Source organism: Lissotriton vulgaris, chromosome 11 (genome assembly GCF_964263255.1).
Source record: "Lissotriton vulgaris chromosome 11, aLisVul1.2, whole genome shotgun sequence".
NCBI classification, from domain to species: Eukaryota; Metazoa; Chordata; class Amphibia; order Caudata; family Salamandridae; genus Lissotriton; species Lissotriton vulgaris.
Genome location: NC_141699.1, coordinates 838756412 through 839044769, shown reverse-complemented (window position 1 = coordinate 839044769; position 288358 = coordinate 838756412).

Below are 288358 nucleotides of genomic sequence, written 5' to 3'. Positions count from 1 at the left end.
TGCAAGAACTAAGGTGTCTAACAGTTGCGGAATCGGTGGAGGTACATTTTATAATTAAAGTACGACAGGGCCAGTTACAATAAAATTATCTAGATATACATTTGCGGGCAAGTACCATGGGTGACGTTAATTTGAACTTTCAATAGTACAGTAATCAATAACACATCAGAACTTAATATCAATAGGGATGTCCAAATGTTCAATCAGTACTCGGCCCCGCCCGCCATGTGCTTCAAAACTGCATACGTATCTCGTGATATCAAGGTTGGGCAACCAGTACACAACAAGGAGTTACGAGTCCCATTTATACCGGCGCCATTTTGGGCAAGGCCGGGCAGGTCCAGGAAGTCAAAATGTCTCCACCAACCAGCGGTCGGACCAGAACCCCTTTTGGCAGTCCAAAAAGGTTCCGTTAAATGACAACAGAAGAGATAGGCAACAAGAACAATCAGTCAAAAGAGGGGATGCTTTCGTGAATGGGGCCCATGCCCTAGCAGGCAAGCGTACGAGTTCCAAGGTGTCCCAGGGCCATTTTAGTGGACCAGGCCCAAATCCAAAGAGCCGGCCACCATTTTGAGAGTCCTGTTGCAGCCGGCTATCGCTGCACCGCAAGAGTGGGCGCAATTCAGCTGGATGGCGGGTGAGTCACTGTACCGCAAGAGCGGGCGGAACTCAGCTGGATGGCGGGCGAGACGCTGTACCGCAAGAGCTGGCGGAACTCAGCTGGACGGCGAGTGAAACGCTAAAAGGCGCCCCACTGCAGATGAGGTGCCTCCACCTGGGGAGGCGGGAGAGGCCCGTTTGCGCCGCCTCCCCCCCCCCGGGCACCCCACGCCGTCTTTCGGCGCAGCATTGTAGGATGGCCACACCAGTGCGGCAACTTGCTGGACACCACCTCGGTGCCATCCGGATCTCGGCGCGTTGTGCTGCCTTCGACCTACTGTAGCAGCAAGTGCGGGCGCAACTCAGCTGGACGGCGAGGGAAACGCTAAGAGGCGCCCCACTGCAGATGAGGTGCCTCCACCTGGGGAGGCGGGAGAGGCCCGTTTGCGCCGCCTCCCTCCTCCCCCGGGCACCCCACGCCGTCTTTCAGCGCAGCATTGTAGGATGGCCACACCAGTGCGGCAACTTGCTGGACACCACCTCGGTGCCATCCGGATCTCGGCGCGTTGTGCTGCCTTTGGCCTACTGTAGCAGCAAGTGCGGGCGCAACTCAGCTGGACGGCGAGTGAAACGGTAAGGGGCGCCCCACTGCAGATGAGGTGCCTCCACCTGGGGAGGCGGGAGAGGCCCGTTCGCACCGCCTTCCCCCCCCCCCCCCCCGGGGCACCCCACGCCGTCTTTCGGCGCAGCATTGTAGGGTGGCCACACCAGTGCGGCAACTTGCTGGACACCACCTCGGTGCCATCCGGATCTCGGCGCGTTGTGGTGCCTTCGGCCTATTCGCACATCGGTCCGCTACTGACGCCGCCTCACAGGCCAACGGATTTTGTAGGCTTTTTATAGCCCAAAGCCGCAGAACAGGTCATGTGACTTGTTTATAAAACTTTTCATTGGTTCATTTTACTTTTGGTTTCCTAATGATGGAAGACTTGATCATATGACCTAAAAATAACACTTTTCATTGGATTGAAACATTTTTTTTTCCCAAATGATGAAAACCCCACCTTTTTTTTTCTCACTCGGCAGTCCAAAAAGGTTCCGTTAGATGACAACAGAGGGGACAGGCAACAAGAACCATCAGTCAAAAGAGGGGAAGGCAAGTTCTTCCCTACCGGGTCACGTTGGGGCTCCACCGGAAGTCATAGAATTGGTAGTCTACAGTGTTTCTGGATGTTTCAGACTGAAGCTGGCGTCAGCATGAGAGCACCACCATCTCGTAGCTCCGTCGTGGCCATTCCGCAAGCAATCATGGCAGCCGCTCCCCACCGGAAGCCTGCGGGAGTCGGGGGCCCCGATGACTTTTGTAGAATCTTCAAGGCTGAGGGGACGGTTTCGGGAATGGGGCCCAAGCCCTAGCAGGCAAATGTCCGAGTTCAAATGTGGCCCAGGGCCATTTTAGTGGACCAGGCCCAAATCCGAAGAGCCGGCCGCCATTTTAAGAGTCCTGTGGAAGCCGCCTATCGCTGCACCGCAAGACTGGGCGCAATTCAGCTGGATGGTGGGCGAGACGCTGTAGCCGCAAGAGCGGGCGCAACTCAGCTGAATGGCGGATGACGCACAGTGCCGCAAAAGTGGGCGGTAAACAGCTGAATGGCGACTGAAACGCTAAAGGGCGCCCCACTGCAGCAGAGGAGCCTCCACCTGGGGAGGCGGGGGAGGCCCGTTCGCGCCGCTTCCCCCCCGGGGCGCCCCACGCCGTTTTTCGGCGCAGCATTGTAGAATGGCCAGACCAGTGCGGCAACTTACTGGACACCTCCTGGGTGCCGTCCGGATCTCGGCGCGTTGTGCTGCCTTCGGCCTATTCGCACAACGGACCGCTACTGACGCCACCTCACAGGCCGACGGATTTTGCCGACTAAAAGACAGACCAAAGCAGCCCATTGTTGCTTTGAGATGGATGTTGCAGCAGGCTGCCATGTAAATAGTTGTTTAATTTTTTTTTTTTAAACTTGTTTACTTTGTTGGAGCGTTGTATATATTTATAAGTTATTAAAGTGTTATAATCCTACTACTTTGTTGGAGTGCTATATATTTTTAATGTGACACATAATTGTGAAGACTTTGATGTACAAAAAGGCATCCCTGGAATCTTCTGCTTCAGGCTCGGTCCCACACACCCTTGCAGTGAGAATCCCCTCCCCAATCACAATACAGGATCGTTATCAGATAGTAGGAACATAGGGGGTCAGGATACATCTCCCGTACCCCCTTATACCCATTTCTCACAATGTTTTTCCTCCATCTTGTAGTTTAATTAAAACGAAACACAAAATGGCGAATTCCCATTTCGCGACCCGGTTCGCGAACCGGGAAGCGCTTCTACGGCAAAAAATCTAATTTTTTTTATTTGCCCCACGGGACCCTTTAATAACCCCAACATCATTCCTAGGGGGTCAAGAGGGGTCTACCTTGCCCCCTTTCATTAAATTCCCCCTTCGTTTTTCTCCTCCTCTTGTCTCTCCATCCTACCAAGAGACAAGATGGTGGCCGCTCCGGACTGTTTAGAATGTTGACAGATACCTGAGAGCCAATCAGCTTCGCTTCGCAAAGTTCCGTTACGTGTCAAGTTCGCGAACCGGAGCGCTACCCGGGACGCTGTCACAGATATATCTGTTTTTTAAAACGTTAATTTCTCAAAATCCACTGGAGCACATATATTGAGACCTAGCAAAGGCACATCGGGCTAACAGTCCCTACAATTTTGCCAAGTTTTGTGCAAATCCATTCAGCCGTTCGAGCTAAAAGTGAGGCCAAATGCCCTATAGAAAAATGAATGGGAAAAATGCGTTTTGGGACCCCCCTTTTTTCTCAGCCCCCCCTTGACGAAACCCCCCCAAATTTTAAGGGGATGCTCAAAAACAAAATGTGCCATTTTCCTGAAAATTTCAGCCGATTCCGTCCACAAACGCCAAAGTTATTAGACATAGAATTTTCAAAAGTCCCATAGAGAAAAAATCCTAACTATATATACCTACTGGCGACCGCCAGTAGGTAATATATATATATATATATATATATATATATATATATATATATATATATATATATATAACCTACTGGCGGTCGCCAGTAGATAGTTATAGTTAGGATTTTTTTCAATGTTAAATCTCAAAATTCTATTTGGAATAACTTTGGCACCAGTTGACGAATCTGCCTGAAAATCTCCTCAAAATGGCCTCGTCGAGCTCCGGTCCTTCCCTGAAAGTTTGGCGGGGATTCGTCAAGCGGGGGCCGAGATAAAAGGGGGGTCCCAAAACGCATTTTCCCCATGATAATTTCCATAGGGCGGTCGATTTCACTTTTAGCCCGAACGGCTGAATGGATTTCCACCAAATTTGGCAAAATTGTAGGGACTGGTAGCCCGATGTGCCTTTGCTATGTCTCAAGATATGTGCTCCAGTGGATTTTGAGTAATTTAGGTTAAAAAAAATATATATATCTATAGGCGCGCTCCGGTGCGCGCACCGGGGAGCGCACCAGGCGTGACACGCGACTTGCGCGCGGAAAGCTGATTGGCTCACGGGTGTCTGTAAACATTCGAAACAGTCCGGAGCGGCCGCCATCTTGTGTCTCGGTAGGATCGAGACACAAGAGGTGACATAAAAAAAATGAGAAATGACTATAAGGGGGCAGGGTAGACCCCCTCCTGACCCCCTAGGTTTAATGTGGGGGCTAAAATAGGGTCCCGCGGGGCATTTTAAAAAAATATTTTTTTTCGATTTGCGCGGGGGGAGCGCCCGGTACGCGCACCGGGAAGCGCACCGGGGAGCGAAGCACGGGGAAAATCCAGGACCTTATTTATGAAGGCCTTGCGACAGTTTTGCGCCGCCTGTGCGTCACTTTTTGTGACGCACCAGCGGTGTAAAAAAATGCGCCTCGTTGCGCTATATTTAAAAAGTGACGCATCTAGGTAGATGGGTCACTTTTTAAAACCCTGCGCCACATTATACCTGCGTCAGGTATAATGTATGCAGAGGGGGCGTTCCCCCGCAAAAAGCTTGGTAATAGCGACGCAGTGAAATCTATGAGATTTCACTGCGTCACTTTTAGGATGCTGTTGCGTCAAAATCTTGCGCCTGCCTCACAGCAGGTGTAAGACTGATGCAAGATCTTTCACATGGTGCTTTCCCCATGTGAAAGGACGCATTACTGGAGTTGCGTCACTTTTGTGATGCACTCCAGCAAAGCGTCACTTTTGTGTTTACAGATACATCAGAAATACTGACGTATCTGTAACTCCTTGCGACATGATTCGTCATACATTAAATATGACACATCTGGAATGTCGTATGGAGTGCGCACAGAAAAGTGACGCATCGCACCAGCGGTGTAAAAAAATGCGCCTCGTTGCGCTATATTTAAAAAGTGACGCATCTAGGTAGATGGGTCACTTTTTAAAACCCTGCGCCACATTATACCTGCGTCAGGTATAATGTATGCAGAGGGGGCGTTCCACCCCGAAAAAAGCTTGGTAATAGCGACGCAGTGAAATCCATGAGATTTCATTGCGTCACTTTTAGGATGCTGTTGCGTCAAAATCTTGCGCCTGCCTCACAGCAGGTGTAAGACTGACGCAAGACCTTTCACATGGTGCTTTCCCCATGTGAAAGGACGCATCACTGGAGTTGCGTCACTTTTGTGACGCACTCCAGCAATGCGTCACTTTTGTGTTTACAGATACGTCAGAAATACTGACGTATCTGTAACTCCTTGCGACATGATTCGTCATACATTAAATATGACAAATCTGGAATGTCGTAAGGAGTGCGCACAGAAAAGTGACGCATCGCACCAGCGGTGTACAAAAATGCACATCGTTGCGCTATATTTAAAAAGTGACGCATCCAGGTAGATGGGTCACTTTTTAAAACCCTGCACCACAATATACCTGCGTCAGGTATAATGTATGCAGAGGGGGCGTTCCCCCGCAAAAAGCTTGGTAATAGCGACGCAGTGAAATCCATGAGATTTCACTGCGTCACTTTTAGGATGCTGTTGCGTCAAAATCTTGCGTCTGCCTCACAGCAGGTGTAAGACTGACGCAAGACCTTTCACATGGTGCTTTACCCATGGAAAGAACGCATTACTGGAGTTGCGTCACTTTTGTGAAGCACTCCAGCAATGCGTCACTTTTGTGTTTACAAATCCGTCAGAAATACTGATGTATCTGTAACTCCTTGCGACATGATTCGTCATACATTAAATTTGACCCATCTGGAATGTCGTAAGGAGTGTGCACAGAAAAGTGACGCATCGCACCAGCTGTGTAAAAAAATGCGCCTCGTTGCGCTATATTTAAAAAGTGACACATCTAGGTAGATGGGTCACTTTTTAAAACCCTGCGCCACATTATACTTGCGTCAGGTATAATGTATGCAGAGGGGGCGCTCCCCCGCAAAAAGCTTGGTAATAGCGACGCAGTGAAATCTAAAAGATTTCACTGCGTCACTTTTAGGATGCTGTTGCGTCAAAATCTTGCGCCTGCCTCACAGCAGGTGTAAGACTGACGCAAGACCATTCACAGGGTGCTTTCCCCATGTGTAAGGACGCATTACTGGAGTTGCGTCACTTTTGTGACGCACTCCAGCAATGCGTTACTTTTGTGTTTATAGATACGTCAGAAATACTGACGTATCTGTAATTCCTTGCGACATGATTCGTCATACATTAAATATGACACATCTGGAATGTTGTAAGGAGTGCGCACAGAAAAGTGATGCATCGCACCAGCGGTGTAAAAAAATGCGCCTCGTTGCGCTATATTTAAAAAGTGATGCATCTAGGTAGATGGGTCACTTTTTAAAACCCTGCGCCACATTATACCTGCGTCAGGTATATGACAAGCGTGGAGAATCACTACGCGCGCACTTAGGACCCGGCCTCTCCGGACCCCGCCCGCTCCTGGTCTCTGGTGGTTGGTCGGACGGACGGCCCAATCGGCGTCCGGCCGACCCATTTCCGCTCCGGCGATATCACGTGACCCGAGGGTCAGGGGGTGGAGACTCTGGGCCTATTTAGGGTCAACTCCCTGTGACTGGGGTCTCTGTTCCCGCTATCACTCCTGGATTCCTGACTGCTCACGCCGCACCTGGCCATTCTCGTGATCCGTGCCGGCTTTCCGAAACTCTAAGAAGCAGAAGGATCGAGCATCGTTCGTGTAGCCAGGTAAGGGGTCGAGTGCCTCGGGGGGCCTCGTTGGCAGCCATGAGTCACGGTGGGTGCTGGGAAGGGATTGGAGTGTCGCTGCCTTAAGGGGCTTACGGCTGTGTGCGAGGGTCCTCGGGGTGCGGGTTCCTGCCGGGTTGCGCGTGCGGTGCTTAGGGGTGCTGGAACAGGGAACTTGGGGCGCGTTAGGTGCTAGAACAAGGTAGTGCGAAACTCAATATAGTTAGCATGGCGCCAAAAAAGGGAGGTCAAAAGCAAAAGGATTCTGAACCTGAATTAGCGCAGATTATGAAATTGCTGCTAAAGAAGTTGAGCAAGGAGGCTCCCGATAGCGGGGATGAGAGCGATTCTTCCAGGGGGAGCAGCCCGAGATAGTGGAGCGGCCGCGCAGGGGGATGCCACCGAAGGCCGCTTGTCCGCCATTAAAGAAGGCCAAGGCGCAGCCTAGACGGAAAGGGTAGGCCTAGCCCTGCCAGGGGGAAACAGGACGAGGGATCAGTAGGTCCCGTCCCCACTACCCCGTTAGATGCAGAGCAGGTTTTCCCTTCGGCTCCCATTCCAGATGTGTCCACACCAGTAGACCCAGTGGGTTCAGTTTTGTCTGAGATTAGGGAGGCGCTGAAGGCGTTGGCCCCGGGAGGAGCCGTACCATTAGTCACGGTCCCTCCTTCCCCACTCCCACCGCAGCCGGTGGCCGCAGTGGCGGCCGTGGTCGATCAGTTGGATAGCTTGCTGGCGTCAGTTTCCACACTAGTGGGCCAATTATCACCCCCGGAAAAAGTAGTAGAGAGAGTGAGCGCTGGGGCGGCGGCACCGTGGGTGCCCCCGTAGGCCACAGAACAGGGCGCATTGCAGGATATTCAGAGGCAGTTGGCGCTCTTAGTCGAGTCGCGCAAAGCGTTGCCTAGTGTAGCAATTGGAGCTCAGCCCCCCACGACAGCGATAACGGAGCCACCTACAGGAGGTAAGCCTGGTGACGCTACACTGAGGAACAGCGGGGCGGGAACTAGTCAAGGGAACGTGTTGTCTCAGTCAGGGGTGTTAGCTACGCATGTGAGTATGGAAATGCGAGAGAAGATTTGGAAAGGGGCCTACGTAGATATATTCTCTCTTATCAGGCCGAAGAGACGGGAGGAGGATTACAAGGACAGGGATGGGAAAGAACACTCCTTCCGAGAACGGAGACCTAGGATAGAGGAGACAATAACCAAGTGGTTGTTCGGCTTCCACGTCTATGTCACAGTGTTGTTGGAAAAAAGGCCAGAGTTGGCGGTTCCGCTGGTGTTTTATACTAATAAGGTTGTAAAGGCTCACGCCACTCATGGCGGTTCAGATTGGCTGACATACAATAGGGAGTTTCGCTGGGCGAAGGAAGAAAACCCCTCCATTTGTTGGGATCAGGTTGAGGTCAATGCCTGGTTGGAGAGTGTGAGCACTAGGGAACACCCGGCTAGGCAGCCCTTTCGGACTTCCCAGGGAGGGCCGGGCGAGAAGAAAGGTACATGCTGGGCATTCAATGGTAAAGGGTGCACATGGCCCCCCGGGCAGTGCAAGTTCAAGCACGCATGCGCCTACTGCGGTCACCAGTCCCATCCTGAATCAATTTGCAATAAGAAAACCAAAGAACGGGGGGGTAATGCCCCTAAGGATATCAAGCCTCCCCAAGTCTAATCTGCCTACTCCTGTTGACATTAAGAAACTGATCTTTTGGTTGGACAGGTATCCAGATAGGGCAGCGGCTAGGATGTTGTTTGAAGGTTTTTCCGGTGGTTTCTGTATCCCAGCATCGCATGTCCCCCCTATTACTCAGTGTAGGAACCAAGTTTCAGCAAGAACCCATCCCTCAGTAGTGGCCACAAAAGTGGAGAAAGAGCGGGCCTTAGGCCGAGTAGCAGGCCCGTTCCCGGCTCCTCCATGGGAGAACTTTGTTTGCTTCCCTTTGGGAGTGGTGCCCAAGAAGGAGCCGGGACAGTTCAGAATGATCCATAACTTATCGCCACCAAAGGGTGCATCGGTAAACGATGCCATCGACCCGGCAGTGTGCTCAGTGACGTACTCGTCCTTTGATTCCGCGGTTCAGAAAGTGAGGAAGCTAGGCCGAGGGGCGTTGCTAGCAAAAACCAACATCGAGTCAGCATTCCGCTTGTTACCAGTACACCCCGAGGATTACCATCTGTTAGGCTTTCAGGTCCAACAGCAATTTTATTACGACAGATGTATGCCTATGGGTTGTGCGGTCTCCTGCAAGTATTTTGAGACCTTTAGCTCCATGCTTCAATGGGTGTTTTCGCAAAAGTCAGGATGTACGGATGTGGTGCATTACTTAGATGATTTCATGGTGATGGGTCCTGCATCGTCGGATGCCTGCGCGTTGGCCCTAAGCCAGCTGGTGGCGATGCTGAAGGAATTTGGGGTGCCGCTGGCACCGAGCAAGACAGTCGGCCCGGACACGTGCATGTCCTTCCTGGGCATTGAAATTGACACAGTAGCAGGGGAATGTAGATTGCCAATGGATAAAGTAAAGGCCTTTTCCCAAGCCATTGAAGTAGCGTTGGCATGTCCAAAGGTGACGTTGCATCAGTTACAAGTGCTCGTGGGGCAGCTAAACTTTGCTTTGCGTATAATTCCCATGGGACGCCCTTTCTCGAGGTCTATAGGCAGAGCAATGGTGGGTCTTACCCAGAAACATCACCGGGTGAGGTTAAAAGCAGGGGTGAAGGAGGACCTCAAGGTGTGGTGTGACTTCCTGGCAGATTTCAACGGGCGGGTAGTGTGGCCCGCGGCGCCGGTGTCCAGTGAGGATCTAGGATTATACACCGATTCAGCTGGTAGTGTTGGTTTTGGGGCAATCTTGGGCCCTGCCTGGTGTGGGGCGGTCTGGCCAGCGGAGTGGCACTTAGCAGGTTTGACTAAGAATTTAGCCTTTCTAGAGCTCTTTCCCATCTGGGTTGCAGTTACGGTTTGGGCGGAGCGCTTCAGGGACAGGGTCGTGACCTTCTGGTCGGATAACATGGCAGTTGTTCAGGTTATCAATCGGCAAGGGGCGACTTGCCCACACGTGCTGAGGTTGCTGAAATTGTTGGTGTTGGCATGCTTGAAATTGAATTTGACCTTTAAAGCTGCGCATATACCTGGAGTTGATAACCATGCTGCTGACGCTTTGTCTCGTTCCAAGTTGCAGGACTTCCGGAGGTTCCACCCGCAGGCGGAAGAGCGCATGACGACGTTCCCTACGTCACTGTGGAAAATTGGAGCCCCGCTTTAGCGGGGCTGGTAGGTGCCGCTCTGTGTGACCGGACCAAACGTGCTTATCAGTCACAGTTTAATGTTTATAGATCATTTGTGGAACGAGCCGGGGGGGGGTAGGATCTTCTCACCTGAAACAATGTATGCCTTCCTACAGGTTCTGCGGGATCAGGGCAAATCAATGTTGTATGCTTCTTCGCTAAAATGGCGGGGGAGCGGGACCCTGGGGCTTCATTCTTGATCAGGAAGGCCTTAGTGGGTTGGGCCCGATTGGCGGGACTGTCGTAGGCCTATGGATCTCCCGACCTTGATCGATATTCTGGGGGTACTGCCTGTCATTTGCCAGTCACCGTTCGAGGGAATCATGTTGAGGGCGGCATTTTGTCTAGCTTTTTACGGGGCCTTTCGCCTGGGTGAGATAGTTGGAGCTTCCAAGGTAGACCATGAGGGAGGGTTGCAGTTCAAAGATATCTCCCTGTCCTCGGGGGGCTTAGTACTGTGGTTGGGACGTTCCAAGACAGACCAGGCAGGAAAGGGGGTCACCATCCGTTTGCTGCCAGCTCCTGGGATGGAATATGCAAACAAAACAGGTGATGGACCGAATGTGGATCAATGTCACACACTCACCCTAGTCCGAAGATCTGGGCCCAAATCCATCGCTCCTGGGATAGCAGCCTGCCCCGTATCCCGCATGCAGGCGTACTTGGCCCAACGCCCAGTAGGAAGGGGGTCGGCTCTCTTCGTCCATGAAAACAGGGATTGCCTGTCTTAGTATCAATTTAAAGCAGTATTTGGGTTGGCCTTGGGGAACCTGGGGCTGGGAGCAGCAGGCTATTCATCTCATTCCTTTAGGATTGGCGCTGCTACTCTGGCGGCCGGGGCCGGTCTCACCCCCAACGTGGTAAAAGGTGTGGGTCGATGGATCTCGGACTGCTATAAGCGATATGTGAGGCCTGAATTGTTGTAAAAACATGTGTGTACACTGTCTAACGGCCTCATCTCTCTCCTTTCTGATTAGTATGCCCGATTCTGTGGTATGGGTACTCGGGCACTCTTTTGTGCGTCGCGCGGCGGTGCGCTTGCAGCGAAGAGAGGTGGTGAAACCAGCCGCATTGGGCGAGACCGAATTCGTATGGCACGGCTTTGGAGGAATGCGTATCCGACACTTGAGGCGGATCGTTGAGGAGCTCAAGGCACGAGAGCACAAATCGCCGGATTGGATTATTCTACATTTGGGTGGCAACGACATGGTCGACAGAGGGCGCTTGGCTGTCAAGGAAGCCCTACTAGCAGAGTTTGCCTGGCTGGGGCATGAGTTCCCCTCGACAAAAATAGTCTGGTCTGGCATGATATCTCGCAGGGCATAGGGCCCAGGAGTGCGTCCTAGATCTTTGAACGTCTCGGTGAGGCGATTGAACGGCGAACTAGCAAGGTTGTGCTCAGTGAAGGGCCGCTTGCGCTACCTCCAGCACCGGATGATTTCCGGAGAAGCAATGTACCACCAGGGTGGGGTGCATTTGTCGGACTATGGAACTGATACTTTTATCTGAGAACTTTGGTCATTTATTCTGAACGCAGGTGGGGAGGGTGGCAGACCTGGGGGCCTTAGCCACCCTTGTGGCGGAGAAGAGACCTGCGATCAGTAAATAGTGGCTAAACAAGATGGATGGGAGCCCGCTTGCCGGGCTCCATAGGCCAGCTCTGAGGGGGGATATGGCAAGCTCTCCACTGGGAGGAAGTGACCACAGGCTGGGGAGGCTAGGGCGACAGATTTCGAGCCTCCCGGGCGACCCTGGGCAGCCTGGTGGTCGAGAGGTGGGCCCCGGTAATGGCGGACAAGGATAGAAGGGCGGGACCCACCCCTCTAAGGGGCAGGTGCAGGGCACTTGGCGTAGGAGACCCAGTTGCGAGATGCGAACCAGATGGTGTTCCTCCCTTAGGGTTGGGAAGGTGATGGAGCTGATATGAGTTATGTTATAACTTGTGATTTTAGATATGCATGTTATTGCTTGTCATGTTTATACAATGTGGTGAATAAACATGGCCTTTTTAACCCCACCTGAATCTCTGGTGATTTCAAATGTGGGGATCTTGCATGTCTAGGGTAGTTGGGCGGCAGGGGCATATCTGGAGGGTACGGGTCCTAATGTATGCAGAGGGGGCGTTCCCCCTCAAAAAGCTTGGTAATAGCGACGCAGTGAAATCTATTGTTGCGTGCTTATCTAGGTTCCTGATCGATACTGTGACCTTATGCCCCTATTCGGCTATAAAGCCATTTATTCCCTATATTGGCATAACCGTTCAAGTGCGATTTTCTGTAAAGTCATCTCTGGCCTCACACGAACAGAGCCACATTCCAGCATGACTCTCTGCTACTTCCTTTGCGACCAATTAGTGCAATGACAGAGCAGCAGTCACTATCTGATATTCCTAGATAACACTCCGAGTTCTTCAACAAGATAAAAACTTAGCAAACCTGGAAATCCCCGCTTGCTATGTTTTGATTAGTAATGGAACTCTAATGAGCAACTGATAACTGTCACTTCCTAGTGACATCTTTAATTGACGTCTTATGTCCAGCAAACTTGCGTCAAACCCGGCACCTGTCAGGTATAAATATTACCAACGTTGCCTTAAGCAATGTGCGTTGCCTGTTGCTGATGCCAGCTGCCTGCATGACCCCGTGTTGGTAACAACTAGCACTCTGTCGCTGCAGCCTGCTATCCTGTGGTGGTGAAGCTACTGATTACCATTATCGCCGCTACAGCGTGAACTGTGGTTCAGTACGCTTGAGGAGCCGTGCAGCCGTCCTCTGCGAAGACATCCATCCCAGCTGCCCGCGGACGCTGTCACCCCTCCTTCCTCCCGACGCGCTGAGAGAAGCTGCTGCCTTTCTCGTGCAGAGAAATCCAGTCCCGGCGCTTCCGGTTTACCCTCGCAGGTGACTGGGATATCGAGAGAGACCCCTGAAGGAGATACCAATCCTCCATCATTCTATTCAGAGGTATGGTGTTGACTAAACCCTTAGACGAGAATTCTTGAAACAAACCTTGGCAAAACCAACTTAACTTAAGCTACTTACTTACTCCCCTTCTCACGTGTTAGGCCTAGGTCAGGCACACTGGGGTAGGCTTAGTTAGAAGCACCAGTTGAGTATGTTAGCCTAATGTATATATGACTGTATAAATGTTTTATTACTTTTAAACCATTGTATGGCTAAGAAACCATATCAATGCTTTTACAGTTCTATTTCGCTATTCTTATCTTACTGTACGTACTTTTTATAATAACAGTTATTGCAATTGTGGCAATACATTTCTCTTGTATGAGAAGAAAGACTGTTCAATAAATGTTAACCTTTATTGATACACGCCCGTCTCTCTATTCTCTACATACTGTGAAAGTAAACTGCACTAGACTGACTGAGTGAAATCTATGTCTATTGTTTCACACGACCCTAGAGATCGACTCTTGATCTGAGGAGCAAAGTTGTCATGTTGCACGGTTGTTGGAAAGCTGAATCCCTTCTTGTCTGTGCCAAGGAAGCTGATCACTTCCTATGCAGAGAAGAAAGTTTCCAGTGACCTCTGAGCTAGCTGGTAACACAACCCAATTAAGTTTAGCATAGTCAGTGGAGACCTGGAATATCCGCAGTTCCACGTCGATACTACTGTTTATCTTATTCCAATGCGCAGGGCCTAGTGGGAAACTAGGAACTACACTACATGGCGCCCTAACGTTTGGTAAGGCGATAAACTAACGCAAGACTTATAGAGTAACTCAGTCGTGCATATTTCACACCCCTTTCTCCCGTAAATACTCCAATAGACGTCTGGAGTGGGTGAAAGGTTAAAATCCGCCCGACCTTAGTAGGAAGAGATTCCTATGTAAAGCTCTGGTTTATTCAACGTTGAAGGATACAGTGTTCCAAAATATTGTGCATCTAATCTTTGTCTCCTTGGAGACCTACTCTGCAAAGCCTGCATTTTTAAAATGCCAGACAATGAAGAAGCAGTTAGACTGGCTTCCATACTAATAGAGGAAGACACAAGTCTCCTACAGGCAGACCCGGATGCTATTATCATCCCGGTCCACTTAAGAAGATCTATAACTTTAAAACTTATAGAAAACGGACTGCCACCTCAAGGTGGTACAGTAATTTTCGTGATAGAGGCTCACGAGTATCGGCAGACAGAGGTATTCTATTCATGGATAAACTTTCCAGCGGTAAACGCTATAACAAAAGAGTTTCACTATTACAAAATAGAGGAACCTCCGGATGAGTACGCCCCTTTCGAGGAGGTTGAAATTCCACTTAAATTTCAAGAGCACCTGCTCTGGTTTAATGGCGCCCTAAAACACAATGATCACATAACCAGGCTCGGTCCACTAGGTAGACCAGGAGCCACGTGGCCGGTTCTAGCCAGCTACACACCACATCCGGACATTGTAAAAATGTCTAGAGAAGAGCTGTTAGAACAGCTAAACACATTAATAAAAATACATAGGCAATTAGTCCAATATGTAATACGGACTGCAACAGTCCAGCCAGCTGTTAATTCACACCAGCTGACCCCTCATCAGGGGAACACAAATAAAATTACACCACAGAACATACAGTCATGTCTTGGTAAAACACCCGTAAAACGGGAACAAATTCCTTTCTGGTTAGCCCAGAAAATCACTCAAATAGAGGCAGTATTTCCTGATACTACCCCTATTGAGAAACACAGAATCTTGACCATCTGCCTTCCTATGGGAATCGTACCACACGTGGAGGACTGCGACACTTGGGGTGCAGTCTTTGCTTCCATTTACACAAAAACACACGGTGTTCCGTCTATGGCGGTAATACCAGAAGTGCTAAAACAGATTCAAAATGAATTCGGTCCAGAGCCCGCTTTAAATCTAGGTATGAAATTACTGAAAGACTTCAAGCAGGTCACGGCTATATTATTAGCCAACATTAAAGGAGAAGCAGCATCTGTGGCGATCCGCCAGAAGTTGAAGGAAACAGATATAAAAGATCCTGTTGAGCTTGCAAAAATCATAGAAAAGTGCTATGAAGAATTAGGTAGAGACAGCTTGGGTGGGAAACCAGTTAAGCCCCAGCTGCTCGAAAATCCTGAAAAATTATTTATTAAAAATAATTTAAACACTCCTAAGAAGAGCTGGGATGGAAATAAACAATCCACTCCCAAGGAAAAAGTATTCCAGTCCAGAGGAAGGTCTCCTCGACGGAGGGAAAGAACTCCGACTCGAGAACGCCAGTCTCCCCAACGGGAGCCCTCTGAGAAAAGATATAACCTTAGAAATAGGGATAATCTAAAAAAACCTGATAGATATCAAAGTATTGATACACGTCCCTCTCGATCTCTTCCACAGAATTCGGAAAGAAGAGGACGGTCAGACCCAGGAGAGCACACCAAGTCCAAAGACAAGGAACCTGCTCAAAATAAGAAATCTCAATTTCCTAAAAAGAAGGTAGCCAGTATTAGAGTAATCAACCATGCCGAGAATACTGAGGACACAGTTGAAAAACGGAGAGTGGGCATTGACAATGTTGGACAGTGCAGCAGAAATCAGTATAGCGCGGAAGACCTTGATGAGTCATCTGGAGACAGTGGACACGAATGAATACATTCAGGTTGAAACTGCCGACGCCAGACTTAGCGAGCCCCACAAAATATACGAAATAACATTGCGTATAGAGGGTGATAAGACTAGGAAAATTAAGGGTCTATTTTGGGATAAGCTCTCAAAAGGCTATGATATTCTGTTAGCTGAAAAAGATTGGCCCCCGGAGTTTGTCAGGGAGTGCCCTCGTGGCGAAGAAGTAATTATGCCTGCCTTCTCGAATCACATACCGATTCACAAAAAATACACATATGCAAGGAAATGGGCAGTGGCCCAGGCACCTGCATTATATAAAAATCACGTAGGATGGGATGAGGATTCACCGCCTCACAAAATCCAACTAAAAAGTGAACCAACTGCCCAACGGCAGTATCCCATAAAGCAAGAAGCTAAAAAACAAGTCAGGGAGATCTTAGATCAACTTGAGTACCAGGGGGTGATTGAAACATGCACCTCTCAAATGAACAATCCTTTGTTTCCTGTCTCCAAGCTAGACAATTCATATCGTCTAGTTTTGGACTACAGACATCTTAATACATGTTGCAAAACTTTTGCAGTGCAAAACTCGCATAGTGCAGCCCTAATGAATAATATAGTTAGGAAAAAATATAAAACGACATTAGACATTTCTAATGGTTTCTTTTGTCAAAACATTGCACCAGAAAGCAGATATTTGACCGCTTTCTCCGCATTTGGGTCGCAGAAAAAATTCTGTCGACTCCCACAGGGGTTCAAGAACAGCCCAGGACTATTCTCAGCTAGGGTAACAGAGTTACTACAAATCTATGATGATGAAGCATTGTCTTACGTAGATGATATTTATCTCACAGACGATGACTTGGATACTCACTTGAAAAGAGTGAACACCATTATACTTGGGTTCGCAGCAGAGGGTTACAAATTCAACTTTAAAAAGTCTCGAATTGCCCATCTGACAGTACTATTTTTAGGGTACGAATTATCAAGTGAAGGGAAAAGCGTAGCGGACAACTTCTTAGAGAAGTGCGCTGTACTCCAAGCTCCAAAAACGCTGAAGAATTTTCAATCAATACTAGGTTTTCTGAATTTCGGAAGAACTTACATCCTAAATTACGCAGAGAGGGTTAAACCTCTCTACGAACTGATAAAACCTGATTTAAAACAAATCAATTGGACTCAAAAACACACAGAAATTTTGAGATCACTGCAAACAGACATGTTAGCAAAAACTAAATTAGATACACGTGACAACACACGTGATCTCGTAATCCGAGTCATCCCAGGAAGATGCGGATTCACGTACCTAACCTCTAATGAGGGAGAAAAGGTACCTATTTCAATTAAATCTCACTTGTACACACAAGCAGAAAAAACATTCAGTCACACAGAAAGAACTGTGAACGCAGTGCAAATCGCATTAGCAAATGAAAGAGAACTAGCACACGGCAAAAGGATTAATATCCTTACAGCGGAATCCGCCTTCGAGGCGCTATTCAGCCCAGTAAACCTGCCTACAGTGTCACTGGATCCGAAATGGATACAGTGCATAGATTCTCTAGGAGCGGAAGACGTAAAATACTATTTCGCCCCGCAATACGAAGAACTGAATGATTTAGAATATGAAGAAGAATATCCTCTGCCATTCGAAATCCTGCCTCTCCCACAATACGCCTGTATAATCTATACAGATAGCTTTGTACAGCATTTCAACGTAGAGAGAAAATCCTACGATGCAGCATGTGCGATTATTAAAGGTCGTTGGCTGTGCGGTAAATTCAGACCGAAAGTAACAAAAACTGAATCAGTAAGAAACTGTTCGGTTGAGAGAACTGAAATCAGATCTTTAAAGATGGCGCTAGAAAATGCAGAACGCGAATTCCCCACACTTATAGTGTGCGATTCTCATTTTTGCGTCAATTCTTTCAACAATAAACTGCAGAGTTGGATCGAAAACGACTACAAAGATGACACAGGTGCCACAATAAAGCATAAAAAGCTCTGGAACGAGGTAGCTCTTTTACACAAAGAACTACAAAAGACTCACGTGATTCACGCACAGAGTCTTCAACGTGATGGCGTTCACGTTGCAGGGAATTCATTGGCTAATACAGCCACCGCGGAAGCAACTAAACCGGCTTCCGTAGCCACAAAAAAGCGTACAGATAAGTATATAGACGGGGAAACCATGCTGGCAGTAAAAACGACCGTAAAAGGCGACTGTGCAGCACTACCCGTAAACTATCCACTCAATTATGCATACATAATCGATGCAAACTCCGTTCCTTTTGCTCGAATCCCTGGAGTGGGGGATAGAGTAATTCCAAACATGAACAGGAGAATATTTTTAATAGCAGACGCACACATGGGTTTGGGTCTTAGGCACAGAAAGATCAAGGAATCACTGACTGAATTACAATCAGTATTCTGGTGGCCGGGAATGAATGTGGAACACCAAATATATGCAAACAACTGTGAAAACTGCAATAGGGATCGCAGTAGCGAACCTTGCTACCGGCTACCAATCAGAAAGAGCGTAACGCTGCCTACACCCCGTCCTGCGTCCTATTAATAGTTAAGACGAAATACACTTAAATAATGTGGCCCCAGCGCTCGGCTGACGCTAGAACGGTTATAAAAGATTTGCGAGTCCATATCGGCATATACGCAATTACCACGTTCCATTCTGACCAGGGTCCTGCTTTCAGCTCTCGAGCTTATAAGGAGGCCATGGCTAGCATGGGAATTGGGTTGTGGTGTTCTTGTCAGTCATACAATAGTGTGATAGAAAGAAAAAACCGGGGCATAAAGCAATCTATAACAGCGAAGGTATTAGGTTCAGGCGCTGGGTGGGTCAAACATTTAATAAGTGTCCAGACTAGTCTTAACAACATGCCAAGAAATTCTCTAAAAGGTTTCAGCCCATACGAACTAATGTTCGGAATTAGAATGAACGTTCAGGACCTCGATAGTCAGATGTCAGTGGTACAAGAAGAAACAAAGCAGTTTGATGTAAAAGACCGTTTGGCTGTTTTACAGGAACTGAATGAAACAAGAAAATCATTAAGCAACATAAAGTTAAAGCAACAGCCAAGTACCACTGACGAGGCACCACCCGCAACAGCCCCAGCAAGGCCTGTCTGGATTCCAAAGATTGGGGATCTAGTCAGAGAAAAGATCGCGGTGAAGAAGGAATTTGGGCCTTCTTACAGAAAAGCAGTACCTGTCTTGGCAGTCACCGGAACAAGATCAGTTGTGCTACCGCCCCTTGCTGGTAAAAAGGAGAACAGAGTCGTGTCCATCGATCTGGTAAAACCACAAGCATGTGGCCTATAATCAACAGTAGGCCCAGTGGACTCCCAAGAAACAACAGAATACCCAAACTTGCAACAATCCAAGAGGTTCAAACTGAAAGACTCATCACATTCGATCAGCCTGCAGTGCACAATGAAGGACTATGCAATAATGCGATGGAACTCGTGCCTCTTGAAACACAGATTGAAACAGTTCGTCAAGAAACAACACCAGTCTACAATGATGTGGCATCAGAAAGTGCTACCGAGAAACAGATTGAAAGAATTGACAGAACTGCCTCAGGTTATTTCATCAACTTCGACAACTTCTCTGAAGATGAAAATGAGCCCGAAGTGATGCCAGAAACAAAAAAGTATTTTAAAGAAAAAGCAACAGAACTCTTTCATCAACTGAAGGAAATCTACCTTATTTCCCCTTGGCTAGAGTTCTGGTTTGGTCTAGGTGTATTTTTCCTCCTGCTTTGGCTCATCATGGTACTGTGCTTGGGAAAATTAATTGAAGGAAAATATATTACAATGGACACAGCAAGTCAGAACATCAACCTAGTCCTGAAACCACACAGATCATCCCACGTGAAGAAAAGAGAACTGTCAGCAGTAAATGTCACAGCAATTCCAATACCTGGTGGGGTAGTATGGGAGAAAACAGACTATGAGATCTATGGTCCGGTAGAAATCCTGAAGTATCCTCATCAACTAAAGGTTTCCTTAAGTGACTTTGTTACACCTAGTACATTCTCTGATGATTGGGACTTTAACAGTATTAATGACATGATGTCTGATTTAGTAATGTCAGCTAGATTCACAGATCATGATTATTTACAAGGTTCATCTAGTTATGAGCAGTTATTCTGTTATACCCACTATGGGGATCATTACTTGCATAAATCTGCACAGCCTAGAAATGTTTTTATGTATAACCAATGGGAACATTGTTCTACACCACCTAAAAGCAGTTCTAAAGCATTTTTTGAGAAATTCAAATACTTTTCAGGTTTTAACACAAGTGATGCAGAAACGTTTTATTATAAACTGTTAGATAAAACAGGAATGAAAACGATGCTGACAAATTCTAAATTGATATATTCAGAAGCATTTTATGACAAAATTATGACATTTGGTTTTGATTATTGGAAAAATAATATTGAAACGAAAACGATTTGGGGTACAAAAGATTGGCAGGTGCAAGGCATTGAAGCACTATTTAGAACCTGCATGATACCAGAACAAATGTTATTTTTAAATGACACTGTACACCAAACATCTTGTCTTGGCCTAGCTAAGAACAAAGACCTTAAAACACCGTCTATACCAAAGCCAATAGCTGAGAATGCAACTGCAGATAATGAGTTAGACGTGTCACAAATTTTACATTTCAACAGAACACATCCTGATTGGAAAAAATGGTTAATCTGGCCTACAGACACAAATAGCTGTCAAGATAGATTCCTGAACAAAACACAGGGTTTAAAAATGACCAGATTAGACTCGAGATACTCCCAGAGACAACATCCAGGGATTATAACAACATACAGTGTAGGGAAACTCTGCCTAGAATGGCTAGCTACATCCACACTGGCTGAAATTAAGCAACACTTGTCTTTATTAAAAGATGGTGCTGATTTGCGCGATTTCATTCTTGGACCACGCAAACAGCGTCAAAAGCGTTTCATAGCGACCAGCATCTATGCTGCTTACAACGAGGCTTGGAAAGTAAAGCAAATTGAAACTGCTGAAAAGATACGAGAAATTGACCGTATTAATTTGGAGAAATCACTTTCTGTGGTAGACAATGGGTTAATGACTCTGTCTTCCAGAATATATTCTTTGGACAATATTGTATCCTCTGCCTTTGATGTGATAGACAGAGATTTGCTAATGTTACAACATGGCCAGTCTCAATTACGCTCTATTATAGAACTAGGCTGGACGCTGCAAAATCTTCGTTCAGGCTATGTGCCTTGGCGTTTGATAAACACAACGTCATTATTCTCCATTTTTAACCTTACTGATAAACAGATCAGTTTGGCACAGGAAGGAGCAGACTATACAATCTTGAGCATCGAGAAACTCGAGCGATTACCATTGACAATGTCAGAGAGTCCTGTCATTGAATGGATAATACACGGAATTATCACAATTCCGATAACAACTTTCCGATTTCATAAATGCCTTGAGTACATACCTGCTGGCCAATATGAACAATTGGGTAAAGGATATGTTAAATCCGAATGGAAATTACCATACACTCATTCTTGCTATAGTGACAGCGACAAAAATGTATTTCTTAGTGGTGACAACTGTAAACATTCACTAAGCGGTATACTTTTGTGTCAGGGTATTAATTTACACGGAGCATGTGATGGAAATTCAAACAACCTTTCATGCCACCAGCTAGTCACACCTGCAACTCAGATAGAGCCCTTCTTTATGCAACTCGCAAACGGGAGTTACATTCTTAGAACGGATCACAGGTGCTGTGGCCTCGCGCCCGGAAAAAGTTATCTAGTACAAGTAACGTCCATGGTCAAATGTTGTATGCAAGCATTGTTTCCGAGCGGGCCTCCAGACATAGTGACTCCCCTCTGGCCTCGTCTGAATCTCTATTCTATACGAATTGATACATTAAGCAAAATGAAATCTGTGCTTTTACAGACAACAGTGCCTATAACGTCATCTAAAGAGACGTATGATCTTCTAGTCGCAAAGACGGCTACTGAGGTTCATGACCTTTTATCAACAAATTGCCCCGTGCATTTCGTACAAATGCTAGACCAACTCCTTAACATGTCTAGTGCCACAAGCATCCCAGGCATATTTAAGACAGTCTTTACGGGACTGCTAACACCCTTCCAGGCAATTTTGGGAATCTTTCCTAATTTTGTGCACTCCATCTTTGGTGGTATTCCACTATTTTTGGGACTCATCGCAGGGATTCTATTTTTGACCCTCCTGCTGCGTTATGGCAAGCCTCGGCTCAGACATAGCTCCCATGGGAATGGAAGAGACAATCCTAGCAATGCGCTACAGGGACAGGATAACTAACGTCCTCGGATTGGCCAGGCTGAGAGATCTAAACATGACCTGGTTCCTTTCATTCAGACCGATATGGCAAAATTGCATTTTACCTGTGCTACGGTGTATGCTTTGCGGCGAGGAATGCGTGTTGGACATCTGTCTTTCACTTCCATCAGCAGTACCAATGGACGTCGATACTTTGCTAAGTCCAATAACGGCTCACGCATTGTGTTGTCCCCAGCGGCTACCAATCCTGATGACGGCATTCGTGGAGACTCCTGTACTACAGCCAAGTGGTAACAGTGGAGCGAGTGACAAAAGCAACATCATCCAGGTACAACGTCCTGTGAGCAGTCCTGTCTTCGATGACAGCAATCATTCTCACACCTGCCAAGTTTCAGCGCTATCTAATTTGGTTGAACTATCACCTGATTTTGTAGACCAATTCTTTGCGAGCCTGTCTGATACGATGTTCTCACCCATAGAGAAACAATAACTTTTTGAGAAGCTTTTCCGACACACAGCGTTCCCATGAACTCTGAATTCGGCCTTCAGTTTTGATCAACAAAAAACTGCCAGGAGCTTTGGTAAACTGATTTTTCTTTGAATTGGACAATTTTTCAAATATTGACCTTTTCTTTTTTGGCACGAACAATTCTTTGCTTAACGTAAAAACTATTCTTAGAGAACAGAAGCTTCACACTTCTATTTTTCTAAACACATCTAGAGACATAACAACATAACACCAGCCTCTAGCACACATGTGATTACAATGCATTTTTATGTGATGATTTATCTCGCATTTCTTCTGTCAGAGATACTTCATGTGTAATTCTTTTTGCATAAATCGTTCATTGATTTCATATGCAATAATTTTTTGAATGATTACTATGCTTTAAAAAACGTACAGTACCTAAATTCCATGTATTTCAAGTACGCCTATTTCGAATGCATTTATGTATTTTGGGGTGGGCAATGTTACACATACACCTAATTGCTTAGTTTTAGTAATTTTGATGGACATGTATACGTGGAGTGGGTGTTGCGTGCTTATCTAGGTTCCTGATCGATACTGTGACCTTATGCCCCTATTCGGCTATAAAGCCATTTATTCCCTATATTGGCATAACCGTTCAAGTGCGATTTTCTGTAAAGTCATCTCTGGCCTCACACGAACAGAGCCACATTCCAGCATGACTCTCTGCTACTTCCTTTGCGACCAATTAGTGCAATGACAGAGCAGCAGTCACTATCTGATATTCCTAGATAACACTCCGAGTTCTTCAACAAGATAAAAACTTAGCAAACCTGGAAATCCCCGCTTGCTATGTTTTGATTAGTAATGGAACTCTAATGAGCAACTGATAACTGTCACTTCCTAGTGACATCTTTAATTGACGTCTTATGTCCAGCAAACTTGCGTCAAACCCGGCACCTGTCAGGTATAAATATTACCAACGTTGCCTTAAGCAATGTGCGTTGCCTGTTGCTGATGCCAGCTGCCTGCATGACCCCGTGTTGGTAACAACTAGCACTCTGTCGCTGCAGCCTGCTATCCTGTGGTGGTGAAGCTACTGATTACCATTATCGCCGCTACAGCGCGAACTGTGGTTCAGTACGCTTGAGGAGCCGTGCAGCCGTCCTCTGCGAAGACATCCAGCCCAGCTGCCCGCGGACGCTGTCACCCCTCCTTCCTCCCGACGCGCTGAGAGAAGCCGCTGCCTTTCTCGTGCAGAGAAATCCAGTCCCGGCGCTTCCGGTTTACCCTCGCAGGTGACTGGGATATCGAGAGAGACCCCTGAAGGAGATACCAATCCTCCATCATTCTATTCAGAGGTATGGTGTTGACTAAACCCGTAGACGAGAATTCTTGAAACAAACCTTGGCAAAACCAACTTAACTTAAGCTACTTACTTACTCCCCTTCTCACGTGTTAGGCCTAGGTCAGGCACACTGGGGTAGGCTTAGTTAGAAGCACCAGTTGAGTATGTTAGCCTAATGTATATATGACTGTATAAATGTTTTATTACTTTTAAACCATTGTATGGCTAAGAAACCATATCAATGCTTTTACAGTTCTATTTCGCTATTCTTATCTTACTGTACGTACTTTTTATAATAACAGTTATTGCAATTGTGGCAATACATTTCTCTTGTATGAGAAGAAAGACTGTTCAATAAATGTTAACCTTTATTGATACACGCCCGTCTCTCTATTCTCTACATACTGTGAAAGTAAACTGCACTAGACTGACTGAGTGAAATCTATGTCTATTGTTTCACACGACCCTAGAGATCGACTCTTGATCTGAGGAGCAAAGTTGTCATGTTGCACGGTTGTTGGAAAGCTGAATCCCTTCTTGTCTGTGCCAAGGAAGCTGATCACTTCCTATGCAGAGAAGAAAGTTTCCAGTGACCTCTGAGCTAGTTGGTAACACAACCCAATTAAGTTTAGCATAGTCAGTGGAGACCTGGAATATCCGCAGTTCCACGTCGATACTACTGTTTATGTTATTCCAATGCGCAGGGCCTAGTGGGAAACTAGGAACTACACTACACTATGAGATTTCACTGCGTCACTTTTAAGATGCTGTTGTGTCAAAATCTTGCGTCTGCCTCACAGCAAGTGTAAGACTGATGCAAGACCTTTCACATGGTGCTTTCCCCATGTGAAAGGACGCATTACTGGAGTTGCGTCACTTTTGTGACGCACGCCAGCAATGCGTCACTTTTGTGTTTAAAGATACGTCAGAAATACTGACGTATCTGTAACTCCTTGCGACATGATTCATCATACATTAAATATGACACATCTGGAATGTCGTAAGGAGTGCGCACAGAAAAGTGACGCATCGCACCAGCGGTGTAAAAAAATGCGCCTCGTTGCGCTATATCTAAAAAGTGACGCATCTAGGTAGATGGGTCACTTTTTAAAACCCTGCGCCACATTATACCTGCGTCAGGGATAATGTATGCAGAGGGGGCGTTCCCCCGCAAAAAGCTTGGTAATAGTGACGCAGTGAAATCTATGAGATTTCACTGCGTCACTTTTAGGATGCTGTTGCGTCAAAATCTTGCGCCTGCCTCACAGCAGGTGTAAGACTGACGCAAGACCTTTCACATGGTGCTTTCCCCATGTGAAAGGACGCATTACTGGAGTTGCGTCACTTTTGTGACGCACTCCAGCAATAAGTCACTTTTGTGTTTACAGATATGTCAGAAATACTGACGTATCTGTAACTCCTTGCGACATGATTCGTCATACATTAAATATGACACATCTGGAATGTCGTAAGGAGTGCGCACAGAAAAGTGACGCATCGCACGAGCGGTGTAAAAAAATGCACCTCGTTGCGCTATATTTAAAAAGTGACGCATCTAGGTAGATGGGTCACTTTTTAAAACCCTGCGCCACATTATACATGCGTCAGGTATAATGTATGCAGAGGGGGCGTTCCCCCGCAAAAAGCTTCGTAATAGCGACGCAGTGAAATCTATGAGATTTCACTGCGTCACTTTTAGGATGCTGTTGCGTCAAAATCTTGCGCCTGCCTCACAGCAGGTGTAAGACTGACGCAAGACCTTTCACATGGTGCTTTCCCTATGTGAAAGGACGCATTACTGGAGTTACGTTACTTTTGTGACGCAATAAACAAATCCGTCACTTTTGTGTTTACAGATACGTCAGAAATACTGACGTATCTGTAACTCCTTGTGACATGATTCGTCATACATTAAATATGACACATCTGGAATGTCGTAAGTAGTGCGCACAGAAAAGTGACGCATCGCTGTTTTCACGCAGCGATGCGTCACTTTTCAGAAATGAGGCCTCCAGTTTATTCACTGTGTCACCTCTACGACCCTTTCTTGCGTCAATACGTCCCTTTTGCATACATTACACCTGACGTAGGAATAATGTGACGCAGGGGTTTACAAAGTGATGTATTTACCCAGATACGCCACTTTGTAAATATGAATAAATAAGGTGCATTTTTAATTGGACTGATGCTTCACAAAAAGTGATGCTTTGGTGGCGTTAAAGTGACGCATGGCTTCATAAATGAGGCCTTCTGCCTTCAACTCCAGCAATGCATCTTTTCTTATCCTTCCACACCCCTGTTCCTTTTCAACATTTTCTTTGAATATCAACATTCCCCATATTCACTCTTCTTCTCCTTACTTTCTTTCCTAACACTCACCTTCTTTCAGTCCTCCTACTTCACTTCCTATCTCCTCTCATACCTTTCTGTTCTTTCTTACTCATTCTCCTTTCCATTATCAATGCACTCTATTTCACTTACTCTTTTTTTTAAGAATAGAGCTCTTTGATGAGAATTGGAGGTAGTTCTGAAAAGAACTTTTTGTTTTCTTCTTTTTCTAAACAGGAACAAAAACAGGGAATGGAAACTGCTCAACAGGAGCAAAAAAACAAAAAAAATTAGGGGTGGGAAGGGCAGCAATGGTTTTCTAATGCTCGAACCATGAGCTGTACACTTTGTTCTCCAAAGGTAAGCAGTTGATTGCAGTATCTGCATCTGAGGGCACCATGGTTAAAAGCAGGTTGAATGTTCGGAACCAGCTCTTGTGATCTCCCCCTCCCAGAAGAAGTTGCTCCTCCGGTTGATGTAGAGGCCCCATCACTGGGAACCTCTTGTGCCAGAGCCCTGACACTTTCCCGGGCAAAATTCTGGGGGTGCTTCCTCTCCACATGTCGGGTCATCGTGTAGTTTCCAAATGAGTACTTTTTTAAAGGGTTACCCCGCGACAGCACTTCTTTGCAGATCCTGCACTCCACTTTTGGAGCATTCACCTTTTTTTGGTTAGGTGGGATTTTAAAAAATTTCCAAATAAAATGTTCCTTAACTTTTCATTGAGGAGGCTCTTCATTGATGAATTCTGGTTCTTCATCAATGCTGGATTGTCTGGCAGCCATGGTAAAACCAAGAAATATCCAGGAGCAAAAAGGCAGGTCTTGCACTCACAAAAGTGAAAGAAGAAGTGAAGGAAATGGGTGGGGATTTCATTCTTTGTAAAAAAACTGTTAGCAACCAATGAAAAGTGTTATTTTAAGGTCACATGACTTGACGCGCTGACGCTGCGCGCTCCAGAGTGCTTCCGGGTGCGCACACGCGGCGCGAACGTAGGCGCTTCCGGGGCGCATACGCGGCGCGAACGTAGGCGCTTCCGGGGCGCATACGCGGCGCAAACATAGGCACTTCCGGGGGCGTACACGCGGCGCGAACGTAGGCGCTTCCGAGGGCGCTTACGTTGCGCGCCGAAGTGACGTCATCATACTTTTACGGAAATGCATAATCATTTTCCTTATAAAAAAAAAACTGCTTTTATTTGTATGGTACGAAATGTTTTGCATTATTATTAACTTTTCATTCATATTTTTTTCACGAACGAAAGTAGCGCTCTGGGTGCGCTTTCCGGAGAGCTTACCGGTGAGCTTACCGGAAAGCTTACCGGAGAGCTTACAGGAGCGCGCACCCAGAGCGCCCCAGGAAAAAATGATATAAAAAAAACTCAAACATTAATACTTATACAAAACAGCAAATTGTAAAAAAAAAACATAGGTTAGAAACTCGATATAGAAAGGAATTAGCATTTAAAAAACCTATGAAATTCACTGGAAAAACCATAGGTTTTACACCAGTTATAGTTAGCTGGAAATTTTATTGACATAAAACCATTGAAATTCCAAGGTTATAGTTAGTTGGGCTCACTATAACTTGCGCGCCTGCAATGCACTGCTGATGACGTCACATATTGCATCACTCATGACATGGTCAGTGACATCACTCATGACATCACTGATGACACCATCCTTGTGACAGAGTGAGAGACCTCCTTTCAGTGTAATGTAAGCCTTGAAACACATATTCAAGAATAGTATTTAACATTTTCAAAAAAGTGGAGATACCCATACCAGTTACAACAAACAATTCAGTAATTCTACCATCTATATACACATCCACTCATTCACAAACAGTTCTATATAGTCACTCATACATATACTCACTCATTATATGTAGTGATACACCTATACATCCTGTTACACACCGACAGTCATCCAAAAGTTACTCACACACATATTCACACATGCAAAAAAACTAATGAACATTCATTTATTTGCATATACAGCTATACACACACTACCACTTTACTTCTAAGAATACTTACACATACTTACTCTCTTAAACAATCACTTATATAAACACATACTAATTTAAACAGGAACTCTTATAATCTCTCACTCTCACATATACTCAGTTTTATAAATCAATACTCACATATACTAGATTAAAACATATGTCGTTACTGAAAAAGACAATAGTGAGACAGTCGTTTACTCACTAACATACACATATACACACTCATACATCCATACAGTCCTGTACATATGCTATCTTCAAAACACATACAAACAGTGGGTCAGTCACCAACCCATACAGCCACTTATACACAAAGTGAAACACTGTTACATACATTTCAATATATATGTTACTTGCTAATATATGTATTCACTAAGATACACTTAATAAGGCAGTTAACCAATCAATTCTTTTAAAAAAAAACATCCATATACACACTTATTTAACCATTTATTCTTCCATCGTACTTTACAAATACATATAAAAAAAAATTTATTGAGGGCATGTTTGAATTTTTAAGAATATCTTGAGTTGAATCTGTGGAAAATGTATTAAAAAATGTTATTAAATACTATTACCAAACAGTAAATCAATAACAGTAAGCAAACAATTGAATGGAAGGATTTTGCAACATACTTGATGGTAGAAAATAGCAATGGAATGGAATGCTTCTACATATGACCTGTGCTCTGTTATATGGTAATCTCAACTAATTTTGAGACTCTATTTCTATTTAGAGATTGTTCCAGAACAGACATTGTTGATGTTATTGTTATTGACTTAAAATTGCCAAGCACACATGAAGGCATATTTACTAGACCCTTGCACCAGGGGGAAGTGACTTAAAATTGCTAAGCACACATGAGGGCGTATTTACAAGGCCCTTGCACCAGGGGGAAGTGACTTGAAATGGCCAAGCACACTTGGGGGCGTATTTACAAGGCCCTTGCACCAGGGGGAAGTGACTTAAAATTGCCAAGCACACATGGGGGCGTATTTACAAGGCCCTTGCACCAGGGGGAAGTGACTTGAAATGGCCAAGCACACATGGGAGCGTATTTACAAGGCCCTTGCACCAGGGGAAAGTGACTTGAAATGGTCAAGCACACATGACGGCGTATTTACAAGGAACTTGCACCAGGGGAAAATGACTTAAAATTGCCAAGCACACATGGAGGCGTATTTAGAAGGCCCTTGCACCACTTATGCATCGCTTTTAACATTCACACTGTGGAGCACCATGGGGCAAAAACAGCACAGATGCATTATGCATCTATTCCACAAAAGCGACGCATTGCAGGAGTCACATCACAAGTAAATAAATTCTTATAAATGTAGAAAGCATTCCTTTTCCTTAAAAACGATTTTCTGATCATAATTTGAAAACACAGCACAGCTCCTATGTACAAGCACACCTTGTCAGTACTAATACTTCACATTATCTACAATTACAATGTGTAAAAGAATGCTAAATCTTCTTGGAAAACATAATGCAAACACTTGACACAAAACAACATTTTAAATGCACAGCTGGCTTCCTTATTTTCTCCAAAAAGCATACTAGTCTCTACCAAATTAGTCTCCCAGATTCATGGGAGAAGTGACTTAAAATTGTCTAGCACACATAGGGGCGTATTTACAAGGCACATGCACCAGGGGAAAATGACGGCCAAGCACACATGAGGGCGTATTACAAGGCCCTTGCACCAGGGGGTAGTGACTTGAAATGGCCAAGCACACATGGGGGCGTATTTACAAGGCCCTTGCACCAGGGGGAATTGACTTGAAATGGCCAAGCACACATGGGGGCGTATTTACAAAGCCCTTGCACCAGGGGGAAGTGATTTGAAATGTGCAAGCACACATGACGGCGTATTTACAAGGAACTTGAACCAGGGGTAAGTGATTTAAAAATGCCAAGCACACATGAGGGCATATTTAGAAGGCCCTTGCACCAGGGGTAAGTGACTTTAAATGGCCATGCACACACAGGGGTGTATTTACAAGGCCCTTGCACCACTTATGCATCGCTTTTAACATTTACAATGTGGAGCACCATGGGGCAAAAACAGCACAGATGCATCATGCATCTATTCAACAAAAGCGACGCATTGCAGGAGTCACATCGCAAGTAAATAAATTCTTATAAATTTAAAAAGCATTCCTTTTCCTTAAAAACGATTTTCTGATCATAATTTGAAAACACAGCACAGCTCCTATGTAGAAGCACACCTTGTCAGTACTAATACTTCACATTATCTACAATTACAATTTGTAAAAGAATGCAAAATCTTCTTGGAAAACATAATGCAAACACTTGACACAAAACAACATTTTAAATGCACAGCTGGCTTCCTTATTTTCTCCAAAAAGCATACTAGTCTCTTTCTAAAATAAAGGAACCATATCTCACCTTACCAAATGCTTTTTGAATTTCAAAACAGTCTCAGAGGCCCTTGCACCAGGAGGAAGTGACTTGAAATGGCCAAGCACACATGGGGGCGTATTTACAAGGCCCTTGCACCAGGGGGAAGTGATTTGAAATGTGCAAGCACACATGACGGTGCATTTACAAGGAACTTGCACCAGGGGTAAGTGATTTAAAATTGCCAAGCACACATGAGGGCATATTTAGAAGGCCCTTGCACCAGGGGTAAGTGACTTAAAATGGCCATGCACACATAGGGGTGTATTTACAAGGCCCTTGCACCACTTATGCATCACTTTTAACATTTACAATGTGGAGCACCATGGGGCAAAAACAGCACAGATGCATCATGCATCTATTCCACAAAAGCGACGCATTGCTGGAGTCACATCGCAAGTAAATAAATCCTTATAAATTTAAAAAGCATTCCTTTTCCTTAAAAACGATTTTCTGATCATAATTTGAAAACACAGCACAGCTCCTATGTACAACCACACTTTGTCAGTACTAATACTTCACATTATCTGCAATTACAATTTGTAAAAGAATGCAAAATCTTCTTGGAAAACATAATGCAAACACTTGACACAAAACATCATTTTAAATGCACAGCTGGCTTCCTTATTTTCTCCAAAAAGCATACTAGTCTCTTTCTAAAATAAAGGAACCATATCTCACCTTAGCAAATGCTTTTTGAATTTGAAAACAGTCTCAGAAACACACCAATTTTTCTTTAGCAGAGCAAAAGGTATGCACTCCAGAGGCTGCAACCAAGAAAGGCACAGAAATGCTGATATTCATCACACATATATCTCATGTCACACAATCAAAACTCTTCCCTCACTTTTTTCAAATCAACATTCTTCCCCCCTCTGCCCTTTCTGCCCTTCTTCCGTAGCAACTACCTCCTGACAGACCTCTCATGTTTACATGTTCACACAACAATGTTTCAAATGAACTCTGAACTCTCAGTACACCTGCTAATCTACTGCAATCTTTCTTAAAATCATTTTTTTTAACCATTCAAATGACATCTTTCAAAGAACACATCCATGCACCCTAACTTTCTGTTTTCAGCAATGGAAATCCACCAATCACTGCTAATGAACCATTAGCACTGAAGCTCCACAGTTTTTTTCTTTACAAACTCTTACTGTTTCAACTGCCATTTCATTCCCACACTTCATCTGACTGCAGCAGAACCTCCTCTCACCAAGTTTTCTGTCTGGATTCTTAGACATAGCTACATCCTCTGGGCTCACAGGTATGCTGATAACAGAAATTTACACAACCTCAATTTACAAAATGTGGAAATCAAATGGATTGGGCAAAGAGGATTGAGATGTCACCAATTGATACCATTGGTGAAAACCTTTTTGCATTTGCCAAACCCTAACCTCATAATAGTGCACTGTGGAGGAAATGATTTGGGCACTTTGACTGGGGTAGGTCTGGGAATGCTCTTAAAGGACACCTTTGAGCAATTGATGGCACTTTTTCCTCAAACTGCCTTGGTATATTCCAATATATGCCAAAGACAGAAATGGAGGTGGTCCAATCAATTTTGTCCACAAATTGAGAAAGCGAGGAAGCATGAAAATAAGTCTGTTTCAGCTTATATGAGAGACCATGGAATGGGCGCCATCTACAACAATAACTTGCGTTACTACATGCAAGATATCTACAGAGGGGATGGTGTGCACTTCTCAGATGAGGGAAACAGAGTTTTCATACAAAATTTAAGACTGTGTATTGGTACCTACTTACAAGTACCTAGAACTTACACAGAACACAAAAGCTCTTTTCAGAGCTACCTTAACTTTAATTACTTTTTTAAAATTTCAAATGTACCTTTTTTCACAAATTTTCACCTATGTTCGCTTCCCGGTTTGCTACCCGGTTTGCGTACCGGCAGCTAACCACGCGAAAAATTCTAATTTTTTTTTATTCCAACATATATGAGACTCCTTAGCTACCCTCAGAAAACCTAGAGGGGCAGGATACTTCTCCCTTGCCCCCTTATACCCATTTCCCACATTGTTTTTCCTCCATCTTGTGATTAAATTCCACCGAAACACAAAATGACGAACTCCCGTTACGCTACGAGAGGTCTACCTTGCCCCCTTTCATTAAATTCCCCCTTCGTTTTTCTCCTCCTCTTGTCTCCCGATCCTACTGAGAGACAAGATGGTGGCCGGTCCGGACTGTTTAGAATGTTGACAGACACCGGAGAGCCAATCAGCTTCACTTCGCGAAGTTCCGTTACGCGTCAGGTACGCGAACCGGGGCGCTAACCGGAGCTCTGTCACAGATATATCTGTTTTTTAAAACGTTAATTTCTCAAAATCCACAGGAGTACATATATTGAGACATAGCAAAGGCACGTCGGGCAAACCATATCTACAATTTTGCCAAGTTTTGTGTAAATCCATTCAGCCGTTCGAGCTAAAAGTGAGTCCGACCGCCCTATGGAAAACTCAATGTTAAAAACATGTTTTGGGACCCCCCTTTTTTCTCGGCCCCCACTTCACGAAACCCTCCCAAACTTTTAGGGGACGCTCAGAAACAAAATGTGCCATTTTCCTGAAAATTTCAGCCAATTCCGTCCACAAACGCCAAAGTTATTCCACATAGAATTTTCAGAAATCCCATAGGAAAAAAATCCTAACTATATATACCTACTGGCGACCGCCAGTAGGTAATATATATATATATATATATCAACACTGTAAAAGCAATCCTGGCTCAAACATATAGACAGCACTTGCGGGAATTCTTTGTAAATTTGTTTTTAATTCAGGTGCAGGAACCCTCTCCCCCTTGCTGACAGATGCGTTTCGGCGTTACCGTCTTCCTCGGTGTCAGCTGTTTGTAAACATTCCACCATTTTTAAAGTGCACAGTGCAGTTTAAGAAAGTTCATAAACAGCGAAGATGGCCATATACCTTGATGACTGTCTTAAGGGCCGAATCTGTTTTCAGGATGTGCTAATTTTTCTTAAAGATACGCATAAGTTCCAGAGTCTTCGAACTATAGCCGGTAATCATTCTGACAGGCTGTACAGTGTTAGATACAGTAGCATTTCTACACTTAGGGGCTAAAAGGTCGGACCGTTTTAGCACATCTGCTCTTTGGGTAGCTGATTGTAGAACCTGCTTAGAATAGCCTCTTGCTTCGAATCTCACTAAGGCTTCCTTGCTGGCAGCATTATACTCCTCCTGGGAGGTGCAATTCCGTTTCAGCCGCAGAAGTTATCCGTATGGAATGTTATTAGTCTTACTTCTGGGGTGAAAGCTGCAAGCATGTAAAACGAAATTGCCCGTTTGCGATATATACAGGTCATGATTTTGTCACCCGTTGTATATACCTCAAGATCTAAATAACAGACACTGTTGTCACTGATATGTCCTGTTAATTTTAGGTTGAAATCATTCTCATTAAGGAAAACCACATACTCCTCAGCCGAGGTGCGGCTCCCACACCACACAATAAACAAATCGTCGATATAGCGTGCACATAGTACTACTCTATCGAACCAATGTTGTGGCGTGTCCCTCCAGGCCACGTGCTTCTCCCACCAGCCCACGAAGAGGTTCACGTAGCTGGTGGCGAAGCACGTGCCTATCGCTGTCCCACGCTGTTGCTTGTACAGCTGGGTATAGAAAGATAAAGATGTTATTTTTTAGGCAGAATTTTACCATTTCTAAAAGCATGACGTTGTGTTGTTGAAATCTCACAGGACGCTTGTCCAAGAACCATTTGACCACTAAAATCCCTTGCTGATGGTCTATGCAGGTATATAGACTTGTGATGTCTAAGGTGATATATATATATATATATTCACTGAAAAAACCATAGGTTATAGACCATATATAGTTAGGGATTAGCATTTACAAAACCTTAATTTACTCGCACAAAACCATAGAAATTTGCATATATAGTTAGTTGCAATAACTATATATCGCGCACCCGCAATACACTGCTGATGATGTCACATATTACATCATTCATGACATGGTCAGTGACATCACTGATGACTTCACTGATGACATCTCAAATGACATCACTGATGACATCACTGATGACATCATCCAGTGACTGTATGTTTCTGTAAAGTAAAATTATATCTTACATATTGAAGAAGGAGTGGATGTATAAGTGTCTGGATGAAGGATTTAGTAGGTGCATGACTGACTGTATGAGTGAGTGATTAAATGTGTCTCACTGAGTGCATGGGTTAGTGACTAAACTGTCTTAATTTCTGCATTATTATGTCTGTTGTTATGTAAACTGCTGCATGTGTTGATCAGTAGCTATATGAGTAACTATATGGGTTATTGATTGGTTGCCCAGGTATTTGTATGGGAGACTGAGTATGTGTGTGGGTGACTGGGAGGTGTATGACTCTGTGCATAGATGTGTGAGCAGTTGATTCACTAGATGTATGGGTTCAAAAGTGCAAGTAGAAACAGCTGTATGGGCAGTTGACTGTGTGCATGAGTGTATTGATGAATGAATGGATATCTCAGTGCTACATGTCAAAGTAAGTATATATGTAAAACACAGTACATGTGAGAGTTGACATATATAAATAACTTTGCATAAGAGCCAGTGAATGTGTAAGTGGCTGTATGGATCATTGTGAACTTGTATCAGAGATTGTATAAGAGAGTAAATATGTGTTAGTATATGTTTTAATAAGTAAGGTGTGTATAACTGTATAGTTGAGGGAATGGAGGTGTAATTGATTCTTTGCATGACTGACTAGGTGTGTGAGTAACTCCATGGATGAGTGACAGTCTGTGAGTGTCTGTTTACACTGATTGTATCTAAGGTTATATTAGAGTCTGAAGAGGTTCATCGTTTTATCACATGAATGATATCATCAATGATGTGATCAGTAATGTCAAATGAGATGTTATCAGTGATGTCATCAATGATGTCATTTGAGATGTCATCAGTGATGTTATCAGTGATGCCATTTGAGTTGTCATCAGTGATGTCAATTGAGATGACATCAGTGATGTCATCAGTGATGTCAACAGTGATGTCATCAGCGAAGTCATTTGAGATGTCATCAGTGATGTCATCAGTGATGTCATTTGAGTTGTCATCAGTGATGTCATCAGTGATGTCATTTGAGATGTCATCAGTGAAGTCATCAGTGATGTCACTGACCATGTCATGAATGATGTAATATGTGACATCATCAGCAGTGTATTGCGGGTGTGCGATATATAGTTATTGCAACTAACTATATATGCGAATTTCTATGGTTTTGTGCGAGTAAATTAAGGTTTTGTAAATGCTAATCCCTAACTATATATGGTCTATAACCTATGGTTTTTTCAGTGAATATATATATGTATATAACATTTCTGTGGCAAAATGAAACCCCTCATTTTGTTCCTTTGCAAATTAAATGTTTTAAGTGTTAACACTTTATTCCAATCAAGATGACTTCAGGTGTGCCATACTTTTATCATAAGTAAGACTGTTAGCGCTCTAGTTGTTCTTTAGAACACTCTGGGACATTCTGTCACTGGGCTATAGTTGAGCTACATCTGGCTGATATTTTGGGCTACATTTGGTTTTTTTTGTCTCTGGTGGCCATCTTTGGGCTACATTGGGCTACATTTGGGCTCTAACATATATATAGCCCAATGTAGCCCAATATATATTTTTCAAAGTTAATTTACGTAAAAACCACTGGAGCATATATCTTGAGACATAGCAAAGGCACATCGGGCTACCAGTCCCTACAATTTTGCCAAGTTTTGTGGAAATCCATTCAGCCGTTCGAGCTAAAAGTGAGTCCAACCGCCCTATGGAAAACTCAATGTTAAAAACACGTTTTGGGACCCCCCTTTTTTCTCGGCCCCCGCTTGACGAAACCCCCCCCCAACTTTCAGGGGACGCTCAGAAACAAAATGTGCCATTTTCCTGAAAATTTCAGCCAATTCCGTCCATCAACGCCAACGTTATTCAACATAGAAATTTCAGAAATTCCTATTAAAAAAAATCCTAACTATATATACCTACTGGCGACCGCCAGTAGGTAATATATATGGAGAAGGACTACACTGTGTAACACACCTATCAACATTTATACTACTGCATGAAACTGGTTGGGCACACTTATGTTTCACTGGTAACACCTTTCTTAGTGTCATATGATTTGAATAAGAGTCTGTATTTAGCAACATTTTGCTTTCTGATTCTTAGTGCTGCTTACCAAGTATATTTTTATTACTTAGAGGAGGACATTTTGCATTGTTTCTTGTTTTGTACTATGCAGAGAATATGCAGCTGGCTTTTCCACTTCCCTTAAAAATATATATGTCTCCCCTAAGGAAGGCCTATAAAGCCCTATGGCAGGTACCTGTGTATTATTAAGTATGCCTTATCCGTTTCATGTGTATTTGCAGCAAATCTTCGAAATTGTCCTTTTGCTGTGGAGACGTTAGTAACCCCATTGGCTTTCACAGGGTTACCAGCTGGCACCACAGCATGGCTAACTCGTGAATGGGAATACCTAACTGGGCACTGAACCCAACCTCATTCCCAGATAGAATTTATTGTCACAATTAAAGTTCTGCAACTTTTGCACCATGCTCTAGGTAGTCCAGTGGTCTCACTAAGGCCCTGATACACCGACAGCTTTCTGCCCACCTGGAGAGACATGAACAACCCAGACTTTGGAACAAAGGCAGAATGAGGTTACCACCTATCTCAGGAATGCCAAATGGGGTGTCAGTCCAAAAGGCGAGCTTCAGAGGGGAAGCTGCCTTTGAGGGGCAAATGTCGATAACACTTCTGGGCAGGCTGCTTTTTGTTTAGGTAGACAATTAGGGTACAGGGACAGAGATGGAAATCCGGTGCCCAACCCCATTTTTTCATGGGCGTGTGGTCCTCAGAAAGGCACACCTCTAGGTTGGGCTACCAAGCTCCTGATGACTGAAAAAGGGGTTCAGACATAGCCAGATGCCACCTATTGCAGGAAACACGTGACCAGAAGGGAGAGCACCTGGTAGCCCATTGGCTTGTGACATCGTGGTCCCCTCAGGATACTTTTCTGGAATACATATGGCACCCTGCCCCTCAGATCACTTCTGATTTGGAGAAAGAACCAAAGAGGCACTGCCCTGTTGCCCATGACACTGCACGACGAGAGGCTGCATCGTTGGAAGGGCTGCACCGGCAGCACTTTGAGCTTGTGAAGTTTAGAATGTGCCTGTGGATCATGGTGTGGGTAAAAGTTGATTCCCAGCCCCAGATCAAAGTAGTGCCTCCAAGTATTAGTTGAATGATCCTCTGGAACCAGCTCCAGGGACCTGAGAGCTAAGGAAGCTAAAATAGGCAAAGCCACTTCAAAGTAGTAGCCTCTGACCGCCTCTGAAGTAGCTAAAAGTTGCACCCAAGTCTGCTGAAACCAGGGGAACTATCTAAGTCCGGATTCATTGCACAAGAGAGACAGTAGCCCCCACCAAATTATCCCCTTCTGCCTACTGTACCACAAGAACAGTAGACAAGCCGCAGCTGGCCTACTGTCTCAAAGAGAACATCATGGGACCCTGAGTACCATGGCCTAAGTCTCCCCACCTTACTCGTAGACCGTGGAGTCACTTTCAACTCATCCCTGTCGACAGCACAGCATCAGGACCATCTTTAAGCATCTTTTCTGCCTGCATCCCCAGAATCAGGGGAACTCCATTGCAGTCTACGGAGGTAATTCTCTAAAGGCTGGAACTGAATTGAAAAGGCATGTGGTGGCCAAGTAACTGTCCAAAGTATCCTTACTGGCCCCCTGGACCTCCATCCTGTCATATTTGGTCGTTCAAGCCATGTCAGAGTAGGCAAACTAACGCTTTCAAACTTTTCAAAGGTTTACCAACATTTGTTGACCAATGCTTGTTTGCAGTTACATTTAAAAGTGATAGAAGCTTCTAAAATCAATATCTTCAGAACCTTCTGGGGGAATGTGCTCATCAGGGTGTCTAAAAATATATCCTATTTTTATAAATATATGTCTGATTTATTTTGTTTTGTCTGCCTTTCATATTTTGTTGTTTGGTGCTGTTAAATGCTTTACACTAAGGTCCCTTCTATGAGTATGGTGGTCCACAGGACCACTGTACTCACTGTGGCAGTCCAACTACTGCCACCACTGTGGGTCCACCTGCAGTATTGAGAATGTGAAGGTCAGACCACCACAGGACCGCCACGTCCGCTTGGGTTCAAGGATCCCAAAGTGGTCGCACAGCGGAAGGGGGCAGCAATATGCTGGCAGTGTTGCTTCGGCACCACCGCACATATTAAGAGTTGCCTATCCACCGGCCCTTTAATGGCAGTGAGCCTGCCATGAAAAGGGTGGTGGAAAGGCAACTACGTGGGCCCCCTGCCTCTCCTGGGGGTGCATGTAGGGGGGTACATTTTGTGCCATCCTGGAATTGCACCCCAGGGCAGTGTCCACTATGATTAGTGCACTGCGATCCGTGACAAAATTAGAATAGTACGCGCTACAACCTGGAGTTTAGTTGAAGGTTGATTAGTTTTGAAGTTCTGGTGTGCTCCTGGGGCAACGTTCCCTGGTCAAAGGAATTCAATGTAATACAAATAGCTGCACATCAACAATGTGGATGTGTCCCCCAGGGGGACACATCCACATCGTTGATGTGCAGCTATTTGTATTTACACTACGATTAGTACACCAATGTGTTTCCAAAGTACAAATGCATTTGGTAAAAGTTATTACACAAATTGCGACAACATTTTTAGTACATGAGGCCCTTTCTGCATAGTCCCAAACCACTAAGCCATGTTAGTGAATCAGCGAGCCCAGGATGTGAGTATTGTATGCATAAGCTGTGAAAGGAGTAGTAAGAGAGAGCGGGGAAGATAATCGGGTGCATCCAAGGAGGGTGAGAAAGAAGGTGAGGTTATAGAAAATAGGAAAAGACCCTAGGTCCACTGCTCTGAGAGGGAAAAGGCATAGATAAATGAAGTGGAAGAGAGAGGGAAGGAGGAGAGTTCGGGAGGACATGAGAAAATGGAGGTGGAAGATAGAATCTGATTGAACTGGTACAGGTCCGGCAGAAGTGGTGAACGTTATATATATGCTGTTTTATACCGTGCTCAATTACTACCGGAGTATCCTGGCGCGAATAGACAGCTGGGGAACCCGTCCTGACTTTCCCTGTGAGATGGCCCCTACTGGGTATCTCCAAGGAGAAACCAGGCATCCCCGGCGTATGTGGGGGGCCGTTGTGGAGATGAGGAAAGCTAATGCCCAGAGTTGCCGAGTGTGATCCCTGGTTAGAGTAGGCACCGAGGTGAGAATTATCGAGTCCGCTGACTCTGGTCCACGACCCTGCCGTGTCGGGAATTGAACCCTGGTCCCGGGCCGTCCTCTGCTCCCGGGTCTGCCGCCTCTAACCAGTGAGCCACACCACTCCACAGTGCCCCCCCCACCTGTTTGTTTTAGTCTCTTAGCTCTCCTAACCTATAAAGAATGCTCAGTCACTCTAAGCCCCCACTGCTCTCAGCAGTGAGCACCTCCAATTGGTAGATGCTCCAAAGTAATTTGCACCCAAGCAGATGATGCTGTATCTCTCTTTGGGAAGGGACCTGAAAGGGAAACGTATGTCTCATCGTGTCACCTTTATCAGTTCTTGATTGATGACTTCCGTTGGCATTTCTGTGAACTCAGGAAGTTCATTCTTTCAGAGCACGAAATGTGCTTCCTTTCTGTCATTGACAAACGATGTTTGTAAGAGCAACAGGTGTCTCCCTCTCTCAAGTTGTCATGCCCCATTGATATGCTATGAACGTTTCCCCAACCACTTGGACCATCTCTTCATCCAGATGTGCTGAGTATGGCATTTTTCTTCTTCTCTTTGTGTCTCCCCATGCCACTCTAGCACTGCAATCAGCTCCTGGGTTCTTGGAGTAGGCAACTTAACTTATGGTGCAGCGGGTGATCTCTGTAACCTGCCAGACTTTACACTCATTCAAGGTTCCCTGACGCTGTGCTCCAAACCCCTGTCAGCGAACAATCTGACACGTCAGACCCTTCATCTGCTGATCATCGTCACTTGTCTTTTTTCAAATTAAGGTTTTCACTGGTGTCGATGTGCACTTCGTGAATATATAAGAAAGGGACCCCCTGAGACTAGTAAGAAGTTCCTAGGTCAGGGCACAATATTTAAACAAATAACAATCCAAGGCAACTATGGGGTCCTGAAGGATATTAGGTACAATGGCACGAGAAAATATATTGGTCGTGTTTTGAGCTTGATCCCACACTCCTCACTCTACCTTAAGTTGCATCTTTGCAGTACAATGTTACACAGTTTATTTTCACCTTATCTTCACCTTTAACAAGTGATGGCAGGAATGGGACAGAAATTGAGAGTGTGTGGCTGGTAATGTAATTATTTTTAGATGTATTACTCCTTTAGTGGCGAGGTGGCCAAAGAGATTGCTTCGTCAGCTTTCCTGAACCTCCTTTCCACTAATGTGTCTAAGCTAAAGAAATCTAGGGCCAGGTTGCAGATGCCTGGATGTCATCTTCACAGTGGTGAACAGGGTTCTGGGACTGATGTCACCAGTCCTGGGACTCCTTATGCTGCAAAATATTAAGGTGAACCAGAGCAGCAAACACCTGCCTGGCATTAGATTGTCTAAAGGGAGCGGGGTGGTTGCTCCACCCCACCCTCCTACAATTATCATATAGAAAGACACCTTTATGGGTTCTATGAGATAAAATATTCTCACTCCACTTCTACGGTGAATGCACAAATACATAAGCACCCTCACTCCTATACATAATTTCAGTTTGGTGTCTGCCTGCTACAACTTTCAGATCCTGTTTTCTTAGTTCTTCCTCAATTCCTCAGTTTCATTCTCTGAGGCTCCATAGACAAAAACTAGAAAGAAAAGATTTCAACTGCTCTATTATGTGAACACGGAATGAATGTGTCCTGTATGGGGAACAATAGTATAGATAGCACTGTTGGATATAGATAGCACTGTTGGGATGTTTGTGTCTCTGCTTCTTAGTCAGTGCTTTCTCAGTGGGTTTGTGGTAGGGGCAACAGTGAACACTGTTTCGTGCCTGACTGCAATACATCTCTTTGAGCGGTGGGCGAAGTAGCCAAAGGCTCAGCCACCACATTAGAGGGCATGCTACTGCTTGAGAACCAGCAAGATGAGCAAGGTGCAAATAGGGTTATGTTCCCTGATTTCCAATGCATTGAGTACAATCCTCTTGGGCCCATATGTACTGACACATTTGGATCACTGACATAATATTGTTAACAAAAATATCATGTTGAAAACATAATTTACCACAATATTGTGCCCATATACTCATAAATGGTTAGTACAAAAATATCAGAAATAAAATATTGTTGAGACTGATATCGTCCTAAAATATCGATTTTTTTAATATAGAGTTTAAAGTAGGAAATGTTAAATATTTTAATATATAATTTTAATATATTGTAAATTAAATATATGTCAGTAATATTTATTCATATATTACCTACTGGCGGTCGCCAGTAGGTATATATAGTTAGGATTTTTTCTCTATGGGACTTTTGAAAATTCTATGTCTAATAACTTTGGCGTTTGTGGACAGAATCGGCTGAAAATTTCAGGAAAATGGCACATTTTGTGTCTGAGCAGCCCCTTAAAATTTGGGGGGGTTTCATCAAGGGGGGGCCGAGAAAAAAGGGGGGTCCCAAAGCGCGTTTTTCCCATTCATTTTTCCATAGGGCGGTTGGCCTCACTTTTAGCTTGAACGGCTGAATGGATTTGCACGAAACTTGGCAAAATTGTAGGGACTGTTAGCCCGATGTGCCTTTTCTAGGTCTCAATATATGTGCTCCAGTGGATTTTGAGAAATTAACGTTTTAAAAAACAGATATATCTGTGACAGCGTCCCGGTTAGCGCTCCTGTTCGCGTACTTTTTGCGTTACGGAACTTTGCGAAACGAAGCTGATTGGCTCTCCGGTGTCTGTCAACATTCTAAACAGTCCGGAACGGCCGCCATCTGGTCTCTCGGTAGGATCGAGAGACAAGAGGAGGAGAAAAACGGAGGGGGAATTTAATGAAAGGGGGCAAGGTAGACCCTTCTTGACCCCCTAGGAATGATGTTGGGGTTATTAAAGGGTCCCGTGGGGCAAATAAAAAAAATTTGATTTTTCGCGGTAGAAGCGCTTTCCGGATCGCGAAACGGGAATTCGCCATTTTGTGTTTCGTTTTAATTAAATTACAAGATGGAGGAAAAACAATGTGAGAAATGGGTATAAGGGGGTATGGGAGACGTATCCTGACCCCCTATGTTTTCTGAGGGTGGCTGAGGATGCTCATATATGTTGATACATGTCTTCCAGCGGCTGCGCGTGAGCGTTTTTTTTTTTTTGCTGCGTTACGTCTGTTAACGTTCGATTCGAAGGAAATCAGGAAGTGTTGACCGCCATTTTGACACTGCGAGTAAATATATTGTTAAAAATAATTGTTATAAATTAATCCGTATTGATAAACATTGTCTGCGCCATCTTGCCTTTTTTCCAATGCCACACTTTTGTCGTGCACGGCAGCCATTTTAGATGCCTTGACCAGACCCACTCTCTGCACGCCGCCGATCCTCAGCATGGCTCCCCACCCTCGCAAGCATCTCCCCCACGCACTGGTCACCCCCGCTCTCTCTCTCATGCATGGGCCATAAACCTCCCCCCATCTGCGCTGCTCTTCCCTGAGAATCACACCCTGTGCCCGCCCGACACCTCCCTTTCACCCTATTCACTACCGCACCCTCTGACACTCCTCTTCCTCTGTGTCCGATTGTCCAGGCCGGTCCCAGGCTATCACCTAGCCCTGCGGATGTAGTTTATGGCCCCAACTGTAAAGAATCACCCCTCTTCAAAGGAGTTACAGTAGATCAAGACCCCCACCCCATGAGATCCGTCACACCACACGCGTTCCTACTATCTGATAACGATCCTGTATTGTGATTGGGGAGGGGATTCTCACTGTGAGGGTGTGTGGGACCGAGCCTGAAGCGGAAGATTCCAGGGATGCCTTTTTGTACATCAAAGTCTTCACAATTATGTGTCACATTAAAAATATATAACACTCCAACAAAGTAGTAGGATTATAACACTTTAATAACTTATAAATATATACAACGCTCCAACAAAGTAAACACGTTAAAAAAATTTTTTTTTAAACAAAGCAACAATGGGCTGCATTGGTCTGTCTTTTAGTCGGCAAAATCCGTCTGCCTGTGAGGTGGCGTCAGTAGCGGTCCGTTGTGCGAATAGGCCGAAGGCAGCACAACGTGCCGAGATCCACACGGCACCCAGGTGATGTCCAGTAAGTTGCCGCACTGGTCTTGGCATCCTACAATGCTGCGCCGAAAAACGGGCTGATGAGAGGTGTTACCTCGAAACCGGTCCGGTCCTCGGATGCTTGATTCCGTTCTGGGAAGGACATGGCTTTTGTAGTTCAGACTGGACTGTTCCCATGGTGCACAGGGTCAGAGCTGATTTGCATATCGCCATTGTCTAACCAAGGGTGGTGTGGAGTGCAAAAAAATGATGGATTTGGGCTCAGATCTTCGGACTGGGGTGAATGTGTGACATTGATCCACATTCTGTCCATCACCTGTTTTGTTTGCAATTGCCGCCATAAGTGCGCTGGGGATGCTCAGACGTGGGTCCCAGGCACTCCACACCACTGGAGTCAAGCTAGCCGGGCTGATGAGAGGTGTTACCTCGAAACCGGTCCGGTCCTCGGATGATTGATTCCGTTCTGGGAAGGACATGGCTTTTGTAGTTCGGACTGGACTGTTCCCATGGGGCACAGGGTCAGAGCTGATTTGCATATCGCCATTGTCTAACCCAGGGTGGTGTGGAGTGCAAAAAAACGATGGATTTGGGCCCAGATCTTCGGACTGGGGTGAATGTGTGACATTGATCCACATTCTGTCCATCACCTGTTTTGTTTGCAATTGCCGCCATAAGTGCGCTGGGGATGCTCAGACGTGGGTCCCAGGCACTCCACACCACTGGAGTCAAGCTAGCCGGGCTGATGAGAGGTGTTACCTCGAAACCGGTCCGGTCCTCGGATGCTTGATTCCGTTCTGGGAAGGACATGGCTTTTGTAGTTCGGACTGGACTGCTCCCATGGGGCACAGGGTCAGAGCTGATTTGCATATCGCCATTGTCTAACCCAGGGTGGTGTGGAGTGCAAAAAAACGATGGATTTGGGCCCAGATCTTCGGACTGGGGTGAATGTGTGACATTGATCCACATTCTGTCCATCACCTGTTTTGTTTGCAATTGCCGCCATAAGTGCGCCGGGGATGCTCAGACGTGGGTCCCAGGCACTCCACACCACTGGAGTCAAGCTAGCCGGGCTGATGAGAGGTGTTACCTCGAAACCGGTCCGGTCCTCGGATGCTTGATTCCGTTCTGGGAAGGACATGGCTTTTGTAGTTCGGACTGGACTGTTCCCATGGGGCACAGGGTCAGAGCTGATTTGCATATCGCCATTGTCTAACCCAGGGTGGTGTGGAGTGCAATAAAACAATGGATTTGGGCCCAGATCTTCGGACTGGGGTGAATGTGTGACATTGATCCACATTCTGTCCATCACCTGTTTTGTTTGCAATTGCCGCCATAAGTGCGCTGGGGATGCTCAGACGTGGGTCCCAGGCACTCCACACCACTGGAGTCAAGCTAGCCGGGCTGATGAGAGGTGTTACCTCGAAACCGGTCCGGTCCTCGGATGCTTGATTCCGTTCTGGGAAGGACATGGCTTTTGTAGTTCGGACTGGACTGTTCCCATGGGGCACAGGGTCAGAGCTGATTTGCATATCGCCATTGTCTAACCCAGGGTGGTGTGGAGTGCAAAAAAACGATGGATTTGAGCCCAGATCTTCGGACTGGGGTGAATGTGTGACATTGATCCACATTCTGTCCATCACCTGTTTTGTTTGCAATTGCCGCCATAAGTGCGCTGGGGATGCTCAGACGTGGGTCCCAGGCACTCCACACCACTGGAGTCAAGCTAGCCGGGCTGATGAAAGGTGTTACCTCGAAACCGGTCCGGTCCTCCGATGCTTGATTCCGTCCTGGGAAGGACATGGCTTTTGTAGTTCGGACTGGACTGTTCCCATGGGGCACAGGGTCAGAGCTGATTTGCATATCGCCATTGTCTAACCCAGGGTGGTGTGGAGTGCAAAAAAACTATGGATTTGGGCCCAGATCTTCGGACTGGGGTGAATGTGTGACATTGATCCACATTCTGTCCATCACCTGTTTTGTTTGCAATTGCCGCCATAAGTGCGCTGGGGATGCTCAGACGTGGGTCCCAGGCACTCCACACCACTGGAGTCAAGCTAGCCGGGCTGATGAGAAGTGTTACCTCGAAACCGGTCCGGTCCTCGGATGCTTGATTCCGTTCTGGGAAGGACATGGCTTTTGTAGTTCGGACTGGACTGTTCCCATGGGGCACAGGGTCAGAGCTGATTTGCATATCGCCATTGTCTAACCCAGGGTGGTGTGGAGTGCAAAAAAACGATGGATTTGGGCCCAGATCTTCGGACTGGGGTGAATGTGTGACATTGATCCACATTCTGTCCATCACCTGTTTTGTTTGCAATTGCCGCCATAAGTGCGCTGGGGATGCTCAGACGTGGGTCCCAGGCACTCCACACCACTGGAGTCAAGCTAGCCGGGCTGATGAGAGCTGTTACCTCGAAACCGGTCCGGTCCTCGGATGCTTGATTCCGTTCTGGGAAGGACATGGCTTTTGTAGTTCGGACTGGACTGTTCCCATGGGGCACAGGGTCAGAGCTGATTTGCATATCGCCATTGTCTAACCCAGGGTGGTGTGGAGTGCAAAAAAATGATGGATTTGGGCCCAGATCTTCGGACTGGGGTGAATGTGTGACATTGATCCACATTCTGTCCATCACCTGTTTTGTTTGCAATTGCCTCCATAAGTGCGCTGGGGATGCTCAGACGTGGGTCCCAGGCACTCCACATCACTGGAGTCAAGCTAGCCGGGCTGATGAGAGGTGTTACCTCAAAACCGGTCTGGTCCTCGGATGCTTGATTCCGTTCTGGGAAGGACATGGCTTTTGTAGTTCGGACTGCTCTGTTCCCATGGGGCACAGGGTCAGAGCTGATTTGCATATCGCCATTGTCTAACCCAGGGTGGTGTGGAGTGCAAAAAAACGATGGATTTGGGCCCAGATCTTCGGACTGGGGTGAATGTGTGACATTGATCCACATTCTGTCCATCACCTGTTTTGTTTGGAAAAACGGCGTGGGGCACCCCGGGGGGGGGGGGGTCGGGGGGAGGCGGCGCGAACGGGCCTTCCCCGCCTCCCCAGGTGGAGGCTCCTCTGCTGCAGTGGGGCGCCCCTTTAGCGTTTCAGTCGCCATTCAGCTGTTTACCGGCCGTTTTTGCTGCACTGTGCCTCATCCGCCATTCAGCTGAGTTGCGCCCGCTCTTGCGGCTACAGCGTCTCGCCCACCATCCATTTGAATTGCGCCCGTTCTTGCGGCTACAGCGTCTCGCCCACCATCCAGTTGAATTGGGCCCACTCTTGCGGTGCAGCGATAGGCGGCTGCCACAGGACTCTTAAAATGGCGGCCGGCTCTTCGGATTTGGGCCTGGTCCACTAAAATGGCCCTGGGACACATTTGAACTCGGACATTTGCCTGCTAGGACTTGGGCCCCATTCTCGAAAGCGTCCCCTCAGCCTTGAAGATTCTACAAAAGTCATCGGGGCCCCCGACTCCTGCAGGCTTCCGGTGGGGAGCGGCTGCCATGATTGCTTGCGGAATGGCCACGACGGAGCTACGAGATGGTGGTGCTCTCATGCTGACGCCAGCTTCAGTCTGAAACATCCAGAAACACTGTAGACTATCAATTCGATGACTCCCGGTGGAGCCCCAACGTGACCCGGTAGGGAAGAACTTGCCCTCCCCTCTTTTGACTGATGGTTCTTGTTGCCTGTCCCCTCTGTTGTCATTTAACAGAACTTTTTTGACTACTGAAAGGGGTTGTGTTCCAACCGCTGGTTGGTGGAGACATTTTGACTATATTCTGGACCTGCGTTGTCGAGTAATGCGTTATATGACGCGCCGCGTTAGCGCACCCGGAAGTGCTCCGGTGCGTGAGGCGCAGCTTCCCGGAAGCGATCCAGAGCGCAGCGCGCAGCGCGTAACGTAAGCATAACAGGTCATGTGACTTGATAATAAAACTTTTCATTGGTTCATTTTACTTTTGTTATTCTAATGATGGAAGGCTTGGTCATATGACCTAAAAATAACACTTTTCATTGTTTTCAAACATTTTTTTTTCCCCACCGGAAGTCTGCGGGAGTCGGGGGTCCCGGTGACTGTTGTAGAATCTTCAAGGCTGGAGGGACTCTTTTGGGAATGGGGCCCATGCCCTACCAGTCAAGCGTCCGAGTTCCACGGTTGCCCAGAGCCATCTTTGCAGGCCAGTCCCAAGTCTGTGGAGCCGACCGCCATTTCATGAGCTCCGTAGAAGCCGCCTGTCGCTGTACCGCAAGATTGGGTGCAATTCCGTTGGATGGCGGGTGAGACGTTGTAATAGCAAGAGCAGGCGCAATTCAGCTGGCCGAGCGAGGCACTGTGTCGCAAGAGCGGGCGCAAGTCAGCTGGTCGAGTGAAGCGCTGGGGTGTAGCTGAGAAACCTCCACCTGGGGAGGTGGGGGAGGCTCGTTCGCGCCGCCTCTCCCTTCTAGTGCACCCCACGCCGTCTCCTTGCGCAGGTATATGTGATGGTCGGACCAGGGCACCGCAGGACGTGTCTTCAGGTCAAACGGATTGTGGGACAAGGTGTGGAGCAGGCGCAATTATCTCGCGCCCTCCGTCAAGCGGTTCAGGGAGGCACCGCATCACATTGTTTTCCAATGCAGTCAGGTCCACAAACAGCCCCCACTTACTTTGAGAATAGTGAAGCTGCAGCAGGTGCAAATAAGCTTCAGACAGTGTTACAAGCGCTGCTCGGAACCCTCAGCTATGGCACCCAACATCCAGGACTTATGCCATTTGTGCAAGGCAGTGACATCGAAGCATCTCAGGGACCAAGCAACATACTATATCCAGAGTCCTTACCACAACCTCTGCTTTCCTTCTTACCTAGTTATTGTTCTTTCACTCCCACTCCAGGCTTTTAGTCTGTGGATGGAAAACCATGAACCTACACTCACCTATGAAAATCTTACTATTGATGGTTGATTTTGAGCTCCAAATACAAAGGCGTGTTTGGATCGATGTTGCAGCAGGCTGCCATGTAAATAGATATTTAATAAAACGTTTTACCCTGTTACTTGTTGATTTTGAGTCCCAAATACAAAGGCTTGTTTGGATCGATGTTGCAGCAGGCTGCCATGTAAATAGTTATTTAATAAAACTTTTTACCCTGTTACTTTGCTGGTGTGTTGTATATATTTATAATATTTGCATAGGGTTTGTCGTTATTTTGGGTGGGGTGGGCGGCGGAGCCGAGCTGTCTTGCAGCCATCATGGTGTCAAGCTCAGTTCCTCTCACTAGTTTCGTATTTCTCATGAGGGGTTGTTCATAATGTTTCTATTTTAGCGAGGTCAAAAAGAGATCCCATTAGTGGCCTACTCATTTTGCTTGATTCCTTTTGTTTTTTTAACGATTTTTCACTATCTGCAAAGATAGTGATGTCATTTGAGATGTCATCAGTGATGTCATCAGTGATGTCACTGACCATGTCATGAATGATGTAATATGTGACATGATCAGCAGTGGATTGCGGGTGCGCGATATATAGTTAGTGCAACTAACTATATATGCGAATTTCAATGGTTTTGTGTGAGTAAAATAAGGTTTTGTAAATGCTAATTCCTAACTATATATGGTCTATAACCTATGGTTTTTTCAGTGAATTTTCAAGGTTTTGTAAATGCTAATTCCTAACTATATATGGTCTATAACCTATGGTTTTTTCAGTGAATTTAAATGGTTTTTTTAATAGCAAATATCAGAAGCTGTAAAATGTATTCTTCTTTTAAAGGAAAAATATATTTTATATGTATTTAATATAATTTTTTTATGTATATACATTTTTTGAGGGAACAAATTTATCAACTATCATGCTGAAGATGAGTGTGGGGAAAAAAAACAAAGAGGAGAACTAAGAGGAAAGAACAATCAGTTAAAAAATACAATTGCTTTAAAGCATGAAGTGCTTTTCCACATATTTACATTTAAATAACTCATATTAGAACATTCAAAATATCTACAGAGGAGACGGTGTACATTGAATTTTAGACTCTTCATTGGTACCTACATGTTAGTACTTACATCACCCACACAACACAACAGCTCTATTCAGAGCTACCCTACCTCAAAGCACTCTAAAATATTATTTTACTATTTCCCTTGGTTTTCCCCTTGTTACGCTTTCCGGAACACTACCCGGTGCGCGGACCGGGCGCTAACCGTGCGATATATGGGCCTCCTCAGCCACCCTCAGAAAACCTAGGGGGTCAAGATATGTCTCCCGTGCCCCCTTATACCCATTCCCAACATTGTTTATCCTCTATCTTGTGACTAAATTCGTCCGAAACACAAGATGGCGGACTCCCGTTACGCTACCAGTGAGCTACCCGGTTCGCGTACCGGGTAGCCCTTCCACCGCGAAAAATCGAAAAAAAATGTATTTTATCTTTTTTGCCCCGCGGGGCCCTTTAATAGCCCCCACATCAATCCTAGGGGGTCAGGAGGGGTCTACCTTGCCCCTTTCATTCATTTCCCCCTTCGTTTATTTCCACCTCTTGTCTCTCGATCCTACCGAGAGACAAGATGGCGGCCGCTCCAGACTGTTTAGAATGTTGAGAGTCACCGGAGAGCCAATCCGCTTCTCCTCGCGAAGTTCCGTTACGCGTCTGGTACGCGAACCGGGGCGCTAACCTGGACGCTGTCACAGATATATATATTTTTTTGAAAGTTAATTACTCAAAATCCACTGGAGCACATATCTTGAGACCTAGCAAAGGCACATCGGGCAAACAGTCTCTACAATTTTGCCAAGTTTCATAGAAATCCATTCAGCCGTTCGAGCTAAAAGTGAGTCTAACGGCCCTATGGAAAACTCAATGTTAAAAACACGTTTTGGGACCCCCCTTTTTTTTCGGCCCCCGCTTGACGAAACCCCCCCAAACTTTCAGGGGACGCTCAGAAACAAAATGTGCCATTTTCCTGAAAATTTCAGCCAATTCCGTCCATCAACGCCAAAGTTATTCAACATAGAATTTTCAGAAATCCCTATTCAAAAAAATCCTAACTATATATACCTACTGGCGACCGCCAGTAGGTAATATATATATATATTCACTGAAAAAACCATAGGTTATAGACCATATATAGTTAGGAATTAGCATTTACAAAACATTATTTTACTCACACAAAACCATTGAAATTCGCATATATAGTTAGTTGCACTAACTATATATCGCGCACCCGCAATCCACTGCTGATGATGTCACATATTACATCATTCATGACATGGTCAGTGACATCACTGATGACATCACTGATGACATCTCAATGACATCACTGATTACAACATCCAGTGACTGTATGTTTCTGTAAAGTTAAAATATGTCTTACATATTGAAGAATGAGTGGATGTATAAGTGTCTGGATGAAGGATTTAGTAGGTGCATGACTGACTGTATGAGTGAGTGATTAAATGTGTCTCACTGAGTGCATGGGTTAGTGACTAAACTGTCTTAATTTGTGCATCATTATGCCTGTTGTTCTGTAAACTGCTGCATGTGTTGATCACTAGCTATATGAGTAACTATATGGGTTATTGATTGATTGCCCAAGTATTTGTATGGGAGTTGACATATATAAATAACTGTGCATAAGAGCCAGTGAATGTGTGAGTGGCTGTATGGATCATTGTGAACTTGTATCAGGGATTGTATAAGAGAGTAAATATGTGTTAGTATATGTTTGAATAAGTAAGGTGTGTATAACTGTATAGTTGAGGAAATGGAGGTGTGATTGATTCTTTGCATGACTGACTAGGTGTGTGAGTAACTCAATGGATGAGTGACAGTCTGTGAGTGTCTGTTTACACTGAGTGTATTTAAGGTTATATTAGAGTCTGAAGAGGTTCATCGTATTATCACATGAATGATGTCATCAGTGATGTGATCAGTAATGTCAAATGAGATGTCATCAGTAATGTCATCAGTGATGTCATTTGAGATGTCATAAGTGATGTAATCAGTGATGTCATTTGAGATGTCATCAGTGATGTCATCAGTGATGTCATTTGAGATGTCATCAGTGATGTCATCAGTGATGTCACTGACCATGTCATGAATGATGTAATATGTGACATGATCAGCAGTGGATTGCGGGTGCGCGATATATAGTTAGTGCAACTAACTATATATGCGAATTTCAATGGTTTTGTAAATGCTAATTCCTAACTATATATGGTCTATAACCTATGGGTTTTTCAGTGAATATATATATATATTAAAAGTGATACTTGTGTATGTACAAACATTTGTTGTACTTAACATTATTAGTAAATAAAGGGGACACATGGCGAGTAAACTTTAATTTTGCCACGGTTAACCACAAGCACTGGACGTCGTCATGCAGCATTGTGGGACTGGTAGTCCCCGGGATTGTAGCAGCGTGAGGAAGAGTCCAGCGCAGGTGAGCCTCATCAGACAGAGAAGGTGGGGCTACGCCTTAAAGATTGTCAGTGGGAAAGCGTGGCTGAGACTGCTGGCACTAATGAAAGGTACGCGCTGAAACCGGTCTGCCGAAATCCTTTAATAAAGCAGTCTTTCTAAACCCCAGTGAAACCCTGCTGCGTCCTTTGTTCTTCTACCGGAGGGTGAGAAGTGCCTGAATATATATATACATATATATATACATAAATATATATATATACATATATATATATATATATTCACTGAAAAAACCATAGGTTATAGACCATATATAGTTAGGAATTCGCATTTACAAAACCTTATTTTACTCACACAAAACCATTGAAATTCCATATATAGTTAGTTGCACTAACTATATATCGCGCACCCGCAATCCACTGCTGATGATGTCACATATTACATCATTCATGACATGGTCAGTGACATCACTGATGACATCACTTATGACATCTCAAATGACACCACTGATGACATCTCAAATGACATCACTGATGACATCACTGATGACATCTCATTTGACATTACTGATCACATCACTGATGATATCATTCATGTGATAATATGATGAACCTCTTCAGACTCTAATATAACCTTAGATACAATCAGTGTAAACAGACACTCACAGACTGTCACTCATCCATGGAGTTACTCACACACCTAGTCAGTCATGCAAAGAATCAATCACACCTCCATTTCCTCAACTATACAGTTATACAAACTTTACTTATTCAAACATATACTAACACATATTTACTCTCTTATAAAATCCCTGATACAAGTTCACAATGATCCATACAGCCACTCACACATTCACTGGCTCTTATGCACAGTTATTTATATATGTCAACTCTCACATGTACTGTGTTTTACATATGTACTTACTTTGACATGTAGCACTGAGATATCCATTCACTCACCAATACACTCATGCACACAGTCAACCGCCCACACAGCTGTTTCCACATGCACTTTTGAAACCATACATCTAGTGAATCAACTGCTCACACATCTTTGCACAGAGTCATACACCTCCCAGCCACCCACACACACACTCAGTCTCCCATACAAATACTTGGGCAACCAATCAATAACCCATATAGTTACTCATATAGCTACTTATCAACACATGCAACAGTTTACAGAACAACAGACATAATGATGCACAAATTAAGACAGTTTAGTCACTAACCCATGCACTCAGTGAGACACATTTAATCACTCACTCATACAGTCAGTCATGCACCTACTAAATCCTTCATCCAGACACTTATACATCCACTCATTCTTCAATATGTAAGACATATTTTAACTTTACAGAAACATACAGTCACTGGATGTTGTCATCAGTGATGTCATCAGTGATGTCATTTGAGATGTCATCAGTGATGTCATCAGTGATGTCACTGACCATGTCATGAATGATGTAATATGTGACATCATCAGCAGTGGATTGCGGGTGCGCGATATATAGTTAGTGCAACTAACTATATATGGAATTTCAATGGTTTTGTGTGAGTAAAATAAGGTTTTGTAAATGCGAATTCCTAACTATATATGGTCTATAACCAATGATTTTTTCAGTGAATTTTCAAGGTTTTGTAAATGCTAATTCCTAACTATATATGGTCTATAACCTATAATTTTTTCAGTGAATTTTCAAGGTTTTGTAAATGCTAATTCCTAACTATATATGGTCTATAGCCTATGGTTTTTTCAGTGAATATATATATATATACATACATATATAAACATATATCATCTGTATATCTATATAAATACAAACATAAATGCATGCATACATATACTTATATGCATACAGATGCATGTTATTTACATGAAAGTTGAAAAAACACTAATAAAAGCAAAGCTAAAAAGCCACCTCATTACAAACAGAATGGCTTTAACTTAAACGAGGGCGAGATCTATTGCATTTTTAATGCTTGTTTACTTTGGTTCCATCAAGAAGGCATTCAGATGTGTCACACATTTGCCATAAATTCTGAATGTTAGCACTCTAGTTGCACATTAGATCACTGTAGTAAAGCTACTGCTCACCAGGGACGTCTGCTGCTGGTATTCAAAGTGCATGTTTCAGTCTGCATGTCAGAATTTTTTTAATGAAATAGAAGAGGATTTGAGAAGTCACTCAAAATGATCCCTAATTTTTCTTTCTGAAGCACTAATCATACTTTCTATGGCAAAATTAACCCCCTCATGTTGTTCCTTTTTAAATTGAGTGTTTTCAGACTTACCACTTCATTCCAATCAAGATGGCTTCTGGTGTGCCATACTTTTGTCATAAGTAAGACTGTTAGCGCTCTAGTTGTTCTTTAGAACACTCTGGGACATTCTGTCATTGGGCTATACTTGGGGTACATCTGGGTGATATTTGGGCTACATTTAGGCTCTTTTGTCTGTGGTGGCCATCTTGGGAGACTGTATGTCAGAATTTTTTAATGAAATTGAAGAGGGTTTGAGAAGTCACTCAAAATGTGCCCTAATTTTTCTTTCTGCAGCACTAATCATAATTCATATGGCAAAATATACCCCCTCATTTTGTTCCTTTTTAAATTAAATGTTTTAAGAGTTACCACTTTATTCCAATCAAGATGGCTTCAGGTGTGCCATACCTTTGTAATAAGTAGGACTGTTAGCGCTCTAGTTGTTCTTTAGAACACTCTGGGACATTCTGTCATTGGGCTATACTTGGGCTACATCTGGGTGATATTTGGGCTACATTTGGGCTCTTTTGTCTCTGGTGGCCATTTTGGGAGACTGCATGTCAGAATGTTTTAATGAAATAGAAAAGGATTTGAGAAGGCACTCAAAATGTGCCCTAATTTTTCATTCTGCAGCACTAATCATACTTTCTATGGCAAAATATACCCCCTCATGTTGTTTCTTTTTAAATTAAATGTTTTAAGAGTTACAACTTTATTCCAATCAAGATGGCTTCAGGTGTGCCATACCTTTGTAATAAGTAGGACTGTTAGCGCTCTAGTTGTTCTTTAGAACACTCTGGGACATTCTGGCATTGGGCTATACTTGGGCTACATCTGGGTGATATTTGGGCTACATTTGGGCTCTTTTGTCTCTGGTGGCCATTTTGGGAGACTGCATGTCAGAATGTTTTAATGAAATAGAAAAGGATTTGAGAAGTCACTCAAAATGTGCCCTATTTTTTCATTCTGCAGCACTAATCATACTTTCTATGGCAAAATATACCCCCTCATGTTGTTTCTTTTTAAATTAAATGTTTTAAGAGTTACCACTTTATTCCAATCAAGATGGCTTCAGGTGTGCCATACCTTTGTAATAAGTAGGACTGTTAGCGCTCTAGTTGTTCTTTAGAACACTCTAGGAGGCTGCAGTAGAACACAAAGGAATCAACTGACAGTCTCTGTCCTTGTTGGATGTACATGTTTTACTGAGAATGTCAGACTTCATTTTCACATGACTGAGAAAGATAATGTGAATTTACAGAAAATATGCTTTCAGTTTAGCTTATAGATCCCCTTCCAAACCACTGTGGGAAAATCATGAGATATTAGTTTTCTTTCAAACAATATTCATGATATCACAGCAGAAGGTTTTTTCACATGGAAACCGCCAGTAGGTAATATATATATATATATATATATATATATATATATATTCACTGAAAAAACCATAGGTTATAGACCATATATAGTTAGGAATTAGCATTTACAAAACCTTGAAAATTCACTGAAAAAACCATAGGTTATAGACCATATATAGTTAGGGATTAGCATTTACAAAACCTTATTTTACTCGCACAAAACCATTGAAATTCGCATATATAGTTAGTTGCACTAACTATATATCGCGCACCCGCAATCCACTGCTGATGATGTCACATAATACATCATTCATGACATGGTCAGTGACATCACAGATGACATCACTGATGACATCTCAAATGACATCACTGATGACATCACTGATGACAACACCCAGTGACTGTATGTTTCTGTAAAGTTAAAATATGTCTTACATATTGAAGAATGAGTGGATGTATAAGTGTCTGGATGAAGGATTTAGTAGGTGCATGACTGACTGTATGAGAGAATGATTAAATGTGTCTCACTGAGTGCATGGGTTAGTGATTAAAGTGTCTTAATTTGGCAATTATTATTTGTGTTGTTCTGTAAACTGCTGCATGTTTAAATCAGTAGCTATTTCAGAAACTATATGGGTTATTGAATGGTTGCCCAAGTATTTGTATGGGAGATTGAGTATGTGTGTGGGTGGCTGGGAGGTGTATAAATCTGTGCATAGATGTGTGAGCAGTTGATTCCCTAGGTGTATGGGTTCAAAAGTGCATGTAGAAACAGCTGTATGGACAGTTGACTGTGTGCATGAGTATATTGGTGAGTGAATGGATATCTCAGTGCTACATGTCAAAGTAAGTACATATGTAAAACACACTCCATGTGAGAGTTGACATATATAAATAACTGAACATAAGAGCCAGTGAATGTGAGAGTGGCTGTATGAATCATTGTGAACTTGTATCAAGGATTGTATAAGAGAGTAAATATGTGTTAGTATATATTTGAATAAGTAAGGTGTGTATAACTATAGTTGAGGAAATGGAGATGTGATTGATTCTTTGCATGACTGACTAGGTGTGTGAGTAACTCCATGGATGTGTGACAGTCTGTGAGTGCCTGTTTACACTGAGTGTATCTAAGGTTATATTAGAGTCTGAAGATGTATTATCACATAAATGATATCATCAGTGATGTAATCAGTAATGTCAAATGAGATGTCAGTGATGTCATCAGTGATGTCATTTGAGATGTCATCAGTGTTGTCATCAGTGATGTCATTTGAGATGTCATCAGTGATGTCATCAGTGATGTCACTGACCATGTCATGAATGATGTAATATGTGACATCATTAGCAGTGGATTGCGGGTCCGCGATATATAGTTAGTGCAACTAACTATATATGGAATTTCAATGGTTTTGTGCAAATAAAATAAGGTTTTTTTAAATGCTAATCCCTAACTATATATGGTCTATAACCTATGGTTTTTTCAGTGAATTTTCAAGGTTTTGTAAATGCAAATTCCTAACTATATATGGTCTATAACCTATGGTTTTTTCTGTGAATTTCATTGGTTTTTTTAAAAGCTAATATCTATAGCTGTAAAATATATTCTTTATTAAGTGACGTATCACGTAGCCCGTGAGACGCCTCATGATGCATCGCATAACAGTGACGTGTCGTCTCTGCAGCGCAAACCAAACCCAAAACGTAAGCGCGCCAGAACACGCTTAAAGATATATATATATTTTTTTAACCTTAATTAGACAAAATCCACACGTGCACATATCACAAACGTTCAAAAAACACAATATGTCGGACTCCCGTTACGCTGCCGGTTAGCTGCCCAGTTAACGTACCAGGAAGCACCTTTACCACGAAAAATCGCAATTTTTTTTTCTTTTGCCCCGCAGGGAACTTTAATAGCCCCCTCATCAATCCTAGGGGTTCAGGAGGGGTCTGCCTTACCCCTTTCATTCATTTACACCTTTTTTTTTTCCACCTCTTGTCTCTCGATCCCACAGAGAGACAAGATGGCGGCCGCTCCAGACTGTTTACAATGATAACAGCCAATCAGCTTCTCCTCAGACTCCCGTTACACTGCCGGTTAGCTTCCCGGTTAGCTGCCCGGTTAGCTGCCCGGTTCGCGTACCAAGACGCGTCTCTACGGCGAAAAAATCCGAATTTTTTTTTTTGGGCCCCGCGTGGCTTTATAATATCCCCCTCATCAATCCTAGGCGGTCAGAATGGGTCTACCTTGCCCTCTTTCCTTCATTTCCCCCTTTGTTTTGGCCTCCTCTTGTCTCTCGATCCTACCGAGAGACAAGATGGCGGCCGCTCCGGAATGTTTACAATGTTGACAGCCAATCAGCTACTCCTCAGACTCCCGTTACACTGCCGGTTAGCTTCCCGGTTAGCTGCCCGGTTAGCTGCCCGGTTCGCGTACCGGAGCGCGCCTCTACGGCAAAAAAATCGGGTTTTTTTTTTTTTTTGGGGCCCCGCGTGGCTCTATAATATCCCCCTCATCAATCCTAGGGGGTCAGAAGGGGTCTACCTTGCCCCCTTTCCTTCATTTCCCCCTTTGTTTTGGCCTCCTCTTGTCTCTCGATCCTACCGAGAGACAAGATGGCGGCCGCTCCGGACTGTTTAGAATGTTGACAGACACCGGAGAGCCAATCAGCTTCGCATCGCAAAGTTCCGTTACGCGAAAAGTACGCGAACCGGAGCGCTGCCCGGAGCGCTGTTACAGATATATATCTTATTTTAAACGTTAATTTCTCAAAATCCACTGAAGCACATATATTGAGACCTAGCAAAGGCACATCGGGCTAACAGTCCCTACAATTTTGCCAAGTTTCGTGCAAATCCATTCAGCCGTTCGAGCTAAAAGTGAGGCCAACCGCCCTATGGAAAAATGAATGGGAAAAACGCGTTTTGGGACCCCCCTTTTTTCTCGGCCCCCCCCTGACGACCCCCCCCAAATTTTCAGGGGCTGCTCAGAAACAAAAACTGCAATTTTCCTGAAAATGTCAGCCAATTCCGTCCACAAACGCCAAAGTTATTAGACATAGAATTTTCAAAAGTTCCATAGAGAAAAAATCCTAACTATATAGAGACAAGATGACGGCCGCTCCGGACTGTTTACAATGTTGACAGCCAATCAGCTACTCCTCAGACTCCCGTTACACTGCTGGTTAGCTTCCCGGTTAGCTGCCCGGTTAGCTGCCCGGTTAGCTGCCCGGTTCGCGTACCGGGGCGCGCCTCTACGGCGAAAAAATCGGATTTTTTTTTTGGGCCCCGCGTGGCTCTATAATATCCCCCTCATCAATCCTACGGGGTCAGAAGGGGTCTACCTTGCCCCCTTTCCTTCATTTCCCCCTTTGTTTTGGCCTCCTCTTGTCTCTCGATCCTACCGAGAGACAAGATGGCGGCCGCTCCGGACTGTTTAGAATGTTGACAGACACCGGAGAGCCAATCAGCTTCGCATCGCAAAGTTCCGTTACGCGAAAAGTACGCGAAAAGTACGCGAACCGGAGCGCTGCCCGGAGCGCTGTTACAGATATATATCTTGTTTTAAACGTTAATTTCTCAAAAACCACTGGAGCACATATATTGAGACCCAGCAAAGGCACATCGGGCTAACAGTCCCTACAATTTTGCCAAGTTTGGTGGAAATCCATTCAGCCGTTCGGGCTAAAAGTGAGGCCAAACGCCCTATGGAAATTAACATGGGAAAAACGCGTTTTGGGACCCCCCTTTTTTCTCAGCCCCCCCTTGACGACCCCCCCCCCCAAATTTTCAGGGGCTGCTCAGAAACAAAATGTGCCATTTTCCTGAAAATTTCAGCCGATTCCGTCCACAAACGCTAAAGTTATTAGACATAGAATTTTCAAAAGTTCCATAGAGAAAAAATCCTAACTATATATACCTACTGGCTATCGCCAGTAGGTAATATATATATATATATATATTCACTGAAAAAACCATAGGTTATAGACCATATATAGTTAGGAATTTGCATTTACAAAACCTTGAAAATTCACTGAAAAAACCATAGGTTATAGACCATATATAGTTAGGGATTAGCATTTACAAAACCTTATTTTACTCGCATAAAACCATTGAAATTTCATATATAGTTAGTTGCGCTAACTATATATCGCGCACCCGCAATCCACTGCTGATGATGTCACATATTACATCATTCATGACATGGTCAGTGACATCACTGATGACATCACTGATGACATCTCAAATGACATCACTGATGACATCACTGATGACATCTCAAATGACATCACTGATGACATCTCATTTGATATTACTGATCACATCACTGATGATATCATTCATGTGATAATACGATGAACCTCTTCAGACTCTAATATAACCTTAGATACAATCAGTGTAAACAGACACTCACAGACTGTCACTCATCCATGGAGTTACTCACACACCTAGTCAGTCATGCAAAGAATCAATCACACCTCCATTTCCTCAACTATACAGTTATACACACCTTACTTATTCAAACATATACTAACACACATTTACTCTCTTATACAATCCCTGATACAAGTTCACAATGATCCATACAGCCACTCACACATTCACTGGCTCTCATGCACAGTTATTTATATATGTCAACTCTCACATGTACTGTCTTTTACATATGTACTTACTTTGACATGTAGCACTAAGATATCCATTCACTCACCAATAGACTCATGCACACAGTCAACCGCCCATACAGCTGTTTCCACATGCACTTTTGAACCCATACATCTAGTGAATCCACTGCTCACACATCTATGCACAGAGTCATACACCTCCCAGCCACCCACACACACTCAGTGTCCCATACAAATACTTGGGCAACCAATCAATAACCCATATAGTTACTCATATAGCTACTGATCAACACATGCAGCAGTTTACAGAACAACAGACATAATGATGCACAAATTAAGACAGTTTAGTCACTAACTCATGCACTCAGTGAGACACATTTAATCACTCACTCATACAGTCAGTCATGCACCTACTAAATCCTTCATCCAGACACTTATACATCCACTCATTCTTCAATATGTAAGACATATTTTAACTTTACAGAAACATACAGTCACTGGATAATGTCATCAGTGATGTCGTCAGTGATGTCACTGACCATGTCATGAATGATGTAATATGTGACATCATCAGCAGTGGATTGCGGGTGCGCGATATATAGTTAGCGCAACTAACTATATATGAAATTTCAATGGTTTTATGCGAGTAAAATAAGGTTTTGAAAATGCTAATCCCTAACTATATATGGTCTATAACCTATGGTTTTTTCAGTTAATTTTTAAAGGTTTTGTAAATGCAAATTCCTAACTATATATGGTCTATAACCTATGGTTTTTTCAGTGAATTTCAATGGTTTTTTAATAGCAAATATCAAAAGCTGTAAAATGTATTCTTCTTTTAAAGGAAAAATATATTTTATATGTATTTAATATAATTTTTTTATGTATATAAATTTTTTGAGGGAGCGAATTTATCAACTATCATGCTGAAGAAGAGTGTGGGGAAAAAAAACAAAGAGGAGGACTAAGAGGAAAGAACAATCAGTTCAAAAATACAATTGCTTTAAAGCATGAAGTGCTTTTCCACACATTTACATTTAAATAACCCATATTATAACATACAAAATATCTACAGAGGAGACGGTGTACATTGAATTTTAGACTCTTCATTGGTACCTACATGTTGGTACTTACATCACCCACACAACACAACAGCTCTATTCAGAGCTACCCTACCTCAAAGCACTCTAAAATATTATTTTACTATTTCCCTTGGTTTTCCCCTTGTTACGCTTTCCGGAACGCTAACCGGTGCGCGGACCGGGCGCTAACCGTGAGAAAATTTGAAAAAAAAAAGGTTGGTTTTTTTCTGCATATATGGGCCTCCTAAGCCACCCTCAGAAAACCTAGGGGGTCAGGATATGTCTCCCGTGCCCCCTTATACCCATTCCCAACATTGTTTATCCTCCATCTTGTGACTAAATTCGTCTGAAACACAAGATGGCGGACTCCCGTTACGCTACCGGTGAGCTACCTGGTTCGCGTACCGGGTAGCGCTTCCACCGCGAAAAATCGAAATAAAAATTATTTTATTTTTTTGCCCAGCGGGGCCCTTTAATAGCCCCCACATCAATCCTAGGGGGTCATGAGGGGTCTACCTTGCCCCCTTTCATTCATTTCCCCCTTTGTTTTTCTCCACCTCTTGTCTCTCGATCCTACCGAGAGACAAGATGGCGGCCGCTCCGGACTGTTTAGAATGTTGGCAGTCACCGGAGAGCCAATCCGCTTCTCCTCGCGAAGTTCCGTTACGTCTGGTACGCTATCCGGGGCGCTAACTGGGACGCTGTCACAGATATATATATTTTTTCTCAAAATCCACTGGAGCACATATCTTGAGACCTAGCAAAAGCACATCGGGCAAACAGTCTCTACAATTTTGCCAAGTTTCATAGAAATCCATTCAGCCGTTCGAGCTAAAAGTGAGTCCAACCGCCCTATGGAAAACTCAATGTTAAAAACACGTTTTGGGACCCCCCTTTTTTTCTCGGCCCCCGCTTGACGAAACCCCCCGAAACTTTCAGGGGACGCTCAGAAACAAAATGTGCCATTTTCCTGGAAAACGCCAAAGTTATTCAACATAGAATTTTCAGAATATAGTTTTTTTTTTTTTTCATTTTTGACTTTTGTGCGCTCCCGGTGCGCGTACCGGTGCGCGTACCGGTGCGCGTACCGGTGCGCATACCGGTGTGCGTACCGGTGTGCGCACCGTGCGCTCCCCCCGCGAAAAACGCAAAAAAAATTTTTTTTTTAGGCCCCGCGGGGCCCTTTAATGGCCCCCTTATCAAACCTAGAGGGTCGGGGGGGTCTACCCTGCCCCCTTATGGTCAATTCCCCCCTTTGTTTTTGCCACCTCTTATGACTAGATTTTACCGACAGACAAGATGGCGGCCGCTCCTGACTGTTTCGAATGTTTACAGACAACTGAGAGCCAATCAGCTTTCTGCGCGCAAGTCGCGGTGCATGCCTGGTGCGCGTACCCGTGCACGTACCGGAGCGCGGCTATAGATATATATATTTTTTGGAACGTTAATTTCTCAAAATCCACTGGAGCACATATCTTGAGACATAGCAAAGGCACATCGGGCTACCAGTCCCTACAATTTTGCCAAGTTTGGTGGAAATCCATTCAGCCGTTCGGGCTAAAAGTGAAATCGACCGCCCTATGGAAATTAACATGGGGAAAACGCGTTTTGGGACCCCCCTTTTATCTCGGCCCCCGCTTGACGAATCTCCCCCAAACTTTCAGGGAAGGACCGGAGCTCGAAGAGGCCATTTTGAGGAAATTTTCAGGCAGATTCGTCAACCGGCGCCAAAGTTATTCCAAATAGAATTTTGAGATTTAACATTGAAAAAAATCCTAACTATATATACCTACTGGCGACCGCCAGTAGGTAATATATATATATATATATATATATTCACTAAAAAAAACATGGGTTATAGACCATATATAGTTAGGAATTAGCATTTACAAAACCTTATTTTTCTCACACAAAACCATTGAAATTTCATATATAGTTAGTTGCACTAACTATATATCGCGCACCCGCAATCCACTGCTGATCATGTCACATATTACATCATTCATGACATGATCAGTGACATCACTGATGACATCACTGATGACATCACTGATGACATCTCAAATGACATCACTGATGACATCACTGATGACATCTGATTTGACATTACTGATCACATCACTGATGACATCATTCATGTGATAATACGGGGAACCTCTTCAGACTCTAATATAATCTTAGATACACTCAGAGTAAATAGACACTCACAGACTGTCACTCATCCACGTAGTTACTCACACACCTAGTCAGTCATGCAAAGAATCAATCACACTTCCATTTCCTCAACTATACAGTTATACACACCTTACTTATTCAAACATATACTAACACATATTTACTCTCTTAAACAATCCCTGATACAAGTTCACAATGATCCATACAGCCACTCACAAATTCACTGGCTCTTATGTACAGCTATTTATATATGTCAACTCTCACATGTAATGTGTTTTAGATATGTACTTACTTTGACATGTAGCAACAACGACCGCAACCTGTAGAACAACAACGACCGCAACACCACCACCCTGCTCGACAACCTGGCCAACCTCGGACTCAAGCAGCTGGTGTCCACCCCCACCCACCTCGCCGGACACACACTCGACGCCGTCTTCTCATCCAGCAAAGACATCGCCTTCAGCCACGCCACTGGACTCCACTGGACGGACCACAGCTGCGTCCACTTCACCTTCAGAAGAACGACGATCCACCACCACCAGCAACAGGTTGCTCGAAGAAGCTGGAACAAGATCACAGCCGACCAGCTCGCCGCTTCCCTGAGCCAGCACCCTCCCGCCAGCTCAGCGAATCCCAGCCAGGCCGCCGACAACCTCAACCGAAAACCTCAAGGTTTTGTAAATGCTAATTCCTAACTATGGGGGTCATTAGGATGGAGGATTTTCCGCATCCTCCGGGCCGGCGGAACCCACCGCCGGCCCGGAGGATGCGGAAAATCCTCTGCGGACCCACCAGGACCCACCGCCACATTAGGATGGCTGGTGGGTCATGGTTTAGGTCCGCAGCTTTTCCGCCGCGGCTGGCTTACAACCGCGGCGGAAAAGCACTAAAATGGTGAAGGTGTCTCTTAGACACCTTCAGCCAGATTAGGATGTGCATGGAAACATGCTTTTCCGCGGCGGCTTTTCCGCCGTGGAAAAGCATGTGTAACTGCACTGCAGGGGCCCATTGCGGGCCCCCTAGGTGTAGTGGGGGGTGGGGGGTGCACATGGGGGGTACCTATGGTACCCCCCTGCATTTGCGTGCACAATGCAGCAGGCACCGCGCGGTGCCTGCCGCTTTGTGCACGGAAATGCTGTGCATGCATTTTTAACATTGCTGCGGGTGCAGCTTGAAGCTCCACCCGCAGCAATGTTAAAAATAGAGGATGTGACCGCCACCCTGGCGGTCACATCCTAATCTGCACAGAGGGAACGCCGCAGCCCATGCGGACGTTCCCTCATGCTCTGGGGTCGCGGACGGACTCAAGTCCGTCCGCGATCCTAATGACCCCCTATATATGGTCTATAACCTATGGTTTTTTCAGTGAATTTCAATGCTTTTTTAATAGCAAATATCAAAAGCTTTAAAATGTCAAGTACGTGGTAGTTAAAAACATTTTCGTGTTTATGCACGCTGATGTGCTTTGAACGCTGCCCCCCCCCCCTCTTTTCTTTTAGGAGTATTCTCCCTTTGCAGATAGTGAAGGGTAGGTAACGCAGGCCTTTGCCCCCGTTGTAATCCGTCGTACCTGCTTCCCTCTCCATTTGATTGATTGTTATCCTAGCATTTATTGTTTTGGAATTGGTTCTCTTTGGTTCATTCTCTATTTACAAACAAGCACAGAGTCGCAATACTCTGTTTAGTCTTTGCAGATAGTGAAAAATCGTTAAAAAAACAAAAGGAATCAAGCAAAATCAGTAGGCCACTAATGGGATCTCTTTTTGACCTCGCTAAAATATAAACATTATGAACAACCTCTCATGAGAAATACGAAACTAGTGAGAGGAACTGAGCTCGACACCATGATGGCTGCAAGACAGCTCTGCACCGCCGCCCACCCCACCCAAAATAACGACAAACCCTATGCAAATATTATAAATATATACAACACACCAGCAAAGTAACAGGGTAAAACGTTTTATTAAATAACTATTTTCAATAACTATTTTCATGGCAGCCTGCTGCAACATCGATCCAAACAAGCCTTTGTATTTGGGGTTCAAAATCAACAAGTAACAGGGTAAAACGTTTTATTAAATATCTATTTACATGGCAGCCTGCTGCAACATCGATCCAAACAAGCCTTTGTGTTTGTGGCTCAAAATCAACCATCAATAGTAAGGTTTTCATAGGTGAGTGTAGGTTCATGGTTTTCCATCCACAGACTAAAAGCCTGGAGTGGGAGTGAAAGAACAATAACTAGGTAAGAAGGAAGGCAGAGGTTGTGGTAAGGACTCTGGATATGGTATGTTGCTTGGTCCCTGAGATGCTTCGATGTCACTGCCTTGCACAAATGGCATAAGTCCTGGATGTTGGGTGCCATAGTTGAGGATTCCGAGCAGCGCTTGCAACACTGTCTGAAGCTTTTTGCACCTGCTGCAGCTTCACTATTCTCAAAGTAAGTGGGGGCTGTTTGTGGACCTGACTGCATTGGAAAACAATGTGATGCAGTGCCTCCCTAAACCGCTTGACGGAGGCCCCCGAGATAATTGCGCCTGCTCCACACCTTGTCCCACAATCCGTTTGACCTGAAGACACGTCCTGCGGTGCCCTGGTCCGACCATCACATATACCTGCGCCAGGAGACGGCGTGGACTAGAAGGGAGAGGCGGCGCGAACGAGCCTCCCCCACCTCCCCAGGTGGAGGTTTCTCAGCTACAACCCAGCGCTTCACTCGACCAGCTAACTTGCGCCCGCTCTGGCGACACAGTGCCTCGCTCGGCCAGCTGAATTGCGCCTGCTCTTGCTATTACAACGTCTCACCCGCCATCCAACGGAATTGCACCCAATCTTGCGGTACAGGGACAGGCGGCTGCTACGGAGCTCACGAAATGGCGGTTGGCTCCACAGACTTGGGCCTGGCCTGCAAAGATGGCTCTGGGCAACCGTGGAACTCGGACGCTTGACTGCTAGGGCATGGGCCCCATTCCCAAAAGAGTCCCCTCAGCCTTGAAGATTCTACAACAGTCACCGGGACCCCCGACTCCCGTAGACTAGTGGGGAGTGACTGCCATGATTGCTCGCGGAATGGCCACGACGTAGCCACGAGATGGTGGTGCTCTCATGCTGACGCCAGCTCCCACTATGAGAGCTGGATCACTCATTCGCTAGACGCGATCCTTCCGTACCGTAGATCCTCTGCGAAGAGAGTACAGAGATCCGCCCCCTGGTTCTCTGACTCTCTAAAACAACTAAAACGCATTTGCAGACAACGAGAGAGAGCATGGCGCTTAGACTTCCTCCCAGACAAGAAGGCTGCCTATAAAGAGGCGATCAGAACCTACAAAGAAGCAATCAGGTCAGCCCAGGCAACCCACTACTCCGAGAAAATATTAGAAGCAAAATCCAAGCCAAAAGAAATCTTTCATATTATAAAACAGTGCTCTCATGTCAATACGGCCCCTACACCTACTAAAACCCAGGCTCAATGCAACGAGCTCGCGGAATTCTTCTACGAAAAGGTTCAAAAAATTTACTCTACCTTCCCTATTGCAGCCACATCCCCGGACTCGAGCAACTCACATCCCCCTAGACCACTCTTTCGTCCAGACCAGCCCTCCCTTGAGCACTTCCATCCTCTGGACCTGGACACTTTAAGCAAGGTGGCTCAACAAGTCAAGTCAGGCTCCCCCTGTGATCCTGCCCCCCCAGAGATCCTTATGCGAGCCAGCAAAACCACCCTGCCCGCAATTCTAGACCTCCTTAATACCTCCATATCTGCTTGTTCAGTCCCCATGGCTTGGAAACAGGCCATGGTGCGGGCACTGTTAAAAAAACCCAGCCTAGACCCAGACGACCACTCCAGTTACCGCCCCATTTCACTTCTCCCATGGGTGAGCAAGGTACTGGAGAAACACATAAACGCGCAGCTGGTCCAGTTCCTGGAGGACCACTCTCTACTACATACTTCCCAGACAGGCTTTAGACCGAAACATGGTACCGAAACCGCCTTGTTAGCAGTCACCGAAGAAACTAGAAGGATACTAGACCAGGGAGGATCGGTGGCAGTGATCCTCCTTGATCTAAGTGCCGCCTTCGATACGGTCAGCTATACCACCTTGCTAGACCGTCTCCATAACATCGGAGTTTCAGGTGACGCTTTAAGGTGGTTCGAGTCCTTTCTGTCTGGGAGGTCGTTTCAGATCTTTGATGGAAAGACGGTGTCCTCCAGGAAACTCTTGAGCTGCGGAGTGCCACAGGGCTCTTCCCTGAGCCCTGTGTTGTTCAACGTCTACATGAGGCCGCTGGCGGGTGTTGTAGAACCATACGGCATTAAAATCGTGTCATATGCCGACGACACCCAGCTTGTGGTCTCGCTGGCAACGGAGAACAATACTCACTCCCCAGCAGACCTGTTAAACTGCCTAGTGGACGTGAAGGGCTGGATGACCAACTCCTCCCTTAAGCTGAATGGAGATAAGACGGAGCTCATGCTCCTGGGCCCAACCTCTCCTATGTCTTCACGTCCCTATGGCCCAGTGCTCTGGGTCCCCCGCCCACTCATAAAGAAAGTGTCAAAAGCCTGGGAGTATGGCTAGATGATAAACTTTCCTTCTCCACCCAGGCCAAAAAACTGTCTGCCACCTGCTTTAGCCTACTCAGAATTCTGAGGAAGGTGCTCCCGTTACTTCCCCTAGAGGCAAAAAAGGTGGCAGTCCAAGGTCTGATTCAATCTCGCCTGGACTCAAATAATGCTTTATACCTAGGGGCCCCGGAGATGACCCTCAGGAAACTGCAAATTGTTCAGAATTGTGCAGCACGCACTTTACTGAAAATTCCTCGGACCCAGTCGGCCAGACCTGCTCTGAAGAGTCTCCACTGGCTGCCAGTGAAGCAGAGAGTGTCCTTCAAGGCGCTATGCCTGGCACATCGCACCTTTTGGAAAACGGGACCTGCCATAAACACTGGCCTGGTCACCCCCTACCACCCTAAAAGGAACCTTCGGTCTTCAGAGGCTTTCCTAGCCGTTGTACCTAGGGTGAAGCGAGCTAGATCTGGAGGCAGGATGTTTTCCTTGAACACCGCTAGGCTATGGAATGCCCTTCCCATCAAACTCCGCTCCAACCCTGACCTACTTGCATTCCGGAAAAACTTAAAAACACTGCTGTTTTCTCAATCCTATATACCTTAAGCTCCCTCAGTCACTTTCCCTCTACCCAGCGCTTGGACGCCTGCGGGCAGCAATCGCGCTCAATAAAAACTGCTACAATACAACAATACAATACCTAGTCTGATGACGCAGATACTGGGGCTGTTACGGCATCCTCAATGGATTCACTCATGGCAAAAACCACAAACACAAGCCAAGCATCTAGCCAACAGCACGCCAAAGAGGGTCCAGGCAGGCCGCCTGAGGTCAGCAGCGGCGAAGCAAGCTCGGATTCTCAAGACCAATCAAACCCCTCCACCTCTAATGAAATCACGACGCCAGTAAGCCTACACGAGCAAACTCCAGTCGATCATGGAGAAGAAGCAGACTCAATTCAGGCGTCCCCACAAATTGCAGCACTCAGTCCCACCATTACCATTCAGGCACATGCGCTTACTAAAAGGGAAAGGAAAAGCCTAAGGAAAGCTAGAAAAGCAAAAGCACACAGCCGAGGCGCACCACCAAAGCTCCCCAAAAAAACCAACAACGACCCCAGCAACATCGAAGGTGAAGAGCAGTTAGAGGGTGCCCCACCTCAAATTAGAACAACTCTAGAGCAAGGGCTTACCTTAAAAGTCCTACCCCCTGAGAAGGAAATAACCAGTCCAAAAAGAGCCACAGATTGCACAAATCCAATCCAGAACGCAATAAAAGCGTTCAGCATTTTCAACCCACCCGGAGAAAAGTTAAATCGCAAGCCACCAACAGATGAGCAAGTCATCAACACCAACATCAAGCGAAGACAAAGCCCAAAGGAGACCAAATTATCTACTCAAGTACCAGAAAACAAAAGACAAATTGGTATAGATAAACCCGCTAAGACCAAGGAATCAAACCCATGAGACTTGCAGGATGGAGAAACCCAAGCTGCACCAGCCCTAGGACGACAAACTATAAGCAGTGCACAGCTAGCCAAACTGCTCACCTTAGAGCCAGAGGTGGACCGGGAAGGAATGTCTCTCCCAATCATCAAAGAGAGCAGACGTCCAAAAATCCAAAAGCAGCACACTTTAAGCAATAAAATCGAGCTAATTCCGAAAAACTGCTCAAGAGGGGCCCACGACATCTTGAACAGAGGGGCAATCTTAAGACTCCTAGAGGAACTACCAGGCCTGAGTCATTTAAAATCATGCGATTTGGAATCAGTAGAGTTCAAACCAAACCCTTCACAACCAGGCCCTGACTCCACGATAACAACATGGATTGATCACATCGTCACAGAACTAATCCTAATCCATTGGGAGGACTTTGCCTCATGGGGCACTGATCTAAAAAAAGTGGAGCCTGCTCGATATCCCAGCCCGCTGCGGAAACAAAACCTAAAACGAGGCCTCCTAGAAAACGCCAAAGGACCAGAGTTAAGAGGCAGCATAGAAGAAGAAGGCCACCAATTCCGGCAAATTACAATTACGTTTGCCCGTCAGGTGAATGACCTGCCCGAAACGCTCCAAGACGCCCCGCAGGCATCAATCCATAGGAACACAGACTGAACCAACAGTAGGCCAATGGTTGGGAAAGAGCAGGGCTGTACGTTCTGCTCATGGAATGTCAACGGTCTAAAAGCGAAGCTGGAGGAAGAAGATTTTATAGAGTTTATTCCTCAATTTAAAATAGTAATGCTCAAGGAAACTTGGCAGACTGAAAACACGCCTCTTGTGGGATACAAAGAATTCTTCACACCAGCACATAAGGAGGCACGCTCCGGCAGGGCAAAAGGAGGCCTATCCATTTTTATATCGACGGACCTCCTACGGGAACTTAGTAGCATTGACCTAGAATCCACATGGATGCAATGCATTAAAATTGAAATCTCCCCAAACTTGGGCCTCCTGATCGTGAACCTCTATATGTACCCCGGTGGAAAACATAAAGGGAAGAGGATAAAACAATTAGTCACTGTAATTAACATACTAAAGTCCACCTATCCAAGCGAAAACATGCTCATAACCGGAGATTTTAATATGAATCTAATTCAACATCAGGAGGGAACCCTCCCCACCCACATAGTCCCACGGCAGGGCAACCATTGCAGACAAAGTGCAATGGGAAGGAAATGTGCTATGGAATTGGAAGCCCTCCAATTGTACACCTTAAATGGAAGGGGTCATCTAGATACACCGGCTGCTCTAACGAGGGTTTCTAAGAATTGAGGATCAACTATAGACTATACCCTGGTTGACCCCGACCTATTCCTTTACATCAGAGACTTCCATATCCAGGAAAGTGGAGAAAGTGATCATTTCCCACAGACCTTTATTTTGACAATCCAACTAAAAAAGCCTGAGCAAGCGCTGAATCTATCCTTGAACACCCAAATCTTTAACCTACAACAGCTAAATTGGAATTAAGAAAACCTCTCCATCCTAAGTGCTTTCACCACTTGATATATCAAAGGACATAACAAAGACCTGGGAGTCCTTTGTAGTGGACATAAACAAGAAATTTCAATCTAACCACAGAGGACAAAAAGCCATAAGAAATAAAGGAGGGAAATGGTATACCCCAAAGCTGCGACAACTAAAAAGGCAAATGAATGCATTTTTCAGGGCCGAACGCAAAAAGGATTCTCACTTTTCTCAACAAACTCTGAAAATAATCGAAGCCTTAAAAAAAGAGCTAAAAAGAGAGACCAATTTGGCCACGAGAATGCACAGGGAGAAACTAGTGTGCACCTTACTCCACGTTAGTAAGCTGCGGAAATCAAAAGACTTCTGGGCAAAAATAAACTTCATGCTCAACGGTAAACATCGGCAGTTCAACTCAGACATGACTAACCAGCTTTGGAGCAACTCCATTCACGACACATCACTAGACAATAAAGTTGTGCCTCTCCCGGAGTGTGTAACAAAGCATACTGGAGACACCGACCTGATGACACTAACGCAGGTCTTAAACACCATAAAATCATTGAGAGCAGATGGAGCCCCTGGACCAAATGGTCTACCCAATGCCCTATTCAGGAAAGACCCTACGTTTTGGGCCAGTCAATTACTCCCCTTATTTTGTCATAGCGTAAAAACTGGGAACATTCCCGAATCGTGGAGGGGTAGCATTTTACATCCGATACATAAATCTGGGTCTCGCTCTGACCCGAACAACTATAGGCTGATAGCCTTAATAGACGTGGAGGCCAAGATCTATGCGTCAAACCTACTGATAGAATTGGAGGCTTGGGTAAGCAGTATAGGGCTAATCCCCCTGACTCAAACAGGCTTTCGCCCAGGAATGGGCACCCTCACCAACTAATCTGCGATAACTCTACTAATAAAAAGGGAAATTGACAATTCTAACTCGCTGTACACTTGCTTCTTGGACTTAAAAGCGGCCTTTGACAAAGTGCCAAGATCCAAACTCTGGGTCAAAATGAAAGCCTGGGGTGCACCGCCAAAGCTAATGGGAACAATCATAGAGCTTTATTCACAGACCTGGGTCCGCACATTCAACTGCTTAAAACAAGGCTGCGTATTGGCCCCCTGCCTTTTCAACATTTACACCACGGATCTAGATAGCGATCTACGCTCCATTCAGGGAGATGCACCAAAATTGGGTAATTTACCCATAATGAGTCTACAATATGCAGACGATAATAATAATAATAATAATACAGCATTTTAAAGAGCGCGAAAGAACAGGTTTGACCACAAGGACTAGGGTAATAGCACCTAGCATGGTTGGGTGAAAAGCTAGGTCTTCATCATCCGCTTGAAACAGCGCTCGCAGGGGGCTTGCTGAAGGACTGGGGGCAGGGTGTTCCAGAGTGTCACCACATTAGCCGAGAAAGTTCGTCCTCCCAGCCGAGCCCTCTTTACTCGTGGAACGGCAAGCAGAACACGGCAATTGGAACAGAGAGAGCGAGCCTGGGTATATCTCGGCAGCCGAGTTTTCAAATAACTTGGACAGGTGCCATACAGAGATCTAAAGGCCAACGTGAGTGCCTTGAATTTGATTCTGCTGGCTACTGGTAACCAGTGAAGTGACCGAAGATACGGAGAGACCGAATGCTTGAAGGGGATCCGCATTAACAGTCTCGCAGCCGCATTTTGGACCAGTTGTAATCACTGAATTAGGTATTTAGGTAAGCCCAGATAAAGGCCGTTTGCGTAATCCAGCCTAGATGTCACTGTGGCATGGATTACTGTTTTTAGGCAGTCCTCTGGTAGAAGTCGCAGAATCTTACGGAGATTCCTCAGCTTACTCAGACAGCAACCAACTACTTGCTGGATGTGCGAGGCAAAGGACAGACTGTCATCCCACCGCACCCCCAGAATTTTTGCCGTTTGGCTGGGTGAAGGGGCCTGTCCCATTTCCGCTGGCCACCAAAGCTCTGAGGGTGGATTGGGGCCTTTGCCAAAAAAGATCACTTCCGTTTTATTTGCGTTGAGTTTTAAATTGTTTGTGTTCATCCAGCATGCAACATCTTGAAAACAACCCTTGAAACTCGAGAAGGACACCTCTGACACCTCTGAATACGGAAACACCAGTTGGGTGTCGTCGGCATATGAAATTGCCTTAACCCCCCAATTGGCAATCAACGTAAACAGTGGAGCCAGGTAGATATTGAATAAAAGGGGGCTGAGTGCCGACCCCTGAGGGACACCACAGCTGAGGACTTTGGGTGTTGAAGAGACGGTCCCCAGCGCCACCTTCTGTGTTCTCTGAGTCAGATACGATTGTATCCACCCCAGTGCCTGGTCCTGGATGCCTATCTCAGCCAGTCACAACAAGAGTCTAGCGTGGTTGACCGTATCAAAAGCGGCCGACAGATCCAGGAGCACCAGCATCGCTAAGCTTCCTGAATCCATCGACCACCTCACTGACTCTGCCACCTCAATTAGTGCTGTCTCCGTGCTGAAGCCGGGTCTAAAGCCTGATTGCGTCTCATTCAGTATCTTGTTGTCTTCAATGAATTTACTCAGCTGGCGCTGGATTATTTTCTCAAACATTTTGCCCGGTGCTGCCAGCAAAGAGATCGGACGAAGATTGCTAAGGTCCTTGGGATCCGCATTTGGTTTTTTCTTGAGCGGGAGGAGAGTGGCATGTTTCCATATGTTCGGGAACACCCCGGAGGAGATGGACGTATTCCAAATCTGCTGTATTGTGGGGGCCACAAAGTCAGCTATGGTGCTCCAGAGTTTAGATGGACAGGGATCGTCTGGTGACCCTGACTTGCAGCGACTTAGTTCTTGCCTGACCACACTCAGGGATATCGGCTGGAATTGTACTAAAGTTTCACCATCCACCACTTTGACAGCCAGATCCGTTTTAACCGTTTTCTTCTCCGGCCCAAAGGACTCATAGATTTGTTTAATTTTATGGTCAAAGAACTCTGAGATGTTTTCGCACAGAGTGGTTGACGGGGAAACCTCCCTCTCAACACACCTAGGTTTGAAAAAAGACTGTACCACCTTAAAGATTTCTTTGCTCGAGTGTTCTGACTGCTGAATTGATTCTGCGTAGAACTGTTTTTTTGCCTTTCTAATAGCCTTCTGTAATTTTTTGGATGCGTCCTTATATTGAGCTTTTTCTAAGGGCCCGTAGTTTACCCTCCAAAGCCTCTCCAGCCTCTTACAAGCTGCCTTCTCTACTCTAAGGTCCTGAGAGAACCAGGGAGCGGAAGGGGAATCCCGCTTAGATATTGCGCGTGTAGCCGGTGCAATGGATGACACCATATTCCCGACCCAATCATTAAGAAGCTGTGCGTCTATGTTGACATTCGAGGTAAGAGTGGGTATATTCTGAGCCAGAACTGGGCCCATGTTAGCAGGGACTAGCTTCTTCCATTGTCTCTTCACAAAGGAGCACTTGCTTGTAACAGGTCTGTCAGCCGCTATATTTAGTTTAAATGGGATCCGTGAATGGTCTGACCAGACTAAGGGTAATGGCGCTTCTGCCGCCACATAGTTAATATTGCAAAAAATTAAATAAAGCGCGTGGCACGCTCTGTGCGTGGGGCCCTCGTTAATAAGTCTCAAATTGGCTGCATTTAGTGTGGACCTCATTAACTCTGCAGGGGCGCAGTCCTCCTTATCCATATGGATGTTAAAATCCCCGACCACGAGGAATTGAGGATAAAGGAGGGAGCTCTGAACAATCCAGCAGAGTTGTCAGTTTGGAATCCTCCCCACCAGGCGGGCGGTATATAACTAGTCCCCCTAAGGATAGCTGAGGACCCACCTGAAAGCAAAAGTGTAGCCCCTCCATTCCCTGAATCAGGGAAGGGGCGGAAGATGTTAGTGTAAGCTTCTCTTTAAATATAACAGCCACACCCCCACCTCTTTTTACGCCAGTCCGGTTAGAAAAACATATTTTATACCCAGAGGGTACTGCTAGCGCGATGGCGGTCATATTGTCCTCATTGAGCCAAGTTTCTGTTAGAAACAGAACATCCCACTCATGCCCTTCCATTAGCAGCCAGATATCATCTGCATGCTTAACTAGAGATCTACAATTCAAAAGGCCAGCTCTAACACCTCTACTAATCGGTGAAGAGCTTTTATCTGTGTCACACAAACAGAGCCTGCCTTCCATCACCTCTGCTTCAATAAAGGTCAATGGGGAGAATACATTCCCCCCATATTTTTTTTCAAAATCTCCCATTTTCCTGTTCTAAAATGTTGGCTTGCATGCAAGAGAATACAGAAACAAGTAGCCATTTGGGAAAAGAGGAACGAGTTCAAAAGAGTAGTGAAGAGTGAAACGTTTCAGGGGGCATATTACCAAGGAGGGCGATAGGCGAATATCGCCGCGTTAGCGGCCGTTTTCGGCCGCTAAGCGGCGATAATTTTATCGCCCTATTCACAAGCTGTCGCTAACAGTAGTTAGCGACAGCTTGTATGCGATAGCGAGCGGTTTGGGGCCCACTTTGTATGTCAGCGATATTTATCGCTAATGGCATGCAAAGTGGGCGTACCCAACCCGTTAGCGACTGTAAGCAGTCGATAACGACGCTATCGCCTATTAGCAAGGCAGGCATTGCGATGGAAATATTCACGCTAAGTGCAAATGTTTCCAAATACTAACACCTGCCCAGACCAGTTCTTAGCCATGTTATCCAATGGGAGGTGGATAACATGGCTAAGAGCATTTTGTCGCTAATGCGTGAATATCGCTGTATTCTCAGCGGTATTCACGCATTGCGCTGCTATCGCCTGGATTTTTATCGCTTTTGAGATAAACCTTGCTAATAGCAAATTATCTCAGCGATAAAAAACGGTGATGCGCGTCGATAAAAATATTGCCGCTAAGCCTACTTAGCGATAAATATCGCTATTTGTTGGTAATATGCCCCCTAGTTACGTAAATAAACCATGCTTTCCATTACTCCCCATATAGGCGGGCGACTCTCATTTTTTAGCTTTCAATTTTACATTTCTAGGTTTGACTACAATGCAAGCTAAACGGAAGATTAATTTCTCTCGATTTTCCAAATCTTCCTCAGCTGTTTCCAACTGTTAACTTGAATACTTAAAAAGTGGGCACACGGGGAGTGTTCTACGAACTGTCCAATGAGTCACGACCGCTGACTGCAGGAAGCTCAGAGAACGGCGTATTGTGTTGCAAGTAGTGAAAGGGGAAACACTAGCTGCAAGGGCCAACACCAGTCTTCTTACAAGACACTGATCGGCATTGTGCAGAGTTTAAGTCACCCGTAAATGGGATCCTGCACTTGAATTCATTGACTTCACAGATAGAATCAAATGAGCGAAACGTACAAGCAAATTACTGTTCGAAGATGTTGAGATAGCAGAAAACGCACATACCAGATGGAAACCAGGGCTGTTCTACGTGGCCAGGCAGAACAAAAACATGTACAGAGAGTCCAATTGTACGCCTCGCTGGTTCAGCTGCAGAAAGGCATACTTTGTCCCTTTCTTAACCTGAGCCTCAAAAAAGCCTTCAGTTTCTCCAACTAATGCCAGTCTTGTCCCTCCTTTAGAATACAATTCATCGATAAACCTGATCAGACCCGGCAGAATCCAACTATCTTTGACCCAGGTGTTTTCAGTGGTTCAAAGGTCTGCGAATCTGAAGAGCCCTTTGTTTGTTAAAATCGGGCCACAGCTTCAGGCTGATAAAACAGACACAGAGCCATATGGACAAAGGCACTTTGCATTTCTTAATGGTGTGAATTGCTATTTTGCGCCATTAGGAGATGCAAAATGACGTTTCCCTATGTAAGAAATCCATTTGCGGTGGTGCAAAATGCGATTCCTACCTTGTAGAAATTGCAGTTTGGAAATCGCAAAAAAGGAAATCACAAATAGTGATTTCATAAATGTGAATAGCAAACTGCACTAACAACCAATTTCCCAATTGCAAGTAGTCGTAAAATGGCCATTTAGAAAATGCAAATACCATTAAATTGGATCAGGCGGTAGCCAGGTGCAAACTATAAAAAGGCACCCAAAATGCATTAGGCTATTTCAGAATGGCGGTCCTGTATGTTCTGGCAAAAAGGATGAGGACTTTGGCTTTGAGACAGTGAAGGAGAAGGAGACAGGAAAGGATATTTGGGTTGGGGGTCACCCTATTTGAACAGACAGAGGAGGAGATCTATGAGAGGTACAGACTCAGTAGTCAGGTGATACTTGATTTAATTGCTGAGTTACAACCTCAGCTACAGGCCCCAACAATCAGAGGCAAGCCAATCTCACCACATACCTAGGCATTGTGTTGTCTACACCTCTTAACCTCTGCCAGTAACCAGGGGGTCATAGCAGTGGTTGGGGGATGGGGGTGTCACAAAGTGCCCTGTCCAGATTACTTTTCAGGTTCCTGGACATCATGGTGAGCAAAGTTAACAAATATATATCATTCCCCATTGCCCCCCAATAATTACAACAAACCAAACTTATATTCCACAGGGTAGTGGTTCACTGATAGAATATCAACCCCCAAAATATCCCCATACAAAAATATCGAGTTACATATATCGATGTCAAAAATATCGACATCCTATATTTATAATGGTAATTACGAAAATATTGGGGGAAAAAATTATCGATGTAAAAAATATAGTTGTACAGAATATCGATTCTAATATATATAAAAAAATAAATTTGAACATATTAAATCATAAAAAAGCGTAAAAAAAATTTAGATTTAATATAGATTTGAACAAATATAGCAAATAAATGTAATTAAAAAAATGTAAACATACATATATAAAATGAATATATAATATATATATATATATATAAATATATATATATAATCTAATTAAAAAACATTATATTACAAATTAAATTATTAAACTATGAATAAATATCTTACTTAACATTTCCCTATACAACAATAAGTGCAACAGTAGGGAAAGGGTAGAATAGCCGAATAATTAAATTTACTGTTCTAACTCCAGTGAGTGCAACAGTAGGGAAAGTGTTGGATAGCGGAGGGGTAAAAATAACTATTTCCACTCCAGTGACGGCACACGCAAATATTATTAATTACACAATTACCAAAATTAATTATAAATAATTCATTAAAATTAATTAACAACCAATTATATTAATTCATAAATTAAAACATAAATTTCTTCCCACCATTTACACCTATAACCAGCCAAATTACACAATTACCATATTTAATTACCAATTAATTAATTAACATTAACAACCAATTATTAATGGTGAGCAAAGTTAACAAATATATATCATTCCCCATTGCCCCCCAATAATTACAACAAACCAAACTTATATTCCACAGGGTAGTGGTTCACTGATAGAATATCAACCCCCAAAATATCCCCATACAAAAATATCGAGTTACATATATCGATGTCAAAAATATCGACATCCTATATTTATAATGGTAATTACGAAAATATTGGGGAAAAAAATTATCGATGTAAAAAATATAGTTGTACAGAATATCGATTCTAATATATATAAAAAAATAAATTTGAACATATTAAATCATAAAAAAGCGTAAAAAAAATTAGATTTAATATAGATTTGAACAAATATAGCAAATAAATGTAATTAAAAAAATGTAAACATACATATATAAAATGAATATATAATATATATATATATATATATATATATTCAATGAAAAAACCATTGGTTTTAGGCCATATATAGTTAGGGATTTGCATTTACAAAACCTTATTTTACTCGCATAAAACCATTGAAATTCCATATATAGTTATAAGCGCTAACTATATATCGCGCACCCGCAATCCACTGCTGATGATGTCACATATTACATCATTCATGACATGGTTAGTGACATCACTGATGACATCACTGATGACATCTCAAATGACATCACTGATGACATCACTGATGACAACATGCAGTGACTGTATGTTTCTGTAAAGTTAAAATATCTCTTACATATTGAAGAATGAGTGGATATATAAGTGTCTGGATGAAGGATTTAGTAGGTGCATGACTGACTGTATGAGTGAGTGATTAAATGTGTCTCACTGAGTGCATGGGTTAGTGACTAAACTGTCTTAATTTGTGCATCATTATGTCTGTTGTTCTGTAAACTGTTGCATGTGTTGATAAGTAGCTATATGAGTAACTATATGGGTTATTGATTGGTTGCCCAAGTATTTGTATGGGATACTGAGTGTGTCTGTAGGTGGCTGGGAGGTGTATGACTCTGTGCATAGATGTGTGAGCAGTTGATTCACTAGATGTATGGTTTCAAAAGTGCATGTGGAAACAGCTGTATGGGCGGTTGACTGTGTGCATGAGTGCATTGGTGAGTGAATGGATATCTCAGTGCTACATGTCAAAGTAAGTACATATGTAAAACACAGTACATGTGAGAGTTGACATATATAAATAACTGTGCATAAGAGCCAGTGAATGTGTGAGTGGCTGTATGGATCATTGTGAACTTGTATCAGGGATTGTATAATAGAGTAAATATGTGTTAGTATATGTTTGAATAAGTAAAGTTTGTATAACTGTATAGTTGAGGAAATGGAGGTGTGATTGATTCTTTGCATGACTGACTAGGTGTGTGAGTAACTCCATGGATGAGTGACAGTCTGTGAGTGTCTGTTTACACTGATTGTATCTAAGGTTATATTAGAGTCTGAAGAGGTTCATCGTATTATCACATGAATGATATCATCAGTGATGTTATCAGTCATGTCAAATGAGATGTTTTCAGTGATGTCATCAGTGATGTCATTTGAGATGTCATCAGTGATGTCATCAGTGATGTCACTAACCATGTCATGAATGATGTAATATGTGACATCATCAGCAGTGGATTGCGGGTGCGCGATATATAGTTAGCGCTTATAACTATATATGGAATTTCAATGGTTTTATGCGAGTAAAATAAGATTTTGTAAATGCAAATCCCTAACTATATATGGCCTAAAACCAATGGTTTTTTCATTGAATTTTCAAGGTTTTGTAAATGCAAATTCCTAACTATATATCCACTATAACCTATGGTTTTTTCTGTGAATTTCATTGGTTTTTTAATAGCAAATATGAAAAGCTTTAAAATGTCAAGTACGTGATAGATAAAAACATTTTCGTATTTATGCACGCTGATGTGCTTTGAACGCTGCACCCCCCCCTCCCCTCTTTTGTCTTAGTAGTACTCTCTCTTTGCAGATAGTGAACGGTAGTTAACGCAAGCCTTTGCCCCCGTAGTAATCCGTCATGCCTGCTTGTCTCTCCATTTGATTGATTGTTGTCCAAGCATTTACTGTTTTAGAATTGGTTCTCTTTGGATCATTCTCTATTTACAAACAAGCACAAAGTCGCAATACTCTGTTTAGTCTTTGCAGATAGTGAAAAATCGTGTAAAAAAAATAAAAGTAATCGAGCAAAATCAGTAGGCCACTAATTGGATCTCTTTTTGACCTCGCTAAAATAGAAATATTAGGAACAACCCTTCATGAGAAATACGAAAATAGTGAGATGAACTGAGCTCCACACCATGAGGGCTGCAAGACAGCTCCGCTCCATCACCCATCCCGCACAAAATAACGACAAACCCTATGCAAATATTAAAAATATAGACAACACACCAGCAAAGAAACAGGGTAAAACATTTTATTAAAAAACTATTTACATAACGTTGATTTATAAGATGATGTCAGTAGTGGACCGATGTGTGAATAGATCGAAAGCAGCACAAGGCTCCAAGATCCGGATGGCAAGCTCCTGGATGTTGGGTGCCATAGTTTAGAGTTCTGAATTTGAGCCTTTTTCAATGCCTGTGCTTTGTTGAATCAAAATGGCGGCTTGACACAAAGCTGACTCAAGCGTTGCTACTGATGCTATGCAGACCAAAACTGGTTTTCAGTTTGTACATTTTTCTAGATTTTTCAATCCAAGTTTGGTTGACTTTGTAGAACGATGGCTTCAAATTTTCAACATACGGTGTGGTGGCGCTGACTGGGAGGGGGCGCTTCGCTCCTGCCCCCTCCCCAAGTAAGATTTTCATACGTGAAAGTACGTTAATGGTTTTGGTCCCTGAGATGCTTCGATGTCACTGCCATTCTCAAATAGCATAAGTTCTGGATGTTGGGTGCCATAGTTAAGAGTTCTGAGCAGTGCTTGTAACACTGTCTGAAGCTTATTTCCACCTACTGCAGCTTCACTATTCTCAAAGTAAGTGAGTGTCGTTTGTGGACCTGACTGCATTAGAAAACAATGTGATATGTTAGCTTCCTAAACAGCTTGACGGAGGCCCCTGAGGGGCGGTGTGATGGCCATGGACTCGGAGAAGACGCTTGGCTCCGACACCCTCCCCAAGTCTTATAGCACTGGTGTAGCCTGAGATCGCCCCCGACATAGGCGGCCGGCTCCCGGGGTCCGGCGGAACTTTTTGCCTTTTGATGACTCTTCAATTCTGGACCTTGTCCCACAATCCGTTTGACCTGAAGACAAGCTGTAGTGGGGCGCCCCTTTACCGTTTTAGTTGCCATTCCGCCCGCTTTTGCTACACTGTGCCTCTTCCGCCATTCAGCTGTTTACCGCCCGCTCTTGCGACTACAGCGTCTCGCTCATCATGTAGTTGAGTTGCTCCCGCTCTTGCGGTGCAGCGATAGGCGGCTGCCACAGGACTCTCAAAATGGCGGCCGGCTCTTCGGTTTTGGGCCTTGTCCACTAAAATGGCCCTGGGACACCTTGGAACTCGGACGCTTCCCTGATAGGGCTTGGGTCCCATTCTCGAAAAGCGTCCCCTCAGCCGTGAAGATCCCCAAAAGTCTTGGGGGCCTCCGACTCCCGCAGGCTTCTGGTGGGGAGCGGCTGCCATGATTGCTCGTGGAATGGCCACAACGGAGCTACGAGATGGTAGTGGTCTCATGCTGACGCCAGCTTTAGTCTGAAACATCCAGAAACACTGTAGACTACCAATTCGATCAGTTCCGGTAGCGCCCCAACATGACCCGGAAGAGAAGAACTTGCCCTCCCCTCTTTGACTGATGGTTCTTGTTGCCTGTCCCCTCTGTTGTCATTTAACAGAACTTTTTGGACTGCTGAAAGGGGTTGTGTTCTGAACGCTGGTTGGTGGAGACATTTTGACTATATTCTTGACCTACGTTGTCGCGTAATGCGTTATATGACACGCCGCGTTAGCGCACCCGGAAGTGATCCGAGGCGCGGCGCGCAGCGCGTAACGTAAGCATAACAGGTCATGTGACTTGTTAATAAAACTTTTCATTGGTTCATTTTACTTTTGTTAATTTAATGATGAAAAGCTTGGTCATATGACCTAAAAATTACGCTTTTTATTGTTTTCGAACAATATTTTTTTTTCAAACATATGTTATAATATTCCAGGCTAATGTACTTTCCCGGAAAATTTACAACTGTCTTGCAAGTAAAATATATTCCTTTTTCGAGAAAAAGGGCGTTTCTTCCTTCCATGACGGAGCCGTTGAGTAAAAGAGATTCGGCCTGCTGTCTTAGTCGCCGATACGCCTGATTATCAGATTCTTATCGATCACTTTATGTTGCAGACATGAAAAACACAACTGCCCTTGACCATTTATCTTTACTGCGTTCCTACATATTATACCTTTTATCCGTCATGTAATTGGACTGCTTTATTTCACTTGCCTTTTACTGATTCGAAAACAGTGACTAAAAGTAAAAACTTTACCAATGTAAATACTACTACCGTGTTTTGTTTTAAAAACCTTTATTGTGAAAATGTCAGTATACAAATACGGGCCTATAACCACGTGGGACGGCCACGGAGCAAACTGAAATCGTATATGATGAGGAGACATTTACACTGTAGAGGAACGTAACGAGCGGGCCATTAGGTTGCAAGAACTAAGGTGTCTAACAGTTGCGGAATCGGTGGACATACATTTTGTAATTAAAATAGGACAGGGACACTTACAATAACATTTTCTAGATATACATTTGCAGGCAAGGAGTTACGAGTCCCATTTATACCGGCGCCATTTTGGGCGAGGCCGGGCAGGTCCAAGATATAGTCAAAATGTCTCCACCAACCATCGGCCAGACCAGAACCCCTTTCGGCCCTTTATGCTACAAGATGGTGTCTTCCATTCAGAAAATATTGTTGGCAGCATTTTGAAAGGAAACAGAAACAGCCGTTCTCCTAGTGAGTTTCACATTGTTACATTTAGGAAGAATGTTGAAGAGTAGTATGTGGAAAATCTGAAGCCATTTTTCTACAAACTCTCAATCAGACTTGGATGGGAAAAAAAAACCTGAAGAATGTACAAACTGAAAACCAATTTTTGTCTGTATAGCATCAACAGTAACGCTTGAGTCAGCTTTGTGTCAAGCCGCCATTTTCATTCAATCAATAGCGTCCCCCTGCACACATTTAGGGACCTGGTCGTGTCTTCAGATGAAACGGATTGTAGGAAAAGAAGCAGAAAGGAAAAGGAAAAAAGTTCCGCCGGACCTCGGGAGCCGGCCGCCCATGTCATGTGCGACCTTTGGCCACACCAGGGCAATAGTGAAGCTGCAGCAGGTGCAAATAAGCTTCAGACAGTCTTACAAGCACTGCTCAGAACTCTCAACTGAGGCACTCAACATCCAGGACTTGCCATTCGGATCTTGGCGCCTTGTGCTGGTTCCGACCTATTCACACATCGGTCCACTACTGACATCACCTCATAAGCCAACGGGGCACCCCACGCCGACTTTCGGCGCAGCATTGTAGGATGGCCACACCAGTGCGGCAACTTGCTGGACACAACATCGGGGCCATCCAGATCTCGGCGCGTTCGACTCACTGTACCGCAACAGTGACCGCAACTCAGCTGGACACGCCGTCTTTCGGCGCAGCATTGTAGGATGGCCACACCAGTGCGGCAATTTGCTGGACACCACCTCGGTGCCATCCGGATCTCGGCGCGTTCGAGTCACTGTACCGCAACAGTGACCGCAATTCAGCTGGACACGCCGTCTTTCGGCGCAGCATTGAAGGATGGCCACACCAGTGCAGCAATTTGCTGGACACCACCTCGGTGCCATCCGGATCTCGGCGCGTTTGAGTCACTGTACCGCAACAGTGACCGCAACTCAGCTGGACACGCCGTCTTTCGGTGCAGCATTGTAGGATGGCCACACCAGTGCGGCAATTTGCTGGACACCACCTCGGTACCATCCGGATCTCGGCCCGTTGTGCTGCCTTCGGCCTATTCGCACATCGGTCCGCTACTGACGCCGCCTCACGTGCCAACGGATTTTCTACGCTTTTTGTAGCCCTATGCCGCATAACAGGTCATGTGACTTGTTTATAAAACTTTTCATTGGTTCATTTTACTTTTGGTTTCCTAAAGATGGAAGGCTTGGTCATATGACCTAAAAATAACACTTTTCATTGGTTTAGAACATTTTTTTTTCCCAAACGATGAAAGCCCCACCTTGTTTCTGGATCATTCAGACTGAAGCTGGCGTCAGCATGAGAGCACCACCATCTCGTGGCTCCGTCGTGGTCATTCCGCGAGCAATCATGGCAGCCGCTCCCCACCGGAAGCCTGCGGGAGTCGGGGGCCCCCAAGACTTTTGTAGAATCTTCACGGCTGAGGGGACGCTTTTCGAGAATGGAGCCCAAGCCCTAGCAGGCAAGCGTCCGAGTTCCAAGGTGTCCCAGGGCCATTTCAGTGGACCAGGCCCAAAACCGAGGAGCCGTCCGCCATTTTAAGAGCCATGTGGCAGCCGCCTATCGCTGCACTGCAAGAGTGGGAGCAACTCAACAACATGGTGAGCGAGACGCTGTAGCCGCAAGAGCGGGCGCAATTCAGCTAGATGGCCGCCACCTGGGGAGGCCCGTTCACGCCGCCTCCCCCACCCCCGGGCCGCCGCACGCCAATTTTCGGAGCAGCATTGTAGGATACCAAAACCAGTGCGGCAGTTTACTGGACATCACCTGGGTGCCTGTCGTACATGTTGTGTCAGCCATGTGACACTGGACACAGTCCCATCAACATCTCAACGCGTTCTGCTGCCTTGGGACTATTCGCACAACAGACCGCTACTGACGAGGCCTCCCCCCGCACCACCCGGGACGCCCCACGCTGTTTTTCTGTGCTGCATTGTAGGATCCCAAAACCAGTGCGGCACCCAGGCGACATCACCTGGGTGCCGTCCAGAACTCTGCACGTTGTGCTGCCTTGGGACTATTCGCACAAAAGACAGCTTCTAACCATTGTTGCTTTTTGTGTTGAAAAATGTTTAAATGTTTTTAGTTTTTGTTCCGTTCGTTATAGTTAATAGTTAATAAAGTTTTATAATCTTACTTTGTTGGAGTGTTATCTATTTTTTTAAAAACGGGTGAATGGGGCCTTGAATCGGGTTATTGTCATGTGTGGGCTTTGGAAGTGTGCTGCTGCAGGATCGGACATTTCAAACTCAAATGCACGTTCTTTTTCTTACCTTTCCGAAGCATGGAGCGCAATAGCAGGCAGAGAAAGGATGATGCACGTGTTGAACACTACCTGACCTGGCAAGTTGCTGGCAGTGCCCCCCCGCCCGCTCCTGAAAGAGGGCACACACACACCGCCGCCCCGAGTACTTCACAAATCTTTAAAAGACCATGCGCTTGTTCATGAGGCTTAAATGGTTTATCACCTCTTCTAGAACCCCTGCATCGACCCTCTGACGTTTCCTGGAAAAATTACCATGTAACACAATACCAAGCCCTGTCAGCTGAAACCCCCAAGGAATCGTGGGGCATATTATCAAGGGGGTTTATCTCCGCTTTTTTGGCTTTAAAAGCCATGAAAGCGGAGATAAAATTATCTCCCTATTACCAAGCTGTCGCTAACACCAGTTAGTGACAGCTAAAAGGAGATAGCGACCATCTTGGGCCCCGCTTTGCATGTCAGTGATACTTATCACTAATGACATGCAAAGTGGCGTGCCAAGATGTTAGCGACTGGAAACAGTCCCTAACATCGCTATCTTCTATTACCAACTTTTGGAGATATTCGCGCTAAGCTCGAATATCTCCAAAATCTAACACCTGCCCTGAGCAGTTCTTAGCCATGTTATCCAATGGGAGGTGGATAACATGGCTAAGAGCATTTGCTCGATAATACATGAATATCGCTGACTTTTCTGCGATAATAGCAAGGTTTATCTGCGATAAAAATCGCCGATGTGCGGCGATAATTTTTGTCTCTAAACAAGTTAGAGACAAAAATTATCGCTAGTTGTTCGTAATATGCCCCCGGGTTTTTGCTTGCAGAAATCGGGAGGCGGGAGACTAGCACTGAAATCAGTAGTCACACGCCTGAATCGGGAGGGTTGGCGTGTCTGAATTCTCTACAGCTGGGGCCATAAACTACATCCGCAGGGGTAGGTGATAGCCTGGGACCAGCCTGGCATCTAAAATGGCTGCCGTGCACGACAGAATTGTGGCATTGGAAAAAAGGCAAGATGGCGCAGCCGCTGGAAGAGATGTATCAACATATATCAGCCTCCTCAGCCACCCTCAGGAAACATAGGGGATTAGGATACGTCTCCCGCACCCCCTTATACCTAGTAATTTAATTAACGAAGCACAAAATGGCGAATTCCCGTTTCGTTACCAGTTTGCGGCCCAGTTCGCGGCCCGTGAAGCGCTTCTACCGTGAAAAATCATTTTTTTTTCTTTTCCCCACGGGACCCTTTAATAACCCCAACAACATTCCTAGGGGGTCAAGAGGGGGATACCTTGCCCCCTTTCATTAAATTCCCCCTTAGTTTTTCACCTCTTCTTCTCTCTCGATCCTACCGAGAGACAAGATGGCGGCCGCTCCGGACTGTCACGCAGCAAAAAAAAAAAAAGCTCACACACAGCCGCTGGAAGAGATGTATCAACATATATCAGCCTCCTCAGCCACCCTCAGGAAACATAGGGGATTAGGATACGTCTCCCGCACCCCCTTATACCTAGTAATTTAATTAACGAAGCACAAAATGGCGAATTCCCGTTTCGCTACCAGTTTGCGGCCCAGTTCGCGGCCCGTGAAGCGCTTCTACCGTGAAAAATCATTTTTTTTTTCTTTTCCCCACGGGACCCTTTGATAACCCCAACAACATTCCTAGGGGGTCAAGAGGGGGATATCTTGCCCCCTTTCATTAAATTCCCCTTTCGTTTTTCACCTCTTCTTCTCTCTCGATCCTACCGAGAGACAAGATGGCGGCCGCTCCGGACTGTTTAGAATGTTGACAGACACCGGAGAGCCAATCAGCTTTCTGCGCGCAAAGTTCCGAAACGCGAAAAGTAAGCGGACCGGATCGCTGCCCGGAGCGCTGTTACAGATATATATCTTGATTTAAACGTTAATTTCTCAAAATCCACTGAAGCACATATATTGAGACCTAGCAAAGGCACATCGGGCTAACAGTCCCTACAATTTTGCCAAGTTTCGTGCAAATCCATTCAGCCGTAGGAGCTAAAAGTGAGTCCAACCGCCCTATGGAAAACTCAATGTAAAAAACGCGTTTTGGGACCCCCCTTTTTTCTCAGCCCCCCCTTGACGAAACCCCACCAAATATTAAGGGGCTGTTCAGAAACAAAATGTGCCATTTTCCTGAAAATTTCAGCCGATTCCGTCCACAAACGCCAAAGTTATTAAACATAGAATTTTCAGAAATCCCATAGGGAATTAATCCTAACTATATATACCTACTGGCGATAGCCAGTAGGTACTATAGATATATATATATATATATATATATATATATATATATATATATATATATATATATATATATATATATATATATATATTCACTGAAAAAACCATAGGTTTCACACCAGTTATAGTTAGGTATTAGCATTTAAAAAACCTATGAAATTCACTGAAAAAACCATAGGTTTCACACCAGTTATAGTTAGGAATTAGCATTTAAAAAACCTATTAAATTCACTGAAAAAACCATAGGTTTCACACCAGTTATAGTTAGCTGGAAATTTTACTGATATAAAACCATTGAAATTCCCACGTTATAGTTAGATGGACTCACTATAACTTGCGCGTGCAATGCACTGCTGATGACATCACATATTACATCACTCATGACATGGTCAGTGACATCACTCATGACATCACTGATGACACCATCCAGTGAATGTGTGTCTTTCTGAAAAATAAATATATTTTATATATGTATATGTAAAAGTTGATGGAAGAATAAATGTTTAAATAAGTGTCTAAATGGATGGTTTTTAAAAATTGATTGGTTAACTGGCTTAATAAGACATCATCAGCAGTGCATTGCACGCGCAAGTTATAGTGAGTCCATCTAACTATAACGTGGGAATTTCAATGGTTTTATATCAGTAAAATTTCCAGCTAACTATAACTGGTGTGAAACCTATGGTTTTTTCAGTGAATTTAATAGGTTTTTTAAATGCTAATTCCTAACTATAACTGGTGTGAAACCTATGGTTTTTTCAGTGAATTTCATAGGTTTTTTAAATGCTAATTCCTAACTATAACTGGTGTGAAACCTATGGTTTTTTCAGTGAATTTCATAGGTTTTTTAAATGCTAATTCCTTTGTATATCGAGTTTCTAACCTTTTTTTTTTTTACAATTTGCTGTTTTTTTTTAAGTATTCATTTTTTCTTATAATTTTTTTCTTTTGCGCTCTGGGTGCGCGCTCCGGGAAGCTTTCAGCTAAGCTCTCCTGTAAGCTTCTCCGAGAGCTCATCTGAAAGCGCACCCAGAGCGCAACTGTCGTTCGTGAAAAAAAAATATGAATGAAAAGTTAATAATAATGCAAAACATTTCGTACCATACAAATAAAATTTGTTTTTTTTAATATGGAAAATGATTATGCATTTCTATAAAAATTGATGACGTCACTTCGGCGCGCAACGTAAGTGCCCTCGGAAGCGCATACGTGCGCGGCGCATAAACGCACGGAAAAGCGCCTACGATCGCGCCACGTTTGCGCCCCGGAAGCGCCTACGATCGCGCTGCGTAAACGCACCCGGAAGTGCTCCGGAGCGCGCAGCGTAAACGCGTCGGGTCATGTGACCCTCAAATAACACTTTTCATTGGTTGCTAACAGTTTTTTTTTACAATGAATGAAATCCCCACCCATTTCCTTCACTTCTTCTTTCACTTTTGTGACTGAAAGACCTGCCTTTTTTGCTGCTCCATATTCCTGGATTCATCATGGCTGCCAGACCATCCAGCAGTGAAGATGACTTCATTGATGAAGAGCCTCCTACCCCAAAGGTGAAGGAACATTTCATCTGGAAATTTTTTAAGTTTCCAGAAGGCCAGAAGAAGGTGAATGCACCAAAAGTAGAGTGCAGGATCTGCAAACAGGTCCTGTCACGGGGTAACCCCCAAAAAAAATACTCTTTTGGCAACTTCACCATGATTCGCCATGTGGAGAGGAGGCACCCCCAGAATTTTGCCCGGGAAAGTGTCAGGGCTCTGGCACAGGAGGTTCCCAGAGATGGGGCCTCTACATCAACAGGAGGAGCAACTTCTTCTGGAAGAGAACAATCTCAGGGGCAGGTAGCAAACATTCAACCTGCATTCAACCATGGGGTCGTCAGATGCAGATACTGCAATCAACTCCTCACCTATGGGGAGCAAAGTGTCCTGCTCATGGTTCGGGCATTGGAGAACCATCACTGCCCTTCCCACCCCTAATTTTTTTCTTTTCTTTTTGCTCCTGTTGAGCAGTTTCTATTCCCTGTTTTTGTTCCTCTTCAGTTAAAAGAAGAAAACCAAAAGTTCTTTTCAGAACTACCTCCAATTCTCATCAAAGAGCTATAATCTTAAAAAATGAAGAGTAAGTGAAATATAGTGCATTGATAATTGAAAGGAGAATGAGTAAGAAAGAACAGAAAGGTATGAGAGGTGAAAGGAAGTGAAGTAGGAGGAATGAAAGAAGGTGAGTGTTAGAAAAGAAAGTTATGACACAGTGAATAAACTGGAGTATTTCTGACATATCTGTAAACACAAAAGTAACGCATTGCAGGAGTGCGTCACAAAAGTGACGCAACTCCAGTAATGTGTCCTTTCACATGGAAAAAGCACCATGTGAAAGGTTTGCTGTGAAGCAGGCGCAAGATTTTGGCGCAACTGCATCCTAAAAGTGACGCACTGCGTCATTATTACCAAGCTTTTTGCAAGGAACACCCCCTCTGCATGCATTATACCTGACACTATTTTTTAAAAAGTGACGCATCTAGGTACATGGGTCACTTTTTAAAACTCTGCGCCATATTGTATCTGCATCAGGTATAATGTATGCAGAGGGGGCAATCCCGCGCAAAAAGCTTGGTAATAACAACGTACTGAAATCTATGAGATTTCCCTGCGTCACTTTTAGGATGCTATTGCGTCAAAATTTTGCGCCGGCCTCGCATCACTTTTATGTTTACACATATGTCAGAAATACTGACGTATCTGTAACTCCTTGCAACATGATTCGTCATACATTAAATATGACACATCTGGAATGTCATAAGGACTGTGGACAGAAAAGTGACGCATCACACCAGCAGTGTAATAAAATGTGCCTCGTTGCACTATATTTAAAGGATGCAACAGCATCCTAAAAGTGACGCAGTGAAATCTCAAACATTTCACTGCGTCGCTATTACAAAGCTTTTAGTGGGAGAACACCCCCTCTGCATGCATTATACCTCACGCAGATATAATGTGGCGCTTGATTTTAAAAAGTGACCCATCTACCTAGATACCTCACTTTTTAAATATAACGCAACGCGGCACATTTTTTTACACTACTGGTGCAATGCGTCACTTTTCTGTGCGCACTCCTTATGACATTCCAAGTAACGCATTGCTGGAGTGCGTCACAAAAGTGACGCAACTCCAGTAATGTGTCCTTTCAAATGGGGAAAGCAGCATATGAAAGGTCTTGCCTCAGTCTAACACCTGCTGTAAAGCAGGCACAAGATTTTGACGCAACAGCATCCTAAAACTGACGCAGTGAAATCTCAAAGATTTCACTGCGTCGCTATTACAAAGCTTTTTGCGGGAGAACACCCCCTCTGCATGCATTATACCTGACGCTATTTTTAAAAAGTGACGCATCTAGGTACATGGGTCACTTTTTAAAACTCTGCGCCATATTGTATCTGCAACATGATTCGTCATACATTAAATATGACACATCTGGAATGTCATAAGGAGTGCGCACAGAAAAGTGACGCATAACACCAGCAGTGTAATAAAATGTACCTCGTTGCACTATATTTAAAAAGTGACGCATCTAGATAGATGCGTCACTTTTTAAATATTGCATAACAATGCGCATTTTTTTACACCGCTGGTGCGTCACAAAAATTGACGCACAGGATGCGCAAAACTAACAGCGCAAGGCCTTCATAAATATGGTCCTGGATTTTCCCCGTGCTTCGCCGGTGCGCGTACCATGCGCTTCCCCCGCGCAAAACGAAAAAAAAATTTTAATGCCCTGCAGGACCCTATTTTAGTCCCTACATCAAACCTAGGGGGTCAGAGGGGGTCTACTCTTCCCCCTTATGGTCATTTGCCCCTTTTTTTTTCAAACCCCTTGTGTCTCGATTTTACCGAGACACAAGATGGCGGCCGCTCCGCACTGTTTAGAATGTTTACAGACAACTGAGATCCAATCAGCTTCCTGCGCGCAAGTCGCGTGTCGCGCCTGGAGCGCACTCGGGTGCGCGCACGGGAGAGCGCCTATAGATATATATATTTTTTTGAACCTAAATTACTCAAAATCCACTGGAGCACATATCTTGAGACATAGCAAAGGCACATCGGGCTACCAGTCCCTACAATTTTGCCAAGTTTGGTGGAAATCCATTCAGCCGTTCGGGCTAAAAGTGAAATCGACCGCCCTATGGAAATTAACATGGGGAAAACGCGTTTTGGGACCCCCCTTTTATCTCGGCCCCCGCTTGACGAATCCCCCCCAAACTTTCAGGGAAGGACCGGACCGCCATGAGACCATTTTCCTGAAAATTTCAGGCAGATTCGTCAACCGGCGCCAAAGTTATTCAAAATAGAATGTTGAGATTTAACATTGAAAATTATCCTAACTATAACTACCTACTGGCGACCGCCAGTAGGTAATATATATATATATATATATAATCTAATTAAAAAACATTATATTACAAATTAAAACATTAAACTATGAATAAATATCTTACTTAACATTTCCCTATACAACAATAAGTGCAACAGTAGGGAAAGGGTAGAATAGCCGAATAATTAAATTTACTGTTCTAACTCCAGTGAGTGCAACAGTAGGGAAAGTGTTGGATAGCGGAGGGGTAAAAATAACTATTTCCACTCCAGTGACGGCACACGCAAATATTATTAATTACACAATTACCAAAATTAATTATAAATAATTCATTAAAATTAATTAACAACCAATTATATTAATTTATAAATTAAAACATAAATTTCTTCCCACCATTTACACCTATAACCAGCCCAATTCACACCAAAAGTTAATTACACAATTACCATATTTAATTACCAATTAATTAATTAAAATTAACAACCAATTATTAATTAATTATTAATAAATTACTTTACACATTTAACACTATAACATCTCAATTAAAAAAATATTAATAAATAAAAATAAATCAAGAAATTAAATATAATCAAATTACTTCCCACCATATTCCCCTATGAACTCAAAACCCGCTAGGGAAATAAAAATGCAAAAAAAACTTCATGTAATTAAATTACTTCCAACCCTAGTCCCCTATAAACCCACAACCCGTTCCAGAACTAAAAATGCTAAATTCAAATTAAAAACAATTAATAACTACTACAAACTTAACACATATATTAAAAATACAAACAAATCTTGTACAAAAATATAAATCACATACATATAAGATATATACTAAAATACATATCTGAAAGAGACACGTTAGTGATAGATTCCTTACCTTAGAATATCCCCAGGCGTCAGACTGGATCCGGAAAGTTTTGCGTAGCAGTACCCTTGCGCGTCGGTAGGCGTCGTCTGCGGCTCCGTGTCCGTCGTAGGCGTCGTGGGCGCCGTGATGACGTCGTCGGAGTACTTAGACGCCGCCTCCGCGTGCTGACGTCAGTTCTTCTTTTTTCCGCGCCAGCCAGCGCAGATCTGGAAAAAGCAGTTCCCTAGTCATTTTTTGACTAACTTTTTGGATCTTTTGATCTATTTCGAAGTCTTCACGACTCCGACGGTGCCATTAGGGATGCCCGGCTTCAAGCACTGCGACGAGTGCGAACGCCTCATGTCGATTACGGATCCGCACCGCCTGTGCCTGACGTGTTTGGGCGTCGACCATGACGACGAGGCCTGCTCCGACTGTCGGGCCCTCTCGAGGAAGGCCAGGCGGGAGTGGTCCCGCAGGCGACTCGAGATCCGCCAGTCGGCCCCGCGCCGTGTGAGGTCCCGGTCCCGGTCCCGGTCCCACGGGAGGTCGAGGGACAGGTCGCGGGGACGGAGCCGTCACAGCTCCGGGAGTCGGCGCCACTCCTCCGGGTCCAAGTCGTCAGGTAAGAAGCATAAGAAGTCGAAGAGACATCATCGCTCTTCCGACTCCCCCGACGCTCACGCGATGCGGCCGGGGGTTCGGGTGACACCGCCCACGCGGCTCCTTAGGAGTCGCGGGCGCCGCGTTCGGCTCCATACCCCCTGGTCCCTGGGCTGAACGCGACGCCGGAGGAGATAGAGCGCTTCCTCATGGCCATGAGGTCCCTTTCTTCTCCGACGGGTTCCGCGGCGCCTTCGGGCCCAGTGAACCCGTCTGGGGGCCCTAGTGGGTCGGGGGATGCGACCTCGACGCCGTCGGGTGCTTCGGCCTCGACGCCGCCGGCGTCTTCGACGCCGGTGCCGCAGGGCTCCACGATCCCGACGCCGCCGCTGCCCTTGGGCTCGGCGCCGCAGGGTTCAGCGGTCCCGGCGTCGTCGGTGCCTTCGGGCCCGACGCCGCAGGGTGCCGTTCGGCCCTCGTCGGGCGCTGGAACGTCCCCGGTGGACCTTACGACCCCCCCAGGGTCGGTCCATGTGGTGTCCCCTCCGGCGTCGGCCTCGGCCGACGCCGTCCCCAATGCCTCCTCTGTATGGGTTCCGGCGTCGGGACGGAGCCTGTCGGCGCCGATCTCGACGCCGGTCGGGGATTTCCTTCCCTATGATCCATCCTCATTCACTGACGACCCTGAGTCTCAGGAGATGGGGGACGAGGAGGATTGGGAGGGGTCTGAGGACCCTTTGACAAGGGAATGTCAGTCTACCATGGACTGGACAGGAGACCTTGGGGAGGCCAGTGGCCTGGACACCTCTCCAGACACTGGATTCGTCTCTCCTCCTTCCGTGGCTTCGGAGGAGGGCGCAACATATAGTGTGGTGTTGATGAGGGCTGCTAAGGCTTTGGGCCTTGAGCTCACCGTAGCGGCCGTGAGGACTAACCTCCTCACTGAGGTCCTTAAGCCTCAGTTATGCTCCATGGAGCCTATGCTGCTGTTTAATGAGGCCTTGTCGGACGTTCTTTTGGGCACTTGGTCCAGGCCCGCTACAGGTTCGCCTTTAGATAGGAACGTGGCCAGATGCCACCGCCCGGCTCCGGGCGACCCATGTTTCCTGTCCACCCACCCCACCCCGAGAGTCTGGTTATCCAGGCCTCTAACTCCCAGACCGCCTTCCCGTCGGCTCCCCCTGACCGGGAATCCAAGAGGTACGAGGCCTTTGGCAAAAAGGTATTCTCGTCCCTTAGCTTAGGACTGCGGTCTTCCAACACCGCATGCCTCTTGGGCTGTTACACCCATTCTATATGGGAAACGGTGGCGGAATTGCTGCCAGAGTGTCCGTTGGAGGTACGGGCCAAACTCGGCCAAGCCCTAGTGGAGGGCCGAGACGCAGCGAAGTATTCGATCAGGTGCGGACTGGATACAACTGACTCGCTGGGCAGAGCGATGGCTACGACGGTGGCGATTCGACGCCACGCCTGGCTCAGATCCGCCAACTTCTCGGCTGATGTCCAGAATACCCTCATGGACATGCCGTTCGATGGCCGTCGCCTCTTTGGCGACAAGGCAGACCACGCGCTCGAGCGCTTTAAGGACTCCAGGGCTACGGCCAAGTCCTTGGGCCTCTCGGCCCCGCGCCAGCAAGTGGGTGCCTTTCGCTCCTTTCGTGGCCACGGAAGGGGCTTCCCCACGCGTGCCGCCAGCCGTGGAAACCGCCGTGGAGGCGGTCGGGGAGGCAAGCGGAGCCAGTCCACACCTGCCCCCGCAGCATCCGCCTCTAAACCCTCCTAGTCCGTGCTTTTTGGCCCATGTGACGCCAGTGGGGGGCAGGGTTCGCCATCACCACTCTCACTGGCGCACAGTCACTTCGGACAGGTGGGTGCTGCAGATCGTCCGAAGGGGCTACTCCCTCCCCTTCGAGACGACCCCATAAGCCATGCCACCGCAACACCACCGCGTATCGGGGGATCATTTGCGGCTCCTGCAGGAGGAAGTTTCGGCCCTCTTGGCCAAGGGGGCCATCGAGCGCGTTCCTGGGCCAGAAGTAGGTCGTGGTTGCTACTCCCACTACTTCCTGGTACCCAAGAAGGGCAAAGGGGGCCTACGCCCTATCTTGGATCTGAGGTACGTCAACGGCTTCCTCCGGAAGGAGAAGTTCAAAATGCTGACACTGGCTCAGGTCTTGGCTGCCCTAGACCCAGGAGACTGGATGGTAGCGCTGGACTTGCAGGATGCGTATTTCCACATCCCCGTCCTGCCGGCCCACCGGCGTTACCTGCGGTTCACGGTAGGCCTCGAGCACTTTCAGTTTACAGTGCTCCCCTTCGGCCTTACCAGCGCCCCACGGGTGTTCACGAAGGTGATGGCGGTGGTCGCAGCTCACCTGCGCAGGTTAGGGGTTTCAGTCTTCCCCTACCTAGACGACTGGTTGTTGAAGGCGGGCTCGCCCCAGGCAGTCGTCAACCACCTCCAGACTACGGCGGATCTCCTGCACAGGCTGGGATTTTCCATCAATGTGCCGAAGTCACACCTGTGCCCCTCTCAGAAGCTCCTTTTCATCGGAGTGGTTCTCGACTCGGCGCAGTTTCGGGTTTACCCGCCCGAACAGCGAGTCCGGGATATTCAGGCCCTGATTCCGATCTTCGGGCCGTTATCCCGGGTTTCGGTCAGGCTGACGCTGCGGCTTCTGGGGCTGATGGCCTCCTGCATCCTTCTGGTGCATCACGCACGGTGGCGGATGCGGGCTCTGCAGTGGGACCTGAAGTTTCAGTGGGCCCAGCACCGGGGCAACCTGTCCGACCATGTCCTGATCTCGGAGGGCACTGCAAGACAGCTGCAGTGGTGGCTCACGGACCGCGATTGGGTCAACGGCAGATCCCTCTCCCTTCCCCAACCGGAGCACGTAGTTGTGACGGACGCGTCCCTCCAGGGCTGGGGTGGCCACTTGGGAGAGGCGGAGATCAGAGGACTCTGGTCTCCGGCGGAGTCCCGGCTCCATATCAATCTGTTGGAGCTGCGGGCGATTCGTCTGGCACTGAAAGCATTCCTCCCGTCTGTCCGAGGGAGTGCAGTGCAGGTGTTCACGGACAACACCACCGCCATGTGGTACTGCAACAAACAGGGCGGTGTGGGGTCGTGGACCCTATGCCAGGAGGCTCTGCGCCTCTGGCAATGGCTGGAACATCAGGGCGTGACTCTGGTGGTTCAACACCTGGCCGGTTCTCTGAACGCCAGAGCGGACGAACTCAGCCGTCGGTGCTTGATGGATCACGAATGGCGTCTGAACTCGGACGTGGCGCAAGGCCTCTTTCTGCGTTGGGGAGAGCCTTGGTTATATCTATTCGCCACCGAAGAGAACGCGCAATGTCATCAGTTCTGCGCGTTGGAATTTCCAAGGCGGCACTCGCTCGGAGACGCTTTTCGTCGCGAGTGGAGCTGCGTTCTGTTGTACGCCTTTCCGCCTATACCTCTTCTGCCCAGAGTGCTGAAGAAGATCAAGCGCGACCGAGCACAAGTCATCCTTGTGGCTCCGGACTGGGCACGAAGGTACTGGTATCCCGAGCTACTCAGTATGTCAGTCGATCCCCCGGTTCGTCTGCCTCTTCAGGAGGACCTTCTGTCGCAGCAGCAGGGGACGGTCCTCCACCCGAACCTGTCCAGTCTCCACCTCCATGCATGGAGATTGAGCGGCGACAGTTGAGGCCATTTGACTTGCCTCCTGAAGTTTGCAACATCATTCTGGCAGCCAGGCGTCCCTCCACAAAAACGGTATACGCCTGCAGGTGGAACAGATTTGTGGCATGGTGCACAGCAAAGGCTGTGGATCCTCTCAATGCCCCTCTCTCTGAGATTCTTCTCTTCCTTCTTTCTCTTGCCCAGCAGGGCTCTGCTCTGGGCACTGTCAAGGGCTATCTTTCGGCTCTTTCAGCCTTTCTGAGGCTGCCTGACCAACCTTCTTTGTTCAAGTCCCCTATAGTAAACAGATTTCTGAAAGGCATCACTCATACCTTTCCTCCTGTTCCTTTCGTGATGCCTCAGTGGGACTTGAACCTGGTTCTAACATTTCTGATGTGCGCTCCCTTTGAGCCACTTCATAACTGTCCACTTCGCCTTCTTTCCTTGAAGACTGCCTTCCTGGTAGCCATCACCTCTGCCAGGAGAGTGAGTGAGCTCCAGGCCCTTTCTTGTAAGCCTCCTTTCCTTTCAGTCCATCCGGACAAGGTTGTTTTGAGGACTAGGCCCTCCTTCTTGCCTAAGGTGGTCACGGCCTTCCACATTGGGCAGTCCATCACATTGCCCACCTTCTTTCCGCCTTCGCACCCCTCGAGAGAGGAGGAGAGGCTCCACCGTCTGGACCCAAAACGTGCGCTCTCGTTCTATCTGGATTGCACACGCCAGTTCCGGGTGGATGATCAACTCTTTGTTGGGTACGTGGGCGCTAAGAAAGGGAAAGCGGTGCACAAGAGGACCATCTCTCGATGGATTATCATGTGCATTCAGGCCTGTTACTCCTTGGCTAAGAAGGAACCACCTGCTGGGCTGCGGGCTCATTCTACTCGAGCCACGGCCACTACAACTGCCTTCGGCCGCGGTGTGCCCTTGCAGGACATTTGCCAGGCAGCTACGTGGGCCTCGTTGCACACGTTTGCTAGGCACTACTGCCTGGACAGTCAAGTCCGGAGGGACGGCTACTTTGGCCGCTCCGTTCTCCAGGACTTTCTGGTGTAAATGTTGGTTCGCAGACCCACCACCACGGGGATGGTATTGCTGGGGTATCTATTCTAAGGTAAGGAATCTATCACTAATGTGCCTCTTTCAGATGCACAAGTTACTACTTGTGTAACGATATATCGGTAAGAGACATTAGTTAGTGATAGATTCCTTACCGACCCACCCATCCTCCCCGTTCTGCGAACCGATATCTAGGGTTAAGGTCATCCCCTTTCAGGGCCCTAGTTTCTTGGCACCAGTGTCGGTTTTTGTCATGGCTCTGCGCTTCTGGCGCGGAAAAGCTGTGGCTAAGAACTGACGTCAGCACGCGGAGGCGGTGTCTAAGTACTCCGACGACGTCATCACGGCGCCCACGACGCCTACGACGGACACGGAGCCGCAGACGACGCCTACCGACGCGCAAGGGTACTGCTACGCAAAACTTTCCGGATCCAGTCTGACGCCTGGGGATATTCTAAGGTAAGGAATCTATCACTAACTAATGTCTCTTACAGATATATCGTTACACAAGTAGTAACTTGTGCAACAATATTACAAATTATATTTTTAACAACTATATTTTTGCAAACGATATTAAACACTTCCATATTTTTAAAACCTTTATTACTTACCTTAAGTTGATATTCTTGATCACGATATTCTTGCTGTTGGTATTCCTGACCCACGATATCAGTGACTCGATATTAGTGCAACACAATATGTTGTACTCAATATTCTGTCGCTGCACCAGTACATATACAGGAACAGAAAAAGCTCCTACCCACTCAATGTGCAGGTAGTGTGTGTTGCCTCCTTTATCATAACAGACCTTGTGGCCAGATTCACCAGGCAGCACCCACGACTCATTCATGTTCCACTCCAGTGGACTACATAGCCGACTGGCACAGGGTAAATGTGGCAATGGCTTCATTCTAGGTACGAGAATCGCAGACTCAGGGGTCCATTAGGATGTCGGACGGCTCGCCACCGCCCGACCTGCGGTGGCGATCTGCCCGACATCTATCTCTGCATTCCCTCCAATTACCCCGCCATATTACAATGGCGAGGGTCGCAGTGGCGGACGGAAAGACCGTACGCCGCATCTCCGCCGGCAGGCAATCCCTCCGATTGTCTGCCAGGTGGATCTTGGGCCTAATATGGTGACGGTGTCTGGAAGACACTGCCATTGATTTCATGATGCCTGGGAGAGAAGGCATTTCCATGGCGGCATGGAAAGGCATGCAGTCTTTTGTTTTGGGGTCTGTTGCGTGCACTGCATCCCCAAATGCGATGCAGTGCATGCAACAAAATTTGTTTTATTTATTTATATGTTTACTTACCTGCAAATGTCCGTAATCCATAGATTACTACCCCTCACCCTGCCCCTCCCCCTCCCCACATCACCACCCGGCAGTTACTCCCACTACCGACCGCGGCTGTGCGCCAGTCAGCTCTCTCATTGGTCTGTCAGTGTCCAGCTGCCGTCAGAGGGCCCCACACAAGGAAGTGGCTATGTGTCTCAAAGGAAGATGGTTTGAGAAGGCAGGGCAGAGAACGCTGTGGAGTGGAGCTGCGGGTTTGTGCTGAGAGACCCACTTTGTGAGACCCAGCTGCTCTGCAGGCAAAGACGGAAAACACCGGCTTGTTATATAAATGGCTCTGGAGATCACCTAAATAATAATAGGAAATGTGCCCTGGACAGCCTTCCTCCCAAAGCCGGGACTCACAGATGGAAAAAAAGTGAAATAATAAAATATTTCCAAGGAAGCTGAATGTCAACAAGTTCAGCGCTGCCAAGAGGATATTACACGTCGAGGCTGAAAAGGCTTGGGGGGCGGGGGGAGGGTATTAGATACCCCTGCCACACCCACCACACACCTCTAGACACAACAACATTCCTGGATCAGGCAGGCCTTGCACACATCCCTAGGTCATGGCTAGAAATGTTGATTTACCCACGCTATACATGAATGGCAGGCAGTGGGTGTGTTTGTGTGCATGTGTCTGTGCGCCTTTTCGTCTCGGTGTATTTTGTGCTGTCTTTATCCATGTGTCTCTCACTGTGTGCATGTCTGTTTACCCGACTGTCATGAGTGTTTGTATCCCTGTGTGTGTCATTGTGAGCATTTCTCTGTACCCCTCTATCGTTGTCTGTCCATCCACATGTTTCTATATCATTGTGTGCATGTCTGAAACATAACAACACATAACATAACAAAACAAAACACAACATAACAAAACAAAACACAGCACAACACAGCACAACACAATACGACACAACACAACCTAACACAACATAACACAGCCTAGCCTAACATAACATAACAGAGCCTAACCTAACACCACATAACATTGCCTAGCCTAACACAACATAACATAACAAATCATAGCATACCAAAACAAAACATAGCATAGCATAACAAAACATAGCATAACACAACAAAACAAAACATAGCACAGCTTAGCTAAGAACAACAAAACAAAGCTTAGCATAACAAAACACAACAAAACATACCATAGCATAGCATAGCATAGCATAACAAAACATAGCATAGCATTGCATAGCATAGCATAACAAAACATAGCATAGCATAACAAAACATAGCAGGGCATAACAAAAAAAACATAGCATAGCATTACAAAGCATAGCATAGCAAAACAAAACATAGTATAGCATAGCAAAACATAGCATAACACAACAAAACAAAACCTAGCATAGCATAGCAAAGCACAACAAAAGAAAGCATAGCATAACAAAACGCAACAAAACATAGCATAGCATAACAAAACATAGCATAGCAAAACAAAGCATGGCATTGTGTAACATAACAAAACATAGCAAAGCATAACATAACAAAACACAACAAAACATAGCATAACAAAACATAGCATAGCATAACAAAGCACAACAAAACATAGCGTAGCATAGCATCACAAAACATAGCATAGCATACCAATACAAAGCATAGCATAGCAAAACACAACAAAACAGTGCATAGCATAGCATCACAAAACATAGCATAGCATAACAAAGCTTAGCATAACAAAACACAACAAAACAGTGCATAGCATAGCATCACAAAACATAGCATAGCATAACAAAGCATAGCATAACAAAATATAGGAAAGCATAACAAAACATAGCGTAGCATAACAAAACACAACAAAACATAGCATAACAAAACAAAACATAGCATACCATAACAAAACATAGCATAACAAAACAAAATATAGCATAGCAAACAAAATAAAATATAGCATAGCATAACAAAACTAAGCATAGCATAGCATAGCAAAACAAAACAAAACCTAGCATACCATAACAAAACACAAGAAAACAGAGCATAGCATAGCATAACAAAACACAACAAAGCATAGCATAACAAAACACAACATAGCATAGCATAGCATAACAACACAAAGCATAGTAAAACAGAACATAGCATAGCATAACAAAACACAACAAAACATAGTATAGCATAACAAAACAAAACATAGCGTAGCATAACAAAACACAACAAACCATAGCATAGCATAACAAAACATAGCATAACATAACAAAAAATAGCATAGCATGACAAAAAACACAACAAAACATAGCATAGCATAACAGAACATAGCATAGCATAACAAAATAAAACATAGCATAGCATAATAAAGCATAGCATACTGAAAACATAGCAAAGCATAACAAAACATAGCATAGCATAGCATAACAAAACAAAACATAGCATAGCATAACAAAACACAATAAACCATAGCATAGCATAACAAAACATAGCATAACATAACAACAAATAGCATAGCATGACAAAAACACAACAAAACATAGCATAGCATAACAAAATAAAACATAGCATAGCATAATAAAGCATAGCATATTGAAAACATAGCAAAGCATAAAAAAACATAGCATAGCATAACAAAACCCAGAAAAATATAGCATAACAAAACAAAACATAGCAAAGCATAGCATAACAAAACATAGCATAGCATAGCAAAACATACCATAACAAAGCATAGCATAACAAAACATGGCAAACCAAAATATAGCATAGCATAACAAAACCAAATAAAATAGAGATAGTAAAATATCTTGATCAGTACTTAAGACCACCTCGAGTTTTAAATCTTGAAGTACTTCAACAATTAAACTCTAATATTACCACTGAGGAGATAAAACTTGCTATTGACCATCTACCAGTAGGAAAGGCGGTTGGTGAAGATAGTATACCAAGTGAACTATATAAACTTTGCTCTCAAGAATTGTTACCATTACTACAAAAGGTGATTAATTCAATTATTGTTTCTAAACAAGCACCTTATTCTTGGAAAATTGCCAAAATTATATTCTTTCTGAAAAAGGGAAAACCTGAAAAAGAGTGTGGTTCGTATCGGCCCATATCTCTACTTAACACGGACGTGAATATTTTTCGCTAAAATTTTAGCTAATCGGTTAGCTCCCTATATGCCTGATATTGTTAATCCCCAACAGCATGGCTTTGTAGTGGGTAGAGATACCACTTTGCATGTAAATACTTCAATAACAGCTTTTGATGTAGCAGAAACCACAAACACCCCACTCGGTATGATAATGTTAGATGCTGAAAAAGCATTCGACCGAGTGGGGTGGGAATATCTGTGGACAGTATTAAGCAAAATGGGTATAAATGGCTCCTATTTAGATTGGGTTAGGTCAATTTATGACGAACCACGGGCGGTGATTAGCTATGGAGGCATAGATTCTGCTAATTTTAAGATAGCAAGAGGTACAAGGCAAGGATGCCCCCTCTCCCCACTACTCTTCGCCCTTTCTTTAGAACCTTTTTTAAATGCTTTAAACGATCAAATCAATATAATACCAGCATACCATGGGGAAATAACTCTCAAATTAACCGCCTTCGCGGACGATATAGCAATATATACATCGGATGTTAATAAAGCTATGCCAGCAATTGTAAAAGAAGCACAAAATTATGGGAAAATCTCTGGGTATAAACTAAATGTGAACAAAACCCAAATTATACTCAATTATACCCCGGGTACACGTGCTTATGAAACCTGCAAAGAAGCCGTATACTTAGGTATTAAACTTACTGCTGAAGTGGGGAAAATTGTGGAATTAAACTATGAGTCATTCCTTAAAGAAACCGCTGCTAGCTTTAAAAAATGGCATAAGATACCCCTGAGTCTGTTAGGGAGACTTAATCTGATTAAGATGAAAATTCTACCCAAGTTGCTGTATTTGTGTAGAGCCATACCGCTACAACCAAATAAGCTTTTTTTTAGAAAGTTGGATGGCATTTGTAGTAGTTTTATCTGGGGGTATAAAAAGGCACGAAGGGCGGTTAAATTCTTGACACTACCAATTTCTAAAGGGGGACTTACCTTTCCGGATTTTAGCCTTTATTTTCTAGCTACCTTTCTTTTACGCATTAGGAGCTTAGTCAAAAATACTCCTTCTTTATTTTTCCATCAGTATATGTTGGGGGCTGACTCAAATCAATTTCTATTACGGGTCCATGATCCAAACTACTTTAAAAGAGTAAAATTTAAGACTGCAAAACATGCTATAAGAATCTGGGACAAAATTCTGCACATTAGTAACAGCTCATTTTACAACGCCGAACTTAGACTATGGAATAATCCTGGCCTCCCGGGAATATTTTCGGACGGTTCGGGGAATCGGTGGATAAGACATGATATAAATACACTAGGAGACCTTTTCGGTACTAATGGTTTGATTGATTTCGAGAATTTAAAAATTACAAACGGGCTTACGGATGATATGCACTTTAAATATAGACAATTGAGAGATTTTTTCTGTAATAAATTGAGAATAACGGAAATTAAACAATCTGATATTCTTGAGGGTATTTATTCTGATAAAACAAAATCGTTAATCAAATTGGGATATCAATGGCTTATTAAGGACAAGGGAGAAAATACAACCCAAATCGCAGCCAAATGGTCCCGTAGATTAAATCTAAATATAAATTCAGTACAGATTGGAAATGCCTTAACTCATTTAGGTGATGTAGTTCATTCTTCTAATCTCAAAATGCAACTATATAGGACAATCACTGAGCTGTACTACACGCCACAAAAAATATCAAGCTGGGCGCAAGGTAACTCGATATCAGATAAATCTATGTGCGTTAAATGTAATACTGCTGCGGCTGGAATAGAACACATGCTATTCTCTTGCCCTGCTCTTTCCACTTTCTGGAATCGAATATCCTATCATCTTCGATTTAACCAGATAAATACACCGGATCTTACAGTACAAATGGTTTTACTAGACATCCAAGATAGTAAATGTCCCAATAAGGATCGTTTAACGATTTTGTTAGCATGTGCAAGATTAACAGTAGCTAGGGTATGGATATCTAAAGAACCCCCTAAAGTTGCGGATTGGTTATCATTGGTTCACGAAATTAGAACTATGGAGTTTTCTTTAGCTAAACTTAGAGGTCCAAAAGCCCTTCTGAGAAAAGAAAGGATATGGAAGCATTTTTTTGAAGGGCAAGAAAGGTGATTAGGCCTATACTTACTGTGTTCTGCTGCTTTAGTAGCTTATTATTCCAAGGGTAGAGCTAACATGAAGTTTAGATTGCATTATATTTTGTATTGTTTCCACTCCTCTATTCTATGTCTGTACCAGTTGTATATATATGTTTGGTATGGAATTGAAATGTAATGATTTTTCTTTGTCACTTCTTGCAACAAAATAAAATATTTTTTTTTTTAAAAAAAGCATAACAAAACAAAATATAGCATAGCATAACAAAACAAAACATAGCATTGCATAGCAAAACAAAACAAAACTTGGCATAGCATAACAAAACACGTCAAAACAGAGCGAAGTATAGCATAGCAAAACACAACAAAGCATAGAATAACAAAACACAACATAGCATAGTATAACAAAGTGTAGCATAGCAAAACAGAACAAAGCATAGCATAACAAAACATAGCATAGCATAACAAATCACAACAAAACATAGCATAGCATAACAAAATAAAAGATAGCATAGCATAACAAAACAAAGCATAGCATGGCATAACAAAACAAAGCATAGCATAGCATAACAAAACATACCATAGCATAACAAAACATAGCATTGCATAACAAAACACAACAAAACATAGCATAGAATAACAAAACATAGTATAGAGTAACAAAACATAGCATAGCATAACAAAACATAGCATAGCATAACCAAACACAACAAAACATGGCATAACAATTACAATAAAGCATAGCGTAGCATAACAAAACACAACATAGCATAGCATAACAAAGGATAGCATAGCAAAACAGACCTTAGCATAGCATAACAAAACATGGCATAGCATAACAAAACAAAACAAAACATAGCATAGCATAACAAAACAAAATATAGCATAACAAAACACAACAAAACATAGCATAGCATAACAAAACATATCATAGCATAACAAAACATATCATAGCATAACAAAACATAGCATAACAAAACACAACAAAACATAACATAGCATAACAAAACATAGCATAGCATAACACAAAACAACAATACAAAGCATAACAAAACAAAACATAGCATAGCATACCAAAACAAAACATAGCATAAAAAACTAAAACATTGCATAACAAAGCATACCATAGTATACCAAAACACAACAAAACATAGCATAAAAAAACATAGCATAGCATAGCAAAACAAACATAGCATAGCATAGCAAACACAACAAAACACAGCATAGCATAACAAAACACAGCATAACAAAACATAGCATAGCATAACAAAACATAGCATAGCAGAACAAAACATAGCATAGCAGAACAAAACATAGCATAGCATAACAAAACATAGCATAATAAAAAAACAAATCATAGCATAACAAAACACAACAAAACATAGCACAACAAAACAAAACATAGCATAGCATAACAAAACACAACAACAAATAGCATAGCATCACAAAACATAGCATAGCATAACAAAACAAAGCATAGCATAGCAAAACAAAACAAAACATAATATACCATAACAAAACAAAACATAGCATAGCATAACAAAACAAAACATAGCATAGCATAACAAAACATAGCATTGTATAGCATAACATAGCACAGCATAACCATAAAAAAACATAGCACTAAGTTTGACAAACTCATGGTAGCGGGCTAGCTAACTTTAACGGTCAGTGACTGTAAGCAACTCCGTCAACAGCATAGCATAACAAAATACAACAAAACATAGCATAGCATAACAAAGCATAGCATAGCATAGCATAACAAAACATAGCATAGTATAACAAAACACAACAAAACATAGCATAACAAAACATTGCATAGCATAACAAAACACAACAAAACATAGCGTAGTGTAACAAAACAAAACATAGCATAGCATAACAAAATAAAGCATAGCATAGCATAACAAAACACAACAAAAAATAGCATAGCATCAAAAAACTTAGCATAGCGTAAGAAAACAAGCATAGCATAGCAAAACACAACAAAACAGTGCATAGCATAGCATCACAAAACATAGCTTAGCATAACAAAACAAAGCATAGCATAGAAAAACACAACAAAACAGAGCATAGCATAACAAACCATAGCATAGCATAACAAAACACAAAAAATAGCATAGCAAAAGAAAACATAGCATAGCATAACAAAATAAAACATAGCATAGCATAGCAAAGCATAGCATAAGAAAACATAGCAAAGCATAACAAAACATAGCATAGCATAACAAAACACAACAAAACATAGCATAACAAATCAAAAAGTAGCATAGCATAGCAGAACAAAACATAGCATAGCATAACTAAACATAGCATAAGAAAGCATAGCATAACAAAACATAGCATAGCATAACAAAACACAACAAAACATAGCTTTAGTTTCAGTTTCAGTTTATAACCTTTATTTCGGTTTGTTAAAAAAAACACAAAAGTTAAAGCAGCATTTACAAATTGGCCAAGTAACGATAACACGCATTATATACAGCAAAGAAAACTTGATATGTGATTGTCACCTCAGATACGACAATTTAAAAGAATAAATAGATAAAAAGTTGTTAAAACAGATCCATGATTAAAACATTTTTTTAAAAATAGGTATTGGCTTTGTATTTTAAAAAAAAATATTAACAGATTGACTACATTACAGGAGTGTTCTTAATTGATCAACATAGTAGACAGTTATAGAGAACTCATATTTTTCCATCTAATCACCCATACCCAACCCGGAAACTTGGCAGTAGCTACCACAATAGGCCGTTCAACAGAAGTTTTTAGGATTCTAAAGGCCTCACTGCTAGATCTAGTACCCATGTTGTCACATACAGGTTTAAGCCAAGTACGTCTAGGATTAGTATAAGCTGGACAGACAAAGAAACATGGGCCATGGTTTCACTTGCATCAGGACAAAAGGGACAAACACTAGACTTAGTGTTACCCCATTTAAAAGTAAAAGAATGTATTGGCAAGGAACCTACCCTAAACTGATGGAATAATTTCCTGTCTCGTGTAGGTGTAATATGGTCCCAGTATCCCTCCAATTTAGATTCATGTTTTAATTCAATAAAAGCCTTGGTCAAGGAACCATTTAAACAGGATGCAAATCGCTTCATGTTAATTTGTTTCCAATAGACAACCTTCAACTCAGATTTACTAGGGAAAACACTTCCCATGAGACTAGTCCACAAATGCGCCAACCCTAGCTCAAATAATGAGTTTTTCAGGAAACTAAACCAGACAATTGTATGATTAACATCTAGATCCCGCTCTTCTAGGATAGCCTGGACATAATGAGCAAGTTCAGGGGTGACCCAGATCTGCCTCCAGTAGGCTAAAAGCCTATATCGGGCCACGTCCCTGATCGAAAGACAGCCCAGGTCCAGAAAAAGAGGAACTAATGGTGTAGATTGAGGGAGACCAATTAAGGACCTCATAAATTTATTCTGGCTCGTCACTAAATTATCCAGGTTGGCGTAGCCCCACAACTCAATCCCATATAAAATAGATGCGCCTATTTTAGCATTGTATATCTGGAGCACTGGGGCTATTGGTTTTAAGTGTGACCGTTTGTGTTCCCTAAGGAGAGCTCCAGAGAGTTGGGCATGTTTAATGGAGAGACAATCTAATTGTGCCTTCCAACTCACTTTCCTATCAATTAAGACCCCCAAATATGAAAATGTCTCTGTTTGGTCCAGAGATCCCTCCTTCATCCTAACTCCACCGATGACTTTTTTGGAGTTGTGCAAGACCAGATACTTGGTTTTGTCGACATTTACAATAAGGTCATGGTCTGCACAAAACTCTTCAAATCTCGTAAGGGCACTTTGGAGACCCTGTCTGGTTTTAGAAAGTATAAGAGTATCATCAGCGAACATTTATAAGGGGGTCTTAGTTCCGGCCAAACAGGGAGCATCTGTGGGGTGATCTTTAAAGTAATTTACTACCCCATTTATATAAATAAAAAAAAGGGTGGGAGCAAAGACGCATCCCTGTCTCACCCCCTTCTCTACCGGGAATTTGCCCGTAGTCCCACCTGCTGAGTCCCAGCTAACCTGGGGAAAATTATCAGTGTGTAACTTTACCACTAGAGCCAAAAGCTCTAGTGGCAAGCCCAGTTTTAGAAGGGTGGACCACAACTTGGGACGCAGGACCAAATCGAAAGCTGACTTCAAATCAACAAAGGCAGCATAGATAGTCCCTTTCCCCAGGGTAACAAATCGCCAATATATAAGAATAAATTTTAGGACCTGATCCACCGTGCTAATTGATTTCCGAAACCCTGCTTGTAGATTAGAAAGAATATTAGAATCCTCCATCCATACCTGGATCCTGCCTAACGCCACCCTGGCTATAACTTTTTGGATACAGTCGATCAGGCTTATAGGCCTGTAGTTGCCAGGGTTTGATCGATATCCTTTTTTAAAAACAGGTAAAATTACCGCTCCTGCCCAAGTGCTGGGCATAGATGCTCCTTTAGCAATGGCATTTAGTAATAGTTGTATATACTATTGTGTTTATATCTAGGACCCTAACTCGATGTTCCCGATTTATGCTCGTGTGAGGTTATAATCAATAATATCCTGATAAAGGCATAAGAATCAGATCCATATTCAGTAATAGCCCATGCAGTCCAAAGCACAGCACGGCTACTCCCATCGACTCCTAGAAAGCACAACGTGTTCTTTAAACAAACCAAGCCTCCAGCAGCCCGGGAAATTCCCCCCTGCTTTTGTTTTGATTTGAACAAGAACTCCTGAAGTCCAGAAAGAACTGTTAGTTCTTAGTGACGTCTTATGTCCAACCTTACGTCAAACCCGGCAAATTTCAGGTATAAATATACCAACAGTTGCCTTAAGCAAACACACAGTGGTTTGGAGCAGAGCGGCCATCTACTTGCCCGAGAGCCCAGCTGATGCGAGAGCCCACGGAAGCCGCCCCTCCCGATTGACGCACTGACAGAGACGCTGTCTTTTTCTCCAGCTGAGAAAATCCAGCTCCTGTGTTTCCAGCCTACCCTTGCAGGTTGCTGGGATATCGAGTCCTGAGGAAAGAGATACCAGACCTCCCACATTCTATTACCAAGGTACGGAGCTGACTAAACCCTTAAGAGAATTCTTGATGCAGATTCTTGGCAAAATAATCTTAACCAACTTAACTTAAACTGCTACTTACTAATCCCTTCCCACGTATTAGGCTTAGGTCAGGTACACCGGGGTAGGCTTAGTTAGAAGCACCAGTTGAGTACGTTAGTCAATGTATTTTTGTATGTATATATTTTATCCATTTTAAAGTATCATATGGCTAAGAAACCATATCAATGCTTTTACAGTATTATTTCATAATACTACTTTTACTGTACGCACTTTACTTAACTTTAAGTATTGCAACTGTGGAAATTAATTTCTCTTGCATGAGAAGGAAGACTGCTGAATAAATAACACCTTTTTATTGAAAACGCCCGTCTCACTATTTCTCTGCACTCTGGTGAAACTAAGTATGCACTGCTGACTGAGTGAAATAGCTGTCTATTGTTTTCACACGACTCTAGAGATATACTCCTATTCTGAGGGAGCAAAATTGTCATGTTTATGCGGTTGTCGGAAACTGAATCCCTTCTTGTCTGAGCCAGGGGAGCTTGTCCCTCCCTATTCATTCAAGAAAGTTTCCAGTGACCTCTGAGCTAGCTGGCGCAAACCTAAATTAAGTTTAACATAGTCAGTAGAGACCTAGATGACCTCAGTCCTACGTCTACACTGCTGTTTATGTTATTCCAATGCGCAGAGCCTATTGGGAAAATAGGAACTACACTACATGGCGCCCAACAGACACCTTAACTCCTGTTGTAAAACATTTGCAGTACAAAACTCACATAGTGCAGCACTAATGAATAACATTGTGCGCAAAAAATATAAAACTACATTAGACATCTCTAATAGATTCTTTTGTCAAAACATTGCACCTGAAAGCAGGTATTTGACCACTTTCTCAATAATGGGGTCACAAGAACACTTCTGTCGACTCCCACAGGGATTCAAGAATAGCCCAGGATTATTCTCAGCAAGGGTAACAGAGTTACTACAAATATATGATGATGAAGCATTATCATATGTCGATGACATCTATCTCACAGATGATGACCTGGAGACTCACTTAAAAAGGGTGAACACCATAATACTTGGGTTCGCGTCGGAGGGTTACAAATTCAACTTTAAAAAGTCACAAATTGCCCATCTAACTGTCCTATTTTTAGGATATGAATTATCAAGTGAGGGTAAAAGCCTGGCAGACTATTTCTTAGAGAAATGTGCTGTACTCCAAGCACCAAAAACGCTGAAGAATTTACAATCAATACTAGGTTTCCTGAATTTCGGAAGAACATACATTCTAAAGTATGACGAGAGGGCTAAACCTCTCTATGAATTAATAAGATCAGATTTCAAACAAACAAATTGGACTCAGAAACACACAGAGATTTTGAGATCATTGCAAACAGACATGTTAACTAAAACAAAATTGCAAACACATGAAAATACACGCAATCTTGTAATCCGAGTCATCCCAGGAAGATGCGGATTCACATACCTGACCTCTAATGAGGGAGAAACGGTACCTATAGCTTACAAATCTCCTTTGTACACTCAAGCTGAAATGAAATTCAGCTCTACAGAAAAAATCCCGACAGCAGTTAAAACTGCTGTAGCAAAAGAAAGAGCCCTAGCCCAAGGCAGGAGAATATCTGTTTTTTCAGCAGAATCAGCCCTTGAGGCATTAACAAGTCCACGTAATCTGATTAAAGTGGCCTTAGATCCAAAATGGATAGAATGGGAAAATTCCTTTGCTACAGAAGACGTGAAATACTATTTTGACCCTAAACTGAAAAAACTAGAAGATCTAGTATATGAACGAGAATATCCTCTGCCAGCTGAAATTCTGCCTCTAGAACAATATATCTGCGTAATCTATATGGACAGATTCGCACAACACTATGATGCAGAAAATAAATCCTATGATGCAGCGTGTGCGATTGTTAAAGGTCGCTGGTGCTCTGGTAAATTCAAACCAATGATTACCAAAACTGAATCACTCAGGAAATGTTCAGCTCAGCAAGCTGAAATAAGAACTTTAAAGATGGCGCTTGAAAATGCCGATCGCGAATTTCCCACACTAATAGTGTGCGATTCGTATTTCTGCGTCAAATCCTACAACAGTGACTTGCAGACATGGATCAAAAACGGTTACAAAGATGACACAGGTGCCACAATAAAGCATAAAAGGCTTTGGGAACAGGTAGTTCTTTTACAAAAAGAACTACGAAGGACTCACGTGATACACGCATTGAGTCATCGACGTGATGGCGTTCACGTTGCAGGGAATTCATTGGCTAACACAGCCACAGCAGAAGCGGTTCAACCGGCTTTCGTAGCCACTGAAAAGCGTTTAGAAAAACACATAGATGGGAAACCATGCTGGCAGTAAAAGCCTCATTAAAAGGCGATTATTCAGCATTACCTATCAACTATCCACTCAGTAATACATACATAATTGATGCAAACTCCGTTCCGTTTGCTCGAATCCCTGGAGTGGGGGATAAGGTAATTCCAAACACGAACCAGATAATCTTCTTACTACAAGAAGCACATATGGGGTTGGGTCTGAGGCACCAAGAGATCCTGAAATCTCTGATGGAACTACAATCGGAATACTGGTGGCCGGGAATGAGCGTAGATATCTACTATTTTGCAAAAAATTGAAAGGACTGCAACAGAGATTGCAGTTGTGAACCAGACCAGCCTGTAGCCCAGATACCACTATTAGATAGCATCAGGCTATCTATAGCACAGAAATCCAGTCTGACAAATGCGTCCCCATAATAATTAAGTCTGAATTCACTTAAAAATGCAGACCCCAGCACTCGGCTGATGCCAGAACTGTTATAAAAGATTTGCGAGTCTTTATCGGCACATACGCAATTGGCATGCTACATTCTGATCAGGGTCCTGCGTTTAGCTCTCGAGCTTACAAAGAGGCCATGAACAGCATGGGCATCGCATTGCGGTACTCTTCTCCCTTCGATCCTGAGGGAAATGCGGTTGTGGAAAGAAAAAACCAGGACATAAAGCAATCTATAACGGCGAGGGTATTAGGTTCGGGTGATGGGTGGGTCAAACATTTAACAAGTGTCCAACGTAGTCTTAACAATCTGCCAAGAAACTCTCTAAAAGGTTTCACTCCATACAAACTATTGTTCGGAACTAGAATGCTCATCCAGGATCTTGATAGTCACACTTCAGTGGTAGAAGAAAAATCCTTTGATATCAAAGATCGTTTGGCTGTTTTACAGGATTTAAATGAAACAAGAAAAAACATAAAGTTGAAACTACAGCCGACAGCCACTGAAGAAAAACCACCTCTCCCAGCAAGACCTGTCTGTATTCCAAAGATTGGGGATCTGGTCAGAGAAAAGATTGCGGTAAAGAAGGAATTTGGGCCTTCTTACAGAAAAGCAGTACCTGTCTTAGCTATCAACGGAACAAGATCAGTTGTACTACCACCACTTGCTGGTAAAAAGGAGAACCAAGTTGTATCCATCAACCTGGTAAAACCACAATCATGTGGCCAATAATAAGTAGTAGGCCCAGTGGACTCCCAAGAAATAGCAGATTACCAAAATTTGCTACAATCCAAGAGGTTCAAACTGAGAGACTAATCACATTTGATAAACCTGCAGTGCATAAAAAAGGACTATGCAACAAAGCTATGGAACTTGTGCCTCTTGAAACTCAAATCTCATCAGTTCGTCAAGAAACACCTGTCTACAACGATGTAGCCTCTGACTATGCAAATGAAACAAATAAAAATGCAAAAGCAAATGAAAATCCTGAAGCAATTCCAACAATTGACAGAACTGCATCTGGCTACTTCATCAACTTCGACGACCTCTCTGAAGATCCAAGCGAGAATGAAGAAACGCCTCCAACAAAAACTCTCAAAGACAAGCTAATTGAACTTTCACATCAACTGAAAGAAACATATCTAATTTCACCATGGATTGAATTTTGGATTGTGTTAGGTGTACTTTTCCTCCTGCTTTGGCTCATCATGGTTCTATGTTTGGGAAAATTCATTGATGAGAAATATAGTACAATGGACACAGCAAGTCAGAACATCAACTTGGTCCTAAAGCCTCACACATCCTCTCACATCGAGAAAAGAGAACTGTCATCAGTGAACATCACAGCCAATCCAATACCCGGTGGGGTAGCATGGGACAGAACTGATTATGACATTTTTGGCCCGGTCGAGCTCTTGAAGTATCCCCACCAGCTCAAGATTTCATTAGGTGACGTTGTGACACCTAGTACCTTCTCTGATGACTGGGACGTTGAAAACATTAATAATATGATGTCAGATTTAGTAATGTCAGCCAAATTTACAGAACATGATTACTTACAGGGTTCATCCAATTATGAAGAGCTATACTGCTACAACCATTATGGAGATCACTATTTGCATAAAACTGCTCAGCCTAGAAATGTTTTATCTTATAACCAGTGGGAACACTGTCCAACTCCACCAAAAGGCAGTTCAAAAACATTTTATGAGAAATTCCAATACTTCTCAGAGTTTAATACCAGTAATCCAGGAACGTTTTATTTTAAAATGTTAAATAGAACAGGAATGAAAACAATGTTGACAAATACTAAATTGATTTATTCAGAACATTTTTATAACAAAATGCCTACATTTGGTTTCGAATTTTGGAAAAACACCATTGAAACAAAAACAATCTGGGGTTCCAAAGATTGGCAAGTACAAGGCCTAGAAGCACTATTTAGGGCCTGCATGATCCCAGAACAAATGATATTCTTGAATGACACAATTCAACAAACTACTTGTCTTGGCCTAGCTAAGATAAAAGACTTAAATACACCGTCTATTCCGAAACCCATACCTGATAGTGATAGCACTACTGATGTGGAGATAGACGTATCTCATATTTTACACCAAAACATAACACATACTGATTGGAAAAAGTGGTTGATCTGGCCAACAGACTCGAATAACTGTCAAGATAGATTCCTGAACAAAACACAGGGGTTCAAAATGACCAGACCAGACCCTAGATACTCCCAGAGACAACATCCAGGGATAGTTACAACATACAGTGTAGGAAAACTATGTCTTGAGTGGCTACAGAAATCCACACTGGCTGAAATTAAGCAACACTTGACTTTACTTAAAGACAGTGCTGACTTGCGCAATTTCATAATGGGACCACGCAAACAGCGTCAAAAACGTTTCATAGCGGTCGGTATATACGCTGCATACAACGAAGCATGGAAAGTAATACAAATTGAGACAGCAGAAAAAATACGAGAAATGGATCGTATCAATTTGGAAAAATCACTTTCTGTTGTGGACAATGGGTTGACGATTCTGTCTTCCAGAATATATTCACTGGACAGCATTGTATCATCTGCTTTTGATATAATAGAGCAGGACTTACTAATGTTACAACATGGTCAGTCTCAATTACGTTCTATTGTACAGCTTGACTGGACGTTGCAAAACCTATGTTCAGGCTAAGTGCCATGGGGTTTGATCAACACAACGTCATTATTTTCTATCTTTAACCTTACTGATAAACAAATCAGTTTGGCACAAAAATGAGCAGACTATACTATTCTGAGCATTGAAAAACTCGAGAGATTACCATTGACAATGTCAGAGAGACCTGTCATTGAATGGATAATGCATGGAACCATTACAATTCCGATTACAACTTTCCAGTTTAAATACTGCCAAGAGTATATACCAGCAGGCCAGTATGAAAGGTTGGGTAAAGAATACATCAAATCAACCTGGGATTTACCTTATACACACAGATGTTATAGTGAAGGAAACAAGGAGGTATTTCTTAGTGGTAAAAATTGTAAAAAATCACTAAGCGATACACTTCTGTGTCAAGGTATTAATTTGCATGGAGCCTGCGAAGGGTCTTCAAACAACCTTTCATGTCAACTGCATGGCACGCCTGCAAAACAGATAGAGCCATTTTTTAGACCACTTTATAACGGTAGTTAAATTTTAATAAGTGACCACAGCTGTTGTGGCATGCTGCCAGGAAAAGCCTATCTGACAACTGTAACTTCCAGGGCTGTTTGCTGTATGCAAGTATTGTATCCACACAGCAATCCAGATATGGGGGCTGCGTTATGGCCTCGGTTGAATATCTCTTCTATTCGAATTGATACTTTAAGCAGAATGAAGTCTATTCTTTTACAAACAGCTGTGCCTCTAACGTCATCAAAAGAAACATATGATCTGCAAGTTGCAAGGACAGCAGCAGAGATACATACCCTTTTATCAACAAATTGCCCTGTACATTTCGTAGAAGTGGTAAGCCAAATTTTAAACATGTCTGATACCAGTGGCATCGCACATGATTTTTAGACAATTTTTTCGGGGCTGTTAGCACCCTTTGAAACAGTTCTGGGCATCTTCCCGAATTTTGTCCATTCTGTCTTCGACGGCCTACCCTTAATCTTGGGACTCCTGGCAGGAGTTTTATTTTTGCTCCTTCTGCACCGATATGGCAAGCCAAACCACAGACAAGACTCTAGCAACGATGGAAGAAACGATCCTAGCAATACGATACCGAGACCGTATCACTAAGGTCCTCGGATTGGCCCGGCTAAGAGATCTGAATACAACCTAGTTTCTTTCATTCAGACCAATCTGGCAAGATTGCGTTTTACCTGTGCTTCGATGTCTGCTATGCGGAGAAGAATGCGTGTTGGACGTCTGTCTTACACTACGATCAGCAGTACCAATGGATATCGATACTTTGCTAGGTCCTGTAACGAATCATGCATCGTGTTGTCCCCAGCGGCTACCGATTCTAATGACGGCATTCGTTGAGACTTCACCACTACGAGTAGGTGGCGGTGAGGTACGAGAGGGAAGCAGCACCAAACAGGTACAACCTTCTGTGAGCATTGCTGATCCAAACATCGATGATAGCAATCACGCAGAGAATTGCACTGTTGCAGCATTTTCATACTTGGTCGAACTTTCACCTGATGTGGTAGACCAATTTTTTGCGGGTCTGTCTGAAATAATGTTCTCTCCAATCAACGAGAATAACTCTTAATAAAAACAATGAGCACACAGCGTTCCCTGAACTCTGAATTCGGCCTTCAGTTTTTGATAAACAAAGCTACGGAAAATATTCGGAACTATTCTTCCCCTGAAAGCGAAATTATTTTTGCCCATTTTTCAAAATATTTACCTTTTTTGGCACATGGTACTCTGCTTAAAGTAGAACTATTCTTAGAGAACAGAGCTTCTATTTTTAGGATACTAGAGACAATACTTTACCTCAGCCTCTAGCACATATACAGCATTTTGTATAAGTATGTGATGAAATGGTCTCGACCTTCTTTTCTGTATTTAGAGCCATTTCATGTGTAATTTTCGCAATTCATTCAGCTGATATATATGCATGTATCTGAATGATGACACTGCTTGAAAAGCGTACAGTACCAACACTCATTTTCGTGTATTTACCTTATACCATTTCAAATGCAAAATATGTATTTTGGGGTGGGTCGGAAAACACACATGCATAGTTGAATGATTACTATTGCTTAGTTTTTTAGTAATGATGGACATCAATCCCTGGAGTGGGTGTCGTGTTTATATCTGTCGATATTCCCGATTTATGCCCTTGTGAGGTTATAATCAATAATATCCTGATAAAGGCATAAGAATCAGATCCATATTCAGTAATAGCCCATGCAGTCCAAAGCACAGCACGGCTACTCCCATCGACTCCTAGAAAGCACAACACGTTCTGTAAACAAACCAAGCCTCCGGCAGCCCAGGAAATCCCCCCCTGCTTTCGTTTTGATTTGAACAAGAACTCCTGAAGTCCAGAAAGAACTGTTAGTTCTTAGTGACGTCTTATGTCCAACCTTACGTCAAACCCGGCACCTTTCAGGTATAAATATACCAACAGTTGCCTTAAGCAAACACACAGTGGTTTGGAGCAGAGCGGCCATCTACTTGCCCGAGAGCCCAGCTGATGCGAGAGCCCACGGAAGCCGCCCCTCCCGATTGACGCACTGAGAGAGACGCTGTCTTTTTCTCCAGCCGAGAAAATCCAGCTCCGGTGTTTCCAGCCCACCCTTGCAGGTTGCTGGGATATCGAGTCCTGAGGAAAGAGATACCAGACCTCCCACATTCTATTACCAAGGTACGGAGCTGACTAAACCCTTAAGAGAATTCTTGATGCAGATTCTTGGCAAAATAATCTTAACCAACTTAACTTAAACTGCTACTTACTTATCCCTTCCCACGTATTAGGCTTATGTCAGGTACACCGAGGGAGGCTTAGTTAGAAGCACCAGTTGAGTATGTTAGTCAATGTATTTATGTATGTATATATTTTATCCATTTTAAAGTATCATATGGCTAAGAAACCATATCAATGCTTTTACAGTATTATTTCATAATACTACTTTTACTGTACGCACTTTACTTAACGTTAAGTATTGCAATTGTGGCAATTCATTTCTCTTGCATCAGTAGGAAGACTGCTCAATAAATAACACCTTTTTATTGAAAATGCCTGTCTCTCTATTTCTCTGCACTCTGGTGAACCTAATTATGCACTGCTGACTGAGTGAAATAGCTGTCTATTGTTTTCACACAACTCTAGACATATACTCTTATTCTGAGGGAGCAAAGTTGTCATGTTTATACGGTTGTCGGAAACTGAATCCCTTCCTGTCTGAGCCAGGGGAGCTTGTCCCTCCCTATTCATTCAAGAAAGTTTCCGGTGACCTCTGAGCTAGCTGGCGCAAACCTAAATTAAGTTTAACATAGTCAGTAGAGACCTAGATGACCTCAGTCCTACGTCTACACTGCTGTTTATGTTATTCCAATGCGCAGAGCCTATTGGGAAAATAGGAACTACACTACAATACAAAGTCCAAGAATCAAAATCTTGTGGAAATAAATCTGCAGGAATGCAATCAAGCCCCGGGGCCCTACCTCTCAGAACCAGGAGGAGGGTATTTTGTACTTCTTTTTTGGCGGAGTGTATAGTGGGAACAAAGGATGGCATCACAAAGTTCGCTTGATCTATAAGACTACATACAAACTGGCCCTTAAAGTGGATAACCCACTGATCGGGCACCACATGATTAGTTGGAATATCATTTTTGTCACCGTTCCCCCACTTCACTAAATGCCAGAATTCGGTCATATCCCTACCCATACAAGCCTTGAGCAAATCCCTCCAGTGAGCTTCGTCCCAGTCCCTTTTGGCCTGGGATTGAGCAACCTTATAAGCCATCCTTTGCTCCCTTATCAGAGCACCATCTTTACTTTTTATAGCTGCAGCTAACAGTTTGTAGGCCGTACGACAACCAGAGTTGTACCAAACAGCAGCCTTCTGGGCAGGAGGAATAGGCAAATTTTGGGATTTTGCAATAAAAAAACCTTTGAGACCGTTGAAGAAGTGTTCATGGACCTGTGCAGCATTATGCGTGAGGGAACCGTGCATTTCGTCAACCTGAAGGGTGGCTATAGCTTCAGCTAACATAAGGCTCATTTGATCCAAATGATCTACCTTACTAGATACATTAGACCACTTAAGCCGACACGTGTCATTGGTTAAAAAAACGTCTATACAGTCTATCTGTGGTTCCAAGACTTTGCCAAAGTTGAAGTTCCTGTCCTGCATGGAGAGGAGCAAAGGATTGTGGTCACTTTCCAGGCGTGAAAGAACCTTCATGTCTAGCAAAAATATCCAGAGCTCCATAGATAAAAGAAAATAGTCTATAGGACTATTACGTGGACCACTGATATACGTGGGCAACCCCTTTTTATCTGATGATGTACGCCCATTAGCCGCTCTCATACCGTGTTCCAGACACAGGACTTTTAATTGAAGTGCTGTGCCGGACCACCTCTTTACTGGCTCAAGATCAAGAGGGGGAATTGCCATTTATCGTCCTCCTCTGCAGTTAAAAACAGGTCGTGAAAATCCAGGGGTTCAAAAGTACAGTCTAAGTCCCCAGCCAATATTATGTGATTTTTACCTCTGTAGTTAGTTAAAAAAACATCAAGCAACTCTATGGTGTAAGAGGCCCTCCCACCTTGCAGGCCCCTAGAATAAACATTGATTAAAAGAAAATCAGGAAAAATCCCCTTACTAACTCTAATAATGAGGATATCCTGTGAATCAATATAAATCTCCTCCAATTTGAGGTTAGAGTTTTGCCTGACCCAGGTTGTTAGACCCCCTTTGAGGCGGCCCCGTACTCCCTGTTCTGCATTTTTATGAAAATTAATATAACCGGGACGAAATACCTGGTCTACCGCTCAGGTCTCTTGGAGAGACATAATATCAAACACCTCGATGAGAGTTGACCATTTGTTTGATGCTGTTTTAGTTGCCAAACCTGCAATGTTCCACGAACCAAACTTTAGGCCTACTAGTTTGGTCATAGTTTTGGTAATACTTTCACGTGAGCATAGATTACTTTTATGCCAAAAGGGGTCAACCGCTGGTGGATTATGATTCGCAATGTAAGTCGTACCACAATCCGGTATCTTACATAAAATAGGCTGCTCGGGGTTACTACTCTGAACTTGACCCAGGGTAACAGTTGTATACAATAGGTCATTCTGAATAGAGGGCATTTCCAAGGTACCCAGACTCACTAAACCCTCTTGTGGGGGAATCACAATGGACCTTGCTGGATTGCCCAGTCAATCTATGTTTTCTAGATCTGAAAGCGGGTTGAAGGAATTCTGAGTGGGTATATTATAGTCATAAAGACCCTGGCCAACACTTGTTGCTTGGGAGTCACCCATTAAGGGCGGCAATATCGGTTGATTCCTATAAAAGAAACCCAGGGGTAAGATTCTGATGTCTACCTCACTAAAGAGCCTAGACCCAGCCCTACCCAGGATAGTTTTCACTAAATGGGGAGACCCAAAATTCAACACAATACAATCCCCTCTGCAGGCTTTTGGCGACCTCCCGATCCAAGGAATCCTGCGAATCATTTTGCACTCGCGAAGTAAATGGCTTCCCAACCCAGTTTTATTGTTTAAATAAAACAGTGTCTTTTTTTGAAGTGCTGCCCAATGTTCCTCCTCTTCAGATGGTAAACGGGGAACATTTGTTAGAATTATGGTATAGGGTGCGGCTTCTGGCAGTAAATTAAAGTGGTCTTTTTTGTTAGCCATGCCACTCCTAGCCTTTCCTTTGTTTCTATCCCTTACTCTTTCCCCCAGAGGGACAACGTTCGACGTGCTTGAAAATAAAGTACAACGATCCGTTGATGGTGATGGCACACTATTATTAGGACCAGGGCCAGGAACATTGGCAGTTGTAACTGCTGCAGATACTGCATCAACACTATGAGCTATAAGACCCATGGTTGCTTGTTTAGAGGGAGTAAATTTAGTTTGGGAAATGACCTGCTCAATTTTATCCAATCTTTGCTCTATTTTAGACAGCTGCGTTAATATTGGAATAAGCATTGTTGATAATTTATCTTCTATTTTTGTCAATAAACAATCAGCAACATCGGTAGTCACCCCACAGTCCTGCACAATAATTATGGGTGTATTAGATGTACAAGATTCTACAACCCCCTGGGATTTCCCACGATCCGCACCTCTAGTCTTTACCACCTTATTGGCCTGATGAATTGTAAGTGGCAACCCACCGTTTTCCTCTTTTTGATACAGGAGCGGGAACGGCAGCCTTGCCCTTTTTCCTTTCCTGAGATAATCGTTGATTACGGGTGAGAATATTTGCTGGGGGTGGAGGGCTAACAATGGATGCACTTACTGGGGTAGGAGAATCAACTGCTGATGCTGTTGAGGACAGAGTGCTCAGATGAAGCGAGCACTCAGGGGCTGAGTTGTTAATTAACAAGGGGCCCACTGAGGGTGCCACTTATGAAATACGACGGGGTTCTAGTGACAATCTCCTTTCAGTAAGGATAATTTCATGATTAAGTACAGACTCTGCCCTCCACAAGAATGCATCTAGTGTGCCTACAACACCCTGTCCCGACACCCCCTTACGACTACCTTTACTCATGGTGGGGGAAAAAACAAGAAAAAACCCAGCAATATAGCAATGATACTACAAGTATACTGGCACTTAAGAGTCACTAACCAATATAACAGTAGTTTCTTATGTCCAATGAGAGATGAAACAGCTGTGGCCCAGCCCAGCCTCCTCCAGGCTCTGACGGGCGCGGACAGGCCCACCCTTGGCCCAGGCTTCGCCCGGGCAGCACCTGGGCCCGCCCACGCGCGTCCTGCGCCGCAAGTGGCACCTCGTTGTTTTAAGCGCCTCCGGGCGCTTGCTGTGACAGCTTATTTCCGCGACCCCTAGGCACTCTGGGTAATGTGGTTCCAAGTCCACTCAGGCGGCAGAAAAAGCAGGAGTTTCGGCAGTGCTCCTCCAGAGCTATGGCGTAGCAAAATCACCCCAGCAGCAACAAGAGGAAAAGGCAGAAGGTAAGGGCAATAAGAAAATGAGCGTCCGGCGCCGCGGGTGGCGCCTCGTTGTTTTAAGCGCCTCCGGGCGCTTGTTGTGACAGCTTTCTTCTGCGACCACTAGGCACTCTGGGTAATGTGGTTCCAAGTCCACTTAGGTGGCGGAAAATGCGGGAGTTTCGGCGGGGCTGCTCCAGAGCTATGGCGTAGCCAAATCACCCCAGCAGCAACAAGAGGAACAGGCAGAAGGTAAGGGCAATAAGAAAATGAGCATCTCCAAAACATAGCATATCAAAACAAAACATAGCATAGCATAACAAAACATAGCATAGCATAACAAAACATAGAATAGCATAACAAAACACAACAAAACAAAGCATAACTAAACAAAACATAGCACAGCATAGCATAACAAAACAAAACATAGCATAGCATAACAAAGCATAGCATAGTATAACAAAATACAACAAAACATAGCAAAACATAGCATAGAATAACAAAACAAAACATAGCATAGCATAGCATAACAAAACACTGCATAGCATAACAAAACACAACAAAACATAGCACAGCATAACAAAACACAACAAAACATAGCATAGCATAACAAAACATAGCATAACATAACAGAACAAAGCATAGTATAGCATAACAAAACATAGCACAGCATAACAAAACATAGCATTGCATAGCATAACTTAGCATAGCATAAACATAGGAAAACATAGCATTAAGTTTCATGAACTCATGGTAGCTGGCTAGCTAGCTTTACCGGGCAGTGACTGTAAGCAACTTCGTCAACAGCATAGCAAATCAAAACACAACAAAACATAGCATAGCATAACAAAACACAACAAAACATAGCATAACATAACAAAACACAACAAAACATACCATAACATAACAAAACATAGCATAGCATAACAAAACAAAGCATAACATAACAAAACATAGCATTGCATAACATAGCATAGCATAAACATCAGAAAATATAGCATTAAGTTTGATGAACTCATGATAGTGGGCTAGCTAGCTTTACCGGCCAGCGATGTAAGCAACTCCATCAACAGCATGGCATAACAAAACACAACGAAACATAGCATAGCATTACAAAACACAACAACACATAGCACAACATAACAAAGCATAGCATCGCATAGCAAAACATAGCATAGCATAATAAAACAAAACATAGCATAGCAAAACAAAACACAGCATAGCATAACAAAACACAACAAAACATAGCATAGCGTAACAAAACACAACAAAACACAGCATAGCAAAACAAAGCAAAACAAAAAATAGCATAGCATAACAAAACAAAGCATAGCATAGCATAACAAAACAGCATAGCATAATAAAACATAGCATTGCATAGCATAACTTAGCATAGCATAAACATAGGAAAACATGGCATTAAGTTTGATAAACTCATGGTAGCGGTCTAGCTAGCTTTAATGGGCAGTGACTGTAAGCAGTGACTGTAAGCAAGTCCGTCAACAGCATAGCATATCAAAACACAACAAAACATAGCATAGCATAACAAAACACAGCAAAACATAGCATAGCATAACAAAACACAACAAAACATAGCATAGCGGACTCAGGAAGAACATGGCGGCGGCTAGTTAGCTCGCCGCGGTGCTCCGTGCTGATCCCTGCAGGATCGTCTTCCGCAATGAAAAAAGAGTGTGTGCATACGGCATGATGCATATGAAGATCTCTGCGTGTAGTTGAGCTTTGTTTTGTTTAATTTTCGGGCGACTCTGACGGTGAAATTGCGTTTCGTCTGCCGCACGGATGGTGTGTTCTTCTCAGAGCGGCTGCCGGAGCTCCGATGCCCTCTTTCTGTCTCCATGCTGCCTCGGTCGAGGTGAGGGCAGTGTTGAAGTCGGCGGACGCCGAGGCAGACACAGAGGTAGTGGATGTTGCGGGGGGTTTCGAGTGGAATCCTTCAGCGTAGGCAAGAGGGATTTCGATGAACTAAATTTGGGGGACTGTCTCTCTCGAACGCTGGTTAAAGGAGGGAGGCTGGATATTAAAGCGCCCACTAGCCCACCAGTTCGTTTAGAGAGCAGTCATTTATCTTATATCTTTCCCCCTTTGGAAAGGCTTTCTTTGCTACCAGTTATTTCTATTGTTAGTTCGAGGATTTGTGTAGCCGCGCTGGAGCTAAGGAAGGGTAAACAATTAAGATACTTGTTTTCCCCTCGAGGTGCAATAGACTTAGAGAACCCTGCTATCACAGCTATAACTGCAGAACTTAACAAAGGTTCACAAGGTCATCTCCCTGTTTCCTTTGCCGCAGTGGAGGGGTCTTCTGGGCATGAACTGGGCGATGGTGGTCCAACAGACCTTTCATCTGTAGAAGCCATCCCTATTCCTCCTGTCTGTGCAATTGAGGTTGGAGATAATTTATGGGCTTCTTCTAGTAAAACTACTCCCAATACCCTCGACACATTAAAATTTACTGGCAGCTCGCCAAATACTCCTAATACTCCTAAAGGCGAGCTCAAAAGAGGTCGAGGTCGTGGGCACAAAAAGAAACCTGGAGTAAGCAAAGTTGGAGTCCCAGAGGAGGAGATAGAGGTTGGGAAAATTTTCTAAGAAAAAATCATCTTCCTTTTTGAACACTGAATTTAAGTCTAAAAATACAACTCTGAAAAGTAAAACCAAGGTGAAGACCAAGGATTCTAAATCAGTGTATCCAGCAGGTTCAAAAATTACTCCTTCACTTCGCTCCTACTTTAAAGTAGTTCCTCAGATTTTACATCTTCCTGAAGTCATAGACAACAATATAGGTATGGCATCAAAAGAAATAGAAACAGTTGTAACTGCCGATTTAGCAGCAAGCTCACAAAGAACGCCTGTTCCAGAGATAGAGTAGCAGCCAGCGCTGCTTGCACAGACTCCTCTGCTAGAACAACTTCTGCCTCAGTCTTCGTCCATTCAAGAACAGGGCTTACCTCAAGTTCTTACAACAGTATACTCAGAAGAGGCTGAAGAATCAGATTTTACTGAGTTGGGAGGCGCATCTGGGGGTGTTGATGTAGATGTAGATGACTCTGCTATCCATGTTCTACGTGACCCCAACTCATTGTTGGCCCCTTTCTCTCTCTCTTCCTCTTCCTCTTCCCCTCCAATGACGGCAGCCTCAGTTCTGGAGATTTTTTCAGCTCTCACTCTGGAGATAAGAAAGGGCTTTGCGGAATCATCTGCCAACCAACTAGAGTTCAAAAATTATTGTGAAACACTCGACAATAAAATTGAAGGCCTCACTATAAGAACTGGAGTCTTAGAAGAGACGGTTGGCATTCATTCAATCTACTTGGATCAAGCGAAGGAGGACATACAGAAGCTTACAAGGGAGGATCTGGCTCTCAGCCAGAGGATGGAGTCTCTTGAAAACAATGCGAGAAGAGGGAACATCCATATTTTGAATGTTCCGGAAGGGTCTGAAGGGTCAGATATTAAACAATACATCGTTTCCTTACTGAAGGATGCACTGTCTCTAGAATATACTCCCGCTGAACTATCGGCCGACATTCAGAGGGTTCACAGGGATCCCTTCAAACTGAATCCTCAGAGGTCTAAACCTCGCAAAATTTTAGTCAACTTTCACAATTATGTCTTAAAGGAACGCATCTTAAATATGGCCTTGAAACAAAAGTCTTTGTCAGGGAAAGGTTTTACCTTTTTGATAAGACCTTTCCAGAATAACACTGGAAAAGCAATGGGAATTTGGGAGGCGCTTGGATGCCTTCAGAAAATTAGGAGCAACAGCTCAGCTTATGTTTCCGGCAGCCCTTAAAGTAATGTACAACAACAAGATGTTTAACATCAGGTCCGTGCAAGCAACCGATGAATTACTAATGGATCTGGGCAAAGGGGCCAGTAAGGTTTAACATTAGATGCCCATTATTAAACATTAACTATTTAACAGGACCTTCCATTTAACCCTCCATTTTTTTCAATATGAAAATTGAGAGGCTGATGCACCTATATACACAAGCACTATATATGCACTAATCAAGAAGACTCATACTTTCAATTAATTATCTTCTTTGTTTCAAAATTTAGTATCTTTTCACTCTTTATTAGTCACTTGAATACTAAGCGGTTGAACTTTCCTGCAGGGGCTCAACCGGTGGGGCACTATCTACTGGACATTGTTCCGGTTAGATACTGCAAGGGTTCTTCACGGGGGGGGGCTCTCACCTCAAGGGGGTGGGTGCGAAGGGGTGGCAAAAATATAAAAAAGTCCTCAATAACCTAAATAATAGTTTCTGGAATGGTAATTTACATATCACACATAATTATTGGAAGCAAGCTATCAACTCGGCTATTAATATCCTCTTGGGTATAGTGTTTATTTATCATGGTCTACTGGTCAAAAGATGAGTAGTGTGGGCTTTCTTTCCTGGAACGTCAATGGCCTCTGCACCAAGCCCCGAGTCAAAAGAATTTTACAATATCTGAGGGACTCGGATGCGCAAGTCATGGTGTTGCAGGAAACCCACCTAACCCATTTTGAACTATCTGACCTTACTAAAAAGAATAGATGGATTGATTTTACGGTCTCTACTACTCAAACTTCTCATACAAGAGGAGTTGCGATTATCTTCAAAAAAGGAGTCTAAGCTAAGTTAATATCACAGGCTGTAGATTTTTCCGGCAGATGGGCCATAGCCACGGTTCTTATGGCCGGGTTTTCTTGTACAATAGTCGGCTATTATGGCCCGAATCAGGATGACCCTTCTTCTTTGGAAACAATATTTATGCAGTTACTTTCCATTTCAGGACCTATAATTTTAGTTGGCAATTTCAATATTGTGCTGGACCCTGTCTTGGACAAGTCCCCTAATAATCGCTCATTGGTTCTGTCTAAGACTAGATCCTTTCTACTAGACGCTATCAGGCAGTAAGGGTTTTGTTGTTGTCTGGCGACAAAGGTCAGGAAAACAGCAAGGGGTTTCCTATCGGAATCTTAAATATCATCATAAGTCAAGGATTGATTATATTCTGATCACTCATAGACTGGTTGATTCCGTCAAATCAATAGAATACTTTCCTTCGCATCTCTCAGATCATTCTGCGGTTAAATTGGTATTAGGTTTTTGTAGTGAAAAAATCCCGACTACGTGGTCCTTTGATCGCTCTCTTCTTACTAATGAGAAGGATATTTCATATCTAAAGTCGGAGACTCGTAACTTCTTTTTGTTAAATAATGGCTCTGCCTCAAATAGAATTATTTGGGATACGTTTAAGGCAACGTTGAGAGGGCTGATTGTTGCTAAAACTGCCTTTCGGAGGAAGAATTATAACGAAAAGATTTCCTCCATAGAATCAGATATGGCTTGTGTTCAACATGAGATAGATATTAACAGCACAGCTTCAGAATCTATTTTAGATCCTCTTTATAATCAACTGCAGATTCTTAAGGGCAGTTTGGCTTCGATTTTAAATCTGAGGGTTCAACAGAGATGGGAAGCCAGTAAGTTGGTGCACTTCGAATATGGTGAGGGTGCTGGTAAATTACTGGCTTGGAAGACCAAAGTAGATCAAGTCCGGAACAACATTGCATCTATAAGAGTCGGAAACATCAATCTTTCTTCAGACGATGAAATTAGGAAAGCATTTAGGGAATTCTTCCAAGAAATATATCAAGAAGACAAAATAATATTGCCGAGTCGGTTAAGAGTTGGTTGAATAATATTACTCTACCCTCTTTCACTCTTGAACAATCCCAAAGCTTGGATAAACCCATCTCAGAGGACGAGGTGAGATCTGTCATAAAGAGAAGCAAAAAGGGGAAGGCGTCCGGACCCGATGGGCTGCCAGCTGAGTTATATAAAATCTTGGACTCAGAGATCGTTCCCTTCCTCACTAAATTGTTTAATCAAATACTTTTAGAAGGAATGCCCCCTCCTACATCATAGGATAACGCCTCTATTACCCTTATTTTAAAACCGGGTAAACCCAAGGAGGTGTGTGGGTCATAGAGGCCAATTTCCATTCTGAACGTGGATTATAAAATCTTCACCACAGTTCTATCCTTAAGACTGGCCGATATCGCACCTTCTGTCCTTCATTCTGATCAAAAGTGGTTCCTGAAGGGCAGACAATTAAATTAATTAACTTATGATTTAATTGGCGCCATAGATATCGCAACTTCCAATAATCTCCCATTGGCGGTCCTTACGCTGGACGCAACCAAGGCTTTCGACAGGGTGTACCTGTCGGAGGCCTTGGCCAAGTTCGGTGTCGGGGAAAGGTTCCGTAGGGTGATTGGCTTGTTGTATAGTAGTCCATCTGCATCCCTTCTCGTCAACGGTGATCTATCGAGCCCTTTTTCTATCACTAGGGGAACCCAACAGGGGTGCCCGCTCTCCCCTTTGCTTTTTGATTTCTATATTGAGCCTTTTGCGCAATATTTAAGAGAGGAGCTTTCCATCAAACCTTTCTATTATCAAGGCTGGATGAGGAAGGTGGCATTATATGCCGACGACGTGCTTATCTTTACATCACAAGCCACTACGGCCCTTCTGGCTATCATGAAATTGGCTCATGCTTTTGGACAAGTGTCGGGATATGAAATTAACGCAGCCAAAACTGAAATGCTTGTTTGGAATGATGAGAACCTTCCAGTAGAACTTCAACCGGGCATTTCAATGCGATATCTAGGCTTGACAATAGTAAAAGATATTATCAATCAATCAATCAATCAAGGCATTTATATAGCGCGCTACTCACCCAGAGGGTCTCAAGGCGCTAGGGGAGGGGGGGTCCGCTACTGCTCGAACAGCCAGGTCTTGAGCTGTTTCCTGAAGGCAAGGTGGTCCTGGGTCAGGCGGAGGTGGGTCGGGAGGGAGTTTTAAGTCTTTGCGGCCAGGTAGGAGAAGGACCTTCCTCCTGTGGTGGCTCTTCGGATCCGGGGGACGGCGGCGAGGGCGTGGCTGGTCGATCGAAGCTGGCGTGTGGGAGCGTAGAAGTTGAGGCGGCTGTTGAGGTATGCTGGTCCTTGGTTGTGCAGGGCTTTGTGTGCGTGGGTGAGGAGACGGAAGGTGATTCTCTTGTTGACCGGGAGCCAGTGCAGATCTCTCAGGTGTGCGGAGATGTGGCTGCGACGGGGGATGTCCAGGATGAGTCGTGCTGAGGCGTTCTGGATCCGCTGGAGTCTCTTCTGGAGTTTGGTGGTGGTTCCAGCGTAGAGGGAGTTGCCGTAGTCCAGTCGGCTGGTGACGAGGGCCTGGGTGACCGTCTTCCTGGTCTCGGTGGGGATCCACCGGAAGATCTTACATAGCATGCGCAGGATGTTGAAGCACGATAAGGAGACGGCGTTGACTTGTCTGGTCATGTAGAGGGAGGAGTCCAGGATGAAGCCCAGGTTGCGTGCGTGGTCTGTTGGTTTGGGTGCGCTGCCCAAGGCGGGGGGCCACCAGGAGTCGTCCCAGGCGGAGGGCGAGGATCCCAGGATGAGGACTTCCGTCTTGTCCGAGTTCAGTTTCAGGCGGCTGTTCATCATCCACTTGGCTACTTCTGTCATCCCTTCTTGTAGGTTGGCTCTGGCGGTTGCGGGGTCGTTGGTGAGGGAGAGGATCAGCTGGGTGTCCTCGGCGTAGGAGATGATGTTGAGGTTGTGTTGGCGTGCGATGGCCATGAGGGGGCTCATGTAGACGTTGAAGAGGGTTGGGCTGAGCGAGGAGCCTTGAGGAACGTCGCAGATGACTTCGGTGGCTTCCGATCTGAACGGGGGAGGCGGACTCTCTGTGTCCTTCCTGCGAGGAACGAGATGATCCATTCCAGTGCCTTCTCCTGGAGGCGCAGCACTAGGGTGCGGTGGCAGACAGTGTCGAAGGCCGCGGAGAGGTCTAGGAGGATGAGGGCCGCTGTTTCTCCGTTGTCGAGCAAGGCTCGGATGTCATCGGTGGCTGCGATCAGGGCGGTCTCGGTGCTGTGGTTGGCCCGGAAGCCATACTGAGAGAGGTCGAGGGATCCATTCGTCTCGAGGAAGGCGGCCAGATGCTTGTTGACGGTCTTTTCGATGACTTTTGCAGGAAACGGGAGCAGCGAGATGGGGCGGTAGTTCTTGAGGTCGGTGGGGTCGGCTGATGGCATCTTTAGACTAAAATAGTCCAATTTAATTTGTCTGCAGTTATCAAGGATTGCCGTAAGATTCTCCAATCATGGTCACACCTGCCTCTTTCATTAATAGGTAGAGCCAATCTTATCAAAATGTCTATTCTTCCAAAAATTTCTTTTTTATTTAACACCATTCCTTTATACTTTGATCCAAAAATCTTAGCCAAGTTTTAATCAAATATCTCATCCTTTATATGGAATAATCATCTTCCACGGATTGCCTGGAAAAAAATAAGACGGCGACATGATAAGGGTGGCCTGGCGGCTCCAGATCTAAAAATCTATGCTTGGGCCTTTCAATTATCCCACTCACGAATGTTGTTGAAGGGTCCCGTAGCTTCAGTTGTGGGTCTTATGTATGCAGCCATGTTGAATGGGGAAAGTATCAATTATTCAGGTTTTCTTTTTAAGTTTGGTAACTGTCATGCACGCACCTTTTTGCCTCGAAGTGTCCTGGATCCACGAAGATATGCACCCTGCCTTCCCCCTGCCACTCCCCGGGAATCAGAAATATACACTAACTCCCGAAGAGTGACCACGGAGAACACAGGGGAACAAAACAAGGGTAGGAAGGGGGAACAAAAGAATGGCAGTTCAAAGTCTTCTTCCACTTCAGGTGCGTTCTGGCTTGGGGTAAAGATCACTGTAGTGAAATATAAAAGAGATAAGTGAGAACTAATCCCTCCCCCAACTACCTTACAGTAATGTATGACAATTCCTATAGTTTACCTTCTGATGTGTTAAGAGGAGCTGATAGCGAACACAGGAATACTGCCAAAAGCTCTGTAGACCATATGAATATGCCCTGTACATAGACTCTGTACTATAAACAAAAAGATAACAGCTCATGAAAATGTCCCAACACGGGATTAACACAGATATAGCTACTCCACTAAACACTCACCGAAATAAAGAAATAATTGCTTCCAAAAGCTGTCCACAAACGGTATCCCAGCAAAGAGGACACTAACAGCTAAAGAACTCAAATGAAAAAACCCCTGTCTATGACGAGGAACAGAACTTCCTACACCGAGGAAAACCGCACAAAACAACAGCGGTAACAAGAACTGAAATATAACGGTAACCAACCAAAGTACTCGTGGAGCAAGCGGATTCAAGACTCACACGCACAGCGATGATCCCACAAGACGCTACGATCACCTAGCTCCTCGGACGCCACTGGAAACCCGGAACGAACAGGAAACCAATCTAGCTAAACGCGAAGCACTTCCGTAAGGTCTGGGGCGGGTTTAAAAACATAGAACACTACCTCTCTGCGCATGCGCTATACTGACGCATGCGTCCTGGCTCATACCATCGGCTTTTGCCAACCAACGCCAACCACGGTACGCCGTGTCAATACTTGCAACCTGCGATATTAGGTATGTTGTTTACGATGGTATTCTTTGACACCTACTTGAATCGTCCTGCAACCAGCAGGCATGACAGAACACCCCTCCTACAATGCCCCCCACCGGTTTGGGTTTGTGAGGGAATCGTCTATGAAAAGCTCGTAACAGACGAGGAGCGTGTATTTGACTAGCAGGTTCCCACGACCTCTCTTCTACTCCAAACCCTTTCCAATGAATCAAATACTGGAGATGACGCCTTACTCTCCTGGAGTCCAAAATAGCCCCTACCTCGTATTCATCCTCATTATCAATCACAGAGGGAAGAGGAGTTAATGGAAGACGAGTATTGGGCTGCACAGGTTTTAGCAGAGAAATATGGAAAACAGGATGTATTTTCATAGAAGGGGGTAAATCCAATTTCAATGCTACAGGATTGATGACTTTGAGAACGGAAAAAGGGCCAATAAATTTAGGTTTGAATTTACAGGTACCTCTCAGAGAAAGATGTTTTGTGGATAACCACACCTTATCGTGTTGTTGATAAGCGGGTCCTGTATGTCTGTGTGCGTCTGCAGCCTTCTTGTAATGTCATTCATTGTCATGAATAGTGGAATGTACTATCTGTAACTGTGAGACTAAATCCTGAACAGCCGGGATGGTACAAGGTCTCAATGGAGAAAAAGGAAGGACTTTGGGATGAAAACCATAAATGGGGGGAACAGTGTGGAAAAATGATGACTATTATTGTAAGACAGCTCTGCCAACCAAATCAATTCATCCCACTCTTTCTGGTCTTGCAGGAGTTGACACCGTATGAATTGTTCGAGGCTTTGATTTACTCTTTCAGTTTGTCCGTCTGTCTGCGGATGATGACTAGAGGACAGACGGACTTCAATTTGCATGGTTTTACATACCTGTTTCCAGAATTTAGATATGAACTGAGAGCCTCTGTCAGTTATCAGTACAGACGGTAATCCGTGGAGTCTCACTATATGTTGTAAAAAGATACCAGCCAGTGCAAGAGAAGTGGGTAGACCCTTCAATGGGATGAAATGAGCTGACTTGGTGAACATGTCTACTACCACTAAAAGAGTGGTATTGCCTCTTGGTGTCGGAGGCAACTCCACAATGAAATCCATTGAAACAGACTGCCAGGGAGCTACAGGTGTAGACAGGGGAAGTAATAAACCCACCAGGCCTTCATGCGAGGATTTACCCTGAGCACAGATATGACATGTCTGCACATAGTGTTGTATATCTTTGCTCATATGAGGCCACCAGCAGTGTCTTTTGGCCAACTCTAAGGTTCTTTTGTATCCCGGATGTCCGGCCACCCCATGTGAATGCCACCATTCTATCACCTGTTGTTGAAGGGCTATTGTAGGGATAAACATCCCTCCCTGAATGTAATGTAGGTCATCTTTCACTAAGGACTGATGTTGGTGTGATATGTCGCGATGGATAGCTTCTTGTTGAGCATTCTTCACTCCTCTGATGAATTCTTCCTCAGAGGTCAAGGCTCCCATTATTCTTTGGGGGGCAATGATACAGGGAGGTGTCTCATCACCAAGGATTGGTTCGAACCCGAGGCGTGATAAGGCATCTGCCTTACCATTTTGTTTGCCTGCTCTAAAGTGTATGGTAAAATCGTATTCATTAAAGAACTGTGTCCATCGCAACTGTCGCATGGACAAAGCTCTAGCCGATTTCAGGTATTGTAGGTTTCGGTGGTCTGTCAAGACAGTGACTGTGTGATTTGTACCTAAGAGGTATTGTCTCCATTCCTCCAATACCTTCTTGATGGCTAAGAGTTCCCTTTCGCCCACAGCGTAATTCACTTCAGCTGGGGTTAATTTATGCGAATAATAGGCCACAGGATGCAATTCACCAGTGTCACTATCTGCCTGCGATAATATCCCTCCTACAGCTACTTGAGAGGCATCTACCTCCACTATATAGGGACTGGACGGATCAGGGTGCTTGAGAATAGGAGCTTGTGTAAATGCAGTCTTGAGAATATTGAAAGCAGTGTCAGCTTCCTCCGACCAGACGAAGGGAACTCCCTTTCTCAACAAACGGGTGATTGGAGCCACTAAATCCGAGAACTGGTGGATAAAGCGCCTATAAAAATGTGAAAATCCAATGAATTGTTGTATTTCTTTTACATTCTTGGGTGGTGGCCACTCTAAGACAGCTCTAACCTTTTGGGGATCCATGCGTAAACCTGATGCAGATACAATGAACCCCAGAAAAGCAACCTGGTGGCGATGGAAGAAACATTTATCCAATTTACAAAACAGATCATTGTTCTGCAATTGACGTAACACCGATTTAACATGGCCAATATGTTCCTCCAGGGTGTTAGAATATATGAGGAGATCGTCGATATAAGCAATGACGTGTTTGTGAAGGTACTCCTTCAGCACCTCATTGATGAAATACTGAAATGCTGAAGGAGCATTGCAAAGCCCAAAGGGCATCCCCAAGTACTCATATAGCCCGAATTTGGTGCAAAATGCCGTCTTCCACTCATCGCCCTCTCTGATACGAACCAAATGGTACGCCCCACGCAGATCTAATTTCGTGAACCATTGGGCATCCTTCACCTGGTCGAGCAGAGAAGCGATGAGTGGCAACGGGTACTTGTTCTTAATTGTGATATTGTTTAATGAGCGGTAGTCAATGCAACAACGTAAACCCCCTTCCCTCTTAGGGATAAAAAACAAAGCTGAAGAAGCAGGAGATCTGGACGGTCGAATAAATCCAAGATCTAACATATTGTCGAGGTACTCTCTTAAATACACATTCTCTTTCTCTGTAAGAGAGTATACTCTGCTGGTAGGTATACGTGCTCCGGGCTGCAAATCAATCCTGCAGTCGTATACTCTATGGGGGGGTAGACTGGTGGCTTGTTTCTGGTCAAAGACTGCTTGGTATTCTTGATATACAGAAGGAAGCATCTCATCTGGTTGTTCTACCAAATCATTTTCATTATGAGTGTTTGATATCACCGAAATAGTGTTTTGTAAGGGGTATTCAGTAATATCAGGCGACCGTACTGGAAGAGTCAAGGAGTTACAAGTTACAGGTGTTTCGGTATTCTTGGGAAAAGTGATACTAGAAGTATGCCAATCAATGTGAGGATTGTGGAGGCGTAACCAAGGAAGACCTAAAACCACTGGAAACTGGGGGGATTCAATCAAATCAAAAGTTATAGTTTCCCAATGTGCAGGTTTAATGTGTAGCTCAATGGGAAGACTGGAATGTGTAATGGGCCCAGATTTTAGAGGACTCCCATCTATGGTGTATACTTCTTCAGGGTCTTTTTTACTCACTGTTAGGACAGCATTAGCAAGGGCCCATTCATTGTCCATAAAATTACCCGAGGCCCCGGAGTCTATCATAACAGCTTGCGTAATAGATTGCGACAACCAGGACAATCTAGCTGTAATATAAAAATGTCCTTCATTGTTCATCAATGAGGAGACCATGTGAACTATAGGACCCGGCGGTAAGGTCTCTGTTACCTTAGGGTCTGCTAGTTTTCCGACTTACGGGATGTCTTAGGTTTCACGGGACATTCTCTCAAGAAGTGCCCTGCCTTGCCACAATATAGACACAATCTATTAGTCCTGCGTCTTTGTTTTTCTGCCTCACTCAAAGGCCCTTTTAAACTCCCTATTTGCATAGGCTCAGGTTCTTCTGGTTTGGCTTCTGGTTCTAGTTTCTTTTCTCTATGGCTGAATCTGGGATAATCATATCGCGCTCTATCTTTTCTCCTTTCCCCTAATCTATGGTCTAGTTTGACCACCAAATCTATTAATTCAGGACAAGTGGCAGGGGGATCAACAACGTGGGCCAACTCGTCTTTGAGTTCATCTCTTAAACCCTTGTAAAAAAGAGCACTACGTTTATTAGCTGGCCAGTCTGCCTCTACTACTAATCTATTAAATGTAGAGATGTATGTAATCGGGTCTTTTGAACCTTGTTTCAAATTTAGTAGCTCTGTATCAGCAGCGTGAGTAAACGTATGTTTGTCAAACATTTTACGCAGTTCTCTGCGAAAAGCATCATAATCTAACAACATGGGGTCATCCTTCTCTATTAGGGGAATTGTCCAATTAGCTGCTGAGCCACCTAAATACGATAGCACAAAAGCCACCTTCGCCTGGTCGTTGGGAAAGCAAGCAGCCTTACATAAGAAATGTAGTTGACACTGTGTCAGAAAAGCAGCACATTTAGAGGGATCTCCGTAAAACCGTTCTGGGGGTGCCAAGGGAATAGTATGAGGTGTAACTACCTGCACTACGGGGGTTGAATTACTGGCGCCTGCCCTTTCGCCTCCCTGTACACTTAATGCCTCTAACCTGTCTGCAATACTTTGGGTCTCTCTTTGAAGATTCCCTACCATGTTAGCCACATCCTGTAAAGTGAGATCCATGACACCTGGGAGACAAATAAATAAAAGGCTTCGCGTTCTGTCATGCACGCACCTTTTTGCCTCGGAAGTGTCCTGGATCCACAAAGATATGCACCCTGCCTTCCCCCTGCCACTCCCCGGGAATCAGAAATATACACTAACTCCGAAGAGTGACCACGGAGAACACAGGGGAACAAAACAAGGGTAGGAAGGGGGAACAAAAGAATGGCAGTTCAAAGTCTTCTTCCACTTCAGGTGCGTTCTGGCTTGGGGTAAAGATCACTGTAGTGAAATATAAAAGAGATAAGTGAGAACTAATCCCTCCCCCTACTACCTTACAGTAATGTATGACAATTCCTATAGTTTACCTTCTGATGTGTTAAGAGGAGCTGATAGCGAACACAGGAATACTGCCAAAAGCTCTGTAGACCATATGAATATGCCCTGTACATAGACTCTGTACTATAAACAAAAAGATAACAGCTCATGAAAATGTCCCAACACGGGATTAACACAGATATAGCTACTCCACTAAACACTCACCGAAATAAAGAAATAATGGCTTCCAAAAGCTGTCCACAAACGGTATCCCAGCAAAGAGGACACTAACAGCTAAAGAACTCAAATGAAAAAACCCCTGTCTATGACGAGGAACAGAACTTCCTACACCGAGGAAAACCGCACAAAACAACAGCGGTAACACGAACTGAAATATAACGGTAACCAACCAAAGTACTCGTGGAGCAAGCGGATTCAAGACTCACACGCACAGCGATGATCCCGCAAGACGCTACGATCACCTAGCTCCTCGGACGCCACTGGAAACCCGGAACGAACAGGAAACCAATCTAGCTAAACGCGAAGCACTTCCGTAAGGTTTGTGGCGGGTTTAAAAACATAGAACACTACCTCTCTGCGCATGCGCTATACTGACGCATGCGTCCTGGCTCATACCATCGGCTTTTGCCAACCAACGCCAACCACGGTACGCCGTGTCAATACTTGCAACCTGCGATATTAGGTATGTTGTTTACGATGGTATTCTTTGACACCTACTTGAATCGTCCTGCAACCAGCAGGCATGACAGTAACCCAAAGTTCTTTAACCACATCGCTGCTGCACATTTTCCCCTCCGGTGCTGAAGTATTCAGATTTTCATAGTTTCATGACGAGCTCAGCTCGTCATCAGCACAGCTCCACTGTGCCTCATGACGAGCTGAGCTCGTCATGAGCATGGAAGGGGTTAAGAAAATTAAACTGAAGACCCTACAAGGTCTGGCCAGAACATGGGCAGAAGTCATGAAATCCATAAAAGTAAATTATTTCTGTGAAAAAACTCGCTGTGGGACTTGCCTGAAAATCCTGCCTGGCTTGAAGACATTCTAGCAACTCCTTTGAGAGAGGCAGGCCTGGAAGTATGGGGCGACCTCTTTTATGAGGGAGATTTACTTTCGTGGTAACATCTGCAAGCCAAGATTGGCCCTAATTTTTCACTCTTTAAATATATACAGATGCATAGCTGGACTGTTGCCTATAAAACATCTTCCGCCAATAAGAATAAATTTAAACTCGGAGGGCACAGTCCATTTATCTCTGAGCTATTAAGCAGCTGTCCAGCAAAGAAAAAAATATCTAAATGGTATAATTTCATTCTGGAGGAGTCAGATGGGGACTTTGTTCTGCCAGAGTCATTATGGGGCTCTGCCCTGATGGACCAGAATTTACAAAATCTTTGGAAGACTTTGTTCGAACTTCTGTGGAACATTGTCAAGCACTCCTGGCTTCGCAGAAATCATATTTTTACCCTGCATAGGGCATACTATTCCCCTCTTAGACTATCTAAATTTGCAGGAGGCCAGTCAGTATCTTGTACTAAATGTGGTTTGATTGCGGCTTCAGATACACACATGTTTTTTGAATGTCCATTATTAGCCACATTTTGGAAGGATATCAGCAATTCCCTCACAGAATCACTGGGAAGACCTGTCACCATGGATTTGCCTCTAATAGTATTTGGAGTCCTATAAGGCGTACAATACACCGCCAGATGTCTAGTTTTTTACGCCATCCTCCTCGCAAGAAGAGAGATCTGCAGGAAGTGGAAAGACTCTTTACCTCATACTTTTAGAGATTGGCAAAACTCAGTATTGCAGACCTCAGTTACAGATCTGGCCAGATCTGGTAATCACAGAAAAAGGGCCTTTTGGTATCTACTTTCGTGGCTTCATTGACTCATCCGGGGTTGTTTTTTTTTTTTCCCCCCGGGTCCAATGATTGATCCCTTATGGTGCTTCTATACTTGGTACCAATGGAACAGCCGTTAACCGGTTCATGCCCGGTCCCCACCTGGCTGCTAAAAACTACCCCAAGGTATGCCACAGATTGGTAAATCATAGACTCTGTGCCTTTCTGGAATACGGTTGAAAGCGGAGGGATAGTTGGCCCCTTTTAGACTTGTGTCCCTTCCAGTTTTTCATAAACTGAGACAGCTATTCTCTGTTAATTCCTTCCGGTACTTTGTTTATACGGTGGTTATGAGGACACAAAAAAAAGAAGAAAAAAAACATAGCATAGCATAACAATACATAGCATAACAAAACAAAGCATATCATAACAAAACATAGCATAGCATTACAAAACATAGCATTGCATAACATAGCATAGCATAAACATCAGAAAACATAGCATTAAGTTTGATAAACTCATGATATCGGGCTAGATAGCTTTAACGGGCAGTGACTGTAAGTAACTCCGTCAACAGCATTGCATAACAAAACACAACAAAACATAGCATAGCATAACAAAACACAACAAAACATAGCACTGCATAACAATGCATAGCATAGCATAGCAAAACATAGCATAACAAAACAAAACATAGCATAGAAAAACAAAACACAGTATAACAAAACACAACAAAACATAGCATAGCATAGGAAAACACAACAAAACATAGCATAGCAAAACAAAACATAGCATAGCATAACAAAACAAAGCATAGCATAGCATAACAAAACATAGCATAATAAAACATAGCATTGCATAGCATAACTTAGCATAGCATACACATAGGAAAACATGGCATTAAGTATGATAAACTCATGGTAACGGGCCAGCTAGCTTTAACGGGCAGTGACTGTAAGCAACTCCGTCAACAGCATAGCATATCAAAACACAACAGAACATAGCATAGCATAACAAAACACAACAAAACATAGCATAGCATAACAAAACATAGCATAGCATGACAAAACAAAGCAGAGCATAACAAAGCATAGCATTGCATAACAAAACATAGCATTGCATAACATATCATAGCATAAACATCAGAAAACATAGCATTAAGTTTGATAAACTCATGATAGCAGGCTAGCTAGCTTTAACAGGCACTGACTGTAACCAACTCCGTCAACAGCATAGCATAACAAAACACAACAAAACATAGCATAGCATAACAAAACACAACAAAACCTAGCACAACATAACAAAGCATAGCAAAACATAGCATAGTATAACAAAACATAGCATAACAAAACATAGCATAGCATACCAAAACACAACAAAACATAGCTCAGCGTAACAAAACAAAACATAGCATAGCATAACAAAACAAAGCAGAGCATAGCATAACAAAACACAACAAAAACAGCATAGCATCACAAAACATGATATAGCATTACAAAATAAAGCATAGCATAGAAAAACACAACAAAACAGTGCATACCATAGCATCACAAAACATAGCATAGCATAACAAAACAAAGCATTGCATAGCAAAACACAACAGAACATAGCATAGCATAACAAAACATTGCATAACATAACAGAACAAAGCAAAGTATAGCACAACAAAATATAGCATAGCATAACAAAAGATAGCATTGCATAGCATAACTTAGCATAGCATAAACATAGGACAACATAGCATTAAGTTTCATGAACTCATGGTAGCGGGCTAGCTAGCTTTACCGGGCAGTGACTGTAAGCAACTCCGTCAACAGCATAGCATATCAAAACACAACAGAACATAGCATAGCATAACAAAACACAACAAAACATAGCATAGCATAACAAAACATAGCATAGCATGACAAAACAAAGCAGAGCATAACAAAGCATAGCATTGCATAACATTGCACCGCTGATAGCCGAGAGTGCTGTCTTCCTCTGTGCCCTCTCCTGCCTGTCTGCAGTGCTACGCCTCGCGGCCCCCGCTGCGCGGGAGCCGCTCGAAGGCCAAAGACTTTGCTGCCAAATCCGTCCCTGGTTTCCAGCTAGTGCATAGGAGCACCAACGCGCCATCAGCGCTTCAACATCGACCCTTCTGCTTGAGGCGGGACTGCGAGGACCAGCGTGCAGCGCGGCGCTGATCGGCCGCAGCTGGTCCTCTTCCCGCCCCTTCCACCTGCTCTTCCTATAACATCGCTGGGAGTAACGCGCACGCGGGACGCGCGCCGGGACTAAGGCCGGGGCAAAGACCGGGCAAAGAGCGGGCCGTTTAAGGCCGTTCAAGGACGGCAGAGGACGGCCCAGGCCCTGAATCCCTGTATCTTCGCCCTGAAACCACCACCAAGGTAGGCTGAACTGCTATTCAACCGCTTACCTTTCTGAGGCCCCATTTGGCATCTGAGTCAGTCTCACAGATGTCAACCATGCGTCACAAAACTAGAAGTTGCACCAAAAAAGCAATGGGGGTAGCACAAGTGACTGGGCCTATTGATTTGTTCATCTCACGGGTAAATGATACAATTGATAAGAGTATTGTATTGCTGGAGAAAAGAGTCTCCTTGGACCTTATGAATGCCAAGCGCTCATCCCTGGGCTCCTTTGCAAATGCAAACTCACCCTCTCAACAAGCCTTGAACAACTGCTCTCTACCCCTACCCTTGTCTACTATTGGCACAGCTACTGTACCGAGTGTTGTCGATTTGTCAGTTGCTCGATCGGACACGGATCCGTCCTTTGTGGATCTGGAGGCGACCCCAGACTTAGAAGCCTGCCTGACACCTGATGAGACGGAGCCGGGCCTGGATGGGCAAACTGTTAAGCCGATACCCTCCGTGCCTAGCGACTCTGGGGGTAGGGTTATTATTACTACACCGCTAAAGGCAGCGCCCAAGACTAAGCCTAAAGAAAAGCCTAAAGCTAAAGCCAGGAACCATAATTTGGTATCACCTACTCCACACCTGGCGTCTGGCATTCCCTGCTGGGTCGAAAATATGGTCACAGACCTAAAGCAGGACCTTGAGGCCATGATAGCACAAATAAAACCTTTGACCTCCAAACTTGACAGACTCACGTCACTTATTAATACGAAATGGCCCAATAAGATAAATGAGCTTGGGTCTGTCCAGCTACAAGGGACTAGAGAATCACTCCCTAACCCTCAACCTTCTGCCAAGCTCCCTAAGAATGCGCCTAATAAGGTGAAAATACCTTCATCCACTAAGGACCTATCTGTACTACACCTGTCCCATCCAGGGAATAACTCCGTTCAACCCCCACTCCCATCCACCCCAAAGGTGGTGAGTGTTGCCTCGACCCTGTTGCAACCAGCTGCTGGTAATAAACCCACCATCTCCCAAGCAAAGGATTCTACAGGGAAATCCACGAACCCTCCAGCTTCTCACCCTAAAAACAACTCTGAAGCCCCTAAGCCCAAGCAGGCACGCTACAAATCAATCAGCCTGCCACCAGAAGTTTCTCCTTTTGTGGTTGTGCTGACTGCTGTTCCCCCACTGAAGGAGGGAGTCAAAGAAACCTTTGTAGAGCTAAGAAATAAATGCGCTCAGTGGCTCCAATTACACAGACCTTTACCCAATAATGTGAGTGGGGAAATTCTTATTGTGCGTAGAGGGGACTGGGTGGGTAGGAGCAAGAAAACAATACCAGGGGATGTAATCACAGTTAATTTTAGGGATATAGGGGCAGCGAGTTTCATTTGCAACACACCTAACAGCGGCCCTGCCACTCAAATTAATCCACTCCCCCTGTCTTACTTTCTCCCTAACCAGCCAATACCTAATTTTCATCGGCCTACTATTTCAAATAATAGAGGGCCTGTATATCCCCCGCAACATGTAACTAAACACTGGCAGCAGCCACCAAATTTGCCATCTTTATTCCCGCACCATGCTGGCCTCCAGTGGCAACAACCTTTCCACCCTTTACCATCCTTTTATCAACCTGCTCAGCAGTGGCAGCAATTCCCTCAGCCTCCACTACCTGCCAACCATCCGTGGCAACAGCCATGGCAGGACCCACTTTCTTCTTTTGATCCTCCATATTCACAGTTCGCCCACCCCAATAGGTACTGTGTACTAGACGAGGTAGATTGACTTACCCTTACGGGAGGCCCAGACATTTATTCTCCTCCCATCAATAATGTTATGGAGGATGCATTTCCAGTCACATCCCTCCCTTCATGCCCAGATGTGCCACCACCCACATCAATTAGGGACAGTGTCGACTCACTTAATTCTCAAACAACTGTCACTTCAGAAGGGGATCCATCACAGGGTGAGCTAAAAATCCTTAGCTGGAATCTTGCAGGGATTTCTAGGAAATTAGGCCTCCCGGAGTGGAATGCTTTGGTTGATGCTCATAAAATCTGCATATTCCAAGAGACCGGGTCTATTGAACCACTGCATCGTGTTGGGTTTGTCACTTATTTCGCACCAGCAGTAAAATCCAAGGTAGGGAAGGGGCGACCATCAGGGGGGCTCATTATCTGGGTAAGCATATTACTTAACTGCCGGATAACTATTAAGAAGGCAGGAACCCCAGATATCCTAGGTATTTCCCTATTGGGCCCTCGCGGGGGAAAAACTGTTGATCTCTACAATGTTTATGTTAGAGGATCCAAAAATGGGTGCATTTCACCAACAGTGACTGAGCTCGAGGCCCAACTAGGGGAGCAGAGTGGACTTGGTCACACTATAATAGCAGGGGACTTCAACTGCACATACGAGCCACTCCCCCTAGAAGGAATACCTGACTTAGGAGAAGAGGATAGTAGGTGGGGTATTCCCACCCTCTCTATCCCATCCATCAAGCGCTGGACTAGTAGTGCAATTTATCTAAATGCACTTACCTTAGAGTTCGGATTAAGAGCAGCAAATGGCCGAACACGATCTGATCTGCGGGGTGCTCCTACTTTCAATAGAGTTGGTCAATCCACAAGGATCGATTATATTCTGCTGGACAGGAGACTCTGGAGTTTGGTTATCGATATGGTGGTTATTCCTACCATAGAGAGTGACCATAACTCACTCTCTTTATCTTTAAAAAATTCTTGGTCCACTGAAGTGTCGCCAGCCTCAGTGAGTTGTCCACAGGAGATTACTGTCTCCTCTTGTGGCAGGCGCCTCAAGTGGAGCAAGATTATGTGTAACACTGATAAATTATCCACCATAGATGAAGTGGTCAAAGGCACGCAAGACGAAATTGGCTCTATTGACCTAACTAAGGCACCAGACAAGGTTACTACTATCTTTGAAGCAACCATAAAAACCATAGGGGACCTCTTTTGGGCACAAGGGTCTGTAGGGAAACCCAAACCCTTACCTAAACCTAAAGGCAGGCACGACTGGTACTCGGCAACATGCAGAAAGGCCAAAACATGTTTAATAAAGGCAGTTAAAGGGAAGTCCCCCTTATTAATCCAAACTGCCAGAAGTGAACATAAAAAGGCCCTGCGGTTAGCCAAAAGGGAGTGGGAAGATGCCTACTGGTTAACCCTTAAGGAAGCAAGCATGAAAAAAGACTCTAAATGCTTTTGGGACACTATAAGGGCACGAAACAGACCAGATAGTGACCTTATAACTTGTAACATTCCGGGTCAGGCGTGGGAGGTTCACTTTTCCAAACTTTATTCCTGCCACAACGGACCTAATGGGAAAGGGCTTGTTTTATCCTCTCCTTATATTAATTACATGCTTTGCCCCAGTGACTCTGATTTCACATTAAAGGAAGTGGAATATGCAATAAGCTCTATTATTCCACAAAAAGCTGCTGGACCAGATGGCATACCCGGAGATTTGCTAAAAACTGATAGCGCTAAATGGGGTAAACTGATTCACTCCCTCCTTGTCGCCATCTGCAGGGGTGCCCCCATTCCCTTATCATGGAAGGGGGCAGAGGTGGTCCCCATTCATAAGAAAGGCCCAAGGGATGATCCATCTAATTATAGGCCGATCAGCTTGCTAGATATCAGCCAAAAAGTTGTCGGTAAAGTTCTCTTACTCAGAATTCTCAACTGGGTAGAAGAAAACAAAATTCTTACCGATTTCCAGGCCGGTTTTAGAGTAGGTACTGGAACGATTGAGCAAGCATTTAGGCTCATGATGGTTTATTGGAAGGTTGTAGTGATAGGCAAGGGCAGTCTTTATCTCGCATTCATCGATTTAAAGACTGCCTTTGACCTTGTCCCTAGAGACATGCTATGGAAGGTTCTGGCTGATATGGGGCTGCCGCAGTACTTACTATCCCTATTGGTCAGGCTACACCAGGGCAGTTTTGCCCAAGTTAGGTGGGGCCCTGGAGGGGAGAAAACGGGCTGTATTCCGGTCGAGAGAGGGGTCCGCCAGGGATGTGTTCTGGCTCCCACCCTCTTCTCTCTGTACATCAATGGGGTGGTTGAGCATCTTCTCAAATTTCCATCTGACGAACCATCCCTGGCTGGTGAACGCATACCGACCCTCCTCTTCGCGGATGACACGCTTTTAATCTCCAAAACCCCTATGGGACTCCAGAAACTTTTGGACAATTTCCAATCATTCTGTACTGACCGAGGCCTGGTAATAAATACCAACAAAACAAAGTACCTGGTCCTCAATCCTCCAAAACAGCATGTGCGTTCCCCTACCCTAAACACTGAGCCTTTGGAAAGGGTAAAAGTTTTTGATTACCTCGGGATACGCCTCTCAGACAGAATGGACTGGACGCCTCATCTAGATAAAATGCTGCTGAACCATAAAAGAATTACAGGTGCCCTTTTAAGGGAGCAACGTTCCAGCTCAACAAAACCAATAGGAACAGTTCTTGAGATCTATGCAGCCAAAGGTGTCAGCTCTGCCCTTTATGGAGCGGAACTCTGGGGCTTTTCATCCACTGAAGCTCTGCAAAGATCTGAGAACAACTTCTGCAGACAAATAATGTCCCTTCCACAAAGCACCCCACTACTCCCTTTATTTATGGACCTTGGTTGTACTCAGATTGGCGAAATCGCGAAATTCCATCCATTACTATTATGGGCCCGTATTTGGCGGGTAGAAGAACTCAGCGGATATGCCAGAGGCCTTAAAGAAATCATGGCAACACCGAATTGGGACAGAATCAATTGGTTAAAAGACACGAAAATTCTACTGACCAAGCTGGGCCTACTCGAATCTTGGCTAAGTAGAACCTCACCCCCAAAGCAAATACTCAAAAAGCTCTATCGGGATTGGATTTGCTCCCAAAGACATTCCAGCACGTCTCTTGGCAAGCTAACAGAGGACTTCCTGATGTTTAAAGACTGTCCCAGGCGGGAACCCTATCTGGATATAATTGGGAAACCCTTTGCTCGGACTTTGTATTTTAGATTTAGAACGGGTACTTTGCCACTGAACACTTTTACCAAAAGATGGAAATCCTGTAAAGACAAAACTGACTTATGTCCATCGTGTCTAGCTAACCCAGAGACATTAGCGCACTTTCTGTTTGTCTGTAAGGAATACGCTAATCCAAGAAGGGTGTGGTTGAAAAATCTTTGCCGACAGCTGGGAACCAGGAGCCATGATGTGGCTATCAGGATACTTGTTTCGGACAGTTATGTACCCTATGTCTGTGCCCTAGCCAAATTTCTATCCTGGGCTTGGGCTATCCGAGCCAAAAAGCTAAAACAATCTGTTTAATTCTTTTTATAATAACTATTCTTGTCATGTTTTAATTTTTCACTTTTTTCAAAAAACCAACTGGCTACACAATACTGAGCAACTAATTTCAGAAACTCTTTCCTTGGCCCAGAGATATAGAATTTCTCTTTTTAATAACTAAAACTTAATCTGTAACTTTTTATACATTTATTGTTCTGCTTTTATGATAATGAATTTTTATCGAAATAAAGCTTTTTGACTTTGACAAAGCATAGCAAAACATAGCATAGTATAACAAAACATAGCATAACAAAACATAGCATAGCATACCAAAACACAACAAAACATAGCTCAGCGTAACAAAACAAAACATAGCATAGCATAACAAAACAAAGCAGAGCATAGCATAACAAAACACAACAAAAACAGCATAGCATCACAAAACATGATATAGCATTACAAAATAAAGCATAGCATAGAAAAACACAACAAAACAGTGCATACCATAGCATCACAAAACATAGCATAGCATAACAAAACAAAGCATTGCATAGCAAAACACAACAGAACATAGCATAGCATAACAAAACATTGCATAACATAACAGAACAAAGCAAAGTATAGCACAACAAAATATAGCATAGCATAACAAAAGATAGCATTGCATAGCATAACTTAGCATAGCATAAACATAGGACAACATAGCATTAAGTTTCATGAACTCATGGTAGCGGGCTAGCTAGCTTTACCGGGCAGTGACTGTAAGCAACTCCGTCAACAGCATAGCATATCAAAACACAACAGAACATAGCATAGCATAACAAAACACAACAAAACATAGCATAGCATAACAAAACATAGCATAGCATGACAAAACAAAGCAGAGCATAACAAAGCATAGCATTGCATAACAAAACATAGCATTGCATAACATAGCATAGCATAAACATCAGAAAACATAGCATTAAGTTTGATAAACTCATGATAGCAGGCTAGCTAGCTTTAACAGGCACTGACTGTAACCAACTCCGTCAACAGCATAGCATAACAAAACACAACAAAACATAGCATAGCATAACAAAACACAACAAAACCTAGCACAACATAACAAAGCATAGCAAAACATAGCATAGTATAACAAAACATAGCATAACAAAACATAGCATAGCATACCAAAACACAACAAAACATAGCTCAGCGTAACAAAACAAAACATAGCATAGCATAACAAAACAAAGCAGAGCATAGCATAACAAAACACAACAAAAACAGCATAGCATCACAAAACATGATATAGCATTACAAAATAAAGCATAGCATAGAAAAACACAACAAAACAGTGCATACCATAGCATCACAAAACATAGCATAGCATAACAAAACAAAGCATTGCATAGCAAAACACAACAGAACATAGCATAGCATAACAAAACATTGCATAACATAACAGAACAAAGCATAGTATAGCATAACAAAATATAGCATAGCATAACAAAACATAGCATTGCATAGCATAACTGAGCATAGCATAAACATAGGACAACATAGCATTACGTTTCATGAACTCATGGTAGCGGGCTAGCTAGCTTTACCGGGCAGTTACTGTAAGCAACTTCGTCAACAGCATAGCATATCAAAACACAACAAAACATAGCATAGCATAACAAAACACAACAAAACATAGCATAGCATAAAAAAACATAGCATAGCATAACAAAACAAAGCATAGCATAGCAAAAAATAGCATAGCATAACAAAACATAGCATTACATAACATATCATAGCATAAACATCAGAAAACATAGCATTAAGTTTGATGAACTCATGATAGTGGGCTAGCTAGCTTTACCGGGCAGTGATGTAAGCAACTCCGTCAACAGCATGGCATAACAAAACACAACAAAACATAGCATAGCATTACAAAACCAAACAAAACATAGCACAACATAACAAAGCAAAGCATAGCATAGCATAGCATAGCAAAACATAGCATAGCATAACAAAACAAAACATAGCATAGCAAAACAAAACACAGCATAGCATAACAAAACACAACAAAACATAGCATAGTGTAACAAAACACAACAAAACATAGCATAGCAAAACAAAACATAGCATAGCATAACAAAACAAAGCATAGCATAGCATAACAAAACAGCATAGCATAATAAAACATAGCATTGCATAGCATAGCATAAACATAGCAAAACATGACATTAAGTTTGATAAACTCATGGTAGCGGGCTAGCTAGCTTTAATGGGCAGTGACTGTAAGCAACTCCGTCAACAGCATAGCATATCAAAACACAACAAAACATAGCATAGCATAACAAAACACAACAAAACATAGCATAGCATAACAAAACACAACAAAACATAGCATAGCACAACAATACATAGCATAACAAAACAAAGCATAGCATAACAAAACATAGCATAGCATAACAAAACATAGCATTGCATAACATAGCATAGCATAAACATCAGAAAACATAGCATTAAGTTTGATAAACTCATGGAGAGGCAAGATGGCGGAGGTGTGCTAGACCGCTGTGAGACACCTCCCAGGCCAGTGCTTGGAACACGACGAGAATGGAGGTGTTGTTCACCTGAGCAACTAACGGGTGCAAAAGGATTACCCTTCTTCTTTTTACTGCTCCTTTCCCCTGACGATGGTAACAAAGAGATGGCTGGGAATCGAGCAGAGAACCGACTCTTGATGGATACAGAGGACCCGACTGCCCTGCAGCTCCGCTTTTCATTTTGCACTTCGCAAATTGGAGTGTTTGTGCTGAGACTGATTACTCACATTCAGACCAGAGAGGCAGTCGCACAAAAGAAGCAAGTCACCCCCCGGGGTCAGCCCAAACGACTCGGCTTTCTAACGTGACTCCGCCTTCACAGAGTAACCTTAGCGATATGGCGCTGAAAAATGCCGCAACAGTAGCTGCCGCCGCAGCCAAGACCAGAGCAGCAAAGCAGGCTCTACGTGACAGAGAGCTGATGTTAAAGCGAGGTGGCGCACGACTTGAGGGAAGCGGCGATTTTGCTGATTCCGACATCACAGCTGGCAGGCCGGCAAGAGGATCCAAACAGCAGCCTGTTACACCTGTAGCTGGCCCCTCGGTAATCGAGCTGCTTCGGAAGACTCCTGCTCCGGCTCCTTCAACTCCTTCATCTCAGGTGTCAGCAGTTACTCTGCTTCAACCGGCAGATCGACCAACAGTCTTGAATGCTCAGAACGTTTTCCCTGGGTCTACAGTGACATCAAGTGGACAAATTAGGAATGGTAAAGTTGGGAAAGAGGGAAAAATTGACACTATTACAATTACTTCAGCGAGTGCAGAGAATACTTTTGTGAGGCTCCATGAATCTGCAGTGGCTGGAATAGCAGACCCTAATGCTGGATTACAAGGTATGGAGAGCCACTCTTCTTGTGATACTCTTCCCCTCTCTACTGCTTCGGTAGCCTTATCAACACCGATAACACTGATAACACCGGCAGTTCTACCAGTGCCAGTAACAGTACTTGATGCTGTTTCAACAGCTCCAACAGTCCCTAATACCCCTGAGAATGTGGCTGAGCAGGATGGTCAAACGCCGCAGGGTGGGCAGACTCAGGGTACATTTACTGCTCCAAAGAGTGATACGTGGACATTAGAGGCGAGATACATCTCAATGAATTTGGAGAATTTGTTGGGGGTCCCTGATGGCAGTGAGAAAACTGGTGGAGATGAGATAACTCCTGACCCTACTGACACTGATAGAGATCCCTCAGATTTTTATTCAATCTCAGAAGGGATCGAAGATGCATGATGGTCAGATGATTCTGAGCTCGACATCGAGACTAATACTAGGTCTGAGACGGAAAGCGATCATGAGGCTAGAACTGGTGAATCCAGGGAGAATAAGAGAACCGCCTTGCGGAAGAAAAGGGCCCTGGGTTTAACATGGGATTATTCCCCCGCTATGGCACTTGGCTCCCAAGAACATGCCACTGGCTCTACACAACGGGGCTCTCTACATCAGCAAGATGCTACACTCTCGACGGTGATGGATACAGTTCTACAGGCTATCGCCTCCCATCGAGAGGAAACATCAAGGGATGGACGTAAGGCGCAACTAGCTCTACACAAGGTACAGGGTGTAGTACGCAAATTGTCAAAATCTGTTAGTACCTTTAACACTCGAATGACAGAAATGGAAGATCGTATCATCATCAACGAGGCTGAGGCTACAGCCACACAGGAACAGGTTGAATTACATGAAGCAGAGCTAAGTGATGTTAGATGGAAGCTCGAGGACATGGAAAATCGCCTTCGACGTAATAATTTACGCGTCCTTGGAATACCTGAAAACATCGAAGGTACCGATATGCGAGCCTTCATCATCCAACTCTTTAAAGACACACTCCCTGAGCTATCTTCATGGAACTGGGAGTTAGAAGTGCAACGTGCACATAGAACACCATTTACTTTAAAATCCAACCAGAAACAGGGGAGTTATCCACAAGCAGTCCTGGTATTTTTTGGGAACTTTCTTCTCCGACAAGCCATTTCAGACAAAGTCAGGCCAGAAGCTCGACGCACCAGAGACTCCATCTCCTATTTTGTGAGACCGTACTTCTGCCACACTACGGTGGAAAGGAGGTGGCGCCTTCGACAGTTCATCAAACCCTTTATGGAGAAGAAAGCACAAGTATACCTTAACAACCCAGCCAAACTGAAAGTACTGTACAATGGTCAGACCAAATTTTTCACCTCTGAGATAAAAGCCAAAGAATTTTTAGACAGTTTGACTTAATGACTTAATGATGACAAAGTCCGGTTTAGAAATGATCTTTTGCCGGCTACTGGCTGAGAAGTTGAGAAGCTGAGGAGGTTGGAAACTCGGGGAGTGTGGAGAGTAGAGAGAGGAGAGCACACTTAGATATCACTTAGATATGTTAAGATTAGTGGCTAACTGCCCTTATATTCTTTTTTTTTTCTCTCTTTTTTCTTAGTCTTATCTTTCTTTTCGCTCTTTCTTTTCTTCAATCTTCTTTTTTCACATTCACATTCTCTATCTCTATAATAAATCTCTCTCTTTCTCTTTCTCTTCCGGGAAAAGTATACCCTTTTATCTTTTTTTTTTTTTTTGGTGATTACTGGCTTGGTCTGGTCTGGGAGGGTCTCTCCATCACTAAAGACTCTTATAGAGTCTAATTGCCTCACTGTGCGGGTTGCGGAGGGTGGGGGGTAGGTTGTAGGGGTTTGGAGGGAGAGGGAGGGGGAGGGGGAGGGTGAGAGGGGGGAAAAAACGATAAAAATGAGCTTGATCAATAGTACAAGAAATGTTTAAAATCGGCTATTTTCTTTAATTATCAGGAACTACATGTTATTTATGTTGATTAACTGGAATTTTGATTGGAATCTTAATATTAACATCGAGTCTAAAAGTTGTTGGTGCATGTCATACTGTTTAGAAGGCGCCGGTATGTTGGGGAATAACTTTGACTGGGGAGAGTAAAACTGCGCTGTTGGAATGTTGCCGGTTTGAATGATGGGAAATAAAGGGCTCAACTTTTTCAATCATTGCATCAGGATCCTGTCATATCCTTTGTATTCAGGAACCCACATAGCTGAAAGTGATAAAAATTTGCTAAAAATATCTGGATATAATCTGATTGCATCAACATCTCAAACATCTAAAACACAGGGAGTTGCTATTTTGGTACAACCCGGCTTGGGGGATCCCAGACGCCGACTTGTGGATAAATACGGTAGGTGGGTTGTGGTTGAATTGGAGCTAGGCATTACCATCTGCTCACTCTATGGCTCCAATCTGGATGATCCCCAACTGTTTATCGACCTTGAATTAGAACTGGCCTCCTGGCCTGGTCCACTCATTCTGTGTGGTGATTTTAATGTGAACATAGGAAAGTTAGCAAATAACAAATTGCCCCTGAATTATAACTGCCGTAAACCTAAGGTTTACAGGGCAGTTTCCCATCTGATGGACAGTCATGACTTATTTGATGTATGGGATATGTTGAGACAGAACGATAACGGTTTCACTTACTATTCTTATCCCCATAATAAGTATGTCCGATTAGATTACATCATGACATCGTTGCAGAAACTGGCCCTAATAGACATAATCAAATCCCCCAAAACTATTTCTGACCACAATGTGCTTACTCTTATCTTTGACTTGGATAGTTTTAAAAGACCTAATATCTAATGGTCATTTGACCGCAAGTTCCTTGTTAACCCAGAATATATAGACCATATAACATCATGGGCCCAATCCGTCTGTGATTGTAATCAATATGGCGCACCTAGATTCATTGTTTGGGACTGTTTTAAGGCAGCGATGAGGGGGCAGACTATGTTGTTTGTAGCTAAACGCAAAAAAATTCAGGATAGTATAAACAACCAGCTTAATTTGGAACTCACTAACCTGGAAATGCTACAATCTAGTTAGATTCAGCAAGGAATATCAACTTCTGATACACTGCAAAAGTTATTGATTTTAAAAACAGAAATTAATAGCTCGTTAACTCAAAAAGCGGCGGAAATATATCAAGCCAATAAAAATAAAATCTATGAATCAGGAGAAAATGTAGGGAGACAATTAGCCCTAAAAACCAGACAAAAGCAAACATACAATAAAATAAAGCATATTGAATATGAGGGACAACAATACTCTTCCACTCCAGACATCGTAGGTGTGTTTCAAAAATACTATCAAAAGCTTTACCAAAGAGAAAATGATCATCAGCCTACCAGGGACACGAAAACCTTCCTCAATGAGTGGCTGCCTGAATTAGAATTAACTAGGAAAATTGATCAAGCAGTTAAGGAAGATCTCGAAAAAGAAATCACAACTACTGAGTTAGAGATCGCACTATCGGACCTCGCTAACGGGAAGGCTGCTAGTCCCGACAAGATCCCTTTAGATTTATATAAGGCGTTGGGCAAGCAGATACTACCCTACCTATTAGACCTGTTTCTGTGGGTGCAATACAACTCGACATCACCAGACTCTTGGAGAAATACTAACATAGTGATATTCCCTAAAAAGGGGAAACCCCCTCAGCTCCCATCCTCATACAGGCCTATCTCCCTCATAAACTCTGACTCAAAGCTATATGCTAAGATTCTTGCAAATCGGCTGAGTAGGGTCGTCGAACATCTTGTATCCCCGTGGCAGCATGGCTTTATTCCCGGGCGGGGCACAACTGATCATACCCGTAGAGTCATTTCCCTATTTGACATCATGGGCGCCGCGGGGGTTGAAATGTCGATGATCCTACTCGATGCCGAAAAGGCATTTGATCGAGTATCTTGGCAGTTCTTATGGGACATTATGGAATTCAACAATTTTGGACCTGGCTTTATTAAAGCCATAAAAGCTTTGTATATCAATCCAAGGGCTAAACTCTCCATTGGTGGTTCGGAGTCAGAGTTTGCTGAGGTACAAAGGGGCACTAGGCAGGGCTGCCCATGCTCTCCGATATTATTTGCCCTAGTAATTAATCCTTTAATTTTAAAGCTTCTTACCTCCCCTCAAATACAACCAGTTAAGGCGGGCCCCTACTTAACTAAAATTCTGGCATATGCCGACGATATCGCTGTGCTTACAACCAATCCGGCTGATGCAGTAGCAGAAATAGAGCAAATAACCCAGGTTTTTGGATCCTACTTTGGCTATTCCCTTAATAGGGATAAAACCATGGTTCTCTGTACAAATAACATCATATATGACAGCCCCTATAAGGTTAAAAATGCAACTTACCTGGGTGTATATATATCTCCTGAGGTGAAGGATATCAATCGGCTTAACTATGATCCTTTGATCAATCTAGTAAAAACTGACCTCAAGAGGGTAGACAATCTACATCTCTCTATAATAGGGAGGGCGAATTATATTAAAATGAGCATATTCCCGAGAATACTCTATCTGTTCCGGGCCATTCCACTGATGGCCGACGGTAGCACTATTAAAATTCTAGACTCCGCTATACCTAAATTCCTATGGAACTATGGTAAAATTAGGAGAGCGCTACCATTACTTACTCTTCCTCTACATAGAGGTGGCCTTGGTATCCCGAATTTGACATTCTATCTTTGGGCGACACTACTCCAACAAATGGGTCCGCTTTTTAATGTTAAACCTCCCACTCCGTCTAATATTGATCCATGTATCCCTTCTATTTTTGAACTTGGACTAGGTGGTAGCTGCCAAGGGCTATTCTTGAGACAAGTTGAAGCATCATATTATAAAAAGATCATTTCAAGGTGATTAGCGATTCATGGAAAATATGGAAATTCGCCTCTAAACATCTAGGCATTCCTAAAATCACTAAATACACCTCTCTATGGCATAGTAAGATCCTACCAGCTTGTTTAAAGGATAATATTTCTAGGAATTGGGAGAATCTTGGCATTCATACATTAGGCGACTTTTTTGGACAGAATGTTACTCCATCTTTTGAAGGGCTACAGCAGAGATTCGATATTCCATCCACAGACTATTTAAAATACTTTCAAGTGTTTACCAGTATCCGTAACTCTAAATTTAATATCAATTTAGAGAGCTTTCATTTTTTTTCTGTTATTGGGAGACGGGCTACCAAGATAGGAACCCTATATGATATACTCTCTGAATTTTCTGCTGATGATTTAGATCGCGTTGAGCGTTCTTGGGCACTAAAACTCGGAAATCCAGATGTGGACATTGACTATTCTCTAACCCTTTCAACAACATTATTTTTAGCCCCTAATCTTAAAGCACAATACTACAAAACGATTTACAACCTTTATTTTACCCCATTTAAGCTTTTCACGTGGGGATTGCGGGCAGACGACTGCTGCCCAAGATGTAGACAGGGGCAAGCAAATCTAATCCATATGTTTGCTGAATGTCCTAAGCTCGATATTTTACAAACTATGATTGGAGGATTTTGGGCTCAAGTTTTTGGTCGGAATCTTAGATCCTCTGCTACTCTATGTCTTCTGGGTCATGATGAATCCTTAGGCTATAGTATGGAGGAACGCAGGATTGTCTTCTTTGGCACCGCCGTCTTTCGTATTATACTGGCTGCCCGATGGAAAGATCCTATTGCACCCACTTTTCAGATGTGGCTTAGTCGATTTCATGCCACATATAAACAGGAGGTAGCTATATATAGTACAAGAGGTAGAAAAGCTAGAGCTTTCGGTACCCAGATTTGGGCCCCAATTTCTGAATGGTACTCTAATGCAAGACTTCCTTCCTGATATGAGAAGAATTGATATGATGTTATGAATTTATATAATTTCTTGTTCTTTTTTTTGCTGAATCTTTGTTGTTTGGTGCTCACCTGTATTGGTTATTAATGTTTTTCTGTTTTTTTTGTCCACTTGTTATTGATATATATATATATATATTTTTTTTACTGAATTCTTTGATGTATTATCGTTATATTATGTTGTTACTCTTTTGTAATGAAAATCCTTAATTACTACTGATCATGCTCAATAAAAAATTTAAAAAAAAAAAAAGTTTGATAAACTCATTATAGCGGGCTAGATAGCTTTAACGGGCAGTGACTGTAAGCAACTCCGTCAACAGCATGGCATAACAAAACACAACAAAACCTAGCATAGCATAACAAAATACAACAAAACATAGCACAGCATAACAATGCATAGCATAGCATAGCAAAACATAGCATAACAAAACAAAACATAGCATAGCAAAACAAAACACAGCATAACAAAACACAACAAACATAGCATAGCATAGGAAAACGCAACAAAACATAGCATAGCAAAACAAAACATAGCATAGCATAACAATACAAAGCATAGCATAGCATAACAAAACATAGCATAGCATAATAAAACATAGCATTGCATAGCATAACTTAGCATAGCATAAACATAGGAAAACATGGCATTAAGTTTGATAAACTCATGGTAGCGGGCCAGCTAGCTTTATTGGGCAGTGACTGTAAGCAACTCCGTCAACAGCATAGCATATCAAAACACAACAAAACATAGCATAGCATAACAAAACACAATAAAACATAGCATAGCATAACAAAACATAGCATATCATAACAAAACAAAGCAGAGCATAACAAAACATAGCATTGCATAACAAAACATAGCATTGCATAACATAGCATAGCATAAACATCAGAAAACATAGCATTAAGTTTGATAAACTCATGATAGCAGGCTAGCTAGCTTTAACAGGCACTGACTGTAACCAACTCTGTCAACAGCATAGCATAACAAAACACAACAAAACATAGCATAGCATAACAAAAACACAACAAAACATAGCACAACATAACAAAGCATAGCAAAACATAGCATAGTATAACAAAACATAGCATAACAAAACATAGCATAGCATACCAAAACACAACAAAATATAGCTCAGCGTAACAAAACAAAACATAGCATAGCATAACAAAACAAAGCAGAGCATAGCATAACAAAACACAACAAAAACAGCATAGCATCACAAAACATGATATAGCATTACAAAATAAAGCATAGCATAGAAAAACATAACAAAACAGTGCATACCATAGCATCACAAAACATAGCATAGCATAACAAAACAAAGCATTGCATAGCAAAACACAACAGAACATAGCATAGCATAACAAAACATAGCATACCAAAATAAAACATAGCATAGCATAACAAAACATAGCATAACAAAACAAAAAATAGCATAGCGCAGCATAACAAAACATAGCATAGAATTGCATAACAAAACATGGCATAACAAAGCATAGCATAACAAAACATAGCATAACAAAACATAGCATAGCATAACAAAACAAAACATAGCATAGCATAACAAAACAAAACATAGCATAGCATACCATAACAAAACACAACAAAACATAGCATAGCATAACAAAACATATCATAGCATAACAAAACAAAACATAGCATAGCATAACAAAACACAACAAAACATAGCATAGCATAACAAAACATAGTATAGCATAACCAAACATAGCATAGCATAACAAAACACAACAAACCATAGCATAACAAAAAAAAACATAGCATAGCATTACAAAACGCAACAAAACATAGCATAACAAAACATAGCATAGTATAACAAAAAAAACATAGCAGAGCAAAGCAAAACACAACAAAACATAGCATAGCATAACAAAACACAGCATAGCATAACAAAACACGACAAAACATAGCATTGCATAAAAAAACAACAAAAGATAGCATAGCATAACAAAATATAGCATAGCATAACAAAAAAAACATAGCATAGCATAACAAAACACAACAAAACATAGCATAGCATAACAAAATAAAACATAGCATAGCATAACAAAACAAAACATAGCATAGCACAGCATAACAAAACATAGCATAGCATTGCATAACAAAACAAAGCATAACATAGCATAGCATAACCATAAGAAAACATAGCATTACGTTTGATAAACTCATGGTACCTGGCTATCTAGCTTTAACAGGCAGTGACTGCACAGGAGGCTTGCATTGAGGTCCTACATAGGGGTGGGTTGAACAGGCAGAATTTCTTTCTGCAGAGTTACATACAAACTTGGTGAGATTCCACTGCGTTCTGCCAACGGGTGGAAATATGCATGGCACTCTACTCGCATTGCAATTTAGCACCAGCAGCACAAGCATCGCTGAAAAATCAGCACAAACGGCACCATGCAGCGCACATGAGTGCCTGCCATTCGAATAGATTTTTCTGCGGCTCAAGTAGAAAAATTACCCGAGCAGCAGAAAATCTACTCAAGAAGCAGTCCTCCTGCCACAACTGCATGCGGTAGAAAATGGAGATAGGGGTCGTCAAATCTCGCTTGTGCTCACATCTCTATAGCCTTGCAGGGGAAATTCCGCCATGCAGTGATTGGTGGAATTTGGCCAGAACTCCGTGTTACAAGAGTAATGCAGAGTCAAAATTTTTTACCAAGTCTGCTAGCAGAATGAAATATTCCACCCACCCAAGACCTAGATACGATTTACATAGGAAGGTCTAGGAGGAGTGGCTGTCTGGTAAAAAAGTGACAGGTACAGAGCAAAGCTTGCCTGGCTCCAAGATGGTCGCCTGCTAGGGGAGCTCCTGCGGCAGCTACCTCCATTCTTCACAATCCTGGTGTTTTTCAGACTTTGAAACATGTTACAACATTTCCAGTGGATAAAATAGACAATCAATTTAAGCAATATGCATGCACAATGGCGATAAGTTTGTAAAGGACAAGGTAATGTCAGGGGGCAAAAAGGACTCTATAAACAGTTTATTCATTTAGCGTTTTTATAGATACACAAAGAGATAGTGTAAAACACTTTCTTAAATTCAAAAAGCGGTACACTTTGTGCGTTGTGTCCCCAAGTGAAACATGGAACCATAAGTGACTATATTCAGTGAGCAATTTAAAAATAGGTTTCCTTAAATACAAGAAGCGACCATTCAATTATGCATAATCAAGAGCCTGGGTATATGATGACAATGGCTGTGTAATGGTCCTTTCTGTAAACTTGTTGACGACGTTTCAACCCTCCTATGGATGTGGGGTCTCCTCAGGACTGTTAATGTGTGAACATCTACAAGGGTTAGGGAAAGCATTAGGCCCTATCTACTGTCACTTATACGAGAAACTTAATGAAGGGTTAAGAATAAAAGCGTGTACCTGGATCTTAAAGGGCGCAGCTTAAGTTAGTGAGACGTGTCCCATGTGTAGTGAAAAAAGGAGGAAGAATGGACTCACGTGGGGACCCAGCCGGGTACTTCGATGTACGTTCAAGTAAGGAAGGGGACATGGTTACATAAGCTATTTACATGTGGAGCTACTCATACTTAGTGTAAATGACTAGCACTATACTTGGCCTTACATCACAGTGAGGGAAGTTCTGTGAAGCTGGCTCTCAGGGTAAGATACAGAGGGTTCTTCCAATGCCCTGCTACCTCTCTAGCAATATATTCTTTAAATTAACACTGGAGGATTCCAAGTGCTGCAAGAGGAAATGGGTGTAACATTAGTGCCGGTTGAGGAGTGCTGTGGGGGTTGGGGTGGGGTGGGTTGGGGTGGGGTTGGGGGGATAAGGGATGGGGAAGGCATTGTCAACGCAATGATGGAATGCGTGTATTAACTTACTTAGTTGGGTGCGGAACGATCTCCATCAACGGGCGTGGCAGGCTACTGGGTCCGCTGCGGCTTAGCCTTGCAATGTGGCTCTCGGTGCGATGACACAGAGAGCTGGGAATGGACTGTTTTTTATGCTTTACATTACGTCTTCCCGCACTCGCGCTCGACAGGGAAGAGAGGGGAGCGCTGTATCATTACACGATCGATACATCGTGCTTGGTTGTCATGGCAACTTGTGAACGGGTCTTCCGGCAGTGACCTTGTTCCTGCAGGCTTGCCTATGTAATTAAATAAATAACGCTGTCAATGGTGTGAACAACGGCTTCGAGGACATATTTGTGTGGCGATAGTGACATGGAGATTTATTTATCTTAAAAGCATATTTGTGTGGTTATGGTGACATGGAGATTTATTTATCTAAAAAACTTCATTCCGAACGTGTCATTTATGGCCCGCAATCCATATGCAATTTGCGTGTGGGGTAAAGTATACAATAGATCAGCACGTACATGTTTTAATTAAGGTATATTGAAGATAACATAGTAGACTATTCACACATGCTGAATTATTAACATTTGAACAAAGATATATATGACATCTGTCGCAAACCCGTGTTTTCTGGTTCGCGCTCCCATTCTTGAAGGTGGTTTGATACTCATGGGTAGTGCGACTACTAAGGACTCAAGTGGGGAATGAGGAATTTCCACAAATATGTCCTCAAAGCCGTTGTTCACACCATTGACTGCCTGGGACAACTCCTGGTGGCCCTCAGCACTGGGCTCCGCGCCGACACCCTCGGACCACGCACGCAACCTGGGATTCATCCTGGACTCCTCCCTCATGATGACCAAGCAAGTCAACGCCGTCTCGTCAACATGCTTCAGCACCCTGCGCATGCTCCGAAAGATCTTCCGATGGATCCCCACCGAAACCAGAAAGACGGTCACGCAGGCCCTCGTCACCAGACGACTGGACTACGGAATCGCCCTATATGCAGGAAACGCCGCCAAACTTCAGAAACGACTACAATGCATACAGAACGCCTCCGCACGACTCATCCTCGGCATACCTCGCCACAGCCACATTTCCGCCTACCTGAGAAACCTGCACTGGCTCCCCGTCAACAAGAGGATCACATTCAGGCTCCTCACCCACGCACACAAAGCCCGCCACGACATGGGCCCCGAATACCTCAACAGCCGCCTCTCGTTCTACACTCCCACCGGCCGCTCCGCCAGCCTCGCCCTCACCACCATCCCACGGATTCGCAGAACCACCGCTGGAGGAAGATCGTTCTCCTACCTGGCGGCGATAACATGGAACTCCCTCCCCGCACACCTACGAATGACCCATGACCATCTCTCCTTCAGGAAACACCACAAGACCTGGCTGTTCGAGCAGTAGTATCACCCCCCCCCCCCTTTCAGCGCCTTGAGACCCTCACGGGTGAGTAGCGCGCTCTATAAATGTTGTGATTGATTGATTGACACATCAATATCCCTGATTATGAGATGTGAACACGTCAGCTTTTGTAGAGTGTGCCTGTGCAGTGTCAGTGACCTGATCAAAGAGGTCATACATTGAGAACAATTCCAAACAGGGGCCAACAAAATATGTTTGATCCAGGGACCCCAAAACCCTTTACAGATCCATGGATGGGCATCTATCTGCTGAGGAGTTGATGGAAAAGGGTATTAGTATAGTTTACTATCAGTTGTGTCCACGACAGTGTCGGTACTGGACATCATCAAGTAGGAACAGCGGCAGCAGGATATGTAGGAGTGGCTCCCTGGTGGCACAGGACGTCTGATGCTGAGTACAGGTGAGTTGCAGCCTTAGATCACTCCCTTTCTGCCAACTCAGATTTGATAGTTGGACCGACACAGTCACGTCGGCAGGAAGGCACAAAGTAATTGGGCCAGTGGTAACACTGGTGGTCCACCCTTCGACAGACGCATTGACTTATTTGTGTATGGAACTGCATGCATTGTAATAGGGCGATTGGTCTGTTAACGGTGCAGCTGTGATTCCAATGCCGCTTCGATGGCAATACCTTGACCGCCAAACTCATAGTCACATCCTAAATCAGTTAGTCAAGAGGGGGAATCCCTGGAGTCAACTGATCAACCGATGACTACTAACCTTTCTTATTAGAGAAAAAAGGTCACACAGTACAATATGTATTAAAGGAATATAAAAACGGGTTTCCACAAAGAAATAGAATTGTTAACAATCTATGTTTATTAAAAAATCAATCAATCAAGCAATAAAAAGCAAAGCAAATTCATACAATTTTTGCAATACAGTTTAAAATCCAAGGAAAAAATACCTTGGAGGGATAAAAATTAAATACAAAACAGTGTTACACAGACACAATAGTGTTATACAGACACAGTATTACAATACACGATAAATAGAGACATATCTAAAACATATTGACAATGGATAGACGACAAACTAAACTACATATAGTCACAAAACCCCTTGTATCGATGTGGCTCCCAGATATAACTGCCACTGAATGTAACCAGATCCAATGGCCTGAACCAATTCAGCTACTGTAAAGCTTTAGTGGAAAAGTAAAGTACCCATCTAAAGTTTTACCCGGCCCTGACTGGATTCTTTTAAACAAAAAACAATGCGTCAACGCGTTTCGGTGCTGTACAATTGATTCTGTGGCACCTTCCTCAGGACTTCTCTTTCTGGGGTTTCAAGGAACGGATGGTTACTCCATATCTGTAGGTATATTGGGAGAAATGTACGGAGTCAAATATCGTACATGGTACCTGTTTCTCTTTCTCTTAAATCAGTAAGTATTAGCTTCTCTTATCTCAGATGCATGTTACTGCTTACCCACTATGGATAAAATCCCAATATTGCCTGGCAATTACTATCTCCTGGTTATTAGATGGTTACTCAGACACTGCACATTCGGTTACTCGCAGTATGTTAAACAGGTACATCAGATAACTCAATTTTGTTTGCATTGTACATTGCTGTTACTACAAGACCCTATCACATTTACAGTGTAACTATTAGGCAGCTAACATCACATTCCCTCCGAGTCGTTTTCAGTGTGGAAAACCTGTTTGTCTTTACTTTAAACTAAGGGGGGATTCTACTGCAAGGGTCCTGAAAAAAGTAGGTAAAGAATAGTCTCACCCTCAAATGGTATAGGAGACGTTCCAGAATGGGGTCTGCTTAGTATCGCAATTTGATTCTGCAGGCTTTACTGTGGAAGTTTCCTGTCAAATAATATACTACTATTAAAGATGGAGTCTCTTACATTCTATCAACTAGAAGGATCTATACGTTATCATAGTTACCTCTCTCCTGACCTAGGAGCTCCTTGTCTTGGGGTTTCTTCCTTTAAAATTGTCAGGCGTTTTCACGGTTTTCGTATATCTATAAGGGTAATGTACATTGTATATTTACTGTGTCTTGCCTATATGCCTGTGTCTCATCTAAGGCTTCATAGTACTGTATCTTACCTCTTAGAGTTTTAAAACATTCTTTGAACGGGCATAAAATGTCGCCGGTATTTCCCAGAACTGGATATGTTCTGTTGGACAGAGACAGATACGAAGCAGTCGTTACTACTTATGCTTTAGGTATTTCATGATTTTCTACTGCTAGGCTTGTTACTGTAACCAGGGCACTTCCTCCACTTATCTTTTACTGCTCTCCTACATTTGTTGTTGTTGTTCACCCTTATTAGTTGGCCCAATAGACATGTGAAGGGCTTGTATTACTATATGTTACTCCTATTATCAGAAAAATTCTGACTGACTTCAATGTGGTGCCTGGCTTCTTGTTATACCACCACTACCCACATATTTTGGTAGGGGTTTGTGTCTTAATTTTAATTCCCCCACATGAGATCAGAGGTAAGTGATGAATCTACTCCCTCCCCTATAGCGTTTAGCGGTGTAGGGATCAGGGTGTTGGAGAGTTCACTTTCCTAATTCCAACTACAACCATTTATTCCTGTTGTTTAAACTAACATCTAGGTAGCACTCCTTGGGATAGAACCCCCTCTTAAGGACATATGGGCTTGGGAGTCACTTACCAGGATTACGCTGTGGTCGTACTTCTGCCTCGTTCCCTCACTCGTTCTAGTGTGTGATGTATGGTGCCTGTATTTATATGTGTTCCTGATTGTCAAAGTGCTCACACCTGTCTAAACGCGCGACGGATAGGCGCTTCAATAAACGGAACTACCGCGGGCGCCATCTTTGAGCGGTGATGTAAAGCGAGGTTTATAACGTATGGCCTCCCAACGTGTTATTTATATATATCAGCACAGCGCCCATCTCGTGCGCTCATTTATTTATCGGATGCTGTGAGGATACGCACAGCAAGTGTTTATTTAGTTTGCGTGGACGGGCCGCTCTAGCACCCAAGTTGGTTATGGGCGCCAAATTGTAATGGTGATTTGAGGACCAGGATGGGTCGCTCTCGAGAAATCTCTCGGTGCGGATGTACTATAAACTATCCGAAATTATGACCTGTTAAGCGGTTTAAAGGGTACAGGTCTAAGAATAACTATTTTATTCACACGAACGGGCCGCCCTGATGTACATACTAGCTGTGGGCGCCATATTGGAATGGTGATTGTGATGCAAGTTTAAAACGCTTTTGGTCAAATTCTTGGTGCAAATGGACTATAAGCTACCTATAGATAATATCTGTGTCATAATTCTCATATGTTTATGTGCAGGTAGAAGCACCAACTGGTATCACTAGTGTCAGCAGTCTATTTTAGTAGGGATATAATTTTTATAGCAGTGATTGAGTGTTTTAGGTATAAGGCTGTCTGCCTGCGGTACAGCTCGTTAGCTTAGATTGGTTGATAGGTTATATCATTGTAGGTTAAACTGCCTAGATAAGAGCCTCCCACTCTTCCCTGGAATTTAATCCTTTCCTGATGGTGTTAAACTTTACCATATACCATTGTTCCTGTTGTTTACGTCTCATTGTACTGTCTCCTGATCTTGTAAGTTCCCTTACTCTTTCTAGGATGACCCATCTAAGGTCCTTTACTGTGTGTCCATTTTCCTTCCAATGAGATACTAGGGGGGCATTTTCTTTGGTATTTTTTATAGCAGATTTATGTTCCCCTATCCTGAGCCTAATTTCTCTGCCAGTTTCACCTATATATGCCTGGTCACAAGGACACAGGATCATATATATAGCATTCTTTGTTCTGCAGTTGTTTAGGGTGGTGATTGTATGTGTGGTTCCATTGTGTACCACTGTCTTAGTTACTATACATAACTCACAGATACAGCAGTTTCCACACTTGTTGTTCCCAATTGCCTTGTGTCCACTCAGGGTAGTTTGGGTCTCTATCCTGTCCTCCCTATATGTGTGTACAAGATTGGACCTCAGATTCTTATTTTTCCTGTATGCGTACAGGGGACGCTCCAGAGGAGTTACATCTGGACCGTTGTTTAGGATTTTCCAATTGTGATTGATGATATTCTTGACTTGGTTGGCTATAACTGAATGTTGGCTCACCATCACTATTTTGTCCTGTGTCTTCTTATTGTCTGTTTTTTTGATCAGACAGTCCCTGTTGTAGCATTGTGCTCTTTTGAGTGAGTGATTGATCAGTTTTTTAGGATAACCTCGGTCCTTAAATTTCTTTTTCATATCTTGAGCATGTTTATGGAAATCTGCTAGATCCGTACAGTTTCTTTTAAGCCGAAGAAACTCTCCGAATGGTATCGAGTCCTTCTGGCTCTTTGGATGGTAGCTGGAGTAATGTAGAATTGTGTTTCGGTCAGACTCTTTCTTGTATAGTTCTACTTTCAATTGTTGGTCTTGGCTCTTAATGCAGATGTCCAGAAAGTTGACCTTGGACCTATTATGTACTGCTGTGAATCTGAGGTTAGGGTCCCCTAGATTGAGCCAGATGAGAAATTCTTCCAATAGCTCTTCAGTTCCTAGCCATATAAAAAATATATCATCAATGAAGCGAGCCCAATTTCGAATATTTTCGAAGAATGGGCTCACTTCATTGTATATGTGCCTGTTCTCGAATAGGCTCACATATATACAGGCCAAGCTGGGCGCACATGTTGCGCCCATGCTGGTCCCCTTCTTTTGGATATAGAGGTCTTTCTTGAAAAGGAAAATGTTATTAAGAAGAACCATCGATACACATTGGACAATGAACTCTTTATTGCCCCCTCTTATGTCTGTCTCTTCCAGGAGGTTCCTGACTGCCACAATGGTGTCTTTTTGCGGTATATTTGTGTAGAGTGACTCTACATCGAGAGTCACCATCAGTTCCTTTTCCTCATTGAACGGGATCCCTTCTACTTTGGCTATCATATCCGCAGTATCTCGGATATATGATTTTTGCTCAGCTACTAGTGGCTTAAGGAATCTGTCCGCAAACTGACTCAAAGGTTCCAGCAAAGAGTCAATGGATGCCACTATTGGTCTAAGGGGAGGATCATTGAGGCTTTTGTGGACTTTTGGTAGTCCGTAAAACGCAGGGGTTTTTGGATTAGTATTATTGAGAAATTTCCACTCTTCTTCAGTGATTTTATTCTCCTCTAAAGCTTTGAGGAGTAATATTTCCACGTCTTTTTTTAGTTTGTTTAGTCTAGATTGCGGAACTCTCGAGTAGTGTAATTCGTTGGTAAGAAGGGTGAGTGCTCTCTGGTCGTAGTCAGATGTGTCAAATACTACTACTCCTCCCCCCTTGTCCGCAGGTTTTATTGTTATACTGCTATCATTGGACAGGGATTTGATAGCCTCTCTCTGATCCTTACTGATGTTGTGCTCTTGGAAGTGCTTTTTCTCTAGTAGAAGACCTATCTCTATTTTTACAATGGATTCAAAGATCTCTAAATTTTTATCGACCATACCTAGACTGGGGGTGAAGGTTGACTTGGTTCTCAGACCAGAATCTTGGGGTTGCTCTCTAATGGGTCTGTCCTCAAAGAACCGGCGTAGACAGATTTTGCGAAAAAAGGCCCTAAGGTCCTTCTCCAGTTGGAATTTGTTGATGCCCGTCGTGGGGACAAAATTAAAACCCATCCCTAACACTTGCTTTTCTATGTGTGTAAGTGTTCTGTTGGAAAGGTTTATGATTGGTGTCCTTTCTAATGCCAGTAAACTTTGTTCCTGGTTCTTTTGTACTCCTGAGGGGCCGGGGTTTGTTGGTACTCCTGATCCTGCTCTCTGGGGGCCGGTCTCCTCGGGTATTGGCCTCTCCCTCTGCCCCGAAAATTCCCTTTGCTTTTCTGTGGGCGCTGATCTAAAAAAGGGGTTTCGTATTCCCTATTCTGTCCCACATACTCTCCATCTTCTCTGCACCGTTCCTCCTCCTCTATGCTGCTCTCTGATGTACCCGAGAAGTGTACATGTCTCGGTTTCCTAGGCTGGAACCTTGTTTGAAATCTAGGTTTGGGGCCCTCATTCCTGTTGTACTCAGCCTTCTCTGTATAATAATCTTTTCTCAAAAATGGGTATACAACCTCCTGACTGAATTTGTTTATGTCCTTTCTGAGTTTTTGAGTTTTCCTGTTGGTTAAATATTCACAATATCCCTTCATATCTTGATTTATCTCCTCTAATCTCTTTTTCGCATCCTCTACAACATTGCTGTCTAGTAGGACCTTCTCCAATTCCTCCATCTCTTTTATTTCTATCAGAACAGTAGTTTGTGCAGTTTCAATTATGAGCAGCATCAGATCCCTGCTACATCTGTTACATCCTAAATCAGTACCTGTCAACCCAACCTCTCCATTCATCCTTCATCCTTCTTTCGATGACACAATTCTTTAAGCACCATCAATTAGGAGGTCACTCTTTGTTCCATTTCCTGTCAAACTCAATAACACACTTCCAACAATGGTTAGGACAATAACCAGTCACACCCGATCCAAGAAAAAAATTTGAAAACTTGCCTTTCCTCTTAAGGTTAGTCTACCTACTTCCCTTCCTTTTAGCACCAGTACACCCATTTTCCGGTATCAGTAGCACTTTATAACCTTTATATCAAAACAGAACCATTTGCTTAACATGTTTCAGATCTGAAAAGCAAACAAGCATGTCACTTTCTCTCTTAGAGCAGGGGGAAGCTCTGACATGCATTATCTTTCTCTCTGTGCAGGCAAGAAACAGCGTAGCACCTTTTATTATTTACCAGATGCATCTAGGAGCTTGATCAGTGCTCAATCACAATAGATAAGACCAAATAAGTATGTGGCAGAGGGCTAGCTGACAGGCTACTGGTCAGTAGAATTACAATTCAGAATCAACCCTCTCGCAGTGCTTCTATAGAGAATATACATTTTCCACTGAACTTCTGGCTTGTCACTTTTTTTGTGTGTTTATTGAAACATCACATCACAATACAGAGCTATACCAACGTCATCATGTAACCTTAAATTTTGGCACAGCGCTGTCAAGCAACTTAACAATAGTAAGTATCCAGGTATACTTGCGAACAATAGATTACATTTGTTAGCATGTGTTGTGGCAGATACAGTACATCAATCCTCCTTTCTATCACCATGTGACCAGCTACATATTCTTATGGCATCTCGTTGAAGGAGGAGTAGCTCTCTATTTGACATCAATACCATGCATTTTATACCTTTCTACCTCTCTCTCTCTATGTCTGGGTTGGCACCCCGTCTTCTACCCCAGTCTCCTTGCTCACTAAGTAAGCTTGGTACAGACCCCTGATGTGGAGAAGTGTGGCTCACTGGTTAGAGCAGGCAGACCCTGAAGCAGAGGTCAGACCCGGGACCAGGGTTCAATTCCCGACGCGGCAGGGTCTTGAGCTCAAATGTCCACGGACTCAATAATTCTCGATTCAGTGCCTGACCTAATCATGGGTTCACACTCTGCAACTCTGGGCATTAAGCTTGCTTAATCTCCACAACAGCCCCCGCAGCGGGATGCCTGGCTTTCACATTGGGGATGCCCTGTAGGGGCTATCTCACAGGGAAAAGCCAGGACGGGTTCCCAAGGCAAGCGCTTAGAGACCCCTGGGTGATAAGCGCTATATAAATCCAATATACAATACAATACAATACAATACAATGTTTTCTGGTTGGCTTTTTGGGGGGAGGAGTTTGTTAAATGTGTCAGTTTGGGTGTTAAATTAGAGCATGTCTGTATGCCAGTCAACCGGTTTTGGAGCAGGGCCCTTCCCCCATCTCATAGGCACCCTTCGCTTAGCTAGGGTGCAGGATTATTGGAATTGTTAAGGATCCCCCTGTGATAGTTATACATCAAATATGGACTGGATATTTGCAGGATATATATAGGACATTAATAATTGTATTGGTGCTCATGTTTTTTCATATATATCACATTTATGTGTATTTGTTGTAATGTCGAAGGTGTTATGTCAATAAGTAAGGTATACTGAATAAGGTGTTGTCCAGTTCATGACATTATGAATGTTTTTAATCTATATGTATAAAAATAAGTCACAAATGATGTGAAATAAATCACATGAACCTAGAATGGTTTCTGAGCGCATTTACAAGTTTTTTGGGAAAACCTGTCCGGTCATTATTTTGTTGTACAACATATATGATACTCAGCATGTGGAATTTATGGACAAGGGAAGGTCACCTGCTGCTAACAGCAAGGACCCTTAGAGGGACGTAGTGGATGTTGGTAGTGATAGGGCCGTCCCTATTAGTTCTGGACCTGTTCCAGAGACACACTCTGATAGTTCTTTTTCGCAGCATGAAAGATCAAAGGGGAGAAAAATTGTCAATAAACCAGTCAAATTGCCATCAATTCTCTTTGATACATAATAACTCACAGACAACTACTGGAGGTTAGTTAGTTTATTACAAAGCCAAAAATAACTGGCATAAAGACACCTCAACACGAGGGTATAGAAATACAAAGAAATTAGCATGAAACCACATCTCCGCATCCAAATCTGATGTGCAGCATGAATAAAACTATTAATTCAAGAAGTAGAATACAGATGATCAGTAAGCATGAGTTCAAATTTCCCTGCATCGAGGGTTGATGAGTGAAAATCATTAAATCTATAATGTTAGATTTGGGGATCTCTACTTGGCACAGGTAGGTGCTTGTGACAAATAGGGGCCCTCACCTCTAGTCAGGATAAGGGGATTACACTCCTAAAATAACCCCTGCTCACCCCCTTGGTAGCTTGGCATGAGCAGACAGGCTTTATCTCAGAGGCGTTGTGTGTTAAGCATTTGTGACCACATACAGTAACCCAGTGACAACACTACAAATGGACACCACACAGGTTTTATATAAAAAATAAGTAGACTTTATATAGAGTTACCACAAGACCATGAACAACAAAAATACACAATACTATTACTTTAAGATGGTAGATTAAGCTTAGTTCAGTTCTTAGATGCAACACTCTGCGTCAATGTACCTTAGGTTGCATTGCGCTTCGACGACAAGCAATGTTGCAGCGATGGGAATGCAGCAAAACTCAGATACAAAGAAAGAAAGACATGAAGTTCTTCCAGATGCAGCACGCTTCTCGGGGATGCGAGAAGTTCTCGGTTTGATGCTTGGACTGCAGCGGCGACACCCTGACGATGCGACGGCAGCAGCTCCAGCGGTGACACTCTTCCCCCACGATGCGTGAAGCTTCTGCTCGATGCGACAACTACATCAGCGACATCCAGGATGCGACGGCAGCAGCTCCAACGGCTTGGCAGTTCGGGCTGGACTGTTCCCATGAGGCACAGGGTCAGACTGATTTGCATATAGCCATGTCTGAACTGGGGTGGCAGAGTGGGCTAAAGAACGGTGATGGATTAAACCCAGATCTTTTGACTGGGTGTGAGTGTTTGATTGATTCAGATGCTCCGTCCATCACCACCCCCTTTTGTACCGCAGCTCCAACGGCAGCGCGCTTCTCAGGGATGCGAGGTGCTCTTCTTCGATGCTGTGCAGTGCGACAGTTCCAGCGGCGACACCTTCCTTCAGAGTTGCGATGGCAGGCACAGCGATGGCGACACGCTCCGACCTCATTGCGAGATTCTTCTCCTGATGGGGTGCAGTGCGACAACTACAGCTGCGACACCCTCCTTCGGAGTTGCGACGGCAGCAGTAGCGACGGCGACACGCTTCCTCTTGGTTGTGGTATGTTTCTCTCCAATGCAGTGCAGTAAGACAGTTCCAGCGACGACACCCTCCTTCGGAGTTGTGACGGCAGGCACAGCGATGGCGACACACTTCTTCTCGTTGAGTTGCGCTTCCAGCTCCTTGCGACACGCAGTCCCTCAGAAGACCCGAAATAGCAACAGGCACTTCCAAAGAACTCTGGGCACTGGGGGTTGACGTCTGTTGTCCCTGAGACTTCAGCAGGAGGCAAGCTCTTTTCCAAGATCTTGGAGATCTTTCACAAGTTGAAAGCAAAGTACACAAAGTTCCTTTCTCCTTCCTTTGGCAGTAAGGCAACCCCTGCAGGACAATCCCCCAAGCAGCGCTTCAGCTTGGGAGTATCCTCTCCTCAGTTTCTTCAGGTTCCTCTCCTCAGTAAAGGTTTCTTCTTGTAGACCAAAAGTGATCTAATTTTTATGGGATCAGGGTCCCAATATTTATACCCCGAATTCCTTTGTTCTCTGAGGGGAGAGGGGCCTTTGCCCAGTCCAAACCAGTTCTGAAGCACTCTGTTTACCAGACTTCTCCTTTCCTTTCACAGTGAAGGGCAGGCACATCAGACGCCCCACAGGAGGTGGAGCCAGCATTGTGGAAGGCAGGCACAGCCCTATTCAAGGTTCAGGTGCAACTCCTCCCTCCCATCTAGATGCAGATCTCTCTATTCACCACTGGGTGACTCAGCATGTCTCTTGGAATCACCCAGCCCTGTCACACACAAAACCAGATAAAGGAATACACAACCTAGCAGAGGCAGGTTTCAATGGTTAGACAAGCAAATAACTACTTTCTAAAAGTGGCATTCGAAAACACTGAATGTTAAAACCAACTTCACTAAAAGATGTATTTTATCATTCTGAGTTCAGGCATACTAAACTCGAATTTCTACCATGTTCTCTGAGACAGTTAGGATTATAAAATGTAATAACTCTAACAGCCCATTCTGGCCTATGGAGAACAGGTAGCCTTGCAATACTGAAAAACGAAAATGGCTGTAATTCACTATTGAGACATGCCACACACACCCAGGCTTGTTCTACCTTATCCTTACAATGCACCCTACCCTTGGGCCTACCATAGTCGTGACTGATATGAAGAAAAGGGACGGTTTAGGGGCTGGGAAGTGGGTGCACTTGCCCAGTCAGCATGACTGTACCAGACTGCACGCAGGCTCTGCAATGGCAGACCTTAGACACATTTTACAAGGCTGCTTCTGTGGGTGGCACAACCAGTGCTGCAGGCCCACCAGCAGCATTTGGATTTACACGCCCTGGGCACACTCAGTGCACTAGACTAGGGTCTGACAAGTAAACCAAATAGCCAAACATGGAATCACTGATTAATACATCAATTTACAATAGGGAGCACTTGCACTGTGGCACTGGATAGCAGTGGCAGAGAGCCCACAACATCTAACACCAGCAAAAACACATGAAGCAACAGCAAAAATGGAAGGGAGACCCATGCCAATGGTGCCAAGTCTAACACGTGTCCCTTCCAGCTGAAATGTGGGGAGAACTACCCTAACTCCTGGGAGTTCTCATCACCAAGGTGGAAAAATCTAGACAGACCACCAGCGTTGGCGTGTTCTGTACCAGGGCGGTGTTCCACCGTAATGTCCATACCCTGTAGGGAAATAGACCACCTCAACAGCTTTGGATTCTCACCCCTCATTTGCATCAACCATCTGAGGGGCCTGTGGTATGTCTGAACCCGGAAGTATGCCCCAAACAGGTATGGTCTCAACTTCTTCACTGCCCAGACCACAGCAAATGCCTCACGCTCAATAGCACTCCACCTCTGTTCCCTTGGAAGTAACCTCCTACTAATGAAGGCTACAGGTTGATCTAGGCCCTCCTCATTCATCTGTGACACAACAGCCCCCACACCATGCTCTGAAGCATCTGTCTAAACGATAAACTCACTTGAAAAGTTGGGTGTCCTGAGCACGGGTGCCATGCACATGGCAGCTTTAAAAATTCCCGTTTTGTATTTGCTTTGATATTTTTTTAATTGTAACCCCGTTTTTAAAACTTTCGCCCACATACTTGCACATTAAATTGGGTCTTCACCGCGATTTTGCGGGTCTCCTGTGTGCTCCTCGTCACCCTCGACGCCATCTTAGGGGTCAGAAAGGGACGCTTGAGGCTAGTGCAGGGTAGCGCTCAAGCAGTCAGGTTGACTAGCCTGAGCCCTATTTTAATATGAGGATGCTAGCGCACGGCGTGTGTGCCGCAGTAACGCCGGAGTCACGCCAGAGTCCAGCCCATCTGCGCCCGTCCGCGCTAAGGACGAGCTGGACGAGGGGACGCCTAAGGGTATTATGAGCCGCGCCGGTCGATTCTGGTATCCTCACCAGGTATTGTTAGATCTGAAACCTGCTCGATTACCCTGCCATTACACGTTCCCCCCTGAGGCCGTACACTCTTTTTCCACCTGTGGATGTTTTGGGTCCCTTTGCACTGCTGCTGGGTCCTCTTGCCGACTTTTTAACACAATCTCTTTGGCGGACCGTCCTCTAGACTCAAGCAGAGACCATGGTTATTTGATTAATGCTAGATCTTTAATCAAGAATAACGTCTCTTTTAAAGATTTTGTTGGGGTAAATAAACCCTCATGGGTTTTTATAACGGAAACATGGGCCAAGGAATCCTCGGGCCTGATCTCGTTGAGGCAGTCCCAGATGGGTATACCTTGGTTAGGCTGGATAGAGCGGGTCGTGTTGGCGGAGGGCTTGGTATCCTGCATAGGGATTCCCATTCGTGTCACACGACACCTTTATCTGCTCCCCATGAAGGCGTCCAGGCTATGCATTTTTCTATTAATGCAGCCTACTCCATCCCGTTTAAGGGTGTGCTCATATATAGACCTCCAGGGCCCAGAGCGGATTTCACTCACCACTTGCTTACTATTCTGGAACCCTATTTTGGATCTGAGTCTGTCACAGTTCTGGGAGACATGAATTTCCATTTAGAAAATTTAGAGGTAAAAGACACCCTCTGCCTCCTAGATACTCTATCTGCCTGTGGTTTGCAGCAATTAGTCATGGGTGCCACCCATCAGGCGGGCCATACCTTGGACGGAGTTTTTACAAACAATAGACGTCTGTCAGTTGAAGCACCTATGCCGCTTTCCTGGTCAGATCATTTTGCCATCCCACTGTCATTGGAGACCACTCCTATTAATAATATACCGAAAGGTCCCAGCAAACTGGAACTCAAGCGAAATCTGAGGAAGGTGACTAATGAGTCATTGGCTCCATTAATTTCTACTTTATCAATTTTAAGAGATGAGGACGTTGACTCCGCAGTACAGAGGTTTGAAGACGTCGCCTCTGCAGCTGTGGATTAGCTTGCACCTCTCTCTTTGCGCTACAGTGCTAGAAAAAGGCCATCGGCTCCTTGGTATGTCGAGTCCCTAAGGCTATTAAGACAAGCCTGTAGAAAGCAGGAACGATGTTGGAGATCTAGCGGGAATATGCAGGATAGAGAGGCTCATAAAACTCTTTTGAGGGAATACAGGACGGAGCTTATTAGAACTAAGCAAGAATATTTTTCAAACCTCACTGGGGCTCTTACCTCACCGAAAGAGCTCTTTAATATCGTCGACTCTTTAATCACTCTGAAGACCCCTGATCCTGTTATTATTTCACAGCAGCTTTGTGACAACATAGCAGAATTTTTTCAGGACAAAATTGAGGGCATTGTCTCGGCTCTTGAGCTCCAAAGGATCCCTGCATCTTCGCCTGCCCTCTCTGTTCCTCAGATCCCTCTCCTTACTGGGCCAGTTGGTCCTATAAATTCGATCTCGTTGTCTAGTTTTCCTTCACTTTCCCTACAGGAATTAGAAGTTCTCCTGACCAAGACCAAATCCGGCTCACCTCTCGATCCCTGCCCTCTTCATCTCCTCAAACAATGTAAGGAAACTCTCCTGCCCCCGCTACTTCAGATTATGAACAAGGCCTTGAGTGAAGGCATTTTCCCTTCCCAATGGAAGAAAGCGGTCGTGAAGCCGCTCTTGAAGAAGCCGTCACTGGACCCAGAAGTGCTGAAAAATTTCCGCCCCATTTCGCTGCTCCCAGCCCCAGCAAAGATGCTGGAAATCCATCTACACCAACATCTTTCTTCCTTTCTGGATTCCGCTGGTCTTTTGGATCACTCGCAGCATGGTTTCCGGAAGGGTCATAGCACGGAATCCGCCCTGACCGTGGTGCTTGATAACATCCGCACCACGGTTGACAAGGGCGGAAGTACGTTGCTGATCCTTCTGGATCTCACAGCTGCGTTTGACACCCTGTCTCCCCTCGTTTTAACATCTCGTCTGAGGGAGATAGGGGTGGAGGGGCACGCTTTAAGCCTGTTGGCCTCCTTCTTGGACCGTAGGGAACAGAGAGTGAAGCTGGGAGAGTTCCTATCTCCATCCCTGCCGCTGAATTGGGGGGTCCCACAGGGGTCGGCGTTAAGCCCGACCCTGTTTAACATCTATGTGACCCCCCTGGCCAGGCTCATTAGATCTTTCAGGATGGAGGTAGTGTCGTACGCCGATGACACGCAGATCTTGCTGTCTCTCGCCCAGCCTATCAGCTCCTCTGCCTCTAAGTTTAGACTTTGCATGGAGGCAGTTGCCCTTTGGATGATCAACAATTCACTGCGGCTAAATGGCGAAAAGACGGAGATCCTTGTATTCGGCGAGAAGGAAGACATCTGGTCGGCGGAATGGTGGCCCGAATACTTGGGGACCTGTCCGGCCCCAACTCGGGCAGCACGAAATCTGGGGGTTATGATTGATCCCTCCCTTGACATGGCTCTTCAAGTAAGGCGGACTATCTCCACCTGCTGGGCCTTCATTGCAATCTTGCGCAAAATCAAGTACTACCTGTCTGTGCAAGCTCGGAAACAAACTGTCATAGCTCTGATAACATCTCGGCTCGATTATTGCAATGCTTTATATGCCGGAGCCAATAAAGGTCTGTTGCAAGGCCTTCAATCGGTGCAAAATGCAGCGGCGAAGTTTGTCCTGGACCTACCGAGAAAGTCGTCAGCGACCGCCACCAGGAAATCTTTGCACTGGCTTCCCATTGACGCCAGGATCTCATTTAAAGTGTTATGCCTGGTGTATGGTGCTTTAAACAGGAAAGAGACTGGAGGCGTAAAAGATCTCCTCTTCCCATATTCTCCTGCTAGGAACCTTCGTTCCTCGGCGAAATTGCTCCTTACTGCGCCTCGAGTGCGAAGAGCTAAATGGGGAGGCAGAGCCTTCTCCAACCTGGCCTCAAGATGGTGGAACAATGTTCCCTTAGAGATCAGGATTTTACCCTCAATGCAATCTTTCAGAAAAGCTTTGAAAACATGGCTCTTTGGTAAAGCATACCCTTAGCTTTTGGTTCTGCCTTTTCTTTCCGTTTTGATCTCTTTGGTAGGCGCCTTGATGCCTTTGGGCAAAGTTGCACGTTTATAAGTTTAATTTCATTCATTCAGCTTTCAGGGCCTCAAAAGCTTTCTGACAGGTGTCAGTCCAAATCATCTTCTTGGGCTGCTTCCTGGAAGTCAGCTCTGTCAAGGGTGCAACAATGTTGCCATATCCCTTGACAAACCTCCTGTAGTACCCTGTGAGACCTATGAAGGCTCTCACCTCTGTCTGGGTTTTGGGTGGCTCCCAAGCCAGGATGGTTTCAATCTTGGGTTGTAGGGGCGCCACCTGGACGCTCCCAACTTGGTGTCCCATGTACACCACAGAACCCTGCCCGATCTGGCACTTACTTGCCTTTATCGTGAGGCCTGCCTTTCGCAGCACCATCAACACTTCCCAGAGGTGGCGCAGATGTTCCTCCCAACTGGCACTGAACACTGCAATGTCATCCAGGTAGGCGGCACTGAACTCATCCAGTCCAACCAACACCTGGTTGACCAACCTCTGAAAGGTGGCAGGGGCATTCTTCATCCCAAAGGGCATAACACAGAACTGTAAATGCCCATCTGGTGTGGAGAATTCTGACCTCTCTAATAAAAGAGAGAGGGACCCCAGGACCAAAGGGATAGGGTTCCACAATTGACGCAAGTCAAAAATTAATTCCCTTTGGGCGAATTAACATTAATACATAGGTACCTACAGACAGACAATAGACTTACCAATACCAAAAAGTAACAAGGAAGCAATGAAAATAGTGAAAAACTCAATACACGTGAAAACACTATGGTAAAATTAAGTATTTGGACAATTTATTAACATACATTACATTTGTTAAAAATTGGGAAACACATACAGGACGGAACAATAATAAATACATTGGAGCATTGGAGCAGTTTAACCCATTTTTCTGTTGTCTCTGTGTCTAGTAGACTATCTGATAGATTCTGCCTCTGATAAGTTCATAACTCAAAAGACATGCTTTTGTCTGTTCTATCTGGGGAGTTTAGGGTACTGTTGTTTAAAATTTACTTTTCATATAGATAAGCGTGTAACCAAGCTTAATGAATTTCTGGTTACTAGCCATTTATCAGTACATCCAAAATGTGTATCTGTCTTGGGTGGCATTAAGAATCCCCCTTGCCTTAGTTGGTTTGAATTACTCTATCTACCTTTGAGTGTGTTGGGTGAATTATGCCAATTGTCGATATCCTTGGTTCCAGTTTAACCAATATTTGCGTCCGTAAACAAGAGGATGAGTGAGGCTTCATATTGCGTCCGTAAACAAGAGGATGAGTGAGGCTTCATACTGCAAAGATTTATCAAATAGTTCGACCACTCATATTGGGAAATTCTATTCCAGTATATACTAGTCATTATTTTAATTTCATAATATATCATGATTCGAACATGGCAACTGTTATAGGTCGGAATCTATAAAGAGACCACTTGTCATGAGTCCATGATTACTATGTTAAAAAATGTTCTTTTTACATAAAGTCTCTTCACATGTCTGATTAATTTATTTATTTATTTATTATTACATTTCTTAAGCGCTCAGCTACCCGTAGGTTTCCCGGCGCTGGCCTAAGACACGTTTGATTAAATTTTGCATGCCCTGCAGTTATATACCCCGAGTGCATGAATAGAGAGATACATATGCCTTGGTGGCCATGGAGACATATCCGTCTTCTATATCTACATCGTTATATATGAAATCCAATTTGGGATACAATATAATCTATTGCAATGAAGCAATATTTCTCCACTAAAGAGTTTATATTTGTCATCCAACTTTATAGGCATTTCTATAGTCTGTTGCCTATAATCACTCCTTCGTCTTGTTTCGTGATTTGGAAACGCTGTAGACATCTTTGGGAGTCTGTTATATGTATCCATTATTTCCGCGTTCGTCATCAAAATCAAGGCGTCCGTTGACAAACTGAAGTAGTATATAAATCAGAGCTGACTTCTTAGTCGCTGCTAGCCGGTAGGAGGAGCAGACTTCCACGCGGGACGTTGTTCAATTGAAAGAAGGAGGTAAGGAACGGTCCGTGTTGTACTCAATGTAAACGCGTTGTTACGAGCAGGGTACGCCTTTGACACGCTTTGTGTCTATTTGTTTTAAATACAGGGTAAACACGGAGGAAATTATCTCGTGTCCCGGGTATCTATTCGCAACCTGGAACCTCATAACGCTGTAAACGCTTCGAATCTATTTGGAAATCGGTATCCTATGTACATTTCTTCTGCCTTACCGCGTGCTTGGGATATACTAATTTTAAACCTTTTGTAAGTATACCCAGAGATCTGAACTAGGATTAGCTGGTTACACCCAGCTCTTATTAAGCCATTAATGGCATTTTCTTTTATCCGTAGTTCTCAGCTATTATGCTGGATGCATTACTGAAAGTGGAAATATGATAAAGATTTCGCCATCATTTTAAATTTAGTAAGTAATAGGCGGAGAGGCTCATTTTTTCAATTTTCTCTAATTTCGTGTGTGTGATTATTCCTGCACGAACATATAAGGCATGGATGTTTATGCTTCTCTTTCCTCTTTTTACATCCGTATTTGTGCGTTAAGATTAGGTACAGATGCACAAACACGCTTTCTACGTCGCGTGCAACCTTTGGCAAAATGTTCTAGTATAACATGATATTTCTGAACAATTTGAAAAACACTGTAAGAAAATGTTATAGGTAGGGCTATACTCGCTGTGATAGGTTTGTCAATACTTAAGCCAGTGTCTATAACTTGTATAGGTACATTGAGATTTGATATTGATATACATGACCCTCTACATATGTTATCTAGATAGGCCACGAGTTAAGGACTCTGGATGAATAGAAGAGACTTGTCTTCGTAAATACTAAATGAGATGTTTATCCATGTCACATGTAGGAACACTGTTCATATTAAGAAGATAATTCGCTGGACGAATATCTCCTGCAAAGGATAAGGAGGCAGTATAGCCCTTATGATACACTAAAAGACCCCTTGTTTACCTGAGGTAGGTGATATATCATGGTTCTCCGTATTGCCACCTTGTTTTCAGAACTGGTCTATCTGATAATCTGACCTTCTAATCAAGATGTGATGCTTGGTTATATGTTCCTGGCCTTCCTTAGGTGGATATAATATAGGTCTTTTGAAATAGAGTCAACATGAGGAATGTAACCATGTGATGTAATGAATTGAAATGTTCTGTTCATTATTTAGACCTATATGTGGTCGGTATTATATGTAATTGTTGTATGTTTGGTAAATTGGAAGCAATGTCTATGTGTGTTTAAAAATTGAGTAGAATATATACATTATGTTTTTTAAGGATGTTTTTCTAATATGTTTATGTTAAATATGATCCGTTGTGTTTATTATCTGTAACTAAGACCGATCTTATTTAACTTTCAGAAGTATTGTGAAACATTTGTACAATTACCCTGATGAAGGCGGTTTTATATTGACTATACCGCCGAAACGCGTCTATGCTCAAGGAGCGAATTTGGAAATAGAAATTAAGGAAAATTCAAAATAACAGTTTTATTTGAGTTTAGTCCTTTTTCCCTGTAGCTCCTTTTTTATTGGAATGTTGATTTTATTTATTATTGTTCCGTCCTGTATGTGTTTCCCAATTTTTAACAAATGTAATGTATGTTAATAAATTGTCCAAATACTTAATTTTACCATAGTGTTTTCACGTGTATTGAGTTTTTCACTATTTTCATTGCTTCCTTGTTACTTTTTGGTATTGGTGAGAATTCTGACCTCTCCTTAGCCCCATCAGTCAAGGCGATCTGCCAGTACTTAGGCGTTAAGTCAAATGTGCTGAGGTACCGTGCAGCCCCTAGCCGATCAATGAGCTCATCAGCTCTGGGGATGGGGTGCGCCTCAGTCTTCGTGACTGAATTGAGCCCTCTGTAGTCCACACAGAACCGGAGTTCGGGTGTGGCACCTGGCACTGCAGCCTTCGGGACCAAGACCACTAGGCTGGCCCAAGGACTGCTAGAGGACTCAATCACCCCTAGTGCAAGCAGCTTTGAGACCTCATCTTTGATGCAACTCTGTCAGATACCCTGTAAGACTTGTGCTTCACAGGTAAGTTGTCTCCTGTGTCTACATCATGGACGCACCAATCTGTGACACCAGGAACCAGGGAGAACAGATCAGAAAACTGTCCCAGCAACTGGCGGCAGTCATTCTGTTGCTCATGGGTCAGGGTGGAAGAGAGGTTAACACCATCCACTGACCCATCTTGCTCTGAGGCTGACAGGAGGTCAGGAAGAGGCTCAGTCTCCTCCTCCATCCCAGCATTTGTTACCAAGAGCATGCCCACTTCAGACCTCTCTAAGTGGGGCTTAAGGCGGTTGACATGTAGGAACTTCAAGGGGTTTCTAGGAGACCGCAAGTCCACCAAGTAGGTAACTGGACTCTTGCGCTCCACAACCTCAAATTGTCCGGTCCACTTGTCCTGGAGCGCGCAAGCCTCCACTGGGGCCATGACCCACACTTTCTGGCCAGGTTGAAGCTCTACCAGAGTGGTCATATTGTTTGCATGTTAACAATATTGTTTTGGTAATTTTTTATTTTGTAAATAATTTATATAACAATTGTTTTTGATACATATTAAATATTATATTTTGTCTTATTGTCATATTTAATATATGTTTTACAGTTTTTGTTTTTTGTTAAATATTTTATATATCTTATATTACGTTTTTAACAGTATAAGAATATACATTTAAGTTGTTATTGTTTTTAGGTAATTTTGGAAAAGGGAACCTTGTGGTTGGGAGCTGCATTTTATTGCTTAGGAAAGTTTGTTTTATATTACTTTTAAGGTAATTTGGGGTGGGGGAGTCAGTATGAGTATATTTAGAGTAGGTAGAGTGTTAAATTTAGGTTTGTTGTGTAGTATGGGGTAGTTTTGGTTTTTTGTCGTGATTTTTAAGAGTAGGATACTGTTATAGGGTGTTAGTTATATGTTATTTAAATGTGTTATGTGTTGAATGTTATATTTTAATGTATATGGGTTTGTATGTGTTTTTGTGGGAGGGTGTTGTTTTTCTATTTTTGCAGATTTCCATTATCTATTTACGATGGAGGTGAAGAGACTTTTTTTTACGAAAAGGAAATTGTATTTAGTTTCATTGAACTATTTACTTTTTTAGTTTTCATTTTATTTTTCAGGTTTGTTGGAGCATTTCTTTTGTTTAAACTCTTTTTCCGGTTTTGAGAGTTTTGTTATTGAGAGGATTGTGTCACCAATAACATGTAGGGTGTGGGTTGGGGGGATGCACCGATTCAGTGTCTGTGACTCTACCCTGGTGTCTCATCTCAGCTATCAGTGTGCCATGGGCCAAGAAATGGCACCTTGAAATGGCAGGATCTTCCTGCAACTGGCCAAGGTTATTTGCTCCCAGATCCCGAAGGGGTCCCCCACTGAGCTCAATCCCATGTCTGTCTATGCTGTCAAGCCTTCCCAACAATGCTTCTATGGATAAGTGCTAAGAAGTACAGAATAATAGCCAGAGAGTACAGGATGATGTCCCTCAGTAGCCGCAGGCCCTTTTAGCTCAAATAATCCACTTTCCCAAGGCTGTCAGCTCCACAAAGGGGAGCTGCGCTCCAGGGAGCAACATTGATCCCACCAGCTCCTGTGCCCTGCATGTTGGGAACATGCCAACTTTGTACAACTGCCTCCCAGCCAAACAGCACACCGGCTATTGCGGCAGTGCAGTCACATAACATCCTATAGATAATGCACACCCTGGACCGCCTTTACACAGGCAGATGCAGCCTCTACAGAGCCACACTTATCCTGCTACCATTGCAGATCAGCTCTCACAGCATGGTGTCCAGCCCCCTAGAGGTGGCATGAGACACAGCCACTTCTAGGTGACAGCACAATTACAAGATGCAGGGGAGCATTCCCATCTTGAAAAGTGAAATGCATCCTTGGACTGTAACTGGAAGAGTGGTACAAAAAGCCGTCTGTGGACGTAAGGAGGATATGGCCCTGCTCAGGTTTAGACATTGTGATAGTTTGCATCATGACAGTTACAGATCCCTAAGTACAGAAACACATGAAGCTCAAGTGTCACCCTCTACTCACCTGCCTTCACCTCTTGTGGAAGATACTCCACACAGAGGGGAAAAGAAAACACTTGGCACAGTTAACACAGAAACTTAACACACTCTGCAAATGTGATAGTCTCACAGAAACTAAGGAATGTCCCTGCAGAGAGACTGACCATAGAGCAGCATTTCTGCTGCATCAATGGATACTACATGTACCTCATATCCTAGTGGAACTCATCATGCTTACCACCCCTGGGTAGTAAGCATGATGAGCATGATGAGCACGGCAAAGAGCAGTGGGGAATGGGGACAGTCCTGATGAGTCCCCATGCACAATCTAAAAGAGGGTGACATTTCTATAAAAAACATGACGTGGGCAGTTGGCTTACAATTAGGCCTGGGTGCTAAATTCCGATCCGCTCGTGGAATTTGCAGAATTTGGTTAATTTTGCGTTCCTGGAGAATGCGAAATTGCTCAAAAATCTGTGTTTCGCGACTTCGCGAAATTTTTGCTGGTTCGTGTTCTGAAAATGCATGTTTGCAAGATATTTCCCCCCGAGCACGCAAATAGCGATTGCGAACAGTAAAAAAGCATCACGAACAATCAATTCCGCGTGTTTGCGGAATTTCTGCTTGTTCTCAGAGAGTTTTTACCGTTTCGCAGAGATTTACGTAACGCGATTACGCAAATTCCGCCCACCCCTAGCAATGTCCAGTTTTGCAGAGTGATATACATGTATACCCAAACAACAGTATTGAACGCCTACACCAATTCCAGCGCTAAGCAGGATATGTAGGGACACCCTCCCCTGGACCAGCTGCACACCCTATTTTGGATGTGAATTCTAAGCATTGTGGATCTATCAGGGATAGAAACCTTTTGGACACCTTACACTAGATACCGTATATGTACCACCAGGTGAGGTGCCACTGCTGTAATAAGAATTAAAACATTCCTTGCAAGAATGGACAATAGATTGTAGTACATCAGTTCAGCCAGGTCACTGTTGGGTTTTAACAATGATGACAAAAAATGTCTCTGCATGGCATGTGGTTGTCTCCAATCACTCAAGGTGGCTGGAGATAGCTACAGTCACCCGTGGGCAAGTACAAGTTCATAGACCTTGTTCAGCTTGGACAGGCGGCTGTCCCAACGGCTGAGATGTAAATGTGGCATTGCGCCTTATCGCTCTGTGTATTTCTGGCACCAGCGAACGGGTTGTTGATCACTGTACATGCTGCCAGATCAAGTACAGGTAGATTCAATCCAATCAGGAATTAGTAAACATCTACCTTGCTAGGGGGAATTTATATGCCATGACAATATACAGTGAAGGATTCATGGATGGCTGCCTGACAATTGTGCATCTGGTGTAGGTGATCTCTAATCGTCGTCATCTGCTGAATTGTTGTTATGAAACAGAGGAGACATGACAGTTTGTGTCCTGACTCATCTCCCTCTGTGTGTATTCCAGCTTGTCATGTTGCAAAGTAAAAGTAACGCAGTTGCACAATTGAATGGGTGTGGTGTGTTTACTCATTTTTCAGCGCGGGTAGCATACCATCCTGCGCATAGACCACAGTCCCCTGGTCGTGTCCCAGTTGACATTCAAATATTTGGTGACAGAATCCCTTAAATAATGAGAAAAATGCAACACAAGATGCAGTTCCCATGTGTGGACTGGGGTGCGCTTCACAGTACACCCGATAAGTATGTGCATTGGGTTAACTTCTAAGAATGTTCTTCACAGGTATTCAGCATCTAGTTCATCGGGCGCTAGTGTGAGATGCTAACAAACAATTCCATTCAGAGTGTGCAGATTGTGTAATGCAGAGTAGTAGGAGTATTCATGGGTCTCAGGATGTAGGATCCAACAAGTGTCGCAAGAACCAGTGTGCAGCCGGTTGTATAATACACGCTGCCAGCACTAGAGAGGATGCCAGAGGGGTCATGGTTAATCTGTGGCTCTTTACACAATTGACATTGCCATCCTCAATCAATTCAGGGTGTTTGTAAGGCACGCTACTCACCCATGAGGGTCTCAAGGCGCTGGGTGGGGTGAGCTGGCTCCGGATCAGATGATTACTATATCCGGCCGGCAATTCACACACGGGTTAGCAGCCCAGTTGCTCATCTCCCCCTCTCCATAAAAGATTCATGCCAGTCGCTGCGTGCAGTGGACGCGCTGAAGACAGGTGATTCTCACTGACTCCTTACTTAATCGGGGTACAAAAGGAGGTGGTGATGGACGGAGCATCTGAATCAATCAAACACTCACACCCAGTCAAAAGATCTGGGTTTAATCCATCACCGTTCTTTAGCCCACTCTGCCACCCCAGTTCAGACATGGCTATATGCAAATCAGTCTGACCCTGTGCTTCATGGGAACAGTCCAGCCCGAACTGCCAAGCCATGTCTTCCCTGGACCAGAAACAAGCTTCCGAGGACCGGTTTCTGTCATTCCAGCCGTCTTCAGCCCGGCTTGCTTGAATCAAGTGACAAAGTGAGCAAGGGACTCACGTCTGAGCATACCCTGTCACACTTTATGGCGGTCAAAAGCGGTACAAAAGGGGGTGGTGATGGACAGAGCATCTGAATCAATCAAACACTCACACCCAGTCAAAAGATCTGGGTTTAATCCATTACCGTTCTTTAGCCCACTCTGCCACCCCAGTTCAGATACGGCTATATGCAAATCAGTCTGACCCTGTGCCTCATGGGAACAGTCCAGCCCGAACTGCCAAGCCATGTCTTCCCTGGACTGGAAACAAGCTTCCAAGGACAGGTTTCTGGCATTCCAGCCGTCTTCAGCCCGGCTTGCTTGAATCCAGTGGCAAAGTGAGCAAGGGACTCACGTCTGAGCATACCCTGCCACACTTATGGCGGCCAAAAGTGGTACAAATGGGGGTGGTGATGGACGGAGCATCTGAATCAATCAAACACTCACACCCAGTCAAAAGATCTGGGTTTAATCCATCACCGTTCTTTAGCCCACTCTGCCACCCCAGTTCAGACATGGCTATATGCAAATCAGTCTGACCTTGTGCCTCATGGGAACAGTCCAGCCCGAACTGTCAAGCCATGCCTTCCCTGGACCGGAAACAAGCTTCCGAGGACCGGTTTCTGGCATTCCAGCCGTCTTCAGCCCGGCTTGCTTGAATCCAGTGGCAAAGTGAGCAAGGGACTCACGTCTGAGCATACCCTGCCTTACTTAATCGGAGAACCTGGTAAAGGGTTCCCGACCTATAGATTGCGCAGCAGTTACTTAGGAAGCGCATCTGCCAATGTTGTTTTAAAAATTACATCTTACTGTTCTTGAAACCCTGTTTATTATTATTTGTGATTATTGTGTTTTTAAAAGTTGGTCGTACCTCAAACTTACTGGTGCACTTCCCCTGTTCACCACTGATTAACCTCAAATTGAGTGGAGGGAAGCCTGGTTGCACCCTCCAGAAGTGATTACTACTTCCGGTTGGCAATTTATACACGGGTTAGCGGCCCAGTTGCTCATCTCCCCCTCTACACAAAAGATTAATGCCAGTCGCTATGCGCAGCGGGCGTGCCCAAGGCAAGCCCATCTGCGCCCGTCCAAGCCTGGACCGGGCCCTGGGCCACAAACTCTGAGTCAACCACCTCAGTAAAGCCCTTACACCAGTACCCAGCTAAAAAGCATTCATCTTGCTACCAACACACCTACCTGTCCCCACCCCCACACTTGCTCATTAGCAACCAATTCTACCTACAGCTGTTCTAACTGCCCCTATAAGCTGAACACCCACAATAAATCAGGAGTCACCCTGACTCAACCTCTGTATACAAATCAGGACAATTTACAGTTATCGCTCATAAATTCCTGCTCACTATCCAAACACAAATATGAACTAGCGGACCTCCTAACAGACCAAAATCTAGACATCCTGTTTATAGCAGAAGCTTGGGGAGACCCTTCAACAGGCCCAGTCTTTTGCACAGCAACTCGAGAAGGGTACTGCGTATTTAGGCAGGACAGAACCATAAAAAAAGGCGGTGGACTTGCAGTGATACATCAAAACAAATATCTGGTCAGGAGGGAGACAATCCCCACCACGACATGCGAAGCTGTAACGTTTACTATAAAGCTCAATCACTCACAATCATTTAAAGGAAACCTCATCTACCATCCCCAAGGCCCCCAAGCGCAATTCCTGTCTGCCCTGGGTAACATATTGGAACCTTTAGCAGGAAAAGCGGATTTCACCAGTTTGGGGAATTTCAACTGCCATCTGGAAACTCTCAATGACAACGACACCTCCACCCTTATCACAGAACTGGAGGCCGTCGAGCTCCGCCAGTTGGTAACTAGCTCTACTCACACAGCAGGTCACATGCTAAATGGGCTCTTCACAAACAACAGGAAACTATCATTAACAAAAACCATACCCCTCACCTGGACTGACCACTGGGCAGTCATCTTCAGCATTCAGGCAAATAAAACCCCCCTCCCACATACTCCCACGCCACCCACTCAATTCAAAGCTTGGAGCCACTTAGACCAGCAGCTCCTCAAAACACATCTGTCATCTTCTAATTACAAGCCCACACCAGACCCCATACTTGCCTCCTCCAACTAGTCGAATGGCTCAACAATGCCTTGAAAAGTCTTAGTACCACTGAAAAACGTCTCAAAAAACAGAACAGCCCCTTCGGCCCCCTGGTTCTCCGACTCCCTCAGACTTGAAAAACAGTGCTGTAGGAACCTCGAGAGATGCTGGCACAGAGACTATAATATCTCTAACAAACTTCGCTTTAAGGAAGCCATCTCCAAATACAAGTACCTCGTCGTTTCGGAGAAAAGCAAATATCACCTCAGGCAGATAGAATCGGGCCAAGATTCCTCTAAACTACTTTTTCAAGTAGTCACTAAACTATCAGGAACCATAGCAAGCCCCCCACCAGCACCCACCCAAGATCTGTGCAATGCCTTAGCCAGCACCTTCCAAGACAAAGTTAACAAAATATATGACAACTTTGCCACGCAACCCAAAAAACCCAAAACTGACTAAACAACCACCCCTGACAACGACTAAAACGTTCCCTCTTTCTCGAATTTTAGTCAAGTTTCACCAAAACAGATTAAGGACCTCATCCTAACCATCAAATCAGGTTCCCCAACCGACCCTTGTCCAGCCACGGTCTCAAAACTGATTCCCGATCTACTAGCCCCAAACCTTACAGACATCTGCAATACCATGTTCAACACTGGCATTTACCCAGACACATGGAAAAAGTCAATATTCAAACCACTGATAAAGAAATAGCACCTTGACCCACTAGATACAAAAAATTACAGACCTATCACAAGCCTTCCTTTCCCAGCAAAAATGTTTGAGAAATTAATGAACGTCCAACTAGCTCAATATATCGAAGAAAATAACCTCCTGGATGAGGCACAATTTGGCTTCAGGAAAGGCCATGGCACAGAAACAGCCCTCATCAAAGCAGTAGATAACATTAGAACAATTCGGGACCACGGGGGGGCCGCAGTGTTAGTGCTGCTGAACCTATCTGCAGCCTTTGACATGGTCGATCACGCTACACTGATCGACCGTGTCTCAAACATGGGTATCAAACTAAAGGCCAAAGAACTGCTAGCCTCATTCCTGTCCAACCACACACACTAGTGAGTCTCGACGATTACAAGTCCTCTCCATTCACCCTTTCATGTGGAGTGCCACAAGGATCATCCTTGAGTCCAACACTGTTTAACATCTATGTGTCGGACCGAGCCAAGATCATCAAGGCCCACGGGATGGGACTTATATCTTATGCCGATGACACACAGCTGGTGCTCGCAATTAACAAGGATGGAGGAGCAATTGCGGCCAGCTTCCAAGACAGAATGGTTGCCATCAGCTCCTGGATGGCCAACACTTGCCTAAAGTTAAACTCCGACAAAACGGAGGTTCTTATTTTCGGCAAGCTACATCCGGTATGGTCCCCTACTTGGTGGCCAACCGAACTGGGACCACCGCCCTTCCCCCCCCGGTATCGAAAGTAAGAAATCTCAGGGTCATTTTCGATGACAAACTGACCTTTTCATCACATGCTAATACTATTATCTCATTATCTTTCTACACTCTCAGAATGATCAAAAAACTCCTACCCTTTCCCCCATCAAGTGCAGGAAAAACCCTGGTCAGCACCCTATTAATGTCTAAAATCGACTACTGCAATGGCCTACTCATCATTGCTCAGAAAAAGATCACCAACAAACTGCAGATGGTGCAGAATGTAGCCACTAGATTAATAACAGGCACCTCCAAGTATCAATCAATCTCATTGGTAGTTCAAAAACTTCACTGCCTATCTATATCAAGCCGCATTAAATTCAAAGGTCTCTGCATCGCCTTCAAGGCTATTCACAATACCGCACCAGACTTCTTGAAGAAGGCCTTCTGTGTTTACACGCCTAACAGAACCTTACGTTCTGGAAAGGCCAACCTCCTGACTGTCCCTCGCACAAAAAAAGTTTCCTGGGCTGCCATGTAGGAGAAGGCTCTATAAGCCACCTCGTGCAGATGAGGGATAGGTGCAGAATGAAGTCCGGTTTGTCCACATTTGGCACAGAAACTCTGCCTCATAATTTGGTAAAACATCAATGATCCCCTCTACAAATACATATAGCCCTCCGACTCCATGGCAGTATCTAATGGGCTAAACGGGACCCCCATATGGATCCGCACAACGGCTAGCCTTGCCAAACCATAGTAAACTACGCAAAAATATTGGCTCTGCAAACACTTCTGGAACTGTGTCTAAAGTTCCGGTATCACATGTGTCTCTTGTAATAGTGCAATGTTTTTTTCCCAGCACATCCAGATATATCATCACAGTGCGTGTCTCTTCCTTGTCATCAACACATTTTTGATATTTAAAGTCAGAATGCCATGAGTACCCATGTATGTTGTGGTGCACTGGGAAGTGTGGGGAGATGTTTCAGGAGTAGTCTGCCCCAGGTGTCCCACCAACACACATCCTATAGTTGGGGGGGGGGCTATGGGCCTCTAATCAATGGACTGTCATTCAATGGATCTACCGCATGAAAGTAAACACAAACCCTCAACACCTCCATCGCAGGGCAGTATCCAACGGAAAGACTGAGCAATCAGTGACCACATCTACCTACAAAGGGAAACTTAGCAGTTATACCCACACACAACTCAGTCAAGGCAAGACTAGGTAGAGAGAAGGTTTCCTGTGAGGCCAATAGGTTTTGCATATGCTAGTGTTCTCATAGTGGCCATGCCAACAATCTATCATGAATAATCAGTTCCAGACAGCATGCTACAGCTAGCACATGATACATCCTAAACTTTCATCAGGCAACTGTTTTTGCATACTGACATCTACGTATCTTCTCAATGAGTACATTTCAACATTACATCTTGGCCTGCCGAATCTCTACTTGTGCTGGTCTGACCCTTCTCACATCCTTCTCAAAGTACATTCTCTTCTCTCACCTATCCTTCATCTACAAGCAATTAACTATCGCCCTCCAATGCTGTCATCCTTAAAACTCTTTTTGCCCTCCACGTTCTACCCTTTTACTCTAACTCTTCCACCCAGACTCTCACACTCTCATTCTGGTGCTGCACCTCTCACAGATATACCTGCATTCCCAGCACCACTCTTCACCACTATGTATATAACACCTCTCCCCTTCATGCTATGTACACAATGTACTGTACTCATCACCTCCTCAGCAGATGATAACCTTATCATATCAAATGTACACCTCTCATCCCCATTTTTCCCCTTACTAATGGCTTTGACCGTAGTTTTTTTACAAGCATCATATACAACTCTGACATTCACACTTAACACCTCACCACATCTCTCATCCAGACACTTACATTGCTCAATGAAACTGTCCTCATTCATTCGCCTCTCACCATTCACTCACCCTACTCTGCTTAAGGCCTAATAATAGTCATTTGATAAACTAGTGCATCCACAGATTTAAAATGCAATGCAAATCTACTGGCCAACACATTGCATCTACCCATCCTGCACCCTAACTTTCACAACTGGTATATACCCTTGACATACACCTATCCACTTTGATTCACCTAAAACCCTTGTCTCACTGTGGCTCAGTCACATCCACATCTCAGTTCCAAGCTACATACCTCTATTGACTTCAGCACATTAACAACTACCTTTCTCAATGACACTGCCCTATCACAGTCATCTCTCACCAAAGTGGCACAGACTACAGCTCTCATCTCCTGCCAGCCTCTGACCCAGTGTGACTGGTTCTTCCTCAAGTGCATCAACCTATTCCTAGCATACCTCGCACAGGCTTTAACAAGTTTTCCAAATGTCCCACACTCTGATTCCCACACCCTAACATTTCCAAAAATTCACATTGTATTAATGATGATGCTTCACGTATCCTATCCAAGAACTGCCTTTGACCTTGCCTCCTCCATTCCACTTTCATAAAAATTCTTACTTGTTCTGGCCCTATTACGTCTGAGTCTCCCCTCCATTTCCAAAATGGAAACACAAGTCTCTCTCACCTCTACCCTTGTTTAACTAGCTCAGCCCATACAACATCAACCTTTTAAACAACATGTGCAGCTAGGCCTCACCTCCCGACATCCATCTACTCCCCTGACTGTCAATTTAGTACATTGGTACAACACAGGCTCCTGTAGCACCTGCACAGCAGGCGGTCCTACAACACTTCTCTGCACTCACAGTCCACTTGGCTTACCACTAGACATAAAACTCCAAGTTCATCTCTGTGTGATCTTGGCCAGCATCAAGCATATCTCAAAGTACTCCATTGATTTCAATACACAAATGACTATATACACACACACACACATATCATATGCTCAACTACAAATGATATGTGGATAATATTGTAGAGTCTTAACTTATACAAACACAACTATTATCAGTGGAAAAATAAGCAAAAATGAAAAATCTCATCCATTCTCCACTCTTCGCACTCTGCCATCATCCCTGTTAAGCAGTGCTCAATGCGCTACAATACCCTTATGGCTGTCATACTTCAGTTGTGTGGGTGTACCATAGGACTACACAATGTTCATCCAGGCAGGGACAGGATGTGGTCACACCCAGAGCACCCTCAAGTGATGTGGCCACATGATGTAATGATGACAATGCATTGTGCATGCTTAGTGAGGGGTGAGAGCAAGGCAAGTGTGTCAAAAGAAACTCAGATTAAACAGTCTAATTCCTGTCTGTAAACTAAAGGGCTGTTTGTACCAAACAGATTGACATCTCAGTACATTTCTAAGAGTCCCATGTGAGGGGTGTTGTACGTTGATTGTGCATCACACTGATGCACTATAGATGAAAGCCCAAGAGAGGGATCTGTCCATCTGTAGCTCATAACAGTGACTACCCAGTGGAATCTGTAGTCATTAGCATTTGTGAGGTCCTGAGCAGCTGTCCATGGGTAGCGTAAGCCCGGACTGGCACACAGCAACCACCCTGAACTAAATCCACTCTATACCATTCCAGTTACCAACAACTGAGTTTCAATCTGCTTGCATGAACTGAGCCAAGAAGGAGTTTGTTGCCATGCATTGTCATGCTGAAAAGGTCTACCTGCAGCTGTGTCACATGAGGGGGTTAAAAGGGTCATTGGATGCCAAGCACAGACAAATGTCGATCACTCCTAATGTACTAACAGGACTTGACATAGCCTAGGATTCCCAACAGGTCAGTTCGATGTACATCAAAAATACGGTTTGAAATGAATAGAGTTTAGCTAAATGTCTGAAACATATATGACACACTTGTTGAATGAGAAAATATAGTACCATGCTATGTTAGCCTGTGCTGTCATCCATTTTGTGGATTGCCTTCCATCTTGACGGTCTCTGCGTGCTTTTCACAGATATGGATAGATGGGTGTTTTCCAATATATGGTGTGCCTTTCAGCAGCTTAGAAAAGCAGAAATATTTCTGTGCAGAAATAACTACTTGGCCCTGTTTGAATTATGTTCCAAGCTCGCAAGTGTTGGAAACCACCAACCCTCAACAGCTACAAGCCTTTTATGTCACTATTTGCATCATGAATTTGCATTGCGTAGGTGAGAGCTTCTCAAGCGTATGACCTGTTTGCATATGAATCTGTCATTTTGTGCCTGTTCTTTTGCATATGAGTCAAGAGGGAAATTCCAGCAGCTTAAGCTTGTAAGTCTAAAGGTGTGGAGTAATGTATAAAAGCTGTACTGGAGTCTATGTTTGTTAGTTCCCTCTCAGACACTTACCATGTCTGTATGACAGAGCCCACTCTTGAGTGTAATAAACTTGTCTTTGATTTTACTCCAGTGTCAATCCTCATTTGTGAACCCGTAGACAAAGGGTGACCTTGCACCGGTGGAATAGGGAAAACATTCCACTCTTACAATTGTCACCCAAAATGGAGCCCCATTGAAGACCGCGACTGGACAAAGAGGAGGTCACTTCAAGTGGATGAAAACACCAAGGGAAGAAGAGACTTGTTCTCGCGGCCGATGTGATTATTTAACCGATCAACCTGACCTTCATGGCGGTTGGAAGCCTCAACTGGGGCCCTTTTCGATTGGCAAATTTTGGAGATGATCTATTGATCCGAGGATCGACAGGTGGGAGTTGAAAATTACAATCAGGTAGGATCGTATCGTTTGGTTCTTGGTTTTATTTTATAAAATATTTGCAAATATTTTAGACAGGTAAATGTTCTCTTGTTTGATATATTGATATGCAATTGTTCCTTTTTAGAAATACATAAACATGCATGTTTTTAGTAAATTACATACAGTTTGTTGTTGTTGTAGTAAGAATAGAATATTGGAAGAAAGACATCAAGCACCAATAGAGGGTATCCCTAATTATGAAATGTACATTAAACATGTTATTTCTTCCATATTGTTCAGTACATTATGGAACAAATATAAAAAGGACAATAAAGAGTTACAATGGCCATATAACTGCACTTTTGAACACTATAAATGACAGTATTTAGAAGGACAATTAATTAAAAGAAAAAGTAGACAAAGTATGTTTGATACGTCAGGACTATGGAGAAAGGAAATAAAACAAAGACAGATAAAGGGAGATACAGATAAACAGAAATTGGAGGAACGGACACTCCAACAACAACTTAAGGAACTCAAATTACAAGAACGAGAAGAAAAAATAGACAGTGAAAATAGGCGATTCAGACTCCAAGTACATAGGCCTATATAATAAGAAATGGGAAAATTAACCAGGGCCTAGATGGTGAAGACTCAGAATTAGAGGACTCACTTTCTTGACCATCCCCTCCACCTTATGCACCTAACCTTGACACGAATACTTTGGCCCCTACAGCACCCCTTATGTCGGGCCCCGGGTCCAAAATCGGCAATACCTTCTTCCACATCAATTGTCTCAACGACAGGTCCAACATCCCAAAATACAGATAACATTATGACACCTGAACATTCTCTGAAAATTCACCAGAAATAAGAAGTCTTAGGTCTGGCCTTACAGCAAAGGATAAAACATCACTGGCTGACAAAGTCCCGGGACTGGGTCCAAGACGAAGACATAGAAATAGATGAAGTTCTTGATTCCCTAAAAAAATATAAACAGATGACCCAACAGTACGTAGTAGGCCAAATGGCTAATGTCATAATAGAGAATTGGCAGACTATTACTAAGGTCGAAGCACCATTGGTGCTCAATAACATATGGAAAATGTCCAATGAAGGTACGCTAACTGCCATTGTCCTAAGATAGGCAGTACAAAACATCTTTACACACAAAAAGAGACTCCGGAGAACTACGTCTGAAATTACTAAAGTCCTTCCCATGCAAGAAGCAACTCTTGCCTTTCATCCTAGGATGGGGGAAGGAGCTGAAAATACAGCCTGTGTCCAGTTCCACTGGATTTATAGTCCCTGGAAGAGAGCGGGCATATTGGCCCTTAAGGCCTCCTTACCAGATACTCTTAAAAAACCCAAGCACATTTTATTAAGAAATGAGCGCTGCCCTGTCTTCCTGTGATATGACCCTACCAGACATTGATATGTTCTTCGGACTCACCTTGTCACCTGAGCTCTGGCGCATGGTCCGAAAACAGGCTCACATTGATTTTGGGGATACGTGGGCAAATATAGTAACAGCTGATGCAGATAGGAAGGCAGGGAAAAAACCTGCCAAAATCATATTGGACTTACCAGATAATAAATTAAAATATATGAGAACAGTAGTACCACCGAAGAAAATATCATGGTCCATATTGACAGCGTGTAAACAAAAAAGATTATTCAGTCCCTGATTTCTTCACCAGGTTTGAAGAAACATTCCATGACTATAGTGGTCAAGACACGGCATCCGATACAGGTAAACACCTGTTTGTAGACAAATTTATGGCAAACTTTCTACCCGACAATCGCAAACATTACGATTGGCGGAAAGTGCATGGGCTACTTCCACTACGACAAGATTACTGGACATGGCCCAGTATTACAAGAATCAGGTCAAGGATGATAAAGACAAAAGGGAAGGAAAGAATAAAGAGTTAAAAAATATATTATTACTGCAAGCTTATGGGCTGACCAGAAGTAGAGGACGGGGTCTATCAACCACCGACTTGCCAAAAAGACTGATGCAGGATCTTCTGACATCCGACCTCTTAGGGCCAAACCAGTGCGCCTACTGTAAAAAAAAAGAGGGCCATTTGTGATCTGAATGCCTGTTTCTTTGCCAACAAGGAAGAGGAAGGGGGATGACAAGAGGCCATTGGCAACGGCATTTCCCAACTGACAGGCGCAATCACTTTGACAATACTGGACCTACAAAAAATTACCATACAGAGGATATCAGCGAGGCACACGTCACAGGAGTATATTTCAACTAGGAAAGCATAGGACAAGCGAAGAGATCAGTTCCTATACTGGTAGACCATGCAGGTCCATTGTAACTGCTTAAATAATGGGGACCCTGCAACAATTTCTGGTAGATACTGCGGCTACACAAAGCGCCATCTCCCAACAACTGATCCCTCGGACTCGTTCTTCTGGCCATAACAATTTATCTGTTGGTTTCTATAGAAAACCGATCCTCAGTCCTGTGTCAAAACCATTTGATCTTACCATAGGTCCTTTTACTATAAACACACTGTTCCTCCTGGCACCAAATTGCCCTGATAATTTGTTAGGATTAGATCTGCTCAAATACTTTCATGCTCATATATATTGTTGACCCGATGGTGTCTACATTACATTTGGCAAACCTGGTAGTGCCAAACAGTACATTAGTAAGGAATGACAACATCATCTGTCCTCAGTATCACCTTCAGTGTGCGTAGATAGTGACACTGATGTCAGTCTGTTGCCCATTTACCCTGTACATATCCAAGTCAAGCCAAATGCAGTTCTGTTAAAGGTCCCCCAATGCAAAATATCTCAGGAAGGTGAAAGTGCCATAGTTTAAATAGTAGAGGACATGACCCAGAAGGGAATAGTTGAGGAAACAGAAAGTAATTTGTGAAATAGCCTTATTTTGCCCGCCCTAAAACGTACTACCTCTGATGATGCAACACAAAGAGTCTAAGGGTTCATTATTGATTTGTGCAAGATTAACAAGATGGTGATCCCACAATTCCCTGTAGTTCCTAACATTACAACGTTGCTCACAATGGTCCCACCAACAGCGTGTTTATTTTCTGTCATAGATCTTAAGAAAGCATTCTTCTCTATCCCAATAGCACCCTCTAGTAGGTATTTGTTTGGATTCTCCCTAAAAGGACGTTCCTTCCGCTTCTGTCGTGCTCCAAAAGGTTATACAGAAAGCCCAAGCATCTATAGCCAAGTGCTTAAAAGACAACGTGAGACACTGCAGTTATCACCGGGTGCTACATTACTAGAATATGTTGATGACTTACTCGTAGCAGCAGGTAATACAGAAATTTGCACCAAAGCCACCTTGTTGTTACTCCACCATCTTGCTAAACTAGGCTACAAAGTATCCAGAAATAAACTGCAGTTTTGTCGAACAGAGGTCACCTATTTAGGTCACCTCTTGTCAAAGGAGGGAAGTACATTGAATCAGGACAAAATCAAACCCATTCCCAGGACCCAAAAAGACGTGAGGGCACTCATAGGCATAACATGCTATTGTTGCCAGTGGATTCCCAAATTTTCCCTTATCATCAAACCCCTCCTCTCCCCTATCACTAAAACTACCCCATTTACTTTACCTTGGTCCTCAGAATGCCAAAGTGCATACCAACAGCTTCGAGCGGCACTCTGTTCCTCCCCTGTGCTTGGCACACCTGACTATACGAAGCCATTCTTTCTCTATGTCCACGAATGAACAGGTTGTGCGCTCTCTATCCTAACTCAGTTATAGTGAAACAATGGAACTTAGCTTATTCAATATAATTACACTATATAGTATAGGAACTCAATGGAAGCTATACAATTCAGGTTGTCCTGGCCCAGCCGGGGCAGGAGTTTATTACCAAAAGACACTGTCAAATATACAATACAATTTTACAAGACACAAGCCTGTGCCGTACTGACAAGAAAAGAGGGAGTAGATATAGGGTGAAAAAGAGGGTGATTTCCAGGCAAGGAAAGAGAGCAAAGACAGGGCACTGCGAAAAGATGCAAGGATTGCTGGCAGTGTCGCCTGGAGTGGAGTGTACACACATTTTTGAATATTACAAGTGTCAACCCACTCTTGGGTGTCGACGTTTCGATCCCTAAAAGCTCTAGTAGATGCACGGGATCATCATCAGGACTTATTTAAGTAGCAAAACATGCCTGAAATGAGCAAAGCCATATGGTTGGGCTTGTACATACGATTCTCTGGGGTTCAGTGGTTGTTTCTATATAATCGTATTAAAACTTCAACGACAGTCTGATGGTGGCTGCACTTCTATATCACATGCTAGCGTCGGATTCATAAGTATACAAACATCAGTGGTATCATACTTTGTGTCAGTGTGCACGGCTCCTTTAAATTTGGAGTTTCCAGACTTGCTGCGCCCTGGGCTTCAACAATGTGGGTAACGGGCGTTGGACATGATATGCCAGCCGCCTCTCCCAGGGGTGCTCGGGAACCGGCATCGTCCGAGCACCCCTGGGAGAGGCGGCTGGCATATCATGTCCAACGCCCGTTACCCACATTGTTGAAGCCCAGGGCGCAGCAAGTCTGGAAACTCCAAATTTAAAGGAGCCGTGCACACTGACACAAAGTATGATACCACTGATGTTTGTATACTTATGAATCCGACGCTAGCATGTGATATAGAAGTGCAGCCACCATCAGACTGTCGTTGAAGTTTTAATACGATTATATAGAAACAACCACTGAACCCCAGAGAATCGTATGTACAAGCCCAACCATATGGCTTTGCTCATTTCAGGCATGTTTTGCTACTTAAATAAGTCCTGATGATGATCCCGTGCATCTACTAGAGCTTTTAGGGATCGAAACGTCGACACCCAAGAGTGGGTTGACACTTGTAATATTCAAAAATTTGTGTACACTCCACTCCAGGCGACACTGCCAGCAATCCTTGCATCTTTTCGCAGTGCCCTGTCTTTGCTCTCTTTCCTTGCCTGGAAATCACCCTCTTTTTCACCCTATATCTACTCCCTCTTTTCTTGTCAGTACGGCACAGGCTTGTGTCTTGTAAAATTGTATTGTATATTTGACAGTGTCTTTTGGTAATAAACTCCTGCCCCGGCTGGGCCAGGACAACCTGAATTGTATAGCTTCCATTGAGTTCCTATACTATATAGTGTAATTATATTGAATAAGCTAAGTTCCATTGTTTCACTATAACATAGTTATACCCATGGCTCTTAGCTATCCGTTGGGTTCCCCTTGTTCTCAAAAAACGCTCTATCCTAACTCAGGCACAGGGAGACAAACTACGCCCATGTGCATATTTTTCCGCAGTTATGGACCCTGTGGCCAGGACACTCCCAGGATGTTTGAGGGAGGTAGCAGCAACTGCCATCTCCATCAGGCAGTCAACACAAAAATACAACATGCAGAATTAGTTCAGAAATTATTGACAGCACTGACACTACCAAAACGCGTAGCCATAATTAAAGGTAGTGCACAACAGAAAATAGTAGATGATGTGGGCCAAGGCAATGCCTTTGCCGATAGAACAGCAAAAGACACAGCGTGCAGCCAGCAAGATAAAACTTAAGTATCATATTCCCCAGTAGAATAAAACGCAAATGTAAATGAGGAGGTCAGGGAAATTCAACAGATGGCCACTAGGAAATATATAGAACACTGGGTTAAGACAGGAATATTGGTCAGCGAAAATTGCTGGAGAAAGGGCCCAGACGGAGACAAGTGGAAACTGTCCACTTCCTACGTAATGCCATTTGTAGCAATGGCCCATGGCCCAGCCCATGTCAGTGCTAAAAGTACAGCAACACAGTGAGAGCAGGTATGGGATCACCCATATATTAATAAAACAGCTGAACACCATGTTAAGCATTGCATGATATGGCTGCAACACAATCCAGGGAAGGGAGTAACAACTCAAAAAGGAGGGTTGGAGGGTTCTCCCCTTTCAGTGCACCCTTCGAGGTCCTACAATGGACTTCATTGAACTTGAACAATGCCATACCTAGAAGTAAGTTTTGGCTACCGTATGTGCTTTCAGTAAATGGGTGGAGGCATATCCCACAACAGGCAATGCTGCGCACACTACTGCTAAAATACTGCTAAAATACTGATAAAAGAATACTTCCCTCGATATGGAATTTGTGGAATTTTATGGAGTGACAATAGGCCCCATTTCATTGGACAAGCGATCAAGCTAATAACTGACAGTTTAGGCATACATCAGAAGTTTCATGCTGCTAACCATCCACAATCTGCGGGATTGGTGGAGAGATATAACGAAACTCTGAAACTCAAGCTAGTGAAAGTGCAAGCATCAACGGGCCTCAAGTGCCTGGTTGCCCTACCCATAGCACTTATGTCCACTCGTGCAGTTGCCCACAGTATATCTGGCCTTACACCCTATGAGATAGTGTTTGGCAGGCCATTGAATGTGTGGGGTCCACCATGCCCGAAAAAGATTAAAGAGCTTGAATACCCTATATTATTGGATTATATGAAGAGCTCTCTCCCTCATTCACCAACAGGTATACGACTCACTGCCAGATAACTCGGAGAGTCCTGGACACCTGCTGCAACCTGGTGATCGGGTTCTCATGAAGTACTTCCAGCGCTCGAAGAATTTGGAGCCTCGCTGGAAAGGACCTGAGCATGTCCTGTGGCGGCACAAATAGCAGTCAGAGTAAAGAACAGTAAAAATTGGATCCACGCGTCACACTGCAAAAAGGTGCCAACTAAACTTGCCTAAGCAGAAGGATCTGAGGCCGCGGACATAGTTCATAGTGCCCCCAGCAGCAAGGAAAAAACTGACCTATACTTTGCCACACCTGATGAGTTGCTTTTTGCCAAACAAACAGCAGCTGGAATAGATAGGTACAACTTGAGACCACGAAATAAGAACTGAATTGGGACACCGGGAGGTAGGTGTCCGGTGAGTCTGGTCCAGTTAGAGGGCCTTCTTGACAGGAGGCTCTGTGCTACGGAAGTGGCCGAACTAGGTTTGGTGTGGTTTGGGACCTGAGTACCCTGAATCTGTGAAGTACCCTGAATCCCAGTATTTCCACCTTCGAGATTATGACGCTAGTATTGAAGGACTTGAATGAAAAGAATTAAAGGACTAAGATTGCACAAGAACACCAATATCATCTTTATCCACATTACAGTCCTTTGCCCAGGACCAGAAATAGAATCAGAGACAACATCCATTTTGCCGCAACGCCCACTCATGTAGTGTAGTAGTAGTAGTAAAAGCTTTATTCGATTTTAAGACAGATTAAAATCATGAAAGCGACATCAACAAACAATTTCATACACAATTATAAAAATAGATTTAAGAAATATTATTAAACAGTTAATTGCATAATCAGAATAAAGTCTTACATAACTATAATTTAGCAAATAAAATTGTGGATTTAATTTCTAACAGAGAAATTTGTATTGTTATTAAGGGGTCTGAGCAGTTCCAGACATAAATACAGTGCACACTTCGATATTGGGCCGTATGGTATTGTACCACAAAGAGACTACAGTTGATCGAGATTGCAACAAATTTTCAAACAGTTTTTAAGATACATTGCTATGCTTTTTGCATTCGATACTGATTCAAGGTATTGTAATGCCAAGAGTGCAGGGCGGCATCTGCGCAAGCCCTGTGATCTCAGCAATGGAATGAGCCAGCGCTTGCGTGGTGATTTGTAGAAATTACAAAACAGTAATACATGCATAGTAGTTTGTTCAGAAATGCCATCACAGGGACATCGAATAATTGTATTTGACCAATCTTGTCTCTTTGGAAATGTAACTAATCGGAAAAATATGTTGAACCTGAATCGAGTCAATAAATATTTTTCATAGCTGGTCAGACAAAAAGTGAAATATGGTTGAATGCCCTGAGTACTTTGGATTGTTACAATGTGTCGACTAGATACTTTGTGCATTTCTTTGGCTATACGTAATTCTCTTAAATGCGACAAACAAAGCGTCCTAAGGGTATTTCTTGAGATAGTAGTTAAAACAGAAGGTTCAGTGAAATAAATAGAAAGATCCATATCTTTAATAAAATTATGTACAAAGGACAGCCACAGAATATCTGACCAGTTATCAAGGCCGAAACAATCTGTCAATAGCCCCTGTGTTAAAGTACATTGCTACGTGGACCAAACACGATGCCACAATAAAATTGGCTGGATTATAATATGATCAGCAATATAATCCATGCCCAATTCGGTATGACTAGCAAACGTTGGGGAGCATTTAGGAACAGCCAATAAATAGCAGATGAATTTGTTCTCTACCCTCTGTAAGGTGTCCGCGGATACATAGCCCCAAACCCCAGCACCGTATACAGCTACACTTTGACACTTTGCGTTGTATATTTGAATTAGTTCTGTTGGTGGAGGCTTCCCTATTTTGCGGGCAAAGCCAATAAGTGCGGAAGTAGTTCTCAAGAACAGAAGATGCCTGCTAAGAATGGCCGGTTTCCAAGAGGAGATGTTATCAAATAGGATCCCTAAGTATGGATAGGTTTTGGTGCAATCCAGTTTGGCTTTGTCAATGTATATCGGTTTTTGCCTGGTAATCTTTTTACCAAAGTGCATGACAAAGGTTTTTTTGATATTAGCCCTTAGCCCCAAAGAGGTCATAAATTTGCAGTAAGAATTTAACTGATTTTGGAGTTGTATTGGGGTACGTGCTATGATCACCGTGTCGTCCGCATAAAGTAATGCAGGGATGGGACGACGGGCGATTTTTGTCAGGTCCTGACTCCCCTCTAACATGGCTTTCTCGAGTCCATTTGTATAAAGGTTGAATAAGAAGGGGTTAATCAAAAGGAGACTAGCTAAGTAAGAGGGGGTTTAACCAAAATAATTATTTTTAGTTTAAAGGACTCAAGTATGTTTTGTCAGGGGGTAGTGGCACCTTGTGAGTGTGCTCATGAAGTCCTCACCCACCAACCTAGTTGGTGGCATGCTTCATCATCGGGCCCACCCAGTGACACCTAGCGTGTCCCGGGTGTGCTTCGACGCCTAATTACAGCGGAGCAGGTATGTCGCTGAGTGTGCAGTGAAGAGTGTTATGAAAATTGGATTAAAACGGCTTGGCGGGGGTCCCAGTACCCGAACGTGGATTAGACTTTAATACCTGGGTCACCGTCAGTGGTTAAAAATAAGGCTGTGGGATGTTAAAGGCTAGTTACGACCTCCTACATCCTTGGTAGGTCAACATGTTTCAGCCAGTGCCTTATGAGTATGCTGGCTTTCTTCAGGACGGATTAAAATTGTGTGTATGTAATTAAAACTAGTGGGTGTGTAATTTAGACTATGTGTTTACATGCCCTAAAGTGTTTTTCTATGTGTGAGAGGGGGATTCCCTTCTCAAAAACACCTGTACATATAACATGTAAAGACAAGGACAAAACATACAGGGTAGAAAGAAGAGTCACTTCAATGTATTGCATATATACATCTGACTGCCGACTATATAGCGTTGTGGGTGCAGGCTATAAGCGGCTACAGTGTAATGGTATTGGTGGTACCATTATGGTGAGGTTCGCACTGGAAATTCGAGGGTGGAGTGGCTAAAACACGGTATTCACAACAAAAAGTGCATTAGTGGTAAGTAAACGCAAGAAAACCTTTCTTACGCTAGTTTAAGCAATACTCTGCTTCATGGTTGCGAAGTGGCTAGGGTTGGCCCTGTGGGCGAAAAAGGGGGGTTTTGGCCACTTAGATTGAGGAGACCTGTGGGAGAGAAAAGCGCTTACCAGAGGTGAAGGTGGTGATCCATCATACTCACAGAATTTCTGGGCAGAGCCTGCTTTGGACCTGTAGTGCCTCCTTCGCAGCACCGGTAAGTAATGGTCATTTCTGCTTGGCTTTTTATACCGTGGTTAATTGAGTAATTGTTTGCACCTGCATGAGAGGAGAAATGGTAGAGAGGCTCGAGCTGCCGAATCATTGCGCCTGCTCAGCGTCCTGGTGCTTGGGGATCAGTGGCGAGCGATCGCGCATGCGCAGCGTGAATTACTCGCAACGTGCATGTGCCGACGTGAGTGTTCTGTCTGCACGTGCGCGTTGGGAGGATGATAGCGCGGTGGAGTGTACACGCGCACGTGATGGCCGATGGGTAGTGCCATTAAAGCTACGGGATAGCCAAAAGGGGATGTAAATAAAAGTGTAATACTGGGGCTTAAGTGGACGGGGCCCTCGAGGTAAAGAGCCACATGACACAAGCGCGCTGGCAATGTTTTAGTGATGTCTGGACGTTGGTGAGTTACAATTAATGGTGTTAGGAAAGGAATAGCACAGGCACATAAGGGGGCCCTCTTGGCAAAATGCCACAATGTTGCTCTGTTTGCATTCATGGACAGGGTACCATGGCCTCAGTATTAAGAACTGTGGGGCTCTATCTCAGGAGAGATATTACTAAGGGTTCCTAGTAAGGGTGGACTGGATGGGTCGCTTGCCCTTGGATCATGAGCATGTAAGAGAGTTCCAGGGAATGGCATCGTTGAGACCCTCTGTGGCTGTAGAGAGGCGATATATCCATCGCTGCTCTTTACCCAGGAGTTTCTTGTCATTATCAATTGTGCTTTCTGGGATCTGCTCAATGATTGTCCAGTTTAAATCATTGGGTGTGTGGCAGTGGGTGATGAAGTGGTTTGTTAGTCTGCTCACATTTTTCTTACATTTTATTGTGCTTCGATGCTCAGTTATTCTGTTTCTGATTTTTCGTGTTGTCATCCCCACATAGCGGAGGCCACACGTGCAAGTGAGAAGGTATATCACATTGCGTGAGTTACAGTTGGTGTGGTTGCGTTGGGTCCAGATTTTGTTGGGCTCAAGGTTCAGGGTTTTGGTATGGGTGGTGAGATGACACACACTGCAATCATTGCAGGGGTAGTGACCAGTGATCTTGGGCAGTCCCCATGCATTCAGAACGGCATTCATTGGCTGTTTAGGTTGTAGTCTGGGTCGGGTGCTCACCAGTTGATCTTTTAGATTGTTACATCTCTTGTACGCGAATCTTGGTGTTTCCCATTTTCTCTGCCCAGAGTTGATTATCCTCCAATGTTTTTTGATAATTTTTGCTACTTCGTTGGACGCTGTGTTGTAGGTGGTGACACAGGTGATGGGTTGCTCCTGGTCCTCCTTTGTGATGGTCTCAAGGAGAGCTTCGCGATTCTCATTTCTTGCCCTTTTCCGGGTTTTGCGAATGATGGCTTTTGGGTAGCCACGGCTTTCAAGTTTAGTGGCCAGGTCCACCGATTGTGATTTGTAATCACTGATGTTGGTACAGTTTCTACGTATTCGTAGAAACTGACCGAATGGTAGATTCTCTTTGAGAGGGCGGGGGTGGAAGCTCGTGAAGTGGAGCAATGCATTCCTCGCGGTAGGTTTGTAGTATGTTGTAGTGATCAGGGTCCCATCTTTGACTCTGATGTCCAGGTCTAGAAAGGGAAGTTTGTGGTTGCTCGCTGTGCTGGTGAAGTTCAAGTATGGATCCCTGTTGTTGAGCCAGGTCATGAATCTGTCAAGGTCGTTCTGGGGTCCCTGCCAGATTACCAGAATGTCATCAATATACCTGTGCCATTTCAGGATATGATGACTGAATGGGTTTGTTTCAACAGCGATGTAGGTGCTTTCAAAATGGTGTACATATAATCCTGCCACGCTTGGGGCGAAAACGTTGCCCATGGATGTTCCATTTGTTTGTAAGTAGAAGCTGCCTTCATATTCAAAATAATTTTCTTTGAGAGCCAGAGTTGCACATGCCAGTATGAAATCCCTCGGGGTATGATAAGGCCAGGGGGATCCCATCAGGATGTCATGGAGAACTTTCAAGGTGGCATCCTGGGAGAGACTGGTGTACAGGCTCTCCACATCTAACCCTACAAGAAGTTGTGTGTCAGGGTTGAAATTCATGTTGTCTATGACCTGTAAAAGGTGTTTAGTATCCTTTATGTATGTAGGTGTTTTTTGCACCAAGGGGTTTAGGAAAAAATCACAATATCATGACAAAGGTTCCAACAAGGAGTTTATGCCCGACACGATGGGTCTACCAGGAGGGAGATTTTTGCCCTTGTGTACCTTGGGTACAGTGTAGAAGTAGGGGTCCTGGTGTGTGCAGGGCATAAGTATTCTGCTTCCTGTTTAGAAATATGTTCCGCATCTGCTGCCTTCTTGACAAGTTCATGGATAGTGGTTCGTAGTCCATCTGTTGGATCCCGTTCCAATCTACAGTAGTTCCTGTTGTCGCTTAGGAGTCTGCGACACTCAGTGTCATAGTCTGTCTTGTCCTGCAGGACGATGCCTCCCCCCTTGTCAGCCGGTTTTATGACCAGTGTGGGGTTGTTTTGTAGGCGTTGTATGGTTTGTCTGTCTTCCCAGGACAGGTTGTTGAAATGATTGGTCGGGTTGAGGTTCTCAATTTCATTGTATACAGCTTGCTCAAACGCTGTGATTTCAGGAGGGATGGTGGAGAGAGGAGGGACAAATGTGGATATTGTTCTGAGACCCGTGATGTTTGGGTTCTCTTGGGGTTGCTCAATTTCTGGGGTTGGTTTTTCAAAGAAGGATTTCAATTTGAATTTTCTGAAAAATTGTGCCAATTCAATATGTAGTTTGAATTTGTCGAGTCTGGTAGTTGGCACAAAAGACAGTCCTTTTTCCAGGACTGACTGTTCTTTCTGAGACAATGAAGTACTGGATAAATTGAATACCAGTGATGGTTGATCAGTGGGGTTCAGTGTTTGCTTGGTCCTCGCGTTGCTTCTTTCGCCTTCTGGCGTGTGTTCGAGCTCACCGGGTTCCCTTCCTTGGCCCAGTGGACCTGTGTGTGTTGTTGGTTTGGTCTTCGTCGGCCCCGGGCTCTGCGGCCCTGTCCTAAAAAAGGAATGTGTGGGCCTTGGTTGCCTGTGAATAATGGCATAGGTCCCGGGGGATACATAGGTGGAAAACCATAATAGGGATTCTGCATGTGTCCGAAATTCGGTGGGACGCCATAGAAGTGGCCTTGTTGCCCTCCTTGCCAATGATTAGGCCAGCGTTGTCCTCTTCTTCCTCTTCCTCCGCCTCCTCGTTTTTGTGAGCCGCCGCTGGAGTCGCTGGAGATGGAACTGTCATCACCTGAAGAGTTGGACATATTAGTGTCCTTGATTTGCGGTGTGTAGTCTTCTTCCGGTATGGATACACTTTGGCATAACTGAATTTTTTGAGATCTTTGTCAAATTTTTTGATTTTGGCTGGAGTCAGGTATTCCTTGTACTCATTTATTTCTCTATTTTGGTCATCTAGCTTTTTCTTGAATGCAGTGATGGTAGCTTTGAAGTGGCTCTCTGTGGCTTGGATTTCAATCATGATAGCATCCGATAGTCGCTTTGCTGTTTTGATAATGAGTATCATCCAGTCCCTGGTGCAGTGCCAGGCGATCTGGGCCCAGTCCTTCCTGAAGGTGGGGTCGTCAAGGAAGATCCTGGGTGCGTTGGTTACTAGAAGGCCCCTCGGAGCCGTATTGGTCCTAATGTACTGCGCTAGGATTGTCCCATGAAGGATGGTTCGTATTCTGTTGCGCTTTTTCTCAGTAAGGGTCTCCCCATCAGTGGTTTGTGCGATGGTATTAGCGATGTTGAAGTCCGCTTGGAAGGACGGGTCAGATAGTATATCTGCCACGCCACTTTCAGTAATGGTCAGACCATGGTTTTCCGCCATGGTTGGGATTGTGCTCTCGCAGCTGTGCGCTGCCAATACTATCGTGTATCAAGAGGGAGAGAGAGGACCAGATAGCTAGTCCAAATCCCCGAGTTTATATGAGGTTAATCAAAAGGAGACTAGCTAAGTAAGAGGGGGTTTAACCAAAATAATTATTTTTAGTTTAAAGGACTCAAGTATGTTTTGTCAGGGGGTAGTGGCACCTTGTGAGTGTGCTCATGAAGCCCTCACCCACCAACCTAGTTGGTGGCATGCTTCATCATCGGGCCCACCCAGTGACACCTAGCGTGTCCCGAGTGTGCTTCGACGCCTGATTACAGCGGAGCAGGTATGTCGCTGAGTGTGCGGTGAAGAGTGTTATGAAAATTGGATTAAAACGGCTTGGCGGGGGTCCCAGTACGTGAAGGTGGATTAGACTTTAATACCTGGGTCACCGTCAGCGGTTAAAAATAAGGCTGTGGGATGTTAGAGGCGAGTTACGACCTCCTACATCCTTGGTAGGTCAACATGTTTCAGCCAGTGCCTTATGAGTATGCTGGCTTTCTTCAGGACGGATTAAAATTGTGTGTGTGTAATTAAAACTAGTGGGTGTGTAATTTAGACTATGTGTTTACACGCCCTGAAGTGTTTTTCTATGTGTGAGAGGGGGATTCCCTTCTCAAAAACACCTGTACATATAACATGTAAAGACAAGGACAAAACATACAGGGGGGAAAGAAGAGTCACTTCAATGTATTGCATATGTACATCTGACTGCCGACTTTATAGGGTTGTGGGTGCAGGCTATAAGCGGCTACAGTGTAATGGTATTGGTGGTACCATTATGGTGAGGTTCGCACTGGAAATTCGAGGGTGGAGTGGCTAAAGCACGGTATTCACAACAAAAAGTGCATTAGTGGTAAGTAAACGCAAGAAAGCCTTTCTTACGCTAGTTTAAGCAATATTCTGCTTCATGGTTGCGAAGTGGCTAGGGTTGGCCCTGTGGGTGAAAAAGGGGGGTTTTGGCCACTTAGATTGAGGAGACCTGTGGGAGAGAAAAGCGCTTACCAGAGGTGAAGGTGTTATGTTATGTTAGAACTGTATTTCTTGAGCGCACGGCTACCCAGAACGGGTGTCCCGGCGCTTTGGCAGAGAGTCCTGAACACAACCAAGAAAAACCCAGCGGCAGAAACACTGTAGGCCCACTGGTTAGGTGGAGAATAGGAGGTGGTGATCCATCTTACTCACAGAATTTCTGGGCAGAGCCTGCTTTGGACCTGTAGTGCCTCCTTCGCAGAACCGGTAAGTAATGGTCATTTCTGCTTGGCTTTTTATACCGTGGTTAATTGAGTAATTGTTTGCACCTGCATGAGAGGAGAAATGGTAGAGAGACTCGAGCTGCCGAGTCATTGCGCCTGCTCAGCGTCCTGGTGCTTGGGGGGGGGCGCTTTCAGCTCCGGGCCCCCTCCGCAATGAGTCGCGGCCTGTTCCGGGTGCCGGCCTTGAAAGAAGGGCTGGATCGGGGCAGCCAATGGCTGTGCGGCTTGGGCGGGGACGCGGCCGATGACGCGGCGGCGCTCCCGCTCACGTGACCAAGGCCCAGGGTGGCTTCATGCCCAGTGCGGCCTGACGGGCGCAATGCAGCGGCCCTCTCTTGGCCTACGGGGGCCGCCGTGGGGGTCAGGCTGAGGCAGTGCTCCAAATGGAGGGTGCTTCCCGGCCCAGCACGGCCTACCGAGGATTCCGGCGACCCACTCCTGGCAGGGGATACACGCTCCCTCTAAGGAGATTCCTCGACGCCCCAGGAGGGCGCGGGCGGCTCCGGGCTGTGGCGGTGAGTTGGCCTGGCAATTAACGCTTCAGGGCACAGCGCTCGGGGACAGCAGGTGAGCGCTTGGGGGCCAATGCAGCGCCTTGCAGGCAGGATGATTCCTGAGGGGAAAAACGCCTTGGGATTCCAGTGCCTCGCAGGGGACTTCAGCGCTAGAGTCACGAGGGCCTAGTTAGCTCAGGGCAGGCAGGATGGGAGCACATTATCGCGCTTGTCACACAGTTCAGTCAGGGGGAGACAGGTAGGCCCAGGTGAAGGCAGGGGGGTGCGCAGGGCAGCACAGTCCAGTACCTGGTCGCTCCCCCAGCAGTCTCTGGTCACAGGAAAGCAGTTTTCTTGGCGCTTGGATGGTTCTGCGCCCTTAGATGGTTGGTTCTGCGCCCTTAGATGGTTGTTTCTTGAAGTGGAAGAGGGGGGTGATGAGTTGAAGGCTTGAAGAGTTTTTCCTAAGTCACTGCAGATGGACCCTGGGGTTCCCTACCACCGGGCCAGATCAGGGGGCTAGCTTAGGACACCTCACCCAGCTTAAGAGGCAGCACCTAAATCCTGTCACTCCCAGTAGCATAGGTTCCTAACTAGGCCCTCCCGCCTAAAAAACCCAGCCTGCTCCTGGCAACTAGGGTGCTACACTAAAAGACCACGCTGCAGTAGCAGGGGCCAGTTGCAGCCATGTTGGAAGTATAGAGCACCTGCACCCTAACACAGATTAGCCATGAAAAGGTGCCCGAAGACCTAAGGGCCAAAAAAAAGAAGGTGGGAAAAATGAGGCAAGGGCAAAAAATCACAGGGAAAGACCACCCTAGGGCTGACAGGTCTAACATGCGTCCCCCCCAGCTGAAAGTGGGGAGAGCTAACCAACCTCTAGGGAGTTCTCGTCACTAAGGCGGAAAAACCGGGAGAGACCGTCAGCATTGGCGTGGTCAGCTCCGGGCCGATGTTCCACCCTAAAGTCCATCCCCTGTAGGGAAATGGACCACCTTAGAAACTTTGGGTTTTCGCCTCTCATCTGCATGAGCCAGCGAAGGGGTCGGTGGTCGGTTTGAACCAGGAAGTGAGAGCCAAAAAGGTATGGCCTCAACTTCTTCAAAGCCCAGACCACAGCGAAGACTTCTCGCTCGATGGTACTCCATCGCTGTTCCCGAAGGAGGAGTCTTCTAGAGATGAAGGCCACAGGTTGGTCTTGGCCATCATCGTTGAGTTGCGATAGCACGGCACCTATTCCATGCTCTGAGGCATCTGTCTGCCTGATGAATTCTTTTTGGAAGTCCGGAGTGGCCAGCACCGGAGCGGTGCACATCGCGCGCTTCAGTGTTTCGAATGCCTCCTGGCAAGCAGCTGTCCAGATGACCTTGCGTGGCTGCTTTTTGGACGTCAACTCGGTCAAGGGGGCCACGATGGTGCCATATCCCTTGACGAACCTGCGGTAATAGCTAGTGAGGCCGAGGAAAGCTCGGACCTCAGTCTGAGTTTTGGGGGGCTCCCAGGCCATGATGGTCTCAATTTTGGCCTGGAGGGGTTGCACCTTACCTCCGCCCACTAAGTGCCCCAGGTACACGACAGATCCCTGTCCAATCTGGCACTTGCCAGCCTTGATGGTCAAGCCAGCGCGTTGTAATGCCCGCAGCACCTCCTGGAGATGCTGCAGATGGTCCTCCCAGGTGCTACTGAAGACAGCCATGTCATCCAGGTATGCTGCTGAGAAGGACTCCAGGCCAGATAACACCTGGTTCACCAACCGCTGGAAGGTGGCCGGAGCATTCTTGAGCCCGAAGGGCATCACGCGAAACTGAAAGTGGCCCGGGGGTGGAGAACGCTGTCTCCTCCTTTGCTCCATTGGCCATGGCAATCTGCCAGTATCCTGATGTCAAGTCGATGGTGCTGAGGTACTTGGCTGCTCCCAGCCGGTCAATCAGCTCGTCTGCCCGTGGTATCGGGTGGGCATCTGTCTTGGTGACAGAATTCAACCCCCGATAATCCACACAGAACCGAAGTTCTGGTGTGGTGCCCGGTGGAGCTGCTTTCCGCACCAACACAACCGGACTAGCCAACGGGCTGCTGGAGGGTTCGATCACACCCAACTCCAGCATCTTGGTCACCTCACCCTGGATGCTGTTCTTTACTTTGTCGGACAGCCGGTAAGACTTGGCTTTCACTGGCGGACTGTCCCCTGTGTCCTTATCATGGGGACACAGATGTGTAATTCCAGGTATGAGGGAGAACAATGAGGCGTGCTGCGCCAACACCTGGCGGCATTCCCTCTGTTGTTCTCGGGTCAAGGATGGGGAGAGGACAACTCCCTCCACTGAACCATCCTTTTCCTGAGCCGCTAGAAGGTCAGGAAGAGGCTCACTTTCCTCCTCCTCTCTCCCATCCGTCACCATGAGGAGAGCAAGCTCCGATCGCTCATGGTGAGGCTTCAGGCGGTTGACGTGGAGCACCCGGTGGGGCTGTCGGGTGGTCTTCAGGTCCACGACGTAGGTGGTCTGGCCTCTACGCTCCACAATCTCGTACGGACCAGTCCACCGGTCCTGGAGGGCACTAAGCTCCCCAGGCTCCATAACCCACACCTTCTGTCCAGCATCCAACTCTTCCGTCCGAGCGTTGCGGTCATACCACTCCTTCATGATGGCTTGGCTAGCCTCCAGATTGTCTGAGGCTTCCTTCCACAGCTTGGCCATCTGGCTGCGGAATGCCAGCATGTAGCTGACAACATCATGGGGAAGCTTCTTTGAAGTCTTCTACCAACCCTCTTTGACCAGACCGAGGGGTCCCCTAACGGGATGGCCATAGAGCAATTCGAAGGGGCTGAACCCGACTCCCTTCTGGGGTACCTTGCGGTACGAGAACAGCAGGCAAGGGAGGAGGATGTCCCATTTCCGCCTCAGGTATTCTGGCAGACTCCGGATCATCCCCTTCAAGGTCTTGTTGAAGCGCTCTACGAGCCCGTTAGTCTGGGGGTGGTAAGGAGTGGAGAACCGATAGGTCACTCCGCACTCCTTCCACATGGCCTGCATGTAGGCCGACATGAAATTTGTGCCCCTGTCCGACACCACGACCTTGGGGAATCCCACTCGGGTGAATATCCCCATCAGGGCCCGCGCCACTACAGGTGCAGTAACGATCCTCAGAGGGATGGCCTCCGGGTACCGAGTGGCGTGGTCCACCAACACCAGAATGAACCGATTTCCCGCAGAGGTCGGAGGGTCCAAGGGCCCAATGATGTCAATTCCGACCCGCTCGAAAGGGGTCCCGACCACTGGGAGTAGTTCCAATGGGGCCTTCAATTTGGTCCCCATCTTGCCACTGGCCTGGCAAGTCTTGCAGGTCTTGCAATAGGTGTCAGAGGCAACTCACATCCTAGGCCAATAGAAATGTGGGACTAGCCTTGCAAAGGTCTTGTCCTGGCCCAGGTGTCCAGCTAAAGGTATCTCATGCGCCAGTTCCAATAAAAAGGCCAGGTAACACTGGGGGACCACTAAGGCCCTTGATGATCCATGCACCGGAACCCTTGGCTCACTGTACAGGAGGCCATCCTCCCAATACACTTGATAGTTGCCGGTCTCCTTGTTCATCGCTTGGGCTTTGGCCTGTCGCCGCATGCCTTCAAGCGTGGGACACTCCTTCTGCGCCCGACAAAAATCCTCCCGGGTAGGACCTCCTTCCATATGCCACTCGGCAAGGGTCGGCAAATCTCCCACGGGAACGACATCCACCTCCACGGACTCCGGGGTTACCTCCGCGGGTTCCCCATCCATCACACGGGGTGTGTCCTCCACAACACTCTCCTCTGGATCGACAGTGGGTTGGGCCGTTGTTTCAGGCTCCAACCCGGGTTGAACCTCTTGCCGGGCAGCCATGGACCGCGTGACTACGCAAGTCCACCCTGGTAATCCCAGCATCTCAGTGTGGACCTTAAACTCCACTTCCTTCCAGGCGGTATGTTCGAGGTCATTACCGAGCAATCAGTCCACAGGCAAGGCAGGGCTGATCGCAACTCTCAGCGGGCCTGACACTCCTCCCCATTGAAAGGGAACTTGAGCCACAGGATAGTAGCTCATACTGCCGTCAGCCAACACGGCCCGATGGTACACATCAGGAACAACCTGCTCAGGGGACACCAGCCGCCTCACTACAGTGGTCATGCTGGCTCCTGTGTCCCTCAGAGCGTCCACCTCCTCCCCATTGACCTTCACCCTCTGCTGGTACTTAGCAGTATTCGATGGTAAGGGCGTCACTGGGACCATCTCTCTATCACCAAGTGAAACCAGGGTCAGGCCTGTCCACTCCCCTTCCCTATCTAGGGGCAGCTCCAACCCAAGCGCTACACTAGCCACCCCGGGACTCTTGCCACCAGTGGGGGCTGGGGGTCGTTTGCGACACTGGGCATCTCCCTTGTAGTGTCCGACCTCTCCGCATTCATAGCACCGGACCACTTTTGGCTGCTGACTCTTGTCAGGGTAAGTGGGTTTTGGGGAACGGTTCTGAGGTGGGGCACCTACTCCTTTCCCAAACTGTCTAGTTTGTGGGCGTCGTGAGAACTCCGGTCTTTTATCTCCACCCTCTTTCTTCTGAGGGGCGCCCTGTCTCCTTGTGTGACACCCGGGTGCTGACCCAAATATCCGCCTCCTCCGCAAGCTCACGGGAATCAGTAAGCTTGCGGTCCACCAAATGTTGGCGCAACTCCGGAAAACACTTATCCAAGAGGTGCTCTCTCAAAAAAAGGTTATACAGACCCTCAAAATCACGCACCTCGCTGCCACGGACCCAACCATCCAGAGCCTTTCGGGCATACTCAAAAAAATCCACCCAATTCTGCGTGGACAGCTTATGGCTGCCACAAAACCTCTGGCAATACCTTTCAGGGTTCAGGCCAAAATGTTTGATGAGTGCCTCCTTCATGGGAGAATACCTAAACTGGTCTGCCTTCTCCAAATACAGGAGTGAGTCCCTGACGTCAGGAGGTATATACCGGTACAAACCACCTCCCCAGTGTTTCTCAGGCACCCCATGGGCAGTCAAGGCCACTTCATACGCCTCCAACCACCTGGCAATGTCATCCCCCTTGGTGTAGCTCGCTATCACCTCCTTGGGTAACCAGAATCTGGGCTCCTGATGAGCCTTTGGTCCGCTGCCACCATTAGGACTCCCAGGCGCACTCAACTGCAATGCTTGCAGCTCCAGTTCCTTGAGCTGAAGCTTGTGCGCCAGCTTCTTTTCTTCCTTAGCAAACTGCTTATCTTCCCTTTCTCTCTCCCTCTCGTGCTCTAACTTGGCAAGCTCCCACTTCAATGGCCTATCCTCCCTCCTGTCCTAGTACTCCTGCGGTGACACACTCTCCCTAGATACACTGCTCCCTGACCCAGAAAGTCTTCCTGGCAATATATTGTCCGACATGTCAATGTTGAGCAGGCCTGGGTCTTCCTGAGTGTCCGCCTCCCCGTGTGTGACCTGTTCCCCATCCTCTTCCTCCTCTTCTGGGTGGGCCCTTACCCATGCCCTCAAGGCGGTACGGAGCTCTTCTTTTACAGCTCTCGTCCCCACAGGCACCCCCATCCCCTGACAAAACTCCCTAACTGCACTGCCGTGTACCCATCAAGGTCAGCCAGCTGGAACTCCATTCTGTCAGGTGAGGACCTAGATATCCTGGAAGAAAAATTCTAGGACGTGGGCAACAATACTGGTTCAACACACTTTGTTGCAGGCTAGACAGTGGTGAGCAATTGGGTTTGCTTGTAGCACAATAGGTGTCCAATTAATTGCAGCACACTCTGTCCCACTGGAGGGTGTTAAGTAGCTACAGGTCCTGGATCCCACCGCTCGCCACCAATGTAAGAACTGGGACCGCCAGCTCTCCAGGGGGTAGCATGGCTCGAGCAGGAAGGCAGCCAGGGGCTTGCGTGTAAAGCAGCCACTTAACACACACATCCAATGAAACACACAGTGGCACAGTAATGGAGACCACACCAGTAGTCGTATTTGAAAAATCAAGATCTTTTATATAGACTTTCAATTAGAGCAATGCATTGGTAATTCATTAGCATTTCAGGAAGCATTTCATTAAGCGGTTGCAGAAAGACTTATCCTTAAAATAAAAATCAGCTCATTTAAGCAATGAAACATTAAATAACCTCGCCTGTTGCATCAGGCTCTCCGTCAAGTAAAAAGGTACTTTCATAAACCAGGAGGATCCTACAAGAAGCGACTATAGTATTGCATTAAAGTACCACATAGTAATAAAACATTTCAGCAAGTACTTTTCAGTATAACAAAGCACTTCAAAGAACACAGCCTTTAGTCATCAACTACAAGCCTTTCTTCTTGTGAATACGGTTCGTTTTGCGACCCAGATCAGATCACCAGAACACCATAGAAGTCCACCCCTGCAAGAAAATTCAGTACAGTGGAGTGAATCTCCCTCTCATTAATAGGCTTGTAAATATGGTGCACTATGAACATTTCAGGCTTGTAAATATGCTGCACTATGAACATTTCAGGCTTGTAAATATGGAGTAGAGGGGAACGTGTTTAACCCTCCAACCTCCAAACTCTGGAGGCACATTCAGAAGGGGGCCAACAGGGCCCAGTCACAGTTAACCCCGGGGGAGGGACGACCTCGGGCCTCACTCGGCCTACCGCCCTCCTCCCCAGGGGGTTACCTCTCTTCTTCGGCCCTCCGGGGACCTTGCGAAGGCTGGAGTTGGCGGGAGAAGCTTCCGCCGGTTGTAGGACCTCTCGCGGCCTGGCGCGGTGTCAGACGCTGCTGCAGCTCACCGGCGCCAGGGACGAGGAACACACTGCTGGACCAAGCGGGGGGGGGCGCTTTCAGCTCCGGGCCCCCTCCACGATGAGTCGCGGCCTGTTCCGGGTGCCGGCCTTGAAAGAAGGGCTGGATTGGGGCAGCCAATGGCTGTGCGGCTTGGGCGGGGGCGCGGCCGATGACGCGGCGGCGCTCCCGCTCACGTGACCAAGGCCCAGGGTGGCTTCAGGCCCAGTGTGGCCTGATGGGCGCGATGCGGCGGCCCTCTCCTGGCCTACGGGGGGCCGCCGTGGGGGTCAGGCTGAGGCGGCACTCCAAAGGGAAGGTGCTTCCCGGCCCAGCGCGGCCTACCGAGGATTCCGGCGGCCCTCTCCTGGCATACGGGGGCCGCCGAGGGGGGATACACGCTCCCTCTGAGGAGATTCCTCAATGCCCCAGGAGGGCGCGGGCGGCTCCGGGCTGTGGCTGTGAGTTGGCCTGGCAATTAACACTTCAGGGCACAGCTCTCGGGGACAGCAGGTGAGCGCTTGGGGGCCAATGCAGCGCCTTGCAGGCAGGATGATTCCTGAGGGGAAAAACGCCTTGGGATTCCAATGCCTCACAGGGGACTTCAGCGCTAGAGTCACGAGGGCCCAGTTAGCTCAGGGCAGGCAGGATGGGAGCACATTATCGCGCTTGTCACACAGTTCAGTCAGGGGGAGACAGGTAGGCCCAGGTGAAGGCAGGGGGGTGCGCAGGGCAGCACAGTACAGTACCCGGTCTCTCCCCCATCAGTCTCTGGTCACAGGAAAGCAGTTTTCTTGGCGCTTGGATGGTTCTGCGCCCTTAGATGGTTGTTTCTTGAAGTGGAAGAGGGGGGGTGATGAGTTGAAGGCTTGAAGAGTTTTTCCTCAGTCACTGCAGATGGACCCTGGGGTTCCCTACCACTGGGCCAGATCAGGGGGCTAGCTTAGGACACCTCACCCAGCTTAAGAGGCAGCACCTAAATCTTGTCACTCCCAGTAGCATAGGTTCCTACTAGGCCCTCCGGCCTAAAACTCCTGCATGGGTTCCCCAGGTCAGTGATGCCCCAACTGACTAGAAAAAGTTCCCTCCCTTGCTTATATATGCCCAGGTCAGGTGACCACTCTCTAAGGCGGGAAAAGTCAGGTCTGCCTTCCTTCTGGAAGGTTCCAGGAGCTTTCCCACTCTAACTATGGTCAGGGGCTCGGTGGATGGTGTTGCAACATTGCATGGGGACCCAGCCTGCTCCTGGCAACTAGGGTGCTACACTAAAAGACCACGCTGCAGTAGCAGGGGCCAGTGGCAGCCATGTTGGAAGTAGAGAGCACCTGCACTTTAACACAGATTAGCCATGAAAAGGTGCCCGAAGACCTAAGGGCCAACAAAAAGAAGGTGGGAAAAATGAGGCAAGGGCAAAAAATCACAGGGAAAGACCACCCTAGGGCTGACAGGTCTAACAGCCTAGTAGACAGTTTATGGTGAAAGTTGTAGTCCTGTCTTTGAAAATTTGTCCATAATGGGGGATATTGAGTACCTGAAGGCCTAAAGTAGTCATTTTGAGGGTGGAGTGGGGATCTATAGTAATCAATCGGGGGTAAAGGTAAAGGTAAGGGTAAAGATCTTGGGCGGACATCCTGGAATCGTGAGAGAGAACCAAAGTGATCGTCTCGATAGTTTAATTTGGGCCCATGGCAACCCACCTCTCGCCGGGTTACTGGTCTGGTATACTCGTCATAGTGATAAGATGGCAGCCTAAAATTATTAGGGGGTATCAGATTTCTAGGGTAAAAAAAAGGTCAGATCACGAGCTGTAATAGCATTGCTGTCCTCATGGGGAAACCAATCAAAAATGTATCGGACTGCCCTAGCATCTCTAAAGTTTAATATAATAATATCCCCTGTGATGTTTTTTATACTAGGACCTAGCCAGGGAAGACGTCTGGCATATAAAATGTCACCGTTCATATTAGGGGGAATTGGTTGATTCTTCCTAAGCCAGAATATGACTTTATTTTTTAATTGTGTGTGGTTCTCATTTTTGCCATCTTCCAGAGCCGGAACTCCAGTGAGGACTACCACTAGTGGGGCTGCTTCTGGGGGTAGATCTACTTTAAATCTCTTTGGGTAGGGTGGCCTTAGTAAGTCTTTTCGTTCATTAGTTGAAGAGGGATTTCCTGGGGGATTAGTTTTAGGTTTTTTCCTGAGGGTTGGATTTTGGTCCTACCTGTGCCACCTTGTCGTTGGTTGTTGTCTTTTGCAGGGATTTTCCAGTGGGTGTTGATTTTGGGGGTTTCGGATTTGATTGTTTTATGGTTTTGGTTTTAGCTTTAGTCGCTGTTTGATCAGTTACATTTGGGGGTGAAACAGTGCTAATACTAATGGGGACTGATGGTGGCGCCGGGGTTATCTGGACTCCTTCTTTAATTACATCAATTGCTTGTTCTAGGTATTCCAACTGTTGGGCTATTTTTTGTAACCTTGCTACTAAAGGCAATATAAATGATCTAATTAGCTTTTCTAAGTTACCCATTAAATCAATACTGGAAGGATCAACCAAGGGGTCAGTCAGAGGGAGAGGTGAGTCAGTCACTAATACTGCTGGAGTAGGAACATTTAGTGGTAAACTCTTCGATTTGGATGAGTCTATTGTACTGGTCTTATTTTCCTGTAGTCTTCTCACCCCCTTTCTTCTTCTTTTCGGTGGAGGGCCTTGTTGTCGTGAGTTTTTACGGGGTTTGTTACATTTTTTAATGGAATCTGTTTGTGGTGTCGGAATATCTACCAAAGTGTCAGTTTCCCGAGTCAAGTTATCTGAGGAGACAGAAAAATGTATAAGCGGGTCATTGTTGTAGTCGGGAGGGGGAGTAATAACTTGAAGGAGTAAGGGAATACTTTCTCCAAGCGATATGTCTAATCCCGCACTTTCTTCCTGCACACTAGGTATCGGAGACATAGCTTGCTGCAGCGAGCCCAGTGATGAGCGCTTGTTTTTAATTAGCTCAATGGAGCGACGTCTTTTCGCTCTTCGTTCAGCGAGTGCAATCTCTCGGTCGGATGCTACGGTAGCCCTGATGAGAAAGTTATCTAGTGTCCCTTGTTTATCTCCTCCACCTATTAAGGATGTTAATGTGGGGGCAATTGTAGTCATGTTACTTGGTAAACACTAAGAATAGTTCCCCAGAAACACAATTGGGGTATTTATATTCACGGGCCTACAATTAAACACCCCATGCAATTATGAACGGCACAGTTAAGTAGGCTGTATTATTGATAAGGCTAGGTACATATAATAATAACTGACCTTGCCATGGTTAAGTCCACAAAACAGAGGGGGATGGCCCAGCCCGGCCTCTTCTGGCCTATGAGGGCCTAAGAGGGCCCGCCCTTTGCCCGGGCTTAGCCCGGCTTGCCCACGTGCGTCCCACGTACACCAGGCCTTGGTCAGTAATATAGGAAAAAGAAGTGGGGGCGGGAAGAGGACCAGCTGCGGCAGATTAGGCAACACACTGCCCGCTGGTCCTCGCAGTCCCGCTGGGGCCCAAAGTGAGTCACTTAACAGCCCGCTAGCAAAAGTCTCCTACTCGAGCGGCTCCCGCGAAGCGGGGGCCGCGAGAAGTGGGCTCCAATCCAGGGGGTAAACAGCAAGTAAGCACACCACTCCCGTGGCTTCTACAACGCAGGAATCCGCCGAGATGGAATCAGCACAGCACTTTACACTGTCCAGAAGGTGAGGCGGGAAGAGGACCAGCTGCTGCAGATTAGGCAACACACTGCCGGCTGGTCCTCGCAGTCCCGCTGGGGTCCAAAGTGAGTCACTTAACATCCCGCTAGCAAAAGTCTCCTACTCGAGCGGCCCCCGCGAAGCGGGGGCTGCGAGAAGTGGACTCCAATCCAGGGAGTAAACAGCAAGTAAGCACACCACTCCCGTGGCTTCTACAACGCAGGAATCCGCCGAGATGGAATCAGCACGGCACTTTACACTGTCCAGAAGGTGGGGGCGGGAAGAGGACCAGCTGCAGTAGATTAGGCAACACACTGCCCGCTGGTCCTCGCAGTCCCGCTGGAGTCCAAAGTGAGTCACTTAACAGCCCGCTAGCAAAAGTCTCCTACTCGAGCGGCTCCCGCGAAGCGGGGGCCGCGAGAAGTGCGCTCCAATCCAGGGGGTAAACAGCAAGTAAGCACACCACTCCCTTGGCTTCTACAACGCAGGAATCCGCCGAGATGGAATCAGCACAGCACTTTACACTGTCCAGAAGGTGGGGGCGGGAAGAGGACCAGCTGCGGCAGATTAGGCAACACACTGCCCGCTGGTCCTCGCAGTCCCGCTGGGGTCCAAAGTGAGTCACTTAACAGCCCGCTAGAAAAAGTCTCCTACTCGAGCGGGTCCCGCGAAGCAGGGGTCGCGAGAAGTGGGCTCTAATCCAGGGGGTAAACAGCAAGAAAGCACACCACTCCTGTGGCTTCTACAATGCAGGAATCTGTGTAGTGATATAGCAGTAGCTTGACTTGGACTTGGACTTCAATTCCCCAATGGGATACTACAGGGGCCCTGAATTGGAGAAGTTTAAGAGAGCTATATATAACACCATACTACAAGCAATTGGGAACGACGTGGTCGATGATATGAACAATTGAACGGCACCCATGGAACTGACCCTAACGTATACAGCCAAATGGACATCAAATACGAAATACATTTTCATATCAGTAGGTAATGCCGGACAACACCCACCACACACATTATTTTCATCCTGGCCTCGACTTCCCTGCAAAAGCAAAATTGCAAGTATGTGTTTGAACAGTTTGCTCTTTCCAGCATCCTCTCCTCTTAGTTACTTTTATACTGGCCAAAGCCTGAGGGCACTCAGATGGAACATTCTGAGGTTAATTCTTGAGGTAACAGGAGAAGAGGTACAACGCAACTAGTCCCAAATGGAGGAACGAGAGCCAATGTTCCACCATACTTTAGATTATACTTATAAAAGCAAGCTTTTATAAGTATAATCTAAAGGAGCAAGCAAGCAGAGGATTTTTGTCGGGCGCAGAAGGAGTGTCCCACGCTTGAAGGCATGCGGCGACAGGCCAAAGCCCAAGCAATGAACAAGGAGACCGGCAACTATCATGTGTATTGGGAGGATGGCCTCCTGTACAGTGAGCCAAGGGTTCCGGTTAGGCGTGGGCGGAAAATCCGTTCCGCTCGCGGATTTTGCGGATTTTCGGGAAATCCGCAATCCGCGAGATTTGCGAATTTCCCGCAAAATCCGCAAATCCGCGAGCAGCGGATTTTGCTCGCACTGCTCGCACTGTTCGCGTGAGTTCGCGCCCCGCGAATAAGTGCAAAATTGCAGAAATACGATTTTAGCAAAACTGAAAGTAACTACTTACCAGGTTCAAAAGTTCAGGCTCATCATTAGTAGCCATTTCCTGGAGTGCTTCCTGAGGGGCCCCTCCAGAGTTCAGTTGCCAGTTGAAACTAGTATGTGACCCTGCTCTGAACCTCAGAATAGTTACACATATGCCACAAAGGTCCTGAATTACAGCTAAGGGAGACAAGCAGGAGCCAGGCTGGAAGTTAAAATCCATTAATCAGCCCCTAATTCATTATTGTCAGTTGGGGCAGGGCAGGTGTTGTAACTAATTTTGCAACAATGAAAGCACTTAGCAAGTGCAAAAGATCACTAATCAGGGCGCACTAAGGAAGCAGGTGCCAGCTAAAAAAATATTCTGTGACACATGAATCAGCCCCAAATTAATTCAGGTCACTTGAGGCAGGGAAGGTGTGCTTTGCTTTGCCGAAAATAATGTACACTGGACAACCAGAGGGTGTGGTGATGAAACAGAGGGTGGCATGGGTGGGCCAGAGGGTGGCATGAGTAGTCAGAGAGTGGCAGTGGTGACAGAGAGTGGCAGTGATGAAGAAGAGTGTCCCAAACAGGCTGGACACGTAGAAACAACAAGTTCGCGAAACTTGCGACCCGACAGGTAAGTTCGCAATTTGCGAAAGTGTACAAAACCCTCGCGAACTGGCAGAAACACGGGCGAACACAAAAAAAAAAAAAATCCGCAAATTCGCGGGAATTCGCGGATTTTGCGGATTGCGAATCCGCAAATCCGCAAAATTCGCGAACGCGAGATCCGCAAAATTCGCTCATGCTTAGTTCCGGTGCATGGATCATCGAGGGCCTTAGTGGTCCCCCAGTGTTACCTGGCCTTTTTAATGGAACTGGCGCATGAGATACCTTTTGCTGGACACCTGGGCCAGGACAAGACCTTTGCAAGGCTAGTCCCACATTTCTATTGGCCTAGGATGAGAGTTGCCTCTGACACCTATTGCAAGACCTGCAAGACTTGCCAGGCCAGTGGCAAGATGGGGACCAAATTGAAGGCCCCATTGGAACCACTCCCAGTGGTCGGGACCCCTTTCGAGCGGGTCGGAATTGACATCATTGGGCCGTTGGACCCTCCGACCTCTGGGGGAAATTGGTTCATTCTGGTGTTGGTGGACCACGCCACTCGGTACCCGGAGGCCATCCCTCTGAGGATCGTTACTGCACCTGTAGTGGCGCGGGCCCTGATGCGGATATTCAACCGAGTGGGATTCCCCAAGGTCGTGGTGTCTGACAGGGGCACAAATTTCATGTCGGCCTACATGCAGGCCATGTGGAAGGAGTGCGGAGTGACCTATCGGTTCTCCACTCCTTACCACCCCCAGACTAACGGGCTCGTAGAGCGCTTCAACAAGACCTTGAAGGGGATGATCCGGAGTCTGCCAGAAGACCTGAGGCGGAAATGGGACATCCTCCTCCCTTGCCTGCTGTTCTCGTACCGCAAGGTACCCAAGAAGGGAGTCGGGTTCAGCCCCTTCGAATTGCTCTATGGCCATCCCGTTAGGGGACCCCTCGGTCTGGTCAAAGAGGGTTGGTAGAAGACTTCAAAGAAGCTTCCCCATGATGTTGTCAGCTACATGCTGGCATTCCGCAGCCAGATGGCCAAGCTGTGGAAGGAAGCCTCAGACAATCTGGAGGCTAGCCAAGCCATCATGAAGGAGTGGTATGACCGCCACGCTCGGACGGAAGAGTTGGATGCTGGACAGAAGGTGTGGGTTATGGAGCCTGGGGAGCTTAGTGCCCCCCAGGACCGGTGGACTGGTCCGTACGAGATTGTGGAGCGTAGAGACCAGACGACCTACGTCGTGGACCTGAAGACCACCCGACAGCCCCACCGGGTGCTCCACGTCAACCGCCTGAAGCCTCACCATGAGCGATCGGAGATTGCTCTCCTCATGGTGACGGATGGGAGAGAGGAGGAGGAAAGTGAGCCTCTTCCTGACCTTCTAGCGGCTCAGGAAAAGGATGGTTCAGTGGAGGGAGTTGTCCTCTCCCCATCCTTGACCCGAGAACAACAGAGGGAATGCCGCCAGGTGTTGGCGCAGCACGCCTCATTGTTCTCCCTCACACCTGGAATTACACATCTGTGTACCCATGATAAGGACACAGGGGACAGTCCGCCAGTGAAAACCAAGTCTTACCGGCTGTCCGACAAAGTAAAGAACAGCATCCAGGGTGAGGTGACCAAGATGCTGGAGTTGGGTGTGATCGAACCCTCCAGCAGCCCGTTGGCTAGTCCGGTTGTGTTGGTGCCGAAAGCAGCTCCACCGGGCACCACACCAGAACTTTGGTTCTGTGTGGATTATCGGGGGTTGAATTCTGTCACCAAGACAGATGCTCACCCGATACCACGGGCAGACGAGCTGATTGACCGGCTGGGAGCAGCCAAGTACCTCAGCACCATCGACTTGACATCAGGGTACTGGCAGATTGCCATGGCCGATGGAGCAAAGGAGGAGACAGCGTTCTCCACCCCCGGGCCACTTTCAATTTCGAGTGATGCCCTTCGGGCTCAAGAATGCTCCGGCCACCTTCCAGCGGTTGGTGAACCAGGTGTTATCTGGCCTGGAGTCCTTCTCAGCAGCATACCTGGATGGCATGGCTGTCTTCAGTAGCACCTGGGAGGACCATCTGCAGCATCTCCAGGAGGTGCTGCGGGCATTACAACGCGCTGGCTTGACCATCAAGGCTAGCAAGTGCCAGATTGGACATGGATCTGTCATGTACCTGGGGCACTTAGTGGGCGGAGGTAAGGTGCAACCCCTCCAGGCCAAAATTGAGACCATCATGGCCTGGGAGCCCCCCAAAACTCAGACTGAGGTCCGAGCTTTCCTCGGCCTCACTAGCTATTACCGCAGGTTCGTCAAGGGATATGGCACCATCGTGGCCCCCTTGACTGAGTTGACGTCCAAAAAGCAGCCACGCAAGGTCATCTGGACAGCTGCTTGCCAGGAGGCATTCGAAACACTGAAGCGCGCGATGTGCACCGCTCCGGTGCTGGCCACTCCGGACTTCCAAAAAGAATTCATCGGGCAGACAGATGCCTCAGAGCATGGCATAGGTGCCGTGCTATCGCAACTCAACGATGATGGCCAAGACCAACCTGTGGCCTTCATCTCTAGAAGACTCCTCCCTCGGGAACAGCGATGGAGTACCATCGAGCGAGAAGTCTTCGCTGTGGTCTGGGCTTTGAAGAAGTTGAGGCCATACCTTTTTGGATCTCACTTCCTGGTTCAAACCGACCACCGACCCCTTCGCTGGCTCATGCAGATGAGAGGCGAAAACCCAAAGTTTCTAAGGTGGTCCATTTCCCTACAGGGGATGGACTTTAGGGTGGAACATCGGCCCGGAGCTGACCACGCCAATGCTGACGGTCTCTCCCGGTTTTTCCGCCTTAGTGACGAGAACTCCCTAGAGGTTGGTTAGCTCTCCCCACTTTCAGCTGGGGGGACGCATGTTAGACCTGTCAGCCCTAGGGTGGTCTTTCCCTGTGATTTTTTGCCCTTGCCTCATTTTTCCCACCTTCTTTTTTTTGGCCCTTAGGTCTTCGGGCACCTTTTCATGGCTAATCTGTGTTAGGGTGCAGGTGCTCTATACTTCCAACATGGCTGCAACTGGCCCCTGCTACTGCAGCGTGGTCTTTTAGGTAGCACCCTAGTTGCCAGGAGCAGGCTGGGTCCCCATACAATGTTGCAACACCAGCCACCCAGCCCCTGTCCATAGTTAGAGTGGGGAAGCTCCTGGAACCTTCCAGAAGGAAGGCGGACCTGACTTTTCCCGCCTTAGAGAGTGGTCACCTGACCTGGGCATATATAAGCAAGGGAGGGAACTTTTTCTAGTCAGTTGGGGCATCACTGGCCTGGGGAACCCACACAGGAGTTTTAGGCGGGAGGGCCTAGTTACGAACCTATGCTACTGGGAGTGACAGGATTTAGGTGCTGCCTCTTAAGCTGGGTGAGGTGTCCTAAGCTAGCCCCCTGATCTGGCCCGGTGGTAGGGAACCCCAGGGTCCATCTGCAGTGACTGAGGAAAAACTCTTCAAGCCTTCAACTCATCACCCCCCTCTTCCACTTCAAGAAACAACCATCTAAGGGCACAGAACCATCCAAGCGCCAAGAAAACTGCTTTCCTGTGACCAGAGACTGCTGGGGGAGCGACCAGGTACTGGACTGTGCTGCCCTGCGCACCCCCCTGCCTTCACCTGGGCCTACCTGTCTCCCCCTGACTGAACTGTGTGACAAGCGCGATAATGTGCTCCCATTCTGCCTGCCCTGAGCTAACTAGGCACTCGTGAATCTAGCGCTGAAGTCCCCTGTGAGGCACTGGAATCCCAAGGCGTTTTTCCCCTCAGGAATCATCCTGCCTGCGAGGCGCTGCATTGGCCCCCAAGTGCTCACCTGCTGTCCCCGAGCGCTGTGCCCTGAAGCGTTAATTGCCAGGCCAACTCACCACCACAGCCCGGAGCCGCCCGCGCCCTCCTGGGGCGTCGAGGAATCTCCTCAGAGGGAGCGTGTATCCCCCCTCGGCGGCCCCCGTATGCCAGGAGTGGGCCGCCGGAATTCTCGGTAGGCCGCGCTGGGCCGGGAAGCACCTCCATTTGGAGCGCTGCCTCAGCCTGACCCCCACGGCGGCCCCCGTAGGCCAAGAGAGGGCCGCTGCATTGCGCCCGTCAGGCCGCACTGGACATGAAGCCACCCTGGGCCTTGGTCACGTGAGCGGGAGCGCCGCCGCGTCATCGGCCGCGCCCCCGCCCAAGCCGCACAGCCATGCTTCTATATAAATTGTCTCCAAATTGCGGACCCCTGCCTTGCCAGAGGTTGTGTTTTTATTGAATGCTTCCTTTGCTAGGAACATCCATGATACACAAGAGGTTTGGATAGAAAATGGGTAAGGAATGATTGGGATTGCTTGGTGGGCAGAATGGGGCAACAGGCGCACACCCAACAGTCAGTCATGTTGACTACAATGTGATTTTGATGAAGGGTCTGGATGAACTTGTTATTCCAGTACCATTCCCTTTGGGCTTTCTCTTTAGGAGGTAAGTCAAAGTGGTGGTGTTCTGGAGGTGTGGGTATTGGCGGTATAAGCATGTGAAGAATAATGAGAGGGACCCTTAAAGATCTCAAGGGAAATGAGGTGCATATACCTGGAACAAGAAAGCTTCCCTTGATCCCACAGTTACATATGTGGGACCAAGGCCCAGGGTGGCTTCAGGCCCACTGTGGCCTGACGGGCGCGATGCGGCGGCCCTCTCCTGGCCTACGGGGGGCCGCCGTGGGGGTCAGGCTGAGGCGGCACTCCAAACGGAAGGTGCTTCCCGGCCCAGCGCGGCCTACCGAGGATTCCGGCGGACCTCTCCTGGCATACGGGGGCCGCCGAGGGGGGATACACCCTCCCTCTGAGGAGATTCCTCAATGCCCCAGGAGGGCGCGGGCGGCTCCGGGCTGTGGCTGTGAGTTGGCCTGGCAATTAACGCTTCAGGGCACAGCTCTCGGGGACAGCAGGTGAGCGCTTGGGGGCCAATGCAGCGCCTCGCAGGCAGGATGATTCCTGAGGGGAAAAACGCCTTGGGATTCCAGTGCCTCACAGGGGAACTTCCGCGCTAGAGTCACGAGGGCCCAGTTAGCTCAGGGCAGGCAGGATGGGAGCACATTATCGTGCTTGTCACACAGTTCAGTCAGGGGGAGACAGGTAGGCCCAGGTGAAGGCAGGGGGGTGCGCAGGGCAGCACAGTCCAGTACCTGGTCGCTCCCCCATCAGTCTCTGGTCACAGGAAAGCAGTTTTCTTGGCGCTTGGATGGTTTTGCGCCCTTAGATGGTTGTTTCTTGAAGTGGAAGAGGGGGGGTGATGAGTTGAAGGCTTGAAGAGTTTTTCCTCAGTCACTGCAGATGGACCCTGGGGTTCCCTACCACTGGGCCAGATCAGGGGGCTAGCTTAGGACACCTCACCCAGCTTAAGAGGCAGCACCTAAATCCTGTCACTCCCAGTAGCATAGGTTCCTAACTAAGCCCTCCCGCCTAAAACTCCTGCGTGGGTTCCCCAGGTCAGTGATGCCCCAACTGACTAGAAAAAGTTCCCTCCCTTGCTTATATATGCCCAGGTCAGGTGACCACTCTCTAAGGCGGGAAAAGTCAGGTCCGCCTTCCTTCTGGAAGGTTCCAGGAGCTTTCCCACTCTAACTATGGTCAGGGGCTCGGTGGATGGTGTTGCAACATTGCATGGGGACCCAGCCTGCTCCTGGCAACTAGGGTGCTACACTAAAAGACCACGCTGCAGTAGCAGGGGCCAGTGGCAGCCATGTTGGAAGTAGAGAGCACCTGCACCCTAACACAGATTAGCCATGAAAAGGTGCCCGAAGACCTAAGGGCCAACAAAAAGAAGGTGGGAAAAATGAGGCAAGGGCAAAAAATCACGGGGAAAGACCACCCTAGGGCTGACAGGTCTAACAGCCTAGTAGACAGTTTATGGTGAAAGTTGTAGTCCTGTCTTTGAAAATGTGTCCATAATGGGGGATATTGAGTACCTGAAGGCCTAAAGTAGTCATTTTGAGGGTGGAGTGGGGATCTATAGTAATCAATCGGGGGTAAAGGTAAAGGTAAGGGTAAAGATCTTGGGCGGACATCCTGGAATCGTGAGAGAGAACCAAAGTGATCGTCTCGATAGTTTAATTTGGGCCCATGGCAACCCACCTCTCGCCGGGTTACTGGTCTGGTATACTCGTCATAGTGATAAGATGGCAGCCTAAAATTATTAGGGGGGTATCAGATTTCTAGGGTAAAAAAAGGTCAGATCACGAGCTGTAATAGCATTGCTCTCCTCATGGGGAAACCAATCTAAAATGTATCTGACTGCCCTAGCATCTCTAAAGTTTAATGTAATAATATCCCCTGTGATGTTTTTTATACTAGGACCTAGCCAGGGAAGACGTCTGGCATATAAAATGTCACCGTTCATATTAGGGGGAATTGGTCGATTCTTCCTAAGCCAGAATATGACTTTATTTTTTGATTGTGTGTGGTTCTCATTTTTGCCATCTTCCAGAGCCGGAACTCCAGTGAGGACTACCACTAGTGGGGCTGCTTCTGGGGGTAGATCTACTTTAAATCTCTTTGGGTAGGGTGGCCTTAGTAAGTCTTCTCGTTCATTAGTTGAAGAGGGATTTCCTGGGGGATTAGTTTTAGGTTTTTTCCTGAGGGTTGGATTTTGGTCCTACCTGTGCCACCTTGTCGTTGGTTGTTGTCTTTTGCAGGGATTTTCCAGTGGGTGTTGATTTTGGGGGTTTCGGATTTGATTGTTTTATGGTTTTGGTTTTAGCTTTAGTCGCTGTTTGATCAGTTACATTTGGGGGTGAAACAGTGCTAATACTAATGGGGACTGATGGTGGCGCCGGGGTTATCTGGACTCCTTCTTTAATTACATCAATTGCTTGTTCTAGGTATTCCAACTGTTGGGCTATTTTTTGTAACCTTGCTACTAAAGGCAATATAAATGATCTAATTAGCTTTTCTAAGTTACCCATTAAATCAATACTGGAAGGATCAACCAAGGGGTCAGTCAGAGGGAGAGGTGAGTCAGTCACTAATACTGCTGGAGTAGGAACATTTAGTGGTAAACTCTTCGATTTGGATGAGTCTATTGTACTGGTCTTATTTTCCTGTAGTCTTCTCCCCCCCTTTCTTCTTCTTTTCGGTGGAGGGCCTTGTTGTCGTGAGTTTTTACGGGGTTTGTTACATTTTTTAACGGAATCTGTTTGTGGTGTCGGAATATCTACCAAAGTGTCAGTTTCCCGAGTCAAGTTATCTGAGGAGACAGAAAAATTCATAAGCGGGTCATTGTTGTAGTCGGGAGGGGGAGTAATAACTTGAAGGAGTAAGGGAATACTTTCTCCAAGCGATATGTCTAATCCCGCACTTTCTTCCTGCACACTAGGTATCGGAGACATAGCTTGCTGCAGCGAGCCCAGTGATGAGCGTTTGTTTTTAATTAGCTCAATGGAGCGACGTCTTTTCGCTCTTCGTTCAGCGAATGCAATCTCTCTGTCGGATGCTACGGTTGCCCTGATGAGAAAGTTATCTAGTGTCCCTTGTTTATCTCCTCCACCTACTAAGGATGTTACTGTGGGGGCAATTGTAGTCATGTTACTTGGTAAACACTAAGAATAGTTCCCCAGAAACACAATTGGGGTATTTATATTCACGGGCCTACAATTAAACACCCCATGCAATTATGAACGGCACTGTTAAGTAGGCTGTATTATTGATAAGGGGCCGAGCCCAGGTACATATAATAATAACTGACCTTGCCATGGGTAAGTCCACAAAACAGAGGGGGATGGCCCAGCCCGGCCTCTTCTGGCCTATGAGGGCCTAAGAGGGCCCGCCCTTTGCCCGGGCTTAGCCCGGCTTGCCCACGTGCGTCCCGCGTACACCAGGCCTTGGTCAGTAATATAGGAAAAAGAAGTGGGGGCGGGAAGAGGACCAGCTGCGGCAGATTAGGCAACACACTGCCCGCTGGTCCTTGCAGTCCCGCTGGGGTCCAAAGTGAGTCACTTAACAGCCCGCTAGCAAAAGTCTCCTACTCGAGCGGCTCCCGCGAAGCGGGGGCCGCGAGAAGTGGGCTCCAATCCAGGGGGTAAACAGCAAGTAAGCACACCACTCCCGTGGCTTCTACAACACAGGAATCCGCCGAGATGGAATCAGCACAGCACTTTACACTGTCCAGAAGGTGGGGCGGAAGGAGGACCAGCTGCTGCAGATTCGGCAACACACTGCCCGCTGGTCCTCGCAGTCCCGCTGGGGTCCAAAGTGAGTCACTTAACATCCCGCTAGCAAAAGTCTCCTACTCGAGCGGCCCCCGCGAAGCGGGTGCTGCGAGAAGTGGACTCCAATCCAGGGGGTAAACAGCAAGTAAGCACACCACTCCTGTGGCTTCTACAATGCAGGAATCCGCCGAGATGGAATCAGCACAGCACTTTACACTGTCCAGAAGGTGGGGGCGGGAAGAGGACCAGCTGCGGCAGATTAGGCAACACACTGCCCGCTGGTCCTCACAGTCCCGCTGGGGTCCAAAGTGAGTCACTTAACAGCCCGCTAGAAAAAGTCTCCTACTCGAGCGGGTCCCGCGAAGCAGGGGTCGCGAGAAGTGGGCTCTAATCCAGGGGGTTAACAGCAAGAAAGCACACCACTCCTGTGGCTTCTACAACGCAGGAATCTGTGTAGTGATATAGCAGTAGCTTGACTTGGACTTGGACTGCAATTCCCCACTTCTTCCCAATGGGATACTACAGGGGCCCTGAATTGGAGAAGTTTAAGAGAGCTATATATAACACCATACTACAAGCAATTGGGAACGACGTGGTCGATGATATGAACAATTGAACGGGACCCATGGAACTGACCCTAACGTATACAGCCAAATGGACATCAGATACGAAATACATTTTCATATCAGTAGGTAATGCCGGACAACACCCACCACACACATTATTTTCATCCTGGCCTCGACTTCCCTGCAAAAGCAAAATTGCAAGTATGTGTTTGAACAGTTTGCTCTTTCCAGCATCCTCTCCTCTTAGTTACATTTATGCTGGCCAAAGCCTGAGGGCACTCAGATGGAACATTCTGAGGTTAATTCTTGAGGTAACAGGAGAAGAGGTACAACGCAACTAGTCCCAAATGGAGGAACGAGAGCCAATGTTCCACCATACTTTAGATTATACTTATAAAAGCAAGCTTTTATAAGTATAATCTAAAGGAGCAACACTATTGCGACAAATACAGATGTATTCGTTGTATGAAATATAGTGTTTTGGAACCTATTTGGATAGACTGTGGTATTAGATAAAGATTGTGTCTTACATAGGTTTTTCTGTCTCAATTATGCAGGTCATAATTATGTATGAGTGAAGTCTCCTTTTTTGTGTAAACTAAATGTTGTTTCTTTGATGTTTGTTAAAATCAACTCAGTTGCATCACTGTTGTAATCCAATTTAGTTTTTTAAGAGTCTGAAGGTGTCAAAATACTTCTTTTAATAAAGGGTAATTTATAATTGTAATTGTTCAACAAATCGTCTTGCTAATTATTGTTTATTTGTGTAACTGTGGGATCAAGGGAAGCTTTCTTGTTCCAGGTATATGCACCTCATTTCCCTTGATATCTTTAAGAGTCCCTCTCATTATTCTTCACATGCTTATACCGCCAATACCCACACCTCCAGAACACCACCACTTCGACTTACCTCCTAAAGAGAAAGCCCAAAGGGAATGGTACTGGAATAACAAGTTCATCCAGACCCTTCATCAAAATCACATTGTAGTTAACATGACTGACTGTTGGGTGTGCGCCTGTTGCCCCATTCTGCCCACCAAGCAATCCCAATCATTCCTTACCCATTTTCTATCCAAACCTCTTGTGTATCATGGATGTTCCTAGCAAAGGAAGCATTCAATAAAAACACAACCTCTGGCAAGGCAGGGGTCCGCAATTTGGAGACAATTTATATAGAAGCAGGTCTGGTAACGTGTCCACCACCCCATGTACTGTCACAAATATGACTGTAGCCGAACGAAGCGAAGTAGAGATGTTCAGTAACTCCGGAAGGCCCACTTTTTCCAGATCAATGAAGAGAGAAGCATTCCGGCCTCTGATGACGTTATCACTACAGATCATTGAGCAATAATGTATGATTTGTATAAAAGGTCTGGGGTCGATACGCTTTGGCGTTAGTGTTAAATATTGCTGGAATTTGTTAGCATGAACTGAAAGCCATTTTGTATTTCTGGCAGCCATCTTGTTTGCCATGTGCTGCCACGAGCTCGCCATGTGCTCTGTCCCCCCTCAGTGTTGACTGCTCTTGTAATCTGCCTAGAAAAGAACTATATTTAGCATCTTCCACCTTCGCACATGCTCAGTTGAGCTTACAGCTGTCTTTGCAGCTGTTTCTAGTCTGTAAATGTCAGGATGTGTTCACCAGAATTAGCAACTGTTAGCTCCTCCTACTTTGTTGAGCAATCAGATCTTGCATGTCCATATTAGTCATTTTGCATGCTTACCTGAGCCAGGACTGCCACTTGGTCTTATGCTGACTATGTATCCCTAAGTAACAGTAGTAGTATGTCCTATCATATCAAAATAGTAATAAACCTGGTTTGGCATTTGTTGGTGTGAAGTGTCAAAGCCTCAAGATTAAGAAAGACTCAAGATCAATAAGACTAGAAGTAGTACAAGAGGACGACCCAAAGGACTGGACTCAATGGCTAGAGCTACTGATGAATCTGAATTTTATTTAAAACCTTTTAAATAAAGAGTGGTCAACTGGGCAAGCTTAGCTACTACAGTACAGACAGACGAATAGTAGTAGTAGTACAGAGAGTCATCATAGCAGAGGCCGGGATAACAAGATTTTCGAAACAGCACAGATTGAAGGATAATTGTTGGTAAAAAATAGCATTAGGAAATGGAAACAATAGTTCGGGAAAAATATGGTGCAGTAAAAGTTATGGAATAAGAATTATTATTAAAAACAGGAAGACTTACTAGGACCAGCAGAAGAGCCCACGTTGGTGTCCTCCTCTTGCTGTTCTTGTCCCGAGGACTGCGCACATCTGCCTGCCCCTGGGTGCTGAACGGGAAAGATATAAGAAAGAGACAAACATTGATGGATGGTGTCAAACAAATAAAATATTTTTAAAGAATGGTCAAAAACACTTATATAAACAACAATTGCAATAACTAAATTGACCAATCTCATCTGGTCAACAAGTAGTACGGGGGATTCGTGGATCGACTACTTACTATTTATCAACACTAATCCAGTCTTCCATTCTGATTCCAGAATACTAACTAAGCCTAAGTACGACGTACCACCTGACCTAGCCCACCTATTCCAGGCGTGCCAATTGTACATTAAGTATGCATTTCCACTTCTTTTAGTCCTCAACAATGCATATGGTCAAATGGAGGACACATGACTACATATTTGTATACACCAAATTTTTGGTTGATTGATTGATGCTGATGTTCTGCTAGTGCTAAGCCTATTACCACTTATTGAACAAACTCGAAAAGGTTCTAATAAAGACTAGGGTACTAGCAGCAGGTGACGTAACAGAGGGGGCATCACGCATACCACTAAAAAATCACAAACTCATACAAAGTAACTAAACCTAAGTATCAATCCGCCAGTATCTCTTAGTGACAGGACAAAGTAAGGACTAGAGTCACAATTGCATTACGTAACTCAATTTCTCTAAAATAATCTCTTACATAATCACACTAAGCGAGCGCAAATGTGAAGTTGCAAACAAGTAAGATTAGTAGTAGCGCAGAAGAGCACTTGTGTCATAACAATCACAGAAGACTTTTAAACATAATTAACCTGTAAGCAGCAGCATTCTAGCTGGTGAGACAAAAAATGTATTCGCAATATAATTATATAACACAGAGCAGAAGAACAGACACAAAGCACTAATAGATAAATAGTTACTCACCAAGAACCGGGACCTCCACTCCTAGCAGGTCCAGCAGGTCCTGCTTCCGGTCCAGGATGTCGGACCACCGGTGCGTCAACTGGGCGTGGGTGCGCCTGACCCCAGAGCAGCGGAACACTGTCCAGCGTACCTTCCCTCACCGCTGCCGACGCTCCTTGAGCCCATACCCAGGCCTGCCACCTGCTGCCAGGGTTGAGGGGAGGTGGCGCTGCACAAAGAAAATGAGTGCAGCCGACTCCACCTCCCCAAATATGGCCCGCGCCTGCACCCCTTGTGGGCGCCGACTTCGCAAGGAAGGCGGTCGCGGCTCTGGCTGAGGCGAGCCCTACCCTTGGACATGGTTCTGGGGAGAGTGAGACGGGGCGGGAAAGAAAAGGTAATAAAATGTAAAAAGTAAGTAAAAAAATGAAAATAGCAGGCAATAGGAAAAGAGTGAAAAAGTAGCTAAAAAACACACAAAAAGAAGACAGAAACCAAAAATATAGATGAAGGAAAATAGTCAGAGAGATAATAAATAAAAAAGATTTTTAAAAAGTGCCTTGAAACAAAGGTTTGGAAATATAGAGGGAGGATTAAAAATCTGCCCCAGAACCATATCAATAGAGTGAAAAACAAGATGGCCGTGCCCATTGCGACCACGTGCACAAGTTTGCATGATATTTTCTTCCCGAGCACGCAAAAAGCATCGCGAACACGTAAAAGCGTTCACAAACATGAAATACGTACCGCGAACGGGCGCGAGCATGCATTGCTCGACCCGGAACAGGAAGTAAGCATCGCGAGCGGGCGGGACAAGTGAAAACAAGATGGCCGCGCCCATGGGCGACCACATGGGTAAGTTGGCGAGACGTGATCACACAGAAAATATCGCGTACGTGCGGGAAAAAACTTCTGCATCTTCGCGATATTTTCGCGTGTTTGCTGAGATTTTTAACATTTTTTAGATAGTTTGCAAAAGTGAATTTCGCAAATTCCGCCCACCCCTAGTAGGGACCACAAAAAGTTACAAAAGTAATCAGGATTCACTCCGGGACTCTGGGACTCAGAGGCACATTGTAGCCTTTGGGAATGGAAATGATGGACTCAAACTGAGTAAGAAATCTATGTCAGATAGGTACCTGTTCCTCTGGTAAAATATAGCGCAGGCCAAACAGGGGAAGCCCACCATCTACCAGTAGCTCCAAATCCCCTGGAGAGAAGGCACAGTCGCTCTCACCTGCATGGCCTGGCATGATTGCTCCCAGAGGTGGCAAACAGCAGCTGAAGGGGAGGAGGTCTTGATAGCAGCCGTGGACATATTGACTATTTTATCGCCATGTGACCTCCATGACACAAATAATCAGTGTGGTGCATTACTGTGCATAAATGCAAACTGTGCGAGGTGCACTGTACATCGGTGTTGGCTGTTTCTGACCTACAATTTCCGGAAATTTACATTATTGTGCTAAGAATATTTTCCTAATGTATAATTTGCATATTTATGTCACAGACATGTGAATGCCACAATAGGGGTTATTGGTGGATGTTGAACAGTAGACAATTATCATGTGGATAATGTATTATGCTTTCTGAACCAGTTATGTATTGTCACATTAATTTTGGCTTACTCTTCATCTATGTTACTCTGGACACTGTGAACAATGTTCAAATTTGTTGTCACTCCACACACAGGTACCCCTACGAGAGGGAGGAGATGGCAGCCTCCAGTGTACTGCTCATTTCCACACCTTCAGACCATAGAAGAAAGGGATGTAATCAAAAACTTTCATTTGAATAGGCAAACAATACAAGATTTATGGCATCAGTTGTAGCCTGATCCCTTCCTCAAAACACTAATCCCACCTATTGTGAGAATTATGGCAGTATTGCATTTTCTGGCCACAGCTTTCAATAAACTGTAGCTATATCTGGTGGTGTGTCACAACCAATTTTCAGTGCTGTACTACAAAAAATGCTATCAGCAATGATGAGACACATTGATAGATACATCCAGTTCCCCAGATGTGAGGATTTAGCCAATGTGCAGGTTGACTTCTATGCATTTGGTCACCTCCCACATGTGGTTGGAGTCATTGATGGCACCCATATTGCCTCAGTACCACTGCAAGCCATGGAACGACTTTACTGTGACAGGAAGCACTCCTCCCTGAGATGTGAACATCAGTTGTTACATGTCAGACAAATGAGAATAGGCAAAATCACAATTGCATCTTGTTTTCTGTACCTAAAACAGGGCCTCATGGTAGTTGTAGTCATTTCAATCTCTGCTTCCCAACACTTGCAAAATGGTTAATGTTACAAACCTGTTGTCAAAATGCAGTTGGGCTGTCTCATACATTTACATATTGACACATATCATGGGTCTGGGGATGAGGATTTAATAGTAATACACTTACAGACACCATTCCAATATGTGGCATTGTAGGAGAGTAGGGTCTGCTTTCCTATGGTCACCCCAATTTTTGCTTTTTGCTTCACTGGTTTTCGACTTAATGTGGCTGTGGGCCTGCTAATTAGACCCACAGCCCTGCTGTTTTCTCTCTAAATTCACACCCATGTACTTTAGGTACATCACCAATTGGGATTGGGTCACCTTATGAGCCCCTGTACAGAGTACTATAGGTACCCAGGGCATAGGTGCATCCAAGGCCTACCAGGGGCTGCAGCATATCTTTTGCCACCCCTGGCTGGTCATCCAAACTGACACAACTGGCTGATCACTCAGCTGGGGCAAGGTCGTGTAATCACCCCTTGCTTAGATATAGTATACATATGTCTAAACCTATATCTGGACACATATACACCTATAAGTCACTCCTATGGCAGGCCTTAACAATCCTGGAGGCAGAGTGCTTGGTTTTATGTGAGAGGGTGCTCTAGCATGAGCTGAGCCTGTCTACAGCTTTTGGAACCATGTCCTTATAGCTGTTCTGGGATATTGCCATACCATATACTCTTAAGTGCATTATGAACCTCGCGGTTAAATGCTATCTTTGGTTTGGCTTTATCAAAACATGTCGTGTAAGGTGTCATACGCTTTGGAATACTACCCCCTCGCCAGTCCTGGCGACGGGGGTAGGATTCCACCCTTCTAGAGGGAGAAGACATGTTACTTTCCTTAAACACGGTTAAAACTAACCAGAGCCTCAGCATCACAAAATGGATGCTGCTGCCACAGACACAAGTCTGGCCTCCTGCTGCTGACCGAAACTCCGGCAGGGGAGCCCTGGACAAAAGGTTTCAAAAACAACATATATTCCTAGGCCCCTTACACCTGAAATCCATACTTAAGAAGAAAAAAAGAAATCAAGACCAGTGCAATATTTAATCTATGGAACATCAAGATATAAAATTGCGGATGTAAACATTTGACAGTATTTGGGTAATCTCAGCTGTATTGCCTTTCTTCTGCACTGTGTTTGTTATTCATAGTGTTTGTGAGTGAGTAAGTATGAATAGATGTAATGGTGAGATAGTCTAGGAACGAATGTTGTTGTGATTTTCTGCACTATTTAACTACAACTGGGGCTATGTGATTTTTTTAAATTTAAATCTTGTGTCTAATGAATTTGTTAAACAAAAAATGGTTTTATAATGTATTCCAAAAATCTTACAAATCTGTTTGCTTCTTGAAAACTGAATGAAAACTATAAAAAGAAAAATAAATAAAATGCGAAACAATATATCTGTTTGAAACTTTTTCATGTGCGTTGCATCCATTAATAATTGTAGATTGATTCACTTTGAAATAATATAGGTCAGTTTAGAGGTTCCTTATTGGTGTTTTTTGTTGCTTCTCCCTCCTCTAGACCTAAAATTATTTGTGGTAGTACCCTTTCATGTTACGACGTGGCAGCAGAGACAAGCTTCACGACATCACCTGATCGCAACCTGACATCGCCTGGTTCCTTCCTAGTTCCTTCCTGGTCACTGGCTAGTGACCCAGACTCTGACCCCTCTGCTTTCAGGTACTCTACATCTTCGATCCACCCTTGGATCCAACCGGACTCTTCTCTCCTGGTCGCCTGCAGCATCTTTACCTCCAGGCTCCATAGAACTCCACGACGAGACCCGACGCACTTTGACACCTATGCACCCGCTTCCTGTGGGTGAGGTAACACGAGTACTCTAGTGCTCCTCTAGTGGTTTACACCTCTAGTGTCCAAGTTTTAAGTGGTTAAGTTCTAGTCCAGTCGGAAGACTCCCAAACCTATAACTTTCTAACTTTTACGCACCATTGACTTGCATTGGTGCACGCATGTGCCTATAGACACTGCACCCGCATCCTGTGGGCCTCCTACGTCCTAACTACTGTTAGTCCAGTGTAGCCCCAGTGATTCCTAAGGCCCTAGGCCTTACCATTGTTCGTGACGTGGTTCTTATACCACTATTTTAGTATTTGGTTTTAGGGGCCACCCGGGTCTATCCATATTTGTGCAACGTTTGTATGTTATATGAAGTTCTTTGTTTAACGCTTGTGCTTCTGTCCTCATAAAGAGTACAGGGGATTATTCTAGTAATAAATACATATATTTTATAATATATAACTTGTGTGGTGTCCTTTCATTTGGTATTAAAAGGATTGCATATGGTAAAACAGCTGGCTTCACATGCCCTCTTGAGTTTAGCCTAAGACTGCTTTTGTCCATGCTATCCCTAGGATAGCTGGTCTGTAAGGTTGACTTACAACCAATCACCATAAGGGTCGTTTGGACTGGTGCAAGGTGCTCACTAGAATAGTGATCATCATATACCAGGCCAACTTCTCACATTGGTGTGCAGCGGTTGGGATTTGAGCTTGCTGTTGTTTTACCAATTGTAAACTTTGACAATATCATTTGAAAGATCACATCAAGTACCATAGGTACATATAAACAAAGCTTTAAATACTTAAGTTCTACTGAACTTAGTAGTTGTAGACCAAAGGGCTTAGCACACCCTGACTACAACTCCTAGAGAGGTCCAGTAGGAAAACACTTAGTGTAGGTATGTGAACACACCCACACCTCACTAGTCATGGCTGGCACAGGTGAACCACTCAATTCTCTACCTGTGGAAAGTGACCCTCCCAGGGCACCCTCCAGCTATGAAAAACTCAGCTTCAAAGAATTGAGTGCCTTGTGCACCTCAAGGAGGCTGAAAAGGGTCATAACCCTACCATCCAAATCCTGATACATGTCCTAGAGACAGCTGATCTTGAGAAGGGACCTTGAGCAGGCCCCTCAGGTAATACAGGAGAAGGAGTAAAGCCCCCAGACGACGAGACCATCACCCCAGAAGTTGAGGCTGAAGCCGTAGAAGAAGATGAGGATTCAGATGATCAGGGGATGCCCAGATTCAGGTCAGGAGACTTAGCCAGGCTAACCTAAGTTTGCTTGGGCATGGAGAGGTGTTGCACCTTCCCAGACCAAATAGTAGACTTAACCCAGGCAATAGAAGGGTCAGATCTCCTTCCAGGGAGTCTATCCTCTCTAATGCCTCAAGAGGTTCTCAAAGGGGAATAACTTCCCCCCAGAGAAGAGAGCTTGAGGCTAGGATGAGAGCTGTCCAACTCCAAAGAGAGGGGGAGGAAACAGCCCTGGCCCAAGCTAAACTTGCTTTAGCAAGGGAAAAGAAATTAAGTGGATTAGATTCCACTGGTGGCAGGAATATCCCTAAGGATATAGACAGGTCCTATGATCATAGAAACCTGAGTAAGATTGTGCCCCCTTACAAAGATGGGGATGACATCCACAAATGGATGACTCTCTGGAGAGAGCCTGCATGGTACAGCAGGTTCCCCAAAATCAGTAGGCAGCAATCTTGTGGCTCTCCTTCTCAGAGAAAGGAAGAGACAAACTCCTCACTGTTAGCCCTGAGGATGCTAAAAACTACACTATCTTGAAGAGTTCTCTTATTGATGGGTTTGGCCTAACCACTGAGCAATACAGGTTGTTGTTCAGAGATACCCAAAAAGCTCAGACTCAAGACTGGACTGACTTTGTTGATTGTGCCACTAAGGCTCTGGAAGGTTGGTTACTGGGAAGTAAAGTTAAAGACTATACAGGATTGTACAATCTAATAATGAGAGAACAGATCCTTAATAATTGCCAGAACCAGTTGTTGCACCAACACCTGATTGACTCAGATCTGACCTCTCCCCAAGAATTGGGAAAGAAGGCAGGTAAATGGGTCAGAACCAGGGTTAATCAGAAACCCCAGAACCATGGAGGTGATCAGAAAAAGGCAGACCAGAAGGGTGGAGATCAAAAACAAAAAGACCAGAAGTCTTCTTCAGGCCCCCAAAATACTACTAATGAGGGGGGTCCCAAAATGGAAAGAAAAAGAAGAAGAATGATGGCCCAAAGAAACCTTGGTGCAATTAATGTAAGTCAGTTTCTCACTGGCTTAGTGAGTACACTAAGAAAGGTACAGCCCCTGCCACTGCAGCCCCTAAGGCAACTGCACCCCCTAGTACAGTCAGCAGTGGCAGCCCCAAAACTAAAGCTATAGTGGGGTTAGCCATGGGTACTGAGATGGAGCCTGGCTTAGTCAGAATTCCTACTCAGGCAGTCTTGATCTGTGATGTGGACATGGCTATGACCACTACTGTGAGTCCCAATACTTTGGGCAAGTACAGGCAGACGCCTTTGATTAATGATAAAGTGGCTCAGGCCTACAGGGACACATGTGCCAGTGTCACTATGGTGACACCTAGCTTTGTGGACCCTGGACAATTTGTACTTGGTGATAATTACCTAGTGACCAATGCTACCAATGTCACTACTCCCCATAGTGTGGCAATTGTTAACTTCTCCTGGGGAGGGAAAAATGGCCTCAAGAGAGTTGTGGTGAGTGCATACCTCCCAGTTGAATGTCTTTTGGGCAATGCTCTAGAGGACTCAGTATGGTAAGAAGTGGAGTATAGGACTCATGCAGAGATGCTAGGTATTTCAGCACATGTCCTTGCTGTAGCCAGGTCCCAGGCCAAGAAGTGCCTACCTGAACCTGTGCTGGACCTTGAAACTATAGACCAGAAAAAACCCAAGAGAAAGAGCAAGAGGGTTAAGGCAGTGCCTTCCCCCTTGCCCTAGGTTGAGGATCAGCCCTCTCAGGAGGATGATTCTGTGATACAAGAGGAGACTGTCATGGAAGAGCTTGAACCTGATCAGGTTGAGTTTCTGGGGACAGGGGGACCCTCAAGGGTAGATCTGGGGGAAGGCTCAGTTAACTTGTCCTTCTCTTGAACCCCTCAGACAGCAAGCTGCTACTGAGGCTGCTGGGAATGCTCGAGGTACCCATAAAGTATATTGGGATGATGGGCTCCTTTATTCAGAGGCTAGAGACCCCAAGCTTGGTGCTACCAGGAGGTTGGTTATACCTCTGCAATTTAGGATCTTCCTTCTAACCTTGGCCCATGATATTCCTCTAGCAGGACACCTAGGCCAGAACAAGACTTGGGACAGGCTTGTCCCTCGCTTTCACTGGCCTCACATGTCAGAAGTGTAGGAAGGTGGATTTCTGACTATGGTTACCCCCAAACTTTTTGCCTGGTGTTTAGCTGGTTTTGACTTAGTTGGCCTGGGATCCTGCTATTTAGGGCCCCAGGCTAATTGCTCTCTCCTTAAAATGACTCCATGTACCCTAGGTACATACACAATTGGAACTGGTTCACCTTATAGGCCCCTGTAACAGTGTACCCTAGGTACCCAGGGCATAGGTGTAACCAAGGCCTACCCGGGGCTGCAGCATGTATTATGCCACCCCTGGCCTGGCCTCCATATTTGACACAACTGGCTGATCAATCAGCTGGGGTAAGTTGGTGTAATCACCTCTTACTTAGATATAGTATATCTATATCTACCATATATGGACACATGGTAACCTATAAGTCACTCCTATGGCAGGCCTTGAAAATCCTGGAGGCAGTGTGCTTGGTTTCATGTGAGATGGTGCTCTGGCACGAGCTGAGCCTGTCTGCAGCTGTCGGGAACCACTCCCTTAGCTGTTCCGGGATATTGCCATACCATATACTCTTAAGTGCATTATAATCCTCTCGGTTACTTGCTAACTTTGGTTTGGCTTTATCAAAACATGTCGAGTAAGGTGTCATACGAATTGGGATACTACCCCCTCGCCAATTCTGGCGCCGGGGGTAGTATTCCACCCTTCTAGAGGGACACAACATGTACATAACCTGAACCCCGGTTAAAGTTAAACTCGAGCCTCAGCATCACAAAATGGATGCTGCCACCACAGACACAAGTCTGACCTCCTGCTGCTGGGAGTCCTTCCAGCGAGGGAGGCTTGGACAAAGGGTTTCCTGCCTTGGGAGGTGCGAGCACCACCCCAGACAGGATTTTGTGTATTGGATAGGACAGGGCTGAATAGAATGAGACATGCCTGGGGCACACAAGGTGTCCCTGTGCCTAAGCCAGTCCCAACCGGTGCAGGGCGTGGAGCTGGGCAAAGGAAAGGGGGTGTAACCACCCCCCTTCCTGGTCCCACCCAGAGGAGGGACCTAGCAGGTGATCTGGCCCTTAGATTTGGAATAAGAGTAGGAGCTGTGTCCCAAGACTTCAGATCATCCTGAACTCAACTTGAAACTAAGAAGAAAACTAGACTTCGACATTCTGCTGCACAGAAGACTGAAGAGCATCTCCCTTGTGGCCAAGGAGTGGCCACCCTGTGAAGACAGGCACCATCCAGCAACTCAACATCTGCTTTGCTGCCGCCTCCCGCCGGAGGCCGAGCCCAGAGCCTGACAAGACCCAGACTCCCAGAAATCTCAGAGCCCGATCCACAGTCCCTGAAAAGAAGAGACCCGTGGAGGCACCGAGAGACGTGGGACCGGCCATCTTGAAAGATTCACGAGAAGCTGACTGCGCAGCACCCGAGGCACCCTCGACGCTGTGCTTTGGGGTTTGACAAGCCCCACCACCGAGCAGCATCTGCACCGAAGATCAGCCCCCCAGCATCTCCACGATCTGCGTGGGGCCCTTTTGCAGTTTGCCACTCGACGCGCCATCCCGGTTACTGGCCCGTTGGCTAGTGGCCATCTTGGCGACAAAATCCGAAATCTATACTGCTGGTCTGGTTGCTCCAGACTGGCCCTCGCTCCTGTAAAAAGGAGCACCCCCTCTGACCTTGCTGGTCCGAGTGAGAAGCTTGCATCGTTTCCTGCGTGGCTTGCATTAGCCAAAGCCTGTTTGCTCCAATCAAGAAGCCAACACCGCCATCAGCTAGAGCCTTCGTGGGCAGCTCGTGACTGATGCCTGGACGTCCTCGACCTCTTCATGTCCACGTGGCTGCAGAGACAATCTTCACCTCTTCGCCTGTTTGTACCCAACATTGCCTGGTTCCCTCCCGGTTCCACGGTAGTCACTGGCTAGTGGATTTGAACATTTTCTCCTCTGCTTTCAGGTCTTCACCTCTTCAGATCCACCCTTGGATCCACCGGAACTCACCTCGACGACCCGCCTGCAGCATCTTCATCTACAGGCTCCATAGACCAGCGCGACGAAACCCGACACACTTTGAGACATATGCACCCGCTTCCTGTGGGTGAGGTAACCCTGGCACTCCGGTGCTCCTGTGTAGCAATACACCTCTAGTGTCTGTGTTCCAAGTTGCTAGGTTCTAGGTCATCCGGAAGGTTCCCTTTTCAGTAACTTTGTAAATTTTACGCACCATTCACTTTGCATTGGTGTATGCATGTGCTTTAAGCGCTGCACCCGAGTCCCGCGGACCTTTCCCGACTTAGTCACTGCTAGTCCCGATCAGCTCCAGCGATTCCCCAGGCCCTAGGCCTACTTCCTTTCCGCTTGGTGGTACTTATACCACTATTTTAGTATATGGTTTAGGTGGCCCCTAGGGCTCATCCATATTGTGCAGCTTTTGTATATTTAAACTGTGGTTTGTTTTAACGCATTTGCTTCTGTGCTCATAAAGAGTATAGGGGATATTTGTAGTAAATAAATATATATATATTTTCAATATATATCTGTGTGGTGTCCTTTCATTTGGTATTCAAGGGGATTGTGTATGGTAAAACAGCTTGCTTCACATGCCTTTACAGAGTTTAGCCTAAGACTGCTTTGTCCACACTACTAGGATAGCTGGTCTATAAGGTTGACTTACAACCAATCATCATAAGGGTTGCTTGGCATGGTACAAGGTGATCACTAGAACTAGTGAGCATCATATACCAGGCCAACTTCTCACAAGAAGATGCCAAGGAGTTTTGTCGCTCCTGTGTTACCTGCCAAGCGAGTGGCAAATCAGGTGGCACAACAAAGGCCCCCCTCATACCACTACCTGTGGTGGGGGTACCTTTGAAAGAGTTGGGATAGACATTGTGGGGCCAATGGATCCACAAACAGCATCTGGGCACAGATTTATACTGGTGGTAGTGGATCATGCCACCAGGTATCCAGATGCTATTCCCCTGAGGACCACAACAGCTCCTGTTGTGGCAAGGGCCCTACTTTGAGTTTTCTCCAGAGTGGGCTTTCCAAAGGAGGTACTTTCAGACAGAGGTACCAACTTCATGTCTGGATATTTAAAAGCAATGTGGAAAGAGTGTGGTGTTAACTATAAGTTCACTACACCCTACCATCCACAGTGCAATGGGCTTGTTGAAAGATTCAACAAGACCCTAAAAGGGATGATAAAAGGGTTACCTGAATAGCTTAGGCAAAGATGGGACATCCTTTTACCCTGCCTTCTGTTTGCTTACAGAGAGGTCCCACAAAAGGGGGTTGGCTACTGCCCTTTTGAGCTTTTGTTTGGGCATCCTGTAAGGGGACCCCTGTGTCTTGTGAAGGAAGGATGGGAGTTACCTCTCAAAAAGCCTAAACTTGACATAGTGGACTATGTACATGGTCTCTGCTCCAGGATGGCTGAATACATGGAGAAGGCTTCCAAAAACCTTGAGGCCAGCCAAGAACTCCAGAAAGCTTGGCATGACCAAAAGGCTGTGCTGACTGAGTATCAGCCAGGACAGAAGGTGTGGGTTTGAGTTTGAGTTTGTTTGAGTTTAAAAATTCTTATATAGCGCTCTTACACCAGCGGTTTCATGGCGCTGTAACTGGCAGATCTCCACAATAGACAAGGAAAGGAGGTCTGGTGACAAAGGACTAAATGAAGGTTTTGCTGAAGAAATAAGCTTTAAGTTTCTTTCGAAACTGGGAGTATGGGGTTAGGGATCTGAGATCTAGGGGTAATGAGTTCCAGAGGGTTGGGGCAAGGGTCGCAAATTTTGAGCCCCCCCACTTTTTCCGGCGAAACCGGGGAACTGTCAGGAGGGATTGGGAAGAAGATCGGAGCTCCCTAGTTGGCAAGTAGGGGATAATCTCCGAAGAAATGAATGCAGGGGCCGTGCCCAATCGAGCCTGGTAAGTGATAGATACAAGCTTGAATTGGATACGTTCCCGAACCGGGAGCCAATGTAAAAGTTTTAGAAGGGGGGTGACATGTGAGGATTTAGGAAGGTTAAAGACCAGCCGAGCCGCCTGGTTTTGGATCATCTGCAATCGCCTGAGACTATATGCAGGTATACCTGCATATAGGGCGTTGCCATAATCCAGGCGGGAGATGACCATCGCAAGGACGATCAATTTCAAGGCCTCAAAGGTGAAAAATCGAGAGACCCTGCGGATGGTACGAAGAGAAAGAAAAGAGGAAGAAACCACAGAACTAACCTGGGAGTGAAGGGTAAGGTGAGAGTTGAGTTTAATACCAAGGGTTTTGACCGAAGTAGAGGGGACCGGAGAGGGACCAAGGGAAGGGGGCCAAAAAAGTGAAGACCAGGGACTGGAACAACCACCCGTCAACACCAACTCGGTCTTATCAGGGTTGAGTTTCAGGTGGTTGAAATCCATCCAGTCCCTGATGAAAATCATAGTGGACTGAAAATTAGAAATAGAGGCAGAAGAGGAGGACAGATTGAAGACAAGTTGGAGGTCATCCGCATAGTTATATACGGCGACCTCCATTTGTTCTAAAGAAAAGATGAGGGGAGAAATGTAAAGATTAAACAGAAGAGGTGAAAGGGAGGAACCTTGGGGGACCCCGCACGGAACCTTCCGAAAGTCCGCAGTGAAGTCACCCAGGCGAACTGCCTGGGTGCGGTCCCTCAGGAAGGAGGACAACCAGACCAGGGCCGTACCCCCGATCCCCGCCGCCGCGACACGGGAAAGTAAGATGGTATGATCCACCGTGTCAAAGGCGGCAGAGAGATCGAGGAGGACCAGAGCCTGGAATTGATTGGTGTCCCTCCCCTCCCTGAGGTTGTCAAGGACCGAAAGGACTACGGACTCCGTAGAGTGTGCGGGGCGAAAACCAGCCTGACGGGAAGCCAATACCTCATTCTCTTCCACAAAGGTGCTCAGAGACCTGGTGACATGGCGCTCGAGCACCTTAGCCAAAAATGGTAGGAGAGAAATGGGGCGAAAGTTGGCTGGGATCGAGGGGTCGGCGCCAGGTTTTTTTTAAAATGGGTAAAATGATAGCTGATTTCAAGGGGTTAGGGACAACCCCCTGAGAGAGTGAGCTGTTTAGCAAGTGAAGGGGAGGATCAGGGCAAGAGGTGTAAATGTGACGAAGTATGTGAGCGGGACAGGTGTCAAGGGGAGAGCCAGATTTTACAAGGGGGATTAAAGATGTGAAGGATTCCTTGGTCAGAAGGGGGAGAGAGTTTAATTGTCCTTGGGAAGGAGGGCACTGAGGATCAACAAAAGACGGGGAAGGTGCAGGGATATTAGCTTTAATGGCAGCAATTTTATCGATAAAAAAGCTATTCAGAGAGTGACAAAGGGCAAGGGAAGGAGAGGGCTTAAGAGAGGTACGATCTGAAAAGGCTAGGTTCTGAACAATCGAGAAAATTTCCCTTGATTGGTTCTCGGCTGGGAGGATCATGGAGGAGAAATAGGCCGTTTTAGCGGCCAAGATGGCATTCTTATATTGAGCTAATAGAGTGGTAAAATCAGCTCTTAGGATGGGACAATAGTTTCTCCTCCAGGCCCTCTCAGCACGGCGTACCGATAATTTGATGGTTTTCAGGTCATCGGTAAACCACAAGTTGGCATCTTTCTCCCGCTTGGAGGTCAGACGTTTCAAGGGAGCAATGGACTCACTGGCTGAGGAGAGCCATTGTTCAATGATGTTAACCTGAGCTGAGGTGGAAAGACCGTGTAAGACGGGGTAGGAAGCACTTAAAAGGGCTGATAAGTTCGCTGGGTCAACTCTACTCCACGAGCGGACCCAGACATTTTTGGGAAGGGGGGCCCTAGCTGCAGAACTGATAGGAAGAACAAAAGAAATCAAGTGATGATCAGACCAAATGCAGGGAGAAATAAAAAGGGAGTCGACAGGGCAGTTCAAGGACCAAATCTGGTCCAAGATATGCCCCTTGACGTGAGTTGGGGAAGATACGTGAGAAACAAAATTAAGAGATAAAAGTGTGTCTGAAAACTCTCTTGAAGATGAGCACTCTGCTGGGTCGGAGGGCCAAAAATTAAAATCACCCAGTAATAACACAGAAGAGTTATTAACCGAGAGGGTGGCTAGCACCTCCTGGAAATCAGGGAGAAATCGTGAGGCGACTGGGGAGGCCGATAAATGAGAAGACAGGTGAGAGGGGGGGATGTGGACGTGGTTCGAATAGCAAGATACTCTGTGGTGGCAATATCGGGGAGAGAGAGCAGTTGAAATGGAAGATCTGAACGAGCAATGACAGCTACGCCACCCCCCGTTCTGCCGGATGAACGATCCGCCCGAAGTGCATAGTAGGGGGCGGGCAATGTAGCTAGCAAGGTGGGTAGGGGGTCATCACAGAACCATGTCTCGGTTAAGAGGAGAAGATCTGGTGCATGATGATCTAACAACACTGATAGTTCATGTGAATGAGCCACCGCCGATCTGGTATTCAAATAATACACCTTGAGGGTCTTAACTGGGGCAGTATTGACGGCTTCTGTGGAAGGGGGGACCGGAGTGGGAGAAGTGAATGAACAGGAACAGTGAGAAGGGGAGGATAAATCTAGCTGGGATATCCGTGAGTGTGTAGAGGCAGGTAGAACCCACGGACCCTGTAGCATGTGAAGCTGGGAAGAAGTGTAAGAAATAATTTGGGCAGGGTGATGGGCCCCTAGCCCCGGTCAGCCGCGGACGGGCGCAGACGGGCGTAACTTAGGCGCAACTTCGGCGCGCCTTCGTCGCGCCCGCTGCGCCCGCCCGCCGCGCCGTCGGTAAGGGGAAGTGATTATATAGGGACACATGTGGGGGGAGTTTCGAGTGGGGCCTGGCAGGGGGTGGAGGAGCCAGAGTAGTGCACGCCCAGCCCAGACCCGCCCAAGGTGTACTGACCGCCCGTCCCACTCCCCAGGCGAGGCAAGGAGGGGGCGATCAGCGGAGGCGGTCTGGCTGTCTGGGTCGTGAAAGCAGGCGAAGGGGCAGCCAAGAAGTTGCTGGCGCTGGTTCCTGAGCGCTGAGCGAGATGCACAGGTAGGCACAAGTCAATTAAAAAATGACATTGGGGAAGTAAAAGAAACACCGTTGCTCCCGGCGAAGCCTCGGGAGATCTGCAATCACTGCAGGTAGTCCACTGTCAGCCCTTTGAGCCGTTAGCCAGGGGGGGAGGAGCCAGAGTAGTGCACGCCCAGCCCAGACCCGCTCAAGGTGTACTGGCCGCCCGTCCCACTCCCCACGCGAGGCAAGGAGGGGGCGATCAGCGGAGGCGGTCTGGCTGTCTGGGTCGTGAAAGCAGGCGAAGGGGCAGCCAAGAAGTTGCTGGCGCTGGTTCCTGAGCGCTGAGCGAGATGCGCAGGTAGGCACAAGTCAATTAAAAAATGACATCGGGGAAGTAAAAGAAACACCGTTGCTCCCGGCGAAGCCTCGGGAGATCTGCAATCACTGCAGGTAGTCCACTGTCAGCCCTTTGAGCCGTTAGCCAGGGGGGGAGGAGCCAGAGTAGTGCACGCCCAGCCCAGACCCGCCCAAGGTGTACTGGCCACCCGTCCCACTCCCCACGCGAGGCAAGGAGGGGGCGATCAGCGGAGGCGGTCTGGCTGTCTGGGTCCTGAAAGCAGGCGAAGGGGCAGCCAAGAAGTTGCTGGCGCTGGTTCCTGAGCGCTGAGCGAGATGGGCAGGTAGGCACAAGTCAATTAAAAAATGACATCGGGGAAGTAAAAGAAACACCGTTGCTCCCGGCGAAGCCTCGGGAGATCTGCAATCACTGCAGGTAGTCCACTGTCAGCCCTTTGAGCCGTTAGCCAGGGGGGGAGGAGCCAGAGTAGTGCACGCCCAGCCCAGACCCGCCCAAGGTGTACTGGCCGCCCGTTCCACTCCCCACGCGAGGCAAGGAGGGGGCGATCAGCGGAGGCGGTCTGGCTGTCTGGGTCGTGAAAGCAGGCGAAGGGGCAGCCAAGAAGTTGCTGGCGCTGGTTCCTGAGCGCTGAGCGAGATGCGCAGGTAGGCACAAGTCAATTAAAAAATGACATCGGGGAAGTAAAAGAAACACCGTTGCTCCCGGCGAAGCCTCGGGAGATCTGCAATCTGGGTGTTGGAGCCAGTGGCCCCAGCAGCCCTCCAAGACACATGGTCTGGACCCCACACCGTAATTGAGAAAAAGGGAGAGGTCACCTACTTGGTGGACCTTGGCACCCCTAGGAGCCCCCACAGGGTGCTCCATGTCAACAGATTGAAGGCATATGTGGACAGGGCAGACATGAGCTTGCTCATGGCTACAGATGGGGAGCAGGAGGAAGAGAGTGACCCTCTCCCAGACCTGTTATCCCAAAACCCTGATGATGGTTCAGTGGATGGAGTAGCCTTGGCAGGCAGCCTCACTGACCAGCAGCAATGGGACTGCAGACAAGTTCTACAGGCCCATAGACATATGTTTTCACTAACACCTAGTCAGACTAACTGGTGCACCCATGAGGTGGACACTGGTGACAGTCTGCCTGTGAAGAGTAAGATCTACAGGCAACCTGACCATGTCAGGGACTGTATAACGACTCAGGTGCAGAAAATGCTTGAACTTGGAATAATTGAGCCATCAGAGAGCCCCTGGGCCAGCCCAGTAGTCCTTGTGCCAAAACCTCACACCCAAGATGGTAAGAGAGAGATGAGGTTCTGTGTGGAATATAGAGGTTTCAATGCTGTAACTAGGTCAGATGCTCACCCCATTCCAAGAGCAGATGAGCTCATTGATAGACTGGATTCTGCCAAATTTCTGAGCACATTTGATTTGACAGCTGGCTATTGGCAAACAGGTTAGCTGAGGAGTCCAAAGCCAAAACAGCTTTCCTAACCCCTGGAGGTCATTATCAATTTGTGGTGATGCCCTTTGGTTTGAAGAATTCACCTGCCACTTTTCAAAGGTAGGTGAACCAAGTCCTTTCTGGGTTGGATGACTTTTGTGCAGCTTATCTGGATGATATTGCTGTCTTCAGCTCCACCTGGGAGGATCACCTGATCCACCTGAAGAAGGTTTTAGAGGCCCTACAAAATGCAGGCCTAACTTTCAAGGCCACAAAGTGCCAGATAGGGCAGAGTCAGGTTGTGTACCTGGGCCACCTTGTAGGTGGGGGTCAGGTTCAACCACTGGAGAGTAATATCCAGACCATACAGGACTGGGCTTCTCCAACCACCCAGACACAGATCAGAGCTTTCTTGAGCCTGTCTGGGTACTACAGAAAATTTGTCAAGAATTATGGGTCCATTGTGACACCACTCAATGATCTGACATCCAAGAAAATGCCAAAAAAGTTTCAGTGGACAGTTAGCTGTCAAAAGGCATTTGATGACCTGAAGAAGGCCATGTGCTCTGCACCTATCCTGACTACTCCAAAGAGTTCATTGTCCAAACAGATGCTTCTGAGTTGGGGGTGGGAGCTGTGCTTTCACAACTTAATGTAGATGGTCAAGACCAGCCCATTGCTTTTATTAGCAGAAGGCTGACCCCTAGAGAGAGTCGTTGGTCAGCTATTGAGAGGGAGGCCTTTGCTGTGGTTTGGGCCCTGAAGAAGTTGAGACCATACTTGTTTGGCACTCACTTCAGAATTCAGACAGACCATAAACCCCTCTTGTGGCTAAATCAGATGAAGGGTGAAAATCCCAAACTACTCAGGTGGTCCATTTCCCTTCAGGGGATGGACTTTACAGTGGAGCACAGACCAGGGACTGACCATGGCACTGCAGATGGCCTCTCCAGGTATTTCCACTTAGAACAAGAAGACTTATCTGGTCAAGTTAAGTTTAATGTCCCTGCCTTGGGGGGGGGGGGGGTTATGTAGGAGAGTAGGGTCTGCTTTCCTATGGTCACGCCACTTTTTGCTTTTTGCTTCACTGGTTTTCGACTTAATGTGGCTGTGGGCCTCCTAATCAGACCCACAGCCCTGCTGTTCTCTCTCTAAATTCACAACCATGTACTTTAGGTACATCTCCAATTGGGATTGGGTCACCTTATGAGCCCCTGTACAGAGTACTATAGGTACCCAGGGCATAGGTGCATCCAAGGCCTACCAGGGGCTGCAGCATATCTTTTGCCACCCCTGGCTGGCCATCCAAACTGACACAACTGGCTGATCACTCAGCTGGGGCAAGGTTGTGTAATCCCCCCTTGCTTAGATATAGTATACCTATGTCTAAACCTATATCTGGACACATATACACCTATAAGTCACTCCTATGGCAGGCCTTAACAATCCTGGAGGCAGAATGCTTGGTTTTGTGTGAGATAGTGCTCTAGCATGAGCTGAGCCTGTCTGCAGCTTTTGGAACCATGTCCTTATAGCTGTTCTGGGATATTGCCATACCATATACTCTTAAGTGCATTATGAACCTCGCGGTTAAATGCTATCTTTGGTTTGGCTTTATCAAAACATGTTGTGTAAGGTGTCATACGCTTTGGAATACTACCCCCTCACCAGTCCTGGCGACGGGGGTAGGATTTCACCCTTCTAGAGGGAGAAGACATGTTACTTTCCTTAAACGCGGTTAAAACTAACCAGAGCCTCAGCATCACAAAATGGATGCTGCTGCCACAGACACAAGTCTGGCCTCCTGCTGCTGACCGAAACTCCGGCAGGGGAGGCCTGGACAAAAGGTTTCCTGTCACAGGGAGGTGTTACACCACCACAGGAATGAGATAGAGGATTGGGGCAGGGAGGGCTGAATGAAACTAGACACTGTCTGGGGCACACAAGGTGTCCCAGGCAAAGCCCAGTTCAAACCGGTGCTGGGGCACTCTAGACCCAGCTCTGGCTTGAAACTGGACAAAGGGAAAGGGAAGTAACCACCCCCTTCATGGGTCCCACCCATAGGAGGGACCTAGCAGGTAATCCAGCCAATTGATTTGGAATAAAGGTAGGAGCTGTGTCCATAGACTTTAGATAATCCTGACTGAAACTTTGAAACATAACTCTGGACCCTTCGACATCCTACTCGAAGTAGAAGACTGAAGAATCTCCCTTGTGGTCAAGGAGTGACCACCCTGCACACGCAGGCACCATCAGCGCTCAAAGGTTTTCTTTGTTGTTGCTCCTGCTGGAGCTCGAATGACAGAGACCGACAAGAACTGGACTTTCAGACATCCAACAGCCCGAACCACAGGCCCAGCATAGCTGAGACCCTTGGAGGCGACCTGAGACGTGGGACCGGCCATCTTGGAAAGCCAGCAAAGTGCTTCCTGTGCAGCTCCCGAGGCACCCTCAAAGCTGTGCATTGGGGATTAAGAAGCCCCAGCCCCGAGCAGCTTTTGCATTGAAGATCATCTCTCCACGCTCACTGAGTGCTGCTTGGGGCCCTTTTGCATTTTCCTGCTTGACGCGTCTGTCCGGTCACTGGCCCGTTGGCTAGTGGCCTCTGTGACAACGAACCTACAAATTTTCACTGCTGGCCTGGTTGCTCCAGACTGCCCCTTGCTTCCCTGAAAAGGAGCAGCCCATCAGACCTTGCTGGTCTGATCCAGAAGCCATCTTCGATTCCTGCGTGGGTTGCATTTGCCAAGGCCTGTTGACTCCAAATCGAGAACCGACACCGCCGACAGCGAGAGCCTTTGTGGGACAGTCCGTGTCCACCTCCTGGTTGTCTTTGATACTTCCTGGTCGACGTGGCAGCGGAGACAAGCTTCACAACATTACCTGATTGCAACCCAACATCGCCTGGTTCCTTCCTGGTCACTGGCTAGTGACCCAGACTCTGTCCCCTCTGCTTTCAGGTACTCTACATCTTCGATCCACTCTTGGATCCAACCAGACTCTTCCCCCCTGGTCACCTGCAGCATCTTTACTTCCAGGCTCCATAGAACTCAACGACGAGATCCGACGCACTTTGACACCTATGCACCGGCTGCCTGTGGGTGAGGTAACGCTAGTACTCCGGTGCTCCTGTAGAGGTTTACACCTCTAGTGTCCTAGTTTTAAGTGGTTAAGTTCTAGTCCAGTCGGAAGACTCCCAAACCTATATTTTTCCAACTTTTACGCATCATTGACTTGTATTGGTGCACGCATGTGCCTTTAGATACTGCACCCGCATCCTGTGGGCCTCCTACGTCCTAACTACTGTTAGTCCAGTGTAGCCCCAGCGATTCTCAAGGCCCTAGGCCTTACCATTGTTCATGACATGGTTCTTATACCACGTTTTTAGTATATGGTTTTAGGGGCCACCCGGGCCTATCCATATTTGTGCAACTTTTATATGTTATATGAAGTTCTTTGTTTAACGCTTTAGCTTTTGTCCTCATAAAGAGTACAGGGATTATTCTAGTAATAAATACATATATTTTATAATATATAACTTGTGTGGTGTCCTTTCATTTGGTATTAAAAGGATTGCATATGGTAAAACAGCTGGCTTCACATGCCCTCTTGAGTTTAGCCTAAGACTGCTTTTGTCCATGCTACCCCTAGGATAGCTGGTCTATAAGGTTGACTTACAACCAATCACCATAAGGGTTGTTTGGACTGGTGCAAGGTGCTCACTAGAATAGTGATCATCATATACAAGGCCAACTTCTCACAGGCATGTAATGGAGATTAATTCATGTGATCTTAAATTCAACAATACACATTGAAACTGACAATCCAATTTCTTGTATACTTTGAGTATTGCATTTTTGGAAAGTAGATCGACAACACAATTGCAAACGCTGAGATGAGATGAGGACATCCAGGACATTTAAGTGTTGTGACAGTTCGTGAGGTGTAACTTACCAGACTTCACCACCCCAGTCATTCCTGCCATGCCCTTATAATGCAGGATGGCCAAGACCTTCTCCTACCAGGGCAAGAGTTGTAATGGGGCACTGGGAAGACCATACCAGTCCTCTGGGCCTCAAGGTTTTGCTTGGAGACGAGGGAATGCACATTCCCACTCAGGTCATTCCACCTCTTCCGAATTTCGTCCTTTGTGTGCAGGATGGTACCTACAGCATTCACTCTTTTGACTACCCTGTCCCACATTTCCTTTTTCCTACTGAGAAGAGTATGTTGGACTTGGCCTTCAAACAATTGTGGCTCTACTCTTGTGGTTTCATCCACCATGATTGACAACTCAGCCTCCGAAAACGTGGATTTTGGTGATGTAACATAAGTGGAAATTAAAGTGAGTGGCAATGACAAAAAACCAGCAAGGGATGTTAGAAAAAAGCAACAAAAGTGTGTGGTGAGTGTTAAATGGGATAGGGGGAAAAGGCTGCCTTATCTGAAAAAAGTGTGGTGTACGTCTTGCTGTACTGCAGTTGAGGGGCAGAGGATCATGGTCTGAGATTGGGTGTATTTTATAGTGTGATTTGCAGATGTGTCCACTTGGCCAATGGATATCAGCTGTGTTATTTTTGTTAGGCCTGAGCGGGGTTTGCGGAGTTCCACTACTTGGCCTTCAAACAATTGTGGCTCTACTCTTTTGGTATCATCCACCATGACTGATAATTCAGGCTCTGAAAACGTGAATTTTGGTGACGTAACATAAGCGGAAATTAAAGTGAGTGACAATGACAAAAGAACAGCAAGGGATATTAGAAAAAAGCAACAAAAGTGTGTGGAGAGTGTTAAATGGGATAGGGGAAAAGGGGCTGCCTCATCTGAAGAAATAAGTGAGGTGTCTGTCTTGCTGTACTGCAGGGGAGAGGCAGAGGATCATAGTCTGGGATTGGGTGTATTTTACAGTGTGATTTACAGATGTGTCCACTTGGCCAATGGATATCAGCTGTATTATTTTTGTTAGGCCTGGGTGGGGTTTGCGGGGTTCCGCTACGCAGAACTTCGCAAAGTGATCAGAAAACTCACCACGCTATGCAGAGTTCTGCGAGTGGCGGTGAGCATTTGGTAACACCCTCTGCATTGATTTTCATCTCCAGGTGTTTTTCCCGCGCTGTAAGATCAGTGCAAATGGCACCATGCGCAAGAGGGCGCAGCTTCTTTTCTGCTGCTTGAATAGATATTGTACTCGATCGGCAGCTTTCTCAACATGAGCGGAAGGTTTCTCAACGCGAGTGTTCGCAATCATCTACAACCGCCCATGTTGAGCAATCCGACTGCCCGCGTTGAGAAATCAGTGGATTTTCCTCGCATGCACTCACCAACTTGACGTGGGCGAGCACGAGTGAGGCAAAAACCCTGTTACACTACAGGGAGTGGAGTTTTTCAGAACACTGAGTGCTCCATGGAGCTCGGATTGTGGAAAACTCTCCAAACTCCATGACTGGAGCGGCGTATACCATCAGGGCAGAGTTTTTTAATCTATCCAATGGGCACTGTTCTGGTGCTTTACTGAGAGTATACTACAACAGTCTACTGGCGTTGAGGAATCAGTGCAAGGGGACTGCCAGTACAACTGTGTTTTCATAATCGGCACGGTTAGAAGCGGTGGCTCTGCTGGCGATGGAGTACACATTGCCAACATTGCAGTCAAACTTGCTGTTGGGTGCAACCACTCTGTCGATGGCGGTCAGCGGTTCAGGCTGCATGCATCGTAATACCGCCGCTCAGTGGTATTTTTTTGACAGACAGTACGGCGGTAAAACCACTAAACTCGCAAATGGCCTCCTAATTTGTTCCTATATAAATATTAAACATAATGTCTTATTGTATCAGTCTAAACATGAAATAAAACTCCAATGTTAAATTAGAGTGAGATAATAAATTAAGAAATACATTATTTACATGACAAATGTAAACTTCACAAACCAAGAAGCTCAAAAGACTAATGCAATCTATCATGGGAAACAAGTACAACACTTAAACCTCACATTTCCAAATAATAATCACAAAATATTTACACAAACAATAAAATATATATGTTCCCACTCAAAAGAATTCAAATAAATATGAATTACTGTTCTGTAGCTGCAGATCTTCCTCTGTATCCGCATAGACAAAAATTATAATACACCAAAAACAGGAAAAATATTTTCCAAAAAGTAAACAAAAACAAAAGAGAAAATAAAAAATAAAGCAAGTACAAAAGACATCTATCAAAGCAATCGAAAGTCTCTAGGAATCATAAAAAAAGCACAAAAATGTATTTTAAAAAATAATCACTCATTGAAACTCAAAAAAAAAGAAAATCTAAGTTACAAATATTGGTTTATTATAAATCAAAAGTGATTTCCATAAAAAATAAAGTTAACTCCCAAAGTCCATAGGACATATTCGTAGACACAAACCTGTAAAACACATTGCAGTCCCAAAAATACATATGCATTACACATAATCATCATAAAATGAGTAATATGACACAATATAACATAGCATAACAATACATTACTAAAACAGTGTACGAAAAGCCAAAACTACAACTAGTGAAAAACACTATTATTAATACTACTATGGGTCCGACTATGATGCTGTCGTAAAGGGCTCCGATCGTTGGTCGGAGCCTTTCCGACAGCATTGTAATGTGCCATTCGGATTCCTTTCTCCCCTCCTCATTACAATAGTCACATAGATGATGGGCGGAATGCAGAGCAAATCAAACAATAATCCTTAGTCAAGAGATCTGGGTTAAATCCATTGTTCTCCTGCTCACAATGCCACCCCAGTTTAGACCCAGCCATATGCAAATCACTCTTGACCCTGTGCCTCATGGGAACAGTCATGTCCGAACTGCCAAACCCGGTCCTCCCTGAACCAGAAACAAGCATCTTGAGATTGGTTTCAGGGTTACACCTCTCATACACCAGGCTAGCTTGAATCTAGTGGCACAGCGAGCAGGGGACCCACTTCTGGGCACACCCTTCTCACAGCAGCAACTAATGATGGACAGAATGTTGAGTGAACCAAACCTTCACCCCCGTCAAAAGATCTGGACTAAATTCATCCTTCTTTTGCTCACTACGTCACCCAAGTTTGGAACCACCCATATGCAAATCAGTATTGACGTGCTCCTAATGAGAACAGTCCAACCTGAACTGTCAAGCCGGGTCCTCCCTGGACCAGAAACAAGCAAATGGATGGATTTAGGCCCAGATCTTTGAACTGAGGTGAATGTTTGACTTTGAAGAATACCGGATATGCACGCGGGACGCCTGAAGCCTTACATCAGAAGAGGCTGAGGTACGAAAATAAAAATATTACGGGGATATCGGAACAGGCGTCCGTCTATAGAAGCACGTTTTTAAACTGAATGAAGGTTTGTTATGTACCGCGTGCTGAAATACTTCCTTTAAAATCTTAAAATAAAGACCTATGAACATCGTCAAGTATCAAAACACACGTCTCTATTGACATCGACTCTTTAGCGCTGTTCAACAAAGGATATTAAGATATCCCTTCATTGTCTCAATCACGGCTGACTTATTTGTGGCTGCTGCTTATTACTGAAAGATGGATGGCCCTGTGTTTTCATTGATAAACTAAGGACCCAAGATATCCTTATATTTGCAGACTACATATCTGTAACTGACAACTATTTCGCTAAGAAGGACGATCTTCTTAATAAAAAACTAATTTTGGGATTACAGTCAAAAAATGTTCCTGATGAAGGCGGCTATATCGCTAATGTCCGTTGAAACGCGTTGAGTGAAAGGGAGGAGTGTAATATATATCTGCAAAGGATTATTCTGACTGTTGTGGAAACTTTACCTTTATTTTGCACCTCCCTTATTAGCATTAGGAACTGTTTAGGTTTACATACTGTATATGAATTGTTCCGTTTATTGTCTGTGTTCCCAAAATTTTAAAATTCTTTTTAATTTCCTTCATTTTTAACATTTATCTGCTTTTAATTGGTGTTTTTATATATTTGAATAAACTGTGCACACTAAATTTAATAATTTTGACAGAATTGTTTTGTTTTGTATTGCATTGCTACAATTGTTAAGTCTTGATGTATGATTGATATTTGTTTGGTAGCTTGTAAGAATTGTTGTCCTCTCACTGAATAATCCAAAGGGAATTTTTGCTTGACATACACATCAATTGTTCTTTTATGCATTTGTCACCCCGAGTGGAATGCCTGAACTGCCAAGCCAGGTCCTCCCTGGACCAGAAATAAACATCCTATGACAGGTTTCGGGGCATCACATCTCATCAGCCAGGATTGCTTGAATCTAGTGGCACAGTGAGCCCTGGACCCACGTCTGGATATACCTGGTGCACTTTGGGCAAGAAGTCAAAAGACAAACAGATGATGCAAATCAAACATTCGCCTCCAGTCAAGAGATTTGGGTTAAATCCATCATTCTTTTGCTCACCATGCCTCCCAGTTTAGACCCAGCCATATACAAATCAGTCTTGCCCCTGTGCTCGTGGAAACAGTCCAGCTTGAACTACCAGTCCAGGTCCTCCCTGGACCAGAAACAAGCATCTTGGGACCGGTTTCAGGGCTTCACCCCTCATCAGCCAGCTAGTTTGAATCCAGTGGCACATGGAGCCTGGGACCCATGTCTGGGGATACCCGGCGCACTTAGGGCAAGAAAGCAAAATACAAACAGATGATGGATGGAATGCAGAGCAAATCAAACATTCTCCCCCAGTCAAGAGATCTGGGTTAAATCCATTGTTCTTTTGCCCACCATTCCACCCAGTTTAGACCCTGTCATATATAATTCAGTCTTGACCCAGTGTCTCTTAGGAACAGTCCAACCCGAACTGCCAAGCAAGGTCCTCCCTGGGCTGGAAACAAGCATCCTGGGACCAGTTTCGGGACATCACACCTCATCAGCCAGCCAACTTGAATCCAGTGTCACAGTGAACCCAGGACCCATGTCTGGGCATACCCGGCACACTTAGGGCAAGAAAGCAAAAGACACACAGATGATGGACGAAACTCAGCTTGATACTCGGCTTTGGGGGCCCCAAGCAGGGCCCACATTGGTGCACCTCCTTTGGTTGGAGGCTGAGGGGGCACCTATGGCACCCCCCTGTTGATCCCAGGACGCCGTGGCAGGCACACTGAGATGCCTGCTATGGAGTGCAGCGATGAACTGCACCTCCCATTTTTCAATGGGAGAATGCATGGCCGGAACGCATGCTACCATTGAAAAATGTAGGAATGCGACCTAACTGTGTCCGGTCAAACCTTAGTTGGTCAGTCGGGACCACCGACTGGGTGTCAGTCAGTCCCATGACTGAGACAATGTTGGGCAGAGGAAACTCCGCCCAACCTCGTAATAGAGCCCTATATGTACATAAACCCCACAAACAGCACTATAAGTAATCTCTGGACCTCCTCTCTATGGTTTACCTGTCCTGACAAACAGCGGCAGCACCTTACCATGGCCGTGATCTGAAAAAAATGACACAAATAGTCTACAAATTAGGAGGTAGTGGTAAAAAAAATGTCCGCTAAATGTATCTAAAAAATACTAGCTCCCCATAGAAGTGAAAGAGAAATAATTTTAAAATGTTGAATACATGCATTACAATGTTAAGTACTATTAAACATAAAATATGTCAAAATATGCTGTAAAAAATGTTTGAAAAGTATAAAGTCTCACTTAAATAATAGTATAAAATACATACAGTTATTTAATATATACTGAAAAAACGTAGGTTAAAATTATGTTGAAAATATGTATATAAAACAATTAAAAAAATGTCAAAATTATGCTGAAATGGAAAAAAGAGGATAATGTATAAATACAATAGTATTTAAATATGATTTACATTTTTATATATTAATAAAGGTACCTAAAAGTGTTTTATGTATTTATCTATATATAATTTTGTATTTTCTAAGTCAAAAAAACATATATATATAAAAATGTCAAAATATGCATTAAATACACTTTGATAACATAAATATATTTAGAAATATGTATTACGTTTTTTATTCTATAACAATATGTAACAATGTTGTTTAGTACAAACATTCAACTAACTTGTTTTTTTTATATTTCTAAACACCAAGAATGCTAATTAAATAAAAGAAGCTAAAGCTATTCCTACTACATACAAATACAATTTAAACAAAGGATTTCACACAAAAGTTATAACATTTTATAATTACACTCCAATGTAAACAATTTTTAAGAAAGTGTTGAGCAGTAAAGCGGTGACATTTACTATTCCCACTCCAATTTAAACCAATTTGGGGAACGTTCTGGACATAAAGAGGGGACATTTAATGCTCCCTCTCCAATCTAAACCAATATGTGGAAGGGGTTGTACATTAAAAGGGTGGCATCTTCTATTTCCACTCCTAAGTAAATCAATTTGTGGATGGTGTTGGACAGTAAAGGATTGACATTTACTTTCCCACTCCAAACTAAACCAATTTGGAGAAGATGTTGGACACTGGAAGTGTGACATCTACTATTCCCACTACAATCTAAAGCATTTTACAATAATAAAGGGGTGGAATTTACTGTTCCCACTACAAAGTAAACTATTTTGAAGAAAGTGATAAACACTGAATTGGTGATGTTTGTTATTCCCACTCCAATCTATACAAATTTCTGGAAGGTGTTGGACACTACAGGGGTGACATGTACTATTCCCACTCCAATCTAAGTCAATTTGGGGAAGGTGTTGGACTATTCAAACTACAACATTTTATGCAAGGAGCTACAGATAAAACAAACGGTATAAGCACAATCAATACTCTATACCCACACATAATTTTTGATCTATAACATAAACAAAAATGTTATTAAAGCACACTAGTCAAAAGTACAAAGCAATTTATTCATACTTAAACATTGACTTGACGAGCATATTTAAACATTAACATATAAAAAAATATTTTCATTCATTTGATGAACCAATTACTCCTGTCAAAATACTGACCCTGCCATATCTGTACAGAAATTGCAAGCGGTTCTGTACCACTATGATGAAAATAAATAAAATTGATTAAAACAAATAGAAACGAATATTTTTATCGCTGTTAATATTTATTTTTCAAAAAAGAATATTTATTACCATTCCTAATCTTTGAACCATGAAACTAAATTTAAGCATAATCCAAAATGTACAATAAAAAATTTAAAAAAAGGTTTTTTTAAATGAAAATATATAAAAAATATATTTTTACACTCACATTACACATTTCAACATAACAAATACAATATTTTAATTGATGTTTTCACAAAAATGATAAAATATAAGTTTTAAGTTTTACATTAATTTTCATTTTAAATATATTTTAATATTTAAAATTATTTGTAATGTAATATAGTCAGATAAGTTTTTCTTTTTTCTATTGATAATCAGAATTGTTCAGGTAGGTAGTTATGCATAAAGAGGCATATCTAAATTGATACACACCTGAAATCAGAATGTTACTGATTCCCTCTTTCTCTTCTATTTTACATTTAGGAGTCTTGAATAGCCCAGGTAGACACTTGCATCACAGCATATACACTTCGTCTTTCTCCTCCCTTTCCCTCTTCCCCTTCGATTTTGGTTAGCTTTTACTATTGTTGGGCTGCCTTAGTTGAGGGTGAAGTGGGGAGTTAGCATTGTGACTTCCTCTCGCTCAACAAGGTGAGAGTCTGACATTGAGGACAATTCTTACACCATTACCCAGAAACCCCTCAAGAAGAAGGCTCTTCTCATAAGGATCGCAGCACTGGTTCGCATGAAATAATTGTCCTCATTCCTGCTCTTGGAGAGAGGGGTTTGGGCATTTACTCCATTGTGTTTCTGATAAAGCAAGCAGCAACAAGGTTTTGCTTAATGATAAACGTAAAACTTGAATACCATCATTTGAGGGAGTGAATTCAAGATGGAAACCTTGCAGAGAGTTATCTCTTTGATCCGATCGGGCCCATTCATTATTACATTACATCTGATGGATGCTTACCTGCATATTCCAATAGCCAAGGAACATTGGAGTTTTCTGAAGTTTGTGGTAGGCAACCAAAGCTGACAGTATATGGTCCTTCCATTCATCCTGAAATCTGCTCCATGAGTTTTCCCATAAATGATGGCACAAGTGGTTGCTAATCCGCATCTCAGTTACTTTTTGAAAAATAAGACTCAAATTGTCAGCTGTAGGGATTTCAGGGCACAACCATTCTAGCTCCCTTGTAGGGGTTCAGCAAGAGTCCTCCCTTAGCCCCACCCTGTTTAACCTTTATGTGCCCCCCTGGCAAACTGGTGCAGACATTCGGCTTTCGTGTGTTGTCCTATTTGGACAACACCCAAATCATTGTCTCAATATCTGATGACATAATGTCAGTTGCAGAAAAATTCAAACTTTATATGACACATATCAGCAGATTAGCATTTCTAGGAAGGAGAACTGTTTCAAACTGAGTGCAGATAAGACAGAGATCTTGTTCTTTGGGGCACAGCATTCATGTGGTCGGAACTCTGGAGGCTAGAGACCTGTGGTCTGTTACCTATACCAGTTGGCTCTGCTACAAACTTACGAGTTGTCTTTGACAATACCCTTAACTTTGTTATCCAGGTCAAGAGGACCATGAGTTCTTGCTTTTTTGTTATTAAAATCTTGAAAAAGATTTTCCCTCTTATACCAGTTGAACTCAGGGAAGCAATGGTTATTGCATTAATTACTTCACACCTAGAATATTGCAACGCTTTATATCTTAATATAGCTTAACATATCTCCATATAACTTAACAAATTGCAGACCATCCAAAATGCGGGATCTCGCCTGGTATTGGATATACCTAAATGTCTTTCAGTTAGGGAAGGCCTCTGTTCCCTACACTGGTTCCTAGTCAGGAAGCGTGTGACTTTTGAAAGGACTCTGCATGGTCCATTTGACCCTGCACCTACAGGGGCAGGCACCCTTGAGGACAGCATTTAATTGGTACTTCCCAAAGAGACAGCTCAGATCTTCCTCTTCTAGGAAGGGGAACATTCTGAAACTCTGCAAAACCAGGTGGGGCAGTGGCTTCTTTTCTTTTGCAGTGGCCAAACTGTGGAACACATTGCCCACCCACATTGCAAGCTTAAATTCCTATAAGGCTTTCCGCAAGCAACTGATAGCGATTCCGTGACTATGGCATTATGGTCTTTTCTGGCTATATTCTTCACAAGAAGTAGTGCTTTGACACCTATGGGAATAATGTGCTTTATTAATTTAAATACAAAATAAAATCCAAGGCTTCCTGATTTTCTCCTATCTGGACAATTGGTTGTTGCATGCTCCCTCTGAACAAACTACTCTTCCTATAAAGTCAGTGCTCAGCTGCCTAGGCCTGGATGTGAACCTTACCAAATGCCACCTTTACCCTTGAGGGCATTTGTTTTCATCAGTGCTGAGGGCATTTGTTTCCATCATGCATGATGTTGTATGAATTGCTGTCAGAGGAGAGGAGAGTCTGGTTACTGAACCTGATCAAATCTTTGTTAAACAAAAAGGAATTTCCGGCCAGGGTTTGCATAGAGATTCATGGCCACATACCGGCTTTTGTTTTTAACAGATCAGTGGGCTTGTCTAAATCTTTGACCACTGCTATGGCATCTTTACAAGTTTTTCTCTCCAAAGTTCCAGTCCTTGGATTCCTTGATTCCTCTGTCACTGAAACTAAAGATGTAATTAGAGTGGTGGATGAGCTTGCAGAAGCTAGAGAGACATGAACCCCCCAGCCTCCTCTAGTCCTCACAACAGATACCAGATTGATGGGTTGCGAGTACAACCATCCGTCAATCATTCTTGTCTGTTCAAGTGGTCCCTCTTGGAGAGGAGGAGATCATCAAAGTGGTGGTAGCTTTCAGCAAGCCACAGAGCCCTGCTGCATTTCAAGAAATTGATTCTTCAGAAAGATCTATTTATTGGTGCAAACAGTCAGCACAGTTTCTGTGGCTTAAGTCGATCACCAGGGAAGTACTCACTCCAGATCTCTCAACAAAGTTACAAAAGTGATGAATTCTTGGGCATGGATGAATCTTCGGAGCTTGTCAGCTGTCCACATCAGGGGGATGGACAACATACAGGTGGATTTTTGAGCATGAGTTTTCCAGCCTCCAAGAGTCTTATCCTGTCTCAGTCCACCTTCAGGAAGATCTGCAGGAGGTTCTGGACGCCATTCCGTGATCTGTTTGCATCAAAGCTCATTGCCTTGGTCTAAAGATACTGTTTCCAGTTTCAGGAGAAGGACACTTTGGGAAGAAATGCTGTTCTGTTAGACTGGTCCAGGAAGCTGCTCTATTCCCTCCCTCCATGTTCTTTGATTCCAAAAGTTCTAATCGGAATTCAGCAAGAGAAGGGGATGTTATTCTGGTGGTACCCTTTTAGCCTCGCTGTTCTTGGTTCGTGATGCTAAAATCTATATCCAAGGGTCCTCCTTGTATTCTTCCTCTAATTCCTTCACCTCTCAAGACTCCCTCTCTTCCTCTCCCTCTAAACCTAAATCAGTCGGAATTGAAGTTGAAAGATTGAGTTTGGTGAGGAGGTTTTTTTTGGACACTTTGATTACTACCCAACAAGAACTGGAGAGAGAGTGATACCCATAGTTGATGATCCTAAAGGAGACAAAGAACAAAGGAAAGTAGGTCAGAGAAAAGGAGTCACTACAAGGGGAGTAGTTCCTTTTTTGGAAATAGAGCCCTCACATACCCTTGCGGATGTCATGCTTCATCACCGGGCTTGCACCTCATCGGGCCGGCGCTGCAATGCCTGATGGGCACCCAGAGCTGTAATGTGAAGTGCAAGTTAAGGGCTCTTTGTGTAGATTCAGGAAGAATAGATGTCGATCTAGTGATTAGTGACTTAAAAAAGGCTAGATAAGTCTCAAATCAAATTTTAACCCATGAGAAAGCCTGACTTATTAAAAATGTGATGTCACCAGTGGGGACAATGATCCCTGGTGACTTATAAAGTCAACATGTTTCATGCCGCAATTAGTCAAAATGTGATCTAGGGCAATTCTTTAAGACCGTAAAATGTATAACTAATCTAAACAGTGTCTGGGACCAAGGATGCAACAAGTAATGTCCAAACACTAAGTACCCTATAAGTGTACCTGAAAAATGTTAAATCACTGACCTGGAGGAGGAAGATATAAAAATAAATAATAAGATAGCGCAATACAGAGTAGTCTTGAATAGTAATAGTAAAAGCAAGCAATACTAGTATGCATGAATTCGTGATTTATAACAGGTAGTGATAGGAACAAAGTTAGAGAAACATTCGACACATACATAAAAACATATGTATGGTGTGTCATACACTGTGGTCCTTGAGAGAAACACTGAGATACATGCAAAAAAAAAAAATCCATGGTGTTAGGAAGTAGAATTTACATTGAAATTTTGTAAGAGAGCCCAGGGGGTGGAATAATAACCACAGTTCACATGATGGGAAGCCAAAGATCCAGTATTCACATCATCCATTGTAGAACTTCACCAACAACCTACCCGTTCTCTTGTGCCTCAGGAGTGAGGATTAGGAAGTGGTTGTTTGGTTTATAAACACTTCATCCAGCTATACTTGATGAAGTGGTTAATTACTGATCAAAGTTTAGCAGTGATAGGTTTGGGATGGTGGGCGCTATCTTGTAGTGGGTTAGGAGCCCATGTAATACATGGATTGTTGTTAGTAATAATGTGACAGGGTTGAAAATCGTTGGGAAGCTACCATTGAATGTGGGCATGTATGTGCCTATGTGGGAATCCCATTGTAGAAAGGCAGGTGGCACGGCATGGTTAATTGCTGATCAAAGGTCAGCAGTGGTGGGCTGGGGATCATGGGTGCCATCTTGTAGTGGGTTAGGAATCCATGTATCACATGGGCTGTTGCTAGCAATTAATGTGGCAGAGGTGGAACGTGTTGCCAGTAAGGAGAACAAACATAATGTGTGAAATAGCATATTGCTAGATAGATATTATTGAATGATTATGGAAGGCTACCAGTTGATCTCTCCCCATGATATATCTTCATTCAATCCCTAAATATGTGTGGACAGACAGAAATTTCAGTGTTTTCCCCCATTTTAAAGAGTGCACCTCTTCTCAAAATGGAAGGGGCTTCCAGCACAGTCCATCGTAAATCATCAGCTGTGTAGGCAAGGTCGAGGCAAGGGTGTGCACATTTTATTTCTAGTTTTTTTACACCTGATGTTGCTGCCGTGCTTGACCCGTATGTTAGTCATCCCTATGTATCTTTTGTCACAGGGGAAATGGCCCTTCACAGGGGGTAAGGAATACAGGGTCCCTTAGTCGGATTGCTGTGATACCCATGGTCTTGTGTGCACCAGCATGCCTTTTATGTTTGAAGCGCATTTGAAAACGAACCTATGTTGTGGCATCATTTAACTCCCTGAATGAAGGATGTTTCAATGCTTCTTTATAGTCTTGCGTATTCTGTTAGAGTCATCTTTGTATGTGGTAACACAAGTGAGCGTGTCTTCCTGAGGTTTCGCGTGTTCTTCCAATAGTGCTACTCTTTTGTTATTTCTAGTGCGTTTTTTGGCCATTCTCACACAGTGGTGTGGGTAGTCTCGATTGACGAGATTTTCAAAGTGTGAGGGATTTTTTGTCATAGTCAGAAACAGAGCTACAATTACAGCACTGTAGAAATTGGCCTTATGGGAGGGTTTCTCTTAGTGCCCTGGGATGGTGGCTACCGTGTAATAGCAGGCTATTTCTATCTGTGTTTTTTTTAATGTAGTCATGGTCAAGTTGTCATCCTCCCCCAGGTGAATTAGTAGGTCTAGGAAGGGAATTCTTTCATCAAACATGTTACTAGTGACCGGAGAAAAGGGTTGAGGCAGTTTAGACCCTGTCATATATAATTCAGTCTTGACCCAGTGTCTCTTAGGAACAGTCCAACCCGAACTGCCAAGCAAGGTCCTCCCTGGGCTGGAAACAAGCATCCTGGGACCAGTTTCGGGACATCACACCTCATCAGCCAGCCAACTTGAATCCAGTGTCACAGTGAACCCAGGACCCATGTCTGGGCATACCCGGCACACTTAGGGCAAGAAAGCAAAAGACACACAGATGATGGACGAAACTCAGCTTGATACTCGGCTTTGGGGGCCCCAAGCAGGGCCCACATTGGTGCACCTCCTTTGGTTGGAGGCTGAGGGGGCACCTATGGCACCCCCCTGTTGATCCCAGGACGCCGTGGCAGGCACACTGAGATGCCTGCTATGGAGTGCAGCGATGAACTGCACCTCCCATTTTTCAATGGGAGAATGCATGGCCGGAACGCATGCTACCATTGAAAAATGTAGGAATGCGACCTAACTGTGTCCGGTCAAACCTTAGTTGGTCAGTCGGGACCACCGACTGGGTGTCAGTCAGTCCCATGACTGAGACAATGTTGGGCAGAGGAAACTCCGCCCAACCTCGTAATAGAGCCCTATATGTACATAAACCCCACAAACAGCACTATAAGTAATCTCTGGACCTCCTCTCTATGGTTTACCTGTCCTGACAAACAGCGGCAGCACCTTACCATGGCCGTGATCTGAAAAAAATGACACAAATAGTCTACAAATTAGGAGGTAGTGGTAAAAAAAATGTCCGCTAAATGTATCTAAAAAATACTAGCTCCCCATAGAAGTGAAAGAGAAATAATTTTAAAATGTTGAATACATGCATTACAATGTTAAGTACTATTAAACATAAAATATGTCAAAATATGCTGTAAAAAATGTTTGAAAAGTATAAAGTCTCACTTAAATAATAGTATAAAATACATACAGTTATTTAATATATACTGAAAAAACGTAGGTTAAAATTATGTTGAAAATATGTATATAAAACAATTAAAAAAATGTCAAAATTATGCTGAAATGGAAAAAAGAGGATAATGTATAAATACAATAGTATTTAAATATGATTTACATTTTTATATATTAATAAAGGTACCTAAAACTGTTTTATGTATTTATCTATATATAATTTTGTATTTTCTAAGTCAAAAAAACATATATATATAAAAATGTCAAAATATGCATTAAATACACTTTGATAACATAAATATATTTAGAAATATGTATTACGTTTTTTATTCTATAACAATATGTAACAATGTTGTTTAGTACAAACATTCAACTAACTTGTTTTTTTATATTTCTAAACACCAAGAATGCTAATTAAATAAAAGAAGCTAAAGCTATTCCTACTACATACAAATACAATTTAAACAAAGGATTTCACACAAAAGTTATAACATTTTATAATTACACTCCAATGTAAACAATTTTTAAGAAAGTGTTGAGCAGTAAAGCGGTGACATTTACTATTCCCACTCCAATTTAAACCAATTTGGGGAACGTTCTGGACATAAAGAGGGGACATTTAATGCTCCCTCTCCAATCTAAACCAATATGTGGAAGGGGTTGTACATTAAAAGGGTGGCATCTTCTATTTCCACTCCTAAGTAAATCAATTTGTGGATGGTGTTGGACAGTAAAGGGGTGACATTTACTTTCCCACTCCAAACTAAACCAATTTGGAGAAGATGTTGGACACTGGAAGTGTGACATCTACTATTCCCACTACAATCTAAAGCATTTTACAATAATAAAGGGGTGGAATTTACTGTTCCCACTACAAAGTAAACTATTTTGAAGAAAGTGATAAACACTGAATTGGTGATGTTTGTTATTCCCACTCCAATCTATACAAATTTCTGGAAGGTGTTGGACACTACAGGGGTGACATGTACTATTCCCACTCCAATCTAAGTCAATTTGGGGAAGGTGTTGGACTATTCAAACTACAACATTTTATGCAAGGAGCTACAGATAAAACAAACGGTATAAGCACAATCAATACTCTATACCCACACATAATTTTTGATCTATAACATAAACAAAAATGTTATTAAAGCACACTAGTCAAAAGTACAAAGCAATTTATTCATACTTAAACATTGACTTGACGAGCATATTTAAACATTAACATATAAAAAAATATTTTCATTCATTTGATGAACCAATTACTCCTGTCAAAATACTGACCCTGCCATATCTGTACAGAAATTGCAAGCGGTTCTGTACCACTATGATGAAAATAAATAAAATTGATTAAAACAAATAGAAACGAATATTTTTATCGCTGTTAATATTTATTTTTCAAAAAAGAATATTTATTACCATTCCTAATCTTTGAACCATGAAACTAAATTTAATCATAATCCAAAATGTACAATAAAAAATTTAAAAAAAGGTTTTTTTAAATGAAAATATATAAAAAATATATTTTTACACTCACATTACACATTTCAACATAACAAATACAATATTTTAATTGATGTTTTCACAAAAATGATAAAATATAAGTTTTAAGTTTTACATTAATTTTCATTTTAAATATATTTTAATATTTAAAATTATTTGTAATGTAATATAGTCAGATAAGTTTTTCTTTTTTCTATTGATAATCAGAATTGTTCAGGTAGGTAGTTATGCATAAAGAGACATATCTAAATTGATACACACCTGAAATCAGAATGTTACTGATTCCCTCTTTCTCTTCTATTTTACATTTAGGAGTCTTGAATAGCCCAGGTAGACACTTGCATCACAGCATATACACTTCGTCTTTCTCCTCCCTTTCCCTCTTCCCCTTCGATTTTGGTTAGCTTTTACTATTGTTGGGCTGCCTTAGTTGAGGGTGAAGTGGGGAGTTAGCATTGTGACTTCCTCTCGCTCAACAAGGTGAGAGTCTGACATTGAGGACAATTCTTACACCATTACCCAGAAACCCCTCAAGAAGAAGGCTCTTCTCATAAGGATCGCAGCACTGGTTCGCATGAAATAATTGTCCTCATTCCTGCTCTTGGAGAGAGGGGTTTGGGCATTTACTCCATTGTGTTTCTGATAAAGCAAGCAGCAACAAGGTTTTGCTTAATGATAAACGTAAAACTTGAATACCATCATTTGAGGGAGTGAATTCAAGATGGAAACCTTGCAGAGAGTTATCTCTTTGATCCGATCGGGCCCATTCATTATTACATTACATCTGATGGATGCTTACCTGCATATTCCAATAGCCAAGGAACATTGGAGTTTTCTGAAGTTTGTGGTAGGCAACCAAAGCTGACAGTATATGGTCCTTCCATTCATCCTGAAATCTGCTCCATGAGTTTTCCCATAAATGATGGCACAAGTGGTTGCTAATCCGCATCTCAGTTACTTTTTGAAAAATAAGACTCAAATTGTCAGCTGTAGGGATTTCAGGGCACAACCATTCTAGCTCCCTTGTAGGGGTTCAGCAAGAGTCCTCCCTTAGCCCCACCCTGTTTAACCTTTATGTGCCCCCCTGGCAAACTGGTGCAGACATTCGGCTTTCGTGTGTTGTCCTATTTGGACAACACCCAAATCATTGTCTCAATATCTGATGACATAATGTCAGTTGCAGAAAAATTCAAACTTTATATGACACATATCAGCAGATTAGCATTTCTAGGAAGGAGAACTGTTTCAAACTGAGTGCAGATAAGACAGAGATCTTGTTCTTTGGGGCACAGCATTCATGTGGTCGGAACTCTGGAGGCTAGAGACCTGTGGTCTGTTACCTATACCAGTTGGCTCTGCTACAAACTTACGAGTTGTCTTTGACAATACCCTTAACTTTGTTATCCAGGTCAAGAGGACCATGAGTTCTTGCTTTTTTGTTATTAAAATCTTGAAAAAGATTTTCCCTCTTATACCAGTTGAACTCAGGGAAGCAATGGTTATTGCATTAATTACTTCACACCTAGAATATTGCAACGCTTTATATCTTAATATAGCTTAACATATCTCCATATAACTTAACAAATTGCAGACCATCCAAAATGCGGGATCTCGCCTGGTATTGGATATACCTAAATGTCTTTCAGTTAGGGAAGGCCTCTGTTCCCTACACTGGTTCCTAGTCAGGAAGCGTGTGACTTTTGAAAGGACTCTGCATGGTCCATTTGACCCTGCACCTACAGGGGCAGGCACCCTTGAGGACAGCATTTAATTGGTACTTCCCAAAGAGACAGCTCAGATCTTCCTCTTCTAGGAAGGGGAACATTCTGAAACTCTGCAAAACCAGGTGGGGCAGTGGCTTCTTTTCTTTTGCAGTGGCCAAACTGTGGAACACATTGCCCACCCACATTGCAAGCTTAAATTCCTATAAGGCTTTCCGCAAGCAACTGATAGCGATTCCGTGACTATGGCATTATGGTCTTTTCTGGCTATATTCTTCACAAGAAGTAGTGCTTTGACACCTATGGGAATAATGTGCTTTATTAATTTAAATACAAAATAAAATCCAAGGCTTCCTGATTTTCTCCTATCTGGACAATTGGTTGTTGCATGCTCCCTCTGAACAAACTACTCTTCCTATAAAGTCAGTGCTCAGCTGCCTAGGCCTGGATGTGAACCTTACCAAATGCCACCTTTACCCTTGAGGGCATTTGTTTTCATCAGTGCTGAGGGCATTTGTTTCCATCATGCATGATGTTGTATGAATTGCTGTCAGAGGAGAGGAGAGTCTGGTTACTGAACCTGATCAAATCTTTGTTAAACAAAAAGGAATTTCCGGCCAGGGTTTGCATAGAGATTCATGGCCACATACCGGCTTTTGTTTTTAACAGATCAGTGGGCTTGTCTAAATCTTTGACCACTGCTATGGCATCTTTACAAGTTTTTCTCTCCAAAGTTCCAGTCCTTGGATTCCTTGATTCCTCTGTCACTGAAACTAAAGATGTAATTAGAGTGGTGGATGAGCTTGCAGAAGCTAGAGAGACATGAACCCCCCAGCCTCCTCTAGTCCTCACAACAGATACCAGATTGATGGGTTGCGAGTACAACCATCCGTCAATCATTCTTGTCTGTTCAAGTGGTCCCTCTTGGAGAGGAGGAGATCATCAAAGTGGTGGTAGCTTTCAGCAAGCCACAGAGCCCTGCTGCATTTCAAGAAATTGATTCTTCAGAAAGATCTATTTATTGGTGCAAACAGTCAGCACAGTTTCTGTGGCTTAAGTCGATCACCAGGGAAGTACTCACTCCAGATCTCTCAACAAAGTTACAAAAGTGATGAATTCTTGGGCATGGATGAATCTTCGGAGCTTGTCAGCTGTCCACATCAGGGGGATGGACAACATACAGGTGGATTTTTGAGCATGAGTTTTCCAGCCTCCAAGAGTCTTATCCTGTCTCAGTCCACCTTCAGGAAGATCTGCAGGAGGTTCTGGACGCCATTCCGTGATCTGTTTGCATCAAAGCTCATTGCCTTGGTCTAAAGATACTGTTTCCAGTTTCAGGAGAAGGACACTTTGGGAAGAAATGCTGTTCTGTTAGACTGGTCCAGGACGCTGCTCTATTCCCTCCCTCCATGTTCTTTGATTCCAAAAGTTCTAATCGGAATTCAGCAAGAGAAGGGGATGTTATTCTGGTGGTACCCTTTTAGCCTCGCTGTTCTTGGTTCGTGATGCTAAAATCTATATCCAAGGGTCCTCCTTGTATTCTTCCTCTAATTCCTTCACCTCTCAAGACTCCCTCTCTTCCTCTCCCTCTAAACCTAAATCAGTCGGAATTGAAGTTGAAAGATTGAGTTTGGTGAGGAGGTTTTTTTTGGACACTTTGATTACTACCCAACAAGAACTGGAGAGAGAGTGATACCCATAGTTGATGATCCTAAAGGAGACAAAGAACAAAGGAAAGTAGGTCAGAGAAAAGGAGTCACTACAAGGGGAGTAGTTCCTTTTTTGGAAATAGAGCCCTCACATACCCTTGCGGATGTCATGCTTCATCACCGGGCTTGCACCTCATCGGGCCGGCGCTGCAATGCCTGATGGGCACCCAGAGCTGTAATGTGAAGTGCAAGTTAAGGGCTCTTTGTGTAGATTCAGGAAGAATAGATGTCGATCTAGTGATTAGTGACTTAAAAAAGGCTAGATAAGTCTCAAATCAAATTTTAACCCATGAGAAAGCCTGACTTATTAAAAATGTGATGTCACCAGTGGGGACAATGATCCCTGGTGACTTATAAAGTCAACATGTTTCATGCCGCAATTAGTCAAAATGTGATCTAGGGCAATTCTTTAAGACCGTAAAATGTATAACTAATCTAAACAGTGTCTGGGACCAAGGATGCAACAAGTAATGTCCAAACACTAAGTACCCTATAAGTGTACCTGAAAAATGTAAAATCACTGACCTGGAGGAGGAAGATATAAAAATAAATAATAAGATAGCGCAATACAGAGTAGTCTTGAATAGTAATAGTAAAAGCAAGCAATACTAGTATGCATGAATTCGTGATTTATAACAGGTAGTGATAGGAACAAAGTTAGAGAAACATTCGACACATACATAAAAACATATGTATGGTGTGTCATACACTGTGGTCCTTGAGAGAAACACTGAGATACATGCAAAAAAAAAAAATCCATGGTGTTAGGAAGTAGAATTTACATTGAAATTTTGTAAGAGAGCCCAGGGGGTGGAATAATAACCACAGTTCACATGATGGGAAGCCAAAGATCCAGTATTCACATCATCCATTGTAGAACTTCACCAACAACCTACCCGTTCTCTTGTGCCTCAGGAGTGAGGATTAGGAAGTGGTTGTTTGGTTTATAAACACTTCATCCAGCTCTACTTGATGAAGTGGTTAATTACTGATCAAAGTTTAGCAGTGATAGGTTTGGGATGGTGGGCGCTATCTTGTAGTGGGTTAGGAGCCCATGTAATACATGGATTGTTGTTAGTAATAATGTGACAGGGTTGAAAATCGTTGGGAAGCTACCATTGAATGTGGGCATGTATGTGCCTATGTGGGAATCCCATTGTAGAAAGGCAGGTGGCACGGCATGGTTAATTGCTGATCAAAGGTCAGCAGTGATGGGCTGGGGATCATGGGTGCCATCTTGTAGTGGGTTAGGAATCCATGTATCACATGGGCTGTTGCTAGCAATTAATGTGGCAGAGGTGGAACGTGTTGCCAGTAAGGAGAACAAACATAATGTGTGAAATAGCATATTGCTAGATAGATATTATTGAATGATTATGGAAGGCTACCAGTTGATCTCTCCCCATGATATATCTTCATTCAATCCCTAAATATGTGTGGACAGACAGAAATTTCAGTGTTTTCCCCCATTTTAAAGAGTGCACCTCTTCTCAAAATGGAAGGGGCTTCCAGCACAGTCCATCGTAAATCATCAGCTGTGTAGGCAAGGTCGAGGCAAGGGTGTGCACATTTTATTTCTAGTTTTTTTACACCTGATGTTGCTGCCGTGCTTGACCCGTATGTTAGTCATCCCTATGTATCTTTTGTCACAGGGGAAATGGCCCTTCACAGGGGGTAAGGAATACAGGGTCCCTTAGTCGGATTGCTGTGATACCCATGGTCTTGTGTGCACCAGCATGCCTTTTATGTTTGAAGCGCATTTGAAAACGAACCTATGTTGTGGCATCATTTAACTCCCTGAATGAAGGATGTTTCAATGCTTCTTTATAGTCTTGCGTATTCTGTTAGAGTCATCTTTGTATGTGGTAACACAAGTGAGCGTGTCTTCCTGAGGTTTCGCGTGTTCTTCCAATAGTGCTACTCTTTTGTTATTTCTAGTGCGTTTTTTGGCCATTCTCACACAGTGGTGTGGGTAGTCTCGATTGACGAGATTTTCAAAGTGTGAGGGATTTTTTGTCATAGTCAGAAACAGAGCTACAATTACAGCACCGTAGAAATTGGCCTTATGGGAGGGTTTCTCTTAGTGCCCTGGGATGGTGGCTACCGTGTAATAGCAGGCTATTTCTATCTGTGTTTTTTTTAATGTAGTCATGGTCAAGTTGTCATCCTCCCCCAGGTGAATTAGTAGGTCTAGGAAGGGAATTCTTTCATCAAACATGTTACTAGTGACCGGAGAAAAGGGTTGAGGGAGTTAATCCAATCTCAAAAAGCGTTGAATGTGGTTCTTTCTCCTCTCCAAATAATGAGGATGTCGTCAATGTATTTTTGTCATAAAATAGTATTTGTGCTGCAAGGGCTAGTGCATGAAAGATGTTTTCTTCCTCAAAAGCTGCCATCTAGAGGCAGACCAGACTAGGGGCAAAGGTGTGTCTCATCAAGATCCCCTGAGTCTGGTGGTATAGTTGATCAACAAATTGAAAAAGGTTTTCTGTCAGGGCAATGGTGGCATAATTCATAATGAAACTGACAAGAGGAGGGACAGTCTATTCTGAGGAAAGAAGGGCTCTATAAACCACTCTCAGGGTGGCTGTTTGGGGAATGTTACTATAGAGGGCCTCTACATCAAGATTTACTAGTAAATCAATTGAGTCTGTGCAGTTAGTTGTTTCTATTGGACGTAGTACATTTCTGGTATCCTTGAGGAAGAAGGGAGGTTTTTCCACCATGGGTTGGAGGAAATAGCAGCAGAATCTGGACAATGATTCCAGAAGGGAGTAAATACCTGACACAATTTGTCTTCTTGGTGGTGGGACACCCTTGTGTGTCTTGGGGAGGATGTAAAAGTAGGGTGACCTCGTGTGAATGTTAACCAAAAATTCTGCCTCGTTCTTGTGATTCACCTGTTGATACCAAAGAGGCAATCTGGGTACTCAAGCATCTTGTGGATAAATGGAGATAGCAGTATAGTATTTCTTGTCTGTCAGTTGGTGGTTACATTTAGTGTTGTCAATGGTAGACAGGATGACAATGTCGTACCCCCTGTCTGCCTGTTTTATGGCGATTTTGTTGTCATTGACCAGAGATTAAATCATTGCCAACTCAGAATTGGAAAGGTTCTGGAAGGTGGGACCACTTTTAACCTGAGTTATTTCCTTTACAACTGCCTGTTCAAAGGTCAGTATCTCTATAGTAGTCATATTGGTGGTGGGGGTGAATCTAGAAGGGTTGCATAGCCCTGAGTCATTTTTTGAAGACCAGGTTTGTCCTGGAAGGATGCCCTCAACCTTATTTTCAAGAAGATATTATAAAGTGCATAGTTACCCGTCCTAGGTGAGGGGACAAAGCCAAGGCCCTTCTTGAGTACCTTGGTCTTTGTGCCATTCAGAATTTTCTTCAACAGGTTAACAACTAGTTTTTCTTCCCTGTCTGACTTCTTGTCTGTACCTGGTGCGGAGGTGGTTCCTGCCACTGTACATATTTGTGCCCTTCTCCTATTCAACCTCTTCCTTTGCCCCAAACTCTGTCTAAAAAATCAGGGCTGAGGGAAGGGTTGTTGGCCTTGTGAAAGCAAGGGATATGTACCAAAGGGGGCTGCATGAAAGGGTAACCTTCTGGCATCCATGAAGGGTACTATCTGGCCTCTCCTTCCCCATTGGTGCTACCCCAGCTATCTGTGCTTAAGTTGCTGTTGGAGGAAGAAGTTCTTCTGTAAGAGGATTGGCTTTCATCTGATGGCGTCTATCCTGCCATGCCAGAATAGTCATCCTTCAAGTATGGATACACAGTTAAACTTCTTAATTTCTTTTTGTAGTTCATGAATCTGCTGTTTCATGAGGTAGTCCTTATTCTCAGTGATATCATTATTGATCTCAGCCAGTTTGGTTTTCTATACTGACAATAGGTCCCAGTTTTAAGTTTCCCTTCTGCTATTGATTCCTGATCAACAGTGCATCAGCTAGACATTTAGCTGTATTAATGATCAGAATTTGCCAATCCCTTGTGCACTTCCAAGCAACCAGGGACCATTCTTTTTATAAATCTGTGTCTTCTAGGAAAATGCGGGGGACTTTGGACAATATCAGTTCTGTAGACAAAATGTAAGCCCTCAGGTATTCTTACATAATGGTGCCATGGAGGGTAATTTTCACCCATTGGCATTTCATGGGGGTGACAGAATTCCAGTCTTCAGATTGGCTGTATGATGATGTGGTACCATCAGTCCCTGGAAAATAAGGGTTTTCAATATTTTGGTCCCCATGATATCTCCAAAACCAAGACCTAAGCTACCATCCACTGCGGTATAAGTAGAGATGTCACATGTTTACCAAAGTAGGGAGACGGGGCGAGAAAAGGGGTTAGTGCTGAAGGAAAACCGTGTTGAGATCACATATAATCTATAGGGTTCCGAAAAGCTACTTTTCAAGGTCCGTCACACAGCTGAGGCCGTCGTACCTAATATTCCATCCCAAAAATTGGGGGCCTAGAGTGCATAAAGGTTCAGCATACATGCTCCACTGTTAATTCTCAAAAGAAAAAGGTATGCTGTTCCTAAAGGGGACAAAGGAGAAAGGGGAATAGGTCAGAGAACAGTATCCACTACAAGGCGAGTAGTTCGTTTTGGAGATGGGGCCCTCCCACAGCCTTGCGGGTCTCATGCTTCATCATCGGGCTTGATCCACGTCAGGTCGGCGCTGCAATGACTGATGGGCACCCTCAAGGAGGCTCTTTATCCGAGATCTTTTTACAAAGCCATGATGTGAAGTACAAGTTAAGGGCCCTTTGGGTAGATTCAGGAAATGTAGGTGTTGATGTAGTGATTAGTGACTTAAAAAAGCTATTCAAGTCTCAAATCAAATTTTAGTCCATGAGTATGCCTGAATTAGCAAAAGTGTGATGTCACCAGTGGGGACAATGATCCCTGGTGACTTATAAGGTCAACATGTTTCCTTCTGTCATTTAGTCAAAATGGGATCTAAGGCACTTCTTCAGGACCCAACAATGTATAACTAATCTGCACAGTGTCTGGGACCAAAGATGCAACAAGTATTATCCAAACACTACGTACCCTTTAAGTGTACCTGCAGAATGTAAAATCACTGACCTGGGGAAGGAAGATATAAAAAGAAATCATAAAATAGTGCCATACAGAGCTGTCTTTAATAGTACTTGTAGAGCCATGCAATACTAGCATGCGTGAATTCGTGATTTGTTAAAGGTAATGATAGGAGCCAAGTTAGACAAACATGTGACACATACATACAGGCATATGAGTAGTGGTTTCATACACTGTGTTCAAAAGTGGGGGAAAAACACTCACCCAATAAAGGTGATGTCATCACCTCCTCGAGAGAAACACTGAGATTTTTTCGATTGAGGCAAGATGGCGGTCGCATCCACGATCGTGTGAGGCAGGCTGTTGACGCTCCTCGGCATTAACCCCCCCTGCCTATCCTCCTGGCAATTAATGCAGTAAGAAACTGCAAAAAAACTTCTGGGTATGCTGTGGCTTTGGCGCTACCTTTATTTCAGATCTCCGCGGTCTCCGCGAGTAGTTCAGTATGGGCACTGTGGCTCTTTCAGATATCTGTGGAGCTACGGAGCGCTCTGCTTTCGGCGGCGAGTGGCTGCAGCACAGTCAGAGGGCCTGCTGGAAACTCAGGACTGGAGCGCACAGACAGCAATGGCGCCCAAGAACGCCATTTAGGGTCCCAAGACTCGGGCGGCTGCTTCGACTATTTCGACCCCCCCTGCACATGTTTCGGTCTCTGCGGGAAACGGTCGAGGTGGCACTGCTGGTGTAAGGCAGGAAAAAGTTAATTCCCCTCCTGGGGTCTTCCGGGCTGGAGATAGCATCACAGGGAAACTATTAAAAGTCCCTGGAATATTTAAAAAGATGCAAGGAAAAGGTAAGAGCCCTGTTGCTGTTTCACCGGGGTATTCAGTAACTCTTCAATCTGGCAACAAAGTAGCAACATTACTTGCATTAAAAAATGTTACACCTGAGCCCAAAATGAAACAAAAGTCTTTAATGTCTCCAATACAGCAAGGGGCAATGGTGGTAACAGTGAATGAAGAGACTGTGTGTGTGTCAGAGTTAGGACGCAGCAATGCAAGCGCCGAATCAGACATTTGTCAGAGTGAAATACCCCCCCGGTGGAAATAGTATATGAATGCGCATATGGAGAAGGAATCAGGGCATTTATAAGAGGCACCGGAAGTATTGGATTGTCCTCAGTGTGTGCCAGGAGAAGCAGTCAATCTTCAGGAGGCTCCAGCTTTAGTTTTGGTTCATGGGAACTCTCGAGAGGTATTACTAGATATTGGAGCTAGCATGGAGAATTTGGATAAAGATCTGATAAATGACTTGAACTCTGGGAACTCTTGTGGAAAGTTCTATTCGATATCAGACCCATCTAACTCCAACTAGAGTGTTGGAGGAGATTGGGCAGACAATAGAAGTGAGACCAGTTTTGTCCTGCAGGATGTCGATGAAATAAGTTTGCAGGGCCGGACTGGCCGTTGCGGGCACCGGGCAATTTCCTGGTGGGCCTCAAGGGTGGGGGTCGGTTTTGGGCCCCTGGGGGCCGATTTTGTTACACAGCCGTTTTTGGAGCATAGCTGCAAAAATTGGCTTTGTAACAAAATTGGCCAAAAACCGGCACTAGCAAAGAGCTCGGTCGCACCACCAACTCCCCCCCCCCCCAGAGGAGGGCCGACCAAGTACTTTGCAAGGGCCGGTTTGGTCCCCAGTCCGGCCCGGTAAGTTTGGATGTCTCTGTTGATAAAGGAGCGGTGCGGAAAGCAAGGGATATCTCTGAATCTGCTTCTAAAGAAATATCTAATAAAGCTGGGCCACTGGTGTGGGACTATTAATTTTCACCACAGCTTGGGGAGATTAATGTAGGTTTGGGCAGTAGCATTGGCGCAACTGGCGAGACGAACAGTACTGGTGTTTTGGCATAAAAGGAGATCACCCTGAGCACCATCTATCAAGCCATAATAACACATCGGGAGCAAACTAAAGCGGAGGGACTACGCACACAGGGGACAGTCCAAAAACTTTAAAATACAGTGCACCGCGTCATTAAGACGTGTACAGAGATGTCTACAAGAGTTGGGGAAGGGGAGGCAAGAATATCTATAATTGAAGATGAGATAGTTCAGCAGAAAACTAATCTAACTTCTCTGCATTCTGTTAGAGACGATATTATTTGGAAACTGATTGACTTAAAGAATCTGTCTAGAAGGAACAATGTACGTATATTAGGTTTTCCAGAAGGAAAAGAAGGCAAAGATATACAGCACTTTGTTATTGATCTACTCTCAGAGGCCTTCCCTGAACTGAGTCAATGGACGTTGGAAGTAGAACTGCAGAGAGCGCATAGTTTTCCCTTTCATTTGTGGGGTTGTACAAGGGGTTCTGATGGGTAAACCAGGACCATATTAATTTGTCTAAATAACTTTTGCAGTTGCAGACTGTCTCCAAGAGCTTGGACTTTTGAACACAAACTTTTGCTGGATCCTGTATATTGCGAACAAATGTGTAAATGGATTTCTGAATTTTCAAAAAAAATGGGGGCTCCGCCTCAGATCCTATCGTCTGGGTGGGATGCATTTAAGGAGGGGGTCCAAGGTGAAACGCTAAGTTACTCTATTAATAAACAGCAAAAATCGTGGGGTGAAGTTCAGGATTGGATGAATAAATTAAGGCTATTAGAAATTGAACTTATGGGGGCGGTAATCAGGGGTCAAAACATGGAACAAATTTTAGGTGATATTGCCGTCCCAAAAAAAGAAGATATACCAGAATTTTGCTGTGAAATTAGCCACTAAAATCGCTATATATAGGTCTGAATTGTATGAAGTAGATGAGAATTCTGGTCAAATACTGGCGAAAAGACTACATCAGAAAGAGATAGCCAATAGGATTAATAAGATTCAGGATCATCTTGGGCACGTTCAGGACAAGTTAGGGGAAGTGCTCGATGTGTTCGGTAAATTTTATCAGCTGTACACAGAGGATGATATTATTGGAGTAGACGAGAAATTGAAGGAGTTCTGTTTCGATATCGAAATCCAAAAATTGACACATGACCAAATGGAAGAATTAGGAGCAGACATCACTTGGGAGGAAGTGGAAGCGGCAATAACATCATTGGCAGCAGGCAAGGCCGTGGGTCCTGATGGTATCCCCCTTGAATTTCATAGGACTTTTCGCCAAGTTTTAAAACCAGAATATATGACCTTAAAATTGGAAGCACTTTACACAGAGCTACTCGGTTTCACTCTGTGCCGCTCTACTAACTGGGTGACCATCGGGACCAACCCAAGTAGTGAAGTATTCCATGTGGAGACTTAATCATTGGACATGATTCTCCATTTGTTATAAATTATCCAACCAGGACTTAAATGGTATCCAAAACTGCTTCTTCTTTTCACTCTTATTTATCATCCTAGCTGTATCCAATTTAACTACATATTTAATAGAATTTACCCAATCTAGAAAGGTAGGAGGTACAGATTTAATCCAACACTTACAAATTTCCCTCTGAGCTAATATTATAAGGTAAAAACACAAATTATTTTTATTCAATGCTAAAATCTCATAGTATGGAAGTAAACCAAAAAATATCAATAAGATGCTCACCTCTATTTCGAAGCCAAATATTTCTGTCATACCTCTAGTGACTGAACTCCAAAATAAATTCAACGCTGGGCAACTTAAGAACATGTGCTCATCATCTGCTTTATCCAGCTGGCACTTTCGACAGCAGGGAACTGTACCCTTCGCAAACTTAGAAAGCTTGTAGGGTGACCAATACACTCTGTGAAGACAGAAAATGTGATTTCTTCTTAAATTGGCAGCATATACAGTAGAATATAGTAGGTCATAAGATACTTGCCATAACGTTTCTGTGCTCGAACCCGGCAAGCATTCTCCTCATAGTTGTGTTGGAAGGATACAATCTTCATCTGCCAATTCGATCAAAAGCCAATATAAATTTGCCACTTCTTTTTTGTTCCGTTGATTCTTTCTTAAAGTAGACTCCATCTCATTTGTGTTACCAACTGCAAAGTCGCTTGACTGTGACCTGCTTTTTATTTGTATATACTTGAATTTAGAGAGTTGGTTATTCGTTATGTCCTTAAGAGTTTCCCATGGTAACACACTACCTTCTGGAATAAGTTGGGCCCATGAGTTAAGCCCCGCTGCTTTAAGTGGTGCCATTAATAAATCTTTAGTCCATTCAGGACTAATGCACTGAAATAACTTATCTTGAGAAGTTTCCTAACCTTATACCAGATACTGGCCAAGTTTTTTTAAATCTTTAAACGGACCTTCTTAAAAAAACGTGGATCTCCAAATTTATATAGAAAGGCTTGATCTCCACCCTTTAAATCTTGCAACATTGTCTTTAGCATATTGCCTATGTCTGAACTATTAGGTACCCACATAAGCATTTTCCCTGCTTTTAATAGGAATACCCATGCATAGTATATCAGATCCGGCGCATATAAGACTCCCTTGTTCTTCCTCCGGCGTAGCTTTTTATACGAGATTCTAATTCCTTTAGAAGCCCAGATAAAAAGAATGTACCTTTCCCAGAATGTTCTTCAATACAGTTTCTTTAAATGCTAAAGGTATGTTTTGAAAAAGAAAAATACATTTTGGCAGGAGCATCATTTTGACCAGGTTAACCCTACCGATTAATGTCAAAGGTAAGTACGCCCAGTTTTTGAAGGATTCTGACAATTCTTTATCCGCTCTGTGTAAATTTGTGTCAGTGAAATCATTGATATTTTGAGTGATCCTGATGCCCAGATATCTTATTTCTTTTTTAGCAAGTAATTAGTAGGCTGCGCATCCACATTCCACGCCATGCATTCAGTTTTAGACTGATTTATCTCGTATCCCGAGAACTTCCCAAACTGCTCAGCTAAGTTATATATATACGGAATGGCCATTTCTAAATCAGATGTAAAAATCAGCATATCGTCTGCATATAGGGACACTTGTTTTCCCCAATTTTTACACTTAAAAGGGAGTATGTGGTCATGCCTTCTAATCTTCTCAGCGAACGGTTCAATATACATGTTAAAAAGCAGAGGTGAAAGGGGGCAAACCTGCCTAGTCCGTGCTATTTATTAGTCTTCTTGGAGTATGGTAAATTGACAAGATTGTCCTACAAAAGTTTTTACCCGTTATGTTTATTTAAAATAGTATTTAAATAGGACCAATTAACCCGGTCGAACGCTTTCGTGGCATCAAGCGTAGTAATAGCCATCGGTGCATCATATACAGTTGCCATGTCTATGGCCCCAATTAAATTATATGTTAAATCTTGAATACATCTACCTCTCACAAATCCCTTTTGCTCTTCCTGTATTAAATCAGTTATGATCCCGGTCAATCTCTCTGCTAAAATTTTAGTCAAGATTTTATAGTCCAGATTCAGCAGAGAGATCAGCCTTCTTGTATAAAAACAAAAACCTCGTATGTCTCCAAAACCATCATAGAAGCGACCAACCGATCAAAAACCTTGTTTAATATGGTAAAGGAATTAGCAGGTTCCCTAACAGTTGCAACTCCTCGACCTCTAAATGAGCAACAGTGCGACAATCTTGCTCAATTTTTTATAGGGAAAGTTACAAGTTAATTTTGGAAATGAATAGCTCATATCCTGTCATCAATAGCCAAGAAGCAACAGAAAACGTCCCTGCCCCCATTGGCACTTTAGATTGTTGGCCTCCCATTAAAATGAATGACTTTATGATCATTCTCAATAGTATTAAATCAGGATCCCACATGGATCCAGTTCCAATTAATATCCTAAAACAACTGGAATCTTCCCATCTGGCGGTAATCCTTGATACTCTCAATACTTCCTTCCTACAATCTATTGTACCCGCTCTTTGGAAGCATGCAATGGTGAACCCTTTATTGAAAAAACCAATGGCCGATCCCAAGGTACTGTCCAACTACAGACCCATCTCTCTCTTACAAGTGTTCTAAAAAATTTTAGAAAGACATGTCCATTCCTTTCTAACACATTTTACAGAAACTAATAATTGCCTTCATTCTTCCCAATCCGGTTTTAGAGCCGGCTACTCTACTGAAACAGCACTTTTAGGAGTTACTGAAAAGATCCGTAAACTCCTGGATGATGGCTAAACAGTTGCCCTTATCCTATTAGACCTTAGTGCGGCCTTTGATACCATCTTGCACACAAGACTAATTAACACCCTGAAAAACACTGATGTATGTGGGGCAGCACTGAAATGGATTTGTTCTTTTCTGGAAAATCGCACTTTTCAAATTATGTCAGCATCCGCTTATTCAAAAAGCTTTATTTCACCACATGGAGTACCCCAGGGCTCAATTCTTAGCTCTAATAAAAGAGAGAGGGACCCTCAACCAAAGGGATGGGGTACCAACTATTGACTTAGTCAAGAAAGAAATTCCCTTTGGCCACAATGATCAAGACAACATAACATACAACAAAATTACAGGCGAACTAAGAGCAGTGCAGTAGTGACTCAAATTCTGAAACAACAAATAAATTTCCAAATGCATAAATTTATTAAAAATATAGTTAAAAACAGAGTTAAAATTATATTAATCACAATCAAGGGAAAACAGACAATATAAGGAACAAATACTCTTCCCAGTTCATCAAACAAGTTCATAGAGTACAATGAACAAAGAAGGGAGGAACTCAGAAAGGTTATATTCAGCTTCTGTCAGAATAATCCTTAGTAAATATTGTGAGTTCTCTCCCCCACTCTTCAACGCGTTTCGACGGGCCAGAAAAATTACCGCCGTCTTCTTCAGGAAAAAATATTAGCTGTCTTCCCCAGAGATATATAAAGAGTCTCAAAATCTTCTAAACACGCGGTAGTTAGAGTAAGTCAGTTTCAAGAAATCCCCATTAAGGAAGCAATTATTTTATGTTCACATCAGATCTTAGATGAAATGGGACTGCCTTCGTCTTCCCATTCACTAGTAGTTGCTGCCTCTTTAGCGTGGAGCCGGTACACTTCCCGCGTGTCTTCTCTTTTCGTGTGGTATTTGTTGTTTCAGAATTTGAGTCACTACTGCACTGCTCTTAGTTCGCCTGTAATTTTGTTGTATGTTATGTTGTCTCAATTCTTAGCTCCCTGCTTTTTTAATCTATATGTTAAACCTTTAGCAGATATAGCTGACAAAGTGGGTCTCACCCTCATGACCTATGCAGATGATTCTCAAATCATCTTCTCCCTTTCTGATTCCAGTTCATTTGGTCCCTCCAACCTTAAACTGGGTCTTACGGATATTTTTGACTGGATGACTGTACACCAGTTAAAACTTAACGGAGATAAGACAAAGGTTCTTGTCTTAGGACAACATAACGACCTTTGGAAATCTTCCCATTGGCCTACTCAAATGGGAAACCTCCCAGTTCCGACCAGTCATGTTCGTAACCTTGGTGTGATTGTGGACAGTACTTTATCTATGAACCAACAAACTGGCAAAGTAGCAGCCCTATGTTTCACCATTCTGAAATGGCTAAAGACAATTCTTTGGATGCTACCCGTTTCTACCCAAAAGACCGTAGTCAATGCTCTTATAACATCAAGACTTGACCTCGGTAACATTCTCTTTCTTGGGTAAAACAAGGCAGTGGTACGTAGATTGCAACTGATACAAAACTCTGCGGCCAGGCTGCTCTGCAAGGTTTCTAAAACATCTAGCATTTCTGGCCATCTACGTGACCTACATTGGCTCAGGGTGGAGAATCGCATTCAATTCAAAGCCCTGAGCTCTATGTTCAAGATAAAAGCTGGTACTGCTCCTAAATACCTTCAAGCACTAGTGCATCCTTATGTACCCACTCGTCATCTACGATCTCAAACCGTGGCAAATTTTTGCGTACCTAGGTTTAAACTTTCTAGAGTGGGTGGGAGATCTTTCTCCTATTTAGGTCCATCTATCTGGAATACACTTCCCACCTTCATAAGGAAAGAAACCAACTATGTGCGCTTCCGAAAAAATGTCAAGACATGGCTATTTGATCAATAACATCTACGATAGGTTTTGCTCTACTGTTTTGCTCCGTCTTGGTGCCGGGAAACCCTTTTTGGGTAGCTGCGCGCCTTATAAGCTTAACAAATAAATAAAATATATGAATCACACTGTCGGGGTGACTTAGATGGTTTCAATATTAATGCTACCGATGCCTCATCCCAAGATGGTGGCAATCTACCCCCTTTTTCAAAGATATGAGAAAATAGACTAACCATTACCGGAACCAGAACCTCTCTTAAGTTTCTATACAGTTCTGCTGGGAGACCATCAGGTCCTGCTGCCTTTACTTTTTTCCCTGAATCTATTGCCATTTTAATTTCAGTTTGACTTATTGGTCTATTGAGATTATCAGTAATTTTTTTAAGGGAATATTCTCAAACCATACATCAATACTGTAGGCCTGTAATGTTAAATCCTCCCAATACACTTTATTAACATGGTCATAAAAAGCTTCTTCAATATCTTGCGGCATTTTACATAGTTTCCCAGTATTTCCACAAACTATTTCTTTTATGTTGGCTTTGGCCCAATCGTTTTTAGTCTTCCAAGCTAGGAGGTGGTCACAACCTTCTACGTATTCAAAATTGGCCAGCTTACTTGCTTCCTACCTTTTTCTAAGCCTAGCATCTAGCAGCTCTACCAACTCTAATCTGTGTATTTGTAAGGCATCTTCCTGAGGGGTGGCTTCATTTTCTAGATTCAGTATTTTACGTTCAATATTTCCTATTTCTACCTTGCATTTCTTTTGTCTAGTGATTTGGATGGTAATTATCTTACCTCTCCAGAAGGCTTTATAAGCATTGCAAACTATTTCAATAGATGCAGTTCCCGAGTTAGTCTGGAAGTAGCTTACTGTGTCAGTAGTTAAACTAGTAATTACATCCTGATCTAACAAAATCACATGACCTAGTGTCCATCTCCTTTTAATTGGGTTACTTGGGAGTTTTAGAGATAATATGACCAGTACATAATCTGAAAGATGACCCCCTAAGTGTCTTATCTCTTTTACCCATTCTCTCAACTCTGTGTCAATTAAGAAGCAATCCAATCTGGATTTATGATTATACTTTTTGTTGTGAAAGGTGTAACCCCTCCTGATACCCATCCTTGCCCTCCATATATCCACCCAGCCTTGATGTTTCATTGTGTTAGCAACGACCTCATCCCACGATTTTGGGCGGATCTGCTATTTACCGACCCATCCAGGACAGTATCTAAAACTAAATTAAAATTGCCCGCCAGAAATAAAGGGTCCTGAAAAGGTAATAATTCAGCTAATAATTCTTTTAGAGGAAATAAATCATCCAGGTTAGGACCATAGTACCTCGCAATCGTGAATTCATATGTATGGAATTTGATTCTAGCTATGACCCATCTACCCCCTTTATCTGCCATGAAATGTTCCACTAATAATGCAGGATCTTTAATGACTATAGCCACACCCTTAGTTGCAGTGTTTTGTGAGGTACATATTACTTCATGATTCATCTTCCTCTTTTTACATAAATCCTTAATTTCCAAATCAGTAAGATGAGTTTCTTGAAGGATAAAAATTTGCTCTGCAGCATCCTTAATATATTGAAGTATTCTTTCCATTCTAGGTTTCACCCTAAGACCATTTAAGTTCCAGGACATCACTCTTAAATATCTTACTGCATCAGTTATGGCCATCATTATTCCTCATATACCTCATATACCTATGTGACATCATATGAAAATTAATATGGCGATTTGGACAATATTTATTTTATTTTTTCCCTATGCTCCCCACCCAGTGCAGTAACTCTATACCCCCCCTACTCTTCCGAGTGCTTCCCTGGAGAAGCCCCCCCACCTTCTCTTATGGCCCTACTCTGTCCTATGTACTCTAAGGTTCATACTATGCGCTTAGCTGGAGTTATCTCTGCACTGGTCTCAAATTTCCAACACAGGTTTATCCCCAGCAGAGATACTGCTGACCATGTGAGGAGTGTGATTTCTTTCTTGGACGGGGCACAAGCAACTGAGACCACGTTGGAGTTTATCCTGTTGAATGCCGAGAAGGCATTCAACAGGGTTTCCGGGCCATACATGTGGGAGGTTTTAAGACTGAAGGGATTTGGCCCTAAGATCCGGCAAGCAGTTAGGACATTATATATCTGCCCGGAAGCAAGTATACGAACCTCCGGTCAAGAGACGGGCTTGTTTAAGATGGGTCAAGGCACACGACAAGGGTGCCCTTGTTCTCCTCTATTATGTGCCTTATATATTGATTTTTTTTTTAAATAAGTTGAATCGACTCACAGATATAAAACCAGTTCAACTGCGGCATATGGAGAATAGAGCATTAGCATATGCTGATGATATTGTCGTTGTTACATGAGATATTGTTACTGCACTCCCTGCGATCAATATATTGGCAAGTCAGTTTGGGAGTTTCTCTGGCTATAAATTAAATATATCTAAAACTCATGTCCTCTCAGGTGGTGATCCTCCAGGAAAATGTGGCTACTGTCTCAGAAGTCACATATCTGGGAATTAAAATCTCAACGCCTGTTGGTAATATTCCAGAGCTAAATATGAATCCAGTATTGACAAGGGTGAACTCAACATTGGAGCGGCTGGATCATTTGCATTTATCCCTTAATGGCAGATCTAATGTATTAAAAATGATGCTATTGCCAAAGTATTTATATGTGTTTAGAACCATTCCCCTAGAATTCCCTGTGTGTTTTTAGAGGTTAGAGAAGATCTGCTCTAAATTCCTATGGGGGTATAGTCGACAGAGAAGGGCTTACAAGAAAATGGTGCTATCAAAAGATCGTGGCGGCTGGGGTATTCCACATTTTATGATGTATTACTGGGCAGCTATGTAGCAATGTATTAGCCCTTTGGTGTCGGTGCCAGGTCTGAAATCTTGCCTTGAGAGAGTAGGGAATGCTAGTTAAAATAATAGAACCTTGGGGCATATTACCAAGGGCCTTATCGCCGCTTTAGCGGGAATTTTTCCCGCTAAAGCGGCGATAATTTTATCGCCCTATTACCTAGCTGTCACTAACACCAGTTAGCGACAGCTAGTAGGAGATAGCGATCATCTTGGGGCCCACTTTGCATGTCAGCGATATTTATCGCTAATGACATGCAAAGTGGGCGTGCCAAGATGTTAGCGACTGTAAACAGTCGCTAACATCGCTATCTCCTATTACCTACAAAGGCGTACTTTTGGAAATATTCGCGCTAAGCGCGAATATCTCCAAAAGCTA